General features: G+C 41.7%; 1 protein-coding gene, 1 non-coding gene and 1 pseudogene across 2 annotated transcripts; 2 read left to right on the top strand and 1 right to left on the bottom strand.

The window, feature by feature from the left end:
- The first annotated feature begins 90,078 nt into the window (after nucleotides 1-90,078).
- LOC124790639 lies at nucleotides 90,079-90,196 on the top strand (annotated as a pseudogene).
- A 74,230-nt stretch (nucleotides 90,197-164,426) lies between these two features.
- LOC124788751 (probable sodium/potassium/calcium exchanger CG1090) lies at nucleotides 164,427-287,735 on the top strand. Its single transcript, XM_047256032.1, has 10 exons — nucleotides 164,427-164,485; nucleotides 176,775-176,826; nucleotides 183,609-183,912; nucleotides 198,779-199,067; nucleotides 221,054-221,328; nucleotides 254,690-254,826; nucleotides 254,935-255,142; nucleotides 255,266-255,367; nucleotides 270,864-270,995; nucleotides 285,554-287,735. Exons 1-10 carry the CDS (start codon nucleotides 164,427-164,429, stop codon nucleotides 285,751-285,753), a joined length of 1,758 nt encoding a protein of 585 aa, XP_047111988.1. The 3' UTR covers nucleotides 285,754-287,735.
- Trnat-ugu lies at nucleotides 189,211-189,285 on the bottom strand. The gene has a single exon. It is a non-coding gene; the product is annotated as a tRNA-Thr (tRNA).
- Nucleotides 287,736-288,358: the final 623 nt, after the last annotated feature.

Genomic DNA, 288,358 nt, shown 5'->3' with positions numbered 1-288,358 from the left:
CGATCGTGGTAAGCGGGAAACCAGGGTTCGGGTCCCGGTCTGGCACAAATTTTCACTGTCGTCTTTCCATTATACAACTGATGGTTGTCCATATTCGCAACTGCGATTACATTTCATAACGGCGCTAGTCGTTGCAGTGTCTGTTCCTTCGGACGTGCATGCACGTTCGAAGGAGCTTTGTACCGTACTTCTGAAGAACACAGGCACTGCAAGATCGTCGCGTACCATTTGACTGGGCTATGAATGACGATAATGACTGCCACCACGGTCTCGCAGCGGGAACACCTCAGTAAAATACCTTCGTGGTGGAATTAAACTTTGGTCTCACCGCATTAAAACGCTCGAAATCAGCAGTGGAAATGACAGGTGAGAACCGACGACTTTGTGTTGCTCCCCATCGCATAGCCACGTCCACACAATGTACTTCTCAAGCCAGTGTCCATTGTATCGCGCTTCTGCCCCGTCTTCACACCGGCGCATGCGGAACTCAAGTCCTCTCGCGGCGTGCCAAGAACACTGCAGACGATTGACGCCGAAGCATCGCCGCTAAGTTATCAAAATATTGAAACGAACGTATCAACTACCTCCTACAGGAATATGTGATACCACTTTTTAAACACTCTGAATAATTCCCATCAATCCACTACCTTCAAAATTTAAAATCTATAGTAAGCATTTGATCGATATCTGATTGATTTTTCTTGGCAAACAGTTCTTTGGCTCTCTGACTCAAATTTCCACTTACGAAAATTTGATTTGTCCGCAGCTCGTGGTCGTGCGGTAGCGCTCTCGCTTCCCACGCCCGGGTTCCCGGGTTCGATTCCCGGCGGGGTCAGGGATTTTCTCTGCCTCGTGATGACTGGGTGTTGTGTGCTGTCCTTAGGTTAGTTAGGTTTAAGTAGTTCTAGGGGACTGATGACCATAGATGTTAAGTCCCATAGTGCTCAGAGCCATTTGAACCAAAACTTGATTTGACGTAACGTAATATACAGTTTTGACCATAAGAGAAATTGGCTTGAGGTTTCCGATCTCTTTCCCTACTAACAATTTTACACATTAATTATATCCAACATTTCGTTACTCAAGTAAATTTTCGTTATATCCTACACACCACGTTCCTAGCGTCCAGGTATAATTGATCCAAAATACGTTCCTGTAACACTTCCGTTTCATGATGAACCTGCAGTGACTCGAAAAGCAGTCATTTTAATTAATATCCACTGCTTAAAACACTGATTACTTTCAATACACAGGGTGGCCAGCGAAGGAGTCCTTGATTTCACCATTAAATATCTCGGAAACTAAGATCTATAGATGACTGCAACAAAAGATGTGTTTATTGTGAAAGCTGCAAGAATTTTATACAGAGGTTATACAGAAGTTTGACCGAGCGAGGTGGCGCAGTAGTTAGCACGCTGGACTCGCATTCGGGAGGACGATGGTTCAAACGTGCGTTCGGCAGTCCTGATTTAGGTTTTCCGTGATTTTCCTAAATCGCTCCACGCAAATGCCCCGATGGTTCCTTTGGAAGGCTACGGCCCGTTTCCTTCCTTATACTTGATTCAGTCCGACTTTGTGCTCCGTCACTAATGACCTCGATGTCAACGGGACGTTAAACCCTATTCTTCCTTCCAGAAGTCTGGAAATAGTTCGAAAAGCTGCTAACAGATGGCACTGTAGCTGTGCGTCTAGTACAGTATTGCATGTTGCGATAACAACGCCATCAATATTAGCTGTTTTTCGAACTAATTCCAAACTTCTATAAAACTTACTGCTTTCATAATAAACGTACTGTTTTTCTGCACTCATCTGTCGATCTTAGAATCGAAGTATATATTCTTTTTAATCAGAGACTCCTTCGCTGAGCACCCTGTATGTTGCGTAGACGCAATCTTATTTCAAATTCAAATTCAAATTCCCTAAATTAGACATTCTAGGTTGATATACGTGACGATAAAGATTCAGACTTATTTTGGTAATATTTGATTTTTTTTCCTAGTACGCCATTCACATTACACCTCGGTTCAGTTAATATGTTACAAACATGCTTTGCATGCATATAGACTCGGCGCATTGTGTCATTAACCCAGTCTGTAAATTGTCCTTCAGCCTGATTTAACACTAGTCATGGCACCAATATGAGTTATGCTCGCTTGACACTCAACTTATAACGTCGCCAGATTCTGGTCAACTTCAGCTGAAAGTTGGCAGTGTGGGTGAAGTGCCAGCAAACACGTAATGAGTGCCATAAGTGCTACTTGCATAGCTGTTAGCGTGTTCGTGTGACGCATGATAGCGAGACTGATTTCAAGCAACTACAATTTAAAAAAAAATCAGTATCATCAAACCCTAAAACCCAAAGAAAAGACGTAGGCCTACGCTCTTGGAGTTGAAAGTTTTAAAAGACGCCTGCCGCGGTAGCCGAGCGGTTGTTTAAGTACTTCTAAGTTCTAGGGGACTGATGACCTCAGATGTTAAGTCCCGTAGTGCTCAGAGCCATCTTTTTTTAAAAGACAAACATATTATCTAATAAACGCGTAGACCAGTCAATACACAAATTTACATTCATTGACGCACGAAGAACCAATAAACGTTAGGTTGATTGTAATATACACTCTTTCTAACGTTGTCTGGAGGCAACATTGTCCTAGAAAAAATTAAAAATAGCTCCAGTCACCTCGCTTAAGACCAAAGTTTCTGGGAGATTTCTATTTATCGGATAACCCCTTCTATCGCACTCCTAGCTCTCTGGAGGACCGAAAATTCTCTAATAGCATCCCTCCCTCCCACCTCCTTCCCGATTAGGGCAGGAAATGATATCCGCCAAAGAAGTTCTGTTGAACTGTATTAAATATTTTATGAAACTGCAGCATTCATCACTTGACCCCTCGGCGCCTACACGATAACGCTCCTTTTACAACACCAGTAGCTAAACTAGGTATGAAATCAATGTTTAAAATTTTAGAAATACCTTTGCAATCCGACTCTCTCGCTTAAGTCGTGGATTGTGTCAGAACCAATGTGAAGATCTGAATGTATGACCAAAAACAGAAGTACAGAAGATTTCTGGTTAGCATGGGACACAATATTCTTGTCCGATGAATTGTATTGGCGGCTGAAAATTTAATCACTTCACAGTGCCAACTGTCTACGTGTAAGAACGTCTTAAATCGTTAATTTGTTTACTACTCACGGTGTCCAGCGAGTTTACATCAGAGGAACTCCAATGAATTTATTTGTATAAAAAGTCCGCCCCGATAGCTGAGTGGTCAGCGTGACGGATTGCCGTCCTACGCGCTCGAATTCGATTCCCGGCTGGGTCGGGGATTTTCTCCGCTAGGGACTGGGTGTTGTGCTGTCTTCATCATCATTTCATCCCCATCCGGCGCGCAGGTCGCCCAATGTGGCGTCGAATGTAATAAGACCTGCACCGACGCTGTCGAACCTGCCCAGTAAGGGGCCTCCCGGCCAATGACGCCAAACGCTCATTTCCATTTTCCATTTGTATAAAAACAAAACACAACTGAGATAGCTTTCAGAAAAACTGAAAGGCACGTTCTCGGTCGATTATATATTGATATATTGTGCCCAAGAGAGGTCTTCTCGCTGAAACAGAATGGTTTGGGTGGGGGGGGGGGGGGGAGGGTGACGGAGGTAGATTTGAAGTAGTAGTTCCGAACTATCAAGTGAAATCTTGAAGCAGTTGACAGCCACCGGCTTTTACGAAGCAAAGCCTTAATGCCGACACTGCAGCGTATTTTCATGTAGAAACAGTGATAGATGGCGTCGTCATCGTGTTAAAAAACGCACGTTCCTTAGACAATATACAAATAACATAGATTTTCTAATTCAGTCACGAAGTCTAGAGCAAGATCCAGTGATAACGCCGCCGTCCTCCGGTATCAGATATTTACATCTCTGGTTGCAGAATGATTTTTTTCACTCTGCAGCGGAGTGTGCGCTGATATGAAACTTCCTGGCGGGTTAAAGTTGTGAGTAGAATGTAGACTGGAGGTCGAGACCTTTGCCTTTTATGGGCAAATGCTGTTTGTAATGTAGGAGACGAGGCATTGGGGAAGAAAGCTGTGAGGACGGGTCGTGAGTTGTGCTTGGGTAGCTCGGGGTACTCAGATATCGAGTAGAATGCTGTATGGAACAACAATATGGGAGGACTTTCATCTGAAATACGTACAGTATGGTATAAAACTAAGTAAGTCAGCACAAATGAAAAGCTAAATGAAATAGGGAGCAGGCAAAAAAATCTGTGTCAGAAATGCAATCTTGTGAACACACTACTTCATATATCTAGATGCGCTGGAAATAAACAGAACTGGAAATGGCTCAGAGATGAGCCAGCCTTTCTTGCGAGATCGTCAACAGACCCTTTTCGTACCTACAATGCTCTACAGGCCCTAGTCCTGACACTTTCCCCACATAAAAAAATGCCACTCGTTGGTTAGCGAGACAGTACGTGAGATACGTCATTAATGATCTGGGAAATGACAATATAATTGAATACAACTCTTCCGTGAAGTGCGAATTACATAAATGGGCGTAAGCAGTATGGGACTTAACATCTGAGGTCATCAGTCCCCTAGACTTACAACTACTTAAACCTAACTAACCTAAGGACATCACACACATCCATGCCCGAGGCAGGATTCGAACCTGCAACCGTAGCAGCAGCGCGGTTCCGAACTGAAGCGCCTAGAACCGCTCAGTCACATCGGCCGGCGCGAATTACGTAAAATTATCAAGTACTCAGATCACAAAAATAACTATAAAAACACACTTAAAATTGTTTTTGAAAGACTGGGCATAGGATAATAACACCAACAGTAAAAAAAATATATATGTGATAACATACGTGCCATTTTTTAAAATTCTGTTCCCTAATTTACGTCTAAAAATGGCTCAAAGAACACATCAACATACCACAGTAAATATGCTCTGCAAGAAAAAGTTAAAATGAACTCATGATGAGGATATGAATATTGACCGATATTACCCCTTATTTTATTTTGAAGAAATTAGTTATTTCATTAATGTACCAGTTTGAAGAATGATTTGATAATAATTGAGTTTGTATCAACTTTCGTATAACATTGTAATTCATTGTGTTTTAGTATAATGGAAGATTCTGAAAAAAGGTCGGTAGAGCATTTGCCAGCGAAAGACAAAGATACAGAGTTCAAGTCTTGGTCCGGCACATAGTTTCGTCACTGATTGCTTTTGTATCATCCAGACGCTACGTATTTTTGGCAGCCACACGCTGCTCTCTGCCTAAATGAAGTAGAGAACAGACGTGACAGCCATCTGCTGATGACGGTATGACTTTTGAAACGCGCAGGGAACAAAATCGATGTCAGTTGTATGCCGCGACACACACGGTACACTTCATCGCTACATTTTGTATGAACTCGCAGAAAATTAGGTGCGCTTAAGGAATGAAGTCTACCGTATGGTAGCGCATATGAAATGCTCAAATGTTGACTTCCGTCACAGCCTAGACGCTTTTACTCGTTAACTTTTTGAAGTGAATGCATTGTTTGTTTCCTTCTTGCACAACCACGTATAGTGTAGAAATTTCTGTAACGGGACTGTATAAATTCTGCTTATCTATGTGCTGTTGTTATTGACATTAATACACAAATCTCTTTGATGCAACTTTGTTGAGGTTTGGTTGCAGCTCTATCTTCTTCCTGTCTTCAAAAATGTGTTCTGGTGAGAGCCGCTCTGAATGAATCGCTGTACTATCAGCTATAATTAATTTACTTCTCTGCTACTGTCCTCTCCCATGTTTCAGTATTTCATCTAATGTCTTGCACCTACAGAAGTATAATGCGACTCGCCTAAACGACTACTTTAAAATGCTTCAAATGGCTCTGAGCACTGTGGGACTTAACTTCTGAGGTCATCACTCCCCTAGACTTAGAAGTACTTAAACCTAACTAACCTAAAGACATCACACAAAACCATGCCCGAGGCAGAATTCGAACCTGCGACCGTAGCGGTCGCGCGGTTCCAGACTGTAGCGCCTAGAACCGCTCGACCACACCGGCTGGCGACTACTTTAAAAGAAGTACCTTATAATATACATTTTTTATTCTAACCTTCAGCATTAGACGTAAGAGGACCTCTTGTAGGACGATACGTGACTCCACTGCTGTCATTGTTTTGATTATTTGAAAAATGCGAGCTGGTTGTTGTCCGGATTCGACACTAACTTACAGGCTCATTGATCGTTTACATATGGGGGCCATGACAGACCAGACAGATCTGTTTGCTGGCGCTGGGGAAGGGGAAGAGCAATACTTAAGATGGAGGTAGGTTGGGCCACACGAAATCACTAGGAACATATAAGAGCACAGTGTTCTTGAGACCAAAACAGGTTGTAACATCAAGATAACTAGTAAATAACTAATACGAGGGTCCACTAGAGAGTACTACTGAAATATGGTACTGAATTCATAAATCACTGTTTGGCGTGAACGATCCAGGGATTTATTAACTCCAAGGAGTGTACAGTGTCGCAGCTAATGGTGGAATAATAATGAATTTCCGCAGGATAATTGAACGTAATAGAGTGAAGGACTTCGCTCTGCGGTGTAAATTTCCTGTGCATTAGTCGCACAAATCTAATGACAACGTTATAAAACTGGTGCCAGCCAACATAGCTCTCGTAAAAAGATCATAAATTCCCGACCAACCGCCACTACTGAATGGTTGTGTTTTTTTATTTACTTATTTATTTATTGATATATCTGCGCGTGTAAGACAGACAATCTGGGTTTCCAAATAAAGTCGATAAATGAATGATTATTGTCTTCAGACTAATTAGAAGCATCTGCTTCTGTAACTACTTAGTATTCAGAGTGCTCATAATCATATTTTCTGTAAGAAGCAGTAAGCTTGACCGAAGGGCACAGTGTCTGGACAAAGTGTGTAGTCTAAAAGGATCACCCGCGTTGCCAAAGTGAGCAGTGAAAAAGAGTCACCTGCGGAGAACAGTATTTCAGCTGTGGTCGTTACCATTCTTCGTAACATCATTATCGTATTTTGTAGGTACATGAAATGTATTCGTAATTACGAATATGGACAACCATCAGCTGTATAACGAAGGACGACAGTGAAAATTTGTGCCGGACCGGGAGTCGAACCCGGATTTCCCGCTTATAGCGAGCGATCGCCTTCCTATTTTTTTTTTTAATCTCATTTTGTTCGATACTGTTCGTTGCATTGGTTCGGAGCGGACGTCCCAGGGTACCCGTTCAAGTTCATTGACGATCCATTTACTCAGGTTTTTTTTTATTTATTTATTTTTTTTATTGCAGGGAGCAGCTAACCCTCCGATCGAACAGGCAGAGCTACCGTGTCGGCACATCCATTACTTATGTTCCCGTATAAAGGTCACATTTTAATTGAAAGTCGCTTGCCCGGTGTCGGCGGATAAATGCATGCACCTTCGAAAAACTTCGCATCATATTTCTGAACAACACAGGCACTGCAATATCGTATTTTGTAGATGTTTTATGCAGAAAACTTGATGCAATTACTGATAATGCAATTGCCACAGTCGGCCACTTTAGCGTCCCAACGATTAATTGATAAATGCCACTCAAATATCTGTGAACAAATTTCATACTTTCTGCATTTCACAGCGTGCTGTGCCGTATTTCAGGCGTAACGTCGTTGTTGTTTCCGTCAATTGCTCCGAAGCCACGTTGTACCATTGACACATTCAGAACCTAGAAATCTCATTTTACGACTGCTGTCATCCATATTGACAGCGTGCCAGTTTTCAGCCAGAGCATGAACACACTGTGACACAGTTCGCAGACTTCCCGTGTAAAGGCAGTGACCGCAAGCTGCAACATGGTCGCGAATTGAACAGTGACCCGAGTTTGGAATAAATTTTCTTTACTTCACGTCTACGGTCACATTTTTTTTATCATCAGACTACCGGTTTCGATCTATAATGACCATCTTCAGTCTGATTTATAAAAACATGTCCTAATATATGGCTCCAGTATATTAGGATACGTTTTTATAAAACAGATCTGTAGATCGTCATAACAGACCGAAATTGGTAGTCTGATGACAAAAATAATTGTGACCATAGACGTGAAGTAAAGGAAATTTATTAAAGGCAGTGATGTTAAGCGAAACTGCTGCCGATACGTAGGTCATTTCTGATGTAGTCCGACACGCAGCTATGATGACTTCGCCGAAGCGCGTAATAGCAAGAGTGTTATTTGTATTTCAAAAGTAAACAAAGCCGTATTTTGTAAGAAAATACTGATTGGATAATGCATACAGCCCGTGTGGATTATGATTACTCGATATGTGCATACACACGCGGAAATCAGAAACTATTTACGTTATTATACGCCATGAACCTTGTACAGGATGTCCCAGGAGGAATTGTCAGTATTCCAGGATATGACAGGAACGAGCTTTCGAAGCAAAAAAAGTCTTACGATCATGTGCTCCAAAATGCACACAGCGATGGACCGACTCTAGCTCGGGGGCCGCATGCAGACCGCCCTCACCATTCGTGCTTGTATTTTTTTATTTTATTTTTTTACTAATCTTTCGTCACCTCCCGAAATGGACAGAGCGGCCCATTGTAGAACTTAGTTGTTTTGAGACCAAGCTATTTGGCATTAGGACAGTTGAATCCGAATTCGGAATAATAACTTGTCTCACGGCACTACATTTTTGAACTTGTGGCCCTTATGTAATCACAGTAAGGGGTGTGTGACCCGCGCTACTAGCAAGTCTGTACACACCTGCCTTAAGCGCTGTGAGAACTTGTACATCTTCGATACTGTGTAACTCATCTATTCTTCTGAACAAGTGCTCATAGTATTTAAGGTACACATTTTAGAGCCCACGTCTACAGGCCATTTTTTTTTCTTATGATGATACATACTACCTCATGCCAGAATATGGAAAGCAAATCGCCTACAGTAGAAGAGATTTGTTTCACAATACTGAAGGTGAAGAAATGCTTATCGTTCTTTTAGATGTGCGTATTAGACCCCATGTTTACCTCTTGGTTTCGAATCATCGTTCCTGTCACATCTGTGATTATTGACCATTTCTCCTAGGATACACTGTATTGTGACAATAGCTATGTCATTGTGTTGTAGAAAATATTTATGTTGCCACAGACGGTGACACACATTGGACAGTGAAAATTCGAGTGATACGAAATCGGTAATGGTAAAATTGTCTGTCAAGTCAGTGAAAAAATGAAGTAAATGTAAACTATCACATTAGAGATGAAAGTAAGTATAGAATGAGAAGGTTGGGATAAGTTGTGGATTCCTTGTCGCTAACTAACTTAATTGATGTATCTTTTATGTCATTTCATTCTAGTAGTACTCAAGTATAATTTATGTTATTATTTCATTGTTTAGAAAGACGGTAGCTGAAATTATATAACTTTTCAGTAATCCAGTTACATATACAGATAGTAGATACGAAGAGATGTGGGCATTCTTATGCAGTGTGACGTTTCGATATATAAGGAAAATAAAACTATATGCAGATAATAGTGGTAGGAATCGGAAAGGTATGTAATATTGTCACGGAAAGTAATATTTATAGAGCTAGAACCACTCTTCTGCAGCTCACAAACTACAGGTTGCAAAAATTGAAACTAATTTATTCCTACGTGAATTTATCATATTATAATGATTTTGTCCCCCCCCATGAACCATGGACCTTGCCGTTGGTGGGGAGGCTTGCGTGCCTCAGCGATACAGATAGCCGTACCGTAGGTGCAACCACAACGGAATGGTATCTGTTGAGAGGCCAGACAAACGTGTGATTCCTGAAGAGGGGCAGCAGCCTTTTCAGTAGTTGCAAGGGCAACAGTCTGGATGATTGACTGATCTGGCCTTATAACAATAACCAAAACGGCCTTGCTGTGCTGGTACTGCGAACGGCTGAAAGCAAGGGGAAACTACAGCCGTAATTTTTCCCGAGGGCATGCAGCTTTACTGTATGATTACATGATGATGGCGTCCTCTTGGGTAAAATATTCCGGAGGTAAAATAGTCCCCCATCCGGATCTCCGGGCGGGGACTACTCAAGAGGATGTCGTTATCAGGAGAAAGAAAACTGGCGTTCTACGGATCGGAGCGTGGAATGTCAGATCCCTTAATCGGGCAGGTAGGTTAGAAAATTTAAAAAGGGAAATGGATAGGTTGAAGTTAGATATAGTGGGAATTAGTGAAGTTCGGTGGCAGGAGGAACAAGACTTCTGGTCGGGTGACTGCAGGGTTATAAACACTAAATCAAATAGGGGTAATGCAGGAGTAGGTTTAATAATGAATAGGAAAATAGGAATGCGGGTAAGCTACTACAAACAGCATAGTGAATGCATTATTGTGGCCAAGATAGATACGAAGCCCACACCTACTACAGTAGTACAAGTTTATATGCCAACTAGCTCTGCAGATGACGAAGAAATTGAAGCAATGTATGATGAAATAAAAGAAATTATTCAGATTGTGAAGGGAGACGAAAATTTAATAGTCATGGGTGACTGGAATTCGAGTGTAGGAAAAGGGAGAGAAGGAAACATAGTAGGTGAATATGGATTGGGGGACAGAAATGAAAGAGGAAGCCGCCTGGTAGAATTTTGCACAGAGCACAACATAATCATAACTAACACTTGGTTTAAGAATCATGAAAGAAGGTTGTATACATGGAAGAACCCTGGAGATACTAAAAGGTATCAGATAGATTATATAATGGTAAAACAGAGATTTAGGAACCAGGTTTTAAATTGTAAGACATTTCCAGGGGCAGATGTGGACTCTGACCACAATCTATTGGTTATGACCTGTAGATTAAAACTGAAGAAACTGCAAAAAGGTGGGAATTTAAGGAGATGGGACCTGGATAAACTAAAAGAACCAGAGGTTGTACAGAGATTCAGGGAGAGCATAAGGGAGCAATTGACAGGAATGGGGGAAATAAATACAGTAGAAGAAGAATGGGTAGCTTTGAGGGATGAAGTAGTGAAGGCAGCGGAGGATCAAGTAGGTAAAAAGACGAGGGCTAGTAGAAATCCTTGGCTAACAGAAGAAATATTGAATTTAATTGATGAAAGGAGAAAATATAAAAATGCAGTAAGTGAAACAGGCAAAAAGGAATACAAACGTCTCAAAAATGAGATCGACAGGAAGTGCAAAATGGCTAAGCAGGGATGGTTAGAGGACAAATGTAAGGATGTAGAGGCCTATCTCACTAGGGGTAAGATAGATACCGCCTACAGGAAAATTAAAGAGACCTTTGGAGATAAGAGAACGACTTGTAGGAATATCAAGAGCTCAGATGGAAACCCAGTTCTAAGCAAAGAAGGGAAAGCAGAAAGGTGGAAGGAGTATATAGAGGGTCTATACAAGGGCGATGTACTTGAGGACAATATTATGGAAATGGAAGAGGATGTAGATGAAGATGAAATGGGAGATATGATACTGCGTGAAGAGTTTGACAGAGCACTGAAAGACCTGAGTCGAAACAAGGCCCCCGGAGTAGACAATATTCCATTGGAACTACTGACGGCCGTGGGAGAGCCAGTCCTGACAAAACTCTACCATCTGGTGAGCAAGATGTATGAAACAGGCGAAATACCCTCAGACTTCAAGAAGAATATAATAATTCCAATCCCAAAGAAAGCAGGTGTTGACAGATGTGAAAATTACGAACTATCAGCTTAATAAGTCACAGCTGCAAAATACTAACACGAATTCTTTACAGACGAATGGAAAAACTAGTAGAACCCAACCTCGGGGAAGATCAGTTTGGATTCCGTAGAAACACTGGAACACGTGAGGCAATACTGACCTTACGACTTATCTTAGAAGAAAGATTAAGGAAAGGCAAACCTACGTTTCTAGCATTTGTAGACTTAGAGAAAGCTTTTGACAATGTTGACTGGAATACTCTCTTTCAAATTCTAAAGGTGGCAGGGGTAAAATACAGGGAGCGAAAGGCTATTTACAATTTGTACAGAAACCAGATGGCAGTTATATGAGTCGAGGGACATGAAAGGGAAGCAGTGGTTGGGAAGGGAGTGAGACAGGGTTGTAGCCTCTCCCCGATGTTGTTCAATCTGTATATTGAGCAAGCAGTAAAGGAAACAAAAGAAAAATTCGGAGTAGGTATTAAAATTCATGGAGAAGAAATAAAAACTTTGAGGTTCGCCGATGACATTGTAATTCTGTCAGAGACAGCAAAGGACTTGGAAGAGCAGTTGAATGGAATGGACAGTGTCTTGACAGGAGGATATAAGATGAACATCAACAAAAGCAAAACAAGGATAATGGAATGTAGTCTAATTAAGTCGGGTGATGCTGAGGGAATTAGATTAGGAAATGAGGCACTTAAAGTAGTAAAGGAGTTTTGCTATTTGGGGAGCAAAATAACTGATGATGGTCGAAGTAGAGAGGATATAAAATGTAGACTGGCAATGGCAAGGAAAGCGTTTCTGAAGAAGAGAAATTTGTTAACATCCAGTATTGATTTAAGTGTCAGGAAGTCATTTCTGAAAGTATTCGTATGGAATGTAGCCATGTATGGAAGTGAAACATGGACGGTAAATAGTTTGGACAAGAAGAGAATAGAAGCTTTCGAAATGTGGTGCTACAGAAGAATGCTGAAGATTAGATGGGTAGATCACATAACTAATGAGGAAGTATTGAATAGGATTGGGGAGAAGAGAAGTTTGTGGCACAACTTGACCAGAAGAAGGGATCGGTTGGTAGGACATGTTCTGAGGCATCAAGGGATCACCAATTTAGTATTGGAGGGCAGCGTGGAGGGTAAAAATCGTAGAGGGAGACCAAGAGATGAATACACTAAGCAGATTCAGAAGAATGTAGGTTGCAGTAGGTACTGGGAGATGAAAAAGCTTGCACAGGATAGAGTAGCATGGAGAGCTGCATCAAACCAGTCTCAGGACTGAAGACCACAACAACAACAATGATTTTGTTGAGCTGATTTGTCTAAACAAAGTACGTTGCTCACAAACTGCACGAAGAACTTCGGTAATGAACCATACGAAAGGATCTTGTACTTTGGATACATAGTACTTTCTCTGGACTAGGAGGGCAGAGCTATTTTGAGAATGTGGCGTACGTTTCCTTGTTTTGATTCGCAACGTATTGTCGACACGAAACAGGAAGTATCTTGCGCGCCTGCTTGTTCTCACACTGTAACCTCCCCACAAAAATTTAAAAGAAAATGAAAGACAATACTTAATACAAATGGGAGCCGAGTGTAACCTCCCCACAAAAATTTTAAAAGAGTGTCAATATTATTTAAGAATGCTAATGGACATTGCGCTAAGCGTAACCTGCCCACAATGAAATGTATTGACAATGGCAACAAAAATGTGAAATTCGCAATCTGACTCAAATATAAATTCCTCACGAAAAATTAAAGTCCATTCAGTGATAAGAAAATTCAATTAAACCGAAATATCGGTCTTTGGCCCTGTGCAAAATAATCAGAATTAAAGTCTTACCTCAGAATAACTGGATGTCAAATTTCTGCTCTTATCTTTCCGCACGGCTTGGAGGAACTGCATTGCAAATGATAATATACCTTTTTTCTGTGATTTTACTGAAATTTTTCTTTAACGGAAGTGGAATGAAAGGGGAAGTCCAACGAAATTTTTAGTTCAATAAAAATTAAATTTTTTGATAAAATGCTTTTGAAATAAAAATTATTATTGGGGCACTTGTTGGAGAATAATTACAATAAATAAATTTTTACATTATCTAATGATTATATTAATTAACAGTATACCTCATTCAGCATCTTGACCAGTGTTGCCGACCGCCTACATCACACAACCGCACTGGGCTGCTACTACTGACCGACCGCTCTGCATGACGACTACTAGCGTACTGCACTACATGACGACTAGTAGCAAACCGCACTGCACGACTACTACTGACCGACTGCTCGTAACTAAATCGAGCTACAGACTCGCAACGACTGACTGACTGACAGACTGAGAACCGCTCGCAACACTCGCGCGGTCAAGCGCATACTCTCTGGTCACAGATGCTACAATGCCTCGCCATCGCTGCTATGTTACATACGTGTTTCATAACCCTCCACTGGGGGGGCAAAAATTTGGCAGCGATGGTGAGTCATTTGGACTTGCCAAGCGCGGCAAAATTTTTCTTTAATTAACAAAATTCTACAACTTACAGAATATTTAAATGTTGTGCACACGCACTAAGTACAAAATATATCAGACAAAGACAAAATGTGAGTACAAAACATAGTAGCAAATCAGAAAAATGTATATACAAATTATTTGACAGAAAACAAAGAGCACCGGCACTGAAAAAAATTCTTTAGCATATTCAGAACAAATAAACAGACTGGCAAAAAATATTACATTGACAAGTGACATAAGTGCACATGCACTGCAGTTGAGAACATATCAGTAAATGATGAAATGTATATACAATTAGTGACAAATGACATAAGTGCATACACATTGAAGTATTGAATATACAGAATAGTACAAATCATATTGAAAAATGAGAAAAGTGCACAGGCACTGAAGTTCAATAGAAAACATATTAACCTAACATAAGTGCACATGCACTGTAGTTCAGAACATATCATTAAAATAAAAAATGTATACACAATATAAAAGACAAGAGTGCACATACTGTACTTGAGAACAAATCGAAAAAATGTCTTTAGCATTTTGGCAATAAATAAACATAATAGCAAAAAATCATGTCGACCAGTGACATAAGTGTACTCGCACTGTAGTTCAGCAAATCGAAAAAAATGTATAACCATGAACATAAATAACCAAAAAATGATTTTCACTATGTGACAAGAATTAGGATAGGAAAGGGAAGGATTGCATCATGGTTGTAGCACTTTAGATTGCACACAGCTGTTCTGAAAGTCCATATCTTTCGACAGAAGTACAACACCAAGTGACACAACTTGAAGTTCTTTTCCCATCAGAATTTATCAGTGTAGCCAAGACACTGAACTGTCGTAGTAATGTTCCATGTTTTCATTTTGGCAGTACATTAGGTACACCAAACAGTGGGACCATAATAACGTCTTCACCGCTCACGGTGGTGGACAGCATGTTGTGTCAACACCACGCTCTTACAAGGCACATCAACGTAGAATTAGTGCAAAACCAAAGATAGTGCTCCATGATCACTAGGATAGACAGGACAAATGGACATTGCAGTAATTCAGGGTAGTTAGCTCATGAGGTGAAGGACATCAAGTCACATAATATTGACAATTACAGACTTAATTAGCAGTTTGTGGCATTCATAGCCCAGTCATTGAACATTTCTGTACCAAGTATGTAGTATTACAGAAAAATGTTCATTAATTGTTTTACATAGAATCAGTAGTCTTTTTTTCCTAGTTACAAAGTATAGCATAGTTAATTAATCATTTGTCAGTTAATTAATCATTTGTCATTCCAATAGTATTAATCACTAACCTTCTCCTAATTACAAAGCATTATTAAACAGTAATTAAGATTCATTAGCCTTCTAATTACAAAGCATAGCATCATTTGTCATTTCAATAGTATTAATAATTATCCTTTTCCTAATTATAAAGCATTATTAAACAGTCACATTCCTTTCCAATAACAAAGTATGAACATTGAAAACAAGAGCTAATTAATGGCATAATTAATAACATAATTCGTTGATTGACATTAATTATTGGCACTCAGTGGCCAGCAAGTATTGAATAGAATAAAACATAGTTCATCATTCAGTATTATTCAGATCATTACGAAGTCATTATTAAAAATCAGCTAATTAGTCATAGCATTAATAATCATGGGCATTATAAGTAGTCTCATTACAATAAAACATTGTTCCTCATTCAGTAGTATTTAGATCATTACAAAGTCATTATTAAAAATCAGTTAATTACAGTCATAGTATTAATAATCATGGGCATTATAAGTAGTCTCATTACAATAAACAGTGTTTCTCCTTCAGTAGTATTCAGATCATTACAAAGTCATTATTAAAATCAGTTAATTACAATCATAGCGTTAATAATCGTGGGCATTATAAGTAGTCTCATTACAATAAACAGTGGCAGTTTTTAGCTAGTGACAAAGCATTATTTTATATATATATATATATATATATATATATATGTTTTTTTTGTCTCATTAGGAAGTCATTACTCAAGTGACATACTATTCAGAGCTAATCAGTATTATTCAGAATTTTCTCAAACTGGTATCACTACTTGGGACTGGTAATATATATATATATATATATATATATATATATATATATATATATATATATATATTTTTTTTTTTTTTTAGCAATGCATTGCGTTGGGATCGATAATTAATTGCTGAGGCATAACACTATTTGTTTTTGACCTATTGCTGCAAATGAGGATAGGTAACGTCATTCGTCATGAGTCAGCTGTAGCAAGATTATGGAACAAGGCAGTATATGTGATCACATTTATAAATGATAAACACAAATGGGTAAAAAAAAATGCAAGTACTAGAACAGGTATAATAACTAACAGGTTTAGTAAGTATCATGAAAAGCTTCTCCTGGAAAAAATACAAAAACGGATTATTGACCTGGAAGAAGAAACGCACACTATGCTGAAAAGTAGTGAACTTCGAATTAACAGGTAGTGAAATGTGTATAAAAATGTGTTCCATAGCTGTCTTTTCCAAAACTTTCTGTCATCCTACTATGCAATGTAACACGTGCTGTCAAAACAAACTGCAACAAATACTTAAATAACTACGTAGCATAAATACATAACTTCAACATTATCCTCATCTGTAAAGAAAAAAACTTCATTATACATCTCATCATAATACCATTATCATCATCACCTGTAAAGAAAAACTTCATTATTCATAGTAGCATATTCTTCATCATTATTCATCAGCATTCATTATCATCTGCAAAATCACTTCATTCCTCATTATACAACTATTCCTTATCTCTAGCATATTTCATCACTAAAACTAAGATGTGTAGTTCTGTCTGACAGCCTGCATCAATCACCTTGTATTCTGAAAGAAAAAATTAGTTAAGACTGCTATTCTACGATGAGTATAGTATATTCTTGTTAATGCTTGTTAATCCTGATCCATTTACTCTTCCTCATAAAGTGATTGCATCTTTTATCGTTTATTCCGTAGGTGAAATTCCCATTTCTGTTGAATTTATTTCTTACACGCATCATTTCTTTCTGAAATTGATGACAGAGATTAATGTCTTACATTTAAATCATATACCCACTAAATAACGACTGGTTTATGGTAACATAATTAACCATACAGCATAACATGACAGAAAACGTAATATGTCAAAGACATTGACAGTGTTCAAATGCAAAAATGTACAGAGAATATCACAATGCAGCAGCAAAAAATGTAAAACAGTCACGATCTTGAGATGTCATAGGGCAAAAAAAAAAATGTCAAAGTCGACTGGTGTGTGTTATATCTTAACTATTTCACAGTGCATATAAACAAAACTGGAATACAATCGTACATAAAAAGACAAATGTGACGTTCGTTGTGTTCAGCTTGTATGTAGTGTAGTTAATAGAGGCGAGAATTAAAGACTTTAATGGAGAGAGAATTTGATAAAATTAATACGTCATTACATAGAATTGCATAATTATTCATAAAATACGTAAGTTCGTCTGGAAAAGTATGCACGGTCTGATGTGTAACGACAAGAAAAGCGACCTGCTAACCTTACCTTGCCGGGCACTTGCCAAGAAAAAATACGATAATCATCAGTAATTAGCCAGGTGAAATAATTGCATTAGTAAATGGCATCATAGTATGTTGAATCATACAGTGGTTTCACTCAATAAACGGTTTAATGTTTGAGATATGGTGATTGCCTTTCGATTTTCTGGTTCTCAAAGCTTCGACGTGTACAACATTGGGGTGAGGGATGCTGCGAATCCGATATGGACCTGCGTATAGAAGCTCAAATTTACTGCACTTACCTTTTAATTTGCTGGATAAATAGTGTGTACGTACTAATAATATTTTCTGTCCAACGTGAAAGTCGCGGCGTGTACAAACCTGTTTTTGCTGTCTTCTCCGGCGCTCTGCGGCACGTTTGATGTTGTTCAGCGCAATGTCAATTATTTCGTGGTGTCGTAGGCGACGACTTTTGGGGAATTCTATTAATTCTTTAATTTTGTTTGGCAGTTCAACGTTTTTCAGTATAACAAACGGAGATAGCATAGTGGATTCATTTGGTATGGAATTAATTACGTCTTGGAATGAGAGTATGTGTGTATCCCAATCAATATGTCTTTTGTGGCAGTATATTCGGCACAGCTTACCAATTTCTTTCATTAATCTTTCACAGGGGTTCGAAGAAGCGTGGTACTTGGATATATAAATCGGAGAAATGTTTCTGGCTCGTAACATGCGTGTCCATACGCTACTACGAAATTGAGATCCATTGTCAGAAATTACTTTCATCACATGCCCTACATGAGATAGAAAATGTTTTACAAATGCTTTCGAAACAGTTTTGGCAGTAGCTTTGCGTAATGGAGTGAAAGTAACAAATTTTGAAGTGAGCTCAACAGCGACAAAGATGTAGCAAAAACCTCTGTTAGTTCTGGGAATCGGACCAAAAATATCTACAGCGGCCATGTGTCTTAATTTAACAGGTATAATGGGATATAAAGGAGGAATATGTGAAGTGGTGTCTGATTTAGCTTTCTGGCAAATTTTACAAGACGCTAAAACTCGTCGTATACGTTTCTCCATGTTGGTAAAATAACAGTTCTGTCTCAGTATAAGAAAACATTTTCGTGCTCCGTAATGTGCGTAGCTTAAATGAGTGTACCAAATTAATTTGTTAACCAGTTCGTCAGGTATGCATAATAACCAAATGTTGCTGTCAGGATGAGAGCGGCGAAACAGAATGTCATTGCGTACAGTGTAGTGGTTCCTAATCGTAACATTATTCTTATCTTGCCAAAGGTGTTTAATTTCTTTCCACACATTGTCTTTATTCTGTTCTCGTGCTATGTCCTGTAATGACAATGAAATAAAGTTTTCAAATGCAACTTGTTGAATGTACATGACACTGAAATTTGTTTTGCAGAAGTTGGTTGCTACGTCTTGCTGATTGTTGCTGAGAGAACGCGATAGTGCGTCTGCTATAACATTTTGTGTACCGGGAATGTGAACTATTGTAAAATTAAATTCTTGTAAATATAGTTTCCATCTACTTAACCTGTCGTGAGTAAATTTAGCTGAAAGCAAAAATTGTATCGCTCTGTGGTCTGTGTAAACGGTGGTATGTCTGCCATAAAGAAAGTGCCTAAATCTCGTAAAAGCCCATACAACACATAATGTTTCCAGTTCTAAAACGGAATAATTTCGCTCAGCAGGTAACGGAATGCGGCTTGCAAATGCGATGTTTTTAATTACTGTAGAACCATCTTCTTCAATTTCCTGGAAAATATGTACGCCTAAAGCGGTGTTAGAACTGTCGGTGGCGATGGAAAAATTTCTAGTAAGATCTGGGTGCGATAAAAGTGGAGCATTCAACAGAGCATGTTTCAGGTTCATGAATTCAGAGTGTGCTTGCTTATCCCAAGACCAAATTGTGTTTTTGCCTGTTAATTGGCATAATCTGGGTGTGTCTAAAGCAGAGTGATGAATAAATTTACGAAAAAAGTTAATTAAGCCCAAAAAACTGCGTAATTGTTTTTTTGTTGTAGGAACAGTGATGTCACGTAGAGCTTGAAGTTTTTCTGGATCAGGCGCAATGCCTTCTGCTGAAATTACGTGTCCAAGAAATTTTATAGAAGTTTTGCCAAAGTGCGATTTACTGAGGTTAACTGTGAGCCCTTGTGCATGGAAAGTTTGTAACAGACGTTCTAAAATCACATTGTGTTCAGACCAGTCAGCTTCTGCGATAAGAATATCGTCTACGTACGTCGTAATTCTGTCCTTAATGCAAACGTGTGTCGGATAGCGTCAAAATTAATAACATTTTCGTGAAGAAGATTCTGCGTGTCAAAATTATTGCTTATGTTACTGGAATATGAAACCTGTCCTGTGTCTGGTCAAATTCTGTCGTACGTACTATTATTTACGGGAGAATGTTGTGGCATATCCACTATATGAACTGTTCTGTTATTTCTTACTGACGTGTTACGCTATCGATGACACCTATTGTCTGTTTCATTCATGATTATTTGTTGTTGCTGATGTTGATGCTGCTCATAAGATCGACCGTTATTAAATGTACGCTGAAAATTGTGCTCGTTATTTTTACGTCTGTCATGATAGTAATTTCTATACGGCGCATTGCGATAGGAATTGAAATGGTGTGTTGTCTGTACGTAGTTATTTCTTTGCTGCCATGCGTTACTATTTGTTATACCAGGGACTATACGTGCACGCGGCGAAACATCAAAAGTTTGGTTGACCTTGTAGACTGCATTGTTGGTTAGGTATGCTAAGCGGTTGACTTTCATGCTATTGTGGTGAAAAACATCTATTGTTACCAAAAAAAAAAATGCGTTTGCTGTTAATTTTACACATACTGATGATTACGATTTTTATCTGTTATTTAAGTTCTCGTGATTCTGGAGTGCCTAATGAAAATTGTCACATTCGGTAAAAATTTGTCTTATCGGGTTTTCATTACATATTTCTTAATACTAGGTAGAGCAATAGTTAAAGAGCAGTTTTGATAGATATAAAGGATAGTAGAAGAGAAGGCAGCAGTGCAGAAAACTAAAGATGAAACAGCACTACTACAGCTCGGGGCCCTATGCTCGCTACGGCACATATTCATTAAAGCGTAATGAATCCCCTGAGGTCTATTACGCACTGCAAATAAATTTCAGCTTTTGTGTTATAGGCAATGGCGGTACAAACTCAGAAATAAATTGCTGTCTGCATGCTAATTCCAATTTCTGCATAATAGACAATGCTGATGAAAATACAAAAATAAATTGTCGCATCTGGTTCACAGCTAGCTTCTGCATTACAGGTAATAGCGGTGAATGTACAAAGACAAATTGTCGTATACAGCTCAAATCGTGTATCTGTGTTCTGTCATTATTAAATTCCTTAGATTTTCTTACAAATGCAAATTGCTTATAATCAACGTTCTCGCCACTGAATTTGATAACACGTTCAGGTTTGTGTGTGAATCTGTTTCAAGTTGCGTAGCTTTTCATATTTTAAATCGCGTGGCTTTTCGGATTTTACGTCTCGTAGTCTCTGTAAATTGCTCACATTATACACGTTGCGTGAGTCAGACAAATGTTCGCAAAGTGGCGTCTGTTGTGGCATGTTATTAACTGAAATGTTTTTGATCTCTGTTACTTCTTGTTGTAAATTTGACAACTTCCTACGTAACGTATTGTTAGATGAATCGATCTCATTAATTGTCTGCTGTAAATTTTGAAATTCAGGTGTTTGGTTAAATGAAACCGGTGAAGTATCGTCTGATTTATTGTCATTAGTATTTTCGATAACATCAATACGACTGGCCAATTCATCACATTTTTCAGTCAGTATTTTAACCTGATCATCGGTTTTAGAATCAGACGCATTAATCTGTTTTTGCAACTTACGCGTAGTTTAGCTCAGTTTTTTAACATCAGCTTTGATGACATCGCAATCCTGTGTTAGTTCTAATTGTTCGAATCTGTCTGTCACTGTTTGAATATTTACTGTGTGTGTATCTGTTTTTGATTTAAGATCAGAAATTTCATCCCGTAATTCCGCGTTCAACTGTTCTATGGTATTAATTTTGTCGGACACTGTAGTAATATTATTGTCTACATACGTCTTCGCTTTCGCGAACATTTTACGTTTGTCTTCTTGTCTCTGAGCCGTGATTGTTTCCCTGACTTGTCGTTTTACTTTGTTTTGATACTGAATAAATTTACGGAAACGCGTCTCACTGTTCTGTATGTGCTGATTAAAGCGCTCGTTAATCTGAGTGTTCTGCTGTTCGAATTTCGCGTCTATCTTTGCGTCCACTGTGCGCGAAAGTTCTGCTGTCATTGCTTTAAACTCGTCGCGTAATTGTGTAGCTTTTTCAGAGCATTGTTTAGCGACTCCGCTAATTTCGTCTCTGAGTGTTTCTGTTGCGGCTGTTTGCATTTCCCTTAATTCTTGCGCAACAGACTTTATTTCTTCGCTATTTTTTTGTGAACAAGCCTCAATTTCCACGCGCAACTGTTCCTTAGTGTCATGGCACTGCGCGGCAACGGCTCTAATTTGTTCACTGAGCTGTCTGGAATTGTCGTCTAATTTTTCATTAAACCGTTTGTTCTGCTCACTAAGTTGTCTAAAATTTTCATCAATTTTATTAAATTTTTTGTCCTGTTCACTAAATTGTTGTTTGAGATTTTCTTCATTTTTATTAAATTTTTCATTAAACTGTTTGAAATTTTGCCGCAAAAATGCCATAATTGGATCCGATTCAAAATTAGCATTTCTATTCTCTGTGCTATTCAATGGTCGATCTGGAATTGTCTCGTTTTGCGTGACCATTTGGTCATTCTGTAATTTACAAAAAGGTTTGCCAGTTAAACATACACTGTCAGACCCTATTTCGGAATTAAATAAATCCGTCGTACTTTCACTACACTGACCATTTTCATTCGAAAAATTTGTTTGTATGTTACTTGAATTTTCCAAATCGGGTGTGTTAAGCTGGGCAGCGCTCATTACAATAGAGCGTCCCGCGTCATCAATTGTCGTCAAATCAACACAAGACACAATCGAGTTCGTTTGTTCATCATTAAGACAAAAGTCATCATTAGTGGTTGGAATACACTGATTGTTAGTGAACGCAGGATTGACATCACTACACTGCGCGCCACAATTACCATCAGTCACGTTGTTCAAGTCGCAATTTCGTTCACAGTACCTCGCGATACACTATTCACAGTCTTTCGCGGCATTTTTTACAGTAGTCACAATTATTCACAAAACAAATAAGCACTATGCAAAAGCAACACACAAATACAACAGAGCAAACGAATTGTCGTTGATCTGTGGAAAGAAAGTCACAAGTTAATAAAAGCGTAGCGCCAAATCCTAATTATACTAAGCAAATAAGAGCAGATATCTGACTGTTGTTCAAAAGATTCTCAACGAAATACGATCCTGGACTGGGTGTCGCCAAGTGTAACCTCCCCACCGTAATTTAAAAGAAGAAGAAAAAAAAAAAAAAAGATAATACTTAATACAAAATGGGAGCCGAGTGTAACCTCCCCACAAAAATTTTAAAAGAAATGACAATATTATTTAAGAATGCTAATGGACATTGCGCTAAGCGTAACCTGCCCACAATGAAATGTATTGACAATGGCAACAAAAATGTGAAATTCGCAATCTGACTCAAATATAAATTCCTCACGAAAAATTAAAGTCCATTCAGTGATAAGAAAATTCAATTAAACCGAAATATCGGTCTTTGGCCCTGTGCAAAATAATCAGAATTAAAGTCTTACCTCAGAATAACTGGATGTCAAATTTCTGCTCTTATCTTTCCGCACGGCTTGGAGGAACTGCATTGCAAATGATAATATACCTTTTTTCTGTGATTTTACTGAAATTTTTCTTTAACGGAAGTGGAATGAAAGGGGAAGTCCAACGAAATTTTTAGTTCAATAAAAATTAAATTTTTTGATAAAATGCTTTTGAAATAAAAATTATTATTGGGGCACTTGTTGGAGAATAATTACAATAAATAAATTTTTACATTATCTAATGATTATATTAATTAACAGTATACCTCATTCAGCATCTTGACCAGTGTTGCCGACCGCCTACATCACACAACCGCACTGGGCTGCTACTACTGACCGACCGCTCTGCATGACGACTACTAGCGTACTGCACTACATGACGACTAGTAGCAAACCGCACTGCACGACTACTACTGACCGACTGCTCGTAACTAAATCGAGCTACAGACTCGCAACGACTGACTGACAGACTGAGAACCGCTCGCAACACTCGCGCGGTCAAGCGCATACTCTCTGGTCACAGATGCTACAATACCTCGCCATCGCTGCTATGTTACATACGTGTTTCAACACTCACAGGTGGACGTATCCATCGAAAAGTTACTCGGCGTGAATCGTTTTGCAGTTTGTGGAAATTCAAAATAATTATGTAATACATGTGATGGAAGAGCGTAATGTAACGTTAGACAGTTAGATGCTGTGATAGCTTATCGCTTAAAGCGTCCACTGCACAGTGAGCTAGCCATCCAAAGTAGTTCTCAACAGACTCTGAGAATAGCTACGAAAACCTCTATTGAAAGTGTGCGGCGTTTCGATAAACTTGGTAAAGACTTTTTAGATCTGTAATTCTAATACCACTGCATTTCTAATTTTCCTCTGTGGACCAGTTATTTATTATATTTCGCCAGATGGCAGCAGTCTATATAAGCCATGTAATATAGTACAGTTTCATTGTTGGTACATGCTAGTCAACCATTTATTCTGATGTAGATGACGCATAGGAGCTCAGATTGGCAAGGTTAGTAACTATCATTAGACATACTTGCTGGACTCCAGTCAGACTGAGGTATTGTTAGTGCTGTTACGGTGTTCTTTGCGAGGCCCAGTTCTTCAACAGCTAGTTGTAAAAAATCGCATGATGCGGAAGGAACGAATCGTGGGTTCCAAAGTGCTACGCCATTCCAGCTAGCACAATGACAGTGCATAGGGTGTCAGTATGAATCGGGTACAATGTTCAAGAAGCTGCTAATAAGACACACATTTCAGTTGTGACAAGCGACGCTTGAGATGGTGTAAAGAGCGACGCCATGAACAGTGCATGACTGGAAACAAGTAATTTGCAATGGGAATGACGCTATACGACGTAGCAATCCAGTGAAAGGATCTGGATTTGACGAAAGCCTGCAGAACCTCACCTACCGTCAAGGAGGATTTCAAATTAAACACCTTTCAGCCGTGAATTTCCAACCTTATTTTAACCTTATTTTATTAGGCAACCAGTTTCAGCGCTCTATTACTCCATCTTCAGACCCCTGACCGACGTGTAGGAATAATCTATCTCGCTTATGATCGAAGCAGGGGCCAGCAATATTGGTAATAGTACATATCTACTTGCTACATCGTGTAGGGCGCCCCGCGAGCACGCAGAAGTGCCGCAACCCGACGTGGCATGGACTCGACAAATGTCTGAAGTAGTGCTGGAGGGAATTGACACCATGAATCCTGCAGGGCTGCCCATAAATCCGTAAGAGTACAGGGGAGTGGAGATCTCTTCTGAACAGCACATTGCAAGGTATCTCAGATATACTCAATAATTTTCATGACTGGGGAGTTTGGTGGCCAGCGGAAGTGTTTAAACTAAGAAGAGTGTTCCTGGAGTCACTCCTTAGCAATTCTGGATGTGTGGGATGTCGCATTTTCCTGCTGGAGTTGCCCAAGTCAGTCGGAATGCACAATGGACATGTATAGATGCAGGTGATGAAACAGGATGCTTACGTACGTGTCACCCGTCAGAGTCGTATCATGACGTATCAGGGGTACCAATCACTCCAACTGCACACGCCCCATACCATTACAGATCCTCCACCAGCTGCTGACAAGCAGGGTCCATGGATTCATGAGGTTGTCTCCATACCCGTACACTCCATCCGCTAGATAAAATTTAAAACGAAACTCATCCTACCAGGCAGCATGTTTCCAGTCATCAATAGCCCAATGTTGATGTTGACGGGTCCAGGGGAGGCGTAACGCTTTGTGTCGTGCGGTCATCAAGAGTACACGACTTAGCCTTCGGCTCCGAAATCCCATATCGATGATGTTTCGTTGAATGGTTCGCACGCCGACACGTGTTGCTGGCTCAGCACTGAAATCTGCAGCAATTTGCGGAAGGATTGCACTTCTGTCACGTTGTACGATTCTCTTTAGACGTCGTTGGTACCTTTCTTGTTTGTTGTTGTTGTTGTGGTCTTCAGTCCTGAGACTGGTTTGATGCAGCTCTCCATGCTACTCTATCCTGTGCAAGCTTCTTCATCTCCCAGTACCTACTGCAACCTACATCCTTCTGAATCTGCTTACTGTATTCATCTCTTGGTCTCCCTCTACGATTTTTACCCTCCACGGTGCCCTCCAATGCTAAATTTGTGATCCCTCGATGCCTCAAAACATGTCCTACCAACTGATCCCTTCTTCTAGTCAAGTTGTGCCACAAACTTCTCTTCTCCCCCACCCTATTCAATACTTCCTCATTAGTTATGTGATCTACCCATTCAATCTTCAGCATTCTTCTGTAGCACCACATTTCGAAAGCTTCTATTCTCTTCTTGTCCAAACTAGTTATCGTCCATGTTTCACTTCCATACATGGCTACACTCCATACAAATACTTTCAGAAACGACTTCCTGACATTTATATCTATACTCGATGTTAACAAATTTCTCTTCTTGAGAAACGCTTTCCTTGCCATTGCCAGTCTACATTTTATATCCTCTCTACTTCGACCATCATCGGTTATTTTACTCCCTAAATAGCAAAACTCCTTCACTACTTTAAGTGTCTCATGATCTTTTTCCGGCCGCAGCGATGTCGGAAATTTGTTGTTTTGTCAGATTCCTGATATTCACGATACACTCGTGAAATGACCATACGGGAAAATCCCCACTTCATCGCTACCTCGGAGATGCTGTGTCCCATCTCTCGTGCATCGACTATAACACCATGTTCAGACTCACTTAAATCTTGATAACCTCCCATTTTAGCAGCAGTAACCGACCTAACAACTTCGCCAGACACTTGTCCTATATAGGCGTTGCCGACAGCAGCGCCGTATTCTACCTGTTTTCCTATATCTGTATTTCAATACAGATGCCTATATTAATTTCTTTGGCGCTTCAGTGTATTTGCACTGAAAATAACCTCTATTACATATAATTAAAATAGGCCAAGGCTAACTATAAACTAAACAATAAACAAAATACGCAACACTGAACATGTCATGTTTTGCCTTTCATTTCATGCATTTCTCCACTTAGGCCCTATATTTCTTAAAGACGTGGTACTTTTCGAGTCCTGGTTTTCTAGAACATGTTTTGCAGTGGTAAACAGTTTCCCTTCTATTACCTTTTACCTTCCTGTTATCGCTCACTGCAGTTTCTTTACTGTTAGCCTTTCCATTGGAGTATATGAAGTGACTACTGTGATAGTGTCTCTTTGTCATTGAAAGTATACAGTCTTCCCATCTTTCTTTCGTCTCTGTTCCGTACATTTCCAACCGGAGTTTTCAGAAGTGCCCCTTTTTCCCTTGTGGCATTTTCGGTTTGTAAGACTTGTAAATGACAAGCCCCATAGACCCAGTAGTGCTCTCATCAATACTTATGCCTTCCTGGAACGTAAAATTCACTGAACTTGTTGTCAAGGCATTGCAGTATGCTTTTCATTGTAGGCCTCCTTGTGACAGTTCCACTTGGAGGTCGTCTTGCAATTGATCCGCCATGGAACATCCAAAAAAATTGAAAAAAATCTTTTTCGACTGAGAACATCTTTATAAATTAACATTTTTGTGTCCATTGTTCAGTGAAGTAATTCTGATATCCGGCTTAGCACTCGTGCGCATATTCAGAATAACGCTTACGAACGATTTCATTTCATCGAAAGCAACATCTTGTCAATCTTCGCAGAGTGATCTCTGCTTCAGTGGTTCGAATTTTTTATTTGAAGCCGGCCGGAGTGGCCGAGCGGTTCTAGGCGGTGCAGTCTGGAGCCGCGTGACCGCTACGGTCGCAGGTTCGAATCCTGCCTCGGGCATGGATGTGTGTGATGTCCTTAGGTTAGTTAGGTTTAAGTAGTTCTAAGTTCTAGGGGACTGATGACCTCAGCAGTTAAGTCTCATAGTGCTCAGAGCCATTTGAACCATTTTTTTATTTGAATCTTACCATACTCATTTGCATTTTTAGTTATCTCATTTATTAGTTCATGCGTAAAAAATAGCCAAAATTCCAGCATCTCGTTAGGACCCTGAAGAGGAGGGTTTCAATCTATATACAACAGTGCAATTGGTTTTTGCAAAGTGCGGTTGTTTTCTGTATTTTCGCCAATCGTCAGAAGCAGGTTGGTCGTCAGTGTCACTATTATTTGTAGACTTTGCGTGCTCATCTGTAGCAATTTATGTATTTTCACCTTCGCTGTCACTGTTTTGTGAACTGTAATTATTATTGTCATTACTCAAATCACTCACACTTTCATCCAATATCTCCAATATTGCTTTAGGATTCTCAAAGAAATTCGGCATTTTTGATGTTAGGGTTCCGAACACCGCCTTCGGAGTGAATCAGAAACGTGAAAACAAAACAACAGCAGTAGGCGTTCGACAAATGCGTGTTCTCGTCATTATGTCTCTTGCCGACGGATGTCGCAACACATCAGTACAAGAAATACGGCGCTCAAACCTCTGACATACGAGTTACAGAGAATTGAAGTTTGTCTGTTGCGGTATTTACTCGGTCAGGGCTGCCCCTCTGGCCGACCGCTAAGGGTTAATAATGCTATAGACTCTGTCGTTCAAAACGTAATATTATTTCGCTTCTGTGAACATGGAGGGCGACTTTGTGAAGCCGCCTAAGCCGCAGGGGAGGGTGGTAAAGTTGGGGTGCGTGCAGAATGTTAGCGGGAGTGAGGCCGGTCGGCGAGTAAACGGCAACTTGCTTGGGGAATCCCCGTGGGTCACTGACCCAGTGACGTCACCGAGAGCCAATTAGCAGACGGGCTAATGGCGCACTCTGGGCCACGCCGCTCGCCCCTTGCCGCCGGCAAATTATCGCGGCGCGCGGCAAATAATTATATTCCTGGGTGAGCGAGCGCGCAAGAGTGCGGGCTGCGCCGCTAAATGGTCACCGAGAGCGCGCCGCTTCCCCCGACTCGTTAAAAAGCCGGCAGGCCGTGTAGCCAGCGCCCTTGTTAGAGCTGGCAGTCAGAGAGCAAGGGGTGGCACGCTAGGCTCGCAGCTTTTTTCCCCTTCCAGCCACTGTTTTACCGAGTAAGGAGCAGGTTTCACTGAGGCGATTCAAATGCGACTTTCGATACAGCATAGTAGACATGCACTTTGGTGGAGTGCATAGGAACGAAGTTGAAGAGACTTGACAGCGATGCAACTGACGTATCGCCCTGCGCAGCTGTATCGTACGATACACGTGGAGGAAAATGTCAGGTGATCTGATGTGCCTAAAAAAAAATTGTTTTGTGCAGAAACAATCCTGTCGGAGGAGGAACGTCCTCAGCTGAGGATTGTGGTAGGGATTGAAAAGACCGCTTCATTTGTAATTTCTTTTATTTTTCAATGCTTTGACCACGACTGGTTTCGAGCTATTACATGACCATCATCAGGTGTGAAAATTTTGTGCTGTGACCCCGAGTGCCGCGATGGAGAGTACGGGACGCGGTGTACCACGAGCGAGCGGTCTCACTCTCCATTGCGGCGCTCGGGATCACACCTGATGATGGTCGTGTAATACCTCGTAACTTGTCGAAAAAAAATTACAACCGAAGCGGTATTTTTAATCCCTGTTTTATGTAGATAGGCATGCAACTCCTATGTCCATACCGAGCGAGGTGGCGCAGTGGTTAGCACACTGGACTCGCATTCGGGAGGACGACGGTTCAATTCCGCGTCCGGCCATCCTGATTTAGGTTTTCCGTGATTTCCCTAAATCGCTCCAGGCAAATGCTGGGATGGTTCCTTTGAAAGGACACTGCCGACTTCCTTCTCCATCCTTCCCTAATCCGATGAGACCGATGACCTAGCTGTTTGGTCTTTTTTCCCCAAACAATCCAATCCAATCCTACGTCCGTAGTTGGTTTATCAGTAAATATTTTACTTTTCGCGTAGAAAATTAAAACCGACAGTTTTGGGATTTGCATATATTTCTCATTCGATTGCAGTCTGACATCACAGCTTGATAATGCTTGCCCTCTGCTGGTTAGGCAGCAACAAATTGATTCCAACTGGCGGTTGATTTCACATCAGCCTAACAGTTACCAAACCCTCCGTGTAGCTACATAACATCCTGTACATCCTGTTTCTAGTGGGGATAACCGCTCACTACATTTACTACCTTACGAATTTTCTTGTGAACAACTGAACTCCGAAACCAGCAGTACCATTCATGACTGTAATACTAGAAGGGGAAATGAACTCACTATCCGCCACTGATCCTTATTACGGCACAGAAAGCAATGAGGTTTTCAGCCACATAAACTATGACCACTTATCTAATGTATTGGCGCATCTAACACACAATGAAATTAACTTCAAATAAGAATTTAATAGATTATAAAATGAACTTCAAACACAAACTGAAATCATACCAGACAGACAGCTCATTCTATTTCATTTCGGTTGCTAGCTCATCGCCAGCTACAAAGATAAATATGTGTGCTTTTTACCTGATGTAACAGCAGAAAATAAATATTGTAAAATATAAGGCAAACCTCGTGTGTTTTTCATTCAAAAAACGGTATATTTTCGTCCTGATTCACGGTGCAATTTCTCGCTAACGTTGGCTATGGATGAATGTTCAATTCGTAAATGGACCATTTTCAACAATGCCCATTCTCAGGAAGTCAAAATAAAGGTTTGCCGTGTCGCTTTTGGACTGTGGATAACAACTGACTTGGTTCTGTTTACGAGGACTGCAGTCACACGTATAGGCTACTGTGCTAGTGGGCTGGGGAGGTACCTACAGCCCTGTGCTCGGGTGACGGCATCCAGCGAGCGGGCAAGGCGGTGACGCGAGATCTCGGATGCAGAACTCGATCGACCATCCTGCCGAAGCTTTAACAGTTTCCCTAAATCATTGCAGCCGAACGTTGGGAAGGTCCGTCATCGAGGACAGATGACGCCATTCACATAGGGGGTGACGGAAAGAAACGGAGCTATTGGTAAAACATGATGAACACAGTTGGGGCTTCTACAAGTCATGATATTCTACAGCGGGAATGGTGAACTATCCGATTCTCAACGGAGTAAACATATATTCGTTACTGAGAACCTGGAGACACTGAAAGAACGAACGCAAAGTGGTGCACATGTTTAATTGATGATGCCCTAGGGAACGAAAAGGCAATGAGAAAACATCTTTTATGTTCAGGAGGAAGTTCTGCTCGCAGAAACTTTCATAACATAATGTCACATACTCACATAAAATTATTCAGAACAGTCTCAATAGCAACATTATTACTCTGCTGTTAAATAAAATGAGAACCTCCAGTGTAACTAAAATCGACAGTTAAGTAGTAGGACAGACAGTGTTCAAGCATATAAAGGAAAAATCAGAATACGACACATTTCCACAGTGTTGCTTGCACTTAGTAACAAACTACATTATAATTAGTAGGAAAATGTTTTTTGATCAATCACCGTATGCTGTAACAAACAGGTTCCACATTTTAGTGTGTATATGAGAAATTACGAAGACAGACTGACGTGTTAGTACTATAATGTACTTTTTTATTTACTGCAGGTAATAGTGTACTAACGTATTGTGTTAATTTTTTGTTTACACGTGTGACTTCTGTCCGTTTCATTATTTTATGCATGATTGCAGTGATACAGGGTGGCTTTATATTATCTAATGCAGCAGTAAGAACTCCCATTATGCAGAATGTTGTAAACAATATTCTGTGAGTATGTGATACCATAATAGAACTGCTTCCGTTAGCATGAACACTACATAGCGTTGCACTGATTGTTAAATAGTAAATGTATCCCCATTGCTTTACAGAAGAGCTGAAAGTGACCAAACGTCACAAACCGTAATAAACAAAGAATTATTTTATGAGCAGCGCTTGGTGATTTTCTGATTTTTTTTTTCCCTTCAAAACAAGAGATCACTCACTCTACCTGACGTTTCACTGAACGTTTTCATTGTTTCCGCTAACACTCATGACAGCAACGAGAGACAGTAAATATCTTCTATATAATTTGCCAGAGACTCCAGCACGAGGTACATTACTCCAGTGCCTACCGAATGAATGTAGAACGAGGCTCTGCAAGCAGCAGATGGAGCCGTTCGTTAGAGATCTCGCAGCGGCGGGTCACTAGAGAGCCCATTAAAACGTAAATGAGAGAATTAAAACGGAGCCCGGGGGTGCGCTAAGTTCGGGCGTCTGCTCAGATAACTGCCGGGTTCCCAACTTTGCCGGAGCAGCGACGCGAGCCGCTCCAGCTTATCACAGACTGCCTTCCACTCGTTCAGAACTGTTATAATATGTATCTGTTGTCGTGCTGCCGAAACGTCAGGAAAATCATGAAACAAACGTCGGCCGAATAACCAGAGACTGAAGCCAACAAGCAGTTTGTCTATTTAAAACTGTTTATCTGCTCACACACTCCAATTATTTCTAAAAGGGGACAACTCACGATTAATAAATTGCTCAGGATGAAAGAAGAAAACATTTCACAGCCTAATTTAATGCCGAATATCTTTCTGCCATGTGAAACCATTTATTATATGTGTGAAGATGGTAGCTGTTCTTTCAGACATGCCCGAAAGAACAGGCTCATCGGCCATTATCGGCCATTTGACCATCTCCTTCTGTGCGGATGCACAAACAGTGCCGGAACTCTTACGGGAATCGGCAAAAAGCCGCGGGTAATGAGTATAACGGGTAGGGGCGCTATGAATATATTGTGGGACAACAAGTTGTGAATGTGGATCTCATGGGAGGCGTGCCAGAGAAAAGTCCCTGCAGTCGCACTATCCTCTGTGTCCTCGGTGGCTCAGATGGATAGAGCATCTGCCAGCAGGAGATCCCGGGTTCGAGTTCCGGTCGGGGCACACATTTTCAACTGTCCCCGTTGACTTATATCAACGCCTGTATGCAGCTAGGGGTATTCATTTCATTATTGTATGAATGTGTCAGGCTAATATCAGCTAGTTTGAAAAATATTTGTAGCTACTATGATGATTTTTTTTTTCGCTTGGAGCGAAGTAAATGAGGAAGCAGATATATTTTGTGGTATGTATTTAAATTACATGAAAAGTAAAAGCTTGTATTTTATGAATGACAGTATTTCGAAAGAAATAAATGCAATGTAAAGTATATATGTCTGTCTGTATGTACCATTACACAGGAAAATTGCCTTACATAATCATGACATGAAATACACTTAAATGATAACTAATTAACTTACTGTTTCTCAACGCTTTTGAACCTGAACCACTGAATATGTAAAAAGTATCTTTACAGTTCTAAGTGTTCTCAAAATTACGCTGCAGTCCATATAAAAACGAATGCGAAACATGTTACAAATGGTGACTGATCACTTGTTCACAGAAATATAAAATAAATACGAAACATGTTACAAAAAAGATTGGTCGTAGTCACTTTTCAGTCATCTTCATCTACTTCTGTTGTAGGCTACGTCTTCAACTGATAATAAAAACTTGATACTGTCGATCTATAACATACTTCATTTGTATCTCAATATCATCTTTTTTCTTTTTTTTATGAAAACTTCTTGCTTCTGTTTTGGAAGCCTAATGTTCTTCTTGGGAAAATATGCCCTGCCTTTCACTAATGTAATTTTGTGGACATTAGAGTGCTCCGAAACAGATCTTAGCAACTACTTTGCTTTACTTTTCTGAACTGTAGTCATAGTAGAGAAACAAATGGGGAGCAACCGAGCAAATGATACTTTATTCTCTTTTCTAGTGCCTCTTCCAATTGTTTCAGTTGATATGACGACCTTTTCGCATAAAGTGATCCGTCGTGTTTTAAAATTCACCATTTCACCCGATTTTTCTGCCTAAACTGTAAGACGACGAAGGCGACTGGATTCGGTGACAAATGGCATGTACTGATTTGGAATAAGTACTTGGTCACACATTCGTAGTTCATTTTCACAAGAACTAAGTCATGGTCAGACTGCGAAATAGCGGTAGATTTTGTCAAATCTTCCACTGTCTTTTAGTAACATTCTTTTAACATATTTTAACAGTGTCTGAAATAACAGACATTGGTGACAGACTTGCAGCTGTACTAAATTTATGACATTTATTCGCAGTTGCGAATAAACTTCATAAATTCTTATAACCACATATTGCAATTTTCGCCTCTGCATGCATTGCTGAAAAAGTTGCGTTTTTTTATGGGGATAAAGTACTCAGTGTAATTATAGATAAAGCCGCACACTTCATTAGAACCTTCCTTGCCTTGGCCCACATGTAACAGCAAAACTACGCCCATCTGTTTTCATGTTGTGTACCTCAAAATTAAACACCCATAGGTAATAGCATACTAAAGTGTTCAGGCTTATCTTTCTTTCGTTATCTTTTTACAATCATTATTTGAAACTTCATACGCTGAGCTACTCACCACAATATTGTAAGTGAAATAGTTAATCAAGTTTCCGATAAAAATCACCGTTTGGTTCAGCATGATTCGCCGACTGCTATAAGCTTATATCTAAAACGTGACAGCTTCGGGAGTCGTCCCATGTTAGACATAATTGCAGATTTAAATGCGCTCTTTGCAAGCAGCTAGGCAAAGACGGCCTCCCATTTTAATTCCAGCCGATGCAGCTATGTCTCAAGTAATCGAAATCGAAAAAAATCTGCATTTTCAATTTTTGAGGAGTACTCCCTTTTAGTAACAAACGATTCATCCTGAGCGCTCATGGAATTATTAAACATTTGATTTAGGTCAAACTACCCGCGACAGGAGCCTAATGTTTAAATCCTCAGAATATGCTCAACGGTTTATTAAACTGAAATGTTAGTACTTCAGCCCTGGGTCTTCGTCTAACTGCGTTGTGATGTTACATCTTCCCCACATGAATGTGAAGTTCTGCTTTCCGTCAGAGATTATAGTTTTCCAAAGAATAAATATTTCTTCCTGCTCATTATTATTTTTTCACTTTAAAATAAAAGCTTACACTAAGACACCTTCAAGCTATCAGTAAGAACGAAGAGAACTGCTCCAACACATTTCATCTATAATTTAAGCTCTTTGTAACGTATTTACGGCGCCATATATTCTCCGTCTATTCTTAAATATTTGATGATGAAAGAGGAACACCAACATCAGCAGCATGAGGGCATTAAAATAATTCAATGGTGACAAGCGAAAATTTTTGCCGGAAATCGGATTTCCCGCTTTACGCGAGCGGTCGTCTCAACTGCTTCGGCTATCCGAGCACGCTTCAAATCTGACCAAATTCCCAACTTGCCGCACACTACTTCCATAGCGCCCTCCTGTCCGTTTTCCTCATTGTTCGCATCATCTCGCATGATTCTCGCAAGAGGTCGGACATAGTCTGCATGATATGCCGTAGTTTGTGTTAATTTAGAACCACAAATCTGAGCCAATGCACGAAACGGCTCTGATTGGAACTGTGCTCATTAGTCACTCACTATTTGGTTAGGCGCTCCAAATCTAGTGATCCAGGAGTCATAAAATGCTTGTGCCACTGTTCCTGCTGCAACATTACGTTGGGGTCACCAAGTTTTAGCCCTATTGTACCGTTAAACACAAAACATAATATTCTAAATTCAGATATCTTATTAGGAAAGAAAGACAAGTATTACACGCTCTAAACAGAACAGCTGATATCTGGACCTCCTCTCCTATTTCAAATGTCATTTACCTTCAAAGAAAAATAAAGTATACACAAAGAAGAACTATTTACAGAACTGTAGGTTAAGAACAAAAACGTAACCCTGTTCCTTGCCCTACCGTCTTTCTTTCATACTGAAAGACATTAATGTAGTGTGTTAGTTATGTCAGTCAGAAGTAATAATACGAGAAAAAATACTTTCAGACATTTCGTTTTCCATTGCGGGGCGGGGTCAAAAATACATAATCATTCGTAATTACCTCCTGGGGTTCGGAAGACGAGTGCATAGAAAGTACCGGACACACAGACAATAGACACACTTCAATGGAAGAGCATCTATCCAGGTTTTTGACTCACATTACAGGTGCTCAGTATGGGCGCCGTTTGTGACGCGGCAAATGTTAATACGTTCGTGCAGTTCATTGACACTAATTTTCCGGGAAGCCGCCACAGTAGCCCGCTTTGGAAATCTGTTCATTGCGCGAACTAATCAGATCTGACAATTAGAAACGGAGCAGAGAGTTAACCATGAATCCTGAAGACAGCACAACCTTTACCTACAAGCTGCAGTTACAAGAATTCTGCAAACCATTAGCATGCGCCCATTTACCAGCGAGACATTGATTCATAGAAATAATATGAACTGAGATTGCCTCACCACGTTGCCGTTCATAGTTGAAGTTCGTAAAATCGCTAGTGCATAACTTTTCAGAGTCCGTGAACCTACACAAAAATTTCACAAGTCTTTAAACCCGCTCTGCTGTTCAGAGTAAAGAGTCCATTAGTACGACCGTCAAAAACTTCTCCAGCTTCCCGATCTCCTGCAGAAATGCTGCAAGACGCTAGCTAGTCGCCTGAAAAATTTGAAACACTTTAATCACAAATTACACGCCGCTCATCAGCGCATGCCTTGACTTACCGACCTAGCAAAGAGAACTGACCCAGGTCTACCTGGTCGCTGCCATATACAGGGTGTTACAAAAAGGTACGGCCAAACTTTCAGGAAACATTCCTCACACACAAAGAAAGAAAATATGTTATGTGGACATGTGTCCGGAAACGCTTACTTTCCATGTTAGAGCTCATTTTATTACTTCTCTTCAAATCACATTAATTATGGACGTACCAGCGTGACTTCAAACACTTTTTTACAGCAAATGTTCAAAATGTCCTCCGTTAGCGAGGATACATGCATCTACCCTCCGTCGCATGGAATCCCTGATGCGCTGATGCAGCCCTGGAGAATGGCGTATTGTATCACAGCCGTGCACAATACGAGCACGAAGAGTCTCTACATTAGGTACCGGGGATGCGTAGACAAGAGCTTTCAAATGCCCCCATAAATGAAAGTCAAGAGGGTTGAGGTCAGGAGAGCATGGAGGCCATGGAATTGGTCCGCCTCTACCAATCCGTCGGTCACCGAATCTGTTGTTGAGAAGCGTACTAACACTTCGACTGAAATGTGCAGGAGCTCCATCGTGCATGAACCACATGTTGTGTCGTACTTGTAAAGGCACATGTTCTAGCAGCACAGGTAGAGTATCCCGTATGAAATCATGATAACGTGCTCCATTGAGCGTAAGTGGAAGAACATGGGGCCCAATCAAGACATCACCAACAATGCCTGCCCAAACGTTCACAGTACTGTAGAGCAATGAGTCGCATGTCAACACAAGCACCGAATTCATTACCTTCCTTCAATTGAGCCAACTGGCGGGGAATCTAGGAAGTACCGTACATACTGCCGAAACTAAAATGAGCTCTAGCATGGAAATTAAGTGTTTCCGGACACATGTCCACATAACATCTTTTCTTTATTTGTGTGTAAGGAATGTTTCCTGAAAGTTTGGCCGTACCTTTTTGTAACACCCTGTATAGCTGGATCTACAAAACCCACAGCGTCACACATACAGTTTTATTACTATAAAAATTACACATCTAACAACTTTACATTACTCACACTAGCATAATGATTAGTTTGAGTTGTTAAAAATTCCAGTTTGATTGTCTTTATATAATTAGAGCTAACGTAATAACTTTCGCTGGTTGCGCGTGAATCTTGCAACAAATCAAAATTACATTTATCTTATTCCTGCTGTAAGTGTTTCACAACGATTAGGGCTCGAGTTTCACCAGCTTTTCTGTGGTGACATTAGCGTTTTGCATCTTATTCAGTGAAACGATCGAAACTAACGTTATTTACAGTTATTTATTTTAAACCCAAGGACAACCAAACATCTACAGATAGCTATTGTTGTACTCCGTTACACTTATTTTTGCAATTTATATTGTACTAAATAAGTTTTTTTAACCCTCAGAATCAACATTCTGGCTCATACTCAGATTGTACTGCTTTAGTAGAAATTCTGGGGATGTTTTCCAGTAAGGTTTTTCAAATGGTATTAGGTGGTACTTTGTTCGTTAATACAGCTTAAGGCTTTTAGACTTACTAATTTTTGAAGATAATAAAATGTCCATATTGTGTACTGTCAGTACGTAAAGTTCTATTATATCTGCAAAGTGGCTGGTTAGGTATACTTCCTCGTCTCGTTTTTGTGTATTCTGAATATTTACTGGCAAGGATTTTACTAATGCGTCAGCTGTGAAACAATTTGCTGCCTCTTGAGTTTTCGCCATGGTGGCTCTCTCACGCCAGGCAAGGACCAGCAACGAGCAGCTGGCTGTGAACTCCACTTGCAGCAACCCATCAGGTTACCTACTGCCCATCTAACAGACAACTTATTTTATGGCCCACATATTTTACGAATGACAGAGACTACAGTCTCGTCTGCTGATTAAGCAGACAGTATGAAACATTTATCATCCAGTTTTAGGGCAACTGTTTGGTGAAAAATTTGATTCTTCCGCATCTAACACCCTGATATGTTTACTCGATAAAGGACTGAATTTATTTTCGTTATTCGTCATAGTTCCTGTGTTGCACAAATGTAAGTAAAATGCAGCACAAAATTTTAAAGTGTGTGCAAAGATAAAAACGCACTGAATAGACTGTGAGTTTGGTGCATTTTAAGTCATATGTTCTGCCGTATGAAATGTAGGCAATGTGTCGAAACGGTATTTAAAATTGAGAGGTGAATGATATCGCTTATCGCTCTGAAGATTTTGGTTTTTACATCTGGCGGAGAGGTTGCGTGCAATGTACCCATTCGTATCGCTGCTCATTGTGAAGAATGTGGTCGTGAGAATCGTCATATTTCATAAATGGTTCAAGATATTGAAACAAGGTTTTTTTTCGCAAATGATAGCACATAAAGAGACACATATGTCATTCCATGATTAGTACTCAACTGTATATATATAATCAGGTCGAAGAGGGGCTCATCACTGAAGACAACTCCAGTCAATGAGATTCCACGCCCCAATGAGCGGCGAAGATGTGTCTGGAGACGCCGTAGACAGTTATATTGGTTCTGTTATATCCATTCATTTATATACAGTTCTATTATAAAGTGATTACTTATATATATATAATAAAAATGGATGTTCATATATAGGTTTGTATAAACGTATAAACTAGTTTAGCACCCAGCATTGCCTGAGTGTGTATTTATTCCTACCTTCTATTAGTCCATCTCCTCGTTCTCTCTCTCTCTCTCTCTCTCTCTCTCTCTCTCTCTCTCTCTCTCTCTCTCTCTCTCTGTCCATCTTCACCACCCCATCTCTCTGCCCATCTCCTCTTCCCCCTAATTCCATCTCATTCTTCCCCTCTCTTTGTTACTCTCTTCCTCCCCCTCTCTTTGCCCATCTCCTCCTCCCATTTCTTTATCCATCTCACCCTGCTCTATGTCCATCTCCTCCACTTTGCTTTCGGTGTCCATTTCGTCCTCTTCCCTTTCTCCAACTATTTCCTCTTCCCTTCTGTCTGTTCATCTGCTCCTCCCCCATCTCTTTGTGTGTCTCTTCCACCCCTGATCTCTGCCCAACCCTTCCTCTTCCCTTTCCTGTCCATCTCCTCGTCTCCCCTCTCTCTGTAGACTTCCCCCACCCCCATCTCTCTCCATCTCCTTCTTCCCCATACTGTCCAATTCTTGTCCTCCATTCTCTTTCCTCATAATCACACTCACCTCTATAGGAGGCTAGTGGTTCTTCTCCCTACTGTATTTCTTCCCAGATTATAACTAATATATGCACGAAATTTTATTGAAGTCGTTCCAGGGATGTAGCGTGAGCTTTTTACCCATGGCTTTGCTTACATTGTTCAAATGTCAAATATACGCTCTAAGACAAAAAAAGACGCATCACAAAATGAGACGGAAATCGGTAGACGTGACGTTCAAGTACAGACAGACACATGATTACAGTTTCAGAAAAATTGTGTGATTTATTTAAGAGAAAGAGCTTTACAAATTGACCAGATCAATAACGCAGTGGTCGATCTCTTGTGAAAGCAGTTATTTGGCACGGCATTGACTGATAGGGTTCTTGGATGTCCTCCTGAGTCATATCGTATCAAATTCTGTCCAATAGACGCATTAGATAGTCAAAATCTCGAACTCGTTGGAGGACCCTGCCCATAATGCTCGAGACGTTCTCAGTTGAGGGGAGAGCCGGCGACCTTGCTCGCCAACCAAGGGTTTTGCAAGCACAAAGACAAGCAGTAGAAACTCTCGGCAATATCTTGCTGCAATTTCCCAGGATAGCTTTACGTGAAGAGCAATAAAACAGGGTGTAGTGTATCGCCGACGTGTCGCGGTTCCTTAAGAGCGCCATAGATGACAACTGAAGGAGTCCTGCTGTGAAAAGAAATACCACACGAGACGGTCACTATTGGTTGTCAGGCCGTATAGTGGTTGACAATCCGGTTGTGCATGCCACCGCTGTCCAGGGCATCTCCAGACGCATCTTCTTCAGGGGTCAGTTCGAAGAGAGACTCATCACTAAAGACAACTCTACTCCATTCAATCAGATTCCACGCCCCAATGAGCAGCGAAGATGTCTGGAGACGCCGCAGACAGCAATGGCATACCAACCTATCGCCCGTCTTACGGCCTGACAACCAGAAGTAATCGTCGGTAGTGCCATTTCATTTAATAGCAGGAATATATGAAAGACAGACGAACTTTGGTGAAGACATTACTATTTTTTTTATTTTCTTTGCGACGTCATGTGTTACATATTTCATTATTTATGTATTCTTATTTTGACGTAAAGGATTTGACGATTTACCGTCCGCAACATTTAGAAAACCGTTCACCCCTGAACAAATGTATTTTAAGTAAAAGACGCACCACGAAGGAATTATCCGAAAGGGACGGAAATCAGTGGCCGTCCGGCATTTGCTAGCGCCTCTCGTTTCCAGGTGGAAACGCCAATTTCGTGAGCAACTGCACCACCACGGAGAAAACTTGCTACCGTTGTTGCCGCGTGCTGCACTGCTGCTCTCTAGTGGGAACCAGCCTTCAAACCAGCGTGCATCAAGAGGTTCCCATCTGTCATCTTACAAAATACATACTCACGCGCACACACAAAGCGAAAGGTTGATCGGCCTCGGAGTTCCCGCTGTGTTCGCTCCCGGGCGTAAGGACATAGTAATCTCCCAAGGATGCCATATTTTGGTAATGTCTTGTTATACACTGTCCAGTCACATTAATGTGGCTAAAAAGCCTGAATAACCACCTATTGCAGCACGAACGCGCAGGAATAGTGTCACTGAGATTCTAGAGGGTACCTACAGGGATTTAGCGCCATGCCGTGGTCAGCTCCGCTAGGTTTCACGATTGAGAATCCATTGCGCTAACAGCGCAATTGAGGTGGTCCCTCAGATTCTCGACTGGAGAAACCGAGGAGGCCGGTGGCCAGGGGAGTACGGCAAACTCATCCTGATGCTGTTCACACCACTGCAAGCTGTGTGACACATTGCATTGTCCAGTCGGTAGACGCCATTGTACTGAGTAAAAATAAACTGCTTACAGGGATGGACATGGTCCTGAAGGATAGATGCATAATTGAGTTCATACATTGTGCCTTCCAGAATGTTCAAATGGCTCTAAGCACTATGGGACTTAACATCTGAGGTCTTCAGTCTCCTAGACCTAGAACTACGTAAACCTAACTAACCTAAGGACATCACACACATCCATGCGCGAGGCAGGATTCGAACCTGCGATCGTAGAAGTCGCGTGGTTCCGCACTGAAGCGCCTAGAGCCGCTCAGCCACAGCGGCCAGTCTTTCCAGAATGACGCGATCACCTAGCGAATGCAACGAAGACTATAACGCTCCCTCTTCCGGCCTGGATTCTGCCGATGGTTGTTCTAGGGCTGTACACGTCATCGACTGTCTATCCGATGGAGCACAAAAAGTGATTAATCTGAAAAAGATACCTGTCGCCACTCAGTGGACGTCCGTTTGGCGTACTGGCGTGCAGATTACAGCTTTCGTCACCAATGAACACCAGTCAACACAGGTGCAAGAACCAGGCATCTTATGCGTAGGCCCATACACAGCAACGTTCGCTGAATGGAGCTTGAGGAGAAATTGCTGGTAGCTAGCTCCTTGGTTCGCCTGGGCGGTCAGCTGCTCAACAGTCGCACGTACATTCTCCCATACACAGCTCTGCAGCCGCCGCTAGCCCTGCCCATCTATGGCCCGTGGTGCACCACTGTTGCTATACCGCCAGTTTTGGATAGCGACATTTTGGCATGCACGGTATTCTTAACCACGGTGGCACACGAAGAGTTTACAATCTTAGCCGTCTCGGAAATGCTTCCACCCTTGGCCCGAAAGCTAATGATCATTAGCTTTTGGACTTCAGATAAATCGCTCCGTTTAGGCATTATGACAACAACTGAACTCTTTTCCGCGTGCCGTGACAAGCTTTATATACCCTCCACTGCTAAAGCTGCCACCTGCCGTCCGTGTGTCGTTATTCCTCGGTGAGCTCGAAAATGCACTGCTGGCCATTAAAATTGCTACACCACGAAGATGACGTGCTACAGACGCGAAATTCAACCGACAGGAAGAAGATGCTGTGATATGCAAATGATTAGCTTTTCAGAGAATTCACACAAGGTTGGCGCCGGTGGCGACACCTACAACGTGCTGACATGAGGAAAGTTTCCAACCGATTTCTCGTACACAAACAGCAGTTGACCGGCGTTGCGTCGTGAAACGTTGTTGTGATGCCTCGTCTAAGGAGGAGAAATGCGTACCATCACGTTTCCGACTTTGCTAGAGGTCGGATTGTAGCCTATCGCGATTGCGGTTTATCGTATCGCGACACTGCTGCTCGTGTTGGTCGAGGTCCAATGACTGTTAGCAGAATATGGAATCGGTGGGATCAGGAGGGTAATACAGAACGCCGTGCTGGATCCCAACGGCCTCGTATCACTAGCAGTCGAGATGACAGGCATCTTATCCGCATGGCTATAACGGATCGTGCAGCCACGTCTCGATCCCTGAATCAACAGATGGGGACGTTTGCAAGACAACAACCATCTGCACGAACAGTTCGACGACGTTTGCAGCAGCATTGGCTATCAGCTCGTAGACCATGGCTGCGGTTACCCTTGACGCTGCATCACAGACAGGAGCGCTGCGATGGTGTACTCAACGACGAAACTGGGTGCACGAGTGGCAAAACGTCATTTTTTCGGATGACTCCAGGTTCTGTTTACAGCATCATGACGGTCGCATCCGTGTTTGGCGACATCGCGGTGAACGCACATTGGAAGCCTGTATTCGTCAAGGACGCAGAAGACCTTGCTGTCGTGCGCCCACAAAACCCCTCTACTACTACTACTACTACTACTGTATTCGTCAACGCCATACTGGCGTACCACCCGGCGTGATGGTATGGGGTGCCATTGGTTACACGTCTCGGTCACCTCTTGTTCGCACTGACGGCACTTTGAACAGTGGACGTTACATTTCAGATGTGTTACGACCCGTGACTCTACTCTTCATTCGATCTCTGCGAAACCCTGCATTTCAGCAGGACAATGCACGACCGCATGTTGCAGGGTTGCAGGTCCTGTACATGCCTTTCTGGATGCAGAAAAAGTTCGACTGCTGCCCAGGCCAGCACATTCTCCAGATCTCACATCAATTGAAGACGTCTGGTCAATGGTGGCCGAGCAACTGGCTCGTCACAATACGTCAGTCACTACTCTGGATGAACTGTGGTATCGTGTTGAAGCTGCATGGGCAGCTGTACCTGTACACGCCATCCAATCTCTGTTTGACTCATTGTCCAGGCGTATCAAGGCCCTTATTACGGCAAGGGGTGGTTATTCTGGGTACTGATTTCTCAGGATCTATGCACCCAAAATACGTGAAAATGTAATCACATGTCAGTTCTAGTATAATATATTTGTCGAATGAATACTCGTTTATCATCTGCATTTCTTCTTGGTGTAGCAGTTTTAATGGCCAGTAGTGTAGGTGGTGGTCACATTATAAAACTGAAATTTATACACCGACTGAGCGTGCTAGTGGTGCAGCGACATGTTCGAATTAAAAACGTAAATAAAACAAAGAGTGACGAGGTTTAACCGCACCGCTCTTGGACGAACAGGAGCAATCTGGTGGAGCCGCTGCAGGAGCCGGTGCCGGCGCTAATGAACCCTTGTAGCAGTGCGCCGGCTGGAAGAAGCCAGACCTGGAGCCGGGGTCCGGGCCAATCAGCCGGATTACGCTGCCGCCGCCCCCAGCTTCCTTTCTCTACGTGCTACAGCGGCTGTTATACAAGCAGCGACACGCCGAGCGACTTTATTGTTGAGTTGAGATTAAATCTGCACAACTCCCGTACCGTGTAAAAGTAAGGCGATGTCTCTCGTTTATTTGAGCACAGTTGAACTACGCACAGTAAATTACTGGAAGGGAGTATTACGCAGAGTTGTTCAAACTATGAAGAAACTAACTTATCACGTACGCATATTGTATCACACAGATTTCATACATATTACATTTAAAGAGCTATTCGAACAGAACAAACAAATTTCGAACATTTATTGCTTCCAAACTGCAAAAGATAGTAATACAATTCCAATGTTCCTGGATACATTCAATGTGAGCACCATGTTTACACGATAAAATATCAAAACGGTGGCTCATTTCCTGCCACAAACGAAACAGCTGGTCTCTCGTTATGAAATTCACAGCTTCAGCATTGCGATGTCGCAGACTTTCAAGATTGTCAGATTAGGGGGGATAAAAATACCGTATTTTACGCCACAGATAAGTCACAAGACGTGTGGTCCCGGACGTTGGATTGGAAGAGGAGGAACAGAAGTTAAACTTCAACGCTGGTGACCTACCAGGTCTCCAGACCTCATACCTTGTGACTTTTGTCTGTGGAGTTACCTAAAAGACACTTTTTACCCCCCTATGCCTGACCCTCTTCAAAGTCTGCAACATGGCATTGTTGAAGCTGTGAATTCTATAACGAGGGAACAAAAAGATGGTTCAAATGGCTCTGAGCACTATGGGACTTAACATCTATGGTCATCAGTCCCCTAGAACTTAGAACTACTTAAACCTAACTAACCTAAGGACATCACACAACACCCAGTCATCACGAGGCAGAGAAAATCCCTGACCCCGCCGGGAATCGAACAACGAGGGAACAGCTGCTCCGTGTGTGAGAGGAAATGAACCACCGTTTTGATACCAGACATGTAACACATGATTTTCACGCTGAAAGCACAAAAATTTGAACTTTTCCCTTTCCAGGAATGCTAGAATTATCTTTCTATCTTTTGCAGTTTGGAAGCAATAAATGCTTGAAATCTGTTCCTTCTTTTTGAATAGCCATGTATTTCACATTTTTACGTAGAAATCTGAGTATTGTTTGCTAATTAATGAGAATATGATCTTATGTGTAACCACATGGGCGTACATAGCAGTCGCGTGGACAAGAAAACACTGCGTACTTCAACACAAAAGAAAATTCTAATTCGGAAATCGACATGTATATTGAACACATATATTACGGATATAAAAACACAAGGCTTAATCCCCTGTGAAAATGTGGCTCAATGAAGGCACAAACCATCAAGTTTCCACAAATCGATAAAAATAAAAAAATTAAATACCATATTCCCCTTAAGTTTACTTGGTATATTGGCAATGAATTAACATTATTAATCGTTCTAACGAGGCATTATATCTCTGTAAAACCAAGCACGTCGTAGCAATTCGATCTACACACAGAGCACTTCTCACAGTCATCACAGATATTCACATAGATGTAAAACTACACTCGACATGGGTACTATAATTTCCCACTTGTAACCTCCCCTTTCCTAACCAGCCTACTGGACATATTGGAAACTCGAAGTGTGGAAACGATTCAGTGTCCTGCTCTGATATATCAGGCGTTGCACCGTGGAGTCGATATACATGCTGACTTGATTTCTGCTGCTGCTCAGGCGTATCAAGCGCTGCATCGGAGATGTCAGGAAGCTGTAGTGCTGAGCTAGAAACAAGAGGAAACACTAAAAACATGCACCTACATATACATACTTAACAAATAATAAACAGTAAGAAAGAGAGAGGAATGGTTTAATACTTACTATTGACTGTACGAATAATTTTTTCTGTCTGGAGGTGGTACATCTCGGATGACACTTCATGATGACGATTGACCTTTCACTGTAGAGTACAAGGCACAATTCGCAGGTCTGCTAGTCAAGTACTAGTAGTAAGCCTTGGGTGGTGTGGGTACACGACTGCAACACCACAGAAAATGGAAGAACTGTTTTGGACTGGTAACGTTGGAGAGTACGCTCTTATCTCTAGGCCCATCATTTTGGATTCGAATGTAATTGATGACGTCATGAATCGCCATCTTGGATTGCTATCTTGAATTCTAAACTTAGAACCACGCAGACTGTGTCAGTTCCCTCAGGACAGCTATCTTGGATGGCTCGCCATCCATACTGCATTAAGGTCAGTCACTTTCAGAATGAGATTTTCACCCTGCAGCGGAGTGTGCGCTGATATGAAACTTCCTGGCAGATTAAAACTGTGTGCCCGACCGAGACTCGAACTCGGAACCTTTGCCTTTTGCGGGCAAGTGCTCTACCATCTGAGCTACCGAAGCTCTCCTGCGCAGGAGAGCTTCTGTAAAGTTTGGAAGGTAGGAGACGAGGTACTGGCAGAAGTAAAGCTGTGAGTACCGGGCGTGAGTCGTGCTTCGGTAGCTCAGATGGTAGAGCACTTGCCCGCGAAAGTTCCCGAGTTCGAGTCTCGGTCGGGCACACAGTTTTAATCTGCCAGGAAGTTTCATGTCAGTCACTTTGTTTACAATTTTGGAAGGTATTTTGCTACAGTTTTTGGTGAAACATATAGATGTGTGGTGAAGTGTTATGCAGTCCCCCTGTGAAGTGGACAAGTTCTTCAATTTCCCACCATATTCCAACTTCATACAGAACACCCAACGTCCAAACTTCTCCAAAATATTGCAGAGTAGTCTTCATAAGACAAAACTCCTCATAGCCTTAAATAATTCTAAGTTTGATGATTGCTGGAACTATTTCACTACAGTCCTACACACTTTAGTGTCTATAACATAGAAAGCATGTAGAATTTCCTCAAGACAACGTACTGCCACTTTACATCACATCCAACTAATGTGACCAGCAGAAAGACCTCCTACTGAAGCGCACTTATTGGTGGAATGATGAAGACATTCATCAGGAAATGATTTAGAAATCCTGTTGGAGCATGAATTCTTGCTAATGCCAATGCTACACCAGTCAATTACGAGCTTGTTTGACGTCTCACTCACATCTTCAGACACCATCTGTCACAATTTGAAAGAAGACTTATGTATAATGTAAAACACTTACAGTTTGTGACAGGAACATGTAAAGATGCAGTGCTAGGTTGGACACTAGATATAATTATGTTTATAGGAATGATGGCTGGAGTTTAACGTTTCGTCTACACAGATATCAAATTTTCATCACAATAAGGCGTACCTACAGCGAAAACTAGTATTAGTGAAAAAAAACAATACTGTCACCCATCAAAATAGAGTGTGGACGCTGTGGTACAGTTGACTGATAATCCGTGGTTATGACGCTACTACTGCGGCCATTTGGAAACCTTTTGCAATCTATAGTATGAATTTTCTGCTACCAACTTACTTAACTTGCCATGGGACCTAGTGTTGGAATCATTGCCTCTGTTACTACTACAACCAATAGTACTCTACCAAATGGACCACATCAAGTCACACATCTTTCTGAAATATTATAGCACATTTTCCTGTCCGAGCACCCTTAAAATTGATCACAAATGATACAGAAATCCGTTTGAAATGTTTGATGTATATTTCAGTCGTTTATGTATCTTGAGATGTAGGTCATTCGTAGTCCAAATCAAAAGGACTACTCTTCCATGTCAGGGACTACTTGCAACATTTGCAACTACAAGACTTTCATACTAATTCTGCTGAGCTACAGACTGAAACCTTAGAAAAGCGACTTTGTGGACCCACAATTCCTTTCAGTTAGGTACAGACCGCTGGAAAACGGATTTCAAAGTAAAAATTGCTGTCTGTGATGAAAAATTGAAAAATCAAGATGCATCCCCTCTAGATGTTAGAGTTCTTTAACTGAAGATGCATGTAAGATGATATGAAGTACACCACTTCCCTCTCACACCATGGATATAAATTGGGTCATTCCGTTTTATGGCTTTAGCGATTCTACAGTAAATGATGAGATTCTGTCGGCTCTATGCATACCTTTCTCTAGTCATTTGCTTGACAATTATTGTGTGTGTGTGTGTGTGTGTGTGTGTGTGTGAGAGAGAGAGAGAGAGAGAGAGAGAGAGAGAGAGAGAGAGAGAGAGAGAGAGAGAGAGATTTTGGTAATCTAGCGTTCTGTTCTGTTCTTGTTCACTATGCTAGTGCATCATACTATTTAGGTTCTGACGTTAAGTGCTCTTTTTTTTCTCTTCTAACTGGTCTGATGAGGTCCACGACGAATTCCTCTCTGTGCCAACCTCTTCCTCTCAGAGTAGCACTTGCATTACTTCCTGAATGTATTGCAATTTCTGTCTACCTCTACAGTTTTTACCCTCTAAAACTCCCTCTAGTACCATGGAAGTTACTCCGTGATGTCTTAACAGATGTCCTATCATCCTGTCCCTTCTTCTTTTCAGTGTTTTCTAAATATTCCTTTCCTCTCCGATTTTGCGCAGAACCTCCTCATTCGTTATGTTATCAGTCCGCCTAATTTTGAACATTCATCTGTAGCAAATGAAGTACTATTCTCGAGACTTACAGAGATTTGAAAGACGCATCATCAACGAATCTAGTGCTATCAGCGCTTTTCGAGGAACCACAGTGTAACTTTGTTGGTGATTCTCTTCGAAAACGAAATGTTTCTCTCAGTGGAGTCAGGCAGGAGACAATATGACAGATCTACTCTCAGTAGTTCTATCCATAAAGTACTTATGTTATTTATGATGACACTGACTCATTAGCTCACAGGTCCACATGATGTTAAACCACGGAAGACAGTATCATAAGAAATGGACTGGAAATGTTGGATGTACAATGTAACACGATCATAATTCATATGCGGAATCGCTTAAAGTCACCTGAATAGTAGATCGCTTTCTGTCTGTAGGAGGGATGACTCGAGTTTAACGTACCGCCAAACGTGTGAAATTATTATTACGGTATTCCAAGCTAAAGACTTTCACGCTGCTTCTGCTACGCTGCAAACCTTAGAAAAGCGACTACGTATACTCCACAAGCCTTCATACAACGTGTCGTGGAGTATACCTTACATCACTGCCAGTCGTTTCCTTCCCTATTCCACTCGCAAACGATTATATACTTTCGTACGTTAGGTGTTCTCCGTCAAAGTTAAAAAATTCCAAGTGCCCTGAACTGCTCTTCCATTTTGTTGTCAAGTGTGTGCTGGAAGATAAAGTTCGTGTAGCTGTCTTATGGTCAGTGTTACAAATCAGAGGTGTCACCACGTGAGCAAAATACAGAATATCAGATTCATGATTGGATTGAATAGTTCCTAGTTAATAGCATGCTGTCCTTAACGGCGGGTATTAATTTCATTAATTTCTGTACTACATTCCCTGCTTTCAACCCAAAATTCAGTGTTATCGGTACAATATTCGTTTTAAAGGCCTAAGATTGAATCTGGAGAGGGATTCTGCAATTCTTTAGGTACAAATTTCAATGATTCCGGTACTATATTCGCCGGCTGTTATGGATTCCATATGAATGGTTGAAAAAATCACAACTACCGAACCGGTATGTGACGGAGATTTCATAAACACTTGAAGCTATATACCCCAAAGAAACCTGTCAAAGGCTCGTGGTGTGCTGATAGTTCTCATCGGCTACAGCACAGGCGTTTCATCCCCTTATAGTATGACATCGAAGTACGTGGAACTCTACACAGAGCAAACATTGCTAGGTGTAACTATGTTACGTGCTGGAAATAGATATTCCACATTTAAATATTTACGACGTCTCACTCCCGAAAACCAGCAGGACTGGAATAGCTCTCACAAATGTTGTAGAGTGTTTGATACAATTTTGCACTGTCATCATATGAATAAAACTCGAAATAGCAAACTAGATTTGTGGTTGCGTTGAAGAGTGCCTAGCAAACGGTGTGTTGTTAACGCAAAGGAAAGTTCAGATTTAAAAATTGTTCATGCATTTTTTTAGAGAGATAGGTGCAGTAGCGTTTTTCCGTAAGGTGAATAAACACAACAGGTACACATAACAAAGACTTTAGTCATCAATAAAGTAGTCTCCTTCACTATTTACAACAGACTGCCAGTCTCGATTCCACAACTGTAGAAATCAGATGGTTCTTTGGCGAAGAACTCGTCGAACCATGTTCGGAGCGTATTTTCATCCTTAAGGGAAGTTGCTTAAAGGTTGTTCGATAGAGAGCAGAAAAGGTGAAAACTTGAGGGCATAAGATCGGGTGAATAAGGTGGGTACTGAATGACTGTACAACCCATTTCCTGTGTAGTGTTTTTTCAGTCTAGCAGAAAGCCGTCTCATAGTAAATACACTACCAGAAAAAAAGTTAGTACACCCTTTTAGCGGTTTCCAGTTCAGTCAAGATTTATTGCTGCAACAGTGCATATGGAGGACATGAAATGATTATGTTTACAGATCAATAGCAGAAGCAGTTCTGAGGTACCAGATACCGAACCACGCTGAAATAACCATATTAGTACGTCGTGTAGCCTCCACTTGCGGATATGTAGACGCTGACTCCGGTGTCCAGTCGATCGTACACATGGCGAATACTCTCCTGGGTTACGTTACGACCTGTTTACGTAGTTCCATAAGAGTTGGTTGAGGAGTCGCATGAGTCACTTCTCATCTCGCCATATTCCATACGTGCTCGATTGGAGACAAATTCGAAGATCGTGTTGACCAGGCAAATTGCTGCACATCTTGCAGAGCACGTTGAGTTTCAAGGGCAGTGTGTGGGTGAGGATTATCCTGTTGGAACAACACATCACCTTCCTGTTGCAAGAACGACAGAAGAATGGATCTAAAAACATCTGTACATATCGAGCGCTCTTTACCGTCCTCTCTAGAAACACCAAAGGTGATCGAGAGTTATAGCTTACTGAATCCCAGACTATTTGCTCTTGGAGGGGGGGGGGGGGGGGGCAGTGTGTCTTGGACGAATGCACTTTACAAGACAGCACTCACAAGGTCTGTGTCGTCACTTGCGTGCAAGCAGAATCTGCTTTCATCGGTGATGACCACGGAGCGCCATCCCACCTTCCAAGTGATCCACTGACGGCACCAGTCGAGCCGTGCACGTCGGTGCTGTGGCGTGAGTGGAAGACAGGCTAGAGGTGTCTGTGTGCCCGTTGTCCCACTGCTAATAACTGGTCCGTACCCGTTCATGTAGGTACGTCTGGGTTCATAAGCCCTCTTACCTGTTCTGTGTAGCTGTACGATCTGCCTTTATTGCCCTTACAATATGACGATCCTGGCGGGCGTCTGTGCAGCGTGGATGTCCAGAACCTCATTTATGGGTGCGAGGATGTTCACGTGACCGCTGATACCAGTATTGCTGCACAACTGACGCAGCACGTCCAACTTGTGTGGCAGTTCTCCGAAAGGACCATCCCGCCACTCGGAAGGCCACCCCCCTTACAAACTCGCTCAGTTGGCTATAGGAAGCACGAGCGCGCCACGGTGACACGGTTGCCTGCTTGCTTCACACTTTTGCACCACAGTGAGCCTTCTGGCTCTAAGCAGTTCCTATTAAATGTTAGACAACGATGGGACTCTGGTAGCTATGCCACTACCCAACCTGTTCGCGGGCAATGTTGAAATCATTATCAGTTCATCTACTCTGCCCCAGGCAGCAGATGCCGTCAACGGATAAAAATCGACATCGTCTTTCCAGATGCACTAGTTTTTTTGCCGGCAGTGTACATTGTCAGTACAAGCTGTCCATTTTCGAAAACCGTTCTGTTCTTCTTGCAACAGTGACTCTGCTATTGGCTTCAGTCGGTTATTTGATATACCAACATACCGTTTAAAAGTTGAAATTAATAGTCTTATGCCTCCGTAGTTTGTAGGTTTATTTCTTTCCTCTTTCTTAAATATAGAAGGGACGGTTGAGGTTAACCATGTATCAGGGATATTCATTGTAAGACAACAGGTGTTTAATAGATGAAGAAGGTGGAGAGAGAGTAAAAGTCATTCATTCTTTACGAGTTCTATATTTATACCCTCTGGTCCTGGCGATTTCATACTGTTTCGTTTTTTTATTACTGCCTCTGTCTCTCTCCCAAATAAGTAACGCAATGTTTTTAATTAATTCTGCGGCCCTATCTTCAGGGTCGGTAGAAATGTCTGCTGACATAATTTCACTCTAAGTATCTTCCCCGCCATCCTTTTATCAGTCCCTCCCAACCCTGAACGCCACACACTTAGCCTAGCTTTCTGAATCCGCTTACTCTCTTCCAAAAGATCCTTTACCTATTCGCCACTTTCCACCACCTCCTTGCCCACACTGAACGCTTTCATATGTCCTACACTACAATAACCCCATTGGCGCTCCCCATCCCCCTTAATCAACAACCCTGGTGTCCTGTCGGATCTCATCAATACATACCACCAACTCTACATTTACTTACTCTCCATATGCTCTCCCAGCGCTATTTTAACACACTCCCACTCCCTGACAACGAAATCCGGCCTTGCGTCTATTCCTCCTATCAGCTTTAAATCTCTTCTTCCTTTGGTTTCCGAGTTCAGGGCTGCCATCATTCTCCGTCGCTCCTTTTCCCTTCCTTTTCGTGATCACGGCCTGGCTTCCAATTTAGCTATTCGTACCCTCAATTCCATGTTTTCCTACCAGTTATCCTCCAGTATTATATCTATCTTCACAACCCAAGACAGCTGAACTACATACATCCACAAAAATTTAACTACCTCAAAGGACTCATCCACATCCCTCTCCTCTTTACTCCTACTCAATACGTGTCCTTCCCATAAAATGGTAGTGAAGTGAATCGTAATGCAGAGCAGTCTTTATTTTAACTTTGTCGCAGCTCATTATCACAAAAAAAAATGGCTCTGAGCGCTACGGGACTTAACATCTGAGGTCATGAGTCCCCTAGAACTTAGAACTACTTAAACCTAACTAACCTAAGGACATCACACACATCCATGCCCGAGGCAGGATTCGAACCTGCGACCGTAGCAGTCCCGCGGTTTCGGACTGAAGCGCCTAGAACCGCTCGGCCACCGAGGCCGGCTCCATTATCACAGTTTTAAATGTCAATTAGCGTTGTCCTGTATGTTATATTTAAATATCGTCGATGAAAATAATCTTTATTATATTTCAAAAGCATGGAAATACAGTTAATTCTTTTAAACATTTTATTTCAATCTTCGTAACTTTTAAACTCTTTTAGCTGAAGAGTTCAGGGACAAGCTGGATCCGTAACAAGGGTGAACTAGACGGAAAGCACGTTATCGTTACCTTTAATAACTTTAACAGAATGTAACTGAATATTTGCAACCAACAGCTCGAACAATTGCAGTCGGGTATCGTAATACTGTCGTTAATAAGTCGTACGAGTACTGTTAAATTTTGGTGGTTAATAGAAGCAACTCTGCATCAACTAGTCACTTACTTCCCTCCATCTCCCTTCTCCCCTGCATGACTCTTTCTTTATGTTTTTTATTTTCGTCCTATACATAAAACGCGTCTCGGTAATGGGCACCGTGTACAAAGTTTTATTCGTATTACAGCCCCCATCTCGTAATTGCTGTGCGGTGCTCGGCAACAGCAATTTATTTACAGGCCACTGGCTATCGCGGCTGGAAAAAATGACGTCGGCAGAACCACGCTGATATAGAATAACACAATAAATAAAACGCAGCGAAGTAGCGGTGCGCACATGACGCAGCCAGCAATTTCTGCCGCATAATTCTGATAGCGATGCGATTACGTCCACTGGCAATAGCTGCATTTGCTACCCCTTATTTTTAGTCCTCCACTATGGGTTTCAGCTACAGCGTTGTACTCGTCATGCAATTGCATACAAAATTATCTTTATACTGTGCAGGTAAGTAGAAGTAAATAAATTTTGGCTTTAAACGTTATGGTAGCAACAAATATACTTTCTGGGAGTTTTGGACTGTAACCACATATTACGAGGGCGAGTGAAATGATAATTACCGATTTCTTACAGTGTCTAGAAGGAGTTTTTCATTTGTTCATCGATCATAAAAATGGTTTGCTCACTAATATAAAATTCACGCTGTTTACCAGAAACCACCTCATGGTGACCATTAACTCAGCGCGCAAAGCTTTCACCATCCATCCCAAAAGAGGGCAGTTTTAAACAGTGATATTTAGAGCTAAAACTATTTGTAACAAGAACCACATAGATTCCCGCACTAAATATCTGGGGAAAGGTGTATCGGAAGAACGGCTATGGTGAAAGAGATATTGAGTTAGCTTTATCTAAGAAACGAAAATACAGAGATAATAAATACAAGCTGCTCATCCCGTAAAACTATTCCTCTTCTGAGCCACATCAGATAAAACAGGCAGGGGTCTGAGTGCACTACGCGTTCAGTCGATTTTGCAACCACTCAAGAAAATTAAAAATGTGATACGCATAATATAAGGCAGCCTTGATCTCAGTGTTCCGGAACTTTATAAAATTCCTTGTGAATGAGGTAGCAGTTTTATTGATGAGTCGATACGTCTTTCGGAACACTGTACTGAGCACCGACACCAAGTCAAGCTTCGTGATTTTCACAAATCTGCTGTTTTCGAACACAGCCTCACACGTTTTATGAGACGAAAATCATATGCCATACATCTACCTACTAGAGTTGTGTCGCCAAAGAAGGCGTTGAGATCAGACTGCGGACTAACAACATTAACCGAAACAGCATGGAAATGTACTCTTGGTGCTGAAAGGCTGGAGAGAAATAAGTTATCAAATCAGACGCCTACTGCCTTCCTTCAGAAGATTAGAATTATAGCATTATTGGCGAGCGTAAAAAAGAACCATGTGTATGCAGCATAGTACTATAGTCCTATTGCTCATGGTACATATCTTATGTACTAAAATCCATATGACTACAGTGCTATGCTGCATACACAAGATTATTTTTTTATGCTCGTTAATAATGCTATAATTCTAATCTTCTGAAGGAAGCCATTAAGCGCCTGAAACCGGCAAGGAAATAAAATTTCTTTTGTGCTGCCCCCCCCCCCCCCTCCCTCGCTTTCTCTCTCTCTCTCTCTCTCTCTCTCTCTCTCTCTCTCTCTCACACACACACACACACACACACACACACACACCATTTCGCGGTAATACAAAATGAGCTGCCAAATTTCTTTTGGCGTACGGACGTTGTTCCTTGCTATTCATTTCACTCTGATAGTTTCTTCTGTTGGTCACTAATGCCAACATGGCATGCGATCGGGAAAAGCGACCACACTACTCGTCGGGAAAAGAGGACGAGGAGTTCACCTCAACAAAAACATGAATGATATAAGAGATAAAACTGACTTCTAAACCTTTTATATACAAAGCTATCATCCGCCATTCTATCCCTTTGCGGCAATTTTGAATTAATTTTATTATTTAAAACTGTGTCTGTTCTATTTTGTCTAAAATAAAAGTCCGATTGAAAAGGATCTGCTGCAAGCGTATGGTATTCCTTCAGATATCAGGCTGTGAAGATGCCTAGAAAATGTGCCTGGAAATCGAAAAACAAAAATAAGGTCCTGTTGCGATTGCACGAGCCACAGTACCCGCTTGGGTACAGAAAATTAGTAATTATGAAATCCTTCTCTTTTTCACTTAAAAATATTTGGTGTGGTGCTTTCTAGTACGTAGATTCAAGATGTGCAAGAGTTAAGCTTCTTTTAATAACGATGGTCTGGTGAAAATTGAATTTCTCTTTGAGGGGTCATGTTCCACCTCCCCCGCCCCCCTCCTTTCTATGCGACGCAAGGTGTCGCCCTACAGCGTCGTTCTCCCTTCAGTGAATTCTCTTCAACGATGAGCCTACATTTTAACTCATGGAACACTGCATGTATGAAATATATTCCGCACTGAGAAGGGCAGGTTGAACATCAGAGGGAGTGGAGTGTGAACGTTTGGTGTGGAATTATTGGAGACTATGTAATTGGTCTTTAGGTTACTGATGAAATCTCTTCTGCCAAAGTTTTACCGGTTCTCTTACAGGAAGTTCGCAGATTTATGTGATGCCAGCACGATGGATGACTGGCTCATGAGCTGCTTGTGGCTAGGAAAGCACTCATGTAATCATCTCCTGGCCCTGAACAGGATGTGAAGGTATTGTCATCTGGTGTGTTCGTTCACGTGATTCAGCACCACTGCACGTTTTCTCTGGAGTAAGTTCAAAGACGAAATCGATGCGCTAGTTCCGTGTGTGCAATGGTACTGAAGGAATCCCCTCTGTCTTTCTAGAAGCCTGCAACAACGATTGCAAATTTGTCTTGTAGTACAAGATTGGCATTTCGAATATTTGATGACACAAATGAAATTTTATGGAAATGTTTATGAACACTTTCTTATGTTATTTCATTCCATCTTTTTTTGCAGTTTTAGTGTAGATTTTTATCTTAAAATTAAAGCAATGTTAATTTTTTAGTTCAATTCCCAATTTCATAAATCCATTCAATTTCAAAAAACTTAACTTTCTTTAAAGGCTCCAGCGTTGTGCTCGTCAAACGTTTTTGATTAAGTGAAACAATTGCATGCATCTCCTGCAGTCCCGCTGCTTAATCTGTTAGCGAAGTAACAGGCAATGCGGATGGAAGCTGTTTGTACGCAAAATGCCAAAAACATTGAATTTACTTGTTCCAGGGGCATTTGCTGTTTCTCTGGAGCTAACGTGTGCTTTGTGAGTGACAGCTCGTTGCAGACTTACTTCTTACCCTCTGCGTGGCACCCCTCTCGAATAACAATTTTTTGCTAATTCGGTAAATTATCATTCTCGTTGGATACTGTCTATAAGGACACTGATTAGCGTACAATTCTGTCCGTTTCGCAATCCTTGTGCATTCTCCTTAAGGAAGTGTAGTCGTTACGTATTTCCTTATTTGAGTCTGTAATCATTAACTTTCCTTATAACGTAATGTTAGAAGCTGAAGAAAGGAATTAATATCGATGCCAATGGTAGGACTCGAACCCGTGTTGGTTCAAATGGCTCTGAGCACTATGGGACTTAACATCTGAGGTCATCAGTCCCCTAGAACTTAGAACTACTTAAGCCTAACTAACTACTTAAACCTAACTAACCTGAGGACATCACACACATCCATGCCCGAGGCAGGATTCGAACCTGCGACCGTAAAGGGTCGCGCAGCTCCAGACTGAAGCGCCTAGAACCGCTCGGCCACACCGGCCGGCCGAACCCGTGTCTCCTTGCTCACTAGGCAGGTATAGTAGCCATTACACCACCAGAGCAATATAGGTGACAGAATTACACGGATTACCCGAGTCCGCTGCTCTCTCTAACACAAACTTCAATCCACATCTTCAGCTTACTTTCTTCTTCTTAAATTTTAAACTCGTACGTCTCAAGGAAAATTTAATTCCAAATGAGACATCATTGAATTGATATGAAGACTGGTAAATCCTAAGATTCTCCGATACTACTTGCAGTATTTCGAGGGCAACACCCGATTTAATTCGTGAATTGTGTGTGCGATCATGCAGTGTAAGCTTCCTAAACCCTCGCATCACTCACTGGTCGTCATTAACAGGATTAGGGTTCGAAGTGGAGGCTACGAGCAAAGATGAATTTACGCCTGTTATTTAGTATTTATTATATAATATTTTGACACACTCGAAAAATACCTAGAATGTAGAGCATAATATGCCATATGAAATCTTACAAACATGTAGTTCGGCAATGTTCCAAACTGCTTTTCTATCCCATCTAATTGTGAAAGTTTATCAGGTAGGCCCTGTCTCTTCTCCAACTAGAATTAAGGAAACCGAATCGCGGAGCAACCAGAGGACGGCTTCAGCATATCAAGAGCACCAGACCACTTTTCTTTGACACGTGCTCGTTGGGTACCCTTCGGAAAATTGAACGACTATTTTATAAGGGTTGCCTTTGTGTTTTGAGGCTGTACTTCTTTGTGAGGAACGGTAGACAGTTGTTTCGTTTATCTGTCTTTATATTCCGAAGAATTAACCAACTACAAACAAGGAAATGCACCATAATCCTCAAAAAATTCCATGTATTTCTCATTAGACTGCTCAGCATAGCTAACTCAGCGGGGAAATTAAATGCGTGAGAAGAAACAGAATCTTTTGTCAAGTCAGCGGTAGTAAGAATCGAGGGCTGGTGCAGGGCTGTTGTACGTCTCTCTCCGTCTGGTAGAGGGAGATTCCGACGTCTGCGCACTGAGGCCGGTGCGTGCAAATTAGATGCTTGCGTGGCTTTTTTGCACCGTTGCGTGCGTCCGCTAGCATGCTCGTGCAACATCCACATGCTCCCTGTGCGCACGCGATATTGCGCAGGTGCAGATGCTAAGTCCTGAAAACATACAAAGGAACAGAACAGAAGTACTCATCCAAATTGAGGCCAATTGTAAGCGAGAGTAACTGCGTACAGTCTGATAAGCTGTAGACGTAACGAGATTTGAGCTCGAACCGAAGTGCCATCTGCTGCTGATCTTCAAATGGTAGTTCTGCAGTCCTGCTGTGCACGAAGTTCAGTTCTTTGGATTGTGTCGTCTTGTCTTCATTTTTATACTCGTTTTACAATTGTCTTCTACATGACCTATGCTTCCTCTACTATGCACCTGGATGTTTATATTTCGAAAGTTGCGGATCTTCGTGTAAAAGGCGTACCAGCAGACGTAACGCCAGGCACCCCGTGCACGGTTACCGCTCCCCGCCTCAGTGCTCTACTTTGACGACGTGTCGTTGCCCTCTTGCCATGTTATATACCAGGGCTGCCTAAATGCGGCTCTTGCCTCGGACCACGTCTGCTCTTGTCGACTTGCCACTGCTGTACACGCGCAACCCTGTCGTCGGTTTGAGAGCGCTGTAGGCGGAAATTAGTAGTCAAGTGTTGTCTAGTATTTACAAAAGCTAAACGTACACTGAAGCGCCAAAACAGTATTACCACCTGCTAAAAGGTGTGTTGAAGAGGCCTAGACGATACCTGAGGAATATCGCGCTGTTGTCTTCAATGATGAGAGTGGGTTCTGTCTGTATGCGAGTGATGGACGTATACAGTGTGTAACAAAAATGTAAGGCACAAATTGCAGGACATTTTCCTCATGAGTAGACCAAGGAATTAATTTATATGAACATGGGTCTGGAAACGCAACTCATATTCCCCACTCATTAATCATAGGAAACACACACGAACAGAACGCACCAGCGTACCACACGCAACTCTTTCTCACATGAGATGTTCAATATGCTCTCCGTGGGCACTGACACATGCATCAGCCCGCCGTCGTACTGAATCCCGGATGCGCCGATGTATCCCTGTAGTATTACGTGTGGTTTCTCGGCCTTCCATAATACGGGCACAGACTGAACGTGTTGTACTGGGGTTCAGTACATAAGAGCTTTCAAATGCCCCCGCAAATAAAAAGTGCAATGGGTTTAGGTTTGGAGAGAGTGGAGCCGAGTCAGTTAGTCCATCTCTATCTATCCATCTGTCACCGATTCTGTTATTTAGAAGCCGACGTACATTAAGATAAAAATGAGGAGGTGCTCCATGTTGGAGCATGAAGTACATTTTGTATCGCACAGCTAAAGGCACATCTGCTAACAGATCAGGTAGAACATCCTCTACTTATTTATGATAATTTTATCCGCTGAGACTGGGTGGAAGAAAGTGAGGCCCTACCGAACAGTCACCAACAATGTCGGCTCAAACGTTGACAGAAAATCTTTGTTGATGACTTGTTTCAACAGATGCGTGAGGATTGACATCTACCCGTACATGCCGACTGTGAAAATCTACAATCTGATCTCTTTGAAACGACGCCTCAACTGTGAACAAGACCGTTGCACAAAAATCAGCGTTGACACTTTGTTTAGTAAACCATTCGCAGAAGAGTACCCGTGCAGAAAAATCAGCTGCTTATAGTACCTGCACACTCTGTAAATGGTGTGCATACAGCTGGTCTTCGTGTATCACTCGCCAGACAGCCATGTTGTCAACATTCAGTGTTGCAGTTACGTGTCTTGTACTGAAACTAGTGTCGTCTTCAAGTGTCGAGGAACCTTCCTTCTGGAAATCTGTCCCCGTATAAACGTTGAGCGCGAGCGCCATTACCGTTAGCTAATCCATAAATTAACTGGCCACTGCCAATTCTGCACTTTTGTACACTGCCATTGCACGAGCCAAGTCTGTGATTAGCTCTACGTAGTAACCGGTGTGCTTGCAACGATCGTACTGATTGCTGGAACAGTTGATGTTACCTGTAAAGAAGCAATGACGTACGTCGCATGTAAACAGGGACATGTAAAACAAAACACTGGAGGTGCAAAACGTAATCAGACGTGACCAAGAGGGATTGTTCCCCATGATTCTAACGTTCTGTTCTTGTGTGTTTCTCATGACAAATGAGTTGAAGAAAATGAACTGTAACATGGAAACAAAGCGTTTCCAGACCAATCTTCATATAACATAATTTCTGCGTCTACGTGTGAGGAATGTGTCCTGCAGATTTTGCCATACATTTTTGTTACACCCTGTGTGTAGCTTTGGTGAGAGGCTTATTCTGGAGTGCATTCGTTCACATTGCATAGGTCTCTTCCCCTGGCTTCAGGGGGAAGGGGGAAGGTGCGGGGACAGAAGAGTCACAACTCGCGGTCGCATTTGGTGTTCCTGCTACTGCCAGTTTTTCGGCAAGAAGGTAATTTGCTTTTTACGTAGAAAAATGCACGTCCGCACACAGCTGCTGCGAATAAAATTGCTATTCGTGGTGTACAACTACCCTCGCAAGCAAGATCGCCAGATCTCTCACCAGCTGAACACGTGTGGGACATGATGAAGCTGGAGAGCACCCATTCTCCAGAGACTGCAAGAACAACTGCCGAATAGCAACAAGATGGCTGGGACAGTCTGTCGCAGTATGCCATTCGCAACCTCTGTGACCGTTTGCATGCGAGAATACACAACTGCTTTACCGCCAAAGCAGGGTACACTATGTGTTTCTGGAACTGTTTGGGCTTCTTTTACTGTGAGACATGTGTTTCGTGAGTTTTGTCATATACTCCTGCAGTATTGAATTACCTGTCACAACACTTGTCAATAAAATAACCTTCTGCTCGAGGGCGTTTTTTTGCCGGCAGTGTAGATACCAAGGACAGCTGGGAAGGTTGTAACGTATCCACACTGTCCGGTAATTATATGACACTTGTCTGTGTGACAGTTACCGTCCATCTTCAACAGTCTGCCATTTCAGCATTTTAAGCGTTTATATGATATTCTCTTGTGAGTCAAACAAAACACGTATCTATTTGTGCTGTCCTCTTTTGTCTTCTTTCACTTTTTCCTGAACCAAAATCTGCCGCCTGCTTTTCCTACCATTGAGCCTATAGATCATTCCATTTCATCTACTCATAAAATGTTACGCCCAGATATATTTTTATGCTTTGGAAGATTCCAGTTGTACCTCATAGGTACTGTAGTCATAGAATACTACGCTTCTGCTAATTTGCAACTGCACAGTTTTTACATTTCTTCCAACATTGCATACTTGTCCCTGCGTCTTTGTGTATATTTTTTCTTTGTCCAAGTATGCTGATGAGATTGCGCCTGCACCTTAGTGGTCTAAAACAATTGTCATCATCATTATTTTCTTTGTCCATACCCTTTCTGATACAATGTGTAATTTATGCAATAGCAGAGCCAAGAGTGTTAATAAAGATGTCTTTTCACGTGTAATTTTTTTTTATTTCTGATGAGGACTGGGCCCAGGGTTTTTATGTTATTATTGACTGGAGTGATTTCGCTAACAGCTGTTGAAATTTTATCATTGTCAAGCATATTGAAAGTCAGCATTCTCAACATATGGAGTAAGCTGGGATTGAAAAGAAAGTAATAGAATGTTAAAACTGAAAAAAATGAGTAATAGCTACATGGGATATTAAAGCTCAGTACACTGCGGTAAGTCATGATGTGCTAGAATATAGTTTCCAGCAGTCTGAAAGCAAATAGCAAATGGTTCAGATGGCTCTGAGCACTATGGGACTTAACTACTGTGGTCATCAGTCCCCTAGAACTTAGAACTACGTAAACCTAACTAACCTAAGGACATCACACACACCCATGCCCGAGGCAGGATTCGAACCTGCGACTGTAGCAGTCGCGCGGTTCCGGACTGCGCGCCTAGAACCGCTAGACCACCGAGCAAATAGCAATAGCGGTGTAAGTATAACTGTACTTCTACGCTCCATGTGAGCATGTGCCATGAAGGGAAACACAAAAACTGCATTCCACGAACATAGGAGCTGAAACTTCGTCCACAATTTACACAAAAACCAATCACTCGCGGAGCCACCGCGATGGGAGGATTACAACAGCGGTAAAATCAGAAAAGGGCGTGAATACGCAAAGAGCATAAGCTTGGAACAGTAAAGATATTAGTACCTGGAGACGATATCTTATAGCTTGGGAAAAGTGTAACCACAATGAGCTAGTGTGATCAAAATACGTACGGTCGTGTAAAATGGTTAACATAGGTAAAACTATAATGCGAATTACAAGTAGATAATGCGTACACATGTAAACATCTACACGATCTGATCAAATGCATCTCGACACCCCTATCTGATGCGTCCACAGCTCGTGGTCTAGTGGCTAGCGTTGCTGACTCTGGATCACGGGGTCCCGGGTTCGATTCCCGGCCTAGTTGGGGGTTTTCACTGCCCGGGGACTGGGTGTTTGTGTTTTCCTCATCATTTCATCATCATCAACCGTGACAGTTGCTAGATTAGACTGTGTAAGAAATTGGACTGCGAAAAAGTTGGGACTTCTTACGGGCGATGATGACCGCGCGATTGACCGCCCCACAAACCAAACGTCAACATCATCACCTATCTGATGCAGAAGTGACCGCTAGATGCCACGAGAGGCGGACCCGCCAGTGCAAAAGGCGACGGAGAGTAATGTGACGTCAGTAGAGAAGCAGTTACAGCACAGTGGGTCGGTTAGGAGAGCTCACTGACTTCGAACGTGGATTAACCATTGAATCTCACTTGCGTAACAAATCCGTCAGTGACATTCAACCGTTCTAAAGCTGCCCAATTCAGCTGTTGGTATTTGACTGAAGTGGAAACGCTAAGGACCCATCAAAACCACGCAAACCTCATGTACTGATTGACAGGGACTCTCGAACATTGGGGAGGATGGTTGCAAAACCCCTTATGAAATATTAGGAAAGAATCACTAGTGAGTTCCAAACTGCTACCAGTATTGCAGCCAGCACAAGGTGCGTAGCGAGTTAAAGAGAATGGTGTGATAATGATCGAGCAGCACCTCATAACACGTTTCTGTAGCCGGTGCTAAGGGATGCTTGAGGATACAAGTGATCTGGATTGATGAATCACGATATATCCTGTAGCAATCCGTTGGAACGGTTTGGTTTTGGCAAATGCTCGGAGAACGTAATACGGCACCACGTGTAGCGCCAACAGTGAAGTACAGAGGTGGTGGCGTTACGGTACAGAAGTGATTTTAGTGGTTAGGGTATGGTTCGTTTATTACGCTTAACAAAGCTCTAAATGCGGAAGGATATGTAGACTTTTGGAGTGTTGTGTACTGTAATGTGAATTAAAAGTTGGTCGTACCTGCACACGGAAATACACTTACATCTAATCGTCATTTATGCTACCATACGTATTTCCATTCAAGCTGTTGGAAACTATGTTGCACAATGTCACCACTTACGGTTGTAGAATGGGCTTTAATATCCCACGTAAGCACTGTATTTGTTTTCAGTTTTAAAGTTTTTTGTTCTTGACTTTACTTTAATGTGTAGCATCATCCTGTCGTCGTACCTGTGGTGTGTCGTGAGTGACGTAGTTTATTACTTATCACATTTTTATCTCTTCCAAGTATGTTGAACACCACATATCAATTCAAACAGTAAAGACTCACTCAAGATCCTATGTTCTTTGCTGGGTGCCAGAAGTCTTCACTGACTGATATTAATAATTTTCAGATTTAGGTTGCAGGTTCGGCTTTCTACAGCGTGAGATGGAAAAGATAACAGGATGTGTAGAGCAGGGATGAGGTCTGTGATAAACTTCGTATCTATCTGTCTTCAGTAACATTCATTATATCGCCCCTGTGCGGGACAATACTTCAACGTTAAAAAGAAGTAAACAAATTAAATAATAAATTCTTCCCTCTTAAAACTGTCTTGTCCAAATAATTCATCAACCTTTAGTCGTACATCCCTATAATCATCTCCGGGCTCGAACGTAAAGCAAAAATTATAATTTATTCTTCCAATACAATTAATTTCTGTGTGCTCCTCAAAAATCAATGCATACAAATACAGAGCAACTATTTATTATCTTCCAGTCTACAACAAATATTTATTGATGGTACATGCTTTGTATATTACAATGAGCAAACATATCTGATAAACTGGAATCAGCACAAGCAAGTCCATTAACCTAAAGTCACGAGTTTTCGATAAAAACCTCACAGATAAAACAGGGACAATATTTGATCGTTGGTCTGAAGGACGATGGCTTTCAACGCGTAACGGCTAGTGACCAGGTATTCACCAGTGCGGCCCGTCTTCAGTGGTTACATGAAAAGAGAAAAATGGAATTTCTGTAGTCACATAAGATATATACATATTATTCAAAACATGATAAAAACTTAAATAAAAGTTGTGCTTCATTTATTACACCGGCTGCTGCGTAAAATGAATCTCCCAAATGAATCGGTTACTAAAGAAACCCAACAAGTGATGTATTGTAAACCTGACAGAAAAGATAAAAAAACTGATCGCTAAATAAACTAGAAACTGTTTGTGAACTGCCTTGATTGTGAGCATTAATACTTACAGAAAGGCATAATGGAAGTGTGTCATGAATTTTAATTACTTATTAAATTTTCGTATAGATAACTTTAAAACTCTGTGACTTATGGGCTTTCAAAACGACATGAACAACATTTTGTTATTGTTTTTTTTTTTTAAAAAACAAAATTTATACTCGTAGCGGTTATTGATGTATCAACTTTATTTGAGTGTGAAAAGTAATAAACATTTACAATACAAATAAACTGCGCCCAACTTTCACAAGAAAAATATTTGAGTACATGGAACTTGTTTCTTAAATGAAAATAAAAATAAAAATTCCAGCTTTTAGTGATACTCCTTATACACATAATTCCAAAAACTTTTAATCTCCTCTTCAAAAATGGTTCAAATGGCTCTGAGCACTATGGGACTTAACAGCTGAAGTCATCAGTCCCCTAGAACTTAGAACTACTTAAACCTAACTAACCTAAGGACATCACTCACATCCATGCCCGAGGCATAATTCGAACCTGCGACCGTAGCGGTCGCGCGGTTCCAGACTGAAGCGCCTAGAACCGCTCGGTCGCTTCGGCCGGCAATCTCCTCTTCCTTAGGCAGGTATCCCTCTGGCCTTTTCAGATCCTCCATTTCTATTATATCAGTTGGAAGATTACTGTAGTTCACTCCGTTTACTGTTATCGTAATCGTCCTGGAATCACAGGTTACATATCTGAATGTGTGATGTACAAGGTCATTAATCCATTGGCTAACCTTAACAACACAAAAATGATATCTCGAGTGAGGAGAATGGTCATATAGTGATACCTGAAATGATGCTTTCTCACCTTGAGGCGCCACACTACCGTGGTATTCAATGGAAAAGCTGGCTTTCTTGAATGAGGAAGGACAACAAGATTTGTAGGAAACAATATTATTGCCTTCTACAACATTGACTGTGAGTCAGTTATTGCTGGATGCACCAGTAATCAGTGACACGTACTCCATCAGTATGTATGCCGTATCACATTTCCTTACCTTTCGGAATCAACAGGCTAAGTATAACAGTTACTCGCAAGAAACATTACAACTTAGTGCATTCACTTCTTTGTTATTGTACCCTGTGTCAAAAATGGTTCAAATGGCTCTAAGCATTATGGGACTTAACAACTATGGTCATCAGTCCCCTAGAACTTAGAACTACTTAAACCTAACTAACCTAAGGACAATACACAACACCCAGTCATCACGAGGCAGAGAAAATCCCTGACCCCGCCGGGAATCGAACCCGGGAACCCGGGCGCGGGAAGCGAGAACGCTACCGCACGACCACGAGGTGCGGACGTATCCTGTGTCACTCTCGCTATTTTTACTATGTTACACATATACGAACATGTATTTCTAATTATTCTTCTTCTTTTTTGCACTAACATAGTTAGCGTCAGAAGATAACAGCTTAAACAAAGAGAAACGCTTCCATCATAAACGCAAACCAATATGCCTCCCTCGATTGGTGGAATTCGTGTTACCGACAGCTGATGCCAACAACACGCACTAGCGGTCAAGCACTGTTACATTGAGAAACCCTGCAACTCAGTGACTCACGGAGTTTCAAACCAGTGCAAATATTTACTATCCCCTCATCACCGTTTTACACAGAACACATACGGGCTTTCCACACGTAATAACTGTCTACCTTCGAACTTCATTTTGCGACATAAAACGAAATAGTCAAGTTAGTTAAAACTAACCGATTCAAATAAGTTTGTGCCAACAGACACCAAAAAATAATTTAAATGGCTCTGAGCACTATGGGACTTAACATCTGTGATCATCAGTCCCCTAGAACTTAGAACTACTTAAACCTAACTAACCTAAAGACAACACACACATCCATGCCCTAGGCAGGATTCGAACCTGCGACCGTAGCAGTCGCGCGGTTCCGGACTGAGCGCCTAGAACCGCTAGACCACCGCGGCCAGCTCAACAGACACCAGCTTAGTTCAAATGACAATGTAGCTTTTCAAAATAGTAAAAAGTGGCAGTTAGTCGCTGTTTCCGTTCTAGCTTTATTAGGGCAGATACCGATTTCAACCAGTAACTAGCCGTCAGCAATACTAAAAATACAAAAAGTACATAGTTATAGTACACTGTACAAAATTTGCTACTCATGACATGACCTATATAGCTTGTATATTACATACAAATATTTCAGAGTTGTTATACACGCCCTAGTACGCGCACACCTGTCGTTCGGGTTCCTGTCACAGTTTCTTAAAGACTATTGTGCAGTGGAGGTAGACTATTGCAGAGAACGCATCGATTGGCTGTGTGTCGCTCTCTACATTAAGTACGTTATACATGACGTTCATAGGAAAGAAATTATGTTCTCTAATAAAATTTAAAATTTGCACAGGAATTAAATGAAATTATTGACGTTGCTGTGCTGATTTACTGCCACATTTATGGTTAACATTACAAAATTTGAAAAAAATGCCAGATTCGCGTTTTTTGAGCCAATTATTTTGTTAACCTTTAAAAGCATAAGTAACATTAGCTTCATAAATTTTTTTCTTAAAATATTACTAACAGTTAGGAGGTACATGATGTATGCTGTGACTACTAGAATTGATTTTAAAATTTTTCTTTTTTCATTCTTTTTTAAGTGTCACATCGAGGTACGTGGCTCCTCTTAAGTATTAAATAGTTCAAAGAGGGAGACAAATATCACCAAGATAGATCACTCGTGTTATTTGCCAATCCGTAACGGATGTGGAGAGTATTGATCTCGCAGCCACTTCAAACGGATTTTTACACTACTTTCCATTAAAATTGCTACGCCAAGAAGAAATGCAGATGATAAACGGATATTCATTGGACAAATATATTATACTAAAACTGACATGTGATTACATTTTCACGCAATTTGCGTGCATCGATCCTGAGAAATCAGTACCCAGAACAACCACCTCCGGCCGTAATAACGGCCTTGATACGCCTGGACATTGAGTCAAACAGAGATTGGATGGCGTGTACAGGTACAGCTGCCCATGCAACTTCAACACGATACCACAGTTCACCAAGAGTAGTGATTGGCGTATTGTGACGAGCCACTTGCTCGTCCACCATTGACCAGACGTTTTCAGTTGGTGAGAGAATGTGCTGGCCGGGGCAACAGTCTAACATTTTTCTGTATTCAGAAAGGCCCGTACAGGACCTGCAACATGCGGTCGTGCATTATCCTGATGAAATGTAGGGTTTCGCAGGGATCGAATGAAGGGTAGAGCCACGGGTCGTAACACATCTGAAATGGCACCCCATTCCATCACGCCGGGTGATACGCCAGTATGGCGATGACGAATACACGCTTCCAATGTGCGTTCACCGCGATGTCGCCAAACACGGATGCGACCATCATGATGCTGTAAACAGAACCTGGATTCATCCGAAAAAATGACGTTTTGCCATTAGTGCACCCAGGTTCTTCGTCGAGTACACCATCGCAGGCGCTCCTGTCAGTGTTGCAGCGTCAAGGGTAACCGCAACCACAATCTCCGAGCTGATAGTCCGTGCTGCTGCAAACGTCGTCGAACTGTTCGTGCAGATGGTTGTTGTCTTGCAAACGTCCCCAACTGTTGACTCAGGGATCGAGACGTGGTTGCATGATCCGTTACAACCATGCGGATAAGATGCCTGTGATCTCGACTGCTACTATACGAGGTCGTTGGGCTCCAGCACGGCGTTCTTTATTACCCTCCTGAACCCACCGATTCCATATTCTGCTAACAGTCATTGGATCTCGAGCAACACGAGCAGCAATGTCGCGATACGATAAACCGCAATCGCGATAGGGTACAATCCGACCTTTCTCAAACTCGGAAACGTGATGGTACGCATTTCTCCTCCTTACACGAGGCATCACAACAACGTTTCACCAGGCAACGCGGTCAACTGGTGTTTGTGTATGAGAAATCGGTTGGAAACATTCCTCATGTCAGCACGTTGTAGGTGTCGCCACCAGCGCCAAACTTTTGTGAATGCTGTGAAAAGCTAATCATTTGCATATCACAGCATCTTCTTCCTGTCGATTAAATTTCGCGTCTGCAGCACGTCATCTTCGTGGTGTAGCAATTTTAATGGCCAATAGTGTAATTATAAGTACAATAAAAAGAAGATACTGAATTGCTGTTATTAACAAATGTAAATGCATCTAAATGAATATAACTATGTAGGGTCTATATTACAGCCAGTGTACTCGAAGAGCACTACGTCAACGGCTGCTACGTATTGGTAAGAAGTGAAAAGATGGGGTTGTCAGGTTCGGTAGATGCTGCTATGGATTACCTTAGACCAGACATTTCAAGTAATTTCCATAATATGAATTTGACCCTCACTACCCCAACAGAAATAATGTCCATCATAAAATCTTTAAAATCAAAAACATCTAGTGGGTATGATGAAATATCAACAAAGTTAATTAAAGAATGTGATTCTGAGCTAAGTAACATATTAAGCTATCTGTGTAACCAGTCGTTTATCAGTGGAATATTTCCTGAATGGCTGAAATATGCTGAAGTTAAGCCACTGTTTAAGAAGGGAGATAAAGAAATAGCATCAAATTTCCGTCCAATTTCACTGTTACCAGCATTCTCAAAAATTTTCGAAAAAGTAATGTACCGTCGTCTTTATAACCATCTTATCTCAAATAACATACTGTCAAAGTCACAGTTTGGATTTCTAAAAGGTTCTGATATTGAGAAGGCTATCTACACTTACAGTGAAAATGTGCTTAATTCATTAGACAAAAAATTGCAGGCAACTGGTATATTTTGTGATCTATCAAAGGCATTTGACTGTGTAAATCACAATATCCTTTTAAGTAAACTAGAATATTATAGTGTAACAGGAAATGCTGCAAAATGGTTCAAATCTTATATCTCTGGCAGGAAACAAAGGGTGTTATTAGGAAAGAGCTTGATACATGTCTATCAGGCATCATCCAACTGGGAACTAATTACATGTGGGGTCCCACAAGGTTCCATTTTGGGGCCCTTACTTTTTCTTGTGTATATCAATGACCTTTCATCAGTAACATTACCAGATGCCAAGTTTGTTTTGTTTGCCGATGATACAAACATTGCAATAAATAGCAAATCAAGTGTAGTCTTAGAAAGATCAGCCAATAAAATATTTGTGGACATTAATCACTGGTTCCTAGCCAATTCTTTGTCACTAAACTTTGAAAAAACACACTACATGCAGTTCAGAACTTGTAAGGGGTGTCCCAAGAGTATATGTCTAACATATGATGACAAGAAGATAGAAGAAGTGGACAGTGTTAAATTCTTGGGATTACAGCTTGATAATAAATTCAATTGGGAGGAGCACACCACAGAACTGCTGAAGCGTCTTAACAAATCTCTGTTTGCAATGCGAATTTTGTCAGACGTAGGGGATATAAAAATGAAAAAGCTGGCATACTATGCTTACTTTCATTCCATAATGTCATATGGGATTATTTTTTGGGGTAATTCATCAAGCCAAGCTAAAGTTTTCCGGGCACAAAAACGTGCAGTAAGAATTATATGTGGTGTGAACTCAAGAACATCCTGCAGAAGCCTGTTTAGGGAACTAGGGATACTAACTACAGCTTCCCAGTATATTTATTCCTTAATGAAATTTGTCATTAAAAATATATCACTTTTTCAAACCAACAGCTCAATTCATGGAATCAATACTAGAAATAAGAATAATCTTCACAAGAATTTAAAGTCACTTAGTCTTGTACAAAAAGGTGTGCATTATTCAGGAACACACATTTTCAATAACTTGCCAGCAGCCATAAAAAGCTTAACAACCAATGAAATTCAGTTTAAGAGAAGCCTAAAGGATTTATTGGTGGCCAACTCCTTCTACTCCATTGATGAATTTCTTAGTAAAACCAACTGATTTGTATATAAGTACAACATAACTTCTGCACAATTTCAGTGCAGTAATGTGTTCACTGAAAATTTGTGTGTGTGTGTGTAAGTATAATCTAACTTCTGCACCATTTCAGTGCAGTAATGTGTTCATTGTAAATAAGTATTACAGTAGTTGTATTACATGTTTATTACCTTATAAATAAATAAAAAACGTTTTTTATTTTAAATTCAGTGCATTAGTATTTGTAAAATGACTCTTAGTGTTCATTAAAAATGACGATCATTCCACTTGGGAACTGTGGAATGGTACATTAGCTTATTTGTTTTAGTTGTAAATATTTGTCATGTATTGTTGTTTTTCTGACATGTTCCACATCCAGGAGGACCTCCTCACTACGGATCAATTGGAATGAAAGTAAATCTAATCTAATCTAATCAGGACCTATTTCGTGACCCCCTGGGTCCAGCCTTCAAATAATTCCCAAAAATGGGCGTTTTACATACTGACTTGAGCATTAATCAGTTTGCAACTTACATTTTTCTGATGCCAAAAGATTTCGAGGTCTTCCAGGAGGTGTAGGAACGTGCAGCAAACTCATTTAAGACGTCAATGTCGGCAACCTATGTTTGCTCTTAGTTCGCTTTAAAATGACAAAATATCGAAACATAAATTCCAAGAGTCCCCCATTCGGATCTCCGGGCGGGGACTACTCAAGAGGATGTCGTTATCAGGAGAAAGAAAACTGGCGTTCTACGGATCGGAGCGTGGAACGTCAGATCCCTTAATCGGGCAGGTAGGTTAGAAAATTTAAAAAGGGAAATGGATAGGTTGAAGTTAGATATAGTGGGAATTAGTGAAGTTCGGTGGCAGGAGGAACAAGACTTCTGGTCAGGTGACTACAGGGTTATAAAAATAAAATCAAATAGGAGTAATTTAGGAGTAGGTTTAATAATGAATAAAAAAGTAGGTTTAATAATGAATAGGAAAATAGGAATGCGGGTAAGCTACTACAAACAGCATAGTGAACGCATTATTGTGATAATATTTTAAGATACGAAGCCCACGCCTACTACAGTAGTACAAGTTTATATGCCAACAAGCTCTGCAGATGACGAAGAAGTTGAAGAAATGTATAATGAAATAAAAGAAATTATTCAGATAGTGAAGGGAGACGAAAATTTAATAGTCATGGGTGACTGGAATTCGAGTGTAGGAAAAGGGAGAGAAGGAAACATAGTAGGTGAATATGGATTGGGGGACAGAAATGAAAGAGGAAGCCGCCTGGTCGAATTTTGCACAGAGCACAACATAATCATAACTAACACTTGGTTTAAGAATCATGAAAGAAGGTTGTATACATGGAAGAACCCTGGCGATACTAAAAGGTATCAGATAGATTATATAATGGTAAGACAGAGATTTAGGAACCAGGTTATAAATTGTAAGACATTTCCAGGGGCAGATGTGGACTCTGACCACAATCTATTGGTTATGACCTGTAGATTAAAACTGAAGAAACTGCAAAAAGGTGGGAATTTAAGGAGATGGGACCTGGATAAACTAAAAGAACCAGAGGTTGTACAGAGATTCAGGGAGAGCATAAGGGAGCAATTGACAGGAATGGGGGAAATAAATACAGTAGAAGAAGAATGGGTAGCTCTGAGGGATGAAGTAGTGAAGGCAGCCGAGGATCAAGTGGGTAAAAAGACGAGGGCTAGTAGAAATCCTTGGGTAACAGAAGAAATATTGAATTTAATTGATGAAAGGAGAAAATATAAAAATGCAGTAAGTGAAACAGGCAAAAAGGAATACAAACGTCTCAAAAATGAGATCGACAGGAAGTGCAAAATGGCTAAGCAGGGATGGCTAGAGGACAAATGTAAGGATGTAGAGGCCTATCTCACTAGGGGTAAGATAGATACCGCCTACAGGAAAATTAAAGAGACCTTTGGAGATAAGAGAACGACTTATATGAATATCAAGAGCTCAGATGGAAACCCAGTTCTAAGCAAAGAAGGGAAAGCAGAAAGGTGGAAGGAGTATATAGAGGATCTATACAAGGGCGATGTACTTGAGGACAATATTATGGAAATGGAAGAGGATGTAGATGAAGATGAAATGGGAGATATGATACTGCGTGAAGAGTTTGACAGAGCACTGAAAGACCTGAGTCGAAACAAGGCCCCCGAAGTAGACAATATTCCATTGGAACTACTGACGGCCGTGTGAGAGCCAGTCCTGACAAAACTCTACCATCTGGTGAGCAAGATGTACGAAATAGGCGAAATACCCTCAGACTTCAAGAAGAATATAATAATTCCAATCCCAAAGAAAGCAGGTGATGACAGATGTGAAAATTACCGAACTATCAGCTTAATAAGTCACAGCTGCAAAATACTAACACGAATTCTTTACAGACTAATGGAAAAACTAGTAGAAGCTGACCTCGGGGAAGATCAGTTTGGATTCCGTAGAAACACTGGAACACGTGAGGCAATACTGACCTTACGACTTATCTTAGAAGAAAGATTAAGGAAAGGCAAACCTACGTTTCTAGCATTTGTAGACTTAGAGAAAGCTTTTGACAATGTTGACTGGAATACTCTCTTTCAAATTCTAAAGGTGGCAGGGGTAAAATACAGGGAGCGAAAGGCTATTTACAATTTGTACAGAAACCAGATGGCAGTTATAAGAGTCGAGGGACATGAAAGGGAAGCAGTGGTTGGGAAGGGAGTAAGACAGGGTTGTAGCCTCTCCCCGATGTTGTTCAATCTGTATATTGAGCAAGCAGTAAAGGAAACAAAAGAAAAATTCGGAGTAGGTATTAAAATTCATGGAGAAGGAATAAAAACTTTGAGGTTCGCCGATGACATTGTAATTCTGTCAGAGACAGCAAAGGACTTGGAAGAGCAGTTGAATGGAATGGACAGTGTCTTGAAAGGAGGATATAAGATGAACATCAACAAAAGCAAAACAACGATAATGGAATGTAGTCTAATTAAGTCGGGTGATGCTGAGGGAATTAGATTAGGAAATGAGGCACTTAAAGTAGTAAAGGAGTTTTGCTATTTGGGGAGCAAAATAACTGATGATGGTCGAAGTAGAGAGGATATAAAATGTAGGCTGGCAATGGCAAGGAAAGCGTTTCTGAAGAAGAGAAAGTTGTTAACATCCAGTATTGATTTAAGTGTCAGGAAGTCATTTCTGAAAGTATTCGTATGGAGTGTAGCCATGTATGGAAGTGAAACATGGACGATAAATAGTTTGGACAAGAAGAGAATAGAAGCTTTCGAAATGTGGTGCTACAGAAGAATGCTGAAGATTAGATGGGTAGATCACATAACTAATGAGGAAGTATTGAATAGGATTGGGGAGAAGAGAAGTTTGTGGCACAACTTGACCAGAAGAAGGGATCGGTTGGTAGGACATGTTCTGAGGCATCAAGGGATGACCAATTTAGTATTGGAGGGCAGCGTGGAGGGTAAAAATCGTAGAGGGAGACCAAGAGATGAATACACTAAGCAGATTCAGAAGGATGTAGGTTGCAGTAGGTACTGGGAGATGAAAAAGCTTGCACAGGATAGAGTAGCATGGAGAGCTGCATCAAAGCAGTCTCAGGACTGAAGACCACAACAAAAACAAACAACAAATTCCAATAAATGTTTCCAGCAGCCATAAATGGATTGACTACGTCCAGTTTGTTATTTTGTTCGTCCCATGTAGGGAGGGCGCACATAGCGTGGATGCCCACGCACGCTTTCCGATCTGACATTTCTATACAGCTGGGGGCAAAGTCCGCAAAGCAGATTACAGAGCCAACAGCCTTTCTGGAGCGATACTTATAATGAATACGTGGGAGACTACTTGCGCGAGGAGCCTCATTAGGCAATTCATTAGCGGGCAGCGGCGCGTGCTTGCCGGGTTCACGGTCTGGGAACCGTGGAACGGCAAAATACGGCCGAAAGCCGAGCGGCAGTGCGGGCGAAGAAAAGGCCGGCGTGGGGTCTGCGGGGGCGCGGAGGGCGGCGGGGCTTTCTGATTCTCTTTGTGGGCCCGGCCCGGCTTTGTGCTGTCCATTAGGGGCGTAATGCAGTCTCCCGAGTGCTCAGAGGCGGCCGCCCGTCTTCTGAGCCCGCGGCGAGCTGGCGAAACAGCGGCCCGGCTGCGCCCTCGCGGCCTCTGTGCTGTCCGCAATCTGAATAGATCCAGAGCTGTCTCAACCATCTGGGTCAGTACTCCGCGAACCACTACCAAGTGCCTATCGCTGTGTAATCTTTTCCAGGCTGTCCTCGCGCGGCGCTGCTCAGGAGAAGTGAAGCACCCAGAAGGGGAGGAGAAACGAAATAAAAGTTCACGGGCTGAGAGGGTGTGTGACGTTATTTCAGTGATAACAAAATCGAGTCAAATTTACAAAGAACTTGGCAGTATGAGCCGACTCATCAGTATGACGTTGCCCCCATCCCCTTCTATGGCCTGGATGGTTGCTCTGATTTGGTTGAAAACGCTGTCGTAGAGCTGTTGTATCCTCCCCTAAGGCAAGCTGAACCGTAAGTGTTGCAACTGGTCTTTGATATTCTGCATACTGTCACTGGGACCAGGTTGACGTGCGAGCTGGCCTCACACACGTTCTACTGGGATTAGATCTGGGTGACTTGTCAGTCACCGCCGGCCGGTGTGGCCGTGCGGTTCTAGGCGCTTCAGTCTGGAACCGCGTGACCGCTACGGTCGCAGGTTCGAATCCTGCCTCGGGCATGGACGTGTGTGATGTCCTTAGGTTAGTTAGGTTTAAGTAGTTCTAAGTTCTAGGGGACTGATGACCACAGCAGTTAAGTCCCATAGTACTCAGAGCCATTTGAACCATTTTGTTAGTCACCAGCGTACCTCAGTATGACGTAGATAGTTAATAGAGACACGAACCATGTGTAGACGAGGACTATCTTGCTAAAAGATGGCACCACAATAGTGTTGCGTGACTGGTGAAATATGGGGACGCAAGATGTCCGTCACTTACTGTTGTGCCGTCAGCGTTCACTTGACAGTGCCAGCTGTGGCCTTAAATACAACTGATAGCTCCGCAAGCAATGACACCAGGAGTAACAGTGCTGTGGCTCTCCAAGACATCAGAAAAATGGGACCTCTCCTCATATCGCCGCTGTACTTGTCGACGATGTTCATCTTCCTTGCCGCCCGCTGTAGGCGAGCGGTTCTGGGCGCTTCAGTCCGGAACCACGCGGCTGCTACGGTCGCAGGTTCAAATCCTGCCTTGGGTCTGGATGTGTGTGATGTCCTTAGGTTAGTTAAGTTTAAGTAGTTCTAAGTCTAGGCGACTGATGACCTCAGATGTTAAGTCCCATAGTGCTTAGAGTCATTTGAACCAATTTTTTCATCCTCCTGCAGAACCGCGATTCATCACAGAACATAATACGACGCCTTTCACTAGCGGTCCATGCTTCCTGGTCACAGCACCACTCCAAACATAGGCGTCCATGTTATGGTTTTAAAGACAGCCAACGCCTGGGGCAGTAATTCCATGGTCTGGCTGCTAGTCTCGGATCATTGGTGTGGGATGACATGTTGCATTTATTGTTCTAGTTTTCTCAGACGGACGGCGCAGATGTGAAGGGGTTATGATGTACTTGGTGCACAATACTGCGTCCTCCCTTGTGGTGGCCAGACGTGGTCTAACGGATCGTTGGGCACAAGTATGTCTGCCCACACGATGCCACGCAGACCAACATTGGGGCAGTTTCATATTCGAATTCCCCACAAATCTGGATACTGCACGATTCGACCAGCAGACCAAATTGTGACCAACAATGAGGCCCATCTCAAACTCTGTGAGGTGGTGATAACGCTGTCCTGTACGAGTGCGTGGTATTTCCATGTCATTCACAGTGGCCATTCAACATCTGACACTGTTCACACCTGGCCTGTATACCGATGCCTTTTCTTTAATCTTTTTCTTCTTGTTGTTTATCTCGGTTTCTTGAGATCTCTTGTGAAGAGACACGATACAACAAGTTCAGTAGTGGTGTATCAATGAAGTTACACAACAGTTAAAATTTAACTTTTGAAACTGCCGGTTGTTTGGTTGGTTGGCTTGTTGGGGGAAGGAGACCAGACAGCGAGGTCATCGGTCTCATCAGATTAGGAAAGGATGGGGAAGGAAGTCGGCCGTGCCCTTTGAAAGGAACCATCCCGGCATTTGCCTGGAGCGATTTGGGGAAATCACGGAAAACCTAAATCAGGATGGCCGGACGTGGGATTGAACCGTCGTCCTCCCGAATGCGAAAACTGCCGGTTTATTGGCATTTATGGAAAGAAAAACACTCTCATACTCTCATGCAGTCAGCAAACTTCGTGTAACATTTTGTGTGTGTAATGGGCCTTACTACGTCGCAAATCGTTCTAACGAATTAATTTATCTGCTTTACAGTGTTTTCTAGGCTACGTAACCAACAAGATGATACGTATCTCAATTGAAACTGGCCCTCGATATTTTGAATAAACTTTCGGTTCATTTCTTTTGTCGAAATCAGCAGTTGTCTCAAAATTAATTTCCAACTTCGCGCATTAAGTCCAAACGCATTTGAATCTATTGTACTCGATTTAGTGGACAGCTCGTCCACGCACTGGCGTGTAACGTATTTCAAATCGAGCGCGCAGGTTTCAGTTTTCCTGAATGGGGTAAATGGCTCTTTTGTAATAAAGTAATGTATCTATCTCACGTAAAGTTTAAATTAAACTGAATTTACTCTCCATTCGGGTCAAGATAACAAAATAAAATTCACCACATAGGTCAGCGAACTGTACACGCGCACATTAACACTCTAAGTGATAACTCGACTCAGAGTAAAAGCCGCACATAAATTCACACTTTTTTTTATGCATACACAATTCAAAACACCTTTATGTTAACAAATAAGTTATAGCATGTACTTACTAACTAAACATTTCCGATTCTGAATAAACTTCAAGAACTTGTGTTTCATAATTAATAAAATTTTATCACCTGAGAGAAGTTATTAGTTTGCTAAAACGGATTCAGATTACAGTCAACTCGTGTCTGGACGATGACGTCACGAGTCGACACTTGCTTGGAATGAACGAAATACCTGTACTGAAAAATACTGTCCGTTGAGTAATTTACTGACTTTTATAACAAATTTGGTGACCCTTGCATCGCTACACCTGGAAACAACACTGATGCACTCATTTGGCCATTCTCTCTGTCACAGAGAACTGTAGCTCTAATCACTTACATCGCCTCTAGTAGTGTGGAAGTGTACAAAGTTCCGTTCACGTCTGACTATGACACTGTCACATGACAGGTACCATTGTACGGTCAGCTCTCTCAGTCATTGCCGGCCGTGTCCTAAAGTCATACCCAATGGCTCCCCACATTATGACATCGCTGTGTCTCTAGAAAACACTGGAAGAATAGGTCTTCTCCTAAGGTCACCACCGTACTCACCAATGTTGGTCATCCGCACTAGTGCAGAACTGCGATTCATTACTGAACAAAATGTACGCCATTCATCAACATTCCATGTTTCTCACACTCCAAACCGAGACGTGTGTGTTGCGGTATTAACGGTAGCCTACACATGGGACAGTAATTCCCTAGTCCACGTGGTTCTAGCCTCTGACCAGTGGTGCGGCGTGACACAGAATTATCAGTAGCAGTGTAGGGAGTCCATTAATTGTTCTCAGATGGGGGTTGCAGGTGCAAAGAGGTTACGTTTTGTTTGGTCCACAGCACGGTGATCCTTCCGCGTAGTGGTCAGACGTGGCCGACCAGAATCTTGACGACTAGTATGCCCGACCTCACATTGCCAAGCAGTTCAACATACCCTCACTGTCACATCCGGATGCGCCACACGTCAGAATACTGAACGATTCGACTAGGCAGCCAAATGGCGACCTACAACGAGATCGTTTCAACTCTTATCAGGTGCTGATAACGCCGTCTCAAACTTTTATGCGGTATCACTGTGTCCTTCACACTGATCCGTTAACAGCTCACGCTGTTAACGCCCCTTATATGTCTTACAAGGGCTAGCAACGACAACGAACACGAACAACACCAATGGAGCGTAATGGCCATTCTACCTGTCACAGAAAATTGCAACTTCTATCATTTACATACTCGCGAATGGTGTGTACGTAGCTGCACTGACATCTGACAGTGTCCTCAGAGTGCTTCATTTTTGTTGTCAGGCAGTATAGTATGTGACGCAAGTTGGCAACGAGTCACTTGCAAGTTGCTTCCTGTGTGATTCAGTCAGAGATATAGAATTATGAAAGAGAATTTGGGATATCAGCTGTAATCAGGCACACATCACACATGTAAATACAGGGTGACTTTTTCTACCGGTACAAACGCTAGGGATTGGTCGATGAGAGGATACAAAAAAGGTCTAATGAACTTATGACTGGAAATGCATGGTTTCTATGCTACAGACCATTTATTCAGTCGTACATTGTTACAGAGACTGCGCTCTAATACGCCCTGTACCATGCTGCCACAGTTACAGAATGTTTTGAAAATGGTTTCCATATTCCTCAACGCATGTGCGAAAGTGCTGTAGAATGTTCTCTCTCACACGTTCACATGGGTCAGACTGCATTCGAACAGTGTCGAAAACAGCATGCTCCACATCTAGAATGGGCTCTGCATACACGATACTTTTGAGATAGCCCCATAACCAGAAATTGCACAGGTTGAGATCCGATGAACGAGCATGGAAACCATGCATTTCCGGCCGTAAGTTCATTTAGACCTTTTTTGTTCCGTATCATCGATCTATTCCTAGAATTTTTACACAGTGGAAAAAATCACCTTGTATATGATCTGTCACGGCAAAAATGATATCTTTAGTGTGGGTACACTCCTCGTTCGACCTCTTACGAGAATCAGGTGAGGCTGCGAGCAATGAGGATAATGGACAGGGGACACTATGGAGTATGCGATATATGGGAACTTCAGTTGGACGGGAAGCATGCTCGGATACCCGAAGTTGTTAAGGCAACCACTCGCGATAAGTGGGAAATCTGGATCAAGTCCCGGTCTGGCACAAATTTTCACTGGCGGCCATTGGATTTATTTCAGCGCCCAATTGCAGCTGATATCGAAATTTCCTTTTATCATGTATATACGCCTGCAGGATCATGAATGATGCCTCTTGGGACCGAAATAACAGATATCACACATGTAAAGACATAGAATATCACGGCGAAAGAACACTGCAAGGACAGTGAAACAGGCTGAACAAGTCACCGTCATGTTTTATATCCTCAAAACAAAGGAGTATGGCGTAGGACAGTGGCAGAATATGTAAACTAACTACAAAATAACATCTAAATTTTTATAATCAATTACAGCCAGGAACGAAATTATCCCTGATTACAGCAGAACAACACTGTCTCTCAGTAGTGACAGTAGCGTACACTGGTGAGCCAAACAATTATGACCACCTGCTTAATAGTGGGATGGTCCACCTTTGGAACACAGTCCTCAGCAGGTTTCTGTGGCACCAGATGGCTATGCAAAGATCACACAGTTCTTGTAAACTATGGCGCAGTGTTTTGTGGAAACACAGCTGGAACCCGATACCGTCCCGGATGTATTCCATCAGGTTTAGAGGAGGCGAATTTGATGGACAGGACATCACTGTCACATGCTACTCAGAGCAGTATTGCGTGACTGCGGCCTTGTAACACAGACAGTTATCCTGTTGTAAGACGCCATCACCCTTGGTGAATCCATCAACACGAATTTTCACGTAGTCTACAGCTACCATGGTGCTCTCAGTTACTACCTCAAGTCTCATTGACTGCCAGGTGAATGTCCACTATAGCATAATACTGACCCTGCTGGCCTGCATCGGAGGCGCAGTCGATGCCTCGAGCAGCTGTTCGAATTGATGATGTCGTGTCCAGAAACGTTCACCAACCTGAAGAAACGTGATTCATCCAACCAGGCGAAACGTTTCCGTTGATCTAAGATCCAATATCTATGATCCAGTGCCCACCGCAATCTTATCTGACGATGTCGTTGGATCAGGATCGGAACATGTAGGGGTCGATTGTTGCAGAGCCGCATGATCGGCTATATGCGCTGGACTGTGTGCTCCAAAAAACTTGCGTCTGTAACAGCATTGCACACAGTCGTCACATATGCCACAGATCGCAGCCTATCCTGCTTTACATAGCGAGCAAGCCTCCAGCCTCTACATATCGTGATGAGGACTGGACATCCTACACTCTACGCCTAGTTTCACCATTCTTCGACCACTCACCATAGATCTTCACGACGGGAGCACGCAAACAGCTAACCAGCTTCACTATTTCAAATGGTTCAAATGGCTCTGAGCCCTATGGGACTTAACAGCTGAGGTCATCAGTCCTCTAGAACTTAGAACTACTTAAACCTAACCAACCTAAGGACATCACACACATCCATGCCCGATGCAGGATTCGAACCTGCGACCGTAGCGGTTGCGCGGTTCCAGACTGAAGCGCCTAGAAGCGCTCGACCACTCTGGCCGGCAGCTTCACTATTCCCGAGATGCTCGTTCCCAGGCACCGAGCCCTAAATGTCTGCCATTTCTCAGAGTCGCTTATAAGAGTAACCGGTATCGTCGCTATAATAATTCCCCATTCTTCTCTGCTCCATTTATGCAGGGTGAACGTTAATAAACCGACAAATTGCAGGGACGAATTCCTGACCAGAAATGGAGGGAAAGAGGTCCTATGAACATATGTCTGGAAATGGAAGGTGTGCGTGCAAAGACAACAAATCATCTCGGAACACATTATAGAGCTGCATCGCATCCACGTCACAACAGCTGTTCAAAGTGGCGCACGTTCGTCTGTCTGAAAGGACCTATGATCGCACAGACGCCGAAAAAGGGCTTGAAATATTGTGTGATGTGGTTGGTGTCTGTGAGGGTACTTGTTTTTGTATAGCCAAGCTCTTCTCCGCCGTTTCTATCTTTTTGGCAATACACAAACACCATCTCGGCTTGTTCCCGACATGAATACCGGACCATTTTGCTGCTTACGTACGCTGCGTCAATCACACAGCCTGCTACACACAAGGAACACACGGCACTTTGTCAGAGGACCTCTCATTCGTCAGCATCATCTACCGTGGCAACGATGCATTTCCGGACACATGTTCATAGGACCTTTTTTCCTCCATTGCTAGTCAGGAATCCGTCCCTGCAGTTTGTCGGTTTCACTAATGTTCACGCTGTGTACGTTTCTTATTGATTCTCGTACTCCAGTCCACCCAGGCAGCATTTAATCCTGTTGTGGACGGTGGTCGTAAGGTTTTGGCTTATCAGTGTGTGTAGGAGGAAGTGATATGTTGGGTGACTGTTCTAGAAACGTACACGCTCGGAATTTCAACACTAAACCACACCGTAATGCACTACGCCTCTCTTGTAGCCTCTGTCACTGGACTTGGATGAGTATCTCCGCTAATCTTTCGCATTTCGTTGTTCCATTTTATCAGTCCTGTCTGGTAAGAGTCCCAGTGCAAGTATGAAAGGGGGGGGGGGGGTGGTAGACAAGTTCTGCACAGTGTGATATAGAGAAAACTTGGCAGCATCGCTGGTGCGCTCTCTGTGTTTGTCCCACGCCACATGTTCCAGTTGTTGTCCATCGTGGTAACTGGCAACGCTGGGGTAAACATCACACTAGGAAGTCAGTTGGCAGCCCTGCAGCCAGGCGGACGCGCGTGTACGAAGCTCTCACTAAGTTAAGCGATTAATATTGAAATAAGAGCTAATTTAGTTAATATTACATTTTAGACTACTGCATTTACTTCTTATCTATCGATCTATTGAAGGTTTCGCTTTTCTAAACGTAATTACATCGAAAAGGAAGTATTTCGTAAAGGCCGGCAGTCGCGAATTTGTTTACATACTTCAGCGTAAATTTCGTACGAGCGTAGATATTTGTTTATTGTCTAGACTTAGCGCTTCAAAGTTAAATTAATTCGTGTCTCTCATTCAGAATTTGTGTGGTTAATTAAAAGTTTCTAAAGTAAGTTTATAAGTTTGTTTACATTAGTGTTTAGTTACGTATTAGTACAGGTTACGAAACTATTGTGTTGTTGAAGTTATTTTGTGCTTTTGTGTTACGTTTTGCTATCAAACGATGTGTGACAAGTGTGGGGGTTGCCGTAGAAATTTGAAAGAAAAAAATGGTTCAAATGGCTCTGAGCACTATGGGATTCAACTGCTGAGGTCATTAGTCACCTAGAACTTCGAACTAGTTAAACCTAACTAACCTAAGGACATCACAAACATCCATGCCCGAGGCAGGATTCGAACCTGCGACCGTAGCGGTCCAGACTGCAGCACCTTTAACCGCACGGCCACTTCGACCAGCAAATTTGAAAGACTGGGTGTTCTGTATAAACTGTAGGTTGTGGTTTCATTCGGGCGAGTGCAGCGGAGAGGAAACGAGGGTAGATAATGAGGCTCTTCCATGGCAGTGTAGGTTATGTAGAAAGGACAGAAAAATCGCGGAACAGGAGGCAAAGATTTGTGCCCTTAAGGCTGAATTAGAAATCGCGAATTTGGAATTATGTAAGCTAAGGGAGGAAAAGGACTCTGGGCGCTGGGAAAAGGTAACAAGCAAAGGGCGAAAACGGGAATCAATTGACAAAACTTAAATTCAGTTAGCAAATCAGTTTGGCTTGCTATCTGAAGTAGTGGAGCAAGGGCCTCATTCAGATGTAGTTAAATGTAGGTTGAAACAGAATACTAGCTTAAAGAAAAAAGACAGCTCGGGATCAAACCATACAGGAAAAGAAAAATTCTGCTTATAGGTAGCAGTCATGGGAGGGGTGTGGGCCAACAGCTTCAGGAGAAGTTAGGGACAGAATACCAGGTCACAAGTTTTGTGATACCAAGTGCTAGCATTAGCCAGGTGACATAAAACTTAGGTCAGCTATGCAAGGACTTTGAGAAGGAAGATCAGGTAATTATAGTTGGGGGAGCAGGAAACAGCCTGGCTATGAATCCAAGATATAGTATTAGGAGTAACCTGGATAAAATAGGAGCAGAAACTGGGCACACGAATGTGGGGTTTGTGGAGGTCTTTCAGCGCCATGATCAGCCCTGGGTAAACACTGCTGTAAGGCGTGTTAACATTGAGCTGAACGGGATGCTCCAGACACCGGCAAAGTCTCACATGAGTATTGTCCCAGATGATGCTATTGGTAGGTGGGGTTGCACTAAATATAGCCTGCACCTTAATAGGAAGGGGAAAGGTAAGTTAACTTCCCCCAACAGCAGATACTGTAAGGGGGGCCACAGTCACACAAGGGGTGATCCCTGTGGTTATTGGGACCAGGCAGACAGGTTTTTGGAGGTTAAAGCCAAATTCCAGACTGACAACAACCAAGGAAAATAGAAGAAAAGAAACTTCATGCACAGCAAATAGGGATAGAGCTAAGGGTGGTATCAACTTACTTCACCAAAGTATCAGGGGAATAAAAAATAAAGTAGATGAGCTGATAATGTGTTTAGAGGATCTCAAAATTAAGAATAAGATTGAAATACCTTGTCGGTCTGGGCACCATGTAGCTGTGGGAATGGAAAAAGCCAGTATAAATGGGTATAATTTAGCATCTTACTTACACTTGTAGATCTAGTATGGATAAAGGAGGAGTTGCCATATTCATAAAACAAGGGTATAAATGCAGAATTGTTGAAGTTAGCAAATTTTGTGTTGATCAGCATTTTGAGGTTTGTGCATGTGAACTTCAGCTAGATAATATTGTGTTGATATTAGCAACAGTGTACAGGTCTCCTCTAGGAGATTGGGAGCTATTCATAAAAAAGTTTGACTCCCTATTATGCTGTCTGTCAGACAAAAAGAAGTAGTTATTGATCTGTGGTGATTTCAATGTTAACTTTCTAAGCAATTCTGATAGGAAAAGTGAACTAGAAGTGTTGTTAACAACATATAACTTAGAATCAGTGATCAATTTCTCTACACGTATACCTCAAGACAGTAGTGGTCTAATAGATAATGTATTTGTACAGCAAGAGGATGTAGGACAAACACATGCTTTCCCTGTGGTAAATGGATTATCTGACCATGACGCACAGCTGACAAACTTACAAAACCTAACATGGTGTACACTTCAGAAACCATTAAGTAAAAGTGTGAGGGTGCTCAACCCAGTATCTATAGATCACTTTAGAGAAAGTTCAGGAAATGTAAACTGGGAAGATGTATATAATGAGCCAAATGCTATTGATAAATGCAGCATATTTGTTGATAAATTTATATTCCTTTTTGAACATTGTTTTCCAAAGGAAATCACTGAATGTAACACCACAAAATTTTTAAGAAACCTCGGATTACTACAGGTATTAAAGTGTCTTCAGAAAGAAAAAGAAAACTGTATGAGACAGCAAGAACTAGTAAAGATCCAGAAGTAGTTTTACACTATAAAAATTATTGTAACATACTGAGAAAAGTTGTAAGGAAATCAAGAAATATGTATGTTAGAGAATAAATTAACAACTCCAGCAATAAAATAAAATCAATATGGAATGTTGTTAGAAGGGAGACAGGAAAAGTAACCACTGGGGTAGGTAGTATTACTGTTAAAGAGAATAAGACCATCTTAAGCAACAGTACACAGGTAGCCAATGTATTTAACAATCACTTATTAAGTGAGAATAGTTCAAAAGAAAAAGCCGGGCAGTACATGGAAGAGTCAGTTTTGAAAAATTTTAGTCAGATTAAGTTTCATCTGACAACCTCTTGTGAAATAAGGAAAATTATTAAATCTTTGAAAAATAAATGTTCTGTTGGAATAGATGACATCTCTAACAAGTTATTAAAACAATTTGGAGCAATTACAGCTGATGTTATGAGTCACATATGTAATACATCACTGACTCAGGGTATTTTTCCAAACATGTTAAAATATGCCATTTCAGGCCTCTCTACAAAAAGGGGGAAACCACATATGTCAATAATTACCAGCCAGTATCCTTGCTTACAGCATTTTCAAAAATCTTTGAGAAAGTAATATACTCAAGAGTGCTTAGCCATCTCAACAGTAATGGGACACTTAGTACATCACAGTTCGGATTTCAGAAATGCTGTTCCACTGAGACAGCAATATAGAATTTCACTGTCCACATAATAGAGTCTTTAAATAGTAAAATGACACCAGTATGAATATTCTGTGACTTATACAAACCATTTTACTGTGTGAACCATGACATTATGTTAGAGAAATTACAGTTCTGTGGTATAAATGGAACAGCATACGAGTGGTTTAAGTCATATCTACAGAACCAGAAGCAAAAAGTCTCTTTATATGCTTCAAGTAATTCAAAGGAGTTTGCCACTTCATCTAACTGGGTTGAAATTACATTAGGTGTTCCACAAGGTTCGATCATGGGTCCCCTCCTGTTCTTGATGTATGTGAATGACCTCCCTTCTTATGTGAAACAAGATGCTGAACTGACACTGTTTGCTAATGATACAAGCATAATTAAAAGTCCAGTAAAAGAAAGTCCAATACAAAATGATACAAATAAGGTCTTTGCAAAAGTTATTAATTGGTTTTCTGCGAATGGGCTTGCTCTGAACTTTGAAAAAACACAGTACATCCAATTTTCTGCTGCAAAAAGTATAATTCCTTCAATAAATATAACACATCAAAAGAAGTCAGTAGCCAGGGTAGAGCATACAAAATTTTTGGGTGTACATATAGATGAGAATCTTACTTGGAAAATTCATATTTTGGATCTCTTAAAGCGACTAGGTTCAGCAACTTTAGCAATCAGCATAATTGCCAATTTTGAGGATATAGAAATTAATAAGCTAACATACTTTGCATACTTCCACTCTCTGATGTCATACGGATTAATATTTTGGGGCAACTCAACACTTAGGCAAAAGGTATTCACTGCTGAAAAGAAAGTAGTTAGGATAATGTGTGGGGTTCATAGTCGCAGATCTTGTAGGCATCTGCTTAAAAGGTTAGGAATTCTTACAACTGCTTCACAGTACATTCACTCAGTAATGAATTTTTTTCTCGACAACATGGACCAGTTTAAAATCAACAGCGACATTCATGATTACAATACCATAAAAAAGAAAGACCTACACTATCCATTACTTAACCTATCTTTGGCACAGAAAGGGGTAAAATATGCTGCTATAAAACTTTATGATAAATTACCAGATGAAATAAAATGTCTGACAGACAGCAGTAATAGTTTCAAAAACAAATTGAAATCATACCTCCTTGACAACTCCTTCTATACCATAGATGAGTTGTTGAAAATTAGTAGATAAATCTGGACATATAATATATGCATTTTGTGCCATTTAAGGGAATGGGATAGATAAAAGAAATGTTTAGGTATAACACTATAATGTAACAAAACTGTTTCCTGTGCGCATTTCTTGTGCATTTGACACGTTCCACATCATAACGGTGTTTCCGTGCCGTTGATCAATGGAACACGAAACAAACTAACACCGAGCCACTGCGCCTCCTTCTGACTGTCCCTAGAACAAAATATATGCTCAGTAAACTATCGTTTGATAACTAATATCCGGCGGGTCTGCGCTGTGCCATCCATAGTGGACACTACAGTGAATAGAAGCCTAACCTGAACTGAAAACAAATGCTAAATGGTTTACTTGCATGCCAAAGCTCACACTATAGACTGATGCGACATTATGACGCTGTGGACTGGGACGTCACGTGGTGTACTACCCTTGCCGCTGTGCATCGCCCCACAACTGCCTTACCGAGCGAAATGGCACAGTGATTTGCACACTGGACTCGCATTCGGGAGGATGAAGGTTCAGACTCGCGTCCGACCATCCAGATTTAGGTTTTCTGTGATTTTCGTAACACGCTCAAGGCAAATTCCGTGATGGTTCCTTTGAAAGAGCACAGCCGGTTTCCTCCGCCATCCTTAGCATATTCCGAACTTGTGCTCCGTCTCTATTGATGGTGACGGCACATTAAATCCAGTCTTCCTTTCTTCCTTCCCCCACCAACGTCTTTTTCTGTGCACAGCATTACAATAATGAACAAATGGGGCTTTCCTAATCTATGTTATGGTTGGACAACGAGTTCCGTGGATTCTTCCAAAGAATCTGTCAGGCATCTGCCTTTCGTACAATTAGTTACATGTGTTCATTAAATTTTAAACCCCTTTGTATGCATACACTCACATTTTTAATGAATATGATGCCTTGCAGTATTGTGACTGGGGAATGTTTTATTAATATGTCATATTAGAAGGAGAGAAAATTCATCCGAAATCCTTGGACGGGCAGGCCTGTGAGATTACGAAATAGTTTCGCATTCTGTGACTACCCACTGACATCAGCTATTTGCGACACATGGAAATTTGTGCCGGACCGGGACTCGAACTCAGATTTATCGTAAGCGGCTGCTTTAACCACTTTGGCTATCCGAACGGGCTTCCAGAACGGATGAAAATTTCCATGTCATGTAGACACAACCCTTATGCTCGCTCAGTTCATGATTCCCGCACAGGGAGACAAGTATATATCTTTATTTTAACGTGTGTAAGCATGTCTGATGGAAATGTATTGTGAAGACGCCGACACTTTATAAACACAGACATTGTAATCATCAGTAAAGCCCGTGAGAGCTATGAGACGCCGATGTGGTGGGCAGGATATTTAGAGAAAGCAACGCAACTGGGAACAACTGCTCATACAGTAAGTACATGGTAAATTTTTGTCAGAAGACCAAGAGGCGAAGGTTCGGGGCCGCACTCGGTGTAAGAATGATTTAGCTACAAGCCTGTCCATAACTTACATTAGGCCACAAAGATAATGCAGGGCGTCGGCTGCAATCATACCGGAGTGGAAAAGACCGTCAATAAACATACATAAGGGCGGACATAGCCATTATCAAAGTATTATCACAGAAGTGTCCAAGTAGTAAGCAGCCAATGTAGCTGAGACGGACCAAGCGACCTTGGTTGACAGCATCAGCTACTGATAGAGTAGTAGAACTTCAGCCACGAAAAGACAGTATTACTTCGGGGGGCGCAACTACGACTGATGGATAAGTAGCAAGCTTACAAATGTCTGATATATGGTGCACTGATCAGTGTAGAAGAGAGACAGCCTGTTTTTGTCTCGAATATCATTGTAACGGATTTCATTTGCTAATAGTCACAAGAAGCTAAATACCACTTGTCTCCTATGAGTTCGACCAAGGAGCCAGTGATATGACAGTTAGGCCAAGTGGCCACTGATTTCGTAGTTAGACCAAGTGGCCATTGATTCAGCAGACAGCAGAACAAATGGCAACAATTACTGCGTTAGTATCTGAGTGGGGCAGTACAGGTAGTCCGTCTCATAAAGATTAGATGAAGAAGCCAGGTGGGTCTTGTCAATTGATGGTGTGAAGCCCATGTGTAATAGAACGGAATAATAGTGAAAGGTATTCCAGCTGATGTACACGTGTTAGTGGATTTGGTGGTCAGACACCTTGCATACAAATATGTTCAATGGTAAACAAACTTGTTTAAAGGGTGGGTATTATCTAGATACTTTGGCAGACAAGCATTCTTGACAAAGACCCTTCTCTGTTTCCTAGAACCAACCCTAAATGACCAGAGCTGCTCTACTCCATCTCGACTCTGTCATAAAGGTTAATCAGCGGAAATCAGTTATTACAAACAGAACACATTGTAGTCAACGTCCTGCTTGCGCCACATCAATTACGTATTGGTAGCTTATACCAGTACCGGGCTTGCGACACGAGTGCTCGTAAATGAATTGAGTTACTGGGGAATATGAGCTCTCTAATAATTTCCAAGAGCCCACATTTAAGGAACATTCTTTTAAGTGTTGGGGCATGATTTGGTAACTGATCGGTATTTCCGTTGTGTATTTCCCCCTCAGCCAACGGTCTTGCCGCAGTGGTAACACCGGTTCCCGTCAGATCACCGAAGTTAAGCGCTGTCGGGCTGGGCTAGCACTTGGATGGGTGACCATCCGGTCTGCCGAGCGCTGTTGGAAAACGGGGTGCACTCAGGCCTTGTGAGGCAAACTGAGGAACTACTTGATTGAGAAGTAGCGGCTCCGGTCTCGGAAACTGACATACAGCCGGGAGAGCGGTGTGCTGACCACATGCCCTTCCATATCCGAATCCAGTGTCGCCTGTGGGCTGAGGATAACACGGCGGCCAGGCGGTACGTTTGGCCCTTCATGGCCTGTGCTGGAGGAGTTTAGTTTATTTCCCTTCAAATGAATTCAGCCAAGTGGTCATATTTTTTTTTAGTAGCCAACTCAAATGGTCTTTTTCGGTAACGAAGTTGCGGAGGTTTTTTCTCATCGGTTCTGTGTGTTTTTTGAGGTGCTGAATCACAATTCATGTTTTCTTTGTTGTAGGAGGTTGGCCTCAAAACAAAAACCACAAAAAACCTCAAAGTGTTTCCAGTTTTTCCCGTTTTTCAGTTATATATCCAGAACTATGCGTTGCTCGAAGATGACCACTCCGTGCAGAATAAAAGTAGACAAAATTTCCTATAAAATGCACTAGTCATGTTTGATTATATGACGAGCGATAACGGCGCTGGAGCGCGCTGAAAAGCAGCCTTTTTTTTTGCGCTCTATTGGATGAGAAAAATTGCCTGGGTCACCTACAGCCAAACGGAGACGAATAAAAAATTGCGCACATTGCTTCTTTCTTTTCCACATGGAGGTCCCACTCGAGTGACCCAATTCTGGGTTCGACATTCACTCATTTCATGACACATGTACATTACTAAGTACATATTTCATATTCATCTTTCTACTGAGTGTGGCCACTCCTGCCGGAGGTTCGAGTCCTCCCTCGGGCATGGGTGTGTGTGTTGTTCTTAGCATTAAGTTAGTTTAAGTAGTGTGTAAGTCTAGGGAGCGATGACCTCAGCAGTTTGATCCCTTAGAAATTCACACACATTTGAACAGTCTGCTGAGTGTCATGTGCCTAACCTGTTGTAAATATAATTTATTACTGTTTTCATCAAACATGCTTTCCCATCAATACATTCAAAACAACCTCCGCTCATTATAATACATCGAAAATATAGTGCCCGTGAGAGACTTACAATGGGAGGGGTCGTGTTGCTGTAGGACGCAGAAGGCATTTTTCGTAACTGTCGCTTTGCGGCCGGCCGCGGTGGCCGTGCGGTTCTGGCGCTGCAGTCCGGAACCGCGGGACTGCTACGGTCGCAGGTTCGAATCCTGCCTCGGGCATGGGTGTGTGTGATGTCCTTAGGTTAGTTAGGTTTAAGTAGTTCTAAGTTCTAGGGGACTTATGACCTAAGATGTTGAGTCCCATAGTGCTCAGAGCCATTTGAGCCATTTTGTCGCTTTGCTTCCTCCCCCATTATGTGAAAATTGATGTTACTGACGTCTCTTGTAAGAAATTTCATTTACTTTCACGTAGTGTAGGTTTTTTAGTTGGTAATATGAATATTTTTTGAGTTGTAGGGGGAGAGAGTGGGAGTTTCTAACGTTTTTATAGAACGGCCAAAAAATGATTGCTCTTCAGAGCACTCTAGCGGCAATACCGCTCGTCATAAATTGAAACGTGACTAGTGCATGTTATAGGAAATTTTGTCTACTCTAATTTTGTATGAGCGTCATCTTCGAGCAACGCGTAGTTTTCAAAATGCAATCGAAAAACAGAAAAAATCGGAAAATCTTGAGGTTCTCTGTGTTTCTCCCTGTGAAGCCGACCTCCTTCGAGGTAACAAATACGATATTCTGATTCAGGTCACCAAAAAACATACAGAAACGCTGAGAAAAAAACTTCCACAATTTTGTTACGAAAACTACTGCTTTGAACACCAATTGAGTGGACTATAGTGGACACTTCCTTTACTCTGCCTGGCGACACAGGTTCCTGGTTCGGCTCTAAGAAGTAGTTGACGCTGGTGGTAATGAGTTTCAGCGGCTCGCTGCAGCGGCGACAAGTCGTGGTTGCGACGTGGGCAGGCGGGCAGCTGAACTATGCTGTCGGTCCGCCTGCTGGAATCGCGGCGTCGATCTGCCGCCCAAGACGACGACAGGCGTTTGTCTCCAGAGGAAGGCGCGCCGATCGATGGCGCCGGAGCTGCCGGATTACCCCGGAGCGGCGGTCTGATGGAACCACAACATTCCGGCCGGTAATCTCCTGCCTGCTTTACTACAGCCCTCCAGAAGGGATGGCAGAGAGGGGGGTGGGCGCATCCCAGCCCTGCATCGTCTCTCTTGTTTCCTGAATTCCAGCTCCAGCAGACTCTCTCCCTAATAAATACACAATTGTCTTGGTCACATTTGTGGCCTTAAGTCAAGTTTACCGTTTCGACACGTACAGGTTACCATCAGAACTTCTGTTTTTGGGTCATCACTTTACTGACGGGTTTGATACGGCCTGCACGAATTTCCCTCGTGTGTCAACCTCTTTATCTCAGAATAGCATTTCCACCCAACGTCCTCAGTTATTTGTTGAGTATTTTCTACTCTGTCTTCCTCTACAGTATGTACCCACCACAGTTACCTCATCCGTCGTGGAACTTATTCCTTAGTGTCTTAAAATACGTGTCATTGCCCTATCCCTTTTTCTTGTCTGTTTCTTCATGTTTCTCTCTTCTTTCGAGAACTTCCTCGTTCTTCACCTTTACCATAAACCTAATTTTCAACATCGTACTGTAGCGCCACATCTCAAACGCTTCGATTCCTTTCCCTGCAGTTTTCTCACTAGCATACGATGCTGTGGTCCAAACGTTCATTATCAGAAATTTCTTTCTCAAATTCAGGCCGATGTTTGATACTACTAGACTTCTTTTGGCCAGGAGTGCCCTCTTTGTGTTTGCTATTCTGGTTTTTACGTTCTCATTGCTTCGACCGTCATAAACTAATTTGATTCCAGGGTAGTAGAATTCCTCCACTTCCTGTACCTCCTCGTCCTCAATTTTGACGGTACCTCATTTCCGAAACTATACACTCCTGTCATCTTTCTACGGTTTACTCTCAATTGTTTTTTGTGCCCAGTAGACTGTTCATTCCATTCAGGACGCCCTGCAATTCTTCCTATATTTCAATGAGGTAAGGAATGTCGTTAATGAACATTATCATTGGAATTCTTTCACCGTAGTTCTCCCAAACATTTTGAAAGTGGTCCCCATATGTACACAGAAGTGCCAAAGAAACTGGTACACCTGCCCAATATCGCGTAGGGCCCCCGCGAGCACGCAGAAGTACCTGAACACGACATAGCATGGACTCGACTAATGTCTGAAGTAATGCTGGAGGGAACTGACACCATGAATCCCACAGGACTGCCCATAAATCCGTAAGAGTATGAGGGGATTGAGGTCTATTCTGAAAAATCCGTAAGAGTAGGAAGGGACTGAAGTCTCTTCTGAACAGCACGTCGCAAGCCATCCCAGATATGCTCAATAATGTTCATGTCTGAGGAGTCTGGTGGGCAGCAGAAGTTTTTAAACTCAGAAGAGTGTTCCTGGAGTCACTCTGAAGCAATTGTGGACCTGTGGGGTGTCGCGTTGTTCTGCTGGAATTGCACAAGTTCATCGGAATGCACAATGGACATTAATGGATGCAGGTGATCAGACAGGATGCTTACGTATGTGTCACCTGTCAGAGTCGTAGCTAGACGTATCAGGGGTCCCATATCACTCCAGCTGCACACGCCTCACACCATTACAGACCCTTCACCAGCTTGAGCAGTCCCCTTATGACATGCAGGGTCTGTGCATTCATGGAGGGTGTCTCCCTACCTATACACGTCCATCCGTTTGACACAATTTGAGAAGAGACTCGTCCGACCAGGCTACATGTTTGTAGTCATCAACAGTCCAATGTCGGTGTTGACGGGCCCAGGCGAGGCGTAAAGCTTTGTGGGGTGCAGTCATCAAGAGTACACGAATGGGCCTTCGGCTTCGGAAGCCCATATCGATGATGTTTTGTTGAATGTTTCGCACGCTGACACTTATTGTTGGCCCAGCATGGAAATCTGCAGCAATTTGCGGAAGGGTTGCACTTCTGTCACGCCGAACGATTCTATTCAGTCGTCATTGGTCTCATTCTTGCGGGAACTTTTTTTAGCCGCAGCTATATCGGAGATTTGATATTTTACAAGATTCCTGATATTGACGGTACACTCGTGAAAAGGTCGTGCGGGGTAATACCCACTTCATCGCTGCCTCGGCGATGCTGTGTCCCATCGCTCGCGCACCGAAACGTTCAAACTCACTTAAATCTTGATAATCTGCTTTGCGGCAGCAGTAACCGATCTAACAACTGCGCCAGACACTTGCTGTCTTATACAGGGTGGTCCTTTGATCGTGACCGGACCAAGTATCTCACGAAATAAGCGTCAAACGAAAAAACTACAAAAAACGAAACTTGTCTAGCTTGAAGAGGGAAATCAGATGGCGCCATGATTGGTCTGCCAGATGGCGCTGCCATAGGTCAAACGGATATCAACTGCGTTTTTTTAAATAGGAATCTTCATTTTTAGTACACATTACTGTAGTACGTAAAGAAATATGAATGTTTTAGTTGGACCAATTTTTTCGCTTTGTGATAGATGGCGCTGTAATAGTCACAAACATATGGCTCACAATTTTAGACGGACAGTTGGTAACAAGTAGGTTTTTTAAATTAAAACACAGAACGTAGGTACGTTTGAACATTTTATTTCGGTTGTTCCAATGTGATACATGTACCTTTGTGAACTTATCATTTCTGAGAACGCATGCTGTTACAGCGTGATTACCTGTAAATACCACATTAATGCAATAAACGCTCAAAATGATGTCCGTCAATCTCAATGCGTTTGGCAATACGTGTAACGACATTCCTCTCAACAGCGAGTAGTTCGCCTTCCGTAATTTCGCAGATGCATTGACAGTGCGCTGACGCATGTTGTCAGGCGTTGACGGTGGATCACGATAGCAAATATCCTTCAACTTCCCCCACAGAAAGAAATCCGGGGACGTCGGATCCGGTGAACGTGCGGGCCATGGTTTGGTGCTTCGACAACCAATCCACCTGTCATGAAATATGATGCTATTGAATACCGCTTCAACCACACGCGAACTATGTGCTGAACATCCATCATGTTGGAAGTACATCACCATTCTGTCATGCAGTGAAACATCATGTAGTAACGTCGGTGGAACATTACGTAGGAAATCACAATACATTGCACCATTTAGATTGCCATCGATAAAATGGGGGCCAATTATCCTTCCTCCCATAATGCCGCACCATACATTAACCCGCCAAGGCCGCTGATGTGCCACTTGTCGCAGCCATCGTGGATTTTCCGTTGCCCAATAGTGCATATTAGGCCGGTTTACGTTACCGCTGTTGGTGTATGACGCTTCGTCGCTAAATAGAACGCGTGCAAAAAATCTGTCATCGTCCCGTATTTCTCTTGTGCCCAGTGGCAGAACTGTACACGACGTTCAAAGTGGTTGCCATGCAATTCCTGGTGCATAGAAATATGGTACGGGTGCAATCGATGTTGATGTGGCATTCTGAACACCAACGTTTTTGAGATTCCCGATTCTCGCGCAATTTGTCTGCTACTGATGTGCGGATTAGCCGCGACAGCAGCTAAAACACCTACTTGGGCATCACCATTTGTTGCAGATCGTGGTTGACGTTTCACATGTGACTGAACACTTCCTGTTTCCTTAAATAACGTAACTATCCGGCGAACTGTCCGGACACTTGGATACTGTCGTCCAGGATACGGAGCAGCATACTTAGCACACGCCGATTGGGCATTTTGATCACAACAGCCATACATCAACACGATATCGACCTTTTCCGCAATTGGTAAACGGTACGTTTTAACACTGGTAATATATCACGAAGCAAATCCCGTCCGCACTGGCGAAATGTTACGTGACACCACGTACTTATACGTTTGTGACTATAACAGCGCCATCTATTACAAAGCGAAAAAAGTGGTCCAGCTAAAAAAATCATAGTTCTTTACGTACTACAAGAATATGTAATAAAAAATTGAGGTTCCTATTTTAAAAAACGCAGTTGATATTCGTTTGACCTATGGCAGCGCCATCTAGCGGGCCAACCATAGCGCCATCAGGTTTCCCCCTTCAAGCTAGACGAGTTTAGTTCTTCTTAGTTTTTTCGTTTGATGCTTATTTCGTGAGATATTTGGCCCGGTCATTATCAATGGACCACCCTGTATAGGCGTTGCCGACCCCAGTGCCGTATTCTGCCTGTGTACTTATCTCTGTATTTGAATACGCATGCCTATACCAGCTTCTTTGGCGTTTCAGTGTATACAATTTTTCTTAAGTGGGATCACTTCGGCTTATACCAAGGACTCTGGAGAGCTTAGTGCTAACTGTTTATTAGTAACGTGATTGACATTATTTATCCAGCCCTGAGTGCCAATTCGTCTGAAGTTCCGTTATTTTTCAGTTTAATAATAGCCCCAATTTCGATCCTTGTCAGAAACCTGCGCAAGAGATCAATTGTTGAACTTGAGAACGACGGATCAGCGATCAGATTTTGCTAACATATTTACTAACTTTCTCTTACAGGGTACAGGATCCTAATGAGTACAGAGCATGGGGGCATCCGCTTTCGTGGACTTCGGCGAGAAATTCTGCAACTAAGTAACTGCATTTCCATCATTTATTCATTATTTTTTGGTCTATGGAATGAGATATTCGATCTCAAAGAGTTAATACTATGAATCACATATATTTAATAGGTGAGAAAAACAGTTAAAGACTGGCATTAGTTATAACAAGTGAGGCCGGGTCTGAACTAAGAAACCGAAACAGTCCGGTGGCTACAAACTTCACAGCACACGACGTCGCAAGTCAGTATCATTGAGTGAGTGGCCGTGCAGCTCTGGCAGCTTAAGAAGCGAAAGGAAGAAAATGAACACTACTTGGCTAGGCTCGGATACCCAGTTTAATGCTGTCCGAGATTATCTGACCTGAAATCCGTCTCTATCCTTTCCGATGCGCGCTCATTGCTCCGCATTGCTCAGACCTTACCGTGGCTAACTCACAGTTAGAGCGGCCGGCGTCGGGGTTTGGCCGCAGCTCTCCGCCCGCCAGTTGCCTCCGTCGACCAGCGACCGTCTCCATACCAATTTGTGCCGAGATTGGAACACTATGGCCGATCCCTATCAAAACGCATGGTCGAAGGCCCTGTCTCAAGACCCCTACTCTCCACCTAGACTGGGTGCAGAGCTTCCTCGCTTAGCCGTCGACCGGTCACTGGGCAGAGGTGAGAAGTAACTTTCAGACAAATTTGGAGTAAAATTTAAGCTCCCACCCGCGTGCCTAAGAGGGAGGAGCAAGTCAGATTCGCTCCGCCTAAGGCAGAAAGTGTGCCCAAAACCACCCATCCAGAGACACGTCGTAGTGAAACTTCCTCTCCCCCAAAAATTTAGTCAAGTATCAAACATGTTATTTTCCGTTGGTTGACTGGTCGCCGGTGTCCGGTGAAGAAGCTGTCGGGTCCTGAAGGCCCTGGCGCTCGCATTCCTCGGTCGCAGGCCACACTCCAAACCAAGCATTATCTGCCGCCTATTCGTTCCACCACCACGACTGAAGCTAAAGTTAATGCTATATCTCCGTCCCTCAGTATTGTTCGCGTTTGCATTTCTGAGAAAGCGATGTCAGAGAGAAATAGGTGCCAGAGCAACACCGTCCATTCGGGACAAAGATCCCCTGCTGCTTGCAAGGCCATTTGGCGGCCACCAACACAGCTTCTGAAAGCAGCTGCAAGATCTCGGTGCTCACACGAAAGGCGTCTCCCGGTCGGCCTCTTACCGGACGTTGCAACATTTCCCAATTCCTCCTGCACAACAGAGTGGTGGTAACTAAAACGCTGGCTCAGAAAGCTACCCTGCGTACACAATCACTGCAAGCAAAAATCTGAAAAGAAATTACTGAAGAAACTTTACACCTGAATCTCGTAGTCTCTCACTTATTGATCGAAAACAGAAGTGAGCCTAACATCGAAAGGAAATCGCATAAACTAGAATATGATTAGTATCACTGCAGAAATGAATGTGAGCGGTCGACCGACAAAGCAATCACCTCACTCTTTTTTTATTCCCGTCATTGTTTCTTCGATGTCTAGACTGAACAGTAGGGGAGCAAGACTGAAACCCTTTTTAATACGAGTACTTCGTTTTTGGGCTTCCATTCTTAATGATCCTTCTTGTTCTTGTACATATCGTATATTAACTGTCTTTTCCTGTAGCTTACACCTATTTTCCTAGGAATCTGGAACATCTCGCATCATCTGACATTGTCAAATTCTGTTTCTACGTCGACATATCCTACGAATGTGTCTTGATTTTTCTTAAGTCTTGCTTGCATTATAAAGCGCAACGTCAGACGTGCCTCACGGGTGCCTTTACCTTTCCTGAAGCCAAACTGATCTGCATCTGACATACCCTCAATTTTCTTTTCCATTCTTCCGTATTTATTCTTAGGTACCTGAGCTGTTAAGATGATAGTGCAATAGTTCTCGAACCATCTTCGGAATTGTGTGGATGAAATTTTTCCGCGATTTCGATAATGTGTCTCCTGTCTCATAGAGTCTTCACACCAATTTGAATAGTAGTTTGGCTGCCACAACGATTTTAGAAATTCCGAACGATTGTTATGTATGTCTTCCTCTTTAATTGATCGTATGTCTTCCAGAGCTCTATTAAACGCTAATTCTCGAACCTCGTGTGTCTTCCATATCGACTCCCATTTCTTGTTGTACCACGTCATCAGTTCCCTCCCCTCAAAAGCCTTCCACCTAACCGCTCTCTACTCTTGCGTTCTTAATGTTTTCTCCTTAGCTTTCTGACGACCATACCTTTTTCGATTTATGCGTATCTTTCGGCAGCCATTTCACTTTGGCTTCCCTCCATTTTCTATTTACTTCATTCCTAAGATACTGTATTCCTGTCTTTTCCTGGGCGTTTTTGATCTTCCTTCTTCTGCTCTCCAAGGTTTCTTCGGAGCTATTTTCCGTGGACTTATATTTGTCTTTTCAATTTCTGTGACTAGCCTATTTAGAGATGTTCGTTCCTCTCCACCTGAATGGCCAACATAGGTATTCATTAATGCAGTATCTACAGCCTTAGAGAACTTTAAACACGTATCATTCCTCAGTACTTCAGAGACCCACTTCTTTCTAAATTGATTCTTCCGAGCGATTCCCGTAAACCTCAATCTACTCTCCACCATTACATGAGAACCAAAAACCCAGAAAAGACAAAATACAAAATAATTGTAAATTACAGAGTGATGCACGTATTTTTTAAACTCAAATTACGAGAACAATTCGGAAAGTAAGGTCCGATAAGTCGCGAAATGCAAATCACAGTGAAAATATGTCTACATCTACATGGATACTCTGCAAATCACACTTAAGTGACTGGCCGAGTGTTCATCGAACCACTATCACAATAATTCTCTATTATTCCTCTCTCAAACAGCACGAGGAAAAAACGAACACCTATATCTTTCCGCGCAATCTCTGATTTCCCTTATTTTTTATGATTGTTTCTCCCTATGTAGGTCGGCGTCAACAAAATACACTCCTGGAAATTGAAATAAGAACACCGTGAATTCATTGTCCCAGGAAGGGGAAACTTTATTGACACATTCCTGGGGTCAGATACATCACATGATCACACTGACAGAACCACAGGCACATAGACACAGGCAGCAGAGCATGCACAATGTCGGCACTAGTACAGTGTATATCCACCTTTCGCAGCAATGCAGGCTGCTATTCTCCCATGGAGACGATCGTAGAGATGCTGGATGTAGTCCTGTGGAACGGCTTGCCATGCCATTTCCACCTGGCGCCTCAGTTGGACCAGCGTTCGTGCTGGACGTGCAGACCGCGTGAGACGACGCTTCATCCAGTCCCAAACATGCTCAATGGGGGACAGATCCGGAGATCTTGCTGGCCAGGGTAGTTGACTTACACCTTCTAGAGCACGTTGGGTGGCACGGGATACATGCGGACGTGCATTGTCCTGTTGGGACAGCAAGTTCCCTTGCCGGTCTAGGAATGGTAGAACGATGGGTTCGATGACGGTTTGGATGTACCGTGCACTATTCAGTGTCCCCTCGACGATCACCAGTTGTGTACGGCCAGTGTAGGAGATCGTTCCCCACACCATGATGCCGGGTGTTGGCCCTGTGTGCCTCGGTCGTATGCAGTCCTGATTGTGGCGCTCACCTGCACGGCGCCAAACACGCATACGACCATCATTGGCACCAAGGCAGAAGCGACTCTCATCGCTGAAGACGACACGTCTCCATTCGTCCCTCCATTCACGCCTGTCGCGACACCACTGGAGGCGGGCTGCACGACGTTGGGGCGTGAGCGGAAGACGGCCTAACGGTGTGCGGGACCGTAGCCCAGCTTCATGTAGACGGTTGCGAATGGTCCTCGCTGATACCCCAGGAGCAACAGTGTCCCTAATTTGCTGGGAAGTGGCGGTGCGGTCCCCTACGGCACTGCGTAGGATCCTACGGTCTTGGCGTGCATCCGTGCGTCGCTGCGGTCCGGTCCCAGGTCGACGGGCACGTGCACCTTCCGCCGACCACTGGCGACAACATCGATGTACTGTGGAGACCTCACGCCCCCCGTGTTGAGCAATTCGGCGGTACGTCCACCCGGCCTCCCGCATGCCCACTATACGCCCTCGCTCAAAGTCCTTAAACTGCACATACGGTTCACGTCCACGCTGTCGCGGCATGCTACCAGTGTTAAAGACTGCGATGGAGCTCCGTATGCCACGGCAAACTGGCTGACACTGACGGCGGCGGTGCACAGATGCTGCGCAGGTAGCGCCATTCGACGGCCAACACCGCGGTTCCTGGTGTGTCCGCTGTGCCGTGCGTGTGATCATTGCTTGTACAGCCCTCTCGCAGTGTCCGGAGCAAGTATGGTGGGTCTGACACACCGGTGTCAATGTGTTCTTTTTTCCATTTCCAGGAGTGTATTTTCGCTTTCGAAGGAGAAAGTTGATGAGTGAAATTTCGTGAGAAGATACCACCGCAACGAAAAACGCCTTTGTTTTAATAATTTCCACCCCAAATCCTGTATCATGTACGTGGCAGTCTCAGTAAAACAAAACCTGCTGCCGTTATTTGAACTTTCTCGGTGTAGTCCGTCAATCCTGCACACCGTGCAGCAGTACTCCAAAAGAGGATGGACAAGCGTAGTGTAGGTAGTCTCTTTAGTAGATCTGTTGCATCTTCTAAGTTTCCTGCCAGTAAAATGCAATCTTTGGTTTGCCTTATTTTCTATGTGTTCTTTCCAATTTAAGTTGTCCGTAACTGTAATTCCTAGGTATTTAGTTGAATTTATGGCCTTTGGATTTGATTGATTTCTCGTGTAACCGAATTTTAACGGATTCCTTTTAACACCCATGTGGACGACCTCACACTTTTCATTATTTAGGTCAATTGCAAATTTTGCACCATATGGATATCTTTCCTAAATCGTTTTGCAATATGATGATTGCCTGAAGCGATTTTAGGGAAATCACAGAAAACCTAAATCAGAATGGCTGGACGCGGGTCTGAACCGTTGTCCTCCCGAATGCGAGTCCACCTTGCTCGGTGAGGTTTCGTCTGATTTCATGCAACCCCACTAACCAAACTGTCATGCATTTCCCTCTTCATGACAATTCTCATCCACACATTGCAGGGGCAATGAGGATGCTACTGCAGCGTTTTCGATGATAGATGCTTGATCACCCACCATACTGCCCGGAGTTGGCACCCTCTAATGTTCACGTGAACCGCTCGCTATGAAGACAATATTTTCGCACAGACAAAGAACTGCAGACCAGCGGAGAGAAGTAGTGGAAAGCACCGGCGGCTGCCTTCTATGATGAGGTTATTGGAAAGTTGGTACAACGCTACAACAGATATTTGAAGTCTGAGCAGTAATAAGTAAGTGAAAGTTGTAGCAAAGAGCTGCATATAAAACATTTTTGATTTTCATTGTGGTTTCCATTTCGTGATAGATCGGACGTTACTTTCCGAATAGCCCTCGTACATTTGACGAGCTGAAGAAATCTGTAATCTGCTTTCACTTTGATGTACAGTGGTCAGGGAGTCATGGAAAAAAAAAAAATGACGACGCGTGCTCGCAAACTTCATTAACAATCGAGGTAGGCAAATTAGCTTTTTTTCCTTTAAATGCAACTGTTATGTCTTTAATTTGCCAGCTGTGTGGTTCTTTGGTTGATAAAGAAGCGAGGAACAGATGCTGTTCATGACAGAAAATTCAGATATTAATTTATTCTACAGCTATTGTCAAATGCTGAAAATAATACATAACTCTGTTGCTCTTGCTGCAGCGTCAGTTGTTAAAAGTAGCACTGAATACTGAAACATACACAGACACAAAAATGTATAAATCTCTCACTCATAACTACAATGTCTATTGAGAAGACATCGAGTCCTGGCCATTATGAAAATCTGTAAATGTTATTCAACTGGGAAACACACTAAATGGGCTCAGTACACGAATGTTCGAACTTAAAATACACCCGCCGCTGAAACTCCGGAGAGGATTTAGTCGCATGACATTGGCACTGGCGTAATCTTTCGTGGCCGTCGTGAGGGCTGTAGGAAACGCGGCGGCGTAACTGGCGGAGTGCGTATTTGAAAGCGCGGCTAACTGGATTGCGGACGATACCGCAGGAACTATGCTATTTTTTACGTTAGAACAACAGATCTCGATTAGAGAAAGTCAATGACATAACTCTTTTGTGGATCTAACAAGAAATACAAAATAAATCGAATATAAGGATGTTTGTGCTGTTGTTGCCACACAAGGAGCTCACGCCACTCTCCAAGAAAACTTATGCCACCGAGTCAGTAGGCACGTGATGTTTAAGTTGCTGCAGACAGAAACTGTGTCGTCGAGACGACCTGCGTCATCAGTTGTGTGTTGTACTTCGAAGGAGTTAACAGCAGTGCAGTGGAACCACTACTTACAGGATGAAATGATAATTCAATCAAGACCTTAAGCTGTCGACAGGTGTTGATATACATCAATGGAGACACTGTCAAATGTGTGCCTCGACCGGGACTCGAACTCGGGATCTCCTGCTTACATGGCAGACGCTCTATCAATCTGAGCCACCGAGGGCACGGAGGATACTGCGACTGCAGGGATTTATCCCTTTCACGCTCCCCCTGAGACCTACATTCCCAAATTAATGTCCACACACTACATTCGTAGTGCCCCTGCCCATTACACACATTACTCGCGGCAGACAATCTTACCGAGTCCCGTAAGAGTTCGGACAATGCGTGTGCATCCTGCACAGAAGAAGAACGTCAATGGCCGGTTAGCCTTAACTATATATGAAGATGGTATCCGTACTTTCGGACATGTCCGAAAGAACAGACACCATCTTCCTATAAACTACTTACAGGGGTCAATATCTGTAAAAGATTTCTGGGTTATAGTCTAACACAGCATCATGTAAAATGCTGTACCTACATTGCAGCTATAGTTGTAAGTGGGCTTCATGCTGCTTGAAAAACGACGTTGTATGATTTTGGCCAACACCCTCACTCTCTTACACTGGCAGGACGAATAAAATGAGAATAAATAAAAATAAGATAGGAATCGTGGTGTTTGTAATCAACGCTGTGAGGAAGATTTTGGTTAAACATCAGTTCCGTATGTGCGCCCATGGGCGTGAGTATACAGGAATTAAATCCACTCCTGCTGTAGACTGTCGTCCTGTTTCAACAAAGCGATACGAGAGTCTATATGTGTGTTAACAAAGCACATACCTTGATCCGTAAGCGCTCTTCAAGACTTGCGTTCTTCGTAAGGCAGACGCGACGGAGGACGCGCCCACTGGCCGCAGTATTAGGGTACGGGATGGGGTAGGGTGGGGGAAGGGTGCTCAATCTGCCGGAGGTGGCGTAATTTATTCTGAGCCCCGGATCGATACGGCGGATTGAGTTCACGGAGACAGGGGGAGAGGGGGAGGGGGATGATGGGAGGAGCGCAGCCGGCTAATAGCGAGGGCGGACGTCCCGTTACAAGCGTCCACGCACCAGCTGCGTAATGCGTTAGCCAAACCGCAGCAGCAAGCGAATAAAAAAGAAAAAGAAAAAGAAAAAGAAAACTTCACTGGAGTACATACGGGTGCAAAATAAAATTCTACTATGCTTACATACGTAGCTGTACGCCCTCAGTCGCAACGGAAGGGACCAACCACAGATTACAATCTTTGCTTTTTTTCTTATATAAACCTGCGGAAAAATGCACCTATCGAAGCACAAAAAAGACGAGTATCCTCCTTTGCATTAAAAAACTCTGGTTGAAAAGTGGTGTTTCAGTTGCCTCATTCTACCTTCCTTAGCATCTTTAAAATTTTTCCCAAATCTTTTGCATGTGAACATATTCGCAGTCTGTTCAACATGAAACTCAACTATCACTCCCACAAGCTCCCTTAATTGTAACTCTTTCACACCCATTAGTCCAGTGCTGAAAGTCACTCACACCCATCCACTCCCACTTGCCTGTTCTCACTCACCCATTCAGCCCAGCTCATTGTCATTGTCTCTTTGTATCTCTCTAACTCTCACTGGCCCCTGTGTTACAGCCACTGTCGCCTCCGTTCTGTCCTACTGTTGCTCTCACTGTCATTTCGTCTCTCCTGATCCCTCTTACTGCTGCTGTCTGTTCTTACTGTCACTATCTCTCTCTTCCTCGTTGTCACTGTCATAGACTCTGCATCTCTTTATGACTGGCTCTCGCCCACTTCCATTTTCTCCTACTCTTTGTTCATATCGAACTGGCACTATCTCCTTCACTCTTTTCCTAACATGTGTCCCTCTCTTTCTCTCACACTGTCATTGTCTCCTTCACTCTCCCTATGACACAACCACGGTCTACTATCTTCCAATATTTATTAATTTTCCACCGCTTTCCCACTGCCACTATCTACTTCTTTCCCAGCTCGAAAAAGCGCGAATATTTTCGCATGCCAAAAAGTGTGAGAAAATTTTTAAAGGCGCTCAGAAAGGTAGAAAAAGGCAACTGGTAACCCACTTTTCAGTCAGGGTCTTAATAAAGACAAAATATTCACATGTTTTGTTGTCCGATAAGAGCATTTTTCGGATGGTTTCCTTCTTTTCCCTGCTCCAGTAGATGTCATATGAAAAGAACTTCATGCGTCAGTAAAATTTTGTTAGTTTACTTATGTGAAATTGAAACAACGAAAAACTAATTTTAAACCTCATTGATTTTTTTCATACACACCAGTATGGATAGGTTTACTGATAAAGAGTCGACCGACACACACCTCGTGTTTCGGTTCACTGAGCATAGTGGAAGAGGGGCACGACGACGCTATGCTGAGCTCTTCCCGCTGCATTGATAGCCACATCGCAGCACTTTTGCATCCGAGGGTTGCTGCATTACCTGTGTTTTGTGTAGTATGTTTTGCTAATTGCTTACATCAGACTTTCCACTGTTCTGAAGGTATTTTCACAGGAACAAAGGTAAGTGCGATAACAAACCAAATACATCACAAGTCCAGTATTATTCTGTAACAATACACCGGGGACCACGAATTCCTTATACCAAAACACTTAATAAAAGTCCCTGAAAAACATACGAAAAATTTGTCGGTGCAGTTCGGTCATACAATTGACGATGTAGGGTGCAGGAACTGTGACCAGACCCCCAAGAAGCCGGAGAAATCACTGTAAAAGAAATTAATCTTTTTAACAAACACTGTAACCAGCCGCTATTTTTGATAGCTTTAGTTTTTTGTGAGGAAGCGTTTCGGAGTTTCACTCATCTTCAACTGGCGTAATACATCTTCGGTAGAATAATAATTTTATAGACTACCCTTTGAAAACTGCAGCTGCCCTTTGTTCGGCAGTTTGTTGTTCCTTTTTCTGCTGCTATCTCCGTCGCACAAACACTTTCAGAAAATAACTATTTATGATGTCCATATAAAGTTAACTAAACCAAAACTGTAATACTGACCAATCATGTTGTTCTCCTACCACCCTATACCTATTTCATTTGGCATTGCCCTCAGCTAATTTGTATACTGAAATGTTTGTGTGTGTGTGTGTGTGTGTGTGTGTGTGTGTGTGTGTGTGTGTAATTTATAACTTGCAACCTGATTGCTTTATAATGTTTCGTTAAAATGTTAGCTGTCGGTTGTTAAAATAATTAGCTCGTTGTTACAGTACGAGCGTTTTTCTGTTATTAATGTGTCGCACCTCTCCCGTATTTTCTTTGCTTGGGTTAGATCTTTGCTCAATGGGAAATAAGTAGGGCACATACTTTACTTTGTAAAGAAAAGCATCTAATGCAAAGTGCATGTGTGAAGCCCATACTGACATGAAGAATATTAGGAAGTTTGTTTTCATGCCACAGTGATTATTTCGAATATTTGCGATGTTTTCCCTGCAACTGCTTGTAAATTGTATTGAAAAAGGGTAAAGACCTTAGCAAGACAAAGCGCCGACCATGGGAACTTACGTTAAGTGTATACACACATCAAAAAAAGTTTTGTATCGCCACGATTCCCAGAACTCCTGAAAATAGAAGTTGACTGTGGATATTGTATCACAGCCACAGCCCCTTTGACTGTTCATAGATGTCACTAAACCCACCCAAAGATGTAAACAACCATGCATGAGCAGCGCCTATTAGACGGAGGGGGTCTGACAACCGATCAATTCCAGTCATTCCACCAGGAAGGAGGTACATGGCTCGTGTTGTCTGTAGTTCAACCATGCCTAGACGGTCAATACCACGGTTCCATCACTTCCGCATTGTTACTTTGTGCCAGGAAAGGCTCTCAACAAGGGGAGTGTCCAGGCGTCTCGGAGTGAACCAAAGTGATTGTTGTTCGGACATGGTGGAGATACAGAGACACAGGTACTATCGATGACATGCCTCGCTCAGGCCGTCCAAGGGCTACTACTGCAGTGGATGGCCGCTACCTACGGATTATGGCTCAGAGGAACCATGACAGCAACGCCACCGTGTTGAATATTGCTTTTCGTGCAGCCACAGGACGCCGTAACACGACTCAAACTGTGCGCAATAGGCTGCATGTTGCGCAACTTCACTCCCGATGTCGACGGCGAGGTCCTTCTTTGCAATCACGACACCATGCAGCACGGAACAGATGGGCCCAACAACATGCTGAATGGACCACAGGACTGGCATCACGTTTTCTTCACCGATGAGTGTCGCATATGCCTTCAGCCAGACAATCGTCGGAGACGTGTTTGGAGGCAAGCCGGTCAGGCTAAACGCCTTAGACAAGCTGTCCAGCGAGTGCAGCAAGGTGGAAGTTCACTGCTGTTTTGGGGTGGCATTATGTGGGGCCGTAACGGCTGTACGATACGTGAATGCCCTCCTCCCACCGGTAGTGCAACCATATCGGCAGCATATTGGCGAGGCATTCGTCTTCGTGGACGACAATTCGCGCCCCCATCTTGCACATCTTTTGAATAACTTCCTTCAGGATAACGACATCGCTCGACTCGAGTGGCCAGCATATTCTCCAGACATGAACCCTATCGGACATGCCTGGGATAAATTTAAACGGGCTGTTTATGGACGACTTGACCCACCAACCACTCTGAGGGATCTACGCCGAATCGCCGTTGAGGTGTGGGACAATCTGGACCAACAGTGCCTTGATGAACTTGTGGATAGTATGCCACGATGAATGCAGGCATGCATCAATGCAAGAGGACGTGCTATTGGGTGGTAGAGGTGACGGTATCTACAGCAATCTGGGCTACCATCTCTGAAGGTCTCGCTGTATGGTGGTACAATATCAAATGTGTGGTTTTCATGAGCAACAAAAAGGGCGGAAATGATGTTTATGTTGATCTCTATTCCAGTTTTCTGTACAGGTTCCAGATCTTTTGATCTGTGTATTTCACCTTATATTTAAACAAATGCTGGCACATTAGCAAGTTTTTCCCATCGAAACAACATACACTCCTGGAAATTGAAATAAGAACACCGTGAATTCATTGTCCCAGGAAGGGGAAACTTTATTGACACATTCCTGGGGTCAGATACATCACATGATCACACTGACAGAACCACAGGCACATAGACACAGGCAACAGAGCATGCACAATGTCGGCACTAGTACAGTGTATATCCACCTTTCGCAGCAATGCAGGCTGCTATTCTCCCATGGAGACGATCGTAGAGATGCTGGATGTAGTCCTGTGGAACGGCTTGCCATGCCATTTCCACCTGGCGCCTCAGTTGGACCAGCGTTCGTGCTGGACGTGCAGACCGCGTGAGACGACGCTTCATCCAGTCCCAAACATGCTCAATGGGGGACAGATCCGGAGATCTTGCTGGCCAGGGTAGTTGACTTACACCTTCTAGAGCACGTTGGGTGGCACGGGATACATACGGACGTGCATTGTCCTGTTGGAACAGCAAGTTCCCTTGCCGGTCTAGGAATGGTAGAACTATGGGTTCGATGACGGTTTGGATGTACCGTGCACTATTCAGTGTCCCCTCGACGATCACCAGTGGTGTACGGCCAGTGTAGGAGATCGCTCCCCACACCATGATGCCGGGTGTTGGCCCTGTGTGCCTCGGTCGTATGCAGTCCTGATTGTGGCGCTCACCTGCACGGCGCCAAACACGCATACGACCATCATTGGCACCAAGGCAGAAGCGACTCTCATTGCTGAAGACGACACGTCTCCATTCGTCCCTCCATTCACGCCTGTCGCGACACCACTGGAGGCGGGCTGCACGATGTTGGGGCGTGAGCGGAAGACGGCCTAACGGTGTGCGGGACCGTAGCCCAGCTTCATGGAGACGGTTGCGAATGGTCCTCGCCGATACCCCAGGAGCAACAGTGTCCCTAATTTGCTGGGAAGTGGCGGTGCGGTCCCCTACGGCACTGCGTAGGATCCTACGGTCTTGGCGTGCATCCGTGCGTCGCTGCGATCCGGTCCCAGGTCGACGGGCACGTGCACCTTCCGCCGACCACTGGCGACAACATCGATGTACTGTGGAGACCTCACGCCCCACGTGTTGAGCAATTCGGCGGTACTTCCACCCAGCCTCCCGCATGCCCACTATACGCCCTCGCTCGAAGTCCGTCAACTGCACATACGGTTCACGTCCACGCTGTCGCGGCATGCTGCCAGTGTTAAAGACTGCGATGGAGCTCCGTATGCCACGGCAAACTGGCTGACACTGACGGCGGCGGTGCACAAATGCTGCGCAGCTAGCGCCATTCGACGGCCAACACCGCGGTTCCTGGTGTGTCCGCTGTGCCGTGCGTGTGATCATTGCTTGTACAGCCCTCTCGCAGTGTCCGGAGCAAGTATGGTGGGTCTGACACACCGGTGTCAATATGTTCTTTTTTCCATTTCCAGGAGTGTATAAAGAGGCGCAAAGCATTCAAATGTTCTTCAGTCAACGACGTGCTAATGATGAAAACATTGATGTAATTAGAAAACATTAGCCATCTGAAGATGGGCATGAATGGCCGAAACAGGTTATGGCATTGAAATAAAGCAATTTAAAAGTATATCTGGCTGGCTGCTTTATTCACTAGCAGCTGTTATGTAGCGATGACGATTATCGCTGAAACAACTGGTTTTCGGTTAAATCGGGTTCTTCTTTTTTTTTTCAATGCCAGTTTAACCGGAGTACGGCTCGAAATAACCGATTTTAGGTTTTTTACTCCGATCGTTTCCTGTGATTATAGAAATCGAAGAAACCAAAAAATTTTATTCCATCAGTTTAATCATGGAATCAAAATATTAAATACAGAATAAAAATAAATCTTGGTCCTTCCGCCGTTTGCTGCTTTCTTCAAAGGTGGTAGGCGGTTGAATGCTACAAAAAATTATCAGTATTCTCGTATAGATCGTAATTTTTTTAAACTCAGCTCGAAAATAGTATTATAACCGAGGGTCACACCACTGTTTAGGCGCTACAATTAGTCAGTGCTAAAGGGTGAAAACACAGGCTGAAGAACTATTTTTCGTGTTAATTCGTCCGGTTTCAAAAGCTACAAGCAGATAAAGGCATACTGTGCAGACGCAGGCGACAAATCAGCTACTTTCTATTTTTGTTTTGAACTGTGAATGAACTGTTAAGCCTTTTCTTCTTATTTGATGTGGCAAGTTTGTTGTGGTTCATCGCATTCTTGATCTTTTAAAGCAAATGCGGCATAGTACTTCACCGATACCGCAATTTGTAAAATACCTCCTGACTAGGGATAGTGCCAGTCTGTAATACAACTAATGTCCGACGACAACAGCGAGCAAGAAACTACAATATAGAAGAGTCGGGGCGAGTCTCGTTTACAGCGTGTACATGCGTACCTTCCAGTAGACCACGCCACATGGTAGCAGGTACTTTATAGTCTCAGCAAAGTTGCACCAATCCTTACGCCATGTGTTTGTCACTGGTTTCTGTCGGCATTGTTATTAAAATAGCACTGATCGCTTTTCCCATTTTCTGTAATAACGTAATATTTCAAAGCTATGGAAATCTTACGAATAAAAAAACTCGTTTTTTTAAAAAAAAAAGATTAATTTAAAAACAAAATATTTTAGCACTGCTGCTTTGGCTAACTGATATTTCGGTTTTTTACCCGGGTATTGATAAAAAATAAAAAAATAGCTGTTCTAACAGAGACCAAACAAATGCCAAAAAATCGCAGTTATTCAAATGGTTCAAATAGCTCTAAGCACTATAGGAATTAACATCTGAGGTCATCAATCCCCTAGACTTCGAACTACTCAAACTAACTAACCTAAGGACGTCACACATATCCATACCCGAGGCAGGATTCGAACCTGCGACCGTAGAAGCAGCGTGGTTCCGGACTGAAGCGCCTAGAACCGCTCGTCCACAGCGGCCGGCCCAGTTATTCATAACTAAAATACTGGTATCGGTTTCAGCTGGCTGATTTTTCCCATCCTTAATTTAGGTTCACTGAGTCAGCGCAGAGCTTACCAAGAATGCAGTTGATAAAAATATTTCACTGAAGAAGACATAAATGTGTGGGGGAAAGACTAAAACACGCCCAGGCGTAAAATGAACCAATACAAGTCAGTGGTTAGTTGTGTTTCTTCAAGTAACTGAATCCACAGGCACAGAGATCGACCACCATTATATCGTGGATAAATGAAGTGGTTGGTGTTCACACAAGAGAAGTCCGTCTGGGCGGAGCCGGCCTGTTTGCGTATTAGCGTGGAGAGCGCTTTGCTGCGCTGACGGGCCTCGTCCGCGCGACAGAGTGACGTCACGGCGGCTGGCTGGCGGGCCATTAATCTCCTGCAGACACGCGAGCACGGGCGCCACCAACACGGGTGAGGCGAAGCGAAGCAGGCGTCCGGCCGTGACGACACCCGGTCGCGGCCTTCCCGTCACGAGCGCCATATTCTGTCAGTGTTCAGCTGCCTGTGGACACACCATTTACCTTCATTATTTACCCGCCAGTTTGCTTTTGTTTCACCCAGAAAGAAGGATCCTGTGATACTGCCATACTATAGGGCCTGTGCCGCAGTTTACGAACATACGAGAGTAGGATTTTCTTTTATGAGAACCGAACAGCGATTTAAACGTCACTTAGGTCGTTACACATGAGATTCGTTCAAATGGCTCTAAGCACTACGGGTCTTAACATCCTAGACTTAGAACTACTCAAACCTAACTAACCTAAGGACATCACACACAGCCATGCCCGACGCAGGATTCGAACCTGCGACAGTAGCAGCAGCGCGGTTCCGGACTGAAGAGCCTAGAACCGCTCGGCCACATCGGCCGGCGTTACATAGAATATAACCTATCGGAGCAATGATTTAACAGGGGTGGTTGTCGTTGGTTCGAAAACTATTGTGATGTAGGTCTTCATTCGGGTCTATCCTGTGTAAGCCTGTTCGCTCCTGCATACCTATAGCAACCTACATCCATCTGAACCTGCTTCGCTGTAGTAAAGCCTTAGTCTCCCTCTACAATTTATCCCCCACACCTCACTTCATTACCAAACTGACGATTGCTTCATGTCTCATGGCATGTTCTATCAACCTATCCTTTCTTTTAGTCAAATTGTGCCATAAATTCCTTTTGTCCCTAATTCGATTTAGCACCACCGAATTGGTTTTCGATATACCCTTCCAATCTTCAGCATTCTTCTGCAGCACCAATTACAAAAGCCTCTATTCTGCTCTTCTGTTTCATTTTCGTACGTGGCTACAATACAGACAAATAGCTTCAGCAAAGACTTCCTAATTCTTAAATTCCGATTCCATATTAACGAACCAGCGGAGAAGTACTCCTATCGGACACAAAAAAAGCAAATATACTCCCGTTTAAAAGATCCAGACTGACAACTGGGGTACCAGCTGCTTCATTCTACCTCCCTCAGCAGCTTTAAAAAATTTTCTAATGAATTTTGGCATGTGAACACATTCGCGCTATTTTTCACGTGCAGCTCACCTCTTACTCCTGCAAGCTTCTCCCTCACACCCGCTACATCGCCGTAAGCCGCTCATACCCATCCATTCCCACTTGCTCATTCTCACTCACTCATTCAGCACAACTCATTGTCACTATAGACACTCAAATCAAACAAAAAATAATAATAAATAGGCTTTTTGTATCTTTCTAATAGTCACTGTCTCGTGTCTCACAGCCATAGTCCCCTTCGTTCTGCCCTACTATTACAGTCTCGTCTCACTGTCACTGTTTCCCTCTTGCTCTCTCTTACTGCTACTATCTCATTCATTCATTCATTCATTCATTCATTCATTCAATTATTCATTCATTCATTCCCAGTGCTGCCATCTCTTCTCAGTGGTACTACATATCTCCTCTTCATCAACATAGTAAAAAAGGCTCTGAGCACTATGGGACTTACCATCTGAGGTCATCAGTCCCCTAGAACTTAAACTACTTAAACCACACTAACCTAAGGACATCACACACACCCAGGCCCGAGGCAGGATTCGAACCTGCGGCCGTAGCAGTCGCACGGTACCGGACTGAAGTGCATAGAACCGCTCGGCCACCGTGGCCGGCGACATAGTCAAAGACTCTGTCACTCATTATTATTGGCTCTCACTCACTTCCACTTTCTCCTTCTCTTTATTCCTCTCCCATTCACACTGTTTCGATGATGATGATGATGATAATGATGTTTGGTTTGTGGAGCGCTCAACTGCGCGGTTATCAGCGCCCGTACAAATTCCCAACCTATTCTCAGCCCAATCTCGCCACTTTTCATGAATGATGAGGACAACACAAACACCCAGTCATCTTGAGGTAGGTGAAAATCCCTGACCTCGCCGGGAATCGAACCCGGGATCCCGTGCTCGACACACTGTTTCCTTCACTCTTTTCCTAACAATGTTCTGTCACTTCCAACAATGTTTCACTACCAGTAAGTTCCTCTCTTTCTCTCACAATTACTTTCTAACACTGCATTCTTTTCACGTTTGTCAGACATCAGCAAAAACACCCTGTGAATGCGTGAGCATTACTAGAGTAATTCACTGAGGTTAGGGGTGAACCCTTATTCTATGACAAAAAAATGGTTCAAATGGCTCTGGCACTATGGGACTTAACATCTGTGGTCATCAGTCCCCTAGAACTTAGAACTACTTAAACCTAACTAACCTAAGGACATCACACACATCCATGCCCGAGGCAGGATTCGAACCTGCGACCGTAGCAGTCGCGCGGTTCCGTATTCTATGACAGAGAACATCGATGTTTAGCTGTAAAATTGCTTTAATGTCTCTATTATTGTCAAAGAAGCACACAAGTTTACATTGATTGTGACATGACAATTTCAGGACAGTTGTCAATATAACGCATTACGTCCCGTTTAGCAGAAATAACACCAAACTCAACAATATCAAATTTAAATATAAGGCCCTCTACAAGATTTTTCTTACTTCTAGGCAGTGAAGTTGACCAATATGACGACAAATCATCCGATTCCGGTTCTAAGTACGGTACTGTTTAGGATGACAATCAAGTCTACGGAGCATGGTTAGTTTTTGTGACAAGATGAGCAAAGGATTACTTAAGGTTGCTCGAGTTCACAGTGGATGCAAGCTGGTGATCCAAACATTTTACACCTCTCCGAACGGCATTTACCTAATACCCTCAGAGCCCGCATCTCGTGGTCGTGCGGTAGCGTTCTCGCTTCCCACGCCCGGGTTCCCGGGTTCGATTCCCGGCCGGGTCAGGGATTTTCTCTGCCTCGTGATGGCTGGGTGTTGTGTGACGTCCTTAGGTTAGTTAGGTTTAAGTAGTTCTAAGTTCTAGGGGACTGAAGACCATAGAGGTTAAGTCCCATAGTGCTCAGAGACATTTGAACCATTTTTAATACCCTCAGACTTCAAGAAGAATGTAATAATTCCAATCCCAAAGAAAGCAGGTGTTGACAGATGTGAAACTTACCGCACGATCAGTTTAATAAGCCACGGCTGCAAAATACTAACAGGAATTCTATACATACGAATGGAAAAACTGATAGAAGCCAACCTCGGAGAAGATCAGTTTGGAGTCTGTAGAAATGTTGGAACACGCGAGGCCACACTGATTAAGGAAAGGCAAACCTACGTCTCTAGCATTTGCAAACTTAGAGAAAAGCTTTTGACAATGTTGACTGGAATACTCTTTCAAATCCTGAAGGTGGCAGGGGTAAAATACAGGGAGCGAAAGGCTATTTACAAGTTGTACAGAAACTAGATGACAGTTATAAGAGTCGAGGGACATGAAAGGGAAGCAGTGTTTGGGAAGGGAGTAAGACAGGGTTGTAGCCTCTCTCCGATGTTATTCAATCTGTATATTGAGCAAGCAGTAAAGGAAACAAAAGAAAAATTCGGAGTAGGTATTAAAATCCATTGAGAACAAATAAAAACCTTGAGGTTCGCCGATGACATTGTAATTCGTCAGCAAAGGACGTGGAAGAGCAGCTGAACGAAATGGACAGTGTCTTGAAAGGAGGATATAAGATGAACATCAGCAAAAGCGAAACAAGGAGGATAATGGAATGTAGTCGAATTAAGTCGGGTGATGCTGAGGGAATTAGATTAGGAAATGAGACACTTAAAGTAGTAAAGGAGTTTTGCTATTTGGGGAGCAAAATAACTGATGATGGTCGAAGTAGAGAGGATATAAAATGTAGACTGGCAATGGCAAGGAAAGCGTTTCTGAAGAAGAGAAATTTGTTACCATCGAGTATAGATTTAAGTGTCAGGAAGTCGTTTCTGAAAGTATTTGTATGGAGTGTAGCCATGTATGGAAGTGAAACGTGAACGATAAATAGTTTAGACAAGAAGAGAATAGAAGCTTCCGAAATGTGGTACTACAGAAGAATGCTAAAGATTAGATGGGTAGATCACATAACTAATGAGGAGGTATTGAATAGAATTGGAGACAAGAGAAATTTGTGGCACAACTCGACTAGAAGATGGGATAGGTTGGTAGGACATATTCTGAGGTATCAGGGGATCACCAATTTAGCATTGGAGGGCAGCGTGGAGGGTAAAAATCGTAGAGGGAGACCAAGAGATGAATACACTAAACAGATTCAGAAGGATGTACGTTGCAGTAGGTAGTGGGAGATGAAGAAGCTTGCACAGGATAGAGTAGCATGGAGAGCTGCATCAAACCAGTCTCTGGACTGAAGACCACAACAACAGGCGAGAAAACATGCACTCATCCCTACTCTGGAAAATATGGCGATATACACGTGCACAGATGGAGCAGCATGTATGATTCAACCCTCTCTCAGTTTTCGCAAGAACAATTAACTACGTGGCTGTTTCGTTTCTCCGCTAGTGGAGCTTAACGACTCCTCAGCTAATTTCTAGCTGAATGTCAGCCAAAGTGAACATAGTGATCACACAAAAATATCTCTTTCGTCGTCATACAGAGCGTGATGCGCCCTGTTCTATACTTGATACTGGTTCAGAGGAGAGTCTCCGAAGCTTTCGGTGTTGTGTCTTTCGTAACAAACTGTCCCCCACCTGTGTCCTTTCGTGTTTCACGTCACGGCTTTTTCAGACCAATGGGAGCGTTCCTTTCAACTTGTAGAAACTACCCTTGCCAATCGTAAAGGGCTTACTTTTAAACTGCGTTCGCAACATCGGCCCTTTTTCTCCTTCGAAATTGATTTCAGGCAATCGGACATTTTGTGTCCACTCCTGATGCCTAAAAGTTACACGCATACATCAAAAGCTTACCACGGGCCTTTAATGTGATCAACTGCGTTGCTGCCTACTCATCTCGCTGTATTGCCCGGCGCATTCCTTGTCTCTCTCGCTGCCGGTCACCAACCCCTGTTACAATCCGTCCGTTGTATGTGGGCCGTGATGGCGCAACTTGCGTCTGTCCCCAAACTAAAACGTTTCTCCCAGCAGCTTTTTTCACCTTTTGCTCATTGTCATGCAGGATTGGTGTGTTAATACCGTCGAATCGAGTGTCATCCCTTTGCATTACATAGTGTACATTTTGATAGGCAAATCTGCTCACTATCGCCGAAGTATGTCAGGTTTCATATTCTTCTACTTGTTACACCGTGTAAAATCTCATGTAAGGTGCGAAATTAACATTCATTCAAGCTGCCACCTTACAACATTGTCTCCTTCGCTCTTTCTACACCACTACCACTGTCTACTATCTTGCAGTATTTGTTACTTTCCACTCTCTTTCCCACTGCTACTGTCTCCTTTCTCAGCATAAAAATGTGTGAATCTGAATGCCAAAATGTTTAGGAAAATGGTGAGGAAGGTATATTGAGTCGGTTGGTACCCCACTTTTCAGTCAGTTTTTTAAACAGGACCATATTAAAATTCTTTGTGCTCTGACAGGAACATATTTCCGCTGGTTCCCTTTGTTTGCTCGCTACATCTGGGCATGTCGCTCATATGAAAAGAATTTTGAGTCAGGAAAATTTTGATAGTTTATTTATGTGAAATTGAAAAACAGAAGAACTATTTTTGCACCACAGACCGGATTTTAAGTGCAGAAAAGCTTTTCATGTACTTCAGTACCCTTCCGATAATAACGGAGACACTTTCCACCGTATTTCTCCTCCTCCGTCACTTTATAAATAACGTTTTCACCCCATATTGGTTATTACGTGCGTGTCTTACGTTTACAAGTAGGGTAACTTTGAACCTCTGTGTCTTGGGAACGGATAAAGATATACAGAAAATTTGAAAGACTATTCGAGGTCGGGATCTTAGGAATACATCGTAAAAACTTCAACCATTTTCTGTCCATAGCCGTCTGAGAACCTGCGGCTTGGCTTTGATACCTAGAAACCCTGCTTTTTGGGTTCTCTCAGGAACCGCCCATGAGCTAAATGGTGCCTTCATAAACCCCTAAGCCACAACGTTGACCAGATGAAAAGCAAAATGAACCAACCGACTTGCTGCATTTGCCTAAGTAGGAGGAAGTGTGTATTATTCAAACTTTGTGCCTATACTGGAGGATAGTTACAGTAAGACGATACTTCTGTCGGGTATATAAATGGTCGCTAACCCAAGGGCTATCCAAAATCTTCAACCCTACCTTTGTATCGCCAGTAAGACCCGAGGTATGAGACCTGGAATAATTCCGTTTTTATGGGGGGGCGATTTGGAACATACTAGGTAGCGCATATTGTCGAATGGGTATCGATTTTGTGCTAACTAGGTATCCCGGTGCGATACCCCTTAGAGACTCGGCTGTACCGCAACACATTCAACCTTCTCGGGACTGTCTCGCCGTCGACCACGGGAGGTGTGCGGTCAGCACGGCGGATTGCCAATGAAGGGGTCCGGGTTCGATTCCCGGCCGAGTCGTGATTTTTCTCCGTTCAGGGACTGGATGTTGTGTTGTCTTTATGTTCGTATCGTCGTCATTGACATTCCACTAATGAGATGGCTTGATCGGCATATTCCGACAGCCAATAAATTAAGAAAGGGATAGCGCCCGTATTAAACACTAGAAGAGTGGTTCCCAAACTTTCTGAGACCATTACATCTCAGTGCAGTAAGTATTACAACACTGACGTCTAATTAAGCATAAGAACGAAAAAGAATTTTCTTTGAACATTTTTATTTTTAAAATGACGAAAGGAAAATAATATTTAATTTTTGTAGGTGTTCTATTAAACTACGAATTAATGAGTCAATGAGATAAATTGTAAGGCTTATTTCCAACAACCGTTTTTTAGAATGGTGAAGAAATTGAAAGTAAATCATGATCGCTACTTACAAATCCTCCTCAGCAAATAAGCCTAACTATCAACAATCAAGGGCAGACCCTTCTTGAAAGACCTGTTTCCTTTGCATCCCTCCTCTTACCAATGACACTTGTTTCACCCACACCCTGCATCCCCATTTACAGTAAACTAAACCAAATTGAAATGTGTGCACTGTTTATGTTACTAAACGGTTTACCCGGTTCATGACACCCAACCTCAGTTGCTGGTTGCCTTGTAAATGACGTCTGGAGGCTACAAAAATCTGATTTTCAGTATTTCATATAATTATTGATTGACTTTAAAAATTCAATATGTTACCGTAATCTACTAATTAACTTATAAATCTTAAGTATTACAGCAAGGAACTGTGTGTATGTCTGAGGCAGCGTAGCTCTGTGCGCAAATACCCAGACTGGATGGATACATCCAGTATTTGAGAATTGGAGTTCTTAATGGCTTGCAACAAACTAAACACACAATTTCAAAGCTTGACGAAACTTTTTTCTCGCTGACATCCCCACAAAATAACGCTAAGAAAAGTGTTTATTCACTTACTACAATTTCTCCACTGACAAAGAAAAATTGCCGCATCAGGCATGACATTTTAATACACTACTTCTTTGCTATTAATTTGATTCGTAACACATTTTGCAGACAGTGTCCACATATAGCACTGAATGTGCTTCCAAAATTATATTATTATATGACACATAGTTCAAAAGATATGTCATAAACATTGAGATGTGTGAAAAGGTAGCTTTTGATTAAAATGAAATGGATATTACCCAGATTCCTTATGCAGTGTTTGCTAATGACAGCATTTAGCGACTTCTGACCAACTACAAAACAAAATTATCACACTTTTCTAACCTTTTTCCAGATTGCGTGCAATATTAAATCATTTGTAAAGTGATCAGAGGGTCGAAGCTGTGTAATACACGAAGCTTTGATTCTTTAGGGAATCGGGGCTTACTGATTCATAATATTTTAAGTCACTTACTTCTAAAGTGATAAAAACTGGAAGACTTCAGGCTATAATGCTTTGCGCCTGACTGTTGCCACTAATGATGATGATGATGATGATGATGATAATAACAATAACAATAATAATAATAATACTGGGTAGGCCATATAACAGTGCACTAGCCATTACATTGTTATTACTGTATTCTTATGTCAGTTACTTCGTTTATTGTTTTGAAGTGAATAATGAAGCACTTCCTGGTCTATTGCTAGTACTACCTACAACTCGCAAAGTCTTTTTCATGACATATTTAAGCATGTGCGGTGTACAGGGTGTCCCAAAAAACGCCGACTAACTTTAGGGACAGATTCCTTATAAGAAATAAGCAAAAAATGTCAAGAAACGCCGGCCGGGGTGCCGAGCGGTTCTAGGCGCTACAGTCTGGAACCGCACGACCGCTACGGTCGCAGGTTCGAATCCTGCCTCAGGCATGGATGTGTGTGATGTCCTTAGGTTAGTTAGGTTTAAGTAGTTCTAAGTTCTAGGGGACTGATGACCTTAGAAGTTAAGTCCCATAGTGCTCAGAGCCATTTTTTTGTCAAGCAAACATAGGATCTAAAATGCATATTTTAAGAGCTATGGGCATTTCGTCATCTTCGCTTATGTGAAATATATCACTTCTACTGAAAAAAGTGCTCATAGCTCTTAAGGAATCCATTTTAGAGCCCATGCTTATACAACATTTTTTTCTTGTTTTGGTCCATACTACCTCCTCCAAAAATGAGAAAAGTAAAATGGTACGTTCATCAGCACCCACGGCCTGATACACTCACCAATAAGTAAGCAACAGTGATTTCACTTTCTTACAGGATCTCACTTAAGACAAAATGAAATAAGTTTTCAAATGTTTGGATTTAAATACAATACGTTGTGCTATCGCTTCTGTGATGTGTCCTCCCGACGACAAACCTTTAATTCATGCACTGCATACTGTTAAGTAGATTCATTTAACTTTATCATTTTCGTAGTTGCTCACTGCTGCACGACGAAGGGTGCATTACAGTACAAACGATCTGTGTAGTGGGTAGACTACATGAGGAAGGTGTTGTTCATACTTTGTTTCAAATCTCAAGTCTCCACTTTATTTTGCCATCCGCTAATAATTGTGCTTGAAGAAAAAATGTAATTATTGGTAACATATAATTAATGTTACTATCTTAAAAATTGTAAGAAAAGTAATTATCTTTCGGATATAACTTAGATTCATGACCGAAACACAGTTGAACCCTGTCTGTGTTAACCCCTCAGAAAAATTTCTTTTATCTCTCAGGGAGTGATTACCCATAACATGGCAACCATTACTTAGAGACTCTACATGCACTGCTTGTAAACATCAGTATATCTAAGTCAAAAACGAATTACGTACATTGGTTGCGAGTGGTCATTGATTTAAATCAATGGGGAAAGTTGAAATTTTGTGCCAGACTGGGGTTCGAATCTGCATCTGATGCTTACCAAACAGATGCACTGACCACTGCGTCATCTGGACACAATGGTCTTTGCAACTACATGGGCACCTTAGCGTGCCTCCCGTGACACCAAGATTCTAAATTTATCCACACACTGCTAATATAATGCACCTTGCCCATTATCCTCATTACTCGCGGCTTTTCGCCCATTCCTGTAAGAGTTGGAGCCTGGTGTGTGTCTGCAGTGAAGAGATCACTGGCTGTCCTCGCATTAATCATATATCTGTGCGTGTTTGTGTGTGTGTGTGTGTGTGTGTGTGGTGTGTGTGTGTGTCTGTAAAATACTGGACGTTCTTTTTAACTGAAGACATTGAAATTTCTCCAAAACTACACAGCAGATCAAAGAAAGTTATAATTCCAATTTGCTTTTCTGGGAGGGGTACATCCAATGATCTCATCCCAACCCCTGTGTAGGTGGTGAGGGCAACTTTTAAATCTTTAATAGGAACCACCATTGAAATATGGCAAAATCTACATATGTTTTCTAGTAGTGGGACAAACCGATTCTGGCGACATTTTTATATCGAATTGATATCAAATTAATTATTCCAATCAATCAATTGATGAACTAATTACCCCATCTCTTAATTACATCATGGGTTATCCCCTCAGGGTACTCCCAGCACTCTCCCTTCCCAACTTCCCTCCCTCTTTCCCTTCCATGACGTAATCCAAGATGGCGGCCTGGGAAAAAATGGCGGAAATTCGCTCAGTCTGTGTCAAGGTGCTGGACTGGGAGGGTGTCAAGATGGTAGGCTAATATAGCATGCAAAAGGCAATTTTAAACAATTTAAGAATATTGGTTACTTATTTCTGAAATCGCAATACATCTCGAAATCAACACTGGTGTTTAAACAAATGCAGGAAGTGCTTAGTGCAGCTCTCCAGCCACCATGCGCCGATACTGTGAGCCTGACGCACAACTCCGGTGGATGGAGTGTGCGCAAGAATGTTTAGTGATCTGAGGTAGTGTAGTTATGTGGTTTCTTTCACTATTGGAATAAAAAAGAAGTACCGCAATTGATTAACATCGTCTGAATTGATTAAAAGCCAGCATCAATGTCGCTGTGTATTGAGATTTCAGAAATAAGTAATCAATAATCTTAAACAATTTGTTTAAACAATGCTTTATGCATGCTATATTAGCCTACTGTCATGAGGTCCTCCCAGTCCAGCAGCTTGACACAGACAGAGCGAATTTCCCGCGATTTTCCCCAGGCCGCCATCTTGCATTATGTCTTGGGAGGGGAATTGGAGGGAGAGTGAAGGGGACAGGTTGGAAGTACCCTGTGCTGGCAGGGTAACTTCCTTGACATCATCAGGGTGTGTGGGAGGGTAATTAATTGATCTACTAATTAATTTGTATAATTAATTTTATATCAATTTGATATCAAAATTTCGCCAGAACTGGTTTTGTCCCACTACTTTCTGTCTGATGCATTTCTTCGTTTGCCACAGTTGGCGCTGTAACAGGAGGATTAGAAATGGGTACAGAATAGTAAGTTAAGACATGCTAATCAATGGCCCTTGAAAATCCAGTGGTATGTGGAACCTCACCTCCAAGCAGTACAAATATGACAGGGCAGTATTTCATAACTTCTAATTGAAAACCGTTTTGCAACGTTGTACTGCTCAGACATATCAAACAGGAGGCTACTCAGTGCACCACCATGGCCATGTAGCAAACTACGATGTTTCATTATGGGCAGAACAGTACGACCAGAGCTCATGTATCATGCAGATGTAGAACAAATAGGGGCTCTAAGCATTACAATACTTGCACAGTGTTTACTGCCTGCACACCTTCCTATCATTTGGAGAATACAATGCAAGTGGACGATGAATGTTGCAACCACAGAAGAAAAATTTGAAATGATTCTGATTTATAGAGAATGTAGGAGAAATGTTGAGGCTGCTATAGCTTTGTATGCCAAGCGTTTTTCAGAGAGAGCTGTCTCTCTTTCGTTCTATTACAAGGTTGTGAACGCCTCTATGTCTGGTGGTATCATATACAGGGTGGTCCACTGATCGTGACCAGGCGAAATACCTCACGAAATAAGCGTAAACGAAAAAACTACAAAGAACGAAACTTGTCTAGCTTGAAGGGGGAAACCAGATGGCGCTATGGTTGGCCCGCTAGATGGTGCTGCCATAGGTCAAACGGATATCAACTGCGTTTTTTTAAAAATAGGAACCTCCATTTTTTTCTTACATATTCGTGTAGTACGTAAAGTAATATGAATGTTTAAGCTGAACCACTTTTTTCGCTTTGTGATAGATGGCGCTGTAATAGTCACAAACATATGGCTCACAATTTTAGACGGACAGTTGGTAACAAGTAGGTTTTTTAAATTAGAATACAGAACGTAGGTACGTTTGAACATTTTATTTCGGTTGTTCCAATGTGATACATGTACCTTTGTAAACTCATCATTTCTGAAAACGCTTGCTATTACAGCGTGATTACCTGTAAATACCACATTAATGCAATAAATGCTCAAAATGATGTCCGTCAACCTCAATGCCTTTGGCAATACGTGTAACGACATTTCTCTCAACAGCGAGTAGTTCGCCTTCCGTAATGTTCGCAGATGCATTGACAATGCGCAAACGCATGTTGTCAGGCGTTGATGGTGGATCACGATAGCAAATATCCTTCAACTTTCCCCACAGAAAGAAATCCGGGGACGTCGGATCCGGTGAACGTGCGGGCCATGGTTTGGTGCTTCGGCGACCAATCCACTTGTCATGAAATATGCTATTCAATACCGCTTCAACCACACGCGAGCTATGTGCCGGACATCCATCATGTTGGAAGTACATCGCCATTCTGTCATGCAGTGAAACATCGTGTTGTAACATCGGTAGAACATTACGTAGGAAATCACAATACATTGCACCATTTAGATTGCCATCGATAAAATGGGGGCCAATTATCCTTCCTCCCATAATGCCGCACCATACATTAACCCGCCAAGGCCGCTGATGTGCCACTTGTCGCAGCCATCGTGGATTTTCCGTTGCCCAATAGTGCATATTAGGCCGGTTTACGTTACCGCTGTTGGTGTATGACGCTTCGTCGCTAAATAGAACGCGTGCAAAAAATCTGTCATCGTCCCGTATTTCTCTTGTGCCCAGTGGCAGAACTGTACACGACGTTCAAAGTGGTTGCCATGCAATTCCTGGTGCATAGAAATATGGTACGGGTGCAATCGATGTTGATGTGGCATTCTGAACACCAACGTTTTTGAGATTCCAGATTCTCGCGCAATTTGTCTGCTACTGATGTGCGGATTAGCCGCAACAAAATGTTTCAAATGGCTCTGAACACTATGGGACTTAACATCTATGGTCATCAGTCCCCTAGAACTTAGAACTACTTAAACCTAACTAACCTAAGGACATCACACAACATCCAGTTATCACGAGGCAGAGAAAATCCCTGACCCCGCCGGGAATCCAACCCGGGAACCCGGGCGCGGGAAGCAAGAACGCTACCGCACGACCACGAGCATCATCATTTGTTGCAGGTCGTGGTTGACGTTTCACATGTGGCTAAACACTTCCTGTTTCCTTAAATAACGTAACTATCCAGCGAACGGTCCGGACACTTGCATCATGTCGTCCAGGATACCGAGCAGCATACATAGCACACGCCCGTTGGGCATGTTGATCACAATAGCCATACATCAACACTATATCGACCTGTTCCGCAATTGGTAAACGGTCTAAAATTGTGAGCCAAATGTTTGTGACTATTACAGCGCCATCTATCACAAAGCGAAAAAAGTGGTCCAACTAAAACATTCATATCTCTTTTCGCACTACACGAATATGTAATAAAAAATAGGGGTTCCTATTTGAAAAAAGGCAGTTGATATCCGTTTGACCTATGGCAGCGCCATCTAGCGGGCCAACCATAGCGCCATCTGCTTTCCCCCTTCAAGCTAGACGAGTTTCGTTCCTTGTAGTTTTTTCGTTTGATGCTTATTTCGTGAGATATTTGGCTCGGTCACTATCCATGGACCACCCTGTATAGTAGTATAAGGAAACACAGCAAATGTGTTATTGGAGAAACTAATTAAATAGCTGTATTAGTGACAGTGCACCACAACCAACAGATAAGCACCTGGCAATTACACTGTGATTCAGATATGTCTGTAGGCAGTATTGCCACAATACTGCATCCTCATAATAATCATTTATAGCATGTGTCACTGCACCAGGATCTTTATGGTACAGATTTACATTACTGGGTAGTGTTTTGTGAATGGGTATATATTTTTAATATTTGTGGTAAAGTCTTAGGGGACCAAACTGCTAAGGTCATCTGTCCCTAAGCGTACAGGGGAGCCGCACGGACCGTGACAAGGCACCTCAAGACCGTGCGGCTACCCTGCGTGGCTGAATGGGCATATTAACAGCTGCAAACGATACCAACGTTCTTTCCCGAGGTACTATTTCCCGACGAGTCTACGTTCAGAAACATGGTAGCGTTAACTTGCATAACGTATATACTGGAGTCTAGACTATCCACACTGGTTACGGCAAGTTGACCACCAACGTCCTGCATAGTAATGGTAGTTGCTGTTCCAAAAACGTTGATATTTGCGTCCACTCAACGTGCCGTCGATAAAATACAGACCAGTAAGTTTGTTCCCCATGATACCACACCATACGTTAATCAACCAAGGGCGTTGATGGTTAAAATGAACACCTTATACAGAGTGTTACTAAAAGGTACGGCAAAACTTTCAGGAAACATTCCTCACACACAAATAAAGAAAAGATGTTATGTGGACATGTGTCCGGAAACGCTTAATTTCCATGTTAGAGCTCATTTTAGTTTCGTCAGTATGTACTGTACTTCCTCGATTCACCGCCAGTTGGTCCAATTAATGAAGGTAATGTTGACTTCGGTGCTTGTGTTGACATGCGACTCATTGCTCTACAGTACTAGCATCAAGCACATCAGAACGTAACATCAACAGGTTAGTGTTTATCACGAACGTGGTTTTGCAGTCAGTGCAATGTTTAGAAATGCGGAGTTGGCAGATGCCCATTTGATGTATGGATTAGCATTAGCCGTGGCGCGGTACATTTGTATCGAGACAGATTTCCTGAACGAAGGTGTCCCGACAGGAAGACATTCGAAGCAATTGATCGGCGTCTTAGGGAGCACGGAACAGTCCAGCCTATGACTCGCGACTGGGGAAGACCTAGAACGACGAGGACACCTGCAATGGACGAGGCAATTCTTCATGCAGTTGACGATAACCCTAGTGTCAGCGTCAGAGAAGTTGCTGCTGTACAACGTAACGTTGACCACGTCACTGTATGGAGAGTGCTACGGGAGAACCAGTTGTTTCCGTACCATGCACAGCGTGTGCAGGCACTATCAGCAGCTGATTGGCCTCCACGGGTACACTTCTGCGAATGGTTCATCCAACAATGTGTCAATCCTCATTTCAGTGCAAATGTTCTCTTTACGGATGAGGCTTCATTCGAACGAGATCAAATTGTCAACTTTTCACAATCAACATGTGTGGGCTGACGAGAATCCGCACGCAGTTGTGCAATCACGTCATCAACACAGATTTTCTGTGAACGTTTGGGCAGGCATTGTTGGTGATGTCTTCTCAACAACAGATTCGGTGACCGACGGATTGGTAGAGGCGGACCAATTCCATGGCCTCCACGCTCTCCTGACCTCAACCCTCTTGACTTTCATTTATGTGGTCATTTGAAAGCTCTTGTCTACGCAACCCCGGTACCAAATGTAGAGACTCTTCGCGCTCGTATTGTGGACGGCTGTAATACAATACGCCATTCTCCAGGGCTGCATCAGCGCATCAGGGATTCCATGCGACGGAGGGTAGATGCATGTATCCTCGCAAACGGAGGACATTTTGAACATTTCCTGTAACAAAGTGTTTGAAGTCACGCTGGTACGTCCATGATTAATGTGATTTGAAGAGAAGTAATAAAATGAGCTCTAACATGGAAAGTAAGCGTTTCGGAACACATGTCCACATAACATATTTTCTTTCTTTGTGTGTGAGGAATGTTTCCTGAAAGTTTGGCAGTACCTTTTTGTAACACCCTGTATATGTAACCATATTTACAGCAGGCTTATGGAAAGCTCCACACGGTACTGCGGCGCCAGCATCGCTCCAGGCAGCACCACGATCACTTAACTATTTCCTACGCCAGTCAGGGGCTATCTAGAAAGAATTTGTGTACGCTCCTGCCAAGCCTGTACTTAACCAGTCACCCGGCGCACAGCCAACCAGTTGTTCCATGAGCTCTGACACATTCCTGGGCACCAGTCTTCTTCAAAAGCAGCCTCGAAGGGCTCCGCCTGCAGTACGCTCCCGAGTCGCCATGCCGCCGCACCGAGCGGTCACTTTCTGCCACCAATCACAACTGTGTGAGTCTAGCTTCCACTCTATGAGCCACTACGCCGATTCCGTGCAGCCACTGCTCACCCGCTGACCACAGTGTCGCTGGATGCCGCTCAGCCGCCACCAGGTGCAGCCATTGCTTAGCACTGACCACTGCCTCATGGGACATTGATGGGCGCTGTGAGACATTTCCTGTTTCACTGATCGAACCCAGACTCTCTGTGAATTTCCTGTGGTGGATACACTGTTAACCTTACTTCCTATTGTGAAGCGTTGACTCTTATTTTCTTGTTTCTCTCATTCCATGTTCAGTGACATAATAAAGCACTGTTCATCACAGCGGGTGCATATATGTATATGTGTCGTTCCCCTTTTAGTCACAGACGTAAAACCGGCATTCGTGCTATACGCTGCACTTAGCCGCAACATTCATGCGCCATTCACGACACATTTTCAATTCGGTCAACCATTCCGTAACTTTTGACCACGCAATTCATAATCATTCTCAATCGCTGATGCTTCCCCATAATAAGGCTAATTTTAACTAATTGTATGTTACATAAACTACACTTAATGACCTGCAAATGTTTTCGACTTTATACACTGAAGAGCCAAAGTAACCGGTACACCTGCCTAATATTGTGTAGGGCACCCGCGAGCCCCAGAAGTGCAACACGACGTGGCATGGACTCGACTAATGTCTGAAGTAGTACTGGCAGGAACTGACACCATGAATCCTGTTGGGCTGTCCAAAATCTGCAAGAGTACGAGAGGGTGAAGATCTCTTCTGAACAGCACGTCGCAAGCCATACCAGATATGTTCAACAATGTTCATGTCTGGGGACTCTGGTGGCCAGCGGAAGTATATAAACTCAAAAGAGTGTTTCTGGAGCCACTGTGTAATGATTTTGGACATGTGGGGTATCGCATTGTCCTGCTGGAATTGTCCAAGTCTGTCGGAATTCACAATGGACATGAATGAATGCAGATCAGACAGGATGCTTACGTACGTGTCACCTGTCTTAATAGTATCTGGGCGTATCAGGGATCCCATATCGCTCCAACTGCACACGCTCAACACCATTACAGAGCCTCCACCAGCTTGAACAGTCTCCTGCTGACATGCAGGGCCCATGAATTCATGAGGTTGCCTCCATACTCGTACACGTCCATCCGATCGATACAATTTGAAACGTGACTCGTCCGACCAGGCAACATGTTTCCAGTCTAATGTCGGTGTTGATGGGCCCAGGCGATGTGTAAAGCTTTGTGTCGTACAGTCATCAAGGGTATACGCGTGAGCCTTCGGCTCCGAAAGCCCGTATCGATGATGTTTCGGTGAATGGTTCGCACGCTGACACTTGTTGATGCCCCAGCACTGAAATCTGCAGCAATTTGCGGAAGGGTTGCACTTCTTTCACATTGAACAGTTCTCTTCAGTCGTCGTTCCCGTTCTTGCAGGATGTTTTTCCGGCCACAGCGATGTCGGAGATTTGATATTCACGGTACAGTTGTGAAATGGTCATCTGGGAAAATCCCCACTTCATCGCTACCTCGGAGATGCTGTGTGCCATAGCTCGTGCGCCGACTATAACACTACTTTCAAACTTACTTAAATCTTGATAACCTGCGATTGTAGCAGCAGTAACCGATCTAACAACTGCGCCAGACACTTGTTGTCTTATATTGGCGTTGCCGACCGCAGCGCCATATTCTGCCTGTATATATCTCTCTGTATTTGAATACGCATGGCTATACCAGTTTCTTTGGCTCTTCAGTGTAGTTACAAATGCGTTAATGAAACATGCAGAGTGGAGTTTTAAAAAAGACATAGTGATGAGAGAAAATAAAAATATTCGTGAGTGAGAGTAATAAATACAAGGAAGAAAGTTATGTCGAGATTATGACAACCACGTCAGAAAAGTTAACTTTACAGAAATTAATTTCATGAGGCAACGTAATGAAATATTGTCGTTAGCTATAAAAGTCTGCGCATGGAAGTATAATTAATCTGATTTATAATATTTGACTATTACTAGCACCATCATATGGCTAATTTGAACAGAAGCTACGCGAACTCAGAGAGGTTAAAGCAGACACATGATAGAATACACTGAATTATACAATTCGGAAATTTAAATTTCTCCCAGAGGATGTGATAAACGTAGGCTCTAAAGTGTATTAAAGTGTATACGTTTAAGAGCTATGAGCACTTGCTCAGTAGAAGAGATGTTTCACAGCAGTGAAGATGAACAAGTACCTCTAGCTCTTAGGGTATGCATTTTAGAGGCCATGTTTACTGGACGTTTTTGTCTTGTTGTAGTCCATACTACCTCCCCCCAAAGTATGGAAAACAAAGAGCTTACAGTAGAAGAGGTCCATAGTCAGAGGGGGAGCCCGCCAATTGTGAAACTCAGATTCGATTCATACTGCGCATAAAAAAAGCTCTTGGCCAGAGGTGTAATCTGGCAAAGCATCAAGATGCACTTCTCAGCCGTTGTCGAGAAAATGGACAGTTAAAAGAAACCGTTGCGATGAAATACTCTCTACGATTAATAATTTTGCACAGCGTCGTGGCGCAGCGGTAAGCGCTCTGGTTCGTAATGCGAAGGTTGCCGGATCGAATCTCGCGCCATGCTACGTTTTTTTTTAGTATTTGTTTTTTGTAATTATATATAATTCCCGGCAATCAGTTGCAACAATTATGCATATAATAAGTTGTTGAAAGTCATTTGTCGTTGAAAAACTGGCGACTTCGAACATCATTATGTTTTCCGCAAACAAAGTTGTATTTCACAAATGTTATTAATTGTCTTCATAATGTTTACCACGTATAGTTAACGGAAGACGTAGAAACGACATTCCGAAACTAATACGTGTAGTGCAAGTCAAACGTTCGAATTAGAATAGAGACCCCACGAACACAAATTTGCTGTGGCAGGTATGAAATATAAACTCCGTTACTCGCTCGTTACACTTGAAGGACAGATGTTGAATGGGCCGAAACGAGCCGCCGCATAACAGCGTAGTTGCCTGCTAACTTCGAAAGAAGGTAGATGCGGTCCCTAGCGCAACTTATAACATCGTCGAAAATCAGTGCGTACGTGAGAGCTTTGGTACACCCTGTCAAAGAAACTGAAAAATGGAGGCGGTACAATTGAAGAGCGATCCGGGACCTTCGCATGAAAGTGATGTGATCGAAGAGGATTCTATACACAGTGAAGTGGCGAAACAACAATTGACAGATACGTTGGTGTATCGTTTATCAGATGTGCTCGATGTCGTGCTGTTTTCTGCTTTCCATGTTCCTATGATAACTATCACTATGGTTCGTGCGATACTCCAGCTACTTCTGGTCACTAATTGTTAATTATGTGCGAGTGTATACCGAACTTTTGAATAAATTGTATCCACTTGAATATTATTTGTGATATTGTGTTTTATTTCAAGTATTATTTTTCCACGACAAACGACTTTCAACAAAGTTGCATAACGCGGGATTCGATCCAGCGACCTTCGGATTACGAACCCGAGCGCTTACCGCTGCGCCACGACACTGTAGAGAATTGTTAATTGTAGAGAGTATTTTACCGCAACGGTTTCTTTTAACTGTCGATTTTCTCGACAACGGCTGAGAAGTGCATCTTGGTGTTGCCACATTACACCTCTGGCCATGAGCTTTTATCATGCGCAGTATGAATCGAACCTGAATTTCACAATTGGCGGGCTCCCCTTGTCAGTCGTTTCCAACCAGAGTCCGTTGCCTCAAATTGATAATTTTACACTTCATCATCATCCCTGAAAGAATTTAACCCCATAGTATTACCCTCTACATTTTATAATGTCTTTTAATCTTTTTTAGGATTTATGTATGTTTTTTTACGTTTTCGAGAGGCAGGTCGGCTGAATATTTAAATTTCAAATATAGCATTTACTGCTTCCCCCTCCAGATTATTTATCAAAAAAATATGTTCCGACGTTTTTAATTTATTGAGACGTTTAGTTTCCTATGCCACCCTTTGACATCGTTCGTGGTTCTGTGAAGAAGGAGATGTTGTTCCACTTTCTGGACCTAAACGGGCCGGTCTGGCCGACCGACCGCCGCGTCATCTGCCAATGGCGTCATCGTATGCTTTGTGGAGGCCAAACTAAGACCGCTATTTTCGGTGACCACCCAAACATCTTATTTTTCAATCCGGAAAAAGTTTTGTATGTATTTTAATTTTTTTCTGGGACCAAATAAAATAAAACAGGAAACACCTTCATCTGCTCTTTTTGCTTCCGATTTCGACGTATATGATGGACAGTTGTTTGAATTGTTTCGAACAACTATTATATGTTCCGGCCGTAAGATAGGATTGTTTTGTCCGGAACAGATCCAGCGTTAGTTGAGTATACGAACTGTATCGTCCGAATAGCTCCTCGTCTTGTTCCACACAATCCAGTCTTGGAGTTATAATTTGGCATATTAGCGACGAAATCAAAACCTTTATCTTACAAATCTTGAAATTCATCTTCAAAACTTTTAAAAACAGGCTTAAATCACAAGTTGGGAAAACTATGGTCGGAAATATCATAGTCCAAAAGCGACTGGTCGGAAGTACCACGGTACCTGTGGCACCTACAATAGGATCGGAAAGGCCACGTAGCCGGCTTGTAGGCTTACGTGTACTCAGAGAGAAAAAATTACAGTAAATAAGTAACAAGTAATAGATATTCCTTCTTCCACTCTTCACATTAACTGAACTAACCGAATTATGTATAGACAACAAGATCTTGAACCTTGTGAAAGTAACAATGCGGTATACGAAATGGTGGTTATTAGCTGTCTAGAATTTATTATTAGAGCTTCCCAATGGTTTAATGCCAGCAGGGCTTTGATTCTGTTATGTCAAGTGGCTTCCAAATGTGGTGTATGTGTTTCCACTTTGCAGTGGTTTAGATGTTCAGAGTATCTCATTTTAGACTTTGCGCTTGTCTTTCACAGGTAGTCATTGCAGCTTAACTGGCGTACTTGTGTGAAACTTAAAATTAATACAGCAAAACGGAGTGTTTGTACCTTGTTTCTCGAGGTCACCAAGAACCATTTCGAGTACGTAAACACAACGTTTCTCCTTCATCTCGTACTTTCTTGAAACTTGTATGACTATTCCGATAACTGAGGACAGATTGTACTGTATTCGCCACTTTCTTTTCGAGAGAGGCTTGGCTCATTCACATGCCTTCGGCATCTTTTTAATATCAGAAGTCACTGTACAACACTCTTCTCCAAGCACAGAGGCAACGTAGTATCCATCCCATCCTAGGAGGTTAAAACCTAACCTAGTGTATAGATAGAATAGATTCTAACTTAACCTAACCTTTCTTCACCCCGCCCACAACTGACGAACGAGATCCGACGCAGTATGACCAAACAGTCGGCCGATGTTATCGGACGACCTCTGGCGACGACTTCTAACAACTATAGTCGGTGCCACTGCGAACGCAGCCGTAGGCCTTAGGCCTGTTCTGACCGGCCGACTATTGCTTACAAGGCAATACGAACAGCTGTGTAGAATCGTGGGACCGGCATGTGGCCAGTCTATCCAGTCGTTATTCCAGTAGATTGTTTATTCAAGCAGTTCCTGATTTGGCCTCACAAGACAGAGTTGGCTCAGTTCCAGACCTCCCTGCCTCAGAAAAGTCCGAGCAGGTACCGGGAAGCGAACACTGGTCCTTCCACACCAAAGGCAATCACACTAATCATTCTGCTACTGAGGCGAACGGAATATAAAAATAAATAGCAGTATTAGGTTCTGGATTCGTTTTCATCGCAGCGGTGGTTAAATGCCTACCTACGTTATTCAGTATTTTTATTATGTCAATTTTGGAATGTGTGTGCGTGCATAATTACAGCGTATGCTAATGTGAGGTTTGTACCAGTACAATATAAACAGATACTCCGTAAGTGTTTTGTGACTGTATCCGGGACGAAACGCGAGATTTTAACGCATCGAGAAAGCACAATTAAAATCCTTCGACCACTTTCGCGCATATCCAGATAACTGCCAGCGGCAAGCTCGGAATTTTGGTGCGCAATAATGGAAGACGAAGTTGGCAGCAATTGTGAGAGCCGCTCGGAAGCCAGGCCCCGCACTGAGGAGGCCACTTGGCCGCGGGATTACACACAACAACGGGAATCCTTAATTAGGACCCTGGGCGTCCGGCATAAAGGCGGGCGCGCTCTGTCTGCTCCCCCTCCCCCTCACCCCTCTTCACTTTCCCGGAATATATCCGGTCTGGCGCCTGCCGCAGAAGTGGGCTCGCGTCCGCTATCTAAGGTATATAAGCAGTGCTACAGCCAAGACGGGAAATTGTAACCAGTCAACTCTAGAGATTCTGTAGCTGTCTTTGGTGTTATTGTTATGTTCGTCCTGCAATATCGCCACTCGGCATTACTGCCGAAAACACTGTGATACGGACTGGTTGTAACAACCATACACTTCACGAAGGTGTTCCTGGCGGGCATGTGGGCTTCACGTATACGTCACGAATTTTCTCTCCACTAATCTTGAATGCCTCCTATTTCTTTAGTAGGCTAAACTCAGTACATAGCAGATGCAATATGAGCAAAATACCCTGAAAATAATCCCCTATTATACAAGATTTTGACCCAAGAACAATTACTAACGATATCTGACTTCCGTTTAATTGAGATATTCAGAAGTAGGAAATGCTTCCATCGCATAGAGGGAAAAGAAAAAAGCGAATATTTGAATGAATGTAGGGTTACGTTTACACCCTGTAACTTCCCAGCACGGTCTATATATATGTGACTGACATTCCTTATAGGCACATCACTTGCACTGAAGATATGCGGCCTCGCCTTATAAGCTTAATGCCTCCATTAATGAAGACTTCCGGGCTAAGAGGCCGTGGTCGAACAGTAGGAATTGTTCTCCTGACATTTCGTTGCCAACTGCGGGCAGCATCTTCGGAGGTGAGCCAACGACTGGCTGCTAGGCCGTGGAGCTCCTGTTCTCATAGAATGCATAGAGGGCGCCACTATTCGTCACGTGCTGTCGACAGTGAACAATCTCTCACTAACGTCATAACTCTTCATCGAAGGTAATCGATTGTCGCATCGTTAGTTCAAAGCCGACCGCCATATCTTATCTAGCTCGAAGCTTTCTTCTTTTCTGTTAAAATTATTGTGACGTTTATAAATCTCTAAGGCTTCTCTATACATACATGCATAATAATGCGATGTCTTAGTTCCACGATTGCCTCTCTAAATTGTATTTCATGATCTTCGAAAACATGTTCCCCTACAGCGGGCTTGTCGGTGTGTTTCAGACGATAGCTCTTTTTGTGTTCGGTTAGGCGGATATTAACACTTCTTTTCGTTGTTCCAGTACAAACCTTCCCACAACTACGCGGAATTTTATACACTCTAGGGGTTGCAAAAGGGCATCGTGCGTCTTTCGCCGATCTTAAACATTCGCTGACCTTCTTGTGAGTCTAAAGGTTGTTTCAACTCGAAACTTGACCAGAACTTTCCCAGTACGGTCCGTAATACTGTGGATAAATGGAAGAAAAACTTTCCCAGCCGACGATTGTTGTTGTTCTTGCCTGTTTTTGGACACTTTTTCTTCTGCGATGGAGTGCTCGATCTGTCTCATTATCAGCAAATCCATTTTTCTTAAAAGCTGTTCGCAAATGATTAGTTCCTTTTGCAAATAAACTGGCTTCACATATTTTACTAGCTCTTTAATGACAATTCTCTCCTACCTGGGATGAAGGTTCGAATCCTTATGGAGGTAACGAACGGTATGTGTATCTTTCCCATAAATGTTATGATCTAATGTCCCATCTGCCCGTTTAATTACTGAAACATCAAAAAATTACGCTGTCCATTATTCTTTGTCTCCATAGTAAATTGTATCTTTGGATTAATGCTATTTAAATGCACCAAGAAACCATTCAGTTTCTTTTCACTGTGACACCGTATCACAAAAGTGTCATCCACATACCGACACCATTCAAATGACTTTTATTGGCTGACTGCAGCACCTGCTGTTTAAAAAATTCCATAAAAAGATTAGCAACAGCTGGATGTAGAGGGCTCCCCATTGCCACTCCTTCAATTTGTTCATACAACTCAGTATTATAATGAAAATAAGTCGTGGATAAGCAATGTCTAAACAAAGCTACTATATGAGTGGGAATCATGAGAAAGAGCTTCGTTAATGGGGATAATGGTGAACATGGATACCACATCAAAACTGACAATGATATCGCTTAGGCTGACAGTAAACTCCTTCAGTTTTTCGATTAAGTTCATAGAATTTTTAATATGATGATCAGTTTATTGTGATATACGGTTGTAACAAGGAGGCGGGATGTCCAGCCAACTCTTGAGTAGGGGATCCAATAGCACTCACTACCAGTCTCAGTGGGACATCAGGCTCAGAGGAACCTTAGATAGCCCATATAATCTAGGAGGGTAAGCTTTCGTTTTGCAAAGATATTTTTTATCCTCGTTAAGAGTGGAAGACATTTTTATTACTCGATTGGTACCTGTTGACACTTTCGTTGTAGGATCCCTTTTCAACTTTTTATAGGTGGTCACTGATAATCTTGTGGTAGTCTTCACTCTTCAGCACAATGGTAGCATTACCTTATCAGCAGTAAGTACAATAATATTCTTGTCCGCTATAATCTCCCGTAGCGTCTTCTTTCATCCTTGAGACAAATTACTGCTACATGACTTAGCTTTACGTAGTAGCCTCGCTGTTTCCATCCTAACTTCATAAGCAGAATGTGATAGTAACAGACGAAGCCCCGCCTCTACATTATCTACAATAACCTCTGTGGGAACCTTCAGTGGAGTAATTGCAAAATTTCTTTCTTTCGAGAGAACAGAAGTTTCTTCCTTAGATAATACTTTTCCGGACAAATTAATAACCGTATTGGAATTTTCTGTAATGGATGCTTCATGTCTGCCCTTCTGCAAATCATCAAACATCCTCTTCTCTCTATTAGAAGACACTTGTGCACTAAATTCCATAGATCTAAACGTTAGCTTGTCCACCTGATTCCAACCACAAAAGTGCATTGTGTTGCTAATAAATAAATGGTGATTTAACAGACGACTGCTGGTTACCACCAGCCCTCGACATACATGAGGGACACGCTCCCGTAGCATCGCCAGTTCCTTGCGGAAACAGGTACGGTTAGCGTGCGCTGAATGAAACAATCTTCCCACCTTCAGAAACTTCGGAACAGTCCCGGTGTCACAACGTGGCAAAAAAGTGATCGCACAAAGCTGCTAAGCTTTCTTCTTACGTAGATTCTCCTCCCCGTAGAGGCGTTTAATCATAACGTGTAGGCTTTCGCTGCCGATGTCTTCATTAATGAAGACTTCCGGGCTAAGAAGCGTGGACGAACAGTAGGAATTCTTTCGCCCGACGTTTCGTTGCCAACTGAGGGCGACATCTTCCGAGGTGAGCTCTATACAGGGTGTTACAAAAAGGTACGGCCAAACTTTCAGGAAACATTCCTCACACACAAATAAAGAAAAGATGTTATGTGGACATGTGTCCGGAAACGCTTAGTTTCCATTTTAGAGCTCATTTTAGTTTCGTCAGTATCTACTGTACTTCCTCGATTCACCACCAGTTGGCCCAATTGAAGGAAGGTAATGTTGACTTCGGTGCTTGTGTTGACATGCGACTCATTGCTCTACAGTACTAGCATCAAGCACATCAGTACGTAGCATCAACAGTTTAGTGTTCATCACGAACGTGGTTTTTCAGTCAGTGCAATGTTTACAAATGCGGAGTTGGCAGATGCCCATTTGATGTATGGATTAGCATTAGCCGTGGCGCGGTACGTTTGTATCGAGACAGATTTCCTGAACGAAGGTGTCCCGACAGGAAGACGTTCGGAGCAATTGATCGGCGTCTTAAGGAGCACGGAACATTCCAGCCCATGACTCGCGACTGGGGAAGACCTAGAACGACGAGGACACCTGCAATGGACAATTCTTCGTGCAGTTGACGATAACCCTAATGTCAGCGTCAGAGAAGTTGCTGCTGTACAACGTAACGCTGACCACGTCACTGTATGGAGAGTGCTACGGGAGAACCAGTTGTTTCCGTACCATGTACACCGTGTGGTACACTTCTGCGAATGGTTCATCCAACAATGTGTCGATCCTTATTTCAGTGCAAATGTTCTCTTTACGGATGAGGCTTCATTCCAACGTGATCAAATTGTCAACTTTTCACAATCAACATGTGTGGGCTGACGAGAATCCGCACGCAATTGTGCAGTCACGCCATCAACACAGATTTTCTGTGAACGTTTGGGCAGGCATTGTTGGTGATGTCTTGATTGGGCCCCATGTTCTTCCACCTACGCTCAATGTAGCACGTTATCGTGATTTCATACGGGATACTCTACCTGTGCTGCTAGAACATGTGATTCATGCACGATGGAGGTCCTGCACATTTCAGCCGAAGTGTTCGTACGCTTCTCAACAACAGATTCGGTGACCGACGGATTGGTAGAGGCGGACCAATTCCATGGCCTCCACGCTCTCCTGACCTCAACCCTCTTGACTTTCATTTATGTGGTCATTTGAAAGCTCTTGTCTACGCAATCCCGGTACCAAATGTAGAGACTCTTCGTATTGTGGACTGCTGTGATACAATACGCCATTCTCCAGGGTTGCATCAGCGCATCAGGGATTCCATGCGACGGAGGGTGGATGCATGTATCCTCGCTAACGGAGGACATTTTGAACATTTCCTGTAACAAAGTGTTTGAAGTCACGCTGGTACGTTCTGTTGTTGTGTGTTTCCATTCTATGATTAATGTGATTTGAAGAGAAGTAATAAAATGAGCTCTAACATGGAAAGTAAGCGTTTCGGAACACATGTCCACATAACATATTTTCTTTCTTTGTGTGTGAGGAATGTTTCCTGAAAGTTTGGCCGTACCTTTTTGTAACACCCTGTATAAAGGGAACCTCCAAGACCTAGCAGCCAGTCGTTGGCTCACCTCGGAAGATGCCTGCAGTTGGCAACGAAACGTCAGGAGAAAGAATTTCTACTGTTCGACCACGGCTTCTTAGCCCGGATGTTTTAATTAATGAAGACGCCGGTCGTGAAAGCCTTCACGTTATGATAAGCCTAATATATATTCCCGAAAGAACATGGAACATAAGTCACATTGAACGTAGTCTGGAAAAGTATCAAGCCGCGAAGTGTAGTAAAGACTGAATTACCTTACTGGCTGCAAAGAATTCAAAATATTTATGCCCACAGCTTCATATTTTTTTCTAGATAATAATTTACCGGTAGGTACAATAACTCGTTCTCAGCCCAATTACTATCTCACGTAAGAATGTAAGACCAAAAGGAAACAGCTCAACGACCGAGAAAGTTTTCTGAATTACTGGGGGATGTGAATAAATCTAAAGCAATTTAGTACTTTTGCTGGTTATTAATAAGTAACTCAATAAGCAATGGTAACACTCAAATGAAATTGTCCTATGATGGACCATGTGGAGTACAATTCCACGAAATATGAGAATCAGAACAAAGAGAAACTAGATACACTCTGTATCACCAGCAGTAGTACCAAAACAGCGGAAAAGTAATGAACACAGTACTCTGATCTCACAGTTTTCATACTGATATTGTTTAGTAAATATGGAACTAGATCACACTCTTTTAACCACACACCATTAGGTGGCTTGTGGAGTATGATGTAGATCTAGATTAAGCCTGGACACGACTGAGCGTGCATCTATAGCCCTGAAAGCGTTGCAAATAAAATATTACGACAAGCTGCGCCAGCCTAGCTACGACCTCATCATAACTCTTGTAGGATACACCATGGGAATGACCATCAGAACGCAACATCAGCTCAGTACATGGAGCGTCCTCAAACCAGCCCTGACAAACATAAAGATCAAGTGTCAAGTGTGGCTACCAACAAACAGCACAGAATAGAACGCCTTTTTCTAGCATTCACTGGGGCATGCTTCCACTGAACTTAGTCATAAGAGCATGTGGCTAGTCAGTTGACTACACTTCCAAAGGTATCGACTACAGATATACCATCACTTTTCCAGCCAGCGACTGTAATAAACTTGGTACTCGAGAACCTGGTACTGAATGGCTCTGCAGCGTTTCAGCGGTTCACGTCTCGTGTAATAATTACTCATTTGGAAGGCGACTTTTAATGAACGGCTGTCAACTCTGCGCTTTCTATAGGTGTGTCGCTTGCACAGAAGATATACCACACAGTCGAAGCCTATTGATAGTACTCACCTTAACTCCAGTACCGATCGCTATGGGTGACTGATACGCCTTTTGATAACTGACAATGAGTATTCACTTTCTAAGGATGCCGGAACACGTTTTATTATGATGAGACGTATCCTGGTCAGTGTTTACCACTCGCTTTCACAATCACTTTCAGTTATTATCACTCACAACTGAAGTAAAACATTTTTAAAATAAGTAATATTTGCACCACCTTCTAGGCACGCCTTTCTCTATGCACATTAACTCAGACTCTTGCCATCCCTTCATGTCAGGCCGTTCTGGAGTCTGTTTTCGAATACTAACCAGTCAGAGAACAGAAAATGCAACGCTTCTCCGTAGGGGTGTGCTGCGAACAGCCAGTAGGAGACGAGAAACGTATTACTCATTCATTTCATGCAACCAGCGCGTTATCACGACGCAGTAGATGTCTGCCAGTTGCGTTTAACACATGTTGCACAACAAACCGCATTATGTTGCTAGGATGAGTGTCTCTTAGTAAACCAACACCATGGTTCAGATATGCAGATTTGTAAGGTCTCAGTATAGGATCAATGAGCCAAAAATACTATAGTATCTCAGTCCCTTTTCATTATCTGTCACATCTAAAACTTTACAGCGACCTGAATATCTGATACAAAAAGATAATACTGCTGAGACCGCTAAATATTATGTTTCAGAGCATGCGATACTTCTGTTTATGAGCAAGCCGATTTACATCACAACCCTTCCACCATGTTGTACCTCATCGTGATTTACCAAAATCGTTTCAGACGAAGCTATGACAATGTCGACAAGGGTATGGCACGTTCTTCCCAGCTTGAAACAACTCTTTCTCCTGATGAACAGACTGCCATACAATAATCAAATAATGTGTCAATGTACCTGAAATTCAGACTTCCAACAGTTGTACGATACTTGTCCTTTCACAAAACGGGCCTGTAAAGCGCGATCCCAACACTTGGATAGAGTGTCGTGTATCTTTAAAGTTCACTATCCAACTGCGTTACTTCGGAGTAACGTTCTCCCCTCTTGCACTCTGCGTGAGCTCGTCTTGTCCTATCATTGATCAAAAGGTCAGGCCGCGTTATCCTTGATTCTCATTCACCTTCTGGGGGTAAATTCCGGGGCATAAAATGTGTTCATCATTTGCATGAATACATGTAATTTGTCAAGATAGGAGAGCAGCATGTAGCCTATATAGAAACGGTGAGCTTCCAACGTAATGAATAGGGCCTATTCCTGACAAGTGAAAAACTTGTCTGACAGCTGAAAAATTGTGTCAGACCGGGTTCGGTCACGGATCTCTTTATTGCGAGCAGTCGCTTTAATCCTTTAAGCCCCCTCGAAAACGTCTGCAGTTTTGTGAATCAAATTTTCAGTGTGTGCATCTATAACTACACTCTGCAAGCAACATTACAGTGTGGTGGGGCCACTGCGTGAGTAGGAAAGCAGAGGGAATTCAAAAACAGGTAAACATAGAGTGATGCATCACTTCCAGTGAGCAACCTTTCCAAAATATATTGACAGGCATCGGGAAACGTTGCAGGATTTCGGTAGCCCACGGTTGTGTGATCAGTGCAGGCTTGTGATATATTACTGCTACAACTGATAAGAGATAGGTCATCAAGGAGAGTTCAAGCGAAGATAACGATCTTATCACTTCCGGTGTTAGGTTACACACCCGCTGTCAGGTTATACATCCAATGTCAGGTTACCCACTTGAACTCCATGGTCCCCCCACTCCCTTTCCCCAGGGAACCACTGGGGCCGGTCGCGGTGGCCGAGCGGTTCTAGGTGCTTCAGGGGTCGTTAGTCGTGCTTGAAAACTTTTGCCTGTAAGAGCGTTGCACACGAAAGGCGAGGTTTCAGGATCAAGTTCTGCTCCATCGCAAGATTGTACTCTGTTACAAAGGTTCAGGTCATTTTCGAAGCGAAAAATTGACATGGCTCTCTTTGTATGTAGAGGATGAGGCTCATAAAACGCACCACCACAATAAAATGTCATTATTAATGACGGAGAGTATCTTCGCCAGAAGCCGTTAGAGGCGACGCGTGTCACTCCAGCAATGAAGCGATTTACAAACAGTAAGTATAGTGTACACATTTTAATTTGGTTGATTTTAAATGTGGTGTGGGGTTGTGGATGAGCAAGTATTGCTAGGGACACGAGTGGCTCGGAAGAAGCATGTTTTGTAACAAGAGTCTACTCTCACTGTGGATAGCTTTCGTATTCCAGCGCGCTCGCGTGACCGCACGCGCGCGCGCGCACACACACACACACACACACACACACACACACACACACACACAGAGGTACCACCCAAACACAACACATGGAAAAGAAATATGACATTAAAGATAGCGAGCGAGGTGGCGCAGTGGTTAGCATCCTGGACTCGCATTCGGAAGGACGACGGTTCAATCCCGCGTCCGGCCATCCTGATTTAGATTTTCCGTGATTTCCCTAAATCGCTCCAGGCAAATGCCGGGATGGTTCCTTTGAAAGGGCACGGCCCACTTCCTTCCCCATCCTTCCCTAATCCTATGAGACCGATAAACTCGCTGTTTGGTCTCTTTCCCCAAACAAACAACCAACCAACCAACATTAAAGATATGTAGATGTGAAAGTAGATTTTTGACTGTGGTAACAATGCAAATAAAAACAAGGAACTGAATGGCTTTTGAGCCGGATTTATGTTACACGATGACCGAAAACCATCCTAATGTAAAATAGGTCGTTAAAGAGTACCAATTGTCTCATTGACTCATTACTTCGTGTTTTAATGAAACACCAACCAAAAATAAATATCATTCATCTTTCTTGATTTTAAAAATAAAAGTGTTCAAAGAAAATCCATTTTCATTCTATAGTGGTGATGGTGGGGACTGGCGGGGGAAGTGGGTTGAGGGGAAGGGTGTGGCGGTCGCGGAGTGAAGACGGAGGCTGGGGAGGGGGGGCGGGGGAGGAGGAAAGTACTAGCTAATATCTGATTGCACTCAGAGGTAATGGTCCAAGAAAAGTTGGGTACGACTGATCTAGGGCATATCGAACAATAAGACTGAAATGCGCTCGAATCCAATCATGCTTCAATAATGTGATTTTTGTCGTATGGAGGGGTGCACCCTGTAGCACGTGTAGAAGAATGTTCTGACTGAAATTCTTGTAGAAAGGACCTGCAAGTCATGCTGGGAAAACATGGACCTACCAGATAGCTACGTACGACTCCCATCTTAGACATTTATCTTAAGTTACTGCTGGTGTATAGCATGACTTGTGCAGAGAGGATCGTTCAACTATGCGCAAAATGAATCGTAACTGTTGATTCCAAATTTAAATGCAGTTCTCCCTGGAAATGTATTGGACGTAAAGTTTCGTTAATAACTCAAAACCAATGATTTCGATCTTGTGTTTCTATGAACATTTTTCGTGTTTCGTTACGAGGAATCCACAGCCAAAGTAATTTTGGTATACCTTCGTAATTGCATTGTCACCACCAGCCTTTTGAGGGCGCTAATCCTTATTTTGAGAAGCGCCCTAAATCATATCGACGTCATCAACAACACCAGCACTGTTGGAAACTTCTCCGTGCACTGAGCATCTTGTTGCTGCCGCGTGTCTCCTAAGATCATCTACCTATCCTCCATTAGGTGTCGACTCGTATCTCTTGGAATCCAGCAAAGAATCACCTACTATAAATATCTAAATATTGTTTAGATGAACATCAGAACAGTTGAATACAAATTATTATTAACACAACGAAACGAAAATAGCTACCTGCTCTTTTGCAGTGTGAAAAGTCAACAACAACTTGTCGCAGATGATACATTTATCTATAATGAAATACAGTCTGAAAAAGCTGACAAATATTCAATCTTATTTTGATACAATTGCAAAGTGGTTCAAACTTGCTATAAATATTCATAAATGTAAAATTATTCATTTCACTAATCGAAAAAGTAGTATGCCATGACTACAATATCAGTGACCCACCAATGGAAACGGTCAACTCATACAAATACCTGGGTTAAAAATCTGTCGAGATATGAAATGGAACGATATCATAAGCTCACTCGTAGGTAAAGCAGTTGGCAAACATCGGCTCATTGGTAGACTACCATGGAAATGCGATCATCTACGATCGAGACTGCTTTCAAAACATTTGTACGACCCATCCTGGACGGACGCGGTGACCGAGCGGTTCTAGGCTCTTCAGTCCGGAACCGCGCGGCTGCTACGGTCACAGGTTCGAATCCTGCCTCGGGCATGGATGTGTGTAATGTCCTTAGGTTAGTTACGTTTAAGTAGTTCTAAGTTCTAGAGGACTGATGACCTCAGATGTTGACTCCCATAGTGCTCAGAGCCATTTGGCCCATCCTAGAATACTGCTCAAGAATGTGAACCCATACCAAGTAGGACTAACGAGGCATTTAACATATACAGAAAGGACATCACGAATGGTCACATGATTGTTTGACCCGTAAATACTGAAAAATTGAACTGGCAAACGCTTGAAAATAAATGCAAACTATCCCCTGAAAGCCTACTTACAAAATTTCAAGAACCAGCTTTAAGCTTCCGTCGGAATCGAGAAGACGAGATTACATTAATTACAGCGCCCACAGAGCCGTTTCAACAGTCATTCTTTTCACGCTCTATACGTGAAAGGAACGGGAAGATTGACTGGTACAATGAGAAATCCCCTCTGGCGTGCACTTCATAGTGGTTTGCAGAGTATGACTGTAGATGTATATAACAGCGTTAATAGCTACAGTGGAATGTATGGCAAACACCGTACTGTTGAATCTGCACACAGGGACCAGTGACAAAACAGAAAAAAAATGCGAGTCTAATGCAGTACTCTTTTTGTTATTGTTGTTGTTGTTATTGTTGTTGTTGTGGTCTTCAGTCCTGAGACTGGTTTGATGCAGCTCTCCATGCTACTCTATCCTGTGCAAGCTTCTTCATCTCCCAGTACCTAATGCAACCTACATCCTTCTGAATCTGCTTAGTGTATTCATCTCTTGGTCTCGCTCTTCGATTTTCATCCTCCACGCTGCCCTCCAATACTAAATTGGTGATCCCTTGTTGCCTCAGAACATGTCCTATCAGCCGATCTCTTCATCTAGTCAAGTTGTGCCACAAACTCCTCCCCAATTCTATTCAATAGCTCCTCATTAGTTATGTGATCTACCATCTAATCTTCAGCATTCTTCTGTAGCACCACATTTCGAAAGCTTCTATTCTCTTCTTGTCTAAACTATTTATCGTCCATGTCTCACTTACATACATGGCTACACTCCATACAACTACTTTCAGAAACTACTTCCTGACACTTAAATCTATACTCGATGTTAACAAATTTCTCTTCTTCGGAAACGCTTTCCTTGCCATTGCCAGTCGACATTTTATATCCTCTTTACTTCGACCATCATCAGTTATTTTGCTCCCCAAATAGCAAAACTCCTTTACTACTTTAAGTGTCTCATTTCCTAATCTAATTCCCGTAGTATCACCCGACTTAATTCGACTACATTCCATCATCCTCGTTTTGCTTTTGTTGATGTTCATCTCATATCCTCCTTTCAAGACACTGTCCATTCCGTTCGACTGCTCTTCCAAGTCCTTTGCTGTCTCTGACAGAATTACAATGTCATCGGCGAACCTCAAAGTTTTTATTTCTTCTCCATGGATTTTAATACCTACTCCGAATTTTTCTTAACTTTAACCTATCTATTTCCTTTTTAAATTTTCTAACCTACCTGCCCAATTAAGGGCTCTGACATTCCACGCTCCGATCCGTAGAACGCCAGTTTTCTTTCTCCTGATAACGACGTCCTCCTGAGTAGTCCCCGCCCGGAGATCCGAATGGGGGACTATTTTACCTCCGGATTATTTTACCCAAGAGGACGCCATCATCATTTAACCATACAGTAAAGCTGCATGCCTCGGGAAAAATTACGGTTGCACTTTCCCCTTGCTTTCAGCCGTTCGCAGTACCAGCACAGCAAGGCCGTTTTGGTTAGTGTTACAAGGCCAGATCAGTCAATCATCCAGACTGTTGCCCCTGCAACTACTGAAAAGGCTGCTGCCCCTCTTCGGGAACCAAACGTTTGTCTGGCCTCTCAACAGATACCCCTCCGTTGTGGGTTTGCGTATAATCCTGATAAGTTCGTGTTACAATCATTGAGTATGTATATCCATGGAGTGAGCATAGTCTACTGCGCATCTTCTCGGCATCAAACCGGGTTAGTGACATGGGTGTAGGACGACGCTGCTTGTCTATAATTTGCAGCAATAGCAAAACTTGAATACCACACGTATTTGCCTTGTTTAATGTGCGTTTCTGCTCGTCTGAGTTTTAGTGATAGCTATGGTGCAGTATTGTCGTCGCTACAGATATGAAGAAAAGTATGTGAAAGGAGTACTTTGATTGGTATGTACAACAAATGTATATTTGTAAATGTCATATTGATATGAGGCACTTCATATGTTGATAAACATCGAGACAGGGTATTATAAAGTCTTGTATTGTAGAGGAATTTCTGTGATTTGATGGCCATGTATTTACGAGACAAATGCTTGATAAATCTGCAAGGTATTAATTGGAGACATAAAGTCTGTAAATGAGTCTGCAATCATTTTTGGCACTTTATTTTCACAAGTCCGTCTTGATCACACAGATTTATTAAACTTTATTATGGGTTCGGCATACTGCCGTCCTCAGATGATTAAAATATTCTGATGTAAATCATCGTCAAGCTAAACATGTGAGTACCATGTACTCACATGTTTAACTTAACGATGATTTACATCAGAATGTTTTAATCATCTGAGCATGGCAGTGTGCCGAAACGGGTAATAAAGAGTAAGAAATCTGTGTGATAAAGACGGACTTGTGAAAATAAATCTGCAAGTGTGTCTGAGCCCAGTTTATGCAGGTTCTCAGACCCTTGTGTGTATCTAAGCGTTCCTGCATGTGACAGTTTCCTATCATCATAACATAATTAATTAGAACAGATTCGACCATATGAATCAGTGCAATAAAAATCCTAAAAATTATAGTTGGCTGTCACTTCTTTCATTATTCCGAAATTTGAACATTGATCTTGATTTTTTTATTTTTTCGTGCTAGTGTATGGTTTTACGTTTCTAATGAGTTGGCGAAAAAATGTTTTAGGTATTTTACTTATCCACAAAAAGCAGAATGGTAAATAAAGAAAAACTGAAAACATTAATGGACAAACAAGTGGTTGAAATCGCTTACCGTGTTTCCTGAAACAATCCTATAGTTCCAAATGCGTTGTTTTTCCGTGACGCGTCGCCGCCATCTACAGTGTCGTTGGAACGTAATTAATTAGATCGGAGATTCGACAGTACGAATAAGTGCAATAGAAAACGTAAAAAAAAAAACACTGCTGGCTGTCACTTCTTATCCCGTAACTGAAAAAAAAGTGGAAACTGAGCTACGATACTGTGGCGAAAAAGCGTACTACCATTGCTCTTAACATGTTTGCCAACTTCAGTTTCTGGTCTCAAATTTTTTAGATGTCTGTAAAACGCCTATCCAAAGTTTCACGGTACTTCTGAAGGTGATCTGTCTGTAGCAGCGAAGTAACAACACTCAAAATACGCTAAGTGCTATAGGGCTAAAATGCGCCATTCCAAAATCACGTGACTTAAACTCACCCCATAGATGTTCATACTCTATGGTTACGATAGACCGCTGGACTGTGCCGCTAGTATGAACGAAAAGTGTAGCATCTTTGTGAGCTGATAATGTCATCGTTGGCTTTGCCTTATGTGTTACAGAAATGAGGAAATGGCAGATTGCATTTAATTATATGTATTCTGAGTTCAAGACCCTTGAATTCTGCCGTCGCAGTATGAGAGACGCAAGTATTATCAAAAGTAATTCCCAAAATTGTTATCTACTTTATTAAAGTAAACTTGCTGATAACTACTGTAACGTGAAAGGCATTCTGCGTGTGTGTTTGTGTAGATGTTACAGTTGGTATCTGTTCTGAGCGCTAAGGTTCCATCTTCTGGAGTGGAAGCGTGCTATTCACTATGCTTTCTTTGTACGAGTAGGCTATGCCATATCCGCTTGCGGTATGACGTACTGTTGCACCCAACCTGTCAATGGATTTAAGTGGAAGATGAAAGCAACCTCAATAGCCTATCTTTCATAAATTAACTTGTGTTTCCGGAAAATGTGCGTAAGGAATGTTCCCTTCTCCTTTGCAGATTCACGCTTTTTCTCCTCCCTACATTTTCTCGTCTGATATTATAAATTCACATAAAAAAATAAAGCAGTTTTCCCGAAACTGTTATACATAATATAAAAAAATAAATAAGAGGCAGCTACGAATTTAGGTATTCTTTGGCCCTCTACAGTAGTGTAGTTACATCCTTGTAATTTAAGTGTTGTAAAATATTCCGGTTTTTTTTTAATGGAAACTTTATTATATTGTTTCAAATTGCACCTTATTTGATGTTCATGTATTGCAGCAGACAAAACATTTTCGCTGTCAGTGTTTTTTTCTGGAAAGACTGAAAACAACACAGAATATTTTTCTCTTACAGTGGCATGACACACATCACTGAGACGTGAAACGAAGCGCTTTCGTAAGGTTGAGACTAACGCATTGTTATTCACTTAGATATTGTTTGAAGATAAAGAAAAATATGAAGTGTAGTGAAATGCGGCTACTGTCTTCGTACAAAATTCCCTCTGAAGTTAATGGCTTGCGCTTTCTTTGTGTTTTACATGCTAGGGAAATGTACACATTACTACGAACAGAGCGTTATCATTGTAGCGTGTCAAATTATATAAAAACTGGATAATTATCGCCTATAGTTTAGAGGATCTATAGCAAATACGGATGACTACTTTAAAATCTACCGGTTATCCTTAAGTCATTTACAACTCTAAAAGCTGAAACTGGGACAGGTTTATCGTAGCCGAAACTTGGGATGCCAGAGGAAAATTTACTGAACTGTTGTTAGTGGTTTTAATAGGACTTCTTACCAGGCATTTTTATCATCATTTTGTGATACTTCAGTACTGTGCATATTTTGCCTATAATGTACCATACCCTGCTCAAGAGCGGATTGAAAAAACTCAAAAGGTGCCACACAACATTAACATTTACGTGGCGAAAGTAATTGAAGTCTTTAAAAAGCTGTAATGGTTGTTCATGTATGATAAGGAGAAATCGATGACATGCACAGAGGTGGCGTTAATGTCAATGAAACTGCGTTGGTATGAGTTGCACAAAATCGCAATTCGAGTGTGAAACGTACGCGAAACGGTTTCGAAGTAGGCTGATCGCGTGTTTCGTAGAAATGTATACACTAGTGTACAATGTCTCCATTACAATTGTTTTATGTACTGTTTATCGCCAATGAATATTTATTAGTTCGTTTTCAACAGTAGAGGAAGGGTCGGCTACATTAAAATATGATCGTATTTTTCTTCTAAATGATACGTACGAAAAGAATCACAAGAAGAGGTGTTAGTATGGCACTGGAGAATCGCCGGTTAAAGGTGTGCGGATTAAGCAGTTGATGCCACGGGCATGTCATAGTAAGGGCACATTGCTTTTTACCACAAGACTAAATTATGAGACAGCTTTGTGCAAGATGTGTACCGCATCTGCTGAGTGCTTATCAAATGCAAATTGAGAAAATAATTTCTCTATAGTTTTGGGGCGTTTTAAAAAGAATTTAACAGTTTATGTGCACTTCATTGCAATGAACAGAGCCTGATCCTCCACTTTATGCTAGAAACGAAACACCAGTCAATACAATGGACTGAACATTCCACGATTTTTCGAGCGTTCGTCTGGGATATCATTATTTCCTCTTCCGATATTTAGGCAAATAACCTTTCAGCCACTGTTAAGTCGGTAATTGAGGATTTTTTTCTTTAATCTGCTTCAGACGTCACCAACCATGGCCCGTGGCAGTTTTCGGGAACATAACACTTAACTCTGAGAACTTCAAGCTATGAAAAAGGAAAAACTAGGTGACTTTCTAAAACACTGACATTACTAATGATCATTTGGTTATTGTGTGCATTAAACTTCCATAAGCTCATGTTATTTAACTGGACTGTGCGTAATGGATAAAATTAGTTTGAAAATGGTGGCCCTAATGAAAAACGTGTCATGGGTTGACCATCAAGTAATACTCGAATGTATAATTAATGCCAAAAGGATTATCTATTACTAAATGAAACATGGTGCCAGATTAATTTAATTTGTTACAATTTGCAGTCAGAGAACGTTAACCTGAATTTATTCATAAGATGTGATTGAGAATCATAAGTGGCAAGTATGTAGGGTGAGTGGTTGGTTGACATGAATGGCAAAGACCGGAATATAAGGGAATATGTGAGATCGTGGCCGGCCGGGGTGGCCGAGCGGTTCTAGGCGCTACAGTCTGGAACCGCGCAACCGCTACGATCGCAGGTTCGAATCCAGCCTCGGGCATGGATGTGTGTGATGTCCTTAGGTTAGTTAGGTTTAAGTAGTTCTAAGTTCTAGGGGACTGATGATCTTAGAAATTAAGTCCCATAGTGCTCAGAGCCATTTGAACCATTTGAGATCGACATCTCATAAATCATTTGTGAAAAATATATGAACTCATGCTGTCTGCTCAGTGATTGCGCGCTTACGCAGCAAGAACGATTAACTAAAGCATATATACTAGATCAAAGAATGAACTGAATGTGCCCTAAAATTCTCCATGAAATAACAAGATTCGAAACAGTCACTTAGCGATGCAAGTCTATGACCAGAACTCGTGATCTAACAAGGAAATGGTCCAATATGTCATGTCAAAATCTCTCCCTGAAATTGTTCACACAGGAAGAATACACCGAAATAAATGTACTGACAAAATTTTAGTTGCTAAGGCGCACATCAGATTTTTTTTTTTAAGTGTTAAAGTTATCCAATGTTGCCGGACGAAGAACCGCTTACAACAGCAGATCGTGCAGCTTTGCTTGCCTAGCGCGCGAATCTGCGGATAAGCAGGCACAGCCAACGTACTGCCTCCTAGCGCGAAGTCCAAAACGCACGCACGCGATTTTTAAGCGCTCAAACCGTATAATAAATGACACAAATCATTAATTTTTCGAAAACTTGCAATTAATATGGACTGCTAAACTCTTACAGATGTAATTGTTACACAAGTGACTAGTACAGCAAAGAAAATCAAGGCAGTAAATGATGTTACATTACAGACAGCTTCTATAAATTGGCACTTTAATTTGTCAACATGAGATATTATGCAGGGTGAACATTAGTGAAACCGACAAACTGCAAGGACGGATTCCTGACTGGAAATGGAGGAAAGAAGGTCCTATGAATAATTGTTCGGTAATGTATTACTGCTGCGGTAGATCGCGCTGACGGATGGAAGTTCCTCTGACCACGTGCCGTGTGTTCCTTGTGTGTTGGAGGCTGTGTGATTGACGCAGCGTACTGTAAGCAGCAAAATGGTCCGGTATTCATGTCGGGGACAAGCCGAGATGGTGTTTGTGTATTGCCAAAAAGATTGAAACGGCCAAGAGGCAGCACGGCTACACCAAAACAAGTTCCCTCGCAGACATCAACCACATCACACAACATATCAGCCCTTTTCGGGTGTTTGTGTGATCATGGGTCCTTTCAGACAGGCGAAAGTGCAGGAGGTGGTGGATTGTGCGTACACCAGATGTGGAGGACGGGTTCTACAGTATATTTAGACGAATTCTAGTACAAGCTCCAGGCAAGTTGTCCGCCAACATGGTGTAAGCAAAAGTACGAGTATGTGTATCCTGCGTGACAACCGCTACTATCCCTATCACCTGTAACGAGTGCAAGGATTATCAGCAGCGGATTTCCCTCTATGGAAAGGATTTTGTCGATAGTTTTTGCACCAGACCATCAAAATAATGGGATTGCTATCATCAGTCCTCTTTATCGACGAAGTAACCCTTACCAGAACTGGGATCATCAATCTGCATAGTCGTCATCTGTGGGCTACAGGCAATCCTTGGAGAATGGTTGAGGCGTCCCATCAGCATCGGTTCGGCATCAGTGTGTGGACAGGGATTCATGTAGACCTTATACTTGGACAAGATATTATTTCACAACGCCTCGACGTAGGGACGTACCTAGACTTCCTGCAGAATGCTCTGCCTCGGCAGCTTGGAGGTGTGCCTCTGGCAATGCGACAGGTTAAGGGGGTTCTGCATGACGGAGCACCACCCCACTTCCGCATTACAGTTCGCCGAAACGTCGACATCTTCCCCGGAAGTTAGATAGGACGCGGAGGCCCTGTAGCTTGGCCTGCAAGCTCATCGTTCATAAACTCCTTGGATTTTTTACCTCCGGGGTACCTGAAAAGCGTTGTGTATGCTGAACCAACCCCTGATATGCAGACTCGTCAACAGAATGTTCACGACACCAGTGACGCTATTTCGAGAGAGGCCGGAGCGTGCGAGAAAGTGCAGCAATCCATGACGCGACGAGTGAACAGCTGCAATTCATCCCGTGGAGGCCACTTTGAACATCTGTTGTGACACGAATGCGATGTAGTTCTGTACTGTGTTCCAGGACGATTTGTTATCGTTGCACGCACACCGTTCATTTCCGGACACGTCGTCATATGACCTTTTTTCCTCCATTTCCAGTCAGAAATCCGCCCCTGTCGGTTTTATTAATTTTCACCCTGTATAACAACTCCTGCAGCACATGTCTTATGATAATTTTTTAATAATGTGTATATTACTAACAATGAAACAGATCCTTGTTTATTTCCTGTCGTCATCACAAAAATATTAAATGTCTATTGGATGATGAAAACAAAATATTTTCCTTACACTAGGCACATCTGATAAAAGAAAAGTTAGTGCATTCAGGCGCTTCAAAGAATATTTAGCACTGAAGGATGTGCAGATGAGGTCTTGTAAGATCCAGGATGATGAGCTGAAATCGGTCTGCAAATTTAAATACCTGGGGTCATACATACAGAGGGACGGAGGACTGGAAAGCGAGAGACAACACCGAATAAATTGCGGTTGGAACAACTGGAGGAAAATGAATGGAGTGTTGTGTGACAAGAAGGTGAGCATTGGGTTGAAAGGGAAAGTGTACAAGTCGATGGTAAGGCCTGCTATGATATACGGGGCAGAGACATGGCCAATCACAGTAGCCCAGGAAAAGAAGATGGAAGTGGCGGAAATGAGGATGCTGAGGTGAATGTGTGGGGTAACAAGGAAGGACAGGATTAGAAATGAATTTCTTAGAAGATCTGTGAAAGTGGGACCCATGGGGAAAAAGATACAAGAGAGCAGACTAAGGTGGGTACGGAAACTTGCAGAGAAACGGGGAAGAGTATATTGGAAACAGAGTTGAAGATATAAAGATTGAAGGAGCGAGACGGAGAGGAAGACCGAAGATGAGGTGGAAGGATAAGATATCCTGGGACCTAAGGAAGAAAGGATGGAAGAAGTAAGAGGCAATGGATAGAGAACTATGGAGGAGAAGGATCCAGAAGTGCAACGCCGACCCTACGTGACGTGGGACAAGGCGAGGATAAAGAAGAAGAAGAAGAAGAAGAAGAAGAAGGCGCTTCAGACTAATTCCTGGTTTTATTTAGACAGAACATGGATGGAGTAAGACGTGATTGTGGTCGTTATTCTTCTGCTTACCAGGCATACTTGAATTCGTAAGACATGGAGATACAAACTAACAATTCACGAATGACTAAAGTTTAACAATACTCTTCCGTTGATGATACTTCGATAATTTTCTGAAAAATGCTTTACACTGTCGAAAAATGTCTTTATTGAGACGGGTGGAACCGACTTCTGTTACAGTCTATCCATTCATTGCCTTCCCTTAAAGAGAGAGATGTTTGTTATGTCCAGGCCAAATGTCCAACAAAAGCAAAGCAAGCAAGGTACGGAGATGTTCCCGATGCAATACTGAAAATTATTCTCTTCCATTATTCCAGTTGTTGATTTCATTGATTACAATATTTTTTTGCAACTAAACAGTCCTTTTGAAATTTATGGCCCTAATTTGCCTTGAGGTTCCTGAAGACAGACATAAAGTTGCAGAAACAATAATGATGATACTTGTCACTGGCATTGTTGTATATGGATGTTCATAGCATTCGTCAACTGCACAAGCGACTCTGTCTTTTTTCGTTCGAAATGATAGAATGCGGCTTGCACACAGTTCTTGCACAATACCGGGTTGCCTTTATGCACAGCAGTTTAGGGGATAACAAGAAGCTTCGTCTTCACATCAGCTACGAATTTCTGTATAATATTACCTGCTAATAACGTTCCCCCTTCACGTTTACCTGAAGTAAACTTCGTTATTTTGCCACTTTATTTTCCGTATACTTTGCCGAATCTGTTTAACCAGGCTGAAGAAGCGTGAAAATCAGTAATCTTCATCTCAGCAGCGATTCAGAGGGCCCAGTCTTGTAAATATCCCTCGGTGATGGCACACTGACTCCCACAGGCAGTTCTAGATCTTTCGAATAGTTTTTGTTTCACACTTTTGCAAGTTTCAGTTTGGCTCATATTTCGAACTTCGTGTAGATATTTCTTCCACTTGTACAGTTCGTGTCCAGATTTTACAAAACAAAAAACAAAACCGACTTTGCACGCTGCTAAACTTTAAGCCTCTTCTGGCTCGTTCGTTCAACCAAGATATTTATAGTATTTTTCTTTGCCACAGAGATCTTTTACTGTGCATGTTTTCTTTGGGATAGAACGAACTGTAATTTTGTTCTGAACTTTAATTAACACAATAACCAATTTTCAAACCATAACTCATGGAATCGTCAGAGTTATTACCTGTTTTTTCTTCCACAATTTCTAATGAAATGTCAATATCATTCGAATGTATGTCCAAGAAATTAACTAATAAATAACACGACGTAAGTCTTCAGAGGAAATAGGTGATTTCAGTTGTATACCACGATCTTCTTATTTCATCTTTGTAAGGTTGAAAACATTGACTATGTTCCACTTAACTGTGAAACTCGGAAAGCTGTACCAAGGCAGATACTATTAGCAAGCATATGCGAGCAAAATACATGGAAAATTAATTGAGTTTTATCTCCAGCGTTAACCTCTGGCAATATTGTAAAGGAAACTGTTAATTATTATGGATATTAAATGAATTACAAGTTCGAACGAATAGTATTTGTGAACAGTTGTGCCAGACAAACTGTCAATGAAAACTATGAAATTCACTTTCAAATTACTATTGCATTGTGCTCTGTTATCTGTTTACCAATTGGCCATCACCCAAGGATATGCGTGTTGCGCATGCACAGTCTGCTACAGCTACACGTAGGGCTGTGCTTTTTTCCAGCCACCTGGCGAGTTATGAACTTGGCAATTTTAACCTTTTTTTAATGCTTACTGTGTCTTAGCAGCTAAAATTTTGACATTATGTTTCTTTCTGGGTATTCTTCCTGTATAAAAAATCTCAGGGCGCGTTTCGACGTGTCGGATTGGACCGTTCGCTCTATATCTACGTCTATGCCTGGCAGAGGGTTCATCGAACCACTTTCACAATTCTCTATTATTCCAATCTCGTACAGCGCGCGGAAAGAACGAACATCTTCCCGTACGAACTCTGATTTCCCTTATTTTATCATGATGATCGTTTCTCCCTATGTAGGTCGGCTTCAACAAAAGATTTTCGCATTCGCAGGAGAAAGTTGATGACTGGAATTTCGTGAGCAGACTGCTCCGCAACGAAAAACGCCTTTGTTTTAATGATGTCCATCCCAAATCCTGTATCATTTCAGTGACGCTCATTCCCCTGTTTCGTGATAATACGAAACGTGCTGCCCTTCTTTGAACTTTTTCGATGTACTCCGTCAATCCTATCTAGTAAGGATCCCACATCGAGCAGCAGTATTCTAAAAGAGGACGGACAAGCGTATTGTAGCCGGCCTACTTATAATTAGATCTGTTACATTTTCTAAGTGTCCTGCCAATAAATCGATGACTTTCGTTTGCCTTCCCCGCAACATTTTCTATGTGTTCCTTCCAATTTAAGTTGTTCGGAATTCTAATTCCAAGATATTTAATTGAATTTATGGCCTCTATATTTGACTGATTTATGGTGTAATCGAAGTTTAGCGGATTCCTTTTAGCACTCATGTGAATGACCTCACATTTTTCGTTATTCAGGGTCAACTGCCAATTTTCGCACCATACAGATGTCTTTCCTAAATCGTTTTGCAATTTGCTTTGATCTTCTAATGACTTTACTAGTCAATAAACGACAGCGTCATCTGCAAACAATCTAAGACGGTTGCTCAGATTGTCTCCCAAATCGTTTATGTGGATAAGGAACAGCAGAGGGCCTATGACACTACCTTGGGGAGCACCAGAAATCACTTCTGTTTTACTCGATGACTTTCCGTCAATTAGTACGAACTGTGACCTCTCTGACAGGAAATCATGAATCCAGTCACATAACTGAGACGATATACCATAACAATGCTATTTCACTGCAAGCCGCTTGTGTGGCACAGTATCGAAAGCCTTCCGGAAATGTAGAAATACGAAATCGATCTGAAATCCCTTGTCAATAGCACTAAGCACTTCATGCGGGTAAAGAGCTAATTGTGTTTCACAAAAACGATGTTTTCTAAATCCATGTTGACTGTGTCAGTAATGTTGCAAGGCTTACTTGTAGTCTTGAAAGTATGTTTAATTTTTTACGGAGAGAGGGTGCTGGCCTCCCGTCCAACCTGCGGTGTTACCCTCACAGCTTACAGGACTGCTGGCTTTTCTTTCAACAGTAGATCACATCTTCAGTCTCCGGCATAGCAGAGAAACTCATCAATCTGATAAAGATCTGTCTGAACGAAACACGTGCAAAGGTGAAGATGGGAAATCGCGTAACTGAGGAGTTTGAAATTGTGACAGGACTCAGGCAAGGAGATGGGTTGTCCCCTATCTTGTTCAACTTTGCCCTCGAGAAGATCGTACGCGAGACCTTCCAAGAGAACGAAGGGATTGAAATCGAAGGAAAGAGACTGGCATACTTAGCCTATGCAGACGACATCTGTTTACTCTCTAGGTCGGTAGAGGAGTTGGAGCAAATGACCAAAGCACTAAAGGAGGCTTCCAGCAAATTTGGGCTAAACATAAACGAAGCCAAGACAGAGTACCTCGTTAAGACGCGTGGTCATTGTCAGACTGCTGATCATCTACGACTACAATCACTGCAGGTTGGGGACCATTCCTACAAGAGAGTGCAAGAATTAAAATACCTAGGGGCACTTTTCACTGAGGACTCGTCATGTGAAGCAGAGATCAATGCCAGAATACAAGCAGGAAACCGATCTTACCACAGCCTAGCACAACTGCTTCGGTCCAAATCTCTCTCCAGACAGTTCAAGATTCGACTGTACAAAACCCTGATCCAGCCTGTTGTTCTATATGGCTGTGAGACATGGAGTATCCGGAAACAGGACTTCCATAAGCTCCTTGTTTTTGAGAGAAAAGTGCTTCGGAAGATCTTCGGTCCGGTTCTGGATGCAGATACAGGGGAATGGAGGATCAGATACAACCAAGAGCTTGAGGAACTATACCAGCAGTCCAACATAGCAGGAACTGTCAAAGCCAAACGAATGGAGTGGGCCGGCCATGTGGCCCGGATGGAGGATCACAGGTGGCCTCGGAAGCTCCTGGATTTCACACCTACAGGAAAGAGACCGCCAGGGAGACCCAAGAAGCGTTGGAGGGATGGACTCCATGAAGATTTAAACCAAGTGTCAATAGATGTGGACGAATGGCGGATAGCAGCAATGGACAGAATACAGTGGAGGAGGAAATTTGTAGATGCGTGCGGTCCTCTGGGCCTGATCACGTAGTAGTAGTAGTAGTAGTAGTATGTTGACTGTGTGTCAATAGATAGTTTTCCCTTAAGTAATTCATAATGGTCCAACACAATATACGCTCCAAAATCATGCTGCATATCGACGTTAATGATATGGGCCTGTAATTTAGTGGATTACTCCTACTACCTTTCTTGAATATTCGTATGACCGGCGCAACTTTCCAGTCTTTGGGTAAGGATCTTCTAAGTGCTGCTCGTGGGGCAGGGATCCTTCCTCACTACCGAGGATGGAGTGTTTCTACGTTGCCTGTTGTAGAAGAACTGAATTCTTTTCATTCCTCTCACACTCCAGACTAACTCTCGCCCCTTTATCTGCACAACTTTCTGTGCACCAATAAGACGATTTTACTACACACTGAGAAATGCCACGGTCATAAATAATCGAATAATTTCCGAGTTTGCAACGTTAACCTATGGAACAATTTTGCCTGACGTCCCCACTCTGCTGTCGAGTTGTCCCTCCAGCCAGTCCGCTGGTTTCACATTCTGGATTTTATGGAAACCAGCCTCAACTCCTCTCTGCTAAACTATTACTGTTGACCAACATGGAGTGTCGTTTCAAAATTTCCAGTAAGTGATCTTGCTGTCCCGTGTGAAGAACAGTGCCGCTACGATTCTCACGGAACCACACGGGGCCTTCGGCCTCTCACTCCTAGGAAGGGCTTTTCCAACTTGAAAACAAACTTCTTTGGATCACACCCAGTGCGAAATACCGCTCTGAGACCAGTATGAGTTTAACAGCACGAGGTGCGCAAGGCGGCGAACAATACCGCAGGATGAGCGTCCTAGCTGCCAGGCCGCACATAACAGTTTGCTGCCTGCTGGTGGTTGCTCCTGAATATACAAGGTGGTGCACGAAATGTGTTACCATTTTGTTTTTGAATATAAACTTTGTCAGTACAATCTGAAAGGAACATGTACTACAATGAAGAGCCGTCCATGGAGATTTGTTCTAACTGAGGACATGCTTAATATGTCCACCATTTTGTTTCCTAACTTTCTTCAAACGAACATTGAAGTTAGTGATTACCCTACGGCACATGTTTTCCGTAATTTCACTGCAAGCTTGAAGAATAAGTCTTCTGAGCTCCATTAAATCACATGGACGTTTCGGGAAAATTTTTTTCTTTAGGTACCCCCAAAGAAAAAAGTCACATGGATTGAGGTCTGGACTATTGGGGGGCCAATTTTGTCCGTCATTGAAGCGACCTGGAAACCTTAGTGAAATGATCCGCATGTCGAAATGCTCGTGTAAAAACTCCAACACAGTGTTTGGAGTACGTGACCTTGCTCCATCCTGCATGAATCACTGCGTGTTGAAGGGCAAGGCAGTAGCAAGAAGTTGTGGAATGAAGCTATTGCGAAGCATGCTCAAATAACGCTCGCTGTTCACAGTTTCTTCAAAGAAAAAGGGTCCAATAAGTCCGTGACTGGAAATTGCTGCCCACGCTGTAATCCTCGAAGCATAATGTTGTCGTTCATGAAGCACTTGTGGGTTTTCTGTGGCCCAAAAGCGTACATTTTGTTTGTTAACCACACCGTCTAAATGAAAATGCGCCTCGTCTGAAAACCAAACGTTGTTGAGAGTTTCTTCCCTATCCTCCGCCCACTGAGCAAACAGTAGTCTCTGCTGCTTGTGTTTTTCAGTGAGCTTCTGTGCACAGGTCATCTTGTGTGGGTACATATGGAGATCACTTTTAAGAATGCGTTGAACGGAGCGTCTGGATATTCCCAGTTGCGCTGCTGCCTTTCTACACGATTTCCCGGGACTTCTCTGTACAGCAACTCGTACCACTTCAATATTCTCCGGCGAACAAACAGGCTTAGGCCGAGGTCGCTTCGCTTCCAATACTGTTCCTTCCTGTACAAATTTATCGTACAACCTGTGGATGGTCTTTTTGCAAGGGACCCATCGTACGTTAAATTGTTGTCGAAAACGCCTCTGAGTCACAACAAGGCTTTTCGTTTCATGAAAAAGTAACACAATTGCCGATCGTTGCTGTGTCGTCAGTCTTCCATTGTCAGCCATTGCTGCTTACTAGTCTCCTAGCGGCAGTATCGTGAATTACACGTCATTTCGTAACTCATTTGTTTTTCCAAGCTCTGTTGGTACTGCTGTAGAGATCCCAGAGGGATATCTAAAGCCCGGTCCACACGCAACGATCTGTCTGCGCACACATCGGCGCAGATGTCTGTACATGCAAAAGATCGCTGCAAATGTGGTGTGTTCACACGACACAAACCTCAATCTACTACTCGCCCGTCATCTGTCGGTGTAGAAAAGAAATATCAGTGGCAAGCGACTACGCTCCCCGTAAACGTCAAAAATTTAATTCAGTTATTTCGAAATATAGAAATGGAGTAAGTTCTGTTGTGGTCTGTGTTCGCAACTTGTGTTGCAAGAAACATTCAAACCAACCACAGGAAACAGAGAATGCAGTCAAAATGTTGTAGATAGTGGCTGCTAAAGCGAAAGGAGTTTTCTCACGTAAATTTACTGCGAGAGTTGCAGGGCGAACCTAAAACAGGGACAAGTATATTCATGTTTCTTTTTATAACAGCAGTTAATTTTCTATTATGTTTGCACGCAAATATATTATTTTGAATAAACCTTTGATAAACGTATGTGAAATATATTGTTTTACATTACCTCGTGTTCCATTTCCTCGCACATTGACACTCCAATTTCATCTTCAATTCTACTCCTGCTTGGTCTTTGCGTTTCTTGATCACTAAGAAAGCCAAGCAGGTCAAAATACTATAACGTTGGCTGGTGTACTTGATTTACTCCTACACCAGATCTTCTAGATTTCTGAACTTTGGGTAACTCTTTTCGGTAAACAGTTCGCAACGAATTTTTTCTGTTACTGTTTCTCTGTTTGCCGAGGCGTCAACTGCCCGCAATTTTTCAATTAGAACGTTGTATGCTGCTGTCTTTTTGTCTCGGTCACTATATTCTTTACTTTCAATCTTCCACAAACATGGGTGGTTTCTATATATTTCAATGAATTCACTTACAAACTCTCGGGAACACTGACGAGTATCAGCCATTTTAATGCCCTGTGCGCTCAAATACAAACACTAGATTGAGCTAACAGCTGTTTGGCGCCAGATTTGCGGCGATCTCCTGTCTACACGCTCCAACTTGTCTGCGCAGATGTGGTTTGAACCCACAGATTTGAGAGGTTTCGCTCAAACCTCCAACTCCAACTTCCAGGTTTGCACACACTTCAGGTTGGTGCAAATCTTCTGTCCACACGCAACGATCTGTCTGCGCAGATGTGATGTGCGAAGACATTTGCGCTGACAGATCGTTGCGTGTGGACGGGCCTTAATGTGAGTCGTAAATTGTGAAAGAAACAATTGGTAACATATTTCGTGCGCCACCCTGTATAAGAGACTTAGTTTCACTGTTCACAAACGAGGTTGTCAGGCGGTGGCTCATCTGGGATTCAGTATTCACGAAAGTTACAGAAAGGTTTGCATCAAACTACCATCAGAGTAAAGAAACAGATGAAAGATATTACTTGACAACCTAATCTCAGCAGTCGCTGAAGGTTCCTTGCTATAAACACGAGCATTCCTGAACTAACATCAATCAAACTCGAACCAAATAAATTAAAAGTAAGACAAGAAAAAACCAGAGTGTCATTCCAGCAATGGACTGCCACATGTAGTCGCTAATTCTATGATACTTTCATTTATTCTTGAAGCAGAAATCCTTGAGTCGTTAAAGACTCGAACTCCCATGTGTAAGACAGCTCGAAACATCTGATTACTTTACAAATGAGCTAATCTGTAAAATATTTGACGTTAAGCACATAAGCTGAGAAAATGTTTGGAGAAGGTTTAAAATCACTTTTCCAGTGTGTTGGAAGTCGTTAGCTGCTCTCATTATCAAACACTGCATGAAAGTAGACTGGGTAATTTGCGTGTCATGAATTTTGCTGCCGCAAGTCATATACACGGATTCTAACTGTAAATTTTTAAATTCGGTGAATAATTGTGTGAAATATTGAAAATTAAATGCAATGAATGTTTCTGTGAAGGACAAAAAAAGTCTCGCTTAACTTTACAGTGAAGGAAAATCTTTGTTTATCTTAGTGCACCAAATCAATAACAAACCAGTAACGAGTATAAAACAAGGCTGCAACAGGAAAGCTAGGAAATCTGAGAGAGCTATCTGAAGACAGATTTGTAATGGACTGAGCTGACAAAAGTCATGACTTACCTCCTAATACGACGTCGGACCTCCTTTTGCCTGGCCTAATGCAAAACTCAACGTGGCATGTACTCAACAAGTCGATGGAAGTCCCCTGCAGAAATATTCAGCCATGCTGCCTCCATAGCCGTCCATAACTGCAAAAGTGTTGCTGGTGCATATTATGTGCAATCTGATCACTCGAGTATGTCCCATAAATGTTCGATGGGTACCCAAATCATTCACTCGAATTGTCCAGAATAGTACTCGAACCAATCGTGAATAGTTCAAAAAATGTTCAAATGTGTGTGAAATCTTGTGGGACTTAACTGCTAAGGGCATCAGTCCCTAAGCTTACACACTACTTAGCCTAAATTATCTCAAGGACAAACACACACACACACACCCACGCCCGAGGGAGGACTCGAACCTCCGCCGGGACCAGCCGCACAGTCTATGACTGCAGCGCCCAAGATCGCTCGGCTAATCCCGTGCGGCCGTAAATAGTTGTGGCCTAGTGACAGGGCACATTGTCATCCATAAAAATTCCATCGTTTTTTGGGAACATGAAATCCATGAAAGGCTGCAAATGGTCTCCAAGTATCTGAACATAACCAGGACCCAGTCCATTCCATGTAAACACAGGCATTATGGAGCCACCAGAGTGACTCGTTTACAAGTTGGGTTCACGTCTTCGTGGGGTCTGCGCTACACCCGGATCTTACCATTAGCTCTTACCAACTGAAATCGGGACTCATCTGACCAGGCTACGGTTTTTCAGTCGTCTAAGGTCCAACCAATATGGTCAAGAGTCCAGGAGAACCGCAGCAGGCAAAATCGTGCTGTTAGCAACGGCACTCGTGTCGGTCGTCTGCTGCCATCGGCCATTAACGCCAGATTTCGTCGCAGTGTTCTAACGGATATGTTCGTCGTACGTCCCACATTAATTTCTGCTGTTATTTTACGCGGAGTTGCCTGTCTGTTAGCACTGACAACTCTACGCGAGCGCCTCTGCTCTCGGTCGCCAAGTAAAGGCCGTCGGTCAATGAGTTGTCCGTGCTGAAAGGTAATGCCTGAAATTTTGTGTTCGCGGCACACTCTTGACACTATGAATCTAGGAATATTGATTCCGTAATGACTTCCGAAATGGATTGTCCCATGCCTTTAGCTCCAACTACCATTCCTCGTTCAAAGCGTGTTGATTCCCGTAGTGCGGCCATAATCGCGTCGGAAACCTTTTCGCACGAATCCCCGAATACGAATGACAGTTCCACCAATGCAATGGCCTTTCATACCTTGTGTACGCGATACTACCGGCATCTGTGTATGTGGATATCGCTACCCCATTACTTTTGTTACCTCAGTGTAAATCTGAAACCGATAATGGTCTTGTTTGAATAAACTTTTTAAGTCATACTTGTGACTAGTTGCACTGCAAATTATAAACCTTATAACTGTACTACAGCCGCGCTTTTCAATAAGTCAGCTATCCACAAAACAGTGTTGCAATATCTGGTTTGATTCTTGTACTGGCAACTCGACGTGTACTCTCCAGATGAATTAACAATCATACAGCCCTCGTGCGTGTGTGCGTCTGTGTCTAGGCCAACCTACTTCCGTACCGTGATTTTTGAAACTGTCTCTAACTGATAAAATATTTCATCATTTTTGGCTTGCACTCTAGTCAGCATTATTTCCTCTTGCGCTATTTCAGATGTTATCCTTATCTCGCCACTACAAAATGAATCCGTAACTGAGGCTCTTGATGGAATATTCTCAGAGGAAGTATCATATGTGGAAATAATGGTGTCTTGGGTATACACCCAAAAATTATGGAATGTTCAGTCCACCAGGAAAACTTCAACAATCGAAATGAGGTAGAAGTTGCTTGCTCTAAACAAAAAAGTTTTCGGTTTCCTCCTTTGAGAATGGCATGGTCAGTGTTTTCTGCAAATCGGTGGCGATTGTGCTTATTAGAGATGGGCAAACTGAAACACCTAACTGTTTCGAAACAAATGAAACAGTACAATGTAATGTTTCGAAACACTGTTTCGAAACAGTGAAACAGTTTGTGTCTTATAATAGTATAGGCCGTCACATTATATAATCTTGAGTGTCTACTGTATAAATATTGTCATAAAAACACAAATGAGGTGCGAGACCGCCAATCATATCGCAGAAAGTGTGAAACTTTCACTTAGACGTCTTTGCAGTTCCATATTTCGTGTAGCAGCAAATGCACTGCTTTTGTGTCATGTGACTTTCATACTTTCCAATTGGCCGAGGTCAGACTTAATATGTTTGACGTAACAGATTTTGCCAAACTCGTTTCCCTGTATTCTAGTGCATAATTTTGATAGGTTTTATGAGTGATAATCTGTATGTGCTCCTGAAAAGGCATATCATGAGATATAATTTATTGAGATAACATCCTGGAAGCGAGGCACTGAATTAACATTTATGAGTATGCCACTCACACTTTTACTACCCGCAGATAAATTTTCCATTGTTTGTCACACAGAGCAGGATGCAAAGTGACTGATGCACACAGATCAAAAAATTACCGTAACAGACTGGAAGATACAGCGCAATGGTCAAGTATGACAGTTTCTCATCAAACATTCACAAGTTAGCTGGATACATCTCATAGTAAGTACACTTGAAAGAATAGGAAAACATTTCAAGGTAACTGAAATGCAGAGATTCGTATGTTTCTTTGAAGTATAAAATCCAGACGAAAATTTAAAGCAGTTCCTACAGTGTAATGTCTTTGTGATACCTGTATCATGGCAAATCTGCCTCTACACCACTTATAGTTCTTGCTAAAGAAGTTTGTTTGAGGTACAGGTACATGGAGTTCCCTCAAGTAGTCAGAGCAAGCAGATGTATTACCATTTTATTATATACTTGCCCAGGAAATCAGAGATGAAATTACGTTGTTGTAAAAATGCAATTTTTGTCACAGTATCTGAACGCCAAAAACAAAAGTATCGAAGTACAACTGTTGATTTGCCTGAGAATTTTTTATCATACACAAGTATCAAGATGCCTATAGTGTAATAACCAAACACAGCACATTTACAAAAATATACACACAAACATATACATACACAAATCAGATAATTATTCTCAAACACATAAATGAATAAATAACATACGAAAAAAATTAAACTCAATGAATGGTGAGCAAAAACGTGTCTTCTATGTGCAACAAATTTGAGAAAAATGTTCTTGTAAGGTAGCTACATGCACAGTTTAGTGGACTAAACAAAATACAATCAAATATAAATTCAGTGCACTCTGTCCAGAGAAGAACAAAATCAACTGAAATTTTCCTGTTTCATTTCTGAGTAGATCTGCTGTGCCTATCCTAAGTGGTAGTTTAGAAATATCATTTTTTATACTTTTTCGCTTGAAAGACGGGATCGTCTGTCTGTTATTGTTTGCCACTGCTTTGAAAATATGCGCTCACGTGGAATAGAGGTGGCCATAATACAAAGACGTCGTTTCATTTTTTCAAACAGTGCAGGAAACAACACATGATTTTCTTTCCACCACAGCAATGGATCTTGTGATCTGTGTATCAGTGGCATCTTCATATATTTATCAAGCTCGACTATACTTGCAGCACGTGGATTGTCTACACTTTGGATCAAGTCACCTAAAGCTTGGTCAAAATCTTGCCAAATGTTGCCACTGCTAGAAGTGAATGTGCTCACCTCAACTGGTTTGCCTGCTAGCGGATTTTCTGTAGAACACCGAGTGGGTTTCTGTCGTATTGCACAGCACTTGTTAATTATGGCATCTTTTGTTTCTTTTAATCGATGCCCAGTTTTTGGAAAACCATGCTCCCTGAAGTGAGGATCCAGTAATATTGCCTCACAAGCAATTGCTTTATCTGCAAACTTTTGAACGAGGCGGGTACAGATTCCGTCCTCAAGTTTAGCAATTACTGTATTAGTGGCTTCATTGCTGTGATCTGAGTTTTTTAGTCTCGGACAATGACTTTGTAAACCTTTGCTTAATAAGACAACATTTTACAAGGTTACATTTCTTTCACTGCTAATTTCTGTTGTGACTTGTTCAAAAGGAGATAGTATTTCACAAGATTTTTGTTTGTGAATCCACACTGAGGATGGCAAGGGTGCTTTGCAAAGGCTCTTTGATTTTCAAAAGCCTGTCAAACATTTCATATGTGGAATTCCATCTCGTAGGGCAATCTTGTTTCGGTGTTAAAATAGGAACGCCCATTTGCTTCTGAATATTGTGTAATTTCTCAAGTGCTTGAGGACTTCTTTTGAAAAATTCCACTATTGACTTCACTTTTGCCCTTGTGTCTGTAATTGGTTCAAGGCTTGCTTGCACGATTAAATTCAGTGTATGTGCAAAACAAGGTACATGCCACCATTTGCACATCATCACTGCCTTCACCATATTAGGTGCGTTATCTGTAGTGCAAGCTACAATTTTATTGGTGATACCCCAAGTAGAAGTCACATTTTGTAATTCTTTGGAAACGTTTTCTGCTGTATGCTTGTCATGGAATTTAAAACTAGATAACAAATATGACTTCAGATTGCAGTTTTCATCAATGAAGTGAGCAGTCACTGCAATATAATTCTCATTTTTCACAGATGTCCATCCATCAGTTGTAATGCAGATGTAGGATGCAGCTTGCACTGTAGATCTTACTCGCACTAGCGTGCGGTCGAACACTTGAGAGAGTAAACTGTGGGAGAGTGTTTTTCTACTTGGTGGTACATAGTTTTCATTTAATAAATAAGTCATTTTTCTAAACTCTACACTCTCAACTACATTAAATGGAAGGTATTCTTTAACAAGTCTTAAAATCTGTTCGTCTATTTTGGCTCGTTTGGATGAAGGCACTGGTCTTGATGCAAATCCAGTAATCTTTGTTTGTTTACCACACCTACCCAGAACTGAACTGGTGGAAGTGCTGGGTATTTCTTGCACAGATTGTTCATCTTGACGCACAGCCACTGGAATGGCAGATTCCTGAACAGTTGCTGTGGAAACTGAACTGGTTTCATCACTGCCCAGATTCATAAAGACTGATTTCGAACGAGTTTCACTTAAATTAACTGTTGGATGCTTATGTCGCAAGTGTCTGTTTAAGCAAGAAGTTGAACTACTTTTAAACGACAACACTGCCGAGCACAAGTTAAATTTAATTTTCTCAGGATTTATCTTCATAAAATAATCCCACACCGGACTTCGTAACGCCATAGCTGAAGACAGAAGAACCAACACGAACTGTACTGGAGGCAGGAAAAAACTGCAGAAACAATGGATACGCTACTGGGATTCCCACATTTCGTTAGTATGGATAATATATACTCGGCCTGCTAATATCCATGCACACAAAAGAAATCATTGTGGAGAATAGGCACATTGACTGTAGACTCACAAATAAAGCCACATAATTCGAATAAATGACAAAATATAAGAGAAAAAAATTTTTGTCCCTTAAGGCGTTTCGAATCATTACTATAAATCCACCATGCTTCTCAGCCCTTCCCGTTCACCATTACATCATCAATGATCCGTCAATCATATTGCTTTTCAAGTGCATCCAATTTACGTATATGTCTAAAAATTGCCACTCTACGCCTTTTCTAATTCAAAATGTTGTAGGTTTACTTGAGTTTTTTAATATGGTTACTGTACATCAACAGATAAGCATATGTTATAGGAGATGTGTAATTTAACTGAATGTTTTTCACACTTTTATTATTTTGAATGCGAATAGTGTGCTTTATTTTATTGTTTGTTAGTGTTTATAAAGTATATATTACGCCATTTCGGAATAGAGCAATCAATTAGAAACGAAGCTTTATTTTCGGAAATCTTAAGCTTCATGCTGTTGTGTGTCAAAAGGATTTCGACACTCTTGAAAGAGTTCGATGAAGTAGTATATTAAACGTATTTCCGTATCTGTGCCGTGCCCGAATCTCGTCCGAGACAAAGCGAAATGAAACATCACTGTTTCGATACAGTTAGTCCGTTCCAAGCACAAGTGGACTGAAACAGCCTAATTTTGAAACAACGATACAGTTTCTGTGGCTGGCTCGAGATCGAATCAGGTCCCGTTATCCGACACAGAGCGGAATGAAACACCATTGTTTCGAAACAGTGAAACATAGCCGTTTCGAAACACTGAAACAGTTCCACGTATCGATACACTGTTCCGAAACATAGAAACAGTAGCCAAGTCTAGTGCTTATTGACTATCTGGCAAACAATCAGAGACGAACCTACTCGGCGAATATGTATGTCTGTTTTGCGCGGGAAGTGAAGGCACTACAGAACAATAACAAAAGTTTGTAGGAAATAATTCGACTGTCAAGACAAAGAACCAGAGCTAGCCAATCAGCTGTACATATACACATAAAAAGAACTTTGAGGAACACTAGAGGAGAGTTTCACCTAATGTGAGACTTCAACAAACACTTCACTGCTTCTGAGGCATTTCATTGTGTCCGTAGAGCTTGTACAAGAGTTTGCTTGTGTAGGTAAGCGATGAGTGCCAGTGAGAGATACAGCCAATTGCCACCTACGTCAGTTCAACAAGACCGCCCCTGTTTCTAGAATTCTGAGACCATCCTCAGTTCAATGGCGCAAGTGGTGAAGGCTGGTAGCCCCAGTCGTGCGGTGGAAGCAGAGCTCACGAATTTGCAGTATCGCACCCAGAGTTGATCGTGGTTCAAATGGTTCAAATGGCTCTGAGCACTATGGGATTCAACTGCTGTGGTCATAAGTCCCCTAGAACTTAGAAATACTTAAACCTAACTAACCTAAGGACATCACACACATCCATGCCCGAGGCAGGATTCGAACCTGCGACCGTAGCGGTCGTGCGGTTCCAGACTGTAGCGCCTTTAACCGCTCGGCCACTCCGGCCGGCAGTTGATCGTGGTCCTTTGATTTCGAGCTGAGGGGAGGGTCTCAACCAGAGGCTCCGTCAGTTCTGTGACGGTGTTGGCTGCAGATTCCTGGACCTCCGTTATCGGGTGGGGATTTGTAGGATTCTCCTTGATAGGTCAAGGGTGCAGTACACACAGGAAGCGGCTAATCGGGTAGAGGAGTACTTGTGGAGTGCACGTGATGAATTTTAGAAAATGAATCCTTAAACGTATTCCACGTTCGTATATAATACATTTCCTTGAGACAGAGAAAACTTCTGTCCCCAAATCATCACGGGTTTAGAAACTATTCCTCATGCGAAACTCCGATAGCAAATAATGGATGAAGGGCAACAGGCTGATCCCATATTCCTAGATTTCCGGAAAACATTTGGCACGATTTCCCACTGCAGACTGTTAACGAAGATCCGTGTATGCGGACTAGATTCCCAGATATGTGAGTGACTCGAAGGCTAATCAAGTAACAGAACCCAGTACGTATCCGAGATGACGTGCGTTCATCAGAGATAAAGATATCGTCAGGAGTGTCTCAGGGAAGTATGGTAGGACTGCTCCTATTTTCTATGTACATAAATGATCTGGCAGACAACGTGAACAGCAGTCTGCAGCTGTTTGTTGATGATGCTGTGGTGCACGGGAAAGTGTCGAAGATAAGTGACCGCAGGAGGATACAAGATGGATTTGACAAAATTTCTAGTTAGTGTGATGAAAGGAAGCTAGCTTTAAATGTAGAAAAATGTAATTTAATGCAGATTGGTAGGAAAAACAATCCTGTAGCATTCGAATACAGTATTAGTGGTGTGCTGCTTGACACTGTCGCATTGATTAAATATCTATGTGTAGCGCTGCAAACTGATACGAAACGGAATGAGTACGCAAAGGCAGTAGTGTGGAAGGCAATTGGTGGAGTTCGGTTTATTGGGAAAAGTTCAGGGAAGTGTAACTCATTTGTGTGTAGAACACCAATGCGACGTATTATTGAGTACTTGTCGAGTGTTTGTGATCCCCAGCAGCTCGGAGGCATAGAAGCAATTCAGATTGATAGATTTGTTTCCCGTAAGTTCGACCAACACGTGAGTGTTACGGAGATGGTTCGTGAAGTCGAATGGGCATCTGTGGAGGGATGATTACCTATTTTTCGTGAAACACTGTTGGAAAAATTTCGAGAACAGGCATTTTCAGCTGACTGCAGAACACTTCTACTGCCGTCAACGTACATTTCACGTACGGACTGCGAAGACATGATAAAGAAAATTAGGGCTCGTGCGGAGGCCCATAGGCTGTCGTTTTTTTCTCACTCATGCACCATGCTGTGGCTTGCGCAGTATGTATATAGATGTAGAGTTGCAATTCCCTTTGAGAGAAAGAATGGCCATCAGAGTGCACTTTGCAGTTCGCGTTTACTGTTGTTACCTGGAGTCGTGGCGTGGGGAGCCATCACATCTGACTTCACGTCTCGGCTGGTAACGACGCGCAGAACTGTGATGCCACAACAGCGCATCACAGACATTCAGTGTCTTTATGTGTTACCTCACATGCGACAGTATCGTGCTGCCAGTTTTCAACAGGGCAATGCTCGTCTACAAAAAGACGTCCCTAGAAACTGCCTGCATGTTGGTGAGGTACTCCCATATCCAACAACATCCTCACATCAGTCCCCAATAGAACACATGTGGGAACAGCTCTGACGTCAACTCCACCTCAGTATCACAATCGAGTATGGGTTATAACAGCTGTGAGTCATCTTACCTCAGGAGAGGACAGAAGAAGATACCCTTCCCAACCGAATCAGTACCTATGTCCAGTCCAGTGGGAGTTCGTCATACTGATAATTTGGCTCTTATCGACAAGTTCTTTGTAAATTTGACTCGATTTGGTAATCACTGAAGTAACATCACGTATCTGCTAGGCCCGTGAAGTTTCGTTTCGTCTTCCCATTCTGGTTGCTTCACTTTTATTCAGGCAATATTGTTTTTGTTTTTAATATTATGTTTGTAGTTACCTGCTACGTTTAAATTTTTTTCTCTTCAATGTTTCGTATTTTAGTACCAAACCTTTATTTGCTTTGCATATTAACGTTTTTGTGTGACCAGCAGCTAAATAAAAAAATGTTTTTGTTAGAAAATAACTATTCAGTATTTGTTAATTAACATTTCAGTTTGATAACAAATATGAAATTCAAATAAATAAAAGTAAAAAGAGTTCTTATTAGAGATTCGAACCTCCAACCTTCGGGATTACAAGACAGAAATGCTAGGCATACTGTTACAAACTGCTAGGTTCAGAAGTTCGTAATTATTTAAAGTTAACTGCGTTCGGAAATCTTCAAATTAGATTTTTAGGGTGTTTTTGAAAGGTGCATCGTACTCCTTTAGGAAACTGATGTCTGCGACCTGATCTTTGAATCCTGCAAGTATGAAGAAAGTCGAACAGGCCCAAACTGTAAGGTCTTCTTGTTCAAGGGAACACTAACTAAAATCCAGCAACAATGACCGTTAGAGACCTTTTCTTAATATAATGACCATTTTTTGTTTTCTTGTCTTAATCATATTAATCGCAGTGATGGAAAGATGCTAATGGTTTGTAATTATGTTTTGTAAAAGGTAACTAGATTAACTAGCTGTGGTCCACAACAGAACATTTTTATAAAAATAAAACAATTGCAATGTGTTCTATTTACATTTTCTGCAGCTGGTATACCTAACGTTTCAGTATCATAGAACTATAGATGCTGCACTTACTTGCTGTTACCTTACGTGTAATAAATGTAAGGTATTTAATTCGTTTCACCACGCAGAGCCTTAACGTAGTTAAATCAGTCACTACATAATTGGTATGTAGATGTAGAATAAAATTTCTGAGTACTACAGTAATGCTACGAAATCATCTCTAGCTGGTAGGATCGATAGAAACAGCTTTGTCTTTTTGAAGTGCTGTAGAAGTAAGTACCATTACACGTTTCTAGAAGGACATGTCCTGATCACTCTTTATCAAAATCTACAGAAATAGTCCCATAATCCACTGTACAGGGCGTGGCGGAGTGCATATAATATCAACATTATCAGTTTTCGGTCCTAATCCCTTCGCGTATTCAGCGGAGGAACAGACTGTCTATATGCCTTTGTAGGCACCCTAATCTCTCTCATCTTTTTCTCGTGATCCCTACGCGCGATGTGTATTCTTCTTCTTGTTGTTCTTCCGTCTTATCCTGTTTTTCGTACGGGGTCGGCATCGTTATGTGGATTCAAGTAAATGTTAGCGGTAATTGGTGGCCGGATGGCCTTCCTGACGCCACCACTGCGGAGAGGAATCGGTGCGTCCGACCTATTTGCGTCTAGAGTAATTCGAAGTTCAAGTGTGAGAAAGTTTTCTAAATATTTGTCTAGCGTGGGACGTGCGTACCAGCCTGGTATTTACGTATCTGGATGTGGCAAACCGTTTAAAACTCAAGTCGAGGCTGGTCGGCTCGCCAGCCATCGTCGTTCTATCCGGGGCAAGTTCGTCTCACCGTATCCCGGAACCGGCACTTTTAACGTGCTCGGACATCCCGGCGGATACGCAAGACATACATTTGTGACAGCATAACCATCGCACAGTCACCTTCAAACACAGCTTCTCTAAATTTACCCAACAGGCTCTCGCGAGAACAATGTCGCCTTTTTTTCCTTTATTGAGTTTCGATTTCCGCCGAAGGGGGCGGGCTGGCAGCAGTTTAGTACGCCGCTCTTCAGCCTACAGAATTTGTTTTAAAAAGATGAGGATAACAAATAATAAAAGCAGGCGTCAAAACTGTGACTTTAATGGTAAAACGGCGGAAAATCGTGGAACTTAAAACATAGAACAAAGGGTTGATGATGCTAATAAAATACATATGAAGCAGACAGGTAGAAGAATAGACAGACAATTAAAAAAACACGGCGACAGTCTGGTTTCTGTTCGCAGGAGATATAAAATTTACACCCAGCGACAGCATGGTTTCTGTTCGCAACAATTTGGAAAGATGAACAACACTGAACATTCACTTGAACACTGCACTAAAAAATTGGCACAAATACGATATACGACAGTCGAGGGCAGATGGGGGGAACGTGGACAGACGATGGGAAAGGAAAGGGGAGCAAGGAGAGGAAAAAACAAAGTCGGGGGAGGGGGGAAAGGAACCGATGGAGGACGAGGACCTATAAGAGGGGGGCAGGTGCTGGGCAGACGCGACAGGGAGTGGGGAAAGGCAGAGGAGGGGGTATACAAAAGGACTCGGGGGGAGGGGGGGAGAAGGTAGGCAGAGAGGTTATGTTGGGAGAAAACAGGATGGAAGGGGGGGGGGGGGAAGAGGGAGCCCGGGGAAAGGACAGAGGAAAAGAGGGGGTGTGAGGATCAGAGATGATAGGAGGGATAAATGGAGGGACAGAGGGCATCATCCGGGAGGTGGAGTTGACGGAAGCCACCTTGGGAAAGGAGAAGAAGGGTGTAGAGGTGGAGGGTAGGGGGCACACAACAGTGAAGACGTGGCAGAGGGCGGGGATTGAAGAGGAGAGCAGCAACCCGGGGGGTGAGGGGGATCGAGGTGGTGGGAGGTGTAGAGGATGCGGATAGGTCACCTCTCTTCCAGGTACTCTAATATAAGTTTCCTGAGCTTTTCTGTTACACTTTCGTATGGGCTATACCAGCCTGCTAGCGGCACATCTTTGAGTTTGTTCATGTTTGTTTTCATACCTATGTGATACGGACTTCAAAGACTGGAATAACACTCTAGAATAAGCTAGAATAAGTCACACTAGGGTCTTGCATATGATTCCCTTTACAGATGCATTGAATTTTCTCAGAATCCTTCCTACTAATTCAGAGGCTCGTTTGAGCATTGCCAGAGGGTTACTATGAAACGCCAGAAAACTCGTGCTACTGCTCATGCGCAGCTACAATGATATGGATCCCGTGCTCGGTGTTTGCTCTGCTCAAATGCTTTCCGTCGCATTTCTGTTTGGAATTTAGTGCATACAGGGACATCATATGACCATAAGCAGCAATACGGCATATTGTTCAGGGGGGACGTACAGAGCTGTTATACTTAGGGCAACTGGCAACTGTTTCATCATATCCTACCCAGATAAAGGATGCAATAAGGAAGCATTTCTTGGCACAATATTCATTTCAAAACTAAACTTTGCAGCACAAAGTACCCCAGTATTTTGCTGTGTGGTGACTTTAACACAAAACTGTTTTTTCCTACTCTGCAATACAGTTATGCATCATTTCCAGTCAGGTTTAAATCTACACAGCGCTGCAAAATTCTAGTAAGAAAAAATACACTTCTTGCGAAAAATAAACAGTTGCTCGTATACACCAGAACTAAGGACAATAAGTTATTTCATCACGATTTCAAACTGTATAAACAATTGACAAGGCTATCTACGAAGCCAAGAAACTATACAACTCGCAGTTTGTATTCTGCTCTAGGAATATATAAAAAGCGACATGGGCAATTACTACGTTTAACTACGTTGTTCTGCCAGTCTACAATTTTCCAAAGAATGGCATTCTGCAAATGTAAGACGAAAGCAAACAAATTAACGTCAAATGTAGAGGAGGTACGAGACTAGTGTTGAACCATGTTTTGTAAACGCAAAACATGGTGTTTCACGGAAGGCTCTTTTGTTTCAAAAGGGCCATATTTGAAGTAAAACATTGTAGTCAGTACTATTGATCAAATTTGCCTGTTCATTGTTATTCCTCTTCAAGTGAATATTTACGTGTGTTCGTACACACATAGCATTAAGAGAGCTTACAGTATGTCATTAAATAAACGGGACAGCAGAGAATAGGCCCTACTCCAAGCCCATCGTAATTTCGTAAATCTCACTAAAATGCATAATTCAGCTCAAATAGAGCATTCTTATGTCCAGATTCACACTGAAAGTACCTGGTATTAAACTTTTCACTGTGGTATTCGTGGTGACAATTATCTTAGAGTACCGGTAACATATTATCTCATGTTTGGCGTAATGCTGTACGTACAAGAAAATGAAAATGTACACAAGAAATTGAGCGAACAGTTGAAACTAGTCAATAGTATGAAATGAAACACTTAGTTTCAAGTAAATTGCATGCCTCTGCGGAAAAGAACAGTTTAGTTTTGACTGTTTAATAAGTCGAATTTCCTTAGAAAACAACAAAAATAACTTCTTGTTCTGCAACACGATTAATGCTTGATCTGCTAATAACGTGGAAACAAAATAAAATCAGTAAAATGAAGCTGATAACATATTAGTCTTCTGTGATTATGTAAACGTATTTCAATTCACTACCGGTCGCTGTGGCCGAATGGTTCTAGGCGCTTCAGTCCGGAACTGCGCTGCTGCTACGGTCGCAGGTTCGAATCCGGCCTCGCGCGTAGATCTGTGTGATGTCCTTAGGTAAGTAGTTCTAAGTCTAGGGGACTGATGACCTCAAATATTAAGTCCCATAGTGCTTAGAGCCATTTGAACCATTTAATTCACTTGATAGATCCAGTTACCTAAATCCGATTTTTTTATTATTATTATTATTTGGCGGGATAGAAAAACACCAAAATCACGAAACGTAAACACGAGTCACGTGGAGATTACCCCTTCTCCCCCCTCGCATACGCGAATCTCGCAGTTTGGGAGTGCTAGAAAACATTTTCTGGGGCATGCCGTTGCGACTTAGTGATTAAAACACGTCGTGTTTTCACAGTATTAAATAGCACATGCACATAAAATGGTGCTCGTTTTGTTTATTACTATTTTAACAGTTGCAATTTTATATATTTGAGACTTAAATCTAATTCGGAAAAGGAAGTGACAAAATTAAGAATTTATGTATTAAGGATATAGGAAAAACGAAATAGAGGAAAGAATTTAGATTTATAGAATGCCACCGCAGATTCTTTCCAAGAGGGAGTACTTCAGAAGTATAACAAACCTCTCGCTCTTGGCCGGCTACCGACCTATCTACTACTACTACTCGCAGACGATGACGAAGGCCTCAGCAGTCCTTTGAGCGTCTCGTCCTCAGACTTCGTGATACTACGTATAGATTGGGTTCTACATTTCGTTTACTTTACACGGCAGCATGTGCTGTCTTCTATTTCAGCATTTGTCTAATATTAATCTCAATGTACACTTGTTTTTATGTCATTCCGGTGAACATCCCTAATCGCTTTTAGTTATGATCCTATGTATAGTTTTTATAGTGTACGTGTTTTTACGATCTGTATCGTGTGTGTGTGATATGTTGTCTCGTATAATGAAGTGATCAATATTGATCCATGCCTAGTGCTACAGGATCCATCTACGTTAATAGCTAGCAATTCTGGTGTATCACCTAGCCTATATCACTGCTTTCGATTTAGTCCTTATTCGATGTTATTACATCTTCGCCTGTGCCGCTGTCTCCTGATCTGCTACCACAACTACTTGTCTCTCTCTCTCAACAGTCGTGTCTGTGGAGTCAGTCGTCTCCTGTGCTCGTTGCTACCTGATCTCTCGTCGCTGGAAGATGTAGCGCCCTAAATATTCCCCTAGATATTCTGTCTGCACAGTCGTTGACACCGTTCCACAAAGTCTGCTGTGTAAGCCATAGTGTTAGTCGCCTCTGCTGCACCCAAGAGTCACAGTATAGAAGTACGTGTTCGAGGGCCCCTCTCTCTCCACAGGCACAGTCAGCCCTCTGCCGAGGTTCCCACGCAGCAAACGCGTGGGGAATGTCTCGTGGCCGGTCAAGAAATGAACAGTGACCTAGCTGTCAATGACACGTTTCGTACTCAGTCGCTCGCTGACACTGAGAAAGATGTCCGGAACCTGAGTAGACCACAGAACGTGAGCCTGCAGTGTGGCAAATCTGGTGGTGGTTGTCGTGTTGCAGACGGCGGCGGCGGCGGCGGCGATGACGCGGACGCGAACGCGGAGGCGGCGGTGGCGGCCGCAGTGGTGCGCCGCGCTGGTGTCGCTGCTGGTGCTGGTGGCGGCTCACACCAGCTCGCGCGGCGCGCACGCCACCACCACGCCGGTTTCGGCCCACGCCGACGAGGTGAGGCGCTCTGCCGGTTCGCTGCACCACTCAAAACTGCTAAAGAAACACATTGCCTGACAAAGAAAAGTGAGGCATCCAGAAGACATGGTGGGACATGAAACTCCACACCATTTTCGAATATTTAAATGTTTAAAATTGCAAACCTCAGTGAGTGGTAGAAGGTTAATCAGAGTGCATTAGTGTTCTTCGTGTTCACTTTTGTTACCAAGTGTGGTACAGCCTATAAGGGTGGTTAATGGCTCCCGATGTTCAGTGACTGGTAGAAGGTTAATCAGAGTGCATTAGTATTCTTCGTGTTCACTTTTGCTACCAAGCGAGGTACAGTGTATAAGGAGAGTTAACGGCTCCAGATGTTCAGTGACTGGTAGAAGGTTAATCAGAGTGCATTAGTGTTGTTCGTGTTCACTTTTGTTACCAAGCGTGGTACAGTGTATAAGGGGGAGTTAACGGCTCCAGATGTTCAGTGACTGGTAGAAGGTTCCTCAGAGTGTGTTAGTGTTCTTCGTGTTCACTTTTGTTACCAAGTGTTGTACAGTGTATAAGGGGGGTTAAAGGCTCCAGATGTTCAGTGACTGGTAGAAGGTTAATCAGAGTGCATTAGTGTTCTTCGTGTTCACTTTTGTTACCAAGTGTGGTACAGTGTATAAGGGGGGTTAACAGCTCCAGATGTTCAGTGACTGGTAGAAGGTTAATCAGAATGTGTTAGTGTTCTTTGTGTTCACTTTTGTTACCAAGTGTTGTTCAGTGTATAAGGGGGGTTAACGGCTCCAGATGTTCAGTGATTGGTAGAAGGTTAATCAGAGTGCATTAGTGTTCTTCGTGTTCACTTTTGTTACCAAGTGTTGTACAGTGTATGAGGGGGGTTAACGGCTCCAGATGTTCAGTGATTGGTAGAAGGTTAATCAGAGTGCATTAGTGTTCTTCGTGTTCACTTTTGTTACCATGCATGATACAGTGTATAAGGGGGGTTAATGGCTCCAGATGTTCAGTGAGTGGTAGAAGGTTAATCAGAGTGCATTAGTGTTCTCAGTGTTCACTTTTGTTACAAAGCATGGTACAGTGTATAAGGGGGGTTCACGGCTCCAGATGTTCAGTGACTGGTACAAGGTTAATCAGAGTACATTAATGTTCTTCATGTTCACTTTTGTTACCAAGCATGGTACAGTGTATAAGGGTGGTTAACGGCTCCATATGTTCAGTGACTGGTAGATGGTTAATCAGAGTGCAATAGTGTTCTTCGTGTTCACTTTTGTTACTGAGTCTGGTATGGTATAAAGGGGGATGAACGGTTCCAGATGTTGAGTGATCACTGTCAAGGGCACATAGACGCCATCTACATGTGTGAAACAGAGTAATCGGAACCTGGAACATGACAGATTTTGAAAGGGACTTCATTGCGAGTTTCTATTTGCGAGCCTACCGAATCGTGCAATTTCCGGATTTCTGGGGCATTCGGATGTGACAGTGGCTCGATGTTGTACTGCATGGGAATGTGAGGGCAGGCATACCCATCATCGAGACTTTGGTCAACCACATACGACCACCACAACGGAGGATCGCCATATTGTGCACCAAACACATGATAACCCCTTTACATCTGCGCCTCCCATCTGAGAACAAGTAATGGGTTGCCTGCAACATACTTTGTCATCCCACACCATGGGCAGGGACTAGCAGCAGCCAGACTTGAGAATTACCGTCCCAGGTACAGCGTGCCCGTAACACCTGCATTTGAAGTAGTGCTGTAATTGGAAAGGAGGGACTTCTGATGAATGGAGTCACGTTGTGTTCAGTGATAAACAGTGGTTCTTTATTGTCACAGATGACTGTCATCAGCGAGCGTTACACTGACCCTGCGAGACATCCCACTCTTTCAATATTCTGGATGGATACTGTGGCGTGACTCCTGGCATCAGGGTGTGTGGACCCATTGGCTACGACTTGAGTTCACATCTGATAATGATTAATGAGACTCTGATGTCACAACACTATGTCCTGGACATCCTGCATCCTCGTGTGTTAGCTCTCGTGCCAGAGGATCGTTGTGCCATTTTCTAACAGGACAATGCTCGTCCATATATGGCACGTGTCTCTATTGACTGTCTGCATGATTTTGGGGTACTCGTGTGGCCAGCAAGATCTCCATATTTGTCCCCAAAAAAACACGTGTGGGACCAGCTCCGACATCAACTCTGCCCCAGTAACAGTATCCGTAATATAAAGCCAAGTTACAACAGCTGTGGGCCATTTTGCCTCAGGAGAGGATACTATGGCTTTATGTGATTCTTTTCAACCAGATAAGTGGATGCATCCAGGCCACAGGAGGTACAACGTCATAATCGTAAGTAGGCTCATACTGCCAAGTTCTTTGTAAATTTGACACTATCTCGTAATCACTCAGGTAAGATCGGATCGCTTTCAACCCGTAAAGTTTCATTTCGTTTACTCTTTCCCTTTTGTCTGGCAGTGTACCTTATTTCGTAATTTCTGGTCTATTGCGAGAACTACCTGCAGTTCGGAGGAGATATTTTCGTGAGGTGTTTACGTATATCTGATGTATGTGTCTCAGTTTTACTGCCATACAAGCATACTAAAAAGTACTTAGTATGTGCGTAATGGGTGGACTACGTCAAGATGATGATGTTTATACATTCGTTTCACGAGCTGTAACCTCCGCCACGTTGTGTGACGTGTCAAGGGTAGTATTTAAAAAAGAAACGTAATTATTGGTAATTTAAGAGCTCAAGATTATATCTTCTGGAATATTAATAATAATTTTTTCTTGCTTATGTGTTTACACCGTGTTCGATTACAATATTTGTAACATTATATGTATGTATGTGTGTGTGTGTGTGTGTGTGTGTGTGTGTGTGTGTGTGTGTGTGTGGCATGGTGTGTAACGTTTGTGTTTTATGATGATGATGATAATGATGATGATGATGATGATGAGAGAAGGGAAAGCGTGAAACCCAGTGCCAGCACATGCCCTACTCCTCGTGGTGGCGCCAAGCTTAACGTCCCCATCCGACGGACGGACTATCACCAACGGTGTTATATGTCCCTACTTCATGAGACACTGCAGAGAGGTTTGAATTTTAACCAAGAACGTTGGCGCAAAGACTGGTGATCAGGTACTTTACATCACCACCTCTCCTCCTCTTGCCAATCAAGTATGGGCAGCGAAAATTTTTTCCACCACCAGAATTCGAACCGGCTTACCCCTGGGTGGGTCGCCCCCTCACAAGCATGCTGTAGTGAATTAATAGTAGTAATTACCTTTTAAAAATAATTTAATTTCCTGACTGAAACACAATTGAATCCTTTTTGTTTTACCTTTCATAAAATTATACTTTACATCTCGGAGGGGTAATTTTACCCTCAGGTCAGCCCAGCCGGCTAGTCGCATGGTCTAACGCGCTGCTTCCCGAGCGGGAAGGCGTGCCGGTCCCCAGCACAAATCTGCCCGGCGGATTAGTGTCGAGGTCCTGTGTGCCGGCCAGCCTGTGGATGGTTTTTAAGGCGGTTTTCCAAGTGCCTCGGCGAATGCGGGCTGGTTCCCCTTATTCCGGCGATTGCTGCACAAACACTGTCTCCACGTACGCGTACACATAATTACTCTACCATGCAAACATTTGGAGTTACACTCGTCTGGTATGAGACGTTCCCGGCGGGGGAGGGGGAGTGTCCACTGGGAGCCGAACCACACAGTTCAGTGTAGGACGGCGGTGGGGTGGGTGGACTGCTGTGGCCTGTTGTGTGGTTGTGAACCACTGAGGGCTATGGCGGGACGAATCCTCTCTGTCGTTTCTAGGTCCCCGGTTCAATACACAATACACCGTCAGATTGGGACTCATTGCCCTAGACATCGGGATGTGTGGTTTAAATCGAAAGGTCCCAGAATAATATTAAGCAGATCAAAAACTTTGTTTGTACGTTCCGTGAGCTAAGAAATATTGTGCCGTCAGTGGGCAGCATTGACAATATGCTTGCCAGGCTCATATGTATTTCGTTGAAGTATAGTCTCTGCTGTTCTTTATGTTCGCTACCATATTATCTTATTGAAATGAGTTATGAACAAGAAGAGAGATCATTCATATCAGATTGCATCGAAATGTGGAAACATTCCGCCAGTGTAGGTTCTTAGAGCGGATGAAAGGCAAACAGAATTAAGACAGATACGTGTTGCTCATTACATAGAAAGAGAAATACCCTACAGCAAATAGGAAAAATCTTTTTAAAAAATTTCATCGTTTAAGAACGAATTGCAGAATGTTAAACGAATAATAGACAAGGGAAATGACGCAGGCACTGACGAAATACGTAGAGAACCAACATTTCGATGTTTCGAGGAGAAGAGTTTTCTTGCAGATGACGGCGCTCAGTGAGCACAATGGTCTCGCGTAAAATCGTTCACCTTTGGAAAAAAATTACACACCGCTTTAGAAACGAAGTGATTGTGACTTAGTTTTTTTTCCGGCAACCGCATGCGGCATATGTCTTTTGTCTGAAGAACAAACTGGTCGAAACTGGTGAAGTCTTTTTGAAATGCTCATGTGGCTGTGTGGAAAAAAATATTTAAAAAATTATTTATGTCGGTCAACCTCAGCTGTCAATACCCGATTTCTTGAGAGAATTTTTGACGCTCCTTATACCAAATTTTCATCCACCTTTTCTTCTTCCACTTACAACAAAGCAGAGTAGTCAGCACAGTAACAACGTCTTGATCTTCCAACGTTTCAAACCAGACTAAATATTACACAATATTATAACAAAATTTTACTGAATAGGCTAGGAAGAACTTCAGTAAAACGGTAAACTGTAGTACTCAGTAATTCTGACCATTCGAGACACACCTAACGGCCCGTAGACGACGAGGCCGTTAGAAATGCAATGCTATTTTCAATAGCGGTAGCTTTATTATAGATAAGTTTTACAAAGATATGAGACATATCTTGGTATTACAGTTGAAGAACAACAAAAATAACGTGTTTCATACAGTATATATACTTATTTACATACTTAAATGTCTTGGAACAGGTAGTCGGCTGTGGCCTTATTAGTGGGAACCATCTCGTCATTTGCCTGAAATAATTTAGGGAAGCCACGGAAAACTTAATACAGGATAACCCGATAAAGCCTCCACATTCCAGAATACGTGACCAATCTGTTTAAAACAGCGCCACTTCTTTCAGTTTATCCCTAGTGTACAACACTTTTTTACAAAGAAGCATTAATAATACAAAAGTCTAGTGCTACTCTGTTCGTTCCCAGTCCCAGTAACTGTACACAGTACTCACTATTGATTATACACACACTGTTTCACAAAGTGACGCAACACACACTGTCGTCTGACGTCAGAACCATAGCGACGATGTTTGGTTCTCATTTTGTGTATCACATCTTCCCATTTGCTAGCTTGAAAAACACTGTAGTAAGTAAGATATTGAGCTCATCGAGAGGATAAATTGTTTGTATTAAACATTGCATAGTTTTAGGGTAAGGTTCTCCAGAAAAGGAAAAAAAGAAAAGAAATACAGAAGGGAAGAAAAATAAGAAGGGAAAAAATACTGTGAAAGTGTTAAGCAAAAAGATAAATTTTTTATTGTTGCTGTTATTTATTTGTGTCATTTTTTGCCAAACTCCTACTCGGTCTTATTTAAGTAATCTTCACTACATTGAATATCTTGCTTAACATGTTCTTTTTACGTCTTTTTTAGATAAGTTAGTTTTTTGTGCAGTAATTACGAAAGTTATATTTGATCCGTACAATTCATTGGTAAATGTACCCTTATCCCCGGTGTTATCCAATCTGTATACTGAGCAAGCAGTAAAGGAAACAAAAGAAAAATTTGGAGTAGGAATTAAAATCCATGGAGAAAAAAAAAAAAAAACTTTCAGGTTCGCCGATGACATTGCAATTCTGTCAGAGACAGCAAAGAACCTGGTAGAGCAGTTGAACGGAGGGTATAAGATAAACATCAACAAAAGCAAAACGAAGATAATGGAATGTAGTCGAATTAAGTCAGGTGATGCTGAGGGAATTAGATTAGGAAATGAGATACTTAAAGTAACAAAGGTGTTTTGCTATTTGGGGAGCAAAATAACCGATGATGGTCGAAGTAGAGAGGATATAAAATGTAGACTGGCAATGGCAAGGAAAGCGTTTCTGAAGAAGAAAAATTTGTTAACATCGAGTATAGATTTAAATGTCAGGAAGTCGTTTCTGAAAGTATTTGTATGGAGTGCAGCCATGTATGGAAGTGAAACGTGGACAATAAATAGTTAAGACAGGAAGAGAATAGAATCTTTCGAAATGTGGTGCTACAGAAGAATGCTGAAGATTGGATGGGTAGATCACATAACTAATGAAGAGGTATTGAATAGAATTGGGGAGAAGAGGAGCTTGTGGCACAACTTGACGAGAAGAAGGGATCGGTTGGTAGGACATGTTCTGAGGCATCAAGGGATCACCAATTTAGTGTTGGAGGGCAGTGTGGAGGGTAAAAATCGTAGAGGGAGACCAAGAGATGAATACACTAAGCAGATTCAGAAGGATGTAGGCTGCAGTAGGTACTGCGAGATGAAGAAGCTTGCACAGGATAGAGTAGCATGGAGAGCTGCATCAAACCAGTCTCAGGACTGAAGACCACAACAACAAAATCGTTAGTGATTTGGACAGATCTTTACAATGAACTCGTTTACTCGCTTTGGTTATTATTCTTACGACCCTTCCCTGATGTTTGAGAACTCTGTTCATTGCCTAGTTTACTGTGTTGCAGCTCACGACGCAACCGGCGCCGCCACTGACGCACTCTGACGCGGCGACAAGGGCGACGGCGCCTGCGCCCACGACGACGGGCAAGGCGACCGTGCCGGCGACGACGACGGTGGCGCCGCGGCGCGCGCGCGCGCGGAACTGCACGCCGCCGGCCATCCAGCAGTTCCCGCGGCCGCTGATGGGGCCTGCCGCGCGCAAGGACGGCGGCCTCATCCTGCACATCATCGTCGCCGTCTACACCTTCCTGGGGCTCGCCATTGTCTGCGACGACTACTTCGTCTCCTCGCTAGACCGCATCTGCGAGGGTAACACTTCGTACTCGCGACTAAGTTGGCCTTTTATCGTTGCGCGTGCACTTGGAAACATCGTCAGATACACATAAGTTAACTACTAAGTTTTATCTCGTATAAAGTGCAGTTTAGGAGCCTAAAGGAGGCTCTTTCAGCACTTCACTTAGCCTATATAAATCCTAAAATAGACTTTAAAAAGTATTATGCAGAGAAACCAAACACAATGTAAGATACACCGTATACAAGTAAGCATATTATTATTCATTAAAAACAAGGAAAATGAAAACACGCACAGTTGCACAACACGACAAACAATACACTACTTTAGTGTTCAAACTGATCCCAAACATTTCTAGTTCGTCCAAGATAAAAATACAGTATAAAATACATATAACCATATGCTGGAATGAGTATAATATGTAATTTAATAAATGCCGGATAAAAAAACAGTTTCAAACATTCAGACTGTAGTTCTCGTAGATAGGCCTCTCTCAGCATGATTCTTGCCATAAATGTGTATTTGGCTCTAACGTAAGCCAAGTCCCGTAGGATTGATGGCTCGTTTGCAAAAGTTACAGAGGCGGCATCCTCCAGTAGATATTCTAGCCGTAATTGCTCTGCTACTTAACTGATACCACTTCACCCAACCTAAAAAGTAAACAAGATTAATAACTGACAACTGAAATGAACATTCCATACAAATAGCTTAGACGTATGGGCAGTGAAAGACGAGGAAAGGAAGATAAGAGTTTAAAGTCTCATGGACGAATATGTCACTGAAGACTGAAGAGAATGCCAACGAAATAGGCCATGTCCCATATTCATTGGAACCATCTCTTAAGTGATTTGGGGAGACCATGTAAAACATAAATGTGGACAGTAAATCAAATGGCAGCCTTTGACCTTTTGATACACTTATGCGGAGGAAGTGTCATAAATCTTTTGTGTTTTTTTTTTTTTAAATGGAATATGGTTTTATAGGTGTGGGATAGGGGCAACGCTACACACCATATTCGAAGGAGGCTGGACAGTGACTACAGTGGTGACAGTCTTGATTTTGTCTTGCAGACATCTCAGCCAGCAGACGCTCGAAGACTGACAATAACTTACAAAAAGCTATTTAGAAAATTCCAAATCCAGTTTTTCAGGGCGCTATGTGCGAACATAATACGCAGTGAAATTAAAATTAGGCTACTGCACTAAAGAGCCAAAGAAACTGATACTCCTGCCAAATATCATGTAGGGCTCCTGCGAGCACGCAGAAGTGCCGCAACAAAACGTTGCATGGACTCGACTAATGTCTGAAGTAGTGCTGGAGAGAACTGACACCATCAATCCTGCAGGGCTCTCCATAATTCGGTAAGAGTACTAGAGGGTGGAGATTTCTTCTGAACAGCACGTTGCAAGGCATCCCAGATATGCGCAATAATGTTCAACATCTGGGGAGTTTGGTGGGCAGCGGAAGTGTTTAAACTCAGAAGGATGTTCCTGAAGCCACTCTGTAGCAATTCTGGACGTGTGGGGTGTCGCATTATCCTGCTGGAATTGCCCAAGTCTGTCAGAATGCACACTGGACATGAATGAATGCAGGTGATCAGACAGGATGCTTACGTACGTGTTACCTGTCAGAGTCGTATCTAGACGTATCAGGAGTCTCACATCACTCCAACTGCATACGCCCCACACCTTTACAGAGCCTCCACCACCTTGAACAGTCCCCGTCTGAGATGCAGGGCCCATGGATTAATGAGGTTGTCTCCATACTCGTACACATCCGTCCGCTCGATACAATTTGAAACTAGACTCGTCTGACGAGGCAACATGTTTCCAGTCATCAACAGTCCAATGTCGGTGTTGAAGGGCCCAGGCGAGACGTTAAGCTTTGTGCCGTACAATCATCAAGGCTAGACGAATGGGCCTTCGGCTCTTGAAAGCCCGTATCGATGATGTTTCGTCAAATGGTTATCACGCTGACACTTGTTGACGCCCCAGCACTGAAATCTGCAGCAATTTGCGGAAGGGTTGCACTTCTGTCACGTTGAACGGTTCTCTTCTGTCGTCGTTGGTCCCGTTCTTGCAGGATGTTTTTCCGGCCGCAGCGATGTCGTAGATTTGATGTTTTACCAGATTCCTGATATTCACGGTACAGTTGTGAAATGGTCATCTGGGAAAATCCCCACTCATCGCTATCTCGGAGATGCTGTGTCCCATCGCTCGTGCGCCGACTATGACACTACATTCAAACTTACTTAAATCTTGATAACCTGTCATTGTAGCAGCAGTAACCGACCTAACAACTGCGCCAGACACTTGTTTTATATAGAGTTGCCGATCGCAGCGCCATATTCTACCTGTTTACACATCTCCGTATTTGAAAACGCATGCCTATACCAGTTTCTTTCGCGCTTCATTGTAGAATTGCTTAGAACGAACAATTAGGCCAACGCCAGCCCTCATCAGCAAATAACAAGGAAGAACTCCAATGCAATTATACAGTGAAAATTACTCTCTGCCAAATACTTCATGTTGGTTTATGGAGAATAGCTGTCGGTCTGTATGAAATCATTTGGCGAGATACTCTTAAAGGCAATGTGGAAAGAAATTATAGCGTACGAAGCAACTCCGTAACAGTTCAGAAATACAGACCGTATTGGAAAGAATAATTCGCATGCGTCTTTTGAACTTCATTCCCTTAACTAATGATCATCTTAAAAAATTCCCTATTCGTGTTTAGACTGTTAAATTATTCATGTTGATATGCGAACAGAGCGCCTTCTGCCACTAAAATGGGCGCCAAACGCATGAAACACTCACATCGAATGTCGAGGAGATGGATAAGAATTTTTTCGATACTGGTCATGGTTTAAGTGAATGTAGTTCGTCCAACACATCTGACTGGTAGCTTTTTTATTTATGTTTCTTCAATACAATCTGTAATCCACGAAAATCGTAGCCCAATTAGGTATGGCTTATCATCCTGCAAAATTCATCGTTATTGAGAAACATGACGTCGATTAAGTGGTGCCCAAGGTCATCAAGCAACTGTTTACACTCAGTGATTGATGTAACTGAAGCGCAGGACGGAAGTCTTTGTCATGAAATGAGGACACCAACTCACAGTAGTGCTAGTTCTGCAAGGTTCGCAGGAGAGCTTCTGTAAAGTTTGGGCTTCCCACGCCCGGGTTCGATTCCCGGCGGGTCAGGTATTTTCTCTGCCTCGTGATGGCTGGGTGTTGTGTGCTGTCCTTAGGTTAGTTAGGTTTAAGTAGTTCTAAGTTCTAGGGGACTGATGACCATAGATGTTAAGTCCCATAGTGCTCAGAGCCATTTGAACCATTTTTTTTGTAAAGTTTGGAAGGTAGGAGACGAGATACTGGCAGAAGTAAAGCTGTGAGGACCAGGCGTGAGTCGTGCTTCGGCAGCTCAGAGCACTTGCCCGCGAAAGGCAAAGGTCCCGAGTTCAAGTCTCGGTCGGGCACACAGTTTTAATCGGAAGTTTCATATCAGCGCACACTCCGCTGCAGAGTGAAAATCTCATTCTGGAAACATCCCCCAGGCTGTGGCTAAGCCATGTCTCCGCAGTATCCTTTCTTTCAGGAGTGCTAGATCTGCAAGGTTCGCAGGAGAGCTTCTGTAAAGTTTGGAAGGTAGGAGACGAGATACTGGCAGAAGTAAAGCTGTGAGGACCGGGCGTGATTCGTGCTTCGGTAGCTCAGATGCTAGAGCACTTGCCCGCGAAAGGCAAAGGTCCCGAGTTCGAGTCTCGGTCGGGCACACAGTCTTAATCTGCCAGGAAGTTTCATATCAGCGCACACTCCGCTGCAGAGTGAAAATCTCATTCTGGAAACATCCCCCAGGCTGTGGCTAAGCCATGTCTCCGCAGTATCCTTTCTTTCAGGAGTGATAGTTCTGCAAGGTTCGCAGGAGAGCTTCTGTAAAGTTTGGAAGGTAGGAGACGAGATACTGGCAGAAGTAAAGCTGTGAGGACCGGGCGTGAGTCGTGCTTCGGTAGCTCAGATGGTAGAGCACTTGCCCACGAAAGGCAAAGGTCCCGAGTTCGAGTCTCGGTCGGGCACACAGTCTTAATCTGGCAGGAAGTTTCATATCAGCGCACACTCCGCTGCAGAGTGAAAATCTCATTCTGGAAACATCCCGCAGGCTGTGGCTAAGCCATGTCTCCGCAGTATCCTTTCTTTCAGGAGTGCTAGATCTGCAAGGTTCGCAGGAGAGCTTCTGTAAAGTTTGGAAGGTAGGAGACGAGATACTGGCAGAAGTAAAGCTGAGGACCGGGCGTGAGTCGTGCTTCGGTAGCTCAGATGGTAGAGCACTTGCCCACGAAAGGCAAAGGTCCCGAGTCGAGTCTCGGTCGGGCACACAGTCTTAATCTGGCAGGAAGTTTCATATAAAAATTTCATCGCAATAGGTACAGAGTTTAGTGATCATTGCTAATGTGTTTCTGCATTTTTGATCGAGAAATCTGTTATTTACTGAGAATAATAGCCAATAGAAGGAAAGCTGACAATAACATTTTTCTTCTTACTCATATTGACTCCACCTGTCCAATACTGAACCCGGTCATTGGCGTTAATTACGTACCGCTTGGAGACGTTTCTTGCATGCTTCAAGGATTCCTACGTATAAGATCATAAGCGCTCGAAATTGAAATTATTTATTATTCATCAGAGAGTATGTTCGTGAAAGGAGCGAAATTAAATAAAACTAATAAAAATCAATCGGAACAATTTAAATATGAAATTCATATAGGGCAAAATGCCAGAAATTTTACGAAATTTAAAAATGCTTGCCGACACAACCAAAATACAAAGAGGACGTGTTCTCCTTTTGGCGGACGGATGGTAGTAACCCTAAGCTATGATACACTCTGGAGATTGTGCGACGTTAAACGTTGATTTTTTTAAACAATGTACGAAATGATACTCTAACTATTATTCCACATTTTAATTTATAAAACTGTAATCGTCTATTTGTGATGGCGCTCCGAGAGTTCACAAAGCACACAAGTCTAGCGATAGGGATATGCCTTCCCATACAGCTTTCGCCAGATGCTTAGGGCTGGTTTATTCATACAGTATATCGTGTGTTACGGGGACCACACTGTCTGGGGCCCTGCCCAGCTTTTCGGGGAAAAATTAACAACTAGCAATTTATATATATGACGGTAGTATCTGTTCCCGAAAGAACAGTTACCGTGGATGACCATGCAGCTTTGCTAGAAATGAAATGATAATTAAATGGACACCCTAGCTGCAAACAGGCGTTGATGTACTTCATTGGGGACATGTTGAAAATGTGTGCCCCGACCGGGACTCGAACCCGGGATCTCCTGCTTACATGGCAGACGCCCTATCCATCTGAGCCACCGCGGGCACAGAGGATAGTGCGTCTGCAGGGACTTATCCCTTGCACGCTCCCCGTGAGATCCACATTCCCAACATGTCCACACCACTACATTCGTAGTGCGCCTAATAGATGTTTGCCCTTCATACTCATTACTCGTGGCAGATTAATCTACCAAGTCCCGTACGAGTTCGGGCATAGCGTGTGCGTTCGCACAAGAAGGTCAATGGCCGGGAAGCCATATTTTAACTATATATGACGGTAATATTTATTTCCGAAAGAACAGTTACCGTGGATGACCATGCAGCTTTGCTAGAAATGAAATGATAATTAAATGGACACCTAGCAGTTTACAACTGAATAAGTACGACAACGCTTTTTAAGACTGTGCGCACATGATTGTGGAGTACTTCTCAAGCACTGGAAAATACGGAGCAGTGATATAAAACTGTTTCCATTTTCGAAGGTGCGAAGAGACCTTTTGAGGTAATTCTGTTTCCTTAAAAATATGCGCATAAGGTCTATTTACGTATTACGTTGCACTGCTCATAGGTGCCCGCAAGGGCCCTCTCCCCTTTGCCCCCTCTCCCCCCTTAACAGGCACTTCCTGCTCCAGAATATGGAGTATAGAGTTCTTATTCACTGCAGAATTCTCACTCATTTCTAGAAGTGAGCGGATACCTAACCACCAGTGCTTTGGCATATAATAAGTTTTTTTGTGTCCGTTATAAAATTTAGTTCTTGTAGCATTAGTGGTCTCGAAACTACCCAATTCATTTATATCAAAAATCCAAATTTTAGAGTATTGCCCCGCCTCCTTCCCCCAATCCCCATGGATAAATTTCTGGGGACGCCCATGACACTGCCGTACATTACTACGAACTTACCCCACAATACAGTATTATTAGGTTCACATTGTTAACAAAGATCACTAGAAATTCAGGTTTTTTATTTATTCTTGCACCAAACTGCGAGGGCGTGCTGAAAAGTAATACCTCCGAATTTTTATGTGAGAACTCTTAAAGCTTTCTAAATAAAATAAACTTTATTAATAGTCTACATCTTTATACTTCATGTTTACATATTTATTTCTCAACATTCTCACACTGGTGACGAACACATTTCTCTCAACAAGAGACCAGTTCGTTTATAACGTCACCAGTGGCGGATAACTGCGCTTACAAACGACAAAAAATTTTAATATTGTTAAACAACTTGCTAGTTTAAATGAGCCTTAAGAACAAAATTCGACAATTCAAGCTTGGAAATATACATAGTTTACTTGGTGACTGAATGGAAATTTAACATTGGGTTTCTGTCTGGAATCATCTTCATGATTGTTCAAAATATTTTAAAGTAAGCTGTCAGGACAGCAATGTACAATACAGTGTTTGAAACGTTATTATTCCGAGAATGTTGTAGGCTTCTACTTAATCCCACCATATTTTCCCCGTGAAAATACCGGGACCACTGAAAAGTTGTGATAAACTAATAAGCAGTTTCTTAAATACTGTGACATGTGTGGGTCTCAGTATGTAAAACCCGACTCTACTTAAATTTCTTGTAGAAATTACGGGGAAGTATCAAGTCAACCCTCAATTACTGTAATTAACGTGAAAGCTCTGTGGTCTTCAATATCTGAGCTTTGATTTAATGATATGCGTTTAACAGAACATGTTGATACTGGGAATGTTTTACATTTACACATGTTTATACGAAAAGAACATAAACAGATTATCTATTAATGTGTGAAATACACTTCACAACAGTTTAATTTTATTTATTTATTTACTTAGTTACTTTTTTGGCGAAAAAAGAAGAAGAAACCGGCTTTCGTTTGTCTCATTTATTATGCTGCAGCCTGCACGATGTCAAAGTTCCCACTCTGTACAAACGAATAGTACGTGACATTGCAAATGTTATATTAAACTTCTTAACCAAGCTTTGTTTCTTCGAGGAAAGGTTATTTTTATTTTATGTTGGAACAAAATGAGCATTTGCGTGTAGACATAACAGCAGTGTTCACACAAATGACAACACACCACGTCAACTGCCAACAAGACTACTTAATCTTTGTAGTCTGTCTTCTCTGCCCACAGAAACTGCTAAAATGTTGTACGAATAAGTGGGATAAGAGTCGATCCAGCACACCCCACTGCAAGAAATTGCAAAAATATTTTGCTTTTTAAATTAGAAAGGCAGTGTCAAGAATATAGAGAACATTTTTGCGTTCCAGGTAAAATTCCGGCGACACGGGAAACAGAAGCCAAAAAGGACTGTCCCGTTTTCGTTACGAGACGAATTCCAGCCGGCGGTGTACTTCTACTGTTCACTGACAACAGAGAAACAAGCGACAGTGAAATTAAATTTTTCTGCATTGTCGTTCTTTCATAGCACAGTTACGTCGAGTAATGCGAGTTGGTCAGTTCATCGCTCCATGTTTAATGGAAAAAAATCTTTGTGCTCGTGTGCCGTGTTTAAAGTAAAAAGCTTTGTGCTCATGTGCGGTGTAGTACGATTGGAACTGGATACAGCTTTCTTTCTTTCCTTTTACAGTTTTTTTTCTTTTGTTTTGACTGTTTGTTGACAATTTTGGAAGTGCCTTAACATGAATAACAGTGAAAAAAGCAAACGTGCACAATTAAGTGGGGGCGTCATTTCGGAAATTATCGAAGGAAAGGCGAGAACGAGAAGACAATGTTCTAAAAACGCTTGGCAGAGTAGATAAATTTTTCGTAGAAAATGATGCTGGTTCGACTTCGAGTTCAAATAGTACGGATGATATTTCTGACACTGCAGCTGTTGTAAAAGAAGTACATTCAGACGAAACAAAAGTTAAAATGAAGAAAAGCAAATTGTTCCTAATTTCACGAAAAACTAAGTGTCAAGTCAGACATTACAAAAAGAAATAACCTCGTTAATGATGATCCTGCAGAATGGTGTGTCAATGAATCAACAATCGACATTTTCTTACAACGTGGCATTAATCAAAATGGTAACGGTGATTTTTCTAAGTCAAGAAGATCAATAGGCGATGAAACCAGATATTTGGGCCAAAATGTTTTTTACCGTTAACTTTTAAATGGTGAATCAATTTTGCGTGATTTTCTAGTATACTCCTGTAGCACCTGTGATGTTTTTTTTTGTGCACAATGTAAATTGTTGGGAGGTAAGACGGCGATTGCTATTAATGGTACTGCAAATTGGAAAAATATTACTAATATTTTATCTCATCATGAGAATTCACTTGATTACAAAAATTCTGAGTTATCACTCTTAAAAAGAAAAAAAGTCACTTGGAACAATAGATAACCATTTAGAGTCATATGTTGAGGCAAGAGGAAATGTACTGGTGCAGTGTGTTGAAAAGGGTGTTTGCAGTAGTGAAGAAGCCGTAGACGTCCCCTACGTGGACACGTTGAAAGATTCCATTCATTACATATTGGTCAGTTTATGATGTCTCTTGAACTTATAGCCGAGTTTTATCCTTTTCTGGCAGAGCACATTGAACCATATGGAAATCCAGGGCAGAGACATGCAAGTTATCTTTCTTCATCAATCTGCGATGAAATAATAGAGCTTCTACCTGAACGAATAAAAAGAATTGTCATAAGTGAAATAAAACAGGCCAAAGATTTCTCTATAATAGTAGGTTCTAATGCGGACATGAATCAACAATCGAAAGGGAAGCAGTTGTTGGGAAGGGAGTAAGACAGGGTTGTAGCCTCTCCCCGATGTTATTCAATCTGTATATTGAGCAAGCAGTAAAGGAAACAAAAGAAAAATTCGGAGTAGGTATTAAAATCCATGGAGAAGAAATAAAAACTTTGAGGTTCGCCGATGACATTGTAATTCTGTCAGAGACAGCAAAGGACTTGGAAGAGCAGTTGAATGGAATGGATAGCGTCTTGAAAGGAGGGTATAAGATGAACATCAACAAAAGCAAAACGAGGATAATGGAATGTAGTCGAATTAAGTCGGGTGATGCTGAGGGAATTAGATTAGTAAATGAGACACTTAAAGTAGTAAAGGAGTTTTGCTATTTGGGGAGCAAAATAACTGATGATGGTCGAAGTAGAGAGGATATAAAATGTAGACTGGCAATGGCAAGGAAAGCGTTTCTGAAGAAGAGAAATTTGTTAACATCGAGTATAGATTTAAGTGTCAGGAAGTCGTTTCTGAAAGTATTTGTATGGAGTGTAGCCATGTATGGAAGTGAGAAACATGGACGATAAATAGTTTGGACAAGAAGAGAATAGAAGCTTTCGAAATGTGGTGCTACAGAAGAATGCTGAAGATTAGATGGGTAGATCACATAACTAATGAGGAAGTATTGAATAGGATTGGGGAGAAGAGAAGTTTGTGGCACAACTTGACCAGAAGAAGGGATCGGTTGGTAGGACATGTTCTGAGGCATCAAAGGATCACCAATTTAGTATTGGAGGGCAGCGTGGAGGGTAAAAATCGTAGAGGGAGACCAAGAGATGAATACACCAAGCAGATTCAGAAGGATGTAGGTTGCAGTAGGTACTGGGAGATGAAGAAGCTTGCACAGGATAGAGTAGGATGGAGAGCTACATCAAACCAGTCTCAGGACTGAAGACCACAACAATGCGGACATTTCACATATTGATCAACTATCTTTCATATTAAGATATGTGAACGAGAATGGCGAACCTGTTGATCGTTTGCTTCTGTTTTTAACAAACCTGGGACACAAGTACGAAAATTTAGCTGAGGCCGTCTACAAATTCCATTGATATTACTGACTGTAAGGGCCAGTCACATGACAACGCAAGCAATGTGTCAGGAATGTACACTGGTTTGCAGGCACGCATTAAAGAACGAAATCCGAAAGCGCGTTATGTGCCTTGAGCAGCACATTCTTTGAATTTAGTCGGCACTAGTGCTGCAAGCTGTTGTCGGGAAGCATGTTCATTTTTCAATGTAGTGCAAAACGTTTATAATTTTTTCTCTGCTTCTACACAGCACTGGGATAAACTTCTTTCTTTCATGAAACCAGGAAGCAAAACGGTAAAAAGTTTATCGAAAACACGTTGGGCAGCAAGAGAGAACGCGTGTATAAGTCCATACGAAAACTGGGCGGGCGTTGTCAATGCCCTCACACATATTGCCAATAATACATGTGAAAAACCACGTGTGCGAAATGAGGCTTCAGCTTTATTGAATCAACTCAGCAAACTAGAAACATTGTTCATGATGAAAGTTTGAAAGGACATACTCCAGAAATGTAATAGTGTAAATCTGAAATTGCAGAATGTAAATATTGATACTAAAATAGTGCATGAATTACATGACTCACTTGTAGGATTTATTGCATCTATTAGTAGCATGTTCGACTATTATGAAAATAAATCCATGGAGATTGTGACTGATATAGACTTTGAATGCACCTATAAAAGATCACGAAAACGCAAGCTTCATAATGGCGAAGAAGCGGACTCGGAAGAAATTTTTCTGACTGGAAGGCAAAAATTTTCCCAGTACTCGACAACTTGTAAGCTGAATTAGTGAGGAGGAAGGGAAGGTATAGAGCACTGATGGACTCTTTCACAGTTTTCAGTAACCTTAAGAACAGTGAATGTGTATATTTCACGGAACTTATGAAATCTTCGGAGATTTTTAGTGATATATCACTCGAAATGAGTAAATTTTTACGAAAAGAGAGGTTACAGTCCGTGTTTCCGGGTGTTGACACTGCTCTTAGAATATTTCTATGTATGGCAATTACAAACTGTTCGGCAGAACACTCGTTTTCGGCTCTTAAAAGACTGAAATCGTACCCACGTATATTTTGTGTGAGGAGAGATTGAACGCCTTGTCCATTCTTCACATCGAAGCCGATCTCCTAACTGGTAACCGTCTGAACTATGACGAATTTTCTGCCGTCAAAGCCAGTGGCAAACTTAGCTGACTGGTGAGTTTGTTTATTTATTCATATTAGTTTTAAAAATTTAAGATTAAAACGTGATTTTTATTATAACTTACAGCACATTCATTGGGACTTACAAACTACGTATTATCTGTTTATTTTACAATTGCCGATGGCAGAACGCTGAACTAAACCTCGTCTATGTGCAGACGTGACCGAAGGCGCCGGACAATTCTAAACAATACCCGAATGACCCAGGCCGCTCGGTGCTGTACAGTCAAGCCATACTGATACTGTATTAATTTCTAATGTATGACACGTTTGCTTCAATTTTTACATCGTAACACAACTTTTTTATTTTCATTTTCAACGTTTTAGTGTAAAAGAACTTATTAAAATTGAATGTATAAAAAAATCCGTTGCCTCCTACACGCTCTGCTGAATTTTTAGGCCATAAAAGAAAATCTTCTGGTAAACCTTCCGGGATGTAAGGTCGTGGTCCATGAAACTCTTCAGCTCCTAACGTTTAGTCCAGAGCTGCGCTGGACATCTTCAGAGGGGTGTTTCTCCTCCGGTGAGTCGGCAAGACTCACCGGAGGAGAAACACCCCTCTGAAGATGTCCAGCGCAGCTCTGGACGAAACGTTAGGAGCTGAAGAGTTTCATGGACCACGACCTTACATCCCGGAAGGTTTACCAGAAGATATGTCATCCGGTCGTGAAAGCCTTCATACTATGATCATAAAAGAAAAGTTATTTTCCTTGTGTTCGTTTCTGTTGTCTTTCGACAGAAGAATGTGTTAACACAATGCAGTTTTAAGTTTGTTTTATCCGCTGCCGTACACCAAGTAGAGTTCAGGAACCATATTGCATTTTGATTGAGCGTGACTAGAGCGCTGATGCGTCCTTCAGAACAACGAATAGCAGAGCACGGAAACAGCTCACAGCGCTCCCACCCAAAACGGCAATTCTGAAGTGATCGGAAATAGTTATTATTTAAAACATGTTTTTAGGGGGGAGGGGGCGCCCCATATAATATGGTGTGCCGAGGGGCGCAAAATTTTTAGATCCGCCACTGAACGTCACTGTAGAATGTCTGACTTTGCGGACGGAGCCACAACCCCACCTGTGCTTGCACCACTTCATCACTGCCAAAATGCAGTCCTCGAAGGTGTTCTATAAGTTTTGGAAACAGATGCACTTTAAGGTTCGGATGTCTGACAACTATTCATTTGTACACTGAAGCGCCAAAGAAACTGGTATAGGCATGCGGGAGAGATATGTAAACAGGCAGAATACGGCCTTACGGTAGGCAACGCCTATGTAAGACAAAAAGTGTCTGGCGCAGTTGTTAGATCGGTTACTGCTGCTACAATGGCAGGTTATCAAGATTTAAGTGAGTATGAATGTGGTATTATCATTGATACAAGACACAGCATCTCCGAGGTAGCGATGAAGTGGGAATTTTTCCAGACGACCATTTCACGATTGTACCGTGAATATCAGGAATCCCATAAAACATCAAATCTCCGACATCGCTGCGGCCGGAAAAACATCATGCAAGAATAGGACAAACGACGACTGAAGAGAATCGTTCAACGTGACAGAAGTGCAACCCTTCCGCAAATTGCTGCAGATTTCAGTTCTGGGCCATCGACAAGTGTCAGCGTGCGAATCATTCAACGAAACATAATCGATACGGGCTTTCGGAGCCGAAGGCCGATTCGTCTACCCTTGATGACTGCACGACACAAAGCTTTACGCCTCGCCTGGGCCGTTCAACACCGACATTGGACTGTTGATGACTGGAAATATGTTGCCTGATCGGACGAGTCTCGTTTCAAATGGTATCGAGAGAATGGACATGTACGGATGTGGAGACAACCTCATGAATCCGTGGATGCTGAGCAGGGGACTATTCAAGCTAGTGGAAGCTCTGTAATGGTGTGGGGCGTCTGCAGTTGGAGTGATATGGAACTCATGATACGTCTAGATACGACTCTGACAGGTGACACATACGTAAGCACCCTGTCTGATCACCTGCATCCATTCATGTCCATTGTGCATTCAAACGGACTTGGGCAATTTCGGCAGGACAATGCGACACCCCCCACGCCTAGAATTGCTATAGAATAGCTCCAGGAACACTCTTATGAGTTTAAACACTTCCGCTGGCCAACAGACTCCCCGAACACAAATATTATTGAGCATATCTGGGATGCCTTGCAACGTGCTGTTCAGGAGAGATCTCCCCCCCCCCCCCCCCCGTCGTACCCTTACTGGTTTAAGAACAGCGCTGCAGGATTCATGGTGTCAGTTTCCTCCAGCACTATTTCAGATATTAGCCGAGTCCTTTCTATGTCGTGTTGCGGCACTTCTGCAAGCTCGCGGGGGCCCCACATGACATTAGGTAGGTGTACCAGTTTCTTTGGCTCTTATGTGTATTAAGGTTAGCTGTTTTTGCGATCCTGTGTTATTTTCCTTTCCCTAATTTTGAGATGAAGCACAGAGTGTCTTTACAGTATGTATGTTTACCACTTTTCGGTGTAAAGTTGTCACCCATGCAGTAATCTTTATCCACTCAGACACACCACTGCACTCATTCTCCAGCTTCCATCTCTAAACACAACACAGATTAACTTTCGCAACGGGCGTGGCATGACATTTGACTGTGTGCAGTAGCTAGTAGCCCTATGGAGCGCGCAGTGGTTAGCACACTGGACTCGCATTCGAGAGGACGACGGTTCAATCCCGTCTCCGGCCATCCTGATTTAGGTTTTCCGTGATTTCCCTAAATCTCTTCAGGCAAATGCCGGGATGGTTCCTTTGAAAGGGCACGGCCGATTTCCTTCCCCATCCTTCACTCACCCGAGCTTGCGCTCCGTCTCTAATGACCTCGTTGTCGACGGGACGTTAAACACTAATATCCTCCTCCTCCTCCCTATGGAGCGTGCCGCGGAATTCTCTTCCGTCCAGAGGTCTAAACATTATAAGCTTCTAATACAAGGGACTTATCATTTGTAAACAATGTTTGCTTCCCATGCTGTATGTGCGGATCTAATAAGAGTCAACTTTGATAAGTATTTTTAGGGGCTTCTAAAGCATGTCCCACGTAAAACTCGTACACCTCACATAGGAGTTAATCATCTCCACTCAAACTGCTTGTGAAGTGGCCTGTATGCCCTTGGCCACCACTTCCAGCATCTCCCATAAACATGTACCCAAATGTTTTTTAACATTTACTATTATCTTTTCCTTTTTAGTCAGTTTGTTGTTACTTCAATCTCAGGCGTGAGGCGTACTGGTTTTATGTGGGACACACTAATGTTCAGAGAATGGTTCAAAAATTATTATGCATAGCATCTGTTATCGCTTAAATAAGTGAAATAAAATTTTACCCGAAGCTGCATTTCCATTTTATGAAAGTAAAATAATAAAATAAATAATGCTGAATCGGGCCCCTCAGTTTGTCAACTGTAGCGCCATTTGCATATTTAAACGCTCCTGCCTCCGATACATCAGAATATTCATTTATGTGCACCTACTTCTACATTAACATGCTGTTTCAGGGCTATAAGGCACACAGCAGTAGAGCGACTGGGTTAGTAAGACGTGGCTCAAATGTGTGCAGAGCTGAAGCTGTCCCCCGACGTGGCGGGTGCCACCTTCATGGCCGCCGGGTCATCTGCGCCAGAGCTGGCCACTGTCGTCATCGGTGTCTTCTTCGCCAAAGACGACATCGGTGTTTCGGGCGTGATCGGCTCGGCCGTCTTCAACATCATGTTCGTGATCTCGGTGTGCGCGCTGTGCGCCGGCGCCACGCTGCACCTCAACTGGTACCCCATGGTGCGCGACTGCATTTTCTACTCTCTCGCCATCCTCATGATGCTCGTCTCCATCTACAATGAAAGCATTACCTGGTGCGTACGTTATTTCGCTCTTGTTCGAAATAAAATAAGCTTGCATCATTGTTCAGTCACAATAAACCACATTTTTCATCAGGAATTAGCAGTAATCGTTTCACCTCATTTGAGTTGTACGAATTGTTAAGAGAGAACAAAAATATTACTAAATAAGCAAAAAATGCTATCTGTATTATTACTTTAAATGATATTGATATTTTAAGACCTTTTTCCAAAATTCTTTAATGCATGTGTACAAAATAACACATTTAGCCAAGCACTGTTAGCTGCATCATGTGCAAGGTATGCTTTCTTGGGCTCCGTGATTTTCAATGTTTTTAATAAGATAAACTGACCTTAATGTTCATTTTGGCACAAAATGCATGCATTTTGCATATCTATTTACGTAATGTATGACAACTTCCTGTATCCATTGTGTACAAACGAGATCATGTGTGTCATAAACCTGTGTCACTAATCTACAGGGTGTCTGAAAAGTCTTTCCCTGATTACATAAATTGATAACTCAGGCTATAAGTAAGATACAAATATGAAACTGGTGTCCAATTGTTTACAAACTATCAAAGTTTTTTTCAGACATCAGTAAACTTCCACATGAGCACCCTTGGTAGCACGTAGCACATCTAGGCGATATTCAGTTTCCATCCACACACTAGCCAACATCACTGGAGGGATCGATTCAACGACTGTGGTTATCCATTGCCACAGGGTTTCAAGATCTGGTACACGTGTTCAGTAGACCTCGTCTTTGACATAACCCCATAAAAAGAAGTCTAATGGGGTTATGTCAGGAGCGTGTGGAGGCCAAACCATTGGCCCATCACAACCTATCCATCACCCAGGAAAGGTCATATCGAGATAGGCACGAATGTCCAAACCCCAATGAGGTGGTGCACCGTCTTGCTGAAACAAGACATCGGGTCGATACTGAAGCAGCTGAGGAACAGCATACAGTTACAACATGTCCAGATACACTGCCGATGTGATGGTAGCCTCAGTGAAGAAGAATGGCCCGATAATTCAATCGTGCAATAGCACACACCAAACATTCACCTTTGGACTGCCTCTGGTGCACTCCATGACCTCGCCAGGGGGTTGTGAACCCCAAATGTGCACATTATGGCGATTCACTACTCCACTGACAAAAAAGGTCGCTTCATTGGAAAAGGCAGTTCGTCTGAGATAACCATCATCGTCCTCAATACGTGATAGCATTTCGACCGCAAAGCCATATCGACGTGTACTGTCTTTGGGCAACAATGGAAGTGGAAGTTTACTGATGTGCGAAAAAAACTTTGATAGTTTGTAAACAATTAGACACCAGTTTCATATTTGTATCGTACTTCTAGCCTGAGTCATCAGTTTATGTAATCAGGGAAAGACTTTTCTGACACCCTGTAGATTTGTGGTCATCAAACCTTTTTGCTCCCGATCCAATACTGACTTTGTGAGGCGGCACCTGAGGCCACAAATATACCAATCATATTATTAGATGGCAACCAACATAAATGATGTCATGAGCCACCAATAGACTAGCTATGGTAAACGTGCTGTAAGTTTTCCACCAATTGCCAAGCACTGATTGATAAAAGTTGCCACCGTTCAGAAAACATTTTGTCAACTGTTCTTGGTTTCGCACTGTTACCACTCTCAACGACCCAAGAGTTGGGACACTGAAATTGCCTGATGATGCAATGTTGCGTTGTTTGTGTGAGTGGGTTAGTAATAATTCAAACAATAATAGTACTTATATTTAATTTAAATACGTTATGCAGTATAAAACATGATCACAATGTTTACTGTATGTTTTGAATGCCAGTTTTTATCTACTTAATGTTTTGTACTAAAGAGGTTCAATTTCATTTCATATTGCTTGCTACAAGTAACTGCTTCATTTAAAGTTAACCGTCTCTGTAATGCTTATTCAGGGTTCCGTGTAACTTCTGTGTCAAAATCTATAGTGGCTGATCGGTACAAGCTGCATACACACGATTTATCAGTACTGGAAGACACAATAAAACATTCCGCCTCTCACAATTAATAAGCACTTTGTAAAAGAACGTGATGTATCTTGGTTTTGAATGCTTGCTCAGATACTATGGTGTTCTTCCCATTTTTGAACTCAAGTTCCAGGTCCAGCACACCACACAAAATTTATATTTGTTGAAAGAATGTATCAGTTCTCACAAAAAAATCAAAATTTCAGTAGATGTCGTCTACAACTGATTCCAAATTGTTACAGGTTAATCCAATACTTCATAAAACAAATATTGCACAGTGTAAACAAAACTGAGTTCCAGGCAACCTCATGTCATAAGAGTTGACCAAAGGCGTATAGAGACTGAAATGAGCCAATCTTGCACATTTAACAAACGTACAATTTTTTGCTCCTTTGTAGGTGGGTGTAAAAGCAGTTGCAGAAATTCATATTTTTAATTAACTCTGCCATTAGGTTCTTGGGCAATATCAAAATAAAGAACAGGCATTCTAACTAAAATAACGTATACAGGACATTGATTTTATAGAAGTTCTTCACATATTCCAAAAAATAAAACTTGTACATCAAGTCAACTTGATTTCACATCACAAAAGTATTCTCAATTCTTTACTAGATGTCTCTTCACCCACGTGCCTTAAATAACATGAAAATACTACAGGACATATTCTCTCATTGCTGATTTCATGTTTTCTACAAATTAAAATTATCGTTGTGATAATGTGATGAATTTAGTAATGATTTTACATTTGATAGTAACTTTAGCAATTCGTTAACAGCATAATGCATAAACATGCAAGGTTGATTATGTAAACACTGCCAGAAATTAAGATATGAATTACAACATTATTTGCTGATTCAAAAGATGCTAAAATGTTTCCATCAATATCAGATAGGGTATGTTATACAGAACTAAAGATTCTTAATTTGAAAGTTTGTGAAATCTAAATGCTGGTGTTTGTTTACAGATAGGCAATGGTGACCTGCTTTGAAAGTTAGTAATTACATTAATAAATTACTATTCCAATTGGAATCTATTAAATAATGGTTATTGCTCATGTAAAAGTTAATACAGCAGTAAATGCACTAATATACAGGGTGAAGAAAAAACAATGCACTTGGGTGTCAGCATGCAATTCCTCATCTACATTCAAGACAAAAGTTTATCTATCAAAATCAGATTGGGTGCATTTTGAAAACACAAGTATGAAAATGAAGATTTGACAAGAGTGTCACATTGTGCAGCACATCAGGATGTACAGGAGAATGTGTATCACCCTATAATGCTGTACCAGGCATCGTAGTTCACTGAATAGACTGATGGAACATCAAACATGCATTTACCCTGAAGCTATGGTTTGAATCGTCGTCAGGTTCCTATTTTATATTTTAGGCATCCGTTCCCTGTTTCTCATCATTTATAAGTTGGAAATTATTTTGCAATATGACATTAGCCCATCACATGACAGTGGGATCCATTCAATTGCTTGCATATGTCTACTAACTGCGCAGTGTACAAAACATAACTGGTCCCGTCAAGTTCGTGTAGGGTGGCTTCCTGATTGGGTACAAGGATGATGAATACATCGATATGCTTTTATTGCTGGGTGCATCTGATAACCAAGCTGCTTCTGCTGCTTCTCATGTGCATGGTACCCTGAAAGGCACCATTCCGATAAGAACAGTTTTCATTGTCTGGAGCAACATCTTCAGGAAATTGGTAATCGTCGTCCACAAGTAACAGACAGAGGTCTTCCAAGGATTAAGATGCACTTCACAAACAGAGGATGTGATTCTTGAAACCATTCACCATTCACGCCAGCGAAGCAGTTCCAGATATCTGAAAGACTGATTGTTGAGGTGTTGCATGGTGAAGAACTGCATCCATATCGTTATATAATCACCGACACCAGTGGCTAGAAGACCGCATCCGGTGAGTACAGTTTTGTAAATGGCTTTTCCAATGAGTGCAAGATAACAAACATTTTATAAATAGTGTGATATGGACTAACAAATTTATCTTCACTCATCAAGGTGTTTTCAACCTCCACAATAGACATTATTGGTTGGAACACAACCCACATATTCCTTTGATGTGGCTTTCAGGCACACTTTGACATAAATCTGTGGGATGGAATCATGGGAAGAGTGCCTTTGGTCCCTTACCTGTTGCCGGAGAAGCTGAATGTGCACCTTTATTGTATGTTTTTTTGCACAAGTTTGCTTGATGCGTGAGAAAATGTTCCACTTGGTGTTTGGTGACAGCTGTGATTCCAGCATGATGAAATGAATGCATGTAACTACACTCACAGAAAAAAAAAATCACAACACTAAACAATAATTAATGTAGAGCATTGAAATTTTGGGCATATGTTTGTCTAATAACATACAAGGTGTTCAAAAATTCTTGTTACATACTCCTAAGACTGGTAGTGGGGAGTGAGTACATAATATTTTAAATAGGCACTTATGTCCAGGAACGTATTGGTATCATTTCCGAGCTATAATCATTTGAAAACATGTTTGCTAGGTGTGCAAGAGGGTAGCGGGGGTGGGGTGGGGTGGGGTGGTTATGTCAGATTGTCTAATGTTATTTGACATCTGTTCTACCTCTCTGACTTGGTTTGAGTTTCATTTTTCATTCATGTATCTCTGAGCTTCAGAGCAATTTAATATGTTTATACAAAATACACGAACATGGTCCTTCTGCATGGAGAAGCTCGCAGTAATGGAAGAACTTCTCATGCCTTTATCAGAATCATTATGCACAACATCCAACCCCATTGTATACCTTTTTCACTACAATTAGACAAGGCTTCAAGAAAGGTTTACCTTCACTGTCGGCAGGTGTGATTGTGGTGCTCCAAGGGGTCATCACATGCCCTAACTGGAAGAGGCCGAACTGCATCATGTTGAAGAGAAACTGTCAATGAGTACATGAGAAATTGTGTGTGCAATAGATGTTGCTTCCAGCACCATCTGGTATGTTGCAGATAACCAACAACTACATCCATACCACCTCCAACACCCCATACCACTTCTAGCATTCACAGACACGTGAATGAGGCTCGAACCAGGTGAGAGAGGTAGTATGCACACCGAGTGACATCACCTAATCCAACATAAGCATCCCCCACCATGACTACCTTGTTGAAAACTTGCCTAGCAAACATGTTTTCAAACGGCTGTAGTACAGAAACAGTACGTTTCTGGACAAGGGTTTCTGCTCAGAATATTGTGTACTAAATCCCCTTTACAAGTCCTAGGAGTTTGTGATAGGAATTTCTGAACAGCCTATATTTATGGATTAACATTGCAAGATCACAGATTAATGTAAGCACGAGACAATCCATTGTAAATGCAAAAGGGTGGTAAATTTACAACCTGTGCAATTGCCAGAATGTTGACTGCAAGCATGCAAATGTGTGTCCTTGAAGTAGCTGATTTGCAACAGTTTGCCGTGTCACTGGGGTACCAACTGGTGCTCAAATTGTCACTGCAGATGCACCAGAGCCATACTCCAAACACAATGGTCTTCCCTCTCTATGGTGCCATGTGGCTGGTCTTCTGGCAACTGTAAATCCTTGTGACCACCACTACCAGAATCATGTACAGTGGCTACGTTCCTGCCAAGTCTGTCTGCAGTATCACAGAAGGAACGACCTCATTCAAACTCAGTGATGTGTTGATAATGTTGTCTTTGTTGCCTTAAAGGCATTCTTGACTAACGTCAACCCATCACATCTAATCTCATGACTGTTACAGCATGTGATTTGCATCCTCTTATGAAATTTGAGTAGACATCATCTTCCACATGTAGAAACGTGCCTACCAACTTTGGTTTATTCGCACAAGTCCATCTTGGGGTTGTGATTTTTTTTTTCCATCAGTGTACTTAAATGAACCATTTCCGTGGAAATGGGTTGGTTGTTGAGGTCCAATGTTCTGGCTTCCAAGTTCCCCACATCTTAATCCACTATATTTTTATTTGTGGGGGGACATAATGAAAGAAGTTTGTAGTACTCTGTTCATAAATGTACATGACTTAATAGCTTGTTTGCCTGCTGCTTTTGCCATGCTGGATACAGATATGTTGCCTAGGGCCGAGCAAAGTATGATACAGCAAGTGACAAAGTGTCTGCAAATGCAAGACAGCCACTTTGAACGTCGGCCCTAAAGTGCATGTTGCTCTTAAGTGTATGTACTGGCTCTGTGAAGATAAGTCTGGATGTCAAATATACAGAGTGGAATTATTGTGCATAGCGTAATCTGCAAGCTAGTTTAGCCTACCTATCATGGTTTTTTACCTCAAAGAATACGGACAATGTTACTGTATCCATTATTATCTTCTTATCTTCTGTTGGCTTTGTTTGTCACTTGGACAGAACAAAGTGGCCATTTATGTCTGTAAGAAGTTCCTGTTATGTCTTAATGTTTAAGTGAAGGTAACAGTAACAGAAAGAAATACACAGGATACTGCATTGTGGTGGTGTAAACTGGATACAGTTTGATGGTTAAACTGAAAAAAAAAGAAAGGGGGGAAAAAGTTTGCAGTGTACGCCACTCGAACATTGGGGAGTTTGCATATCCGTTCCCCATGTTATTGCCTCATCTCACTGAGCTAAGGGGACAGCTCTGGCACAGCACAGAGTTCATGCTACCTGTTCTTGGCTGCACTGCATCCAGTTACAGTGTTGCCAGAGTCTCGTTTTTTAAAATTGAGGTTCCGTTAAAAGTATTGATGGGACTAGGTTTTGCCAGATACACTTTTGTCGTGAATTGGGATGAGGAATTGCTTGCCGACCCCCAAGTGCAGCATTTTTTCTGTACCTTGTACAAGACTGCATGTTGTCTGTAAGAAATAGTGCAAATTTCTGTTGACCCAAAATGATCATGATGTCAGTATATTCAGAATCTGTGATTCCATTCTGTCACATTACAAGACAAAAGTGAGATGTTCTCTCTTGATACCAAAGTGCATGAAAGGTCTCTTCTCTGATTTCACATTCATGGATGATTCATCTGTACATTTACTCAGACAGTACAACAGATGAAAATAATATCACCCAACAGATACTATAATAGTGACTGTCTGAAACTGAAAACATTAAGTAGATTTTTGTCTCTTTAACCAACTGCTGTTTACCTAGTTATTTAATGATAAAATATTTAGTTGAAGCTCTTAACTGACTATTACATAAAACATATTAACAGGTCAAGAAATTATTCATCATGGAAAGTCATAAATTTTGTGTTTTAGGTGATTTTGTGTAGATTCTATGTTTTAGGCTGTTTTGTGTACTTCAGAAATAACTTTATAAATCAAATTGAAATTCATACTGTCATTAACTATTATCAGTAAAAATTTCATAACAATCGGGTTGCTAGAAATGTCTTTAATAATACATACATGCATATTATAATATTTGCTTTCCGTAAACTACATACACGCACCTTAGTTTAACGAAATGGCCAATTCATGTGTAACTTGGCACTCCCATTGTGCAAAAGCATTCTCAAGGACCTGAGTCACTGCATATGGCAAGAAAGCTTCTGATAATGTTCTATATATTGCTATAAGATTTAGAAATAACTTCAGGTATGCCCCAGAGAAGTGTGTAGGGACCCTCACTGTTCATATTGTATATTAATGACCTGGTAGGGATTGTAAATAGTAGCCTCAGAATCAGTTATTGTAATTAAATATTGTAATAACAGCTGTTCAGATATTCAGTCAAATTCTGATTGGATTTCAATGTGGTGAAAAGATTAGCAATTTATAATATCTTAGATTTTCCCAGTGATTTGTTGTCATCTCATAGAATTGGGTGTACTGCAAGTGGTCCACATCCTCCCAACAGAATATTTCGATGTCATAACTCAGTGTCTACATCAGGTGTTTCCTGAGACTGGAAACTCCTGATGAAGGTGCCAAGTTATGATGTCCAAAACTACCTTGCTTTCCCTTAAAAGTTATATTTCCTCACACTCCATTCCTTTATCAAATGATGATTTATTGATGTCGCAGGAAGTGTCCTATTAGCTCGTCAAGCCGTACCACGGTTTTATTCCTCCAATCTGATGCAGTATCTCCTCATTAATTATTAATCTGTCCATCTAGCTTCAGCATTCTTCTATAGCAGCACATTTCAAAAGCTTTGGGTGTCTTCCTTTTTGCACTGTTTATCACCCACATTTCATTCCCGTATAAGGTTATTCTCCATAAAAATACTTTTAAGAAAGATTTTGTAATATTTAAATTTATATTTGGTGTTAACATATTTATCATTTTCAGAAGATATGAAATCAAATGAAGGTGTAGGCTGAGTCATAGACAAAGCAGAAGACAGATTTTTGATTCATTGGTGTGATACTAGGAAAAAGTGCAGTCTGTCTACAGAGGAGGTTGCTTGTAAAACACTCACACAACTTGTCCTATAATATACTCAAGTGTTTGGGATGCATACCGAATAGGACTAACAGGGGATATGGATTGTGTACAAAAAAATATTGCAGCATGAATGGCCAGAGTATTTTTTGATCCATGAGGGAGCTGCTGAAAAACATGAACGAGCAGTCGCTTGGAGATAGAATTCAGGTGTCTGTAAAAACACTGTTCACAAAATTTTAAGAACCAATACCACATCATGAATCTAGAAATACACTGCAACCACATATGTAGTGGTTCCATAGGAACTGGAGGGACAAGATTGAACTAATTACAGCCAGCACACAAGCATTTAAGCAATCATTCTTCTCGCACTCCGTAAGTGAATGGAAAGGAAATGAATAGTAATATGTGGTTCAAAATTGAGTATCCTCTGCCATGCAACTCACAGTGGTTTCCAGAGTGTAGATGTACATGCCGATTTTGTGTTTCCTGTCTCACATGAGGGGATACCAAAAAAAAATTATTTTTAAGCTCTATATTTTCAAAATTGTTTCTAAAACAACCTTGTTGTTGTTGTTGTTGTTGTTGTTGTTGTGGTCTTCAGTCCTGAGACTGGTTTGATGCAGCTCTCCGTGCTACTCTATCCTGTGCAAGCTTCTTCATCTCCCAGTACCTACTGCAACCTACATCCTTTTGAATCTGCTTAGTGTATTCATCTCTTGGTCTCCCTCTACGATTTTTACCCTCCACACTGCCCTCCAATACTAAATTGGTGATCCCTTGATGCCTCAGAACATGCCCTACTAACTGAACGCTTCTTCTGGTCAAGTTGTGCCACAAACTTCTCTTCTCCCCAATCCTATTCAATACTTCCTCATTAGTTATGTGATCTACCCATCTAATCTTCAGCATTCTTCTGTAGCACCACATTTCGAAAGCTTCTATTCTCTTCTTGTCCAAACTATTTATCGTCCATGTTTCACTTCCATACATGGCTACACTCCATACAAAAACTTTCAGAAATGACTTCCTGACACTTAAATCTATACTCAATGTTAACAAATTTCTCTTCTTCAGAAACACTTTCCTTGCCATCGCCAGTCTACATTCTATATCCTCTCTACTTCGACCATCATCAGTTATTTTGCTCCCCAAATAGCAAAATTCCTTTACTACTTTGAGCGTCTCATTTCCTAATCTAATTCCCTCAGCATCACCCGACTTAATTCGACTACATTCCATTATGCTCGTTTTGCTTTTGTTGATGTTCATCTTATACCCTTCTTTCAAGACACTATCCATCCCATTCAACTGCTCTTCCAAGTCCTTTGCTGTCTCTGACAGAATTACAATGTCATTGGCGAACCTCAAAGTTTTTATTTCTTCTCCATGGATTTTAATACCTACTCCGAATTTTTCTTTTGTTTCCTTCACTGCTTGCTCAATATACAGATTGAATAACATTGGGGAGAGACTACAACCCTGTCTCACTCCCTTCCCAACCACTGCTTCCCTTTCATGCCCCTCCACTCTTATGACTGCCGTCTGGTTTCTGTACAAATTGTAAATAGCCTTTCACTCTCTGTATTTTACCCCTGCCACCTTCAGAATTTGAAAGAGTGTATTCCAGTCAACATTGTCAAAAGCTTTCTCTAAGTCTACAAATGCTAGAAACATAGGTTTGCCTTTCCTTAATCTAGCTTCTAAGATATGTCGTAGGGTCAGTATTGCCTCATGTGTCCCAACATTTCTACGGAATCCAAACTGATCTTCCCCGAGGTCAGCTTCTACTAGTTTTTCCATTCGTCTGTAAAGAATCCGCATTAGTATTTTGCAGCCGTGACTTATTAAACTGATAGTTTGGTAATTTTCACATTTGTCAACACCTGATTTCTTTGGGATTGGAATTATTATATTCTTCTTGAATTCTGAGGGTATTTCGCCTGTTTCATACATCTTGCTCACCTGATGGTAGAGTTTTGTCAGGACTGGTTCTGCCGAGGCCGTCAGTAGTTCTAATGGAATGTTGTCTACTCCCGGGGCCTTGTTTCAACTCGGGTCTTTCAGTGCTCTGTCAAACTCTTCACGCAGTATTATATCTCCCATTTCATCTTCATCTACGTCCTCTTCCATTTCCATAATATTGTCCTCAAGTACATAGCCCTTGTATAGACCCTCTATATACTCCTTCCACCTTTCTGCTTTCCCTTCTTTGCTTAGAACTGGGTTTCCATCTGAGCTTTTGATATTCATACAAGTGGTTCTCTTTACTCTGAAGGTCTCTTTAATTTTCCTGTAGCTGTATCTATCTTACCCCTAGTGAGATAAGCCTCTACATCCTTACATTTGTCCTCTAGCCATGTCTGCTTAGCCATTTTGCACTTCCTGTCGATCTCATTTTTGAGATGTTTGTATTCCTTTTTGCCTGCTTCATTTACTGCATTTTTATATTTTCTCCTTTCATCAATTAAAATCAGCATTTCTTCTGTCACCCAACGATTTCTACTAGCCCTCGTCTTCTTACCTACTTGATCCTCTGCTGCCTTCACTAGTTCATCCCTGAATGCTACCCATTCTTCTTCTATTGTATTTCTTTCCCCCATTCCTGTCAATTGTTCCCTTATGCTCTCCCTGAAACTATGTACAACCTTTGCTTCAGTCAGTTTATCCAGGTCCCATCTCCTTAAATTCCCACCTTTTTGCAGTTTCTTCAGTTTTAATCTACAGGTCATAACCAATAGATTGTGGTCAAAATCCACATCTGCCCCTGGAAATGTCTCACAATTTAAAACCTGGTTCCTAAATCTCTGTCTTACCATTATATAATCTATCTGAAACCTGTCAGTATCTCCAGGCTTCTTCCATGTATACAACCTTCTTTCATGATTCTTGAAACAAGTATTAGCTATGATTAAGTTGTGCTCTGTGCAAAATTCTACCAGGCGGCTTCCTCTTTCATTTCTTACCCCCAATCCATATTCACCTACTACGTTTCCTTCTCTCCCTTTTCCTACTGCCAAATTCCAGTCACCCATGACTATTAAATTTTCGTCTCCCTTCACAATCTGAATAATTTCTTTTATTTCATCATACATTTCTTCAATTTATTCGTCATCTGCAGAGCTAGTTGGCATATAAACTTGTACTGCTGTATTAGGAGTGGGCTTTGTATCTCTCTTGGCCACAATAATGCGTTCACTATGCTGTTTGTAGTAGCTTACCCACATTCCTATTTTCCTATTCATTATCAAACCTACTCCTGCATTACCCCTATTTGATTTTGTGTTTATGACCCTGTAGTCACCTGACCAGAAATCTTGTTCCTCCTTCCACCAAACTTCACTAATTCCCACTATATCTAACTTTAACCTATCCATTTCCCTTTTTAAATTTTCTAACCTACCCGCCCAATTAAGGGATCTGACATTCCACGCTCCAATCTGTAGAATGCCAGTTTTCTTTCTCTTGATAACGACATCCTCTTGAATAGTCCTCGCCTGGAGATCTGAATGGGGGACTATTTTACCTCCTGAATATTTTACCCAAGAGGACGCCATCATCATTTAACCATACAGAAAAGCTGCATGCCCTTGGGAAAAAATTACGGCCGTAGTTTCCCTTTGCTTTCAGCCGTTCGCAGTACCAGCACAGCAAGGCCATTTTGGTTAGTGTTACAAGGCCAGATCAGTCAATCATCCAGACTGTTGCCCTTGCAGCTACTGAAAAGGCTGCTGCCCCTCTTCAGGAACCACACATTTGTCTGGCCTCTCAACAGATACCCCTCCGTTATGGTTGCACCTACGGTACGGCTATCACTGAGGCACGCAAGCCTCCCCACCAACGGCAAGGTCCATGGTTCATGGGGGGGAGGGGGGGGGGGATACCTTATCCACTTCAAAATATTCTCCATTACAATTAATACTTTTGTCCCCCACTGTTCAAAACATTTTTGTAGTCATCTTTAGAAATGGTTGACAGCTCCTCCCTCATTTTTTCTTGACTTTTTCAATATTGTCAAATCGGTGTCCTTTCATGCCCCTTTTCATGTGTGAAAATAAGAGAAAGACGCATGGAGTCATGTCAGGCGAGTAAGGTCCATGGGGCAGTGGAACCATGCCATTTTTAGCTGGAAACTGTCTAACAGACATGACAGTGTGTGCAGGTGCATTGTTGTAGTGGAAGAAACAGTCTCCTGTCTGCCAAAAATTGGGTCTTTTTTGACAAACAATGTTGCACGATCTTCTTACAACTTCCAAATAAAAGGTTTGATTGACAGTCTGACCTGAGGAAACGAACTCTGAATGAACTGCGTCCTTGGCATCAAAAAAGGAAATCAGCATTGTTTTGATGTTTGATTTGACCCGACATTTTTTTTGGGCTGGGCGATGATGACATCTTCCATTGGCTTGACTGTTGCTTTGTTTCTGGGTTGTAACCATAGCACCATGACTCATCACCAGTTATGACCTTTGACAGAAAATCTGGATCAGTTTCAAGCTGTTGTTTCAAAGCACAACATGTTTCAACTCAATGTTCCTTTTGATTGTCAACCACAACCCGAGGAACAGACATGGCAGCAACCCCTTTGTATTTCCAAATCTTCCATTAACATTCGCTAAACGAAGCTCCAAGATAACCCACTAATCTCTGACAGTTGATAAATTGTCTGTCTCCGGTCTGTGAGTACAAGCTCTCGAATTTTTTCAATATTTTTGTCAGTTCGGGCAGTTGATGGACATCCAGTATGAGGTTTGTCGCCATTTGCAAATCAAGCAAACCACTATTACACTTGAGTTTTTCCATAGCGTCATCTTGATAAGCTGTTTTCAATGTTAACACTGTTATAACAGCATTTTCACCAAGTAGAAAGCAAAATTTCACAGCTGCACATTGTTCTCTTAAGCTTGCCATCATAAAAATAAAACAAGAACAGAACAGCACTAGCAAAAACAATCACTACAGATGAATAGAACAAGCTAGATCAAGAGCATGGACAGCGCTGAACTGGCAATGAGTTGCATTATACAAGCCTAGCAGCAGAAATACGTACTATACAAGCTCCGCCCCCGGCAATGTTGTTTTGTTTTTTTTTTTTTTGGAGGGGGGGGGGGGGGGGAGGTGGGAGGGTGTACCCCTCATATCTGCTGGTAAACAGTTAGACGTTTTGGTATATAAAAACCATTCTGAATGTTAGATAATTGTATAGTATATTTAGAAATTATTTTTATTGCTGGAATTTTGTTCGTGAATTGCACAATTGATTCATTGTTGTTATGAACCACACACAAAATTAGGGAGTAGGCTAAGTGTAAGAATCTCTAGGTAACTTCTCAAAGATGTTTGGTTATCATATTCTTTCTGCATGCTGCTGCAGAACAAATTTATTTCTTTATTTTTGCTAGCAATCTCACCTGCAGATCCACACAGTGAGAGAGATTTCTAAGTTCAAAGAAGGCAGGTGCCACCTCAGTTTGTTAGCCATCTGGATGCCTAGGGATTCCAGATATGGAGGTTTTTGCTTAGTGTGAACTCAGTGATCTCTACTTCTGATAGCTGTAAACCATTTTTATTTATTTAGAATTACATAAAATGAGTTTGTGTGAACCAGTTGTAAGTCTGTCTCATTATTCTCCTGGTTGTGTCTGATATTGGTGCATTTTGTGCCCTTTATCAGTATGCTTGTATCATTAAAAAAATCACAGTAATTGAAGAGTTACACCGCATCATTTATATCATTTATGTATGTTGAGAACAGGAATAAGCCAAGATCTGAAACTGGTGGGACACCATGTTTTAGTGCTTCCCCACTCCTAATTTGGAGGTATTCTGGTGATATATTTTTTAAATATGATCCTAAATTTTCTGTTGTTAATATATAACTTTACCTATACAAATGGAAGCCTTTAGTGCCATAACATTTTAGTTATCACATTTTAGTTATTTCTGTAACAATTGAGTCTGTAAACCTGATCTTAGCTGGTGCAGTGTACAGTGCATGTGTAAGTAAATTATGTATGTTGAGAACAGAAATAAGCCAAGATCTGAAACTGGTGGGACAACATGTTTTAGTGCTTCCCCACTCCTAATTTGGAGGTATTCTTGTGATATATTTTTTAAATATGATCCTAAATTTTCTGTTGTTAATATATAACTTTACCTATACAAATGGAAGCCTTTAGTGCCATAACATTTTAGTTATCACATTTTAGTTATTTCTGTAACAATTGAGTCTGTAAACCTGATCTTAGCTGGTGCAGTGTACCGTGCATGCGTAAGTAAATTGCCTTGTGTTGTCAGTTGCTGTTAGAACAATTTCATTAAAGTTTGTGGCCAATTATTTGAATCCAACAAATTGTCTCATTGTTACTGTCATGTTGTTGTTGTTGTGGTCTTCAGTCCTGAGACTGGTTTGATGCAGCTCTCCATGCTACTCTATCCTGTGCAAGCTTTTTCATCTCCCAGTACCTACTGCAACCTACATCCTTCTGAATCTGCTTAGTGTATTCATCTCTTGGTCTCCCTCTACGATTTTTACCCTCCACGCTGCCCTCCAGTACTAAATTGGTGATCCCTTGATGCCTCAGAACATGTCCTACCAACCGATCCCTTCTTCTAGTCAAGTTGTGCCACAAACTTCTCTTCTCCCCAATCCTATTCAATACTTCCTCATTAGTTATGTGATCTACCCATCTAATCTTCAGCATTCTTCTGTAGCACCACATTTCGAAAGCTTCTATTCTCTTCTTGTCCAAACTATTTATCGTCCATGTTTCACTTCCATACATGGCTACACTCCATACGAATACTTTCAGAAATGACTTCCTGACACTTAAATCAATACTGGATGTTAACAAATTTCTCTTCTTCAGAAACGCTTTCCTTGCCATTGCCAGCCTACATTTTATATCCTCTCTACTTCGACCATCATCAGTTATTTTGCTCCCCAAATAGCAAAACTCCTTTACTACTTTAAGTGCCTCATTTCCTAATCTAATTCCCTCAGCATCACCCGACTTAATTCGACCACATTCCATTATCCTTGTTTTGCTTTTGTTGATGTTCATCTTATATCCTCCTTTCAAGACCCTGTCCATTCCATTCAACTGCTCTTCCAAGTCCTTTGCTGTCTCTGACAGAATTACAATGTCATGAGAATGTTGAACATTGTTTATCTAACAAAGTTTACTCTTTTAGTGACTCATAATGCTCCACATTACCTTTGCCTTGTTTATCACAAAATTTATTTGGATAACTAAAGTGTTGTGGTATTGACGGCCTCCTTCCTGTATTGATGCAGTCTTACATTCATAACTGAGTGCAGAGGGTCTCTTTAACAGACTATGTCATAGATATAAAATTAACCCCAGAACAGGAAAACAGAACATGCGGAGTGCTGTAAGGAATGGTACTATGACCATTCTTGTGTTGTATGTACATATGTGATATCCGATTACTTTAAAAGATGGTCCACAAACTATGATATATGCTGAGGATACAAGAATACTTGTCAAGGTCCAAATTCAGTCTTACCAGACACAGCTTAGATCATAATCAGACTCACCGAAAAGTGAATCACAGCTAACATTTTTAAGTCTTCATCCCACACAGACCTATATTATGCAGTTTCACCAAAACTTTAAAAGCCCTACATTACATGGAACATACTGTGTAAAATTCCTTGGAGTCTAATGGAAAAACAAGTTGAAATGGAGTGAACACATATATAAACCAATAAAGAAGCTCATTTCATCTTCTTATGTCCTTAGAAATATCCCTCACTGTACTGACCTAGAGACAAATGCGTTGGGGTGTTTCGCATATTTCAATCTCTTTTGCCCTACATAATTATCTTGTAAAGAAGGGCACCCGAAGGAAATAAAGTGTTTATCATGGCATTCTTACTCACTTGCCAATGCATTTACTTCTTAATTATTTTATTGCTGATAATAAAAATCAATTTTAACTTAATATTGATTTTCACAGTCAAAATGTAAGGCACAAAACTAATTTTCATGTAGACTTTGCTTCCTCGTCAAGAGTTCAAAATAGACTCATTTGCTGTTGTGGGAAGACACTTGAATAGCTCCCATCCAGCATAAAGCAACACTTTTGTAATCCCTACAAATTCAAAAGAAAACTTAAACATACCTCAGCAATCAACATATCCCAGTGATCACTCTTCCTACAAATTATCTGAAAATCTATATTCAGCAACTGAAGAGTTCTGTTAGCTACATGGCAAATGGCAGTGTTCATTGTAAAGCTTCTTGACAAGCAGTAATGTAATGTAAGTAGAACACATTATTTTCAGATGTAGGTACATATTTTGTTTAAAAAATCCCATTGTAATTAAGTAATGTTTGAGCTACTAATACTAGATAAACAGCAGCTCTGTAATATAACTGAGGAAACAGCAGATTTTTTCAAAGTTACAGCTTTCTTTCTAATTTAGTTGGTTAAACTTAGATGGCATAAGTATGAATAGCATTAAGTAGCTTAGTGATAGTTATTGTTAATACACATTTGATCAAAAGTATCCAGACACCTGGCTGAAAATGGCTTACAAGTTCATGGCACCCTCTATTCGTAATGCTGGAATTCAATGTGGTGTTGGCCCACCCTTAGCCTTGACGACGGCTTCCACTCTCACAGGAATAAGTTCAATCAGGTGCTGGAAGGTTCCTTGAGGAATGATAGCATATTCTTCATGGAGTGCTGTACTGAGCAGAGGTATTGATGTCAGTCAGTGAGGCCTGGCATGAAGTCGGCGTTCTTAACATCCCAAAGGTGTTCTATAGGATTCAGGTCAGGATTCTGTGCAGGACAGTCCATTACAGGGATGCTACTGTTTTGTAACCACTCCGCCACAGGCTGCGCATTATGAACAGGTGCTCGATAGCGTTGAAAGACGTAATCACCATCCCCGAATTGCTCTTCAACAGTGGGAAGCAAGAAGGTGCTTAAAACATCAATGTAGGCCTGTGCTGTGATAGTGCCATGCAAAACAACAATGAGTGCAAGCCCCCTCCATGAAAAACATGACCACACCATAACACCACCGCCTCTGAATTTTATTGTTGGCACTACACATGCTGCCAGATGATGTTCACCGGGCATTCATCATACCCACACTCTGCCATCGGATCACCATATTGTGTACTGTGATTTGTCAGTCCACACAACATTTTCTCACTGTTCAGTCATCCGATGTTTACCCTCCTTACACCAAACGAGGTGTCGTTTGGCATTTACTGATGTAATGTGTGGCTTATGAACAGCCGCTCGACCATGAAATCCAAGTTTTCTCACCTCCTGCCTAACTGTCATAGTACTTGCAGTATATCCTGATGCAGCTTGGAATTCCTGCGTGATGGTCTGGATAGATGTCTGCCTATTACACAGTATGACTCTCTTCAACCATTGGCAGTCTCTGTAGGTCAACAGACAAGGTTGACTTGTACTCTTTTGTGCTATACATGTCCCTTCATGTTCCCACTTCACTATCACATTGGAAACAGTGACCCTAGGTATGTTTAGGAGTGTGAAAATCTTGTGTACAGATGTGTGTCACAAGTGACACCCAATCACCTGACCACATTCGAAGTCCGTGAGTTCTGCGGAACACCCCATTCTGCTCTCTCACTATGTCTAATTACTACTGAGATTGCCAATATGGAGTACCTGGCAGTAGGTGGCATCAGAATGCACATAATATGAAGAATGTATGTTTTTGGGGGTGTCTGGATACTTTTGATCACACAGTGTATTAAATTTCTTTGATCTCCTCGTCTTTTGTTTATATATGCCTTGACTTGTTATATTCTCCTGAATGTTCTACTTATCAAAGGTATCTATGATACATGATGAATGAATGAATGCCTGAATAAAAGAGTGAATGATTTTTGTTTTATTGATGACATAGTATTTTGCTTGTAGTGCCCCTTAAAGTCTTTATTAAAACTAATTCTCTTTATTAAATTGTGTTTTCTCCTCCTGGTACAATATACTTTAATCTCAGAAACAGCTATCATCATTTTCCACTGTCCTTAAACCATTGTAAAGAAAAACTGGATTCATAGTGTTGTAAGACCATGTTTAAGAAAGGATTGACTTTCTCATCTACTGTTTATCCTCAGTAAACTTTGTACTATTACACTTATGTACAGAAAAAAAAGAACACCTTGAATGACTAGTGATAGGATGTTCATATTCACAGGACATGTATATTAATATGTTCTGCAGAAATGATTAGCATTTGAACCATGTCAGCCTGTGGGTTCAACATCAATATCGACATCACTGCACATCATCATCTAGTGGTAAAATATGCCTGCAGCTCTTGTTGTCACTACAAACTGTAGGTAATGGATCATTCATCCAGGAAATTGCTGGTCGTGTGGGGCAAAGTGTTTCGGCAGTGCAACACTGTGTGCAGAATGGTTCATGGAAGACTGTAGAACATGATGAGATGGATCCGAATGGCACTGCAGCACAGATCTGTGTCTCCTCCTCAGCTTTTACACAACAGTGAATCAGTGTAACACACTGGTCACTATCGGGTTACAGTCCATCGCCATTTGTTACAACGTGGGTTACATGTGCATCGTCCATTTCTCTGCCTACCTCCAACGAATGTGCAGTGATGTATGGCACAAAATCACTGAGGACAGGAATGGAATCAGATAGTGTTTCTGGACGAATTCAGGTTCTGTTTGTCTGAAAATAATGGTCGCATTTTGGTTCACTGTAGACAGAGGGAGTGGCATCACAGTGACTGCATTTACGCAAGACATACAGTGCCAGCTCAAGGCCTTATGGTGTGTAGTGCTATTGGGTACAACCACAAATCACAGTTGGTGTGTGCCCAGGGCACTGTGACCTATGTGAATGACATCTTGTGATGGCTAGCCATTCCCTTCCTGCACAACACTCCAAACACCATTTTTCTGCAAGACAATGCACGACCACATGTTGCTGCATAAACAACTGCCTTCTTAGTGTCACAGGATGTTAGCTTTGGTCCACCAGATCACCAGAGTTGTTGCCAGTCAAAAATGTGTGGGATATAGTGAAACGACGGGTGCAGTGCTTTGTCCTTATGCCAACCACCATAAATGGAATGCAGCGTGGATGTCTATACCACAGGACACCATTCACACCTTGTATACATTGATACCGTTATGTGTGGAAAAAGTTATCAGAGCCCATGGTTGTCCCTGTGCCTATTAGCTATGGGACACATGCTGAACCAAGGTGACTAAAATACTAATCATTTCTACAGAACACACTAATGTACATGTCCTGTGAATATGAACGTCCTATCTCTAGTTGCTCAAGGTGTTCTGTTTCTTGTGAACATGAGTGTGTTTGCCCGGTAAATTGTCTGTGAATAAAGTGACAGAGTCGACATTTATGAATCTGTGGATGTATACTTTCCCCTTCATAGCTAAATTTTGTTGATAGGGATGTTTTATTGATGCCATTTGATTATTGTGGCCAGAACGAAAATTTTTGGGGGTTAACATTTATTTTAAGAAAGACAGTTGGATACAGAAATAATTTATGAATTACTGTTTTGATGTTTCTTATTATTGTTGTGAATGTTACTGTTGTGAACAAACCAAAGTTGTATAACAGCAACAAAATCTCCTCAATCAATACTGTTAAAAAATGAAGTCACTACTACAGTCACCACATATTGGTGACTTGCCAGTTATTTTTATTACATTTCCACAGTACTCTCTCTAGTTGTGTGATAGAGTTCAAAACATTGTCTGTTGGAGTCTGTACTATGTCAGAACCACTATCTTGTATGAGTCCAAGTCTGTTACTGACTTGTAACATTCAAGAGTGTCAGTTAGGCCCATGGCCCATGGATTTATTCCACTTTTTGTGCATATAGCCATGCCCTCTTTACTACTATTATGGCCACAGTAATGTGTTATTAATTTGTATTCATTCAGGAGTGTGTGCCTGGATTTTCCATTGTTTGATTTTTGTCCAATTACTATGACTTTCAAATGACGTTTTATTTTGCACAACACGTCTGTAGAAATATCTTTTGATTTCTAAAATTGATGTAACCCTGCAAAAAGCTTTGTATTTAACGGGCTTTGTATGTTTTTTATGAAAAAGTTGCACATGGAGGGTAAAAATATAGAGTGAGACTAGTTCTTGAAGACAGTAAGAAGGTTCAAATTTATAAAGGGAACAGTTATTACATGGATATGAAAAGACTTGAGATGGACAGCATGGTGACCTGCACTGAACCACTCTTCAGACTCATGACTATAACTTAAAACTGGCAAGCGACTTTGCACAAAAGATTATCTGTACCTTGGCCTGGCATTCAGTTTGCCTGAAGGAAGGTCTTTACCTTGGGCTTTGAGATATTGGTTGCAGTTGCTCTCAATTTGTGGGAACCATGAACACATGGTGTATCCAGTGTTAACCCAAACTGTCACAATCAAGTGTTTATGCTGTTGAAAAATGCATGATGGCAGATAGCACCTAGCAAATAGGTCTCTATCACTGAAGTGCAGAGGGAAGAGAAATTATTATGAAAACACTACATTTTATCCGTCAGTTTTGCCACCGGTAGAAACATTTGTAACTTCTGGGCAATGGAAGCTGATACAGTAATGCATGCATCCAGTACAGTGTGGGCTGAGAGCAATGAATTGTTGACAGATATTTCACATCTGGTGCAGGGCTCTAGTGTTGAGTAAATACTTGGAAAAAAACTGTATGACCCCCTGTTTTGTAGATAAAGTGGAGGTCATCCCATACTACAGTCACGTTATGTCATCTATAATACCTGATCATCACTGCATACAACCCTCTTATATCCACTAATTCCTTGCATATCACATTGTCACAGCATGATGCCTGAAAGTAGGAGTGAAGGTTACAGTTTAATATTTAGTAAACAACAATGGAGAAGAAAGGTATTGGTACACTTTTTTAAGAAACCATCCCAGCATTCATCTTGTGCAGTTTGGGGAGACAACAGAAAATTTTGATGGTTAGATTGGGAATCAAATTCTAGTCATTAGGGCCCAAGTCTTAGTCACTATACCATGTTGCTTGGCTCGTGTACACTGCAAAATGTTGTATGAGGAACCCATTTCCTGGAGGCCAGTCACTACACCCTCATCCAAACTCACCCATATGCTGATGCTGTGCCCTTTGATATCAGTGACATAATTGACACTTACTTCCATGTTTTCATTTTGACAGTTCCTCATTAGCTGAGCTTGCTGTACCATGGACCTTTCTGATCACAAGGAGAGGCACCTACTTCTTCAACCACTTTGAGGGCTCAGCTGATTCTATAAGTGTATTCCCTATCTGTCACCATTAATTATTTATTGCTGGTACATTGTGTTAAACATCCTAGTTTGATTTCATTCAGGCCATTCTTTTTGAGTATTGCAGTTTCAACAAATGTTAGTGTAACTTAATCATTCTGCAATGTGCTTACCATATGCAGTATGCTAAATGCTAATTAATAAAATTAAGCACAGTAGTCAAGCATTCTTAACTGTAATTTGGAATCTCAAGAGCACATTCTCATACTGCACAACATGTTGGCAGGATCGAGTCCTTCACGATGCTGGTGATGTATGGCGCATACTGTGTGGTGCTGCACTACAATGCACGACTGGAGCGCTGGGCCCAGACACTGCCAGTACCCTGTCGTGTGCAGGCTCCAGAAGAGGAGTCTGCACTCGTATCTTACCGACATCTAGAGGAGGATCGCTCACGCCGACCATCTTATACCAGCCCACAGCAGTCAATGGACAAGCAGCAACTGAGCTTCAGTACAACGAATCAGGGACAGTCACCAATTCAGCAAGAGTACTCAACTGGTAAGCTTGAGAGTAGGCAACAGGACAGGAAGAACACAGTGCAAACACTGTACTGAAGTTTTTAGCTTCCTATATCCTTACAGTTTTTTTTTTAATAAAGCACACATGTGAAATGATCCATAAACTTGCTTCATTGGGAAAAACACACAATATAACTAAGTTCTTGATATTGTGAGCTACACTCCTGGAAATTGAAATAAGAACACCGTGAATTCATTGTCCCAGGAAGGGGAAACTTTATTGCCACATTCCTGGGGTCAGATACATCACATGATCACACTGACAGAACCACAGGCACATAGACACAGGCAACAGAGCATGCACAATGTCGGCACTAGTACAGTGTATATCCACCTTTCGCAGCAATGCAGGCTGCTATTCTCCGATGGAGACGATCGTAGAGATGCTGGATGTAGTCCTGTGGAACGGCTTGCCATGCCATTTCCACCTGGCGCCTCAGTTTGACCAGCGTTCGTGCTGGACGTGCAGACCGCGTGAGACGACGCTTCATCCAGTCCCAAACATGCTCAATGGGGGACAGATCTGGAGATCTTGCTGGCCAGGGTAGTTGACTTACACCTTCTAGAGCACGTTGGGTGGCACGGCATACATGCGGACGTGCATTGTCCTGTTGGAACAGCAAGTTCCCTTGCCGGTCTAGGAATGGTAGAACGATGGGTTCGATGACGGTTTGGATGTACCGTGCACTATTCAGTGTCCCCTCGACGATCACCAGTGGTGTACGGCCAGTGTAGGAGATCGCTCCCCACACCATGATGCCGGGTGTTGGCCCTGTGTGCCTCGGTCGTATGCAGTCCTGATTGTGGCGCTCACCTGCACGGCGCCAAACACGCATACGACCATCATTGGCACCAAGGCAGAAGCGACTCTCCTCGCTGAAGACGACACGTCTCCATTCGTCCCTCCATTCACGCCTGTCGCGACACCACTGGAGGCGGGCTGCACGATGTTGGGGCGTGAGCGGAAGACGGCCTAACGGTGTGCGGGACCATAGCCCAGCTTCATGGAGACGGTTGCGAATGGTCCTCGCTGATACCCCAGGAGCAACAGTGTCCCTAATTTGCTGGGAAGTGGCGGTGCGGTCCCCTATGGCACTGCGTAGGATCCTATGGTCTTGGCGTGCATCCGTGCTTCGCTGCGGTCTGGTCCCAGGTCGACGGGCATGTGCACCTTCCGCCGACCACTGGCGACAACATCGATGTACTGTGGAGACCTCACGCCCCACGTGTTGAGCAATTCGGCGGTACGTCCACCCGGCCTCCCGCATGCCCACTATACGCCCTCGCTCAAAGTCCGTCAACTGCACATACGGTTCACGTCCACGCTGTCGCGGCATGCTACCAGTGTTAAAGACTGCGATGGAGCTCTGTATGCCACGGCAAACTGGCTGACACTGACGGCGGCGGTGCACAAATGCTGCGCAGCTAGCGCCATTCGACGGCCAACACCACGGTTCCTGGTGTGTCCGCTGTGCCGTGCGTGTGATCATTGCTTGTACAGCCCTCTCGCAGTGTCCGGAGCAAGTATGGTGGGTCTGACAAACCGGTGTCAATGTGTTCTTTTTTCCATTTCCAGGAGTGTATCTCAATCAGCCACTAACTTCTTTTCATTAAATGTTTTTCTTTCAACAGTGATTGAGATCAGTAAGAGATCCTTAATCAGAGTTCCATACAATTTACAGAGAAGTTTTTACTTATGAACTATAAATGCCCAATTCATAAAAATCTTTATCTTGCAGTATCTCCTATTAAGTGATGTCAAATAAGCAAAAATGACATACTAACACAGAAAGTAGATATTGATGATGCTAATGTGGTTACAAGCAGCTGATACTCTTAAATTATTGGGATTATAACTTGGTAATAAATTCAGTTAATAAATTTAACTAAGCGGAGATTACCCCAGAACTGCTAAAACATCAAAACAAATCTAAATTTATCTGTGGTAATAGTGGTTTACCTCTGTGGCTGTTGGCTGAATTACTTGAAGAACTATATAGTGAGCACCCACTTTTTATGTAGCATTATTTATGATAAGACACACTACATGCTTTTGCAAACTGGAGAGGAGCCTAAAACAAATCTCTGCAAAACTAAAGCTGTATAAATACTGGCTGGTTTTCATACTTTTTCAAGTAAACAAATCTTTATTTCAATGCAGAAGTTGTCAGATGTAGGTCACATCAATATGAAAAATCTAACATACTTGACTTACTTTCATTCCATAATGTCACATGGTATCATTTTTTGGGAAGGGGAGGAGGGGGGGGGGGGGGGGGTTGGTAACTCATCCAGCCAAGCTAAAGTTTCTTAAATGCCGAAGCAGGTAATACAATTATTTGTGGTGTGAACTCAGGAACATCCTGCAGAGTTATATTCAGGGAACTGGGAATACTTACTACTGCTTTCCAATTTACTTATTCCTGAGTGAAACTTGTCATAAATTAAATATACCGGTACCTTTTTCAAAGAAACAGTTTAGTTAATGGAACCAATGCTGGAAATAAGAATAATCTTGATAATACTTTGGTCCAGAAAGGTGTCCAGTATTCAGGAATATACATTTCCAGTAACTAGCCAGCAGCTATGAAACATTTAATTACTAATAAAGGCTGAGAGGATTTACTGGTGACCAACTTTCCTAATCCATTGATGAAATTTTGTAGTGAAACTGATTGATGTATATCTTAAATGAAAATAAGTTCCAAATTTTGTGACTTATTTCACATTAACGAGTATCATTTCACTAAGCATCTGTGGAAGGACTATCAGCATGTCTTTTTTTTTATAAATATGTATTATTAGTGAACCTGGCAATTCTTCAAAACTGCTACATATATATTTCAGTTGGATATGCATCCTAATCTTATTCTCGCCCCACTCTCTGTTCATGTATTCTGGCCCCTTCTCTTTGTCTATCACATCATCCCCCTCTCTCTGTCCAACTCCTCCTCCTCCTCCTCCTCCTCCTCTCTCTCACACCTCTCTCTTCCTTCCCCTCTCCCACTGTCCATCTCCTCCTACCCTTCTCTCTCACTGTCCATCTCCCACCTCTGTCCATCTTCTCTTCTACCTCCCCCTCTTTCTGACCTTGAGCCTTTTCTTATTGTTAATGGAAACAAAACCTTGGTTTGGACTTGAAGTCACGTAAATGAGTGGGTAAGTTGGCTGGGATCATTGGTATACGAGTTATGAGAGAGACCTCTCAGCTCCTGGACCTGCAGGGATAATAGCTTCAATTACAATATTTCATATAGTTTTAGTCCTCTCCCCTCCCCCCCCCCCCTCCATCACCCCTGCAAGAAGGATAGGTTGCAGGACGCAGTTGCTGTTCCTGGTTCGATCGGTGGACTGCCATGCGTGGCAAGTGGCAAGTGGCGAGGTAGATGAGTTGGCATGTCTAGCACACTCTCTTTACCAGGTTCTAGCTAAAAACGTTCAATTAACATACTCATTGATTACGAGTCTGTGCTAAGATCAATGAAATGGTTGGAGTGTGTACTTACCATATTGGTTTCGATGACTTTTCTCCATCAGTTCAATGTTAATTGGAGTGTATAATATTAATTGGTTTACTGCAGAAATCCCAGGAGTCAATGAGAAAAGCTGATGATATTAAATAATTTACACCAACAGAAAGTCTGCATTTTGTGTTAATGTCTATATTGTTCCAGAGAATTCGTATAATGCACAGCTCAAAGGAACTGCCTTTACAGATCGTGTACTGAAACTAAGTGGAAACCACAGCCACTCAACTGCCTGTATAGTTTCTTAACAACACAAGTTCTTTGATAGTATTGTTCAACAAAGTCACATTAACTTAGTTATAATTAAAATTGGTTGTTTCGTAAGAAACTACAGTTACAATTTTGAAGATAATAAATGACTGATTATAATAAATGTGATTTCTAAAATTGCTTTTCAAATTTAGTACCAAAATTCTTCTTGAGAATTGTGACTAACATTAGTTGATACAAAAGATTAATATATTGTTTATTACAACAGGAATTTTGATGTTAACATATTTTGAACTACTTTAGATAACGCAGAAATAGATTTTGAGGTTCAAATTTTACATAATAATCTGATACTACAAAAAGGATGGTTCCTACTCAACATATAGCAGAGGTGTCGAGTAACAGAGCGGCACAACAAAACGAGCTTTTGGCCAACAAGATACTTGTCAGAAACAGACTCCCCCCACACACACACACACATATGACCACAGTCTCTGGCAGCTGAAGCTAGACTACGAGCAGCAGCGCGTGATGTGAGAGGCAACTGTGAAAATCTTGTTTTGACCCAATGATCTAATTAGTAATCTGTTTACGACAGAAAGTTTTAAAACTTGTAGTTACAGAATTAATTACAATCAATCTGATTTGAGATTTTTATAGAAACATAATCTCTTTAGAGTGAATGGAACTTTCAATGCATCAGTTAGCCAGAAATCTGTCCAATTTCAGGGTGTAAAAAATAATCAAATTTTGACAATTAATTTGCCATTTCATGACTGAATCGATTTTAACACTGACATTTCTGTGTGATTGTTACCTGATAGTTACACAACTGAAATTATTAGTTTTTCTCTAAATTTTGTAAAATTGATTACAATAAGATACTTTTCCATTAATTATTGATCCCTGTTAATTATATTTAAACGAGTGTAGTTGACTAAATGGGTGTGTTACATATAAAAATAGAGGGAAACATTCCACGTAGGAAATATATATCTAAAAACAAAGATGATGTGACTTACCAAATGAAAGTGCTGGCAGGTCGACAGACACACAAACAACCACAAACATACACACAAAATTCAAGCTTTCACAACAAACTGTTGCCTCATCAGGAAAGAGGGAAGGAGAGGGAAAGACGAAAGGAAGTGGGTTTTAAGGGAGAGGGTAAGGAGTCATTCCAATCCCGGGAGCGGAAAGACTTACCTTAGGGGGAAAAAAGGATGGGTATACACTCGCACACACACACATATCCATCCACACATATACAGACACAAGCAGACATATTTAAAGACAAAGAGTTTGGGCAGAGATGTCAGTCGAGGCAGAAGTGCAGAGGCAAAGATGTTGTTGAATGACAGGTGAGGTATGAGTGGCGGCAACTTGAAATTAGCGGAGACTGAGGCCTGGTGGATAACGGAAAGAGAGGATATATTGAAGAGCAAGTTCCCATCTCCGGAGTTCGGATAGGTTGGTGTTAGTGGGAAGTATCCAGATAACCCGGACAGTGTAACACTGTGCCAAGATGTGCTGGCCGTGCACCAAAGCATGTTTAGCCACAGGGTTATCCTCATTACCAACAAACACTGTCTGCCTGTGTCCATTCATGCGAATGGACAGTTTGTTGCTGGTCATTCCCACATTGAATGCGTCACAGTGTAGGCAGGTCAGTTGGTAGATTACGTGGGTGCTTTCACACGTGGCTCTGCCTTTGATCGTGTACACCTTCCGGGTTACAGGACTGGAGTAGGTGGTGGTGGGAGGGTGCATGGGACAGGTTTTACACCGGGGGCGGTTACAAGGGTAGGAGCCAGAGGGTAGGGAAGGTGGTTTGGGGATTTCATAGGGATGAACTAAGAGGTTACGAAGGTTAGGTGGACGGCGGAAAGACACTCTTGGTGGAGTGGGGAGGATTTCATGAAGAATGGATTTCATTTCAGGGCAGGATTTGAGGAAGTCGTATCCCTGCTGGAGAGCCACTTTCAGAATCTGATCCAGTCCTGGAAAGTATCCTGTCACAAGTGGGGCACTTTTGTGGTTCTTCTGTGGGAGGTTCTGGGTTTGAGAGGATGAGGAAGTGGCTCTGGTTATTTGCTTCTGTACCAGGTCGGGAGGGTAGTTGTGGGATGCGAAAGCTGTTGTCAGGTTGTTGGTGTAATGCTTCAGGGATTCCGGACTGGAGCAGATTCGTTTGCCACGAAGACCTAGGCTGTAGGGAAGGGACTGTTTGATATGGAATGGGTGGCAGCTGTCGTAATGGAGGTACTGTTGCTTGTTGGTGGGTTTGATGTGGAAGGACGTGTGAAGCTGGCCATTGGACAGGTGGAGGTCAACATCAAGGAAAGTGGCATGGGATTTGGAGTAGGACCAGGTGAATCTGATGGAACCAAAGGAGTTGAGGTTGGAGAGGAAATTCTGGAGTTCTTCTTCACTGTGAGTCCAGATCATGAAGATGTCATCAATAAATCTGTACCAAACTTTGGGTTGGCAGGCCTGGGTAACCAAGAAGGCTTCCTCTAAGTGACCCATGAATAGGTTGGCGTACGAAGGGGCCATCCTGGTACCCATGGCTGTTCCCTTTAATTGTTGGTATGTCTGGCCTTCAAAAGTGAAGAAGTTGTGGGTCAGGATGAAGCTGGCTAAGGTAATGAGGAAAGAGGTTTTAGGTAGTGTGGCAGGTGATCGGCGTGAAAGGAAGTGCTCCATCGCAGCGAGGCCCTGGACGTGCGGGATATTTGTGTATAAGGAAGTGGCATCAATGGTTACAAGGATGGTTTCTGGGGGTAACGGATTGGGTAAGGATTCCAGGCGTTCGAGAAAGTGGTTGGTGTCTTTGATGAAGGATGGGAGACTGCACGTAATGGGTTGAAGGTGTTGATCTACGTAGGCAGAGATACGTTCTGTGGGGGCTTGGTAACCAGCTACAATGGGGCGGCCGGGATGATTGGGTTTGTGAAATTTAGGAAGAAGGTAGAAGGTAGGGGTGCGGGGTGTTGCTGGGGTCAGGAGGTTGATGGAGTCAGGTGAAAGGTTTTGTAGGGGGCCTAAGGTTCTGAGGATTCCTTGGAGCTCCGCCTGGACATCAGGAATGGGATTACCTTGGCAAACTTTGTATGTGGTGTTGACTGAAAGCTGACGCAGTCCCTCAGCCCCATACTCCCGACGATCAAGTACCACGGTCGTGGAACCCTTGTCCGCCGGAAGAATGATGATGGACCGGTCAGCCTTCAGATCACGGATAGCCTGGGCTTCAGCAGTGGTGATGTTGGGAGTAGGATTAAGGTTTTTTAAGAAGGACTGAGAGGCAAGGCTGGAAGTCAGAAATTCCTGGAAGGTTTGGAGAGGGTGATTTTGAGGAAGAGGAGGTGGGTCCCGCTGTGATGGAGGACGGGACTGTTCCAGGCACGGTTCAATTTGGATAGTGTCTTGGGGAGTTGGATCATTAGGGGTAGGATTAGGATCATTTTTCTTCGTGGCAAAGTGATACTTCCAGCAGAGAGTACGAGTGTAGGACAGTAAATCTTTGACGAGGGCTGTTTGGTTGAATCTGGGAGTGGGGCTGAAGGTGAGGCCTTTGGATAGGACAGAGGTTTCGGATTGGGAGAGAGGTTTGGAGGAAAGGTTAACTACTGAATTAGGGTGTTGTGGTGCCAGATTGTGTTGCTTGGAATTTTGAGGTTTTGGAGGGAGTGGAGCTGGAAGTGGGAGACTGAGTAGATGGGAGAGACTGGGTTTGTGTGCAATGAGAGGTGGTTGAGGTTTGCTGGAAAGGTTGTGAAGGGTGAGTGAGTTGCCTTTCCGGAGGTGGGAAACCAGGAGATTGGATAGTTTTTTGAGGTGAAGGGTGGCATGCTGTTCTAATTTGCGGTTGGCCTGTAGGAGGATGCTCTGAGTAGCCGGTGTGGATGTGGGAGAGGAAAGATTGAGGACTTTTATTAAGGATAGGAGTTGATGGGTGTGTTCATTGGCTGAGTTGATGTGTAGGTGAAGGATTAGGTGGGTGAGGGCAATGGATTGTTCAGTTTGGAACTGGTATAGGGACTGATGGAAAGAAGGGTTGCAGCCAGAGATGGGAACTTTAAGTGTGAGGCCTTTGGGGGTTATGCCAAATGTCAGACAAGCCTGAGAAAATAAAATATGCGAGCGTAATCTGGCTAGGGTGAAGGCATGTTTGCGGAGGGAATGTAAATAAAACTTAATGGGGTCGTTGTGGGGGTGTTGTGAGGGTGACATGGTATTAGAAGGTGGAAAGTGTAACATGAGGTTGAAATGAAAATGAAAGATAAAAATATATGGGGAGAGATAAGGGTGAACTAGAAAGTAACTGGAGATCTGGTATGAAAAAAGGCAAAAAAGTGTTGGTTAAGTTGATCCTGTGGTGAACTTGGGATGGTAGACAGCGACGTGCATGAAGATTAGGTGGTTGTGTTGCCGCTAAAACACGTTAAAGGATATATATATATATCTTGTGTACAGAGCTACTTGATATAATACAGAGCACCAAAAGTTGTGTTTTAACATTTGCTATACTGTGTGTAATGTGCATCATATAATAAATAAAGACTTGGTACCAAACAGTTCATATAAGGATCCCCGTAGTATGTACTATCACAGGTGATATGCAACAGACTCTGTGGCATCATATCATAAGCTCAGCAAGGGGATAACACCCTACCATACTGCCATCCAGGACAGGGGGGTGGCGGCGTACCGTGATCAACAGGCATAGTCAGGCTGAGCTGCGGGGGCACGGCTTGTCGAAGGGTACAGCAGCTTGCTAGTACTTGGACAGGTCACACAAGCTGAGTGTTGCACAGTGTGCCCCGCTTGGTGGCATAACACATGCAGTCCTGTGCCAGTGTCATAAGTGCCTGCTGCTGCCTCATGTTGGTTGACCAGGTCAAACATTGTGGCGGAGGCATGTGCTGATACCTCCCGGTTGGTGACAGGTGCTGCATTGCTGAATGTATTGTTTGGTGCCTCGTGACTCAGGCAGGGTACAGGGTATCAATGAAAGGGCTTGGTGTGGGGGAGGGGGGGGGGGGGGGGGGAGGTGGTGGATGTCGTGGGCAGCTCTGTTGGGCAGGTGGTGGAGTAAACAATGTGCAGTCTCCTCTCTCAGGTTCCAAGTGCTGCCTGCCGGGTCAGCATCATCATCCAGGATATTGCTTTTGCTGCTTGATGGCACCTTAATTTTGATGATCAGTGGTGTGCAATGGATTAGTAAGGCTGAGCATATATGCCAGTTTCAGTCGTTCGATGGATAAAGTGCAGGCAGTGCTGTGGAGATGTACAGAAAAGGTCTTCTCCCCATGCTTGAACACTAGCCTGAGTACTGCATGTGGAGGGCTGGCTGGCTCGCAGGCATCCACCAAGAGCATGACATGCATGCAGGTTCGGAGGTCCCATTGCATGAAGGATTTGTGCTCACTGTCGCATTTCGGGTGCACTAGGTGCAGGTCAGCTGTGCTCACTGTGGCATTTTGTATGCACTAGGTGCAGGCCAGCAGTGCAGTTGCACAGCTGCTATACAAAGGTCAGGGTGCAGGTGGTAACTGGCAGGTCTGCAGCTTGATTAAGTCACCTGGGATGGCAAGCAGGTAAACAGCTTTGGTGGTGGATGCACCCAAGTTGGTTTTGTGGGCCAGCAGGAAGTCTAGGAGAACTAGCAGCATATCTACAGACCATGTTATGCAATGGCAGCTTTTGGTGTCCTGTGGAATATCTCCACCATGCTATTTGCAGCAGGGTGGTAACTAGTCATAAAATGGTTGGGCAGGTCTCAAGTATTGGTGAGCATTTTAAACAGGCAAGATGTGAACTGTCATCCATCGCCCATTATCACATGATGAGGGTACCCAATACACAAGACCCTGGTGTCCATGAAAGCCTTGGTCACTGTTTCTGCCATGTTGTCGGCCAATGGTATTGCTTCCAGCCACTGAGTGAATCTGTCAATGATGGTGAGGATGTACCAGTGGCCTTTTGATGATGGAAGGGGCCCGCAAGGTCAGTATGGGCAAAGGGAAACAATGGTCCTTTGGGGGAAAGAATAGGGGTGTGCACCTCCCAGGGTGGGGGGGGGGGGGGGGGCGGGGGAGGCTGGTTAGGGGTGGAAATTCAGAGAGAAGGTCAGCAAAGGAGTCGGGAGGCAGATGCAAGCCCATTCGGCGCAACCTAGCTGGATACCAGGACAGACAAAATGCTCCTGCATGATGGACGCTTTGTTGGGACAGGTCATGGAGGTATTTGAATGCCTCTTTTCAGAAGTGCAAGGGTGGGGGGGAGGGGGGGGCGAAGTAGAGGCACATGCACTATGCAAAGTCGGCTGGGTGTCTGAAACACGTGCAACAATATTCTTGAGGCCTGCCACGTGCCACGTGTCAGTTGTGAACTGTGCCATGTATTCCTGTTGATGGAACTGCCTAAGAGAAATCTGTGTGCCTTCCTTTTGACAAAATCTCATAGAGGCAGTGGTCAGTGAAGACTGTGAAGTGGCCTCCTCCTACTAAGGGGTAGGAAAACTTCACTGCCTCATTTACAGTCAGGAGCATGCAGACATGTGTAGCCTAGTTCCACTACAGCAGAGAGAGTTTCATGGAAAAGAATGCCATCCACTGCCAGAAACATTCAATGCATTGTTTACTGATGGCACCCAAGGCAGATTCGCTGGCACCAGTAGTGATCGTGAGTGGTGTGATCAGGCAATGAAGGGTCTGGAGGGCAGCATGCGAAAGGTCATGTTGTGTTTGTTCAAAATTCTCTGTCAGTTGCACCGTCGAGGGCATGGGCCTGCTACCTTCATTGTAGTCACAGCATTGAGTCATGCTTGCACATTTGTAGCATTCTTCAATTGATGCCAGAAAAAATTTCCATCCCAAGGAACCTGCAGAGTTGTCTGAAAGTTGTGAGGTACAGAAATTCAACATTGGCTCAGACTTTCTTGTTGAGCAGGCAGGAACCCATGGGTGATATCTTGTGTCTGAGGATGTCCATCTCTGGAACACCAAAAGTGCACATCTCCTTGTTGATTGTAGCTGTCACATCTTGGAGGTGTGAAAATACCTCCTAGAGTTGCCAGCAGTGCTCCATGAGATCATGTGAGTAGATGAGGACATTATCCAGGTCGGCAGAGCAACCCGAGGAGCCGCATAGGTCATTGTTGAGAAAGCACTGCCCAGTCTGGGCGGTGTTATGGAGACCAAAAGACATAAATATGCTTTGGAAAAGACCAAAAGGGATGTCTATTGTCATCTTCTCCATGTCCTCCAGAACACAGTCTACTTTGCAGACGATGGTTGCACTGGACAGATCTGTTCTGTAAATGTGGAAGAGGGGCACTGGTTAGCAGTAGGGAACTATCCTGGCATTGAGGGCCTGAAAGTTACCACACAGGCACCAGATGACATCTTTGTTTTGGGACGAGGTGTAGAGCAGAAGCCCATGAGCTCTTTGAGCGGTTGAGCATACCAGCAGCGATCACAGCTTGAATATCAGTCTGTGCGGCTCTATGCTCCAGCTGAAGGCAGCATGGGTGACAGAAAACTAGGGGCTCAGTGTCATTGTGATGCAGTGGTGCAATGTATTGTGATATACTTCCCAGAGGGGTGATTGTGGGCAGTGCTGGAAGAATGACGAGGATGAGGAGAGGAAATTCAGTGAAGAATATGACAATAACTTGATGACAAAATTGGTTGCAGGATAGGATCTACAAGGAATGGTACAGTGAGACATGCCATCAACAAATGATGATTCACTTGGCCGAGGAAGAGGCTGTGCTGTGCAGTGAAGCCAGTGCCAGGGATAGGGTCCATAATGTCAGCCACAATGAAGGCCCATGTGAAGTCTATGCTGAGGCCAATATTTATGTACTGGGTGTGGGACCTGTAGTTTGTGATTATGGAGCCATTCACCACAGTGAGAAGATGGGGGCCAGAGGAAAGTAATAGTTCACAGGGATAGACCAAGAGATTGGAGCTGGTGTCAACAGGTAGGCTGCTGGGGAGGATGGGTTCCAATGATAGTGCATGAACAATTGCTGAGAAATAAAGTAGCAGCCATGTGCACATTCAGCCAGGTGCCACCAATGTTAGGGGGCAATGTACACTGTGCCTCGCAGTTTGTGGTGTCATTGCTAAAACGCTCGTGATACCTACACACTGGATGGCCCAGCTGCAACTAATTTGGAGGGGGGGGGGGGGGGGGAGGGGGGAGGGAGGTTTTGAACGTGTACAGACATGCACATGGTGGTGGTAGGCATCACAGGATGCGAACAGGTGCAGCAAGGGATGGGGGCTGCACACAATCCAGGGTGAAGGTACTACTACTACTACTACTACTACTACTGCTAATTCATCTTGCCAATCATCTGGATGAGAGCTACTCTATGTCTGTGGAGGGTTTGTAGGATGTGGAGAGTGTCTGTGCTTGTACATACTGTGTGTGTGGTTGACTGTGCAAAGGGTCATCGCGATGCTGCACAGCGATGGTGTGGGGGTGATGGGACACCGAGACCCTGTCCACCATGGTGGGTGCCGCATCAGTGTTCATATAATAGTGCATGGGTGACAAAAGTGGACAGACACATGACTCAATTCACAAGTAGTAGCATTTCAGGAATAATCATAGGCTCGGCAAGTGTGTGGAGGTGCTGGAGGAGTTGTGAGGTCCGCATGTTGACACATTCATCCAATGAAAATAGTACACATGTGTACTGCATTTCTCATGTAGCCACCCATGCCATCAGCTAGTCTTTTGGGGCATGGAATCTGCCAGACTGTGGCAGGCATACAATGATGTCACATGCCTCCATGGTGATTAAAGGCTCCAGCTGCACAACTTTTAGTGTGAACACTAATCAAAGAGCTTGCAAATATTGCCTCCGCAGAAAGAACCCACAGCCAGGGGGTTGCGGGAGATGAAAGGCAGCACATGGATCATGGCACAGGTCAGCTGGGGGGTAGATGGGAGGAGGGATGTGCCCCGGGGCAGTGATGGGCTCTGCGAGCTGCAAACAGTGGTGAAGGAAAGTGTGAAACCGAGCTATATGCTTTTGTACATCAGAGGGTGGGGTGAGTGGGGGTTGTGGTTACTGGATACTCGAATGTAGCAGTAAGTCAGGATCAGACTCATCCTGAAACATCATTGCATGCCTGCCACAGTCTGGCAGATTCCATGCCCCAAAAGACTAGCTGATGGGATGGGTGGCTACATGAGAAATGCAGTACACAAGCGTACTATTTTCATTGGATGAATGTGTCAACATGTGGACCTCACAACTCCTCCAGCACCTCCATGCACTTGCCAAGCCTATGATTATTCCTGAAATGCTACTACTTGCGAATTTGGTCATGTGTCTGTCCACTGCAACCTGCACGGTGTCACCCATGCATTAGTGTTAGTGCTGGAACAGCAGTGTAGTACACTGTGCTACACAGGTGGCCCAGTGTGGCAAGCATTAGCCAGGTGATGGGGGAGCAATACATTGGCAGTTTCTCAGTGTGAACGCACATGGTTTGGAGCATGACTTGGGGGCATGGATTCAGTTGTGCTCACTAGTGTGAACACAACAGGTGGATACTGTGGGTTTGCTATGCATGGAGGGTAAAACGGATGGTAAAGCATGGGAGTAATGTAACAAAAGATGTCTGCATACTAAACAGTTCCTTTATCAGAAGGTTAACGGGTGCAGTAAAAATGTCTCTCAATCACATCCGTCAGGTAATGCCCACCATGCATGATGGTGTTTAGAGTACACACAAGGGGTGCCCACCATCCATGTGTGAGGAATCTGTGACTAAAGCAAATACAAAATACAAATAACTTGAACATAAACTTGACACCAAAGGAACATTAAATCACTGCACTCGTCATGTGGACAATTCAGCGTCTGCGCAGGAAGTGCCTGGAACTGGGGATGCTTCCTGTAATATTCTTTAGGGGAAAACTCAATATTCTGTAGCAAAGAGGTGCATGACAGAGAAAACTCTTGTCCTTGGATGAACACAGATTGTGTGTGGTTTTTCTTTGGGAAGTGACACGTCGTCTGCTGCAGCCTGAAATTGTCTGATAGAGCAGATGGGTGGTGTCCACAAACATGTGGTAGTTCTGGTACCGAGCGCCACGGTTTACGAATCTGTGCCAGATGGCATGGACCTCTATTACAACTAGAGGTCTCTGCAGCCATTGCACTGTAAGCCGTGGCTGCACGCGTTCCTGGTTAACGTGAGGGCACCACAGTGGAGCACGTGGTCACAGCAGCCAATAGTGATGTATCCTATCCTGTATTTAAGTGCCTGCCTCCCACTCAGTGAGGCAGTCTGATATTCGTGTGAGTCTATCAACATCTCACATACAGACAGCGTGTTTACATTACTTTGTTTCCATGTACGAGTGGATGTTGTGGATTCGTGAGGTTGTCACTTGTGACCCCATTGCTTCTTGCATGTTGTTGTTCATAAGGTCTTGCTCGGTCGTCCATCATTGTTCATGTCCGTCCTTTCCTGTTCGTTTGTTCGCGGGCCACTCCCATTTGGTCCCGCCGTGCTTCATTCTCGGCAACCTCATCACCTGAATGGTCGCGGTTACAACAGTAGTGTGTTGCCACATCACAATAATCAGTTCAATTGAAGAGGAATGGACTTCTCTAAAAAGGGCAGTCACAGAAGCTAGATAGATAAATAAAGATCGAGTTAGATAACTCTGAAGGAACTTTGAGCAACGAGCAACATAAAAAAAACTTCAGTGTTTTGATGACGGAAGGCAGTACAAACATGTCCTGGGAAAGGCAGGAACACAGAAAGCTAAGTCACTTAGGAATGAAGTAAACTGAAATTGCATGAAACAAGTCAAAATGCCTGCAAGAAAAATGGAAACAAAAATTGTTGTAGAAAAAACTGATGCATCATATGGAAGAGTCAAAACAACTTTCAGGGAAATCAAAATCAAATGTGTTAACATTAAAACTGCAAGAGGAGTTCCCCTATTAAATGCAGAGGAGAGAGTGCTTAGGTGGAAATAGTACATGGAAGGTACATTGTAGGTGAAATAGTAGTCGATAGGGAAGACACAGCTGATCCAGTATTGTAGAGTGAGAGTTTAAAAGAGCTTTGGAAGACTTGCAGTCAAATAAGGTGGAAAGCATAGATGCCATTCCTTCAGAATTTCTAAAATTATTGGGGTTAGTGGCAACTAAATGACTATTCACATTAGTTTGTAGAATCTCTGAGACATGTGATCAAACTTTTTGAAATCGTTATCTACAAAATCCCGAAAATGGTAAGTGAGAACTATTTCACAATCAGCTTAACAGCTAATGCATCCAAGATGCTCATAAGAATATTACACAGAAGGATGGAAAGGAAAATTGATGATCTTTAAGATGATTAGTTTGGCTTTACAAAAGTTAAAGGTCCCAGAAAGGTAGTTCTGACAATGTGCTTAGTAATGGAAGCAAGACATAAGAAAAATCAAGACACATTCCCAGTATTTGTTGACACAGATAAAGTCTTCGACATGTAAAATGATGCAAGAGTTTAAAAATTCTCTGGAACATAGGTTTAAGCTGAGAATGGAAGACCATGAACAAAATGCTCAGATTAGAAAGGGACAGGGATGCATGTTTTTGCCCCTACTATTCAATCTATACATTGAAGAAGCTGGATGGAAATTGAAGGAATTTTCAAGAGTGAGATTAAAATTCAGTGTGAAAGGATATTAGTGGTAAGATTTTCTGATTATTTTGCTTATCCTCAGTGAAAATGAGGAACAATTGCAGGATGTGTTAAATGTAATGAGCATTCTAATGAGCACATATTATGCAGAGAGCAAACCCAAGAAAGAAGATTAGTGATCAGCTTAACAGCAAAACTGGGGATCATAAAGCAGGCAAATTGTGTTGCCTTGAAAGCAAAATAACACATTACATACAAACCAAGGAGTACATAAAAATTACCCTAGAGCAGGCAAAGCACAAAGAGCATTCCTGGCCAAAAGAGGCCCATTAGAATCAAACATAGGTCTGAATTTGAGGAAGAAATTTCTGAGAATGTGCATCCAGAGCACAGCATTGTATATAAATGAAATGAAATGATCGTATGGCATTGTTGGCCGGGAGGTCCCATTCAGGTTCGGCCGCCAAGTGCAAATCTTATTTCAGTCGGCGCCACATTGGGCAACTTGCGACTGATGATGAGGACAACACAACACCCAGTCCCCAAGTGGAAAAAATCTCCAACCCAGCTGGGAATCGAACCTGGGCCCAGTGCATGGGAGCAAGCACGTTACCACCCAGTTAAGTAGGTGGACAGCATTGTGTAGAAGTGTTGTTATGTTAGTAATATAGCACCATATTTCAGCTTTTGCTGTTACTATTGATGAGGTGATGAACTATCTTTTTGTTGTTCCTTTGTCTTCCTGGGTATTGATGTAATTTTAATATGTGCATACAAGTATTATAAATGATGTAACTGTTACCTACCCATACCAACATGTTTGTGAACACCAAAATGTTCTCTAATAGGTTATGGGCTTTTTTAAATCTGTTATATTGTCTTCAGATTTAAGTCTGATAAAAGCTACTGCTGTAGTTACAGACAAACTAAAGGGAAAAAAATGATTACAAATGGAAATTTGGAAAAAATCATGGGGTTATGCGACGGATACAAGTACCCTTACTAATACAGAGACGGATGCAGATGTGTGGGCCATTTCCTTTTGGAAATGCAGGTAATGCACATTTATATTTATATTTCTTATTGTTTGTAGTCATCAAATGATGGAAAACACAACAAAGTCACAGAAAGCTTGAGATACCCTGGAAAACCTGCTTGCTGGTTGGAATAAAACTTGGTGAATGGATCTCTGGGACGCTCTGTTGGACACCACATTATTTAGATTTTAGGGATGTGTTCATAATTGTGTGACTCGTACTCTGGCTATAACCAACAGACATCAGACCATGGCCAAACCAGCCAATGACTAATTGCACTCATTATGCTGAGAGGTTTACCGAAAGTTTGTCTGCCTACTGGATGGGTATATAATCCAGTACCATGGATTAAAATTTCACATCAGAAAACATCAAGGAAAAATTTCTAAATGGAAGAGTGGAAGAGTACCTGAAGTTGAACAAAGGTGGTGCTGATACTGCTTTATTCACAAAGCATTTTAAGAAATCACAGAAGCATTTTTATAAAGCCCATCAGAAAATGAAATGTTTCAATTGCTAGAAGTATGGTCACCTCATTCTGACTATCCCCAGAGACAAAAACATAGAAGTATCCCAAGGGAACATATAAGTCATTATTTAGTGTACTAAGTTAGATTTCAATGAGAATGAGTGGTTCATTGATTCTGGAGCACTGTCACATGTTCTTCAAGAAAGATATGGCTTCAAGATTTTGTACCAAGTCGCCAGCTGTAAGTGAAGATTACTGTGTGTTCTGGCTGAGTGAACTCCATGCTGAACAGGGCAAGGCATAGGAAGTAGTGGAAAATAGGAGGTGCAGGAAGTGACAGTGCAGACATTGACTAAGACCCAGATTACATCACTGAGGTGGACATTCTGCCAATGGACCCCGACGCTCCGGAAGGTGACCAGTGAGTCAGAAGGTCAGCCTTGGTATACAAACCCAAAAGTTCAGGCAACAGTTTTGCAATCATTGCTTTGTATGTTGATGATTTTTATGTATTTCGTAATAACAGTCTGATCAAAGACAAGTTGTACCAGGGGTTATCTGATGAGTTTGAAATTAAAGATCTAGGAGAAGGAAAGCCCTGCATAGGTATGTGTATAGTGAGAAACTGGGAAGAAGGTAATTTAAAATTTGACCAGAAGGGTTATATTGTAGATGTGCTTGACTGCAGTAATGTGTTTGATTGTACTTATGAATGAACATCAGTGGAGGATGCAATAAAGCTTTGGGATGTGCAGAGTGAAAAGGTTCAAGTGCCATATCTGGAACTTGTAGGATGTTTGCTGTGTATCAGTACTAATACAATACCTGACATGTCTTATGCAACAAGAATTTAAGCCAGTATAATTCTAAGTTTATTAGTGTGTGTTGGAGTGCAGCAAAAAGAGCCTTCATTAATTCAAGGGTACTAGGTACTATGGTGTTGGGTTTAACTGTGGGGATTTTAATGATCAAGGTCTGTATGTAACTGGTTTTGTTGACCTAAATTTTGTAGATGATTTAACTACTTGGTTGGTGCTTATGGGATGCTTTTCTGTTGGGGAAAAATATAATTTCTTAGGAGAGTAAGAAACTGAATGATGTTGCCACATTGACTACTGAAGGTGAATGTGCAGCATTAAATTCTGCAGCCAAAGTCGTATTGTATTTGAGACAACTGTCAGAAGAATTTTGAAATAATAAGCATCAAAACTTGGAATCATTTTTCATGACAACTATAGTTCTGTTAAACTGTAATTAAAACCTATTTTGCGTTCTAAGCTGAAACATATTTGTGCTATTTATTAGATAATGTGTGAAGAGAAGTGACGTTGTTGTTAAGTACTTGCAGACAAAGAAAGTATCTGCTGATGTAGTAACTAAAACCACTTGCTAGGGAGCAACACATGAATCTTACATGTAAGTAGAAAATGTCATTGGATAAAGTAGTAGTGTTTTGTGTTGGTAATCTGGTACGTTATTTCATCTTTGTTATAACCATCTGTGAGGTGGTGGACTATCTTTGTTTTCTGTTTCCTTTATCATCCTGTGTGTACAATTCAATACTCATGTGCGCATACAAGTATTATGAATGATGTAATTGTTATTGTGAATTGTGGGCTGTTGGAAAATGGAAAAGGAGAGAATTGAAGCTTTTGAGATATGGTGCCATGGAAAGATGTTGAAAATTGGGTGGAATGGTAAGAAATAATGTGCTTCTCCACAGAATCAGCAAGGAGAGAAACAAGTGGAAAACTGACAAGGAGGAGGAACAGGATGCTGGGACATGCGTCAAGTTATTAAAAAAGACTTGAGCAAGCGATAGAGAATAAAAACTGTAGTGGAAGACAGAGATTGGAATATATTGAACAAATAACTTAAGATGTTCAGTGCAAGTGCTACTCTGGCATGGGAGAGTAATTTGTAGCAGGCTTCATTCAACCAGTCAGAAGAAATGACTAAAAAAAGAAAAAGAAAAAAATTAAGTAGATCTGACCTAGCTTAAAAAATGAGACTGATAGAAAGTTCACAGCTTCACAGACTTGGCAAATCAACCAAACAACAAATCCAACAGGCTATGTACTCTGAATAGCTGAAAGGTAGTGTGCTTTCACAACTTTGACACCACTTACAAATATTGGTGGAGCCTATATTAATGCCTAACCTTACACTTTGGGAAATATGGACAAGCAAACTGCCTCATGAAATTAAAACATTTTTCATGTGCAACAAAGGACTCCCACAGGAGGTTAAGTTATGGTTAGTAGATTGTGTTTTCAAGTTGCAAGATGGCTGCACTCAATACCCAGCATCCACCAACAGTACTTACACTCAACAGACACCTTGTGTACCAATGTAGATGACGATTACCAAATGCACCTTATCACTTCTGATGCCTGTCAGCACACCATGCAGGGAGCAGCAACAGCCATCTCAATCTTTCCTGCAGCAGGTACTACCTGAACAGCACTGCATACATCCAAAATGTCCAATGCTGCCAATACTAGTCACCACTCTCCAGCGGCTGAAGTACACTGCACCCAGCTGACAACAAGCTGCCAGGCACCACCCACCTCTCAGGGAATGGATAGTGACCAATAGATGGTGCACAGCATCATCATGCTTAAGTTGTTCTTTCTTGTGAAGATCAAACGACACCCACAACCTTCAATAGATGTCAGAGGCCATGATACTAAAACATGCTTTAGAACCACCAGTGTAAACTGAACAACTTAGGTCCCACTATCAGCCATCAGCAGTGGCCAACTCTATTTATGTGACCAGAATATCGACCAGCATTTACTGGTGGACTCTGCCTCTGAACTCAGCACTATCCTGGTCCCCACTACTCTTCAACTGACAGTGATATTTTATGCCACCTCAGGGTGGTGAATGGATTGATCGTTATAACATATGGTACTGACACACATAACATGAATTTTGACAATGGACTGACTTTCAAGTGGACCTTCCTACAGGTAGACAAGAACAAACACTGTTAGCAGTAAATTTTCTTCACCACTTTCATCCAAGTCCAGCACTCTTGTGTTAAATGTCTAATGTTTGCATCTTGGGCACAATCAGGAGACCTTCAATTCAGGCTGTCCCATAGCTCACTAATGCACTTCAGACACCAGTGTAGGTGCTTCAACAATTACATTCATCACTCACTCAGGTAGTAGATGCTAAGCCTCAGCTCCTATCATTGTTACCTCCATCTTCCACCAATGTGGATAGCCTGCTTTCACAGGACCTTAAATTCACAGACATTTAACATAACATGGAGGACCAAAAAAATCAGAGTGCATAACTTCATCCCCAACACTTGGGATAATAATGAATGTGCCCTCCTCAATAAGTTACTGACCCAGGATTTACTTAAATTGGATTCAGTAGACACTTCTAAGAATGTGAAGACATACTGCTTCCAAAGATATGCTGTGAACACCATTCAACACTGCATAAAGCTGTTAGAATCATGGCGGACTTCTCCACCTTCCTACTGCAGCCACCTCCTTTCTGCATCTATGAATCACATACAGGTTAGTGACACTGCAATTTGTGACTGGACAATTGTTGACAATTACTCTCCCATATGTGCATCACACACCTAAACAACCATGGCATTAAGTGTAACATGCTTAAAGTGGCTGTAGATGAATTGCTCTCAGACAGCTCTTCAGCTTTACCAATCTATTTGGCTTCAAAAAAGAATGACACATTTCATATGTGTGGGGATCGTAGTTCACTCAATGCCAGATGCATCCCTGATTAATATCCTGTACCCAACACCCAAGAACTCTTCCCATTAATTATCAGATGCTTCCATTTACCGTCTCTTAGACTGTGAGAAGGCATGCTTGACAATGTCAATGGCAACAGAGGACTTTCCTAAAACTGCTATTATTATCGCCTTCAGATTATTTGATTTTTTTATTCAGACTGAAAAATGTGGCACAAATGTAGCACAGACTCATCACTCTCCATTGCACAAACTCCCATTTTACTTTCGATTCCTGGACAATAATTAATTTTTTCTTCACCACATGAGCATGAAATCTCCTTAAACTAGTTTTTAACATCCTGTAATAGTTAGGCATAATGATGAACATAAAAAAATGCCACTTATGACAACAAGAAGTAACATTTGTAGGTCACTCGATTTCATCAGAGAGGATCAGACTAGTGAAGGAAAGGACTGAATTGATTCAGATAAAACCTAGGCCCTGAACTTACAAGAAACTTCGTAGACCTTTGGGCTTGATCGATTTCCTGGCATCACATTCCACAGGCAGCAGCTATCCAAGCACATCTCACCAATGCCCTTTCCAGTACAAACAATAAGGAAAAATGAAGTGTTCCATAGTTGGAAGGTATTTTACAAGTTTATGAATGTATCAAAAAGTAGTTACTGAAAGCAGTGAGATCAGCTGACTGTTTTGGCATGTCCTGCCTCTGTATCACTGCTGACACTAGTGACACCCATCACCACAGTTTTACAACAGTGAATAGTATCCAGCAGCCACTACATTTTTTCTCCTGCAAGTTAAAAAGGATCCCAGCACTTGAGGTCAGCATGCAGCCACGAATTACTAGCACTTTAAGAGGTAGTGAAATACTTCAGTGGACACATCAAAGGCCTACTCCTCACACTTTCCATGAATCACAGCCCATTGTTTCAAGCCATCTACGTTCTTAGGAGGGACGTTTCCACTGCCACGTCAGTTCATTGCTCAACTTTAAACAGACATCAGACATATGACTGAGGGAGAAAACATAGTGGCAGACTATGACTCAGATTAATGCCTGCGGCACTCTCACTGATTTCAGTGATTTAGCTGCAGCACAAGAGCAAAACAAACAATCCCAAGATGAGTTTGTGGTTCCCAACACTAATATACTCAACTCTATCATACATTTATTGTGTAGCACATCACAGGATGGACCACTACCCTTAATCCCAGGAAAACGATCTTTGACATTTTACGCAATCTGCATCAAGTGGTGTGCCATGGCATGAACTGATTTTGGAACACTTAGTCTGGTCATGAATTAAGGCAACTGCAGGAAATGATCATGTGCCTGCATTCTTTGCCAGCACAGCAAAACCAGATGCCATGCATTCAAACTGCATGAACATTAAAGGTAGTATTGGCCCTACATATTACCTGAGAAGACAGGCAAATCTACGTTTTCTAGTTGAAAAACACTCCTGTCAGACAGCAAAAAAATGTGTTCCTCTCTTTCTCTCACACTGCCATTGTCTCCTACACTCTTTCTATACCACAACCACTGTCCACTATCTTCCAGTATCTGTTACTTTTCCGTCCTTTTCCCACTCACACACTCTCCTTCTCTCTCACCATAAAAAATGCAAATATGCTCAAATGTCAAAATATTTGGTAAAGCTTTTAAAGGTTCTGAGGAAGGGAGAATGAGGCAGTCGGTACTTACTTTTCAGTCAGAGTCTTTTAAACACACAGGAACATATTCGCATTTTTTGTTCTCCAATTGGAGTATTTTTCTGCCAGTTCCCTTCTTTTGCAGCAGGACATGTCACTAATATAAAATGAAATGTATTGGTCAGTAAAATTTTGATAGTTTACTTGTATGAAATTGAAATAGAGCAAAACGAATTTCACTCCTCAGACCGGATTTTACGTTCAAAAAAAATTTTGTATGTGCTTCACACAACAACATCAGTTTCCCAGAACCCTTACGATGATAATGGAGACACTTAACAGCATATTTCTCCATGCTACATCACTTTATAAACTTTGTTTTTGCCTCACACTGGATTTTACAAGTGTATTTTATGTGTGCAAGTAAAGTAACTCTGAACATCTTTATCCTGGAAATGGCTAAAAATTTCAAGAAGATTTTCAGGGTTATTAGAGATTGGAATCTTAGGCGTATATCATAATAATGTCTACCATTTGCTGTGCATAGCTGTCTAGGAATCTACAGCTCAGTTTTGGTACTCAAGAACCGTGTTTTTGAGGTGTTTCTCGCTAATACTGGGTGGTAGAGTAACTATGACCCTCTGTGTCTTGGAAACTGGTAAAGATAGCAAGAAAATTTTCAAGGTTGTTTAAGATTGGGACCATACAAATGTTGTTGTTGTTGTGGTCTTCAGTCCTGAGACTGGTTTGATGCAGCTCTCCATGCTACTCTATCCTGTGCAAGCTTCTTCATCTCCCAGTACCTACTACAACCTACATCCTTCTGAATCTGCTTAGTGTATTCATCTCTTGGTCTCCCTCTACGATTTTTACCCTCAACGCTGCCCTCCAATACTAAATTGGTGATCCCTTGATGCCTCAGAACATGTCCTACCAACCGATCCCTTCTTCTGGTCAAGTTGTGCCACAAACTTCTTCTCTCCCCAATCCTATTCAATACTTCCTCATTAGTTATGTGATCTACCCATCTAATCTTCAGCATTCTTCTGTAGCTCCACATTTCAAAAGCTTCTATTCTCTTCTTGTCCAAACTATTTATCGTCCGTGTTTCACTTCCATACATGGCTACACTCCATACAAATACTTTCAGAAACGGCTTCCTGACACTTAAATCAATACTCAATGTTAACAAATTTCTCTTCTTCAGAAATGCTTTCCTTGCCATTGCCAGTCTACATTTTATATCCTCTCTTCTTTGACCACCATCAGTTATTTTGCTCCCCAAATAGCAAAACTCCTTTACTACTTTAAGCATCTCATTTCCTAATCTAATTCCCTCAGCATCACTCGATTTAATTCGACTACATTCCATTATCCTCATTTTGCTTTTGTTGATGTTCAACTTATATCCTCCTTTCAAGACCCTGTCCATTCCGTTCAACTGCTCTTCCAAATCCTTTGCTGTCTCTGACAGAATTACAATGTCATCGGCGAACCTCAGAGTTTTTATTTCTTCTCCATGGATTTTAATACCTACTCCGAATTTTTCTTTTGTTTCCTTCGCTGCTTGCTCAATATAGAGATTGAATAACACCCGGGAGAGGGCACAACCCTGTCTCACTCCCTTCCAAACCACTGCTTCCCTTTGATGTCCCTCGACTCTTATAACTGCCATCTGGTTTCTGTACAAATTGTAAATAGCTTTTCGCTCTCTGTATTTTACCCCTGTGACCTTCAGAATTTGAAAGAGAGTATTCCAGTCAACATTGTCAAAAGCTTTCTCTAAGTCTAAAAATGCTAGAAACGTAGGTTTGCCTTTCCTTAATCTAGCTTCTAAGATAAGTCATAGGGTCAGTATTGCCTCACGTGTTCCAATATTTCTACGGAATCCAAACTGATCTTCCCTGAGGTCGGCTTCCACTAGTTTTTCCATTCGTCTCTAAAGAATTCACGTTAGTATTTTGCAGCTATGACTTATTAAACTGATAGTTAGACATTTTCACATATGTCAACACCTGCTTCCTTTGCGATTGGAATTATTATACACTCCTGGAAATTGAAATAAGAACACCGTGAATTCATTGTCCCAGGAAGGGGAAACTTTATTGACACATTCCTAGGGTCAGATACATCACATGATCACACGGACAGAACCACAGGCACATAGACACAGGCAACAGAGCATGCACAATGTCGGCACTAGTACAGTGTATATCCACCTTTCGCAGCAATGCAGGCTGCTATTCTCCCATGGAGACGATCGTAGAGATGCTGGATGTAGTCCTGTTGAACGGCTTGCCATGCCATTTCCACCTGGCACCTCAGTTGGACCAGCGTTCGTGCTGGACGTGCAGACCGCGTGAGACGGCGCTTCATCCAGTCCCAAACATGCTCAATGGGGGACAGATCCGGAGATCTTGCTGGCCAGGGTAGTTGACTTACACCTTCTAGAGCACGTTGGGTGGCACGGGATACATGCGGACGTGCATTGTCCTGTTGGAACAGCAAGTTCCCTTGCCCGTCTAGAAATGGTAGAACGATGGGTTCGATGACGGTTTGGATGTACCGTGCACTATTCAGTGTCCCCTCGACGATCACCAGTGGTGTACGGCCAGTGTAGGAGATTGCTCCCCACACCATGATGCCGGGTGTTGGCCCTGTGTGCCTCGGTCGTATGCAGTCCTGATTGTGGCGCTCACCTGCACGGCGCCAAACACGCATACGACCATCATTGGCACCAAGGCAGAAGCGACTCTCATCGCTGAAGACGACACGTCTCCATTCGTCCCTCCATTCACGCCTGTCGCGACACCACTGGAGGCGAGCTGCACGATGTTGGGGCGTGAGCGGAAGACGGCCTAACGGTGTGCGGGACCGTAGCCCAGCTTCATGGAGACGGTTGCGAATGGTCCTCGCCGATACCCCAGGAGCAACAGTGTCCCTAATTTGCTGGGAAGTGGCGGTGCGGTCCCCTACGGCACTGCGTAGGATCCTACGGTCTTGGCGTGCATTCGTGCGTTGCTGCGGTCCGGTCCCAGGTCGACGGGCACGTGCACCTTCCGCCGACCACTGGCGACAACATCGATGTACTGTGGAGACCTCACGTGCCACGTGTTGAGCAATGCGGCAGTACGTCCACCCGGCCTCCCGCATGCCCACTATACGCCCTCGCTCAAAGTCCGTCAACTGCACATACAGTTCATGTCCACGCTGTCGCGGCATGCTACCAGTGTTAAAGACTGCGATGGAGCTCCGTATGCCTTGGCAAACTGGCTGATACTGACGGCGGCGGTGCAGAAATGCTGCGCAGCTAGCGCCATTCGACGGCCAACACCGCGGTTCCTGGTGTGTCCGCTGTGCCGTGCGTGTGATCATTGCTTGTACAGCCCTCTCGCAGTGTCCGGAGCAAGTATGGTGGGTCTGACACACCGGTATCAATGTGTTCTTTTTTCCATTTCCAGGAGTGTATTTTTCTTGAAGTCTGAGGGTATTTCGCCTGTCTCATACATCTTGCTCACCAGATGGTAGAGTTTTGTCAGAACTGGCTCTCCCAAGGCTTTCAGTAGTTCTAATGGAATGTTGTCTACTCCCGGGGCCTTGATTCGATTCAGGTCTTTCAGTTCTCTGTCAAACTCTTCACGCAGTATCATATCCGCCATTTCATCTTCATCTACATCCTCTTCCATTTCCATAATATTGTCCTCAAGTATATCGCCCTTGTATAGACCCTCTGTATACTCCTTCCACCTTTCTGCTTTCCCTTCTTTGCTTAGAACTGATATTCATACAAGTGGTTCTCTTTTCTCCAAAGGTCTCTTTAATTTTCCTGTAGGCAATATCTATCTTACACCTAGTGAGATAAGCCTCTACATCTTTACATTTGTCCTCTAGCCATCCCTGCTTAGCCATTGTGCACTTCCTGTCGATCTCATTTTTGAGACATTTGTAGTCCTTTTTGCCTGCTTCACTTCTCCTTAAATTACCACCTTTTTGTAGTTTCTTCAGTTTTAATCTACAGTTCATAACCAATAGATTGTGGTCAGAGTCCACATCTGCCCCTGGAAATGTCTTACAATTTAAAACCTGGTTCCTAAATCTCTGTCTTACAATTATATAATCTATTTGAAACCTGTCAGTATCTCCAGGCTTCTTCCATGTATACAACCTTCTTTTATGATTCTTGAACCAGGTGTTAGCTATGATTAAGTTGTGCTCTGTGCAAAATTCTGCCAGCTGGCTTCCTCTTTCATTTCTTACCCCCAATCCATATTCACCTACTACGTTTCCTTCTCTCCCTTTTCCTACTGATAAATTCCAGTCACCCATGACTATTAAATTTTCGTCTCCCTTCACAATCTGAATAATTTCTTTTATTTCATTATACATTTCTTCAACTTCTTCGTCATCTGCAGAGCTTGTTGGCATGTAAACTTGTACCACTGTGGTAGGCGTGGGCTTCGTATCTATCTTGGCCACAATAATGCGTTCACTATGCTTTTTGTAGTAGCTTACCCGCATTCCTATTTTCCTATTCATTATTAAACCTACTCCTGCATTACCCCTATTTGCTTTTGTGTTTATAACCCTGTAGTCACCTGTCCAGAAGTCTTGTTCCTCCTGCCACCAAACTTCACTAATTCCCACTATATCTAACTTTAACCTATCAATTTCCCTTTTTAAATTTTCTAACCTACCTGCCCGATTAAGGGATCTGACATTCCACGCTCCGATCCAGAGAACGCCAGTTTTCTTTCTCCTGATAACGACATCCTCTTGAGTAGTCCCCGCCCGGAGATCCGAATGGGGGACTATTTTACCTCCAGAATATTTTACCCAAGAGGATGCCATCATCATTCAACCATACAGTAAAGCTGCGTGCCCTCAGGAAAAATTACGGCTGTAGTTTCCCCTTGCTTTCAGCCGTTCGCAGTACCAGCAGAGCAAGGCCATTTTGGTTAGTGTTACAAAGCCAGGTCAGTCAATCATCCAGACTTTTGCCCCTGCAACTACTGAAAAGGCTGCTGCCCCTCTTCAGGAACCACACGTTTGTCTGGCCTCTCAACAGAAACCCCTCCGTTGTGGTTGCACCTACGGTACGGCTATCTGTATCGCTGAGGCACGCAAGCCTCCCCACCAATGGCAAGGTCCATGGTTCATGGGGGGGACCGTACAAATATATTGTAAAAATTTCAGTCATTTATTATGCATAGCCATCTTGCAATCCATTTGGTTCAAAAAAATGGTCAACAAACACTTTTTTGAAGTTTTCTGATGAGCTGCTGCTGAACTAATGGTGCCTCCACAACCACCTAAGGCCCCCTCCACAACTACCTAAGGCCCACCATAGACCACATGAAATGCAAAAAGAACCAACCTATTTGCTCCATTTGCATAAACTGGAGGAATTGTGTGCCGGCAGCGGTGATCTAGCGGTTCTAGGCACTCAGTCGTGAACCGCGCGACTGCTACGGTCGCAGGTTCGAATCCTGCCTTGGGTATGGATGTGTGTGCTATCCTTAGGTTAGTTAGGTTCAAGTAGTTCTAACTTCTAGGGGACTGATGACCACAGATGTTAAGTCCCATAGTGCTCAGAGCCATTTGAACCATTTTTTTGAGGAAGTGTGTAATATTCATATTTTGACCCTGCACTGCAGGGTAGTGACACTAAGATGATCCTTCCATTGGGTATACAAATAGTCCCTTGTCCAAGGGATATACAAAATTCTAGACCCTACTTTTTGGTCAAAAATAGAACCTGTGATATAGATACCAGATATATCTAATTTTTATGGATGAAATGAAATGTCGTGTGGCTAGGGCCTCCCATCGGTTAGACAAGTCTTTTTACTTGATACCACTTCTGCAACTTGTGTGTTGAGTTTTTATGAATGGCATTTTGGAACACACTGAATAGCATTCTGTTGCATGTGTACCAGTAACATTTGTAGATTAGAGAAAGTTTTTGACAATGTTGTATGGAATATATTCTTTTAAATTCTGAAATTAGCAAGTATAAAATACAGGGAACCAAAGTTTATTTACAACTTGTAGGGAAACCAGTCTGTAGTTGTAAGAGTCAAAGGACTAGAAAGAGAAGCAGTGTTTGAAAAGAGAGTGAGATATGGTTGTAGCTCATTCCTGATGCTATTCAATCTGTACATAAGCAGTGGTTGAAAAGGGAGTGAGATGTGGTTGTAGCCCATTCTTGATGTTATTCAATCTATACATTGATCAAGCATTAAAGAAAACCAAGCAGAAATTTGGAAAGAGAATTAAAGTTCAGAGAGAGTGAAAATAGATCTGGCAATTCTAAGAGAATTCGCTTAGGGTATGAACTGCTAAAAGTAACATGTGAGTTTTGCTCAATAAACAGTTCACATAAGAAAAACTAGAAGATTTTTAAATGTGGTGCTACAGAAGAATACCAAAGATTATATGGGCAGATCAGAAAACAGATGAAGAGTTATTGACCTGAACTGAAATTTATTCCATAGCTTGGTCATAGGAAGGGTAGGACATCCTGGGGCATCAAGGAACAGTCAGTTTGGTGACAGGAAAGTGTGGTGACTGTATTGAGAAGATTCAAATGATTGTAAGTTTCAGTACTTATGAAGAGATAAAGATATTTTCACAGTATAAATTAGTTTGGAGGTGTGTATCACACCCATTTTCTGACTAAGATCACAGTAACAATGACTGTGATGTAATGTAGTGACAATGCATTTCAAATTTAAGTGCAGGGCTCTAAATTGTCAGCAAACCAAATTCTCTAAATTTTCCTTTTGCAGTTCAGCTCATACTTTGGGTAAATTTTACTGCACTGCACTGAAAGAGCTTCTTCATTATAACTTCACTCTGTGATTTTCTATTTCATGTGTTTACACAATGCAGTAATCATCAGAAAAATATGTATAAACTATTAAGTGCATAATGTCGAGACTATTCGTGGATGATGTTGCTGAATGTAGAGAAGCCACAACCCTAAAAAATTGTGGCAAAATGAAGTAGACCTGCAGAGTTTCAGTGCTTGGTGCAGGGACTGCCAGTTCGTACTCAACATAGGTAATATATTGTTCACAAATAAATGGAAGTACTCATTACAAGGTTGCCACACAGTTACTAGAAGCAGTTGTATCCATTAAATATCTGGGAATATGTGTAGGGAGCAATTTAAAGAGAATCAACATAGAAAAAGCAGATGCCAGACTGAGATTCATTGAAAGAATCCTCAAAAAATGTAATTCGCCCACAAAGGAGGTCGCTTACAAAACTCTCATTCAACTGACATTAGAGTATTGCTCTAGGATTGCTAAAGGAGGTGAGAAGATTCAAAGAATAGAGGGCAGGTTTTTTCACTGGTTTGTTTAGTAAGTGTGAAGCGAGCCTGGAGATACTCATCCAACTCTAATGACAGACATTACAAGAGAGGCATTATACATCATGGGGTGATTTACTGTTAAAATTCCAGGAATGTACATTCCTAGAGATGTCAGCAAATATACTGCTACCTCCTATGTATAACTCATGCAAAGATGACGAAGGTAAAATTACAGAGATTCAAGCTCACACAGAGGCTTATCAATAGTCGTTCTTCCTGCTCTCCATTTGTGACAGAAAAGAGAGGTGAGGGAAGTGACAACGGTAAACAAAGTATTTTCCATCATACACAATAAGACGATGTATGGGGTACCTATTTAGATATAGAAGTGGAAATTGTTTGATGAACGTGGTCATATAGACAACAGGAACTGAGAGAAGAGGCATCAGATGAAAAATGTTTCATAATTCAGGCAGATAGATTACAGGAATACAACATAAAACACCTTCTGAAAGGAGAGAATGTCCTATATAGTCTCAATCTTCTGAATTTCATGGATCAGACAAATATTGTGTTAATAAGGAACTCTCAGAATGTTATGTAACACACAATTATTAACTTACAAATCACCATGAGAAGAGGGAATAACTCTTCGAGCCTGCTCATTTCCACTCCACAACTCTAATCACTACCACAAGCTGGACAACATAAAGATAGCAGCAATAGTATTTTTCATATATCTCCATGTAGAAATATGATTACTCTACTGTGCAGTTTACTCAGAAACAAATACTCTTAACAGCTAATATACAGTGTGTACGTGCCCCAAGACTACAGAGAAATCTGGGAAAAAACCAGGGAATTCTTCCATCTAGGAGAAATTCAGGAAAAACCTGGACGTTTTTTTAGAATTCCAGGAATTCTTCATTGTTTTAGTTTTCAGTTAATTTTGACTGGTAAGTACTGATACTCTAACAAAGAATTTTCCTTTCACCTACCACTGCAGAATGACACTGCAGCAATAAAACAGACAAGGGAACAGCACCAAAACAAAATGTTGGCTGTAAAGAACAGCAAAACACAGTGCACACACAAGCATCTGCCGACAGTAAAATGTGTCAAAGATTATGCAATACTCATAACAACAAACTGCTTTGAGTGCATCTTTCTCATGGGCCTCGTTTTAATGAGTGTGATGTCACAACTGCCTACATTTCTAATAGGTCGCAGAAAAATGTTGTGAATGGTGGTTTGAGAAATGTTACTTTTAAAGTAAATTTTCTTTACATAAGACAAATTATGTTACATGTGGAGAATGTACAATGAATTTCTTGAATCACGGAGCATTAGACTCTTATTCATAACTTATCACTGAGGACTGGCCACTTACAAGGGAACCTCCCCGTCGCACCCCCCTCAGATTTAGTTGTAAGTTGTCACAGTGGATAGGCCTTGAAAACTGAACACAGATCAATCAAGAAAACAGGAAGAAGTTGTGAGGAACTATGAAAAAAATAAGCAAAATATACAAACTGAGTAGTCCATGTGCGACATAAGCTACATTTACGACGGTGTGAGCTCAGGAGCACTGTGATCCCGTGGTTAGCGTGAGCAGCTGCAGAACGGGAGGTCCTTGGTTCAAGTCTTCCCTCTAGTAAAAAATTTAGTTTTTTATTTTCAGAGAATTATTATCTGTCCGTCCGTCCGTCCAATGCAAGGTAACTGCGCCGTAATATGGGGACGCTACTCCTAAACGGAAAAATTTGAAAACGTTAAAAACATATGTTTTGACAGAGCACAGGGAAAACTGTGCGACTGTGAAACTGTTGCATTCATTTGTTGCAGTTTATGTGACAAACTCTTATGTTTTCATCACTTTTTTGAGAGTGATTATCACATCCACAAGAAAACCTAAATCAGGCAAGGTAGAAGAATCTTTTTACCCATTCGCCAAGTGTACAAGTTGGGTGGGTCGAAAACGTATTCCTGTCATGTGACGCACATGCCGTCACCAGTGTCATATAGAATATATCAGACGTGTTTTCCTGTGGAGGAATCAGTTGACCTATGACCTTGTTATCAAATGTTTTCGGTTCCTTTCGTCTACTAATCGCACAGTTTTGCGTTGCAGTTGCAAAACACAGACACTAAACTTATTACAGTGAACAGAGATGTCAATAAACGAATGGACAGATCATAACTTTGCGAAAATAAGAAAAGTAAAATATTCACTCAAGGGAAGACTTGAACCAAGGACCTCTCAGTTTGCAATTACTCACACTAGCCACGGGACCACAGTACTCCTGAACCTACACTTTCCTTGATGTTGCCTATCTTAAATGCATGGACTACTCAGTTTGTATATTTTGCTTTTTTTTTTCATAGTTCCCCACAACTTCTTCCTGTTTTCTCGATTGATCTGTGTTCAGTTTTTCAAGGCCTATCCACTGTGCCAACTTACAACTAAATCTGAGGGGGTTGCGATGGGAAGATTCCCTTGTCAGAAAAATTTCAGGCCCAGTAAACCAGACATTTATGCCACTATTTAAAATTTTACTGGCACATTTTTGTTTGATGTATCTTAAAGGGTAACACATGCCAAAAAAGACCAAGTTTCAAGGATAGTTTTGCATATTTACTTTAGTTCTTTCATAGATTACCAATTATGCAGTAATGATGGCAGAAAGTATATAATTATCATTCAAAAAAAGTACGAAGTGAGTTCTTGAGCAGTTTCACCTATAATTGGCTTTTCTGTGAAAAAGTCAGAGTTCTCAGTGGAACATGTATTCATACAGGTAACCCACAAAATATTTGGTGCACAGCAGTGAAATTTATGATCATGCTTGTCATAAATATGTAGCTGCTGCAATTTAGACTGTGCTCTTAGGATCCTGTCTAACCATGCCCTCAGAAAAAAAAACAGCAAAAAAATTTTGATGACCAATGTTATACGTGAAAGCTTAGCTTTTCTTGTAGCCACACTGTATCTATATTCATTCAAACCATGAACTTCCCTTTTTGTGTGTTCATGCTACTTAACAATGGTGTTGCTATTGGCTGACTACATCGTATATCCTATTCTCTGAATATCTACTGTCTTTGGTTGGCAAGATCATGTGACATGAGTTATGATTGGCTGACAAAAGCGCATTTCAATCTCAATTTCAGCGCTTTGAAAGCTACTGTGCTGTATTTGGTGAAATTTGTGTTTATATTTTCATAGTATGAAAATATGCAGGATAAACATCACCACGTAACAAAGATCTTTCCAAAATGCATTGTTGTTCACAGGGTTTTATTTACTAAAGTGCCAGAAAGTCCTGTGGCAGTGTATAAAACATTCACCATTCAAAGGACTGATAAGGTTTACAGTTCTGGAGGAAAGTGTACTGTCACTTAACATAGTAAAAATGTACTTTCAGCTGGGGTATAGTGTATTGTCACCTGAGAAAAAGTGTATTTTTATGTGGGAAATCTGGGAAAAATCAAGGACTTTTTTTGTCTTTGTATACAGCCTGATATAGCATTTATCACCACCATATTTTGCTACATGTCACATTACATATTACTTATAACAGCATATTTATTTTCCTAATGGAAACATGCTTATGACAAAGATGACAGACTCAACAGTTTCTAAAAATAAGTTTAATTCTGAATGTAGATGAGAAGGAAATAATCTCTCTGCATACTATTTCCCTGTTAGACATGGAGAAAGGACCAACTCCACAGCAGCAGGAGTTGCAGCAGCCAACAGGAGGGCCACCACCTGTGCCTCCACCTCCAGCAGCAATCCCACCAACCACTGACTACTACAAACCTAAGGACTACAATGTTCCTGATGTAAGTAATAAGAGCTGGTCTAATATACCAGGCTGTTCATTCCTTATTTAACTAGCGATATTGAGGCAATAATGTTGAAATATGAATGTTGCAAAACCTCACTTTCAGGTTTCTCCATTAGTTATGCCGACTGATGCAGGAATGTGGGAAAAGATTTCATGGGGAGTAACTTTACCCATCCATGCATTCTGTCGCGCAACCATGCCAGACTGCAGGAAAGAGAAATGGCGTCACTGGTACCCTTTTACATTCCTCGTGTCAATGGTTTGGATCTCATTTTACTCTTACATAATGGTCTGGATGATCACAATTATAGGTGAGGAATTACTTTTAATAAGAATATTGCATTCTTTTTTATTCTCCAGTTGATAACCAATTTCAGGTTTTGTGTAATGAGAAGACATGGACCGAAAGAAATTATGGTGTCTTTGTGTTCCAGGTAGTACACTTGGGATACCAGACACAGTGATGGGTCTGACTTTCATGGCAGCTGGCGTTAGTGTCCCTGATGCACTCTCCAGCTTGGCAGTTGTCAAAGAAGGTGGGCAGTATCATTTTTGCATATTGCTACATCATGAAAAATGAAAATTAATTGTTTTCCCCTTCACATTAATTTTAAATTTGTGATCTTTATCATTTAGCTCATCACTTATTTATTTCTTGGTGTCTTCCTAGTGGGACAGTTGTTGAAACTGTGACATTTCTTTTATCTGCAAAGTCCACCTCTTTGAATTAATTGAATGCTTTTAAATAACAGGCAGACAAGTTATGCTTCATTTTTTTTCCACATAGATTAAATATATTGTTAGATACCAGTTCACATATGACAAAATATAATACTCCTTAACACATTCATTTCACTGATTCATTCACTCACCATGTTCTGTAAACCTTGCCATGAACAAAAGCCCTCAAGGATGAGGAACAAGTCAAGTTATACATTGATATGCTTAAGCAGCCACTGCTGGCTTCAGCTGTAATTTATGATTACTGTTAATCTATTCAAACTGATAATTATGGTAATTACTGGTAGAGTACTTTATATATATAAGTTAGGAGAAAAACAATTACTTAGGAAAAAAATTCTACAGCCCCTCTTTATATACTTCTCAGCTGCTGTTTTTACCTAATACTTCAAACAATCCGTTTATGTTGTTGTTGTTGTGGTCTTCAGTTCTGAGACTGGTTTGATGCAGCTCTCCATGCTACTCTATCCTGTGCAAGCTTCTTCATCTCCCAGTACCTACTGCAACCTACATCCTTCTGAATCTGCTTAGTGTATTCATCTCTTGGTCTCCCCCTATGATTTTTACCCTCCACGCTGCCCTCCAATACTAAATTGGTGATCCCTTGATGCCTCAGAACATGTCCTACCAACCGATCCCTTCTTCTGGTCAAGTTGTGCCACAAACTTCTCTTCTCCCCAATCCTATTCAATACTTCCTCATTAGTTATGTGATCTACCCATCTAATCTTCAGCATTCTTCTGTAGCACCACATTTCAAAAGCTTCTATTCTCTTCTTGTCCAAACTATTTACCGTCCATGTTTCACTTCCATACATGGCTACCCTCCATACAAATACTTTCAGAAATAACTTCCTGACACTTAAATCTATACTCGATGTTAACAAATTTCTCTTCTTCAGAAACGGTTTCCTTGCCATTGCCAGTCTACATTTTATATCCTCTCTACTTCGTCCATCATCAGTTATTTTGCTCCCCAAATAGCAAAACTCCTTTACTACTTTAAGTGTCTCATTTCCTAATCTAATACCCTCAGCATCACCCGACTTAACTCGACTACATTCCATTATCCTCGTTTTGCTTTTGTTAATGTTCATCTTATATCCTCCCTTCAAGACACCATACATTCCGTTCAACTGCTCTTCCAAGTCCTTTGCTGTCTCTGCCAGAATTACAATGTCATCGGCGAACCTCAAAGTGTTTATTTCTTCTCCATGTATTTTAATACGTACTCCAAATTTTTCTTTTGTTTCCTTTACTGCTTGCTCAATATAGAGATTGAATAACATCGGGGAGAGGCTACAACCCTGTCTTACTCCCTTCCCAACCACTGCTTCCCTTTCATGTCCCTCAACTCTTATAACTGCCATCTGGTTTCTGTACAAGTTGTAAATAGCCTTTCGCTCCCTGTATTTTACCCCTGCCACCTTTAGAATTTGAAAGAGAGTATTCCAGTCAACATTGTCAAAAGCTTTCTCTAAGTCTACAAATGCTAGAAACGTAGGTTTGCCTTTCTTTAATCTTTCTTCTAAGATAAGTCGTAAGGTCAGTATTGCCTCACGTGTTCCAGTATTTCTACGAAATCCAAACTGATCTTCCCCGAGGTCGGCTTCTACTAGTTTTTCCATATGTCTGTAAAGAATTCGTGTTAGTACTTTGCAGCTGTGGCTTATTAAACTGATAGTTCGGTAATTTTCACATCTGTCAACACCTGCTTTCTTTGGGATTGGAATTATTATATTCTTCTTGAAGTCTGAGGGTATTTCGCCTGTTTCATACATCTTGCTCACCAGATGGTAGAGTTTTGTCAGGAGTGGCTCTCCCAAGGCCGTCAGTAGTTCCAATGGAATGCTGTCTACTCCGGGGGCCTTGTTTCGACTCAGGTCCTTCAGTGCTCTGTTAAACTCTTCACGCAGTATCGTATCTCCCATTTCATCTTCATCTACATCCTCTTCCATTTCCATAATATTGTCCTCAAGTGCATCGCCCTTGTATAGACCCTCTATATACTCCTTCCATCTTTCTGCTTTCCCTTCTTTGCTTAGAACTGGGTTTCCATCTGAGCTCTTGATGTTCATACATGTGGTTCTCTTATCTCCAAAGGTCTCTTTAATTTTCCTGTAGGCAGTATCTATCCTACCCCTAGTGAGATAAGCCACTACATCCTTACATTTGTCCTCTAGCCATCCCTGCTTAGCCATTTTGCACTTCCTGTCGATCTCATTTTTTATGTAATTTTACACAAACCATTATCAGCTCTTTATACACTGGAAAAATGAGGATCTGTCTAATATAGGTATTAGACTTATGCAGAATTTACATTCTTGAATCCAAGTATTCATTAAACTATAGAAGGAATAGCTAATGGTATTCCTTTACTTTGCTTCTGAAAGGTTAGGGTTTCCAATCTTCTGCCTGATCTCCTCTGATAACCTGTTATACGAGGGTGATCCCATAAGTACCCGGCCTGACTGAGAGATGGCAGCCATTGTTGAAAAATCTCTCTGGATTAGAATGTATACAATCTATAAAGCATATGTTTCAAGTTTGAAGACATCACATTGCTTAGTATTTGTTTGACAGCCATCAATAGTGAAAATTGTGAGTGAGCTTGTGAAAATGAAGAAAATTGGTCATCGTTATGTGATACAATTTTATTTTTTTCTGAAAGGCTTGAGTGCAACCAATAATAAAGCTGAGCTACATTCTACTTTGGGAGAGTCTGCTCCTTTCTTGACAACAGTAAAATATTGGGTAGCCAAGTTTAAATGAGGCCGTACGAGCTGCCAAGACGAGCATCACAGTGGTCAACCAAATGAGGTGACCACTCCAGAATAGTAAAGAAAATCCACAAAACGGTACTGGATGATCGTTGACTGAAAGTGCAAGAGCTAGCAGACATAGTAATTTCAAAAAATGCGGTACATTGCATATTAATTTAAAATTTGGACATGAGAAAACTGTGTGCAAGTTTTGTGCCACATTTGCTCACACTCGATCAAAAACAGTGTCATGAAAATGTTTCAGTTGAGTGTTTGGTGAAGTTTTGCAGCAACAAAGTAGATTTTTTGCACCATTTTATAACCATGGAGTCCGCAGCTCATGGTCGTGCGGTAGTGTTCTCGCTTCCCATGCACGGGTTCCCAGGTTCGATTCCCGGCGGAGTCAGGGATTTTCTCTGCCTCGTGATGACTGGGTGTTGTGTGCTGTCCTTAGGTTAGTTAGGTTTAAGTAGTTCTAAGTTCTAGGGGACTGATGACCATAGATGTTAAGTCTCATAGTGCTCAGAGCCGTTTGAACCATTTTTTTTTATAACCATGGATGAATCATGGATCCACTACTTCACTCCTGACACAAAAGAAGAATCAAAGCAATGAACACAAATTGAAGAACCAACTCCAAAGAAGGCAAAGACCATTTCATCTGCAGACGAGGTAATTGCTTCGGGGTTTTGGGTTGCACATGGGATAATTCTCATTGACTACCTTGAAAAAGGGAAAACTATCAATGGTGAGTATTATGGGAAGTTATTGCAACATTTGGGTGAAGAAATCAAGCAAAAACAACTGCATTTTGTCAAGAAGAAAGTGTTGTTTCTTCAGGGCAATGTGCCAGCTCACATGTCCATTATTGCAATGGTCAAAATTAATGAATTAAAGTTTGAATTGCTACCTCATGCACCCTATTCACCAGATTTAGCCCCCCCGGATTATTTTCTGTTCCCAAACTTGCAAAAATGGCTCGGTGCTCGAAGATTTTCAACAAATGAAGACATGATGTTGGCAGTTAATAGTTATTTTGAGAAGTTAGATAGTTCTCATTATAAAAAGGGTATTGAACTTATTGAACATCACTGGGAAAAGTGTATAGAGCTGAAAGGAGATTATGTTGAAAAATAAATATATTTTTTTTCCAAAATTTTTGTGTTTTCTTTTATGGGACCACCCTCATTGACTTTTGCATCATAATATAAAACTCCTTTTAGAACACTACAGGGAGTTGCATAGTCTATATGTAAATTATTTCTACTTCTAGTATTATGGTTTTGAATTGCAGAGTTCATCATAAACTCACTCTTGTTATTAACAACAATAAGTCAGTATGTGTATTGACATGTAGGTGAAAGGATCCTCAGATTCCTGAATAAACCTCTGTAAGATATTTCATTTTCAACTTTTCACACTATTCATATTATACACTTCTGTGAAATAAATACTTTTTTCTCCTTGGTTTCAATGCCCCAGAAGATTACATCTCAGGACAGAACTGAGAGAAAGTACATAAAGTGACCTAGCAATCGACGCATTGAGAGAGACAGGCACAACTGTGCTTCTTACTTACTTCTCAATCTTCTTCTGCTGGTGCCATCTCAGTTTATTTTCCATCTGGATGCTCAGGAACTCCACACAGGGAGCCTCATCCAGTGTGTGCCCATTGATCTCTACTTTTGGTACCTGTAAGTCATTTTATGTGTTTGGAACTGCACAATACGAGTTTTTCTAAGGTTAAGAACTAAGCTGTTGGCTGTGAATCAGTTGTAAGCCTTTTCCAATATTCTCTTTGTTATGTGTGACATGAATATGTTTGCGCCCTTTATGAATATACTTGTCATCAACAAACATTACGGTTTTTGAAGAGTCCTTCAGTCTTCCATAAAAATCATTTATGTGAACCAAGAACAGGAGTGGGCCAAGCACTGTACACACCATAGTTAATATTCCTCACTCTGAATTTAATCTTATTCTTGCCGTATCATTTGTTAACATGCCCCCTGTTTTCTGTTGTTAAGGTGTGACTTCATCTGTGCAAGGAGAAGACAATTAATGCCATTCCATTTTAGTTTTCCTAGTAGAATTTTATGTTCTACACAATCAAATTCCGTGAAGATTATAACTGAAACTTCCTGTCAGATTAAAACTGTGTGTCAGACCAGGACTCAAACTACCGAGTTTGAGTCTCGGTCCAGCACACAGTTTTAGGCTGCCAGGAAGTTTCATACCAGCGCACACCCTGCTGCAGAGTGAAAATTTCATTCAAGATTATAATTAATGCTAATAGGGTTATTTTCCTTGTTGGGTTCTATTAGAATTATGTTTGCAAGATGATATATTGCCTTCTCAGAACAGAAGCCTCTGAAGGAGTCACACTGAGCTGTTCTTAAGAGGTTATTCTCAGAAAGATGGTTCAGTACTCTGTTGTAAGCTACTTTCTCAGAAAAATTTATATATATACAAGGTGCTACCCAAAATTTTTGGGACTGGTGCTGCCATCTGTTGAAAACCTTACCTTTGGACTAATGGTCACCATCACCCTTGAAGTAATTCTCATCAGCACGTACACACCAGTCCTAGCGCTTCTGCCACTGGTCAACTTCTTCCCATTTTTGACCTGTAATTTCTCTCTGGCTAGTTAACTGAGTCATTGTTTATAATTATGTGAAATTTTACTTTTCATTTCTTAATTAAACCTGTTTGATGGGAATACATTATTGCTGCAGTTTCACCATCATAGTCAGATAAACCATTTATTATGGGACTCATATCAATTTTGCTAAATACAGCGGGAATTAGAAATTATCAATTAGAGTTGTGTTGTGTCCTGTTTTTGTTGGAAATGTTGCTGTAGGGTTGAATCAGATTTGGAGTATTCTTTCTAACTGAAGATTGAAAACAGAAAATGTTGTAACTGCCTTCCACAAAATGTGTTTTCAGTGGCAATGTGTTTTCAGTACTCTGTTGCATGTCTACATTTATTCAAAGTGTCAAATCGTGAATAAAACACATCAAACATTCCTTATTTGATGCTGCATTGTCTTTGTGCCATGTGTCTAAGTCCCTTCCATTTAACCTGGGATGGTTTCAAGGTTGGTGGTTAGTGGGCACAGCTCTTTGAGCTGTGACAGAGATTTTTCAATTATAGAGAAATGGGTGAAGGTAGGCAAGGCCTTTCTTCCACAGGATTTACGCAAAATTATTGACTCAGCTAAAGCTATGATCCCATTCCATGTTTCCAATGCATACAACTGACTCCTTTGATTTTTAAAGATACAGCTTAATCATTGTTGTCAGTACAGATCTATAAGATATGCAAGTGCAGTATAATCAAAGTGTCTCAGAGTTATACATCTCAAATAGCTATGTAAAAATTCTTATTCTGAAACAAAAGAATGCAAAAATGTCAATATGTTTAAAAAAAGGAAAGACAATGGCAGATGTATATCATGCATGTTTCATCTGAAAGACCAGCCATTTTTATCAGCTGCAAAAGAGAAAGACCTGTCTACGATGTTGCCATTAATTCCTGGACAGTAGAAGGAGTTTTGCAGGAAACATTGCAATGTCAGATCCCAAGAATGGTGTTGTTTAAGAAATGTAAGCCAATACTGAGAGATTTTTTTCTTAAATTTAATTGTGTAACTCTCTTGTAAAAAATTTAAAAGAAATGAGAAATGATTTTTTTGGCTACAGTTCTAATAATTTTATTACTGCTGTATTTCTTTACTTGAATATCACAAATAAAATGTAGTGTCCCTGCAATAGCAGAAGTTGAAACAAAAACTTTCTTCTTGGCACTTAGAATGAGTCAGTTTTTTGGTATGACATCCAGAACGTCCTTAAGAATATCTTTTTAATTTTTTTGATAAAAATAAATCAAATTGTTTGCATATTATAAATAAGTATAATTTAGTTTCTAACAAAGACTGCTGGATACCAACACACACATGTCTGCAGGAACATTGCATGGTACATTTTAAAAAAACACAGGCACCGCAATATCACCTCGTGGCTAATGTCCATGCTGTGTTTGTAATGTAAAAGATTTAGTTATCCATCACAGTCCCTACTCCATTCCTTCACCCATATTTTGGGGATAGGTGCAGTCATGTATAGTTTTGCTGCCAATGTTGTGTTGCATGATTATCATCATCATCTTCAGGTATTACTGGTTGTTGATTCCTCCAGTTGTGATTATTTTGCCTCTCGTACTAGTACTTGTGCCACTGGTGGTTGGTGTTTGGCATTTACTCAGGCTCATACCTCTGTTCTTGTCATTTTTGCTTGTTACAGTTGTTGCTACAGTTATTGTAACGAATACTGTGTTGTTCACCCTGAGCATCCATTTGATGTTTGTGGCGGGTACGATAGTCACCTGACGTGTGTTATCTATGACCATTACTAGTGCCAGAAACCATCAGATGATTCATGGCTTGACTTGTCCTAGTCTTTATGTCCTCTTGTATCAGGTCAATTGAGTCATAAATTCCTCTGAGTTTGATTCTGATATATGTATTAACTTCTCATGTACATCAATGGGAAATTTCCCCCTTAGGATCTGCAGAATGTCATGATGTGACATTATCTCTCCTCAGTACCACATCTTGTTGGCATATTTTTCAAATTAATGTCTCAGGCTTTATTGATGGATGCTGAAGAGTTCCAGATTGAGCACTTCTTTCCTGAGCCATTCCTGTTACCATTTGACCAATGATTGTCCAGAAATGATCTTTCAAACTCAGCCATATATACAACTATTCTGCTGTCTTGGTAGCACAGATTGCAGCACTTTGTGAATATATCCACTCACAGAATTGATTTTTTGGACATCATTTCATGAGTGCAGTAAAGCACAGCAGAATACACAAATAAATAAATACAAAGAGATGGATACTCTTTTTATCTGGCAGAAAAGTCTGGAACTGCTGGTGCGTCATCAAATCCCCTTCCATGAATACTGATGTACAGTTCAGTGCAGCACCCATCACGTATTGCATTTTGTTGCAACAGATGAGCAGCTGCTCATATTCCCCTCATATGTGTCTGATTTATCGGTGCTTTCAGGTTTGTGTCTTACTGAGTGAGTGCCACGCACAAGCTCTTTAATCATCATCTAATCCCATATTTACTAAGTCAGTCTGCTTGCTAATGGCACCATTACATTGCAGAAAATCTTTTACTTTCTGTTCTTTTATCTTGTTCAGCTCACTTTTTGCTGCATTTGTCAAACCTTCACATTCATTTAAGATGAGTAGCCACCTGAACTATTTTATTGTCGGTTTCTTTTGCAATTCTTTCATCATTTACAAATGTCCACTTTGCAAATTTGGCTGCAAATCACTCGCTTTCCAAATCAGATTGTTCATTTTTTCTGTTCAAGAAATAAGTTACTAACATGTTTGGACAACTGACAAGTGATTTCAGATTGTGATTCGTAAGACTGATTTAGTTCTCCTACCTCATCAGTTAATTTTGTGATAGCTTCAGATAGTCCAGTCTGAGCTTGTTTCAATTCTGTAATTTCAGTAGAGATTTTATCTTGTTTTTCCAACATAGCTTTCTGTTTCGCCATCATAGCACCTGTTTGATTCAATATTTTGGACATTTTCACAAATACAATGGTATAAAAAGTTATTATTTCACTAAACCACATCAATATGTCCTATCATACAGGAGACAGTGTGTTACATTTTTGGAACTAAGAACTTTAATTATTTTTTTCTTTTATCCTTTTTTATACCCTTATACACAATGTGCATACTTCCTTGTTCAGCTAACAATTAGCAACAAAGATCTTTAAGTTGTAAATATTATAATCAATTCTGAAGATGGCAGGCCCTATTTGCTGAACCATCAATTCAGTAAACAATTACCCGACTACTCATAATAAGCACCACATGGAACAGAAATAACAAGGATATGAATGGATAATTCCTGGATGAAAATAATAGTAATAATAATTTGTTAAAGTTCTCACCAATAAATTATTTAATTTATGTAGCAACATCTGCTACAATCATGCTTACAAGTTTATCAATTTAAATGATACAATATGGCTAATTTGGCCTATCTCTACTCAGTATGTCCATTCAGTACAATTACAAGACATGAGCAAATCTGTAGATTGAATATTCAGTACAAAGAAGCCACAGGATAATTGAGGGCCAGGCAGTGATTTAAAATATGCGTCTTAGTGCCTTTGACAGATAGCGTGTACTCAATAACTACTCTGATTCATAACCCAGTGATTGACACTTAGAAAACACTGTAGTACGTAAATAATTAGACTTCAGATTCATTTTCACCAGGAACAGCATGCTCCATGGCCATATTAATGAGATCCAAGCTAGAAGCAAGGGCAGCATCAGTCATAAATTTTTAATCTGTTTGTTGCAGATCGATTTCAGCTACAGTGTAGCTATTTTCACTACAGTTACATGCCATGTGCATTTCTATTTATGATGAGTCATCATGACTTGAATGTAATTGCACTGAAGATAGCTACATAGTAGCTAAATCAGTCTGCAATAAACAGATTAAAAATTTATGACTGATGCTGGACTTCCTCCTATCTTGGATCTAAAATGTTATAGAGTTGCAATTCTCTGTGACAGGTAGAGTGGTCACCAGAGTGCATAAGTGTTCTTATTACCAGGCTTGTTAGAGCATGGGCAGCATCAGATGTTGAGTGATCACTGTGAAAGGTGTGAAGATGCCGTGTACTTGTGTGAGACAGTATTATAAGTATTTGACACCGCCATAAGGCAGGATCGCAATATTGTGCACCAAGCACATCGTAATCCCTTTACATATGCACCTGCAATCTGAGAGCAACATCCTGCATTGTCTGGCACCATCGGTTGTAGATTAACAAACAGTTGCCGGACTAAGAAATTACCGCCCCATGCGTAGGCTGCCGTTAACACCACAACACAAATGACTGTGCTTGGGATGGTGCCATCACCTGGAAGTGTGCCCATGACTGCTTATGAATGACATCACATTGTGTTCAGTGATGAATCGTGGTTCTGCACTACCCTAGATAGCCATCATTGGCGAATATGGTGGTGACGTTGAGAGAGGTCCCATTCTTCCAATGTTTTAGAAAGGCACTGTGGTGTTACTTGTGGCATCATGGTATGAGAAGCCAATTTGTATAGTTTCAGGTTAATGACTGGTAGTGGTTGAGGGAACTCTGATGACACAAGTGTATGCCATGGACATCCTGCATCCTTGTGAGTTACCTCTCAGGCGAAAGTATCATTGTGCTATTTTTTCACAGGGCAATTCTTGTCCACACATAGTGCTTGTCTCTCAGTGTGTGTGTGTGTGTGTGTGTGTGTGTGTGTGTATGTGTGTGTGTGTGTGTGTGTGTGTGTGTGTGTGTGTGTGTTTATCTACAGGGTGTTCCAAAAGTACTTTTGCTATCTTTGGGGACAGGTTCCTTACACGAAAACAAGAAAAAATGCCAAGTAAACATGAGCTCTAAAATGCATATCTTAAGAGCTATGAGCACTTGTTCATCTTTGCTACTGTGAAACACATCTCCTCTATTGAAGAAGTTCATATCTGCTACTGTGAAGCTGAACTCAAACGTTTCAGCAGATTATCAATGTGTTTCTTCCAATTTAATCTCTCATCAATGGACACACCTAAAAATTTGGAATATTCTACCTTAGCTATATGCTTCTGATTAAGGTCTATATTTATTAATGGCGTCATACCATTCCCTGTACGGAACTGTATGTACTGTGTCTTATCAAAATTCAGTGAGAGTCCGTTTACAAGGAACCACTTAGTAATTTTCTGAAAGACAGTATTGACAATTTCATCAGTTAATTCTTGTTTGTCAGGTGTGATTACTATACTTGTATCATCAGCAAAGAGAACTAACTTTGCCTCTTCATGAATATAGAATGGCAAGTCATTAATATATAATAAGAACAACAAAGGACCCAAGACTGACCCTTGTGGAACCCCATGCTTGATAGTTCCCCAGTTTGAGGAATGTGCTGATCTTTGCATGTTACGAGAACTACTTATTTCAACTTTCTGCACTCTTCCAGTTAGGTACGAATTAAACCATTTGTGCACTGTCCCACTCATGCCACAATACTTGAGCTTGTCTAGCAGAATTTCATGATTTACACAATCAAAAGCCTTTGAGAGATCACAAAAAATCCCAATGGGTGGTGTTCGGTTATTCAGATCATTCAAAATTTGACTGGTGAAAGCATATATGGCATTTTCTGTTGAAAAACCTTTCTGGAAACCAAACTGACATTTTGTTAGTACTTCATTTTTACAGATATGTAAAGCTACTCTTGAATACATTACTTTCTCAAAAATTTTGGATAAAGCTGTTAGAAGGGAGATTGGACGGTAATTGTTGACATCAGATCTATCCCCCTTTTTATGCAAAGGTATAACAATAGCATATTTCAGTCTATCAGGGAAAGTGCCCTGTTCCAGAGAGCTATTACACAGGTGGCTGAGAATCTTACTTATCTGTTGAGAACAAGCTTTTAGTATTTTGCTGGAAATGCCATCAATTCCATGTGAGTTTTTGCTTTTAAGCAAGTTTATTATTTTCCTAATTTCAGAGGGAGAAGAGGGTGAGATTTCAATTGTATCAAATTGCATAATTATGGCCTCTTCCATTAACAGCCTAGCATCTTCTAATGAACACCTGGATCCTACTATATCCACAACATTTAGAAAATGATTATTAAAAATATTTTCAACTTCTGACTTGTTGTTCGTAAAGCTTTCATTCAATTTGATGGTAATACTGTCTTCCTCTGCTCTTGGTTGACCTGTTTCTCTTTTAATAATATTCCAAATTGTTTTAATTTTATTATCAGAGTTGCTGATTTCAGACATGATACACATACTCCTGGATTTTTTAATAACTTTTCTTAATATAACACAGTAGTTTTTATAATTTTTGACAGTTTCTGGGTCACTACTCTTTCTTGCGGTCAGATACATTTCCCTTTTCGGTTACAAGATATTTTTATACCCTTAGTAAGCCATGGTTTGTTACAAGGTTTCTTACGAGTATATTTAACTATTTTCTTGGGGAAGCAGTTTTCAAATGCATTTACAAAAATGACATGAAATAAATTATATTTTAAAGTGGCATCAGGTTCACGGTACACCTCATCCCAGTCTAACTGCTGTAGGATTTCCCTGAAATTTGCAATTGTTAAATCGTTGACTGAACGTACTACTTTGGAGGACTGTTTAGTATTGCTGAATGGAGCTATGTCATATATTGTAACTAGCTGTGCACCATGATCAGAAAGACCATTCTCAACAGGCTGAGCATTTATCTGGTTAAACTTATCTTGGTCTATAAAGAAGTTATCTATCAGTGAGCTGCTATCCTTTACCACCCAAGTAGGAAAATCAATAACGGGTGTCAAATTGAAAGAACTGAGTAATACTTCAAGGTCATTTTTCCTATTACCCTCTTTCAGAGAATCTACATTGAAGTCCCCACAAATAATAATTTGCTTCCCCCTGTCTGACAGATAGCACAACAAGGAGTCCAAATTTTTCAGAAATAGATGAAAATTTCCTGATGGGGACCTATATACAGTTACAATTATAAATGTGCCTTTATTTAATTTAAGCTCACAGGCACATGCTTCTATATGTTTCTCTACACAAAACTTTTTTGTTTCTATGCTTTTTGCACAATGATAACTTTTGACATATATGGCAACTCCTCATTTCTCCATATTTTCTCTCATTACATGTGCAGAGAGCTTATATCCACTTACATTTACCTTATCCATATCAGTAACAATGTGATGCTCAGACAGGCATAGTATATCTATTTCATTCTCAGCTTCTAAATCTTCTAAACAAACCAGAAGCTCATCTACTTTATTCTTTAAACTCCCAATATTTTGATGAAATATACTTACATTATTTTTAATTATACTTTTATGAGAACCTTTCCTTATTCTAACATTTGTAGTACTCTCCTGTCTGAGTTTCTCATTGTGCTTAGGCCTAGTTCCTATACCAGTGGTCACATGGTGTTCAGAGAGGCAGATTATGTCAACTGGGTTGGGTGACTTTAATTCGTCAATGCAATTACCTAGGACTGAGATACAACTTGGTGGAGATAAAATTTCTGGTGATTGGCGAAAATTTATAATTGATAGCTGTGATTGGTGATCAAATGTGCTAGAATTGTGCTGTTTAATTTCTTTCCTAAACTGAAGATTTGTTTCAATCCTGACCTCTCGTAGAACTTGACATCTTTCTGTCTTACCTATCCTAAAAAAGGTGCTGCTCCAACACCTGTAACCACTGGTATTTTACCATTCATGGCAGTGCCTCCACCCCTTAAATTCCCTGCTATTACCCCAGCCTGTTTCCCCTTCCCTTTCCTGTTGAGATGTAGGCCATGCCTATAGCAACACAGTTTGGTCCTTTCTGTTCAACAGTAAGCTTACATTGTGAGAAGTGAGGACTATTTTTGATCTTGGTGCTGTATAGTTAACTCTTACTATTCTTTTCAGTCTGTGACCAGTTCTTAACAACAGATTTAATGAGAAAGTGCATTTACTAGTTGGTTAGTGTTTGCATACAAACATTTTTTAACAATTGCTCTCATGAGTTTTGAGAATGTGTACCAGACACCTGATGTTTAACATTGGTCGTACACAGAACAGACAAGAGGTTAGAATGTTGGTGTTGTGACTCGCCGATCATTCAAAGCACCACCATGCAATTACGCACGTCCTCTACGTGCGGTGCTGTCTGCCAGCCATGCAGCAGCTGCACCACCGAAGCGGCCAGCCGAGCAGTGGCCGCTAGACTGGGACTCAGTGCTCATTCGAATGTTAACGTGTGCACATGTCTTGGTTGTCAACTTACTCTGTGACTTATATGTGTTGTGTCATTCTAAAATATATGTGTTCGACTTGACGTTATAACAGTTGGATGTACACGGTGTGCACCTGTGGCCAAACACACATATAGCATGAATTATGATTTGACTATTGTGCTTGGATTTAAAACATGACTGAGTTTAAAAACTCAGGCAATATGTTGATGGATGTTTTGTTATTTCTATCACTTAATGGTCAAAAAGTTTCTAGATTATATGACAGCAGTGTCATAAAGTGAAGTTATCGTGTTACGGTGTTTTACGATAGTGAGAAGCAACCATGCATAAAACTGAACATGAAATACACTGATCAGCCAGAACAGTATGATTGCCGACCTACTATCCAGGTGACAGCAGCATTACCTGGCAAGGAATGACTGCTAGTCACACACATGTATGGTGCATGTAGTATCAGCGAGCGTGCTGTCCATGTGAAGAATAGGGAAGGTGCACAATCTATCTGAGTTTGACCATGGATAGATTGTGATGACCTGGAGGCTCAGCATGAGTATTTCAGAAACTAAATGACGTTTAGGGTGTTTGAGGAGTGTTATAGCGTACATGGCGAAACCAAGGGGAAACCACTTTGAGATATCGTGGGGCTGGGCAGACTCATAAAACAGGTAGTGACCTGTGTTGGAAATAACATCACACTTTAATGCTGGGCAGGAAACAAGTGAGTGTGAGCACACAGTGCACCAAACACTCCTAACAATGGGCCTCTGCAGCTGACAACCCATGCATGTATCAATGTTAACACCACAATATCTGCAACTAGAACTGAAATGGGCATGCAAGCAGCAGCACTGGATGGTGGCACAGTAGTGGAGTGTTGCAGGGTCTGATGAACCTGATACCATCTTCATTACACCAATGGGAGGGTACGAAGCCATCATCTTCCAGGCAAACAGCTTCTTGAGAACTGTATTGTGGGATGGAGACAAGCTGGCAGCGGTTCCATTATGAGCTGGGAAACATTCATGTGTGTATCCATGGGTCCAATGGAGCTCATGCAAATCACCATAATGGCCAGGGAGTACTTTACATTGGTTGCAGACCATGTACACCCCTTCATGACAGTCATGTTTCTCGATGGCAGTGGTGGTTTTCAACAAGATAATGTACCATGTCACGAGGACAGGAGCGTGATGGAGTGGCTCGAGGAACATAATGGCAATTTCCAATTGATGTGCTGGCCCCTCAACTTGCTAGATCTGAACCTGATCGAACACATCTGGGATGTGACTGAACATTATGTCAAAGCTCATCACCCCTCCCTCCCTGGAATTTACGGGAATTAGGTGACTTTTGTGTGTATATGTGATGCCAACTCCCCCAGCAACCTACCATTCCATAATGTGTTGCCGCTGTTACCCATGCCAAGGGCACACATACCAGCTATTAAATAGGTGGTCACAATGTTCTGCTGATCATTATATATCATGCTTGTCTCAGATTTTAAATATATGCAAATCATGCAAGTGATATCAGAATCAGAGGCATATATTGCTAGAGATCTTAGCTAGAACTTCTCTGGAGCAGTTGTTTTCTGCAACCATATTCAAAGACTATGAATGTAGAATACTGAGTTACTTTCTCCTCTCTACAGGGTATGGTGATATGGCAGTTTCAAATGCAGTGGGCAGTAATGTGTTTGATATACTGATCTGTCTTGGGCTTCCATGGTTTATGCAGACTGCAATTATAAATCCAGGTAGCACAGTTAATGTCTATAGCAAAGGTAAGTGTCTAATCTAAAAGTTATGCTATGTAGTAACAAGAATTGAATTAGTGACCCTTTCTATTTAGACTCTCTATCATAGAGTAATTATAATATGAAGACAAGTAGACATGAAATTGAAATAAAAGACAAGGTCTTTCTGTCCTGTTTGTGAAGATAATGCAAGTGGCTTCAAAAGTTCAAGATACATTAATCTTTCAGTGGCCACCTGGAATTTTTCTGTCTTCTCTTTAAAATGTCAATTTTTGTCTACCATTAGTCATATTATATATTTTTATATTTTATTATTGTTTATGATGTTTTAATGTTGGCATTATAGATACAATGTATGAGGGGTGTTCAGAAGAAAAGGTATAAACAACACTGTGGGTGTAATTGAAGTCTTTACAAAAGTAATCAGCAGAGGACTGAGCATAACTATCCCACTGTTTCATGAGCTAAAGGATTTCTTTATCTAAAGGATTTCTCTATCTATCACAGGAGCCAGTCCTCTACTATGTACTTCACTTTGTCATCTGGCTTGAAGAACTTCCGCTGGCCGGAGTGGCTGAGCGGTTAAAGGCGCTTCAGTCTGGAACCGCACGACCGCTACGGTCGCAGGTTCGAATCCTGCCTCGGGCATGGATGTGTGTGATGTCCTTAGGTTAGTTAGGTTTAAGTAGTTCTAAGTTCTAGGGGACTTATGACCACAGCAGTTGAGTCCCATAGTGCTCAGAGCCATTTGATCCATTTGAAGAACTTCCTTTTGGGATGTCTTTTTAGCAGACCAAACAGATGGAAGTTCTAGGGTGACAAGTTCGGGCTGTAGGGAGATGCTCACGCTACGCCCACATGAACCTAGCCATTATACTTTGTGTCACCTTGGAGATGTGAGGACACACATTATCGTGTAATGAAATCCCTCCTTCCACAAGTAGCCATGACTGTTTGCTCTTGACAGACTTGCATGGCTATGGAGTGTCTCACTGTACACCTCATTCATAATGGTTTTTCCGTGCTTGAGGAATTCAATTAGTATTTGGCCTTGGACATTGGTAAGGACAGTGAGCATCACCATGCCTGCTGAAGGCACAGCTTTCAATTTCATAGGAGGAGGTGACAAAGCTACATCCACATCCCTAGATGCCGCACTAGTTTATCCCAAAGTAGTGTAGGCAACTTTTGACTCTCCCATAGTAGCATAGGCAACTTTTGACTGGTTTGGTTGTTTTGACATTTCATAGCTTCTCATTTGAACACTCCTTATACTTCATGATAAGTGCTAGTTATGTACTCAAAACAAACTTACAGTGGGAAGTCCTGGATAGAACAACAATATGGAAAGGATAGACTGCTACTCACCATGTACATTAGGTGTAGAGTTGCTTACGGGCAGAATGAAAAAGACTCGTAAAATATTAAGCTTTCAAACAAAGTCCTTCTTCTGAAATACAAGACACACACACACACACACACTTTCACACATGCATGACTCTTACTTACTCATGGGCAGTCGGGCTCCGTTGCCCAGAGACAGTGGCCACGTTTGTGTGTTTTCTATTTCAAAAGAAGGGCTTTGTGTGAAAGCTTAATATTTTAGCAGCCTCTTTCACTGTCCTGTCTGTGAATCTAACCCTCCTCTATGTGGTGAATAACAACATGTCCTTTCCATATTGTTGTTACTCAGAACAGTGTTACTTTAATTATTTATTAATTTATTTTCAGCCAGCTTATTTTATGTTAGATTCATTATGGCACACATATTAACAGAAATTTTAAATCCAGTACTAACAAATAACTATGACAGTAGTAAGGAACTAAAGCAGAAGAAAAGGACAGTTTAAATTTTGTCATGAAAAGTGGAACAACAAAGACAAATTACAAGCAGGTAGATTTAAACCGAAGTCACTTTGTACATGAGAAAAACGCTGTCAGATGCAGAAAAAGAGGAATGTTATACAACACAATAGATAAACAACATTGGACAAGAGATTTTTTAGATAACTGATAATTTATGAAAAAATATTTTACCAGCGTTCATAGAAAAATCGAATAACAAAACAGAATTAAACACAGAACTGTGCATATGTATTTTGTATAATACATCTCCAAATAACACAGAGAACTGATTATGAGGTCTGCTTTTAAACATTCAAAATGGCAATTAAAGTAGGCCCACAGTTTAGAAAAAGAAGTCCAAAATTTCTTGTTACTTCAGACCTGAGTCTTTTTTTGTAGCTAAATCTTGAAAATGTTTCAAATACAGCAATTAAACAGCATCACATCCTACTTGTTGTTCACTTCATAGCTGTTGCAAGGCAGTCAGAAGCTTCTTCAGTATATGTGATTTCAAGCTTTCTCAGTATAAAACCTTCTCAGGTGATACACTGATGGTGCCATAGTCTTGTTGCAACATTTCAATGAGTATGTTATCCATCATCTACAGGCAAAAAGTCAGGATGTTGAGTTTTGCGTATCTACATAACTGTTGGCTGCTGACCTCTTCTGTTGGTGGACCAGTCACACAGCTCTGGAAGCAGATGCCACACCAGTGGTGGAGATATGCAGTGTGGTCAGTGATAGGGAAACACAAGGTGGCCCCAGTGTGGACATTGAGTCCTAGTGTCTGTCCATTCTGACCACAGATGTCACTGTCTTTGGAACAGATATTTTCGTAAGTGCAGAATCCCACACTGTGCTGAGTTGAAACCCTCTATCCCAGTTTACTAGGTTGTTGTGCAGACCAAGTAACCCAATGTGCCACCCGGACTTCTCTTGAACAAAATTTCCAAGAAGAATGATAGGCTTCTATTCTCTTCTGTCTCCATGGTGATCTTGATGCTGCTCGGAATGCCATTGAGTTGACACAGAAACTCCTGTAGATTTTCTCTGTCATGTGGTCACACTACAAATGTGTCACATACGTATTTGTAGAATGCCTTCAGTTTTATGTGGACAGTATTCAGTGCTACATCATCAAAGCACTCCATATATAGATTAGCCATACCCAGAGCTAAGGGGGAACCCATGGCAACCCCATCTATTTGCTTGTCAAATTTTCCACCAGGTTTGAAATAAGTGGTGGTTAGTACACATCAAAGGAGTTTCAATGTGTTCTCATCAAACTTTCCCTCAAGTAGAGCTGAGGAATCTTCCAGTGACATACAGATGAAAAGTGAATTCACATCAAAGGTGACTTGTAAGTCCTTCTCATCAAAATGTAACTCATGTAGTACTTTCATAAATTCTGTGGAGTTCTTGACTTGGTGTGGGCAGTGACCCACAAGAGGTTTGTGCCAAATGTTTGACTGTCCTGTACGTTGATGGGTTTATAGTCTTCAACACAGACTACAGTGAATCTCCCTCCTTTCATATTTTTGGGACGCCATCTAGTTGTGTTAGTGCTGGCACCCTGGCGTAAAGCCTGCTGATGGTTTTCCTATCCACTCCTGAGCTGTAGAATAGCTCAATGGTCTCATGTGTCACAGATGTTATTGAATCTTTCCCCACTTGTTAAATACCAGATCTTACAGTGAAGTTTCAATCTTTTGCCAGTAGTCTTCTGACTTCAGTAGCCCTGTCACATTGCCTTTATCTGCTGCTAAGACCACTACATCCTTGTTACCACATAGTGCCAGGGGCTCACTGTGTTCTGCTGCCAAAATGTTGTTCTTTAGCATTCTTACTTTCTCAAAGACCCCACATGTCTCCCTTCTCACTTCTTCAGCAGCCTCTGAAGGGAGTCTATGTATGGCTTGCTCATTATTGCTGAGGATGCATGTTTCAGAAACATTCTTGGAACTGGAGCAAATTTTAGGCCTTTTGACAGCACAGAAATTGTTGGCTCATCCAGTTCTCTCTCTGTCAGCTTAGTGATGGTCTTAACATTGCTGACATTGCCTTCCTGCTGTTGAGCCCATGGAAGTTGGAGAAACTAGTCACACTATGTCTTGGTGTCTTTTTTCTGGTAGATCTCCATGCTTGCATAAGTGTGCTATGATTCCATTCTCAGGTATGTGCTAGGAGACTGAAAGCCAGGAACAAGTGGTGAGTGAGCAAAGCTCTTGCATTCTTGTTGAGTTCCAGTCTGATAACACAGCTGAGCTAGCCTGTCATAATATGAATCTTGTCCTTGTCATGTTGATAGGATGCTGTTAGTTAGAAAACTGTGGTATCACTTCCTTATCCCAACAGCACAGCAAGAAGGCCAGTTGCTGAGCAACTCTGCTGCCTTGATTTGAAGTTTTTGTAGCATCTTGTAGCTCCACTGGATATCCTACCCATAGTGGTGTGATGTATGTGATTGCAGCTTTTTTGGCATATTCCAGTGATAATATCTTCTTGAGCGATCAGCCAAGTGGTGGCCGTGTCTTGTCACAATGTTTCAATGAGTTTCATACTCATCATCTTCAGGCGAAGTGTTGGGATGCCGTGTTCTGCATATCTATATTTCCACTGGACCTCCAGAAGTGCTGGTGATGAGGGAATGTGGTGTGGCCAGTGGTGCAGGTAAAGAGAGAGAACTGGATGAGCCAACAATTTCTGTGCTGTCCAAAGGCCTAAACTTTGTTCCAGTTCCAAAAATGTTACCAAAATGTGAATCATTAGCAACATCAAGCAAGCCATATGTGTGCTGTCTTTGGAGGTCACTAAAAAAGTGGCAAGGGAAACTTGCAAGATCTTTGGGAAGTCAAGAATGCCAAAGAACAGCATTTCAGCAGTAGAACACAGTGTGCTACTGGCCCGGTATGATGACTAGGAAATAGTGGTCTTAGCAGCAGATAAAGGCAGAGTGACAGTACTACTGAAGTCAGAAGCCTAATGGCAGAAGATCAAAACGTAACTGTAAGATCCGTAATACAAACAAGTAGGGAAGGATGTGACGACATTTGTGTTATGTGAGACCATCAATCTAGTCTGAAGCTCAGGACAGGATACGAATACCATCAGAAGGCTTTACCCCAGGGCACTGGCACCAACGTAACTATATGGCCTCCCAGAATTCTTCGGGAGGGAGTTCCACTTCTGCCTGTTGCCAAATATCTGGCACAGCCGCTAAAACCTCTCATGTGTCACTGTCACTACTATATCAAGAACTCCACACATTTTGTGAAGGTACTTGCTTGGACAAGAAGAACCTACTAGTCAGCTTTGATGTATTGCCACTTTTAACCCAGGTGATGCTGCTTCACTCTGTTCGAAGGACACTTCAATGAGGACACAGGGAAACTCTTTTGACATGTAGTAATCTCTGTTAATTTCAAATGTGGTGGGAAATTCTATGAGCAAATAGGTAGAATTGCCATGAGTTCCCCCTTAGCTCTGGGTCAGACTAATGTGTGCATGGAGCACACTTCGAAGATGTAGCACTGAATAACGCCCACCTAAAATTGAAGGCATTCTGCAGATATGTAGATGACACATTTTTTGTGTGGCCACATGGCAGTGAAAACGTACAGGAATTCCTATATAATCTGAATGGTATTAATGATAGCATCGAGTTCACCATGGACATAGAAGAAAATGAAAGGATACCATTCTGGGACATTTTGGTCAAGAGTAGTTCAGACAGCACATTGGGACACTCAGTTTACAGGAAAAAGATGCACTCAGACCCTTACCTTAACTCTTGGAGTTGCCACCATCCAGCACATTTCAACCTGGTAATAAACATCGTAGCACATAGAACCAGGTCCATCTGCAACAGGAAGAGCTTGTCGAATGAGTTACAGCATCTGCGGGAAACTTTCTGAAAAAATGGTTACAAAAATAGATGTGAATAAGATGTGCCTTAAAGACAGGAAAGAGAAGGGAGGACTAACCAGAATAAGAGGAAGAAGGCAAGCATTCCTGTCATTTGCAGGTGCACCGACAGAAGAGAATAGAAGAGAAGAATGGAAAAAACATCAAATAAAGACCGTTTTCCATTCAACAAAGAAAATTAGGATATGCTTTGCTTGAAAAAAAGTCTGCTAGAACTGCAGACCCTGAGTGTTCACAGTATTGAGTGTGAATGTGGGACGCAATACATTGGACAGACATAGTGATGCATTTCCCAATGTCCTACAGAACAAATAAGAAATATTTGACTAGGGCAGACAAACAAGCCTGAGTTGGCAGAGCATAGCATCAACAAGGAAGAAACATTTGAATCTGAACAGGTGAAAAAGCTATGCAGCGCCATTGGGTTCTGGGACTCAATTGTCAAAGGTGCAATAGAAGTATATCTGCACAACAACCTAATAAACTGGGATAGTGGGTTTCAACGCAGCACATCATGGGATTCCATGCCTACAAAAGTACAATAGGAATGATCTGTTCTGAAGACATCTGTTGACAGAATAGACAGACACCAAGACTCAGTGCATCATGTTTCTCCACAACTATCTGTGGCACATCTACAACTACATCCACTTAGATACTCTGCAAGCCACCGTACAGTGCGTGATGGAGCGTACCCTGTACCACTACTTGTCATTTCCTTTCCAGTTTCATTTGCAAATAGAGTGAGGGGAAAACAATTGTATATATGCCCCCATATGAGCCCTAATTTCTCATATCTTGTCTTTGTGGTCCTGATGCACAATGTATGCTGTTAGCAGTATAATTGTTTGGCAGCCAGCTTCAAATGCTGCTACTCTAAATTTTCTCAGTAGTCTTCCTCGAAAAGAACATCGCCTTCCCTCCAGGGATTTCCATTTGAGTTCCTGAAGCATCTCTGTAACACTTACATCTTTTTTGAACCTATCAGTAACAAATCTAACAGGCCACCTCTGAATTGCTATGATGTCTTCCTTCAATCCGACCTGGTATGTATCCCAAACACTCACTCAAGAATATATTGCACCAGCATCCTGTATGTGGTCTCCTTTACAGGTGAACCACTCTTTCCTAAAATTCTCCCAATAAAATGAAGTTGACCCTTCCTACCACAGGTCTCACATGCCCATTCCACCTCATATTGCTTTGCAAGGCTATGCCCAGGTATTTAAATGACTTGACTGTGTCAAGCAGGACAGTAGTAATACTGTATGTGAACATTACAGGTTTGATCTTCCTACTCATCTGAATTAACTTAAATTTTTCCACATTTAGGGCTAGCTGCCATTTGTCACACCAACTGGAAGTTTTGTCTAAGTCATCTTGTATCTTTCTACAGTCACTCAACTTTGGTGCCTTACCATACACCATGGCATCATCAGTGAAGAACCACAGATTGCTGCCCACCCTGTCCACCAAATCATTTATGTATATAAAGAACAACAGTGGTCCTACCACACTTCCCTGGGGTACTCCTGACAATACCCTTGTCTCTGATGAACACTCACTGTCGAGGACAACATACTGGGTTCTGTTATTTAAGAAATCTTCAAGCCACTCACATATCTGTGAACTTACTCCATATGCTTATACCTTTGTTAACAGCCTGCAATGGCACACTGTGTCAGATGCTTTCCAGAAATCTCGAAATATGGTAGCTGCCTGTTGCCCTACATCCATAGTTCTCAGTATATCGTGTGAGGAAAGGACAAGCCGAGTTTCACACGAATGATGCTTTCTAAAACAATGCTGATTCATGGACATAAGCTTCTCAGTCTCAAAAAAGTTTATTATCTTCGAACTGAGAATATGTTCAAGGATTCTTTAATCAAACAGAATTTAGGGATATTTTTCTGTAATTTTGCAGGTCTGGTCTTTTACTATTCTTATATACTGTTATTACTTGCATTCTTCCAGTTGCTCGAGACTTGTACTGGGTGAGAGATCCATGATAAATCCAAGCTAGTACTCTTTGTAAAATCAAACTGGGATTCCATCCAGAAGTGGTGATTTATTTGTTTTAAAACTTTGAGTTGTTTCTCTATGCTTATTACTGTGTCATCCATATGGGAGCCTGTCTGATGGTCAAATAACAGTATGTTTGTACAATTCTCCTGTGCAAACAATTTCTTGAACTTGAAGTTTAAAACTTTGACTTTTGTTTTGCTATCTTCAACTGCCACACCAGAATGGTCTACAATGGACTGATCAGAACTATCTCGGGGTCTCATCCATATCTTTTGCTGAAGTGTGATGGTGGTAGTTGTCATATGCTTATCACATAGATCTTTTCACAGATGTACAAATCTCTACTAACCTTCGCTTGTCATCATTTATGCATTCCCTGTTAGAAAGAGAGTGCAACATCCTTTGCTTCCTCGGCATCTGCTGAATTTTGTTATTAAACCAAGGTGGGTGTTTTCCATCCTTTATCTACTTACTAGGTACATAACTCACCATACTGCAATTTGTAATCTGCTTAAACTTTGCCTATAATTCCTCTACATGCATCTTACTGGAACTAAGTGATGCCAATTCACTGTCTAAGGGAGATGTCAATAACTGCTTATCTGCTCTGTGTAGCAGAAACACTCTCTTAGGTTTCTTGAATGATTTATTAACTTTTGTAATCATAGTTACTATAGTGACATCATGATCACTAATCCCTCTTTCTATACAACACTGTAGATAAGGTCCAACCAATTTGTAGCTATAAGGTCTAAGATATTTCCATTGTGTATTAGCTGTCGGTCTAGCTGCTCAAGACAATTTTCAGATAACGTGTTGAAAAGTATTTTGCATGAGTGTCTGTCTGTACCCCCACAATGAATCCATACACATCTCAGTCTATGATTGGCAGGTTAAAAGTCACCTCCAACTAGTATTACGTGGTCTGGGTATTTACATGCTGTCAACAGTAGACTTTCTTTGAATGACTCTAGATCTGTCACAACAGAATAAGTTGGCTGGTAAAAAACACCCTACAATTAACTTGGTTTGACCTACACCTGTTACACGCAACCATATGACTTCACTGTCACACTCAACTTTCAGTCAAAGTGTCTCTATTCTGAAAGCCATTTGGTTTCCCTCGTTTCATTTTGACTGGTGAGTGTTTTTCAGAGAACCTCAAACTACTGTCAAGCCTAAAAATCCCTCATGCACATTCCACAAGTACACTGCTACGCAAGTAGGTGCTTTCTTTGTATAGTGCACCCCCGACCTATCAAGGGGAGTCCTACAAATTCCCACATTGTAATGCAGCTCTAGAAATCTGCACCTAAGACTATCGCAGAGGCGACGAAGACTTTGGTTGAGACTCTCCACTTGGTTCCAAACCAAAGAACCCCCATTCCCCCATCACCACCATAGATAGCACCCACCTCCAGAGTTGCATGATTATCCTGCCAGCAGAAGAGACCAGTAGTCCAGTGGCTATATGCATACACAGAACACGTCATCCCAACACTTTGTCTGATGATAATGATACAAAACTCATTGAAACGTTTTAGATGGATAGTGAACAGGCTATTTCTTGGCAGTTAGACAGCCCACACAATTGTTATGCATGCTATGTTAACTGGTACTCACGCTGTGTGCTATTCATTGTGCTGGAGACACAACTCAAACTAACCAACAAAATGCAGGTAATTCTTCTCTTTTTAAATAATCATAGAGTGGAGCAGACAAAAAAATCCAGAAATTCTCAGCATCGGTGTTTTGCTTCTTTTCTTTGGAATACAAGGAGTACAAAGGGTTAAACATCCACTTAAAGTGAATACAATGCAGATATGACTGACACATATGCTGTGGAAGACTGGGATTAGCTCCAAATACTATAGCAAGCATCCTGAATTGCCAAATGTCCTTTACATTTGGATTATCAGTTTACTTGAATGATCTGTGTCCTAAAGTGACCCCACAAGTAGATATCCACTGATTTCAGGCTGGTGATGTGCTAACCAAATTGCTGGCCCTGAGCAGTGTGTGTTCATTTATTGCCTTCATCTGTAAATAAAGTGTGCTCGAATGTGATACTCTATGTACACTAGAATAAATAAGCCACACTCCTTCCAGTAATTGTGACAAGTCATTGTCAAAACAGCATTAATAAGTGTAATGGCCAGGCTGGAAAGATTTGTGGTCAAATTAGTATCCACCAATAATGCTTATCCAGATACTCAGGCAAATAGTTTCTTAGAAATGAAATCCCCCATACTTCAAGTGGGATGATGTGTTTTCATACATGATTGAAGATCTGTGGAAGTCACATAGGATATTCATGTGTAGCAGAATTTTTACATTTGCATAAATAATAAAAAATATCAGAGATTAACTCTTCTCATACTCATGGTTTATATGAAAACAGTCATCAACATTGTGTGAAATTTGGCTTTGCCTCCACTTGCAATTAAGTCAGGCCAGTTGGGTTGAAGGAGTATCTGCTCTGACTTATAGTAATATGTGTGCCAACTGTCTTACACTGGAATACGTGACATAACAGGGTATGATGGATGCAGTTCTTTCCTGAAGTGCTGATATGTAAGTTAGCACCAGAATTCAGGACACTGTGTTCAGTGTTTAACTGCTGATGGCCACTTCACAGTAATTTTCAAATGGAGTACATGTTGCACACAATGACTATGCATCTGCTAAATCTATGTCAATTCCTTGTTGCTTCACTCAGTGCTCAATGTTGCACCAAGTGAAGAACTGTCTGTTGTATAATGTACCTCCACAAGATAATTTAAAGTCTGGTTTTTAAATCTATGTTGTTCTGCAACATAATCTGTCTGTAACTTTCCAATGTCCCTGAGTGTCTGCCAGCTATATGAGATTCTTTCATGATTCTTAAGTCAGGTGTTAACAATTATTTAATTGTAGTCTGTTCAAAATTTTCTCAAGCAGTTCCCCCTTTCACTCCTTTCCCACAGTCCATGTTTATTACTGTTCTTCTCTTCCTTTTCTTACTACACACATCAAAAAAAGTTTTGCATCACCTCGGTTCCGAGAGTTCTGGAACCTGTATAGAATATTGGAATAGAGATCAACATAAACATCATTTGTGCCCTTTTCATTGCTCATGAAAACCACAGATTGCATGTTGTACCACCATACAGCGAGAATAGAGTTGGTGGTCCAGCTTGCTGTACACATCGGTGCCTCTAATACCCAGTAGCATGTCCTCTTGCATTGATGCATGCCTGTATTCATCATGGCATACTATCCACAAGTTCATCAAGGCACTGTTGGTACAGATTGTCTCACTCCTCAACAGCGATTTGCCGTAGATACCTCAGTGGTTGGTGGGTCACATTGTCCATAAACAGCCCATTCCAATCTATCCCAGGCACATTCTATTGGGTTCATGTCTGGAGAACATGCTGGCCACTCTAGTTGAGTGATAATGTTATCCTGAAGGAAGTCATTCACGAGATGTGCACGATGGTCACATGAATTGTCGTCCATGAAGACAAATGCCTAGCCAATTTGCTGCTGATATGGTTGCACTATTGGTCGGAGGATGGCATTCACGTATCGTGCAGCCGTTATGGCGCTTCCCATGGCCACCAGTGGCGTACATTGGCCCCACATAATGCCACCCCAAAACAGCAGGAACCTTCACCTTGCTGCACTCTCTGTACAGTGTGTCTAAGGCATTCAGCCTGACCTGATTACCTCCAAACATGTCTCTGACTATTGTCTGGTTGAAGGCATATGCAACACTCATAGGTGAAGAGAACATGATGCCAATCCTGAGTGGTCCATTTGGTATATTGTTGGACCCATTTGTACTGCACTGCATGGTGTCATCGTTGCAAAGACGGACGTCTCCATGGACGTCAGGAGTGAAGTTGCGCATCAAGCAGCCTATTGCGCACCGTTTGAGTTGTAAGACGACATCCTGTGGATGCACGAAAATCATTATTCAACAAGGTGGCTTTGCTGTCAGGGTTCCTCTGAGCCATAATCCATAGGTAGTGGTCATCCACTGCAGTAGTAGCCCTTGGGTGGCCTGAGCGGAGCATGTCTGCAGTTCCTGTCTCTCTGTATCGCCTCCATGTCCGAACGACATCACTTTGGTTCACTCCAAGACACCTGGACAATTCCCTTGTTGAGAGTCCCCCCTGGCACAAAATAATAATGCGGACATGATCAAACCACAGTATTGACCGTCAAGGCATGGTTGAACTACAGACAATACGAGCCGTGTACCTCCTTCCTGGTGGAATGACTGGAATTGATCGGCTGTTGGACTCACTCCGTCTAATAGGCGCTGCTTGTGCATGGTTGTTTACATCTTTGGGCGGGTTTAGTGACATCTCTGCACAGTCAAAGGGACTGTGCCTGTGATACAATATCCACAGTCAGCGTCTTATCTTCAGGAGTTCTGGGAACCGGGATGATGCAAAACTTTTTTTGGTGTGTGTCAGTCCTCAGCCATAATTAAATTTTCATCTCCATTAACAAACTGAATAATTTATTTTATAACAACATATATTTCTTCAATATTTTCATTATCTACAGAGCTGATAGGCATATACACTTATGCTACTGTTGTCGATCTTAGGTGGCCTGTATTCTTATTTTCTTATTCATTGTTAGACCTACTTCTGCATTCCCCTTTCTTTGATTTTGTGTTGGTAAACCTTTTCTCAAATGACCAGAAGTCCTATTCTTCCTGCCACTGCAGTTCACTACCCACCACTTTATCTAGCTTTGCTCTATCCACTCTTCTCTTCAAATTCTCTAACCTTCCTATTTGATTATGACATCTAACATTCCATGCTCTGACCCATAAAAAGCCAGATTTGTTTTTCCTGATGACATCTTCCTGAGCTGTCCTCATGCAGAGATTGAAATAGGGGACAACTTTACTTTTGGAATATTTTACCATGCAGTAAATCACACGGCAAATCTGAGTGTCAGCAGGGAATTTAAAAGCTATAGTTACCCCTTGTTTTTATCTGTTAACATTATCTCACTTAGTTAGGCCATGTTGACTAATGTTGAAAGGCCAGATCAATCATCCAGTCTGCTGGCCCTGTAACTACTCCTCAGAGACCATTTTTTTAGCCTGGCCTCTCTCCACAGATATCCTTTTGATGTGCTTGCACATAGCCAGTAACTATCTGTATTATTGAGGCACATACACCACTCTATCATTGTCATGGGGGAGACATAAATATTATTTTGACAAAAATGGTAATTATTGAATACCTTAGAAAAATACTAAGACTCATAGAAAAGCTCGTACAAGGAATCAAGGATTATAATGAGCTCATATGAAACAAATAACTGTCAAATTTTAATAAAAATTATGTGATAAGAGTGTACCACACCATCTACCCTTTTTATAAATGATATTAATCATATCTGGCCAAATGCATAGGCTCTTTAAGAAATAATAATAGTATAATTTTAGTTACATTTTACTTTCAGTTATAAAATACTAACTGAATTAACTTTTCTTTTTTATTTGTAAGAAATTTTGGAATGGCTCTGAATTGGCCACTAGTGATTGTACAGTCTTGTGGAAGACATAACAAACAAATAATAATTTTATATTTGCCAGATTGCAGTAAAATGTCATTGTAGTCTGTATCAAATTTAGAGACATAAAGATCATTCTTATCTATCATACTGCTCCTGGCTGGTCTCTCCCTCCCTATAGTTCTGTGTCACACTTGGCTGTTATGCTACTGGAAATATAAATCAGCAAAACAGTCGTTAAAAGTACTTGAGGTAATCTCTGTCAAAAGCCACAAAAACACATTCTTGTGTGGATTGCTCCCATCTCACAAATAGTCAGTTACATCTTGCACATTTTCTTCTACAGTATTAGTATTAGTTATCTAAAACTAGCTCCTAATCACATGTATCCTTGAGCAGAATATAATCCAGATTCTCTTTCGTGCGGTTTTACAGATTCCCAGAAGTAATATAACTGATTACTTTCCAGACTTTTTTACGTGCACATTTTGCCTATTTTGTATAAATAAAGATCACAGATAACTCCCTAGTGATGAATATATCTAATTTTTAATGAACACTTGGTTGGATTTGGCATGTTTACTTTCAAATAACCCTCATATCACTAGACATTAAACAGCCCCAACCTGAGAGGCAATGTAAGCTACCAGTATTTTCATGACAATATCATGGTCACACTTTTCAGTAATTCTTCACAAGAGACACTTAATCATCATCCTTAAATCAAACCAGAATCTTTGTTGTCATTGAATATCAGAGGTACATCACAATCAGCATGCTATCCCTCACTGTAGTTGTAAACAATGTAAGTACTTCATGATACTATAACTCTACTTTAGCCTAGACAATGAATTATGTAAATATAGTTTAAACATGTAATCCTGCCTATTTATAACAATTTCCAGTGACAACTATTGCACAAAAAAATGTTCAGAGGTTAACAAAACCTATTCTGTTTTATTCTGTGACAGGAGCATTGAGCTTTCTTAGCACCAATGCTGTTACTCATTTACACAAATCTTGAAAATATGTTATTTTATATCAGTTGCACAATCACAGTTAATAACTTGGAGAGGAGTTGAATAATAACTAAATGTGTCAAATTGAATTTTTGATATAGAAGCAGACTTGTTGACGATTTAAAAGTTTAAAAGTTACTGTAGGTTTCAATCTTGTGTTCGGTGAATCACTTATAAAAGTCTATCCTATTTCACACATTTCTTTGATGAAGGCTGAAATAAGACAACTGGATGCTCTTCTTTCAGGTCTTACATACTCAACTTTGTCTCTGCTGTCAACTGTTGTATTTCTAGTGGTTACAACCCATCTTAATGGTTGGAAACTTGACAAGAAGTATGGTGTCATTCTGATGGTATGGTATTTGTTGTTCATCACTTTCGCCAGTTTATATGAACTTAATGTATTTGGGTATATGAACCCACCAGAATGTCATAGTGACTTCTGAATTCAGTTTCCTATAGCATTACAGCTTTGCAAAACGCTGAATTGTTATAAAATACAGATGTGTTCAGAATTAACTGTCAGAGATGGGAGGTGTCTGGCATGTAAGAAACTAAATATATGATCTGTTTAATTTAAATAGGAATAGAGTCTTGTATTGAGTATTTAAGAATGAATGGTAAATGTTGTTTACTTTTTTAAATGACATAGAGGCTGTAAGAGTTGTTTACTCTTAATAATTTATACCAAGTTGAAGAGCCACTCTTGTGCATAGATAATAGAAAAATTATATAGCAGAAAAGCCATCTGATGACTATTCATTCTTAAGCTTCCAAATGAGACAGAATAAGAATGATGATTGCTTTGGCCTAATTCTGCAGCAACTTCATATTGTGCCGAAATTTTGTGTGTGTGTGTGTGTGTGTGTGTGTGTGTGTGTGTGTGTGATCTTGTTGTATGGCTCTGTGTTGTCTTTTTGCTGACAATTATATTACAAAGTCACACTGTGTGTTCAAGTGTGTTAACAAACTGTAACACAAGCCATAAATGCTTAGACATAGAACTTGAAAACTTTTTGATGTACCAGTTCACTGACAGCATTGGCTAATGAAGCTGACAGCCTGCATCATCTGAAAAAATTGTATCACTTACTAGGCAATTTTTCAATGTGTAAAAAACAAAATATTTTGTAAAGATGTTATAAAACCAGGACACACAACTGAACAAATGTTTGGGAAGTGATAGTGTTGTTTATAATAATGATATACATGTTATTTGATGGTTTCTGACAGTTTATCACAAGAAGATTGATTTGAAACAAATAACACACAGAGCTATATGGCTCTTATCTCGCACATAAGCTGTTACTGTTGGAAATACTATTTAAAGAAAAAATACAAAAAAAATTGGATATTTTTGAGGTTAGTTGGTTGTTGATGTAAATACAAAGAAAAACTGTAGAACTAATTTGATATGAAGTGTGAGAATGACAGGATAGATTTTGTTTAGAAAAAGATATGTGGTCAAATAAACTGTATGTACAACATATGACAATAATTAAAGCCTTATTGTAATACTTGTCCTGTTACCTTAAAGCTTATACAAAAGAGTAATCTAGCTTCTAATGTACAAGTGTTTTAGATTTTAGCTCACTCAGACATGAACAGAAAAATTCTAGCTCATGTGATATACAACCTGTAAATTATTGTGAATCTTTATTTTCTAGAAGAGCTGCATTTATAATACAAGGCCACCAAAATCCATTTGTTTCCAGGTACCTTTCCTTCACAACTAATACAAACAAGAAACTATCTGATCTAATATGACAAAAGAGCTCTACTAATTTAGGTATTTCTGTGGGAAACACATGGCTAATAACTGCAGATTTAATTGTGCTTGTTAAGACTGAACATCATGTAGACACCTTTTCTGTGGTTGGGTTTCTGCTTACACTAACATGAATATAAGAGCATTTGCTGTACATCTGGAAAACTGAGTGAGATATTTGTAAACTAAAAAAAAATCACATTGTTTAACTTTGTTCTTATTTTTGAGAGTCTGAATAACTGTTGTTTCTTATTAACCACATAAATGTGGCAAAAGCATATGTGTGACATATTGTATGCCACCAAAAATACAGTTCACTGTTAACCTGACAGAGAAACGAAATTAAATTCTAACACTATTCAAGGACTATATAATTCAAATGTCAAAATTAACTGTGTAATTACTTTTGTAAGCTAAGCCAAACAATGAAGGAAAACACATTCGATTAATTTCAGTTGTGCTCTCAGGCTGTTCTGTCATGTATTGCTCAAATAATAGTTCACAAAATGATTCATGTCATAGAAAAACAACTACTTAAAATGTGCTTTTATGATACCCTATGCAACAATAACAGTCATGTTAAAGAAAGAAACAAAACAGTTGAGAACCACATTCCTTTTGTATTCTGTATTCTTTGTGCTCTCAGTTCCACAGCTAATTACATCCATTTCTTTTAACCAAACAGCATTTTTGTGTTTCATTTATCACAATATAATGTTAAAATGTCTTCAAGTTGCTTCTCTAAATTTGGAAATTTACTATTAAATTTTGGTTCTATGCATTTGTTTTACATTAATATCTATGTGCTATTCCAGTATCATACCTGATTAATTTTCTTTCTGTGTACTTTACTAGAACACCATTCCTGTTACCCTTGATTCCTCTGTTCTTCTTGTGTAAACAAACACTTAAGAAATCTGACACATAAAATTTCATACAAATATTACAGTCAAATTTACAGAAAATAAAAAAAATGAATATCTGCTTTGCGAATCGGAATTCACGTGCAGATAGTTTACATATTCAGATTCAGATTCAGATTCTTTATTAGTCATTCAGCATTGTTACATGCACTAGACTTCGTCAGTTCACTTAACCTATTAATTTTACCAAAAAAAAATTACACATTTAAGTTGATATTAGGCATTTCTAAAAATTCTTCTAATGAATAGAATGGATTAGTTAACAAGAAGTTATGAACATTGTCTTTAAATAATTTGTCAGGCTTGATTGACCCATTTTTAGACAATTTGTTATATATTTTAATTGCCATATACTTATGA

Source organism: Schistocerca piceifrons, chromosome 3 (genome assembly GCF_021461385.2).
Source record: "Schistocerca piceifrons isolate TAMUIC-IGC-003096 chromosome 3, iqSchPice1.1, whole genome shotgun sequence".
NCBI lineage: Eukaryota > Metazoa > Arthropoda > Insecta > Orthoptera > Acrididae > Schistocerca > Schistocerca piceifrons.
The sequence above is the reverse complement of the archived record's forward strand: the minus strand, read 5'-3'. Positions and strand labels throughout refer to the sequence as shown.

What these genes read in the sequence shown, in the direction of transcription:
- LOC124788751 (XM_047256032.1), top strand. Translation starts at nt 164,427, where the DNA reads ATGGTCAAGTATGACAGTTTCTCATCAAACATTCACAAGTTAGCTGGA. An exon ending in CTGGATGATCACAATTATAG is followed by an intron (nt 255,143 to 255,265) that starts GTGAGGAATTAC and finishes TTTGTGTTCCAG; the next exon opens with GTAGTACACTTGGGATACCA. An exon ending in AGTTAATGTCTATAGCAAAG is followed by an intron (nt 270,996 to 285,553) that starts GTAAGTGTCTAA and finishes CTCTTCTTTCAG; the next exon opens with GTCTTACATACTCAACTTTG.